The 288358-nt window shown below is 38.8% G+C and overlaps 5 protein-coding genes and 2 non-coding genes across 9 annotated transcripts; 2 read left to right on the forward strand and 5 right to left on the reverse strand.

Moving 5' to 3' along the window:
- Positions 1-870: 870 nt before the first annotated feature.
- LOC121944421 (coiled-coil domain-containing protein 60-like) lies at positions 871-82199 on the reverse strand. 3 transcript variants are annotated; one of them, XM_042488205.2, is made up of 16 exons: positions 82087-82199; positions 75665-75905; positions 70920-70997; positions 70481-70557; positions 62632-62802; positions 61394-61528; positions 56730-56834; positions 53890-53977; positions 49319-49511; positions 44601-44667; positions 42859-42951; positions 41047-41187; positions 40400-40546; positions 39984-40173; positions 38478-38583; positions 871-1533 (listed from the first exon to the last, which is right to left on the reverse strand). In XM_042488205.2, exons 1-16 carry the CDS (start codon positions 82128-82130, stop codon positions 1427-1429), a joined length of 1983 nt encoding a protein of 660 aa, XP_042344139.2. In that variant the 5' UTR covers positions 82131-82199; the 3' UTR covers positions 871-1426. The 3 variants fall into 3 exon arrangements, with proteins under 3 accessions (XP_042344139.2, XP_087932571.1, XP_087932570.1); XM_088076445.1 differs by lacking the exon at positions 871-1533 and adding an exon at positions 37578-38280; XM_088076444.1 differs by lacking the exon at positions 871-1533 and having other exon boundaries at positions 37578-38583.
- On the forward strand, positions 17823-20481 carry xbp1 (X-box binding protein 1). Its single transcript, XM_042488206.2, has 5 exons — positions 17823-18182; positions 18638-18734; positions 19647-19763; positions 19871-20037; positions 20167-20481. Exons 1-5 carry the CDS (start codon positions 17947-17949, stop codon positions 20342-20344), a joined length of 795 nt encoding a protein of 264 aa, XP_042344140.2. The 5' UTR covers positions 17823-17946; the 3' UTR covers positions 20345-20481.
- On the forward strand, positions 81659-86424 carry LOC148189693 (heat shock protein beta-1). The gene is made up of 4 exons (XM_088076446.1): positions 81659-82245; positions 83751-83814; positions 84280-84400; positions 85784-86424. The coding sequence occupies exons 1-4, from the start codon at positions 81888-81890 to the stop codon at positions 86261-86263; spliced, it is 1023 nt and encodes a 340-aa protein (XP_087932572.1). The 5' UTR covers positions 81659-81887; the 3' UTR covers positions 86264-86424.
- Positions 86425-88115: 1691 nt separating this feature from the next.
- On the reverse strand, positions 88116-106974 carry hspb8 (heat shock protein family B (small) member 8). Its single transcript, XM_042487482.2, has 3 exons — positions 106105-106974; positions 98251-98314; positions 88116-91494 (listed from the first exon to the last, which is right to left on the reverse strand). The coding sequence occupies exons 1-3, from the start codon at positions 106529-106531 to the stop codon at positions 91320-91322; spliced, it is 666 nt and encodes a 221-aa protein (XP_042343416.1). The 5' UTR covers positions 106532-106974; the 3' UTR covers positions 88116-91319.
- A 3837-nt stretch (positions 106975-110811) lies between these two features.
- On the reverse strand, positions 110812-190332 carry srrm4 (serine/arginine repetitive matrix 4). Its single transcript, XM_042488748.2, has 13 exons — positions 189398-190332; positions 135471-135605; positions 126942-127025; positions 126719-126799; positions 126604-126630; positions 126235-126285; positions 122723-122806; positions 120942-121107; positions 115544-115866; positions 115149-115343; positions 113228-113326; positions 112957-113112; positions 110812-112008 (listed from the first exon to the last, which is right to left on the reverse strand). The coding sequence occupies exons 1-13, from the start codon at positions 189598-189600 to the stop codon at positions 111750-111752; spliced, it is 1863 nt and encodes a 620-aa protein (XP_042344682.1). The 5' UTR covers positions 189601-190332; the 3' UTR covers positions 110812-111749.
- On the reverse strand, positions 126048-126130 carry trnal-cag (transfer RNA leucine (anticodon CAG)). Its single transcript has one exon. It is a non-coding gene; the product is annotated as a tRNA-Leu (tRNA).
- On the reverse strand, positions 128352-128434 carry trnal-cag (transfer RNA leucine (anticodon CAG)). The gene has a single exon. It is a non-coding gene; the product is annotated as a tRNA-Leu (tRNA).
- Positions 190333-288358: the final 98026 nt, after the last annotated feature.

Here is a 288358-nt window from a genome sequence, read left to right on the forward strand (position 1 = left end):
AAATCTGCCAACCCAACCCAACTGTGCAGACTCTGGCTCCAAATGACGTTAACAGTACAAGATGGCGGCGACCGTATCAGCTGGCCAGATATTTTGGCTTCATTTCTGTACAAATAAGTGCCATAAGTGGCTGCTGTTCAGCAAAATTTAAATAACCTCACTGAAAGCAAGATTGCATAACTTTTTAAGACAAAATAAGACATTCTTCATATTACAAATAAAAGTTGAATTGTATGCGAAAAAATGCATTCTTGCTGATTTAATACATTCACAAGTTTTGCCATTTTTAATCTTGTAATACCAGTAGCTTATGTGGCTAAAGTGAGCAAATTTGAGCTTAATATTGCTGTAAAGCAGATAGCAATGAGTCACTTTACTGATGATATAACTCCTCTTGTTACTGTTACATTGTGTAAAACATTCTCCCATGATTTTCATTTAATGCCACTGTGTTGGTTGTAAAGGTTAAATAAGCTTACTTTAAATGAGAATTCAAAGCCTTAAATCGTATTTTTACACATGGCTTTTATTATTTCTTTATGTCTTCTATGTCTTTTCATGTGAGACATTTGGTGCATGTAATTTCTTGTTGAAGAGCACATTGGGCTGCATTTCTTGTATGAAAGTTGTTATACAAATAAAGTTTATTGTTATTATTAATTTATTTATTTATTGTTATGATACTGTCAAAAGTAGTTGAAAATAGCTAGTGGACTTTGGCTGACTTGCTATCGGTCAAGGTTTTATTATTTGTTATTGATGATATTTCTCATGCACCAAAACCATAAAATCACACCTTTATGTAGCAGGAACCACGACACAATTTTGTATAACTATCATAAAAAAAACAACCCCAAAACATACTAGACGACAATCAGGCCAACCAATCTGAATATCACACAGAAAACGCAAAAAAAGTGTCTTTTCTTCTGTGTATCCTCAGAGTTAATTAAACAAAAGTAATTTTATCTGACCAAAGATCATAATTACAGTATCAACTTTACAGTGGACAAACGATAGCATCAAAAAAAAAAGAAAAAAAAAAAAAGAAAAAAGTGTTCTCCAATTTTCAAACAGCTCATAACTAAATGTTACAGGCTTTGAAGTCCTAACTATTCAGGGGCTGGGCCCTTTCCTGGTCGGACCGCCCCGTCAGATCTGGCTCGAGGGTGAAAGTCGACTTTGAAGTGCAGACTAAACCAGGGGGAGGTATTTCAATAGGCCTCTAGTTCAGTCGAGGGCTAAAGTTGCAGCCGTGAGGGGGGAGGGAGAAAATGAGAGAGGAAAAGGAGCAAGGAGGGAGGGGGAGAGAAAGAGGAGTCTTTTGAAATGAGGCACCTGTACGTTTGAGGCTTGCAAGAACAGGTATGTTCCCAGGGGTTAGGGGCTTTGGAGAATTCAAAGTCATTTCAGTCAGCTCCAACGCTCATAATCTGTTCTGAGGAGTGAGGAGGATCGGGGGGATATGATGTTGATACACTCGCACAGGCGTGAACATGTTCTCAAAGGACTGGATGGATGGACGGGTGGAATCTGTGCTCACATGAACACGAACACACAAAGAAACAAGATTAAAAACGGAGAGTAATTTAGACAGATATCTTGGCTCAGTTTGCCTCCTTTAGGGGAAAAAAAATGAAATCTCTTACGCCTAACGAGAACTGAAAACTTTTATTCTACTCATCGCGCAACATAGAAACAATATTTAGATCTTTATTCTGAAAAAAAATATGGAAACACAACATATCAAAGAGAGAAACAGAGAGGGAAGAAAAAAGGTTAGTGGCTGATGTCCTCATCAATGATCAAAGAGTAGCTGAGTGAGTGGGGTTTGCCTCGCGGCGACACGACGGGAAAGTGGATGAGGAAACAAGACTGGAAACAGGAGATAGATGATGACCCCTCAGGACAGTGTGTGTGTGTGCATGTGTTTGTGTGTGTGTGTGTGACTGTGTTAATGGACAACAGCGAGTCTGTTTTCATGTTTGGTAACTTCTTCCACTTTACTGTCTTGAATGTTAAAGCTGCACTGGAAAAGATTTTTATCTAAAAATCCATTTGTACCATAACCAGAGATTAGTGAATCTATGGTCACAGGCAGGAAACATTGATGCACCAGAAGAAAAATGAATAATTTGACATTTTGGGAAATAAGCTTTCTTGCCAAGAGTGTCTGTCTTAAACACTCTATCGAGCTACATATTAGGTGTTAATCAGTGACCTTTAAAAGTGCTGGAAGGTTTTTTTTATTTAAACCCAGACTAGCTGTTTTTTCAGTTTCTAGTCTTCATGCAAAGCTAAATTAATTGGCTACAGGCTGGAGCCTCACAGATATAAGAGTGGTCTCTTTCTTCTCATGTAGAGCTCTACAAGAAAGTAAAGAAGTGTATTTTACAAAATCTCAAGTTTCTGCTTTAGTTGTGTTACTCTATACCAACAACAAAGACGATTTATTAGGATATCTAATTCCACAGTTCACTACATATCAGTGCTATTGGGATTTTTATCATCTTTAAGCTCATTGTTTTGGTTTTTAGACAAAACACTTGTTAGCATCCGCAGCAGCAAGCAGCAGTGAAAAAAAGCTGTTAAACCAACTGTGTGCGATACCCAACAACAAACAGCAGACAGGCAAAGTTAGCAACTAGCTGAAGCAGATTTTTTTTTTTTTCAGGAGTTTTCGGAGAGCAAAATTAATGCTAATGTTACTCTGTGACAACAATTGTTTGCCAACACATTAGCCCCTGTTCAAAGGGGCTCTCTGCGAAATTCAGAGTGTAAGAATTGTCTGGACACGGATTTCAACATAGAGGTGGCTAACTGTGCTAACCTCATAAACTGCTCTAAACAGTGCTGACAGCACTAACAGTGTTAATCTGAGGGGAACCAGATGGTGAGTGCCACACTTATATGACAACACTGTCCTGATATCAGCGATAAACCATGCGCGATCACACTCGTTTGCCACAACAAACCACAGAGAAGCTCGAATTACAACACATACGGGTAGCGTGAATTTGCTCAGGATATCATTATTCCACTATATATTTACATAGAAAATAGTGGTTTACCACAATAATAATGCTCTAAATGTCATACACAAAACCTTTAAGGTGATGATATGTCATTTTTTGTTTACATATCGTTGTGCTGCCCCCAAGTGGCTAAAATTATTAATGCAGCTTTTCTTTTTTTGTACAGAAGTAAATAGTAACTGAGTGTATGCTAAAATACTGTATTTTCTTTTCAGTTCTTTTAAAATACTTCAATACAAGAACTGTATAAAGTTGTCAGACTCTTATAACTATCTGTCCAACTCTGACATATAATTGGTCTTTTGCTTTGTGCGTTTAAATGTCTTTCTTTATCACTTACACATATAATTTTTTCATTCACACTTTTTTATTCACTAATCTTTAATTTTAAAAACTGTTCTTACTTGTGTTTGGAAAATGCACTCTGACACTTTTAAATGCTGATTTTTATAATGTCTTATATATCTGAACATGTGTTGTGTTCCTATTTTGTAAATAAATAAAAATCAACTTGACAGCAAGAGAGCAGAACTGACAAACAAAAAGTTGTTTGTCAGCACACATAAAAACAAATGTATCGGCTTAGATTTATAGGCAATAAATCCCATTAGGTTTTATCTCTTGCTGACACTTGAGGCTGCCAAATTTTCCCGTCTTTCTTCTCACTCATTAATTGTTCTTTTTAGTCTTTCGAACACTTTCACTCTCTCATTCATCTCCTCCACAGCCTTGTCTCCCCATCGCTTTCTCTGATGGTTCAACATATTCCCTGGCGTCCCATTCGATCGCTCCCTCATTGCCTCTGACTGCAGGCACAGATCATCACTCCGAGGGGGAAAACAATGCGTCAGAGCACCAAATCCCAAACATCCAAATCCCCAAATGAAAAGCCGGTCTGCACATCACTCATGCCGGTCTCAAAAGAGGGGATCTTTGGTTTGCGTGAGAGGACATGCTGACACAGTACAACACTTTGCCACATGTGCCACCCAGTGGTTGGGTGGCAGTAGAGATGTAAGGCCGGGGGTTGGAGTGAGGGATGACTGGAGAACTAGTCGGGGAGAGAAATGTGGTTCGCCACGACTGAAAACAGATCATCTTCCCTCCTGGGTCTCTTTGATGTCTGTGAGACTTATTTTGTTTTCTGCTGATTTTGTGGTAATGGGCACACACACACACATGCTCAGACACTCACACATACACACATAACAGCGTAGGATCCAGTTATGGGAGACATCAAAGGGACTTCAGTTCAAACTTAGCCGGTAGACACAAAAATTCAATTTCCCTTGAGAATCAGATCTTTGTATGAAGCACCAGCTCATTGAATTACTGCCCCACTGTAGCCAAATAATTAGCTCACAAGATTTCCAACTCAGATGTGGGCCAAAAGTATTCTCAAGTACTGCAAGACTTGTTTTTATTCTTATGTCCTTAAACAGCAACTTAGTTATAACTAAAAGTTTATCGGCCTCTGAATCAGCTGTTGATATAATCATCCTACCACTAATGTGTCTACTCAGCGGCTGCTCTGGACCTTTTGATCAAATCACATGATGTTCCTCAGCAGATGAAGCTGCAATGATACACGAGCACTGAGAACAATATTGTGCAGCACAAAAGTATATTTCTTCTATAGAACAATTACCAAAAAAAACTGCACAAATTAAGACGGGTTGGGCCAGAACCTCAGACAGCCCTGATTTATTTATTCATTTATTTTTAAATTTATTTACTTATGCCACTTTTTCCACCCAAAATTGCCATGTGGACACAGGGTTTTTAAACACTAAATGTAAATGCATTGAAAATAGGCTTTAGACTGCTGTCCCATTGCCAGCAGAGCAGAGCTGTGTACACGGCTCCACAGCAGACGAGTAAGTCTTTCTCTGTGTGTTTTTCTTTCTTTCTTTTTTAAAAATTTTTAATTTTGTTGTGTCATGTTCAAAGTCACAGACGGGCCAGATAACAATTAAACAGTAGAACAGAGGTCTGTCAAAACTTTGTGGGGTTATTTCTCTATGTTTTAGCGTTGCTTAGGTGGAGATGGACATGTTTAGTTGCGTTGTCAGAAAATTACACTCTGTGTTTTAAAGCTTTGCCCTTTCAGGCCCCCAAAATGCTGTTGTCGTGTGAAGGAAAGGCCAGACCACAACAAAAGTTAAACGTAATCTTGTTGCCAGGTCACCATCGATCCCATCAGCTGAGTTTTGTTACGCGTTAAGCACTTAATGAACAAAGGGTGTTTTCTTCTAGGCTATAACTTTGATCTCTTATTTAATCCTGTTTTTTAATGTCACAGAGAGATACTAAAGATTTCAATCTAAGATTTTAAAAGCTAAAAGCACTTCTCAGGTCCTCCCTCTAACTTCAGTTCTTTGATGTGGGGATACTTGCCAAAAACAAGACTATTGAAAGAGATACCAGTGTCTGAATTAAACTAAACTAAGATTTTTGTCAACATTTATGTAAAATCATCACAGCTCTTTGTGTCTCAGAGTCTCAGCAGAACTTTAATCAGAACTATAAACTGTGTTTCTTTAGTTCTGCTGATGCTGGTAGTTTCAGGCCATAAATGTCAGTTGTATTATGTCGACTCTGGTTGAGATTTAATGTATTGTCTTAGATACTGAGGGTGTGTTTTAAGGCAGCCTGGTCTGCTTCGCCCTAAGCTTTGAGCCACGGAGGACTTTGTTTAAACTACGGCATGAGATGTGTTGGGTCAACAAAAAAGTGAAGGTGTTGTGTTGGTGTTGAGCACGTACCTTTTACTATTTTAGTCTTGATCGCAAATATAGATTTTAAACATTATAGAATCAGTTTAGTGAAATATTTGCTATATCTCACCTTCCCACCTATAATAATAATGATGATAATAATTACTTGAATTTAGATAGTGCCTTTTAAGGTTTACCAACTAAGAAAACACAAATGAATGAATGAAAATAAATAAATAAATTAAAAAAATTAAAATTAAAAACAAGCAAGAACAGAAATAATAATAACAATGATTGCTAAAGGTTAGTGTGGTAAAGGACATAGGCCTTGGTGTACAAGTAGATTTTCAGCAGTTTTTTTTAATTTTTTAAAATTTTTTTATTAAGAATCTCACTGAAATGTAAAAGCATGAGGAAACATGTCAACTATTAGCCAGTTTGCATTATCACCGAAACACTGTTTTGTTGGAATTGTTTTATTTATGTAGTTTTCAAATCTTGACATTTTTTTGTTCCTTACTTTTGTCTGTATTGTTTCATTTTTGCTCTGGGAAGACGTTTGGGCTGCATGTTTTTATGAAAGGTGCTATAAAAATAAAGTTGAGTTGAATTATGATTTTATGTACAACTGTGACAATACTTGAACATCCAGGATAACAGATTTTATGCACATGACTTGTAACTTGTTGGATGCTAAGAAGGTGTTACTTAATTCACCACAAGGAGGCAGAGATGGGATGTTGGTCATGCAGTTTGATTATGACATCAGTTACTAACTGCATGAAAAGTTTTAAAAATGCATGCAATTTTCCACTTTTATAGCAGGATTTGCTCATTTGTGAATACAAACTAAAAATTTTAATCTTGGATGTTAAAGTATAGAAGACTTAAACATTTAACAAGACTCAACTTGAAAGGGTTATTTGTTTTTTTAATGTAATTTGCAAATTTGAACACCAGAGGGCAGCACGACACATGGTTTATGTGAGGGCAGCTTCACCTCAAAGCTTCAGTGAGAGAAGTCAAGTAGCAAATATCAAGTCATGAAAACACTGTTGTAGAAAGTTTGCCTCACACATATCTGAGTTTGACACTTGTGAAAGGAAGAGGAAGTGGCAGTTATGAAGACAGATGCAGGTTGTGATAAATGAAAGATTAACGTGCGTTTCATCATTTTGAGGGCCAGTGGGCTTCCCTCTTGCCTCTGTGTTACATCAGATTGTTTCATTATAAAACAGTCGATTAGATTTGTCCATGTGAAGAGACCAGATCATGCATGTAACTGTTAAGTGCACACATATGATGATTGCTGGTCTTTTTGTTGCAGATTTGTAATCTTTCTTTTTCTTTTTTTAGAGCAGCATATATTTCACTGCCATTTCACGTTGGAGAAAATCAAATATTTCAATATTTTAGACCAAATACCTCAATATCAATATAGTAGCGCTACTGGTACTTTCACAAAATATTTACAATGAGATTTTTTGATAAAATAGTCATCAGTAAGGCAAATAATAGAATATCTAGATCTAGATATTAGAATGGTAAAGACAAATAAATCACTTTTCTGATTTTAAAGGCTGTATTATAGTAAAGATAACACTTACAATATTTTTAGGTAATCTTCATGTAACTAATTTCTTGCTTTTTGGGGGGTGTCGTGTATTGTTAAGTTGCTCATAGCCTTCTCCCCGTGTTTTCGTAAGAAATTAAAACAATTTGCTCTGGTTGTAAAGGGTTAAACTGCTTTGCTCAGTGTTTTTATCAGGTTTAATCACCTGGCAGATAATCAAGGTCATGGTAAAAATCTCCTGAACATCTGGATATAAAGCAATCAGAGGAAAAAAAGTGCGCACTGAAGGAATTTTAACTGCGAAAAGTTTCAAATAGTTGCAATTTACAATCCTCACCACTAGATGCCACTAAATCCCCCTAAATTTTACACACTGTTCCTTTAACTATGTTCAAAAATGACCAAGTGAGGACAGCAGCATTAACAGGTTGTCAGGACGCTCCTGCACAATCTTGCCTTCCTGAATGTGAACATTACAGTGTCGTCGCTGGCAAACAGTGTTGTTGATGTTGTTGTTAGTCTGCCAGTACAGTGAGAGCAGAGTAAATGTGGCCTATGGAACAAAGAGAGCGCTGTGTCAGCTCGTTGTACTAACAAAGCACGGCTTATCTGGGCGAACAAAGTGCTTGCAGAGACCCTAAGACAATTACAGAGAGGACGGACAACAGGCACTGTACTGCTGTCTGCATTTAGGTCAATTTATACTGAAAGACATATTTGGCTTGATTGTTTGATTTCCCAGAAATGTCATTCGGTGCAGAAACTATATAATGGAAGGATTAATTAAAAAAATGTGATGCATTAAAGCAGATTTCTTTGATCCAAGAGCATTTATGTGCAACTGCTGGTGTCTCTCTCATCTGTTTTACTGCCCGCTTACACAATAAAATGCACATGCAAAGTGTTGGATACCTTATCTGTAGATTAGGCTGGCACACATGCACACACATTCACACACTCAGATAATGAGACAGGTGATTGTAGGGAAACTTGTGCAGAGATATCAAAGAGCTCAGTGAGTGCAGCTTCATGTTTCCGTGTTAAGAATGACTTTGCAGCATGTTGACCGAGCTGCGAACGCTTTCACAGCACTGAGATGCATAGAGGAAATGATACAATACAAATGACAAGTTGCCGGGGAAACGACCAGAGAGAAAAGCACACGTTTCAACTTTTGTAACAATAAATAGAAAAAGTAATGAGAGGTCATGATATTCAGAAATATGAGAGAAAATTGAAGAAAAAAAAGACAAAAAAACAAAACAAAAAGTGACAGAGCAAGAGGTAATGCAGAGGTGGATGGTGTGGGAAGGCTCAAGGCCAAGCAAACACCCCACTGGATCATGGGTAGGGAGCGAGATGTGTGTGAGGAGGAGGTTTAGGCAAACACGCCGACCCGCCACCCCCTGCAGCTGGACACTGTCCCAGGGTGTGACCCTGCTTACCCCTATTGTCCAGCCAGGCTTTGCGCTATAACACCACAGTTTAACGCCAGTCACCGCCCCACTGAGCACACACAGGCGTTACTGTTTACCCTACATGCCATGGCCTCGCTGTAGAAACCAGGCCTTTCCAAGAAAAATAAAAAAACAAGTCTCTAATAAAACATGCATGGGTATTTTGTTGTTAATTACAATGTGAGTGCTGAAGCCAAGACAAGCTGCAGTCTGATGATATTGTTTTAATCAAGGTTATAATTAAGAGAGAGCGTCGAAGTGTCGAATATACAGTTGATGTTACTGTCGCCAGCTGGAGCTGCCAATATGCAAATATTTTTAATTTGAGTCTTTTCAAGCCAAAAATTGCAGATTTTCAGGACTCAATCCAAACAGAATTTTCATAAAACTAGACTATCAACAGACTTCCCAAACATGAAAAAAATTTCGAAACTTTTCCATGACTTTTCAAGGACCTCAATTTTTTTTTCTTGCCCCACTTCCACAGCATCTTCTAAACATATTAGACTCAAACTCCATCCAAACATAATTTCAGCATCCAACATCATGTGTCCAAGGAGCGTCAGAAATTTGAAAATCCAAAAATATTTTCTGTTTCTGCTGCAATCAATGGTGTCATTTTGGGGATTTTTAAAGGAAACATGCTTTTTTAAAAAAAAATAGAAAAAAATCACCCTAAATTTTATGGTTTTCTATATAAATCACTGAACACAAATCCATTTTTTTGAAAGGAGAAAAAATAGTCAAAGATTTTTATGGAAATAGAAAAAAAGGAAAAAATATCGACCATGACAAAGAGTTTTTATTTATTTAAAAAATGCCAAAACATGTACACAAATAGTAAAAAAATGATTAATTAAAAAAGTATTTTAAGTTTTCTATTAAAAAATTACCCAAAATAAAACAAGAAAAAATAAAGTCACCAACATTTTTTAAAGAAAACATTCCAGCTTGGAAAGCATGTTTCCTTAAAAGATATGCAGTAAAATAATTATAAAGTAATTTAAAGTCATATGCCCCTCTCCTCAGCCAAAAGGGCTTTAAAAATGATTTGATATGCTTAGTGGGCATACATATAGGGAGAGACAGAGTGTGAGGAGAAAATGAAGATTGTACGTGACGAACAAATAAACAAAAACATAACATAACCAAAATGATGTCACACGTTGACAAATTCACTGTTACATTACAATAATGTAGTTTAATTTACTACACACACAACATGTCCATGATTTTTCCAAAACTTTCAATGATTTTTACTACATCCTTGACTTTTCCAGGCCTGGAAAATGTAATTGCAAAATTCCAAGACTTTTCTAGGTTTTCCATTTCTGTGTGAACCCCGTAAATAATAAAAACTATTTTTGCGTAAGTCATCGATCCCATAGATTAATTCTATGATTTTACAGAAAAACAATACGAGCTGCAAAAAACATGCATATTAAATAATAAATGTAGGTTTTATAAGCTGCTTTTATATAACAAAAAAAATATAAGTCAGGTGGAGACGTGATTCATTAAACACATTAACTGTCATTACTAGAAGGATGTTTGGGCAGGTAAACATTATAGTCGCAGTAGGCTGCTCATTAAGCTTTTACCAAGTTGTGAGCCGTACCCAAAACATGAACTGGCGTAGCTTGAAACTTAAAGTATTAATCCTTCAATAATAAATCAAACCAGGCTTGGCCCATTATTGAGATTTCTCCTCTGAAGGATATTTGGCCGACAAAAGAGCATCGTGACAAACATAATAGTTGAGGACAATTGAAATATCGCAGTGTACTGAGACAGTACGCCCTCAGTTTGAATACCACAGGGTGCAGTTTTAATCTGGAAGGTCTGGTTATATCTTACATCACAGCTTTGTCTCCATCTGGAAGATATAAGAGCGATTTAGACGCCCTGAGATGTTTTTTTTAATGCTTTTGGGATTGGTTCACTTTGAATTGTGGTTTTCGAGGATCCGCCCACCTTAATCACAGGCTCCAACTTTGAGCTCCAGGGAGGATCCCCACTTGTGTGTGTGTGTGTGTGTGTGTGTGTGAGAGAGAGAGACACTGTGTGTGTGTGTGTGTGTGTGTGTTTAAGTACTGGTTGAGCCGAGTCTAGCAGCCAGGGCGGACTATACTTAGGTTAAGCTGTGCACACAGTCTCTCTCTCTCTGAGCCTCCAAGGAAGATTATCTGAATCCAGGATGTGTAACCAATGATTTAATATCGACAGGGCAAATAGTGTTAGTCAGCTTGTCTCATGCTACAGAATATCAAATATCATATCCCTTTAAAAAAAGTTGGTAAACTGACTCAACTTAACTATTTCTATTTTTTTCCCAGTACAAATGTTGAGGAATTTTTCAGAGAACTGCTTCAGTATTATAAAAGGATCGGGTATAATGTAGATGAGTAATGCTGATAATAAGAAAATGTAACACAGTTTAAGAAAAGTCATTTGAGATTATATCAATCTATAATGCTCTTCAAAAAGAGTTTGATCTTTTACACAAATGAATGAACTGAAAACAAACAGTAGTCAGGAAACTTATCTGTTATGATAATACTTTTTTCTTTTCCTGGAAGAAACTCCAGTACTTAACTATGGTGTGGTTAGTTAAAGCTCAAGTTTACCTTTACAAAGAGAAAAAAAAAACAAAGCAACTTTTGCAATATTTGTTGAAAGTGTCACTGTAGCCATACGCCCAGGGCCATGCTCAGACATTTCAGGGGGCAGGTGCTCATGCAAAGAAAAGGGCACCCCTAATTAGTTTCAATAAATATAGTTTCTGCTATTTTGAAATGTGAAAATTGGTATTTTTTCCCCCATCCTGCGTTGTTTCCGAATTTGAATCTTCTGTAAACTAAAGCCCTGTAATAACTTAACAGAGAAAAACAGGCCTCTCATGGATGACGTAACAATCATATAAAGTGCATGTAATGACCACCAGTTTTAATACTGTCCACTTAAATTCTGAATAATAATGATTTGTCCGTCTTTTTAGCGTGACGGATCGCTCTAAATACTGCAACAGCTTGAGCTTCGGCTGCTGTTTCACACAGAAGAAGGCACAAAAAAGTTCTCAAAGTTGTAGATTGTAATATTCAGTCTAAAAGTTGGATAAAAACTGACCATTGCCATTTCTGTTGGTTAAATAAGAATGCCTCTGATGTTTAATCAGTACAATAAACAAATGTAAAAACAATCATTTTCCATTTCCTGTGTCTTATTATTTCTGCGCAGGGTTAAAAAAGCACGATATAATTAGTGACAATTCGAAGTTGTAGTCGGGCGAGCAGTTTCCTCTGTTTTCAGACTTTGTGATGAGTTACGTTAGCTGTCTGCCAGCTGTAGTTTCTTTAGGGCCAAAACAAATAACAAAATCGAGTGATTGTGGTGTGTTTCTGTGTGTTTTTTATGTCTTTGATTTAGAACAGTAATAAGAGGTTTCAAGAAGCTCCAGGGCTTTTCTCAAGGCAAAACCTTTTCACATGAGTAGTTCAAGGTCTAGCTCAAGTCTTCTCCACATGCACTCTACATTCTCTGAACCAGTCAGGCCGCAAAGACTTTACAGCGGCCTGAATCTCTGTGTCTCACTCTGTATTCAAATGAAGAGGAACTATTTGTGCTTACAATGTATTGTTACACCCATGTAAGCACATCATGTATTAAGAGGATTTTCATTAAGTACTTACAGAGGTTTTGTTTGCAGTTACGATGCTCTCCTCTATCAGGTATTAATGTGGGTTGAGTCTATTGGTGGAATGTAACTAAGTATATTAAGTACTTTACTTAAGTACACTTTTGAGATACTTGTTCTTTTGCTGAGTATTTTTTATTTTATGCTTCTTTATACTTCCTCTACATTTTAGAGGAAAATATTGTACTTTATACTCAACTACATTTATTTGACAACTATAGTTACTTTTAAGATCAAGATTTTATCAGTATATAAAATATGATACTGTGCTATACATTTAACCATCAAAGTATATAAAGCATATAAATGAGCTCTACCTCAACCAACGAAAACAGTGATACTCAATTTACAGCGTGTCAGCCAAATCTGGCCCGTGATAGGGTGCCGGGTGGCCCCCTAAACCATTTTCTATTTCACAATAATGAAGTGAAAAAAAGTGCCAGTGGAGGGTCCCCCACACCCCCCGAAAGAGGTCCTCACTAAGTCCCTAATGTCCTAAAATCCAAGAAACATCCTAATATCATACAAAATCCTATAGATGCCCTAAAATCATTTAAGCTTCCTAAAATCCTGTAAATGTCCTAAATTTCTAGAAACACCCTAAAATCTCAGAAACATCCAAAAATCCCAGAAACATCCAAAAATCCTAGAAATGTCCTAAAATCTGAGAAACAACCTATAATACTAAAAAACCCTAAAATCTCAGAAATATCCAAATACCATAAAAATGTCCTAAAAACCTAAACAAAAGTCCTGAAATTCTAATTTAGGATTTTAGGTCTATTCTACGACCTAAAATCCTAAAAACATGCATGGGGCTGCTATACTGGACTCCTTTCATTTCGCAAAAGTGGCCTGAAGTACTGCTTCCATGTAAGTGCATCGAAAGAAATACTCCAGTTATATAATGATATAACAAGACAGGGTAGATGAATACTTTTAAATTGATAGTTTAACTGCTTTTTGCTGATGAAGAATACTCCTGTACCTTTACTTGAGTGAAATTCTGCAGGCAGCACATACCTGCACTCTTACATGATTTGCATACTTCCTCCATTACAATCCATTAAGACATTTCACTATGATGAAATGTTGCTAAACAATGTGTACTGAATGCATCATTTGCATTTTAACTGTGCTGAATTTGCACACAAAAGCATTTATGTGATGGCTGACTGACACCCTGCACGTTTTCTTAAAGTTTGATGGCAGATATTCACTGGCTGTGTACAGAAAGGCTGACGCACACAAAAGCAAACATCCCTCTGGCTATCTTGCAGAGAGATTTGAATTCCAGCTCTCAGCATTAGGGATTGCCCGATTGCTTGGAGCAAGTGACAATCTACGTCAGGCAGGTAAAACTAAAAAAAGAATTACACTTGTAGTTTTTTTTTTCCCGTAGCTGATAATAGAAGTAGTTCAGGATTAAGCTGCCCTGCTTCCTTCTCATTTCTGTTAAGGGTTGTATATGTGCAAAACATAGAGGTGCCCCCAGAAATTTTAAATGCACATTCGCTGCAGAGCCGTGTACACAGCTCTGGTCCACTAGCAACAGGAAATGAGTCTATCGCCTATTTATAGCAGGTTTACCTGTATTTAAAAACCCATGTACACAACTAATATAGTAGGAAAAGTATCAAAGACTTCCAATTATTTTCACCAAGGTAGGCCACTGATTGGGGGTGGGCATGTCTTCCCCTGGGCCTTCCTTGGTAGCATCATTGGGAGGACAGAGCAAGCACTTGCAAGAAATGATGCAGTTATTTGATAATTGCTAATAAATAAAACAATTTGTGAATGGGCAAGGTAAAATTAACTTTGGACAAGTAGATTTCTGACCCAGTTATCCGACCAGAAAGAGAAAGAAAAAAAATATGTACATAATATAATACATGTAAACTTGTAAGTCCGACTGAAATCATACCAAGTCGAATTTCTCAAAATTGAACACACACTGGGGGTCAATTTAGTCTTTTGTGTATTCGCCTAAACTGGACCTAAACTGGCATAGGCGTTCTGCGCATGCTCCGTAGTCCCCTTGCCAGACTCGAAAAATGTATGACATTTACGGCCCCGTAAAGTTATATATGTTTTCACAGTTAGACATGCAGTTTGTTTGCAACTTGCTAACTTGTTTGGTATGTGACACAGTAGGTCAACCGGAAGAAGGTCCAACAGCAACTAGCTGAAGGGGGGAATATCGCCACCCACTATGTCGGTGTCGGACAAACTTCAGCCAGTATATCCATTCTCCCCCAGTGCATGTATACTGGGACAAGAACAGTAGTCCAGTTAAACTGCCTAATCGAGCTATAAGCGTTGCTTGACTTAACTATGCATGTAAAAGTACTGCGTGGGTTGAAACACCTCTGTCCCTCTCTGGTTTGAGAGCTGCACACATTCAGGTCACTTCACTGATGGCGAATGTGACACTTGCCTCATGCACGATGGGGGATCCCCAACTGACTTTCCAAGTCAAAAATAACCAGCTGTGTCTCACCTCATGGTAAGAGGGTGGTGTGTAATATTAACTTTCATCGCCTGCTCGCTCTCTTGAGTGACATAAAGAAACTTGAAAATAGGAAATGTTCATTTGGAAGTATAAAGGCACACCTATTTGCTTTAAGGTTGTGGCAAGTCAGTGTAAACTCATGTTCCCACAGGAGTTTCACCTATTTGATATTCTGCTGTCATTAAAGGACATCCTGTATTCTAATCCTGCTCCCGTCTTTAATTCTACAATATGACACACAGCGTCATAAACTGCGGCTCTCACTTTCTCAGATGTTGACTCTGGAGTGACAGTAAAGCTCTGCAAACAGGAGAGTGTTTGCTCTAGCTGCTGTCGTTGCTCCTGCTGAGGTGAGAGACGACTCGGGCAAAGGCCAAAGAGCTGTAAACAATAACAGTGTTCAGAAACAGCAAAAATGTGAATTCCTGTTTGACGACAAATAAGAGATCCAGGAAGAGAGTGTACTTGTGAACTTGCTTGATATGTTTCTTAACAACCCCTGACTGTGGCCTGTTTACTTTTGGGGGAACTCCTTTGTTGACAAAGTGCTTGAAGCCTCTTGAGGGGGTTAATTGTGATGGCATGGCTTGCTACGCACAGTCTTGACATCAAAGTTGTAAACTACGCTCTGGCATATCGATTCATATGTTTCATCACAAAACTCTTCATTCAATGCACGTTCTGAGCTGAACAGTCCACCTCTTTTTGTTTTCAGTTGAGCAACATTGTGGTTGCTGAGCTATCTGCTGATCTGCAGTTGCTGTCACCATGTCCGCTTGTTTTTATGTTGTAAGTAACGACTATTGCTTTGCGTTTTGTTTTACTTTTTGGGTGAAGCAGGCCAGAGTTGCAACACAAATCTGAACTGAAATATGACAAAAAAATGTAGGATATTAAAATTTTATGCGTGCAGAAACGAATCATCCACAATGAAAAGGTCTCGGGATTCAAACTGATACTGAACTGATCTTTAAATTACACAACAGATTAAATACTGATAAAACAATAATGCTATTAAACTAACACTGCGGCAGTCCCTACAGGAAAAAAAAGATCACTTCAGGGAAAGCTATCAGAGCGGTAAAGCTTGTTTTATGTGTTTATTAGACTCATTCAAAGAAAAGAATGAGGAAACTGTCCTGTACAAGAGAAAAAGTAGGGCACATGACATATCGCAAAGAGACCAACAGTATCTTGGAACCATGAAGGTGAGATTTTAAACAGGAAGATGTTTTTTTCAGTCTACAATGGCATTTATGTTCTTAACTTCAGCTGATATGACATCAAAACTTCAATGTGACCTTTGGCCTTTAAACCAACATAAATTACTCAGTGCTGTTTGTCTTAACTGGACGGAGAGGTTGTAAATACCATACATGGATGGAAAAGGAACAACATGGTGGGTCTGGGAAACTACAAATCAATGTCACACAACTCCACAATCAATACAGTGAACGTACCGTACAATACTGTAGTAATGTGAACCTCGGACTGAGCAACCCTGTGTAGGTAACAGTGGGGGTGTAGGCCTACTGTCACAAGGTAATAATACTGGGAAGTATCTGTACTTTACTTTTATTTTTGTCAACTTTCATACTTACTCCACGACATTTCCCATAAGCATTTTAGTTACTTTGGCTACTACAAAATAGGACAAGAGGAAGGATGAAAGGGACAAGTGGATGAGTGAAGGAACAGGAGGGAACGAAAAACTGGATTTTGTTTTTTAACTCCTTTAAATGTTATGTACACTCCATTTTTAACGTGGCATACACGCTGAGAAGAAATAAACTTCAAATTTAATAAACTATAATTCTGAGCGCTTGCTTTTTTATCAACAGCATTACTTGTACTTGTGCTTTCAATCTTTAAAAACATCGCATAACACAGAATTAATATTACGGATTATTAATTACTTTGGAAATTTGCAATAGATATTTTAAGACTTTTACTCAAGTAATATTCTAATGGGTGACTAATTTCTACCAAAGCCATTTTCTGGTGAGATATCTGCACTTTTTACTCAAGTGTGGCTTTATTCAATCATCTCTGGTGGGCAAAATCTGATGCAACTCATGGAAACAGGGATCTGAGTAAATACTGAAATCTGAGTTGGCTAAAGTGACATATTGTTGATGTGATGCAGAAACTGACATCAAGTATTGAGGGGAAATTACACTTACAAGGAATTTGGGGGTAATTTTACTCGGCCAGCAGAGCAGCAGAGTAAATCAACATCACTTGTAGTTTTCACTTTCAATCCCTAAATACACTTTTATATCATAAAATTACTTTGACCGCTTAAGTATCCAACAACAATACTTTCAGCCTTTTACTTTCACCTAATATTCTGTTAGGTGACTGTAACTTCTACCAAAGCATTGTCTGGTGAGATATCTGTACTTTTACTCAAGTATGGCAGGTAGCCAACTCTCATCCACCTCTTGTGGGTAAAATCTGATGCAACTCATGGAAACAATGATCTGAGTAAATACTGAAATCCCAGTTTACTCTATAAAATTATCAACTCAGACTCCGAGGCCCTAATATGCTGATAGAATAAACCTGAATAAGAATAAAAAAAAGAACGGAATAAAATGTCTAAAATGACATATTGTTGTCTTGAAAGAGAAATTAACGAGTCTTGATGGGAAATTACACTTACAAGGAACTTCGGGGTAATTTTACTCTGCCAGCACAGCAGCAGAGTGAAACTTTAAATGCAAATTACATCAGCCTGACAACCAATCACAGCACGTAAACAAACTGCGTCAGAGCCGCTGGGAGCCAATCAGCTGCCACCACGATAGTAGAAAAAGATCGCAGGCACGGCCCCTCTTGTTCAACAGTTGAGGATTGCCGGCGGTCAGGCAACCGAGAAACCTGAAGGTTTCTACTAAATTCAACAAGGATACTCGATTATTTTGATTTCCGTCACCGCCAGCAGGACTTATCAACATGGTGGTGGTAGCAGCAGGGACCGGAGGGTCTCACAAAGTGCTCCTGATTTCCGGGAAACAGGCCGGCTCCTCCAGCGGCTCACAGTCAGGCTTCAGCCGGCCCATCTCCGTCGTTTTACCGTCATCGGCTTCTCCGGCGTCGTCGGATTCAGACTCCAACTCATCTGCGGGGCCGCCGATACGAAAACGACAAAGACTCACACACTTGAGTCCGGAGGAGAAAGCACTTCGCAGGTTAGTCTCAGAAAACTATATTTAAATGTATCAGTATATGTGGGTTAAAACGTTACTCTAAAAAGCCGGCCATTGTTAAAGGGATCACGGTGGCACGCCCAAAGATATAGATCCCTGTGATTTGACGTTTCAACCGCAGCACAGAGAAATTAGGTCGATGCTGTAGCTTGGAAAATTACAAAAACAGGTTATTCGAGATGTTTGAAATTGCTTTGTGGTGAAGTTAATGACTTAAAAGTCGTTATTGTGCCACCTTTGGACTTTGAGCCAGCTCGTCAGAGTGCTATCTGAGTGTCCGCGGACGGGACACCGATATCCTGGTATGTCTGCGTGGCAGGAACATGGCCGGTGATTGCGCAGTACCGTGAACCCAAGTCATGTCAAAGGGCTGAGTCAGCATCATGGAAAAAACGTGTGTTAAATTCCTGTTTCTTCGCCCCCTTTTTTTTCTCCAGGAAACTCAAGAACAGAGTCGCAGCTCAGACAGCCAGAGACAGGAAAAAGGCCAAAATGGGGGAGCTGGAACAGCAAGTCCTGGAGCTGGAGCTGGAGGTAAATATTTCATCATCGCTCCTCCGCCTTCACACACTCCTCATGTCTCTGCAGCAGCAGCCTGCCATCTGAAGCCAGCGGTGGAAGGAGTATTTAGTTCCTGTACTCAAGTAAAAGTGCTTATGCCACAATGTTAAAATACTTTGTCACAAGTAAAAGTCCTGCAATGAAAATGTTCCTCAGGAAAAAGTACTTGACGTATTTAAAGTTAAACCTACCTAAGGCAGATTTTAAAAAACAACAAAAAAACCCACAAACTACTACTACTACAACTAATAATTAAAAAAAATAAACAGAAACAGAAAATTATGTGAAAAGAAAATTGAAAAGGGATTACATTTTACACTGTGAGAATACTTCAGGTAAAAGTCCTGCAAGTATTAAAAGTTAAAGTATCTGAGACAGAAAAATAAATAAAACACTACTACCACTACTACTACAAATAATAATAGGGAAAAAATATGTAAATGATAAGTACAGAAGTTCTTTTTTTTATTTCAAAACCATCATTTTTAAGGTAACTAAAGCTGTCAAAAAATGTAGTGAAGTCAAAAGTACAATATTTCCCTCTGAAATGTAGTGGAGTAGTGGCAAAATACTCAAATACAAGTACCTCAAAATTGTACTTAAGTACAGCACTTGAGTAAATGTTCATAGTTATATTCCACCACTGCTTGAAGCAGCTTTTCCACTATAGAGATATCAGTGGATACATCTTTAATTTAGCCATTTCACACCACAATAATGGCATTAATCTATTATGTATCAAACACACGACACTTTTTAATGTTGCGTAGGGAAATTAAAGCCCCCCTCTGCTCCCCGTGGTTTCATTTCAAGCTTCAGGCATCACTTCCCTTTTAACGGTAGCCAGTTTCAACTACAAACATCTGTTCATTTCTCGTCCTGCAGAACCAGAAACTTCACATTGAAAACAGACTGCTTCGGGAAAAATCGAACGGCCTGCTGACAGAAAACGAGGAACTGAGACAGAGACTTGGGTTGGACACCCTCGACTCAAAGGAGAAGGTAAGATAGTAAACACAAGCTGTAGATCGGCGGGTTAGCTTGTCGCGTTTCAGTCGTTTGAAGAAAGTAACTCGAATTCACCCTATTTTTGCTCCTTTTCTTCACAGGTTCAGGGTTTGTTATCCATCGGGAATGACGCAGGTTTGGGGATCGGGTCTTCTGAGTCCGCAGCACTCAGGCTACGTGTGCCTCCGCAGCAGGTGCAGGCCCAGCAGTCCCTAAATCTGAAGACTTCACAATGGATACAGATGGTCCTGACACTACAGACAATGAGGTGAGTCTCCGCTTTATGAAAAGTGGTGTGGATTTAAATCCTGTTTCCAAGACGGCTCAGTACCCGAGTCGGGTCACGGGTTAGTAGGCTAATCTCCTGTTTTCCCGATTCTCTCCCCCCACTCATTAGTCTGATTTGCTGCTGGGCATTCTGGACATCCTTGACCCAGAGCTGTTCCTCAAGTCTTGTGAACAGGAGTGCCAGGAGCCGCAGGTGCTGCTGGTCGGAGGGGGGGACCCAATACCTGCCGCCGCACCTGCGACTCTGGGGGCCGCATCAGTTAAGCTGGAGGCCCTTAATGAACTGATCCACTTTGACCACATCTACACCAAGCCCGTGGAGGAGGTGAGCGGCGGGCAGTGCAACGACTCAGAGAGCGACACAGATGAGAAGATAGACGGCGCGGCCTTCCCCATCGCCGACATTGTCGTGGTCGAGGAGGAGACCGTCTGCATCAAGGACGAGCCGGAGGAAGTGGTCATCCCCAGCTGTGACGCTCACAGTCAGGTGGACGACTTTTTCTCCGGAGCGTCCTCCCCCGCCCTCAGCGGCCTGGACAAGGAAGCCTGCCTTGCGGACACCTACAGCGACTCCGGATACGAACGGTCCCCTTCCCCTTTCAGCGACATGTCGTCTCCCCTGTGCTCAGAAAGCACCTGGGAGGACATGTTCGCCAATGAACTCTTTCCCCAGCTTATCAGTGTCTGAACCAACCATCCTCCCCAATAACTTATAATGTATATACATATAAGAGCTGATGTGTAGTGTTCAAAAACTACAGGTGAGCACACAACGCGTCATAGTAACACAGAACACCACTCAGTCTGCTCCTACAGAGGCTGAAGTTAAGCATATAATCTCCGATTATTACAGCAGGTCTGTACCACTGGCGATGCTGCATTGACTTTTGGGAGATGGAGTTCATGGCCGCTTATTTTGGCATCATTTAATTACCACAGAGAATTTAAGATTGATTACAAATCTTTCACTCACTGTTTTAGGATGACGTGGGTGGATTCCAGTGTTCCTGTAAATTAATAAAGGGGAAAGGGGGACAGATCATTTAAATATAACCTTTTTATTTATTTGTGTATTCTGCTTCGGAGTCCTGTATGTCCACATGTAAAAACGCTTTCTTCTAATTTGTTGTCGCTCTCTATGTAGTCTAATTACTGCATTAAAAAAACTTTTTGCATCGCATCTTGTCTCTTTGTTTCACTCATTGACGCGGGAGAAATGGACTGTTTTGACATCTTTAGAAATTAAAAGTGCGATAATTATATTTTTCAAAAAAAATTACAGTTAAGATATGCAATGTCAGTAGGGATCATCTGCCTGGAAATACGCACATTTTAAAAATAATTTTAAGGACTAGATAATGCAGGTAATGCACATGCTAACAGTGATCGTACAGCAGCAGAAATACGCAGCTCATCAATTAATTCCACAGAAAATTTAATGAATATTTGGGTATTTTCTCCAAAAAAAAATACCAAATGCTGGTACCGACTTCTCAAATATGTGACTTTTTGCTGCTATATTTAATTGAAAACCAAATATCTTTGGATTTTTGATTGATGGTTACACAAAACTAACAAATCTGAATGTCATGCTGCGCTCTGGAAAACCATTAGCTCCGAGCCTGAGTGTCTCGACTGTCCAACAAGTCCTAAGAAAAATCAGAGGTGTCCTAATACAATTAAAGGATTAAGATACAAAAAAGACAATAATTTGTCTGAAATCTGAGAAAAAAATCACTTGAAGTCAGACATTGCGTTAGTTTGTCAATATAATGAGTTTAAATGGTTGAAACCAAAATATCTTTGGGTTTTTGAATGATGGTTGTGCAGAATTAGCAATCAGAAGATGTTATGTTGCTTTCTTGAAAATTGAGATGATTTGAAGATTTCCAAAACTAAACTAATGGTTCGCAGCCTGACTGCTCTGAGACTGTACAAATCAAAGGAGTCAGGCAGAGAAAAATAATTTTGTCTGAAATTTGAGCAAAAAAAATCACTTAGACACAGGTTGTTTGTCAAATTCTGTCACTTTGTTATTACCTGTCATTTTAATTTTAATTTTTTAATGATAAGATATTTAATATCATTAAATCATAGAGAAGTTTGCAATGAGACGCAGCTGCTGTAACATTTTGCAATGTTATGTACCAATATGGCCTTCTGATGCAATGACTGAGTTATGCACGTGAATCAACAGCTAATCAATGTGCCCATGCCACCAGCTGCTCAGAATAGATAACAAAAAAACATTAGAAACAATAAGACTAAGCAATTTATTACAAAATGTAAGTGACAGCTGAAATAATACTGAAAAAAACTGTTCAAGCATGTTTTTTTGCCTACACAGAAGTTTCTTGAAAATAAATGTTTGAAATTACTTAAATAATAGTGAAAAACCTAAGAATCGTGTACTTACAGCTTGTATTGTCTTTGCAATATACAATTTAAATCACATTACCAGGGGAATCAGTTTTACCTCCAGGCATGGCATCATTTAAATATGCAAATGATGCTTAATTACATTGTTAACTGTTAACTTTGCACATAGTGCAGTATGAGGGGTTAAAGGTTACGGTATTAGGAGTACAGAAATGATTAAAGACGTATTTAACAGATATTAAATGTTATCTTAACCCTTTAAATCCTGAGCAAATCGACTTGATTTCCTTCAAAAACACAGGAAAAAGGCAATGAGCAATGAAATAAGAAATGACCCAAAATAGATCTAGAAATTGGTAAAATAGTACAAGACAGTTGCCTTTACAATAGTAAAAACAAGGAAATTACTTGAAAACAATTGCTTAAAAAATTATAATAATTCTGTAACATAAGAATCAACGAAAAAAAGACCCCAAAATTACCAAGAAATTAGTAAAAAGTACGAGAAATTTAACTGAAAAATTATTTGTTTAAAAGAAAGTTAAAAAACCAACAACAAGATAATAACCTGGAAAAAAATGATTAAAAATGTATAATAATTCTGCAACATAAGAAGTGATGAAAGAAGAAATGACCCAAAAATTAGCAAAATATTAGTAATGTGTACAAGGTAACTTCCTCCCAACAAAAACAAACAAAAGAAAGAAAGTTTTTTTTTTTTAAAAAAGGAAATTATCTGTATAATTTTTAAAATAAATTATTTTGTAATATAAATAACTAATTAATAATTCATTTAATGAGTTAGTAATTAAACCTAATTTTATATATGTAATGATGATAATTATAAATACAATTTTTTACTAGCTTTTTTCTGTTTTTCCCAGGCATTTTTCTCCAGATTTTTCAAAAATAATTTTCTCAGCTTGTTGCAATTTGTGGAACATTTCTTCCGTAGTTGCTCACTGCCTTTTTCCTCCCATGTTTTTGAAAGACATTGCACCAGTTTGCTCAGGGCTCAAAGATTTCAATCCTTAACAAGCATCTAAAAAAAAAGCACAAAGAAAGTGACGTAACTCCAGGTTTTAAAAGGGTTAAACTCCCCAATATCAATCAATGTCTATGACTCAATCATACACAGTGCACTTTTCACAGTTATCTGTGAAATAACCTCACGCGTGTGCAGACGCAGTGTTTAGATTCGCTATCTCTCTTTGGGCAGAACAACCCTGCTTTTCTGAGAAGCGACCTGCTGCCGCATTACATAACACCTGAAATGTAGCCGGGAGTTTCCTGGGAGTCGAACCTGAGACAGTTTGAGTCTTTGCTTCCCATCAGATGTAGGTCAGCTGAAGTATTGTTGGTGTTTTGGCCTCTGTGAAGACAATAAGCAGAGTGGGGAACACACCTTTCCCCTCGGCCCTTTATGCTGATAACAATGAGATTTCTTTCTGAATCTTAGAGGACACAGTTGTCCCTTTGGCTGCGATTGTTACGACCCACCCATTGAACCGCGTCCCCGGAGGAGTCCCTGTTGTTGTACGAGCTGATTAGATCAGCTTTTCACATGCATGTAAGTGATCTGAGCTCTGCAGGGCCCGGCTGCCCGTCTCTGTTCGCTTTAGCTCCCTGATTACAAAGCTTTGTGTTGGTGATTTCATCCATCATGATCACAGCAGCCACTCTGACTGCAAACAATCTGGATGAGCCCAAAGAGGGAAAACAAAATTGGCAACTCAGCTATTTCATCGTAATTTTGACCTCCATTTTGTTCTTGTGGTGGGTTGAAGGAAACCGCAACAGCCTTTGACGTAGATCCGCCTCAGCTACTCCGAAAGAGTGCGGTGGTGAGAAGTTTACCATTTCCTGTCTCGTAGGTGCAAACCGCAGCAAAGACTAAACCAGCCGTACAGCTGTGGAGCTGAAACTGAAAAATATCTGCCGAGGAAGCTTTTTCGATTTCAGGCTGCAGATTTGGGTTTATTTAGGAACAGCAAACTCATTTCTGCTTCTGCTCTGTTTGTAAAAGACTGTTTTCACTTACAGGTGAGATAAAATGACCAGCAGCAGCGGCGCTTTCTTTGTGCTGCTTTCAGACGCCTGTATTTAAACCTCGGAACGCTCAGCAAATTTGTGCGATTTCTTTCAAAAATGTGGAGAGAAAATGCAATGAGCAACTTGGTAAAAAAATGTTTAAAAAATTGCAAGAAATTAGTAGATATATACAAATGATTTTAAAAAGGACAGGGAAAAATGTTGAGAAAAACAAGAAAAAAATAATGTGAAAAACAATATTTATAATTATCATAATTGAAATTATTTTACAAATTATTGTAATTTTTAAGCACTTTTTCAAGGTCATTTTCTTTTTATTTTATTTAAACTCATTTTAAGGTATTTTCCTGCACTTTTTAATACTTTTCTTGCTAATTTTTGGGTCATTTCTTCTGTAGTTGATTATTACCTTATTCCCATGTTTCAAAGGGTTTATTTGCCCCTTTAGGGATTTTCTGCATTAAATGTTAAAACACTGCTTAAATCCTTTAGGTCACTTAGCCCGTTGCTCACTTACTTTGCTCTCTTCCAGTGAAAGTGATTCCTGTAAATCTGAGTTGATTGCTGCCTAAATTCTCATCCAATGTTGAGATTAAAGCAATTTTTTATCTAAAGAGATTCTGAAGATGAATTTCCCTTAAAGTACCAAAACGATTTCCTTTCAGCTGTTTGAAACTCAGAACAGTTCAGTACTGATATTCAAATCAATTACAGTAAACTTGATTTGAAGGTGCTGCTGTTAGAAAATCAGATTTCTGGAAACAGACATTGCTGTTGAGTTTTTCAGATGTTTTTTAGGCACTTTAAGCACCACAAGCAGAGTGCCATCTGGTTCCAATATATTAGAGAGAAGACAAACATCTCTACAGCCGATATCTCCAACTCTCTGCAACTCACACCAGGACAGTCTAGACTGATAAATAACACTACAGGTAAGAGAAACAATATGTATTTTTATATTGGGTGAACTGTCCCTTTAAATCAATAATGAATTACAGAAAACTGACCCTGGATCTTCAATAAATGATCTAATCTCATCTGTTGACAGAGAGCCACTGCTGCCACTGACAACCTCATACGAACTCTACGCAACTGTCTTTCACAACTTCCGTTTCCTTTTTTTCAAGCTGTTTCGTTTGGTGCCATCTTTGCTGACATGCTTTTGTGTCCTGTAGCCTGTAGAACAAAAACAGCCTGCAGTCAAAATTCATTGCAGTCAACAGGATGTCCGCTGCGAACTTGTTATGGGTGCATCACCAGTCTGGAGATAAATATCAACATACAATAATTCAACCTGATGATTCAACCTGGAAATGCTGCGTGTTGTCTTCAGCATGCCATGTTTTATCAGTGAGAAATGGGCCTAAATAAGGGAAACGCAGCTTACTGCATGGGAACCACTCTTGCAAGATGATCTGAGGCCAGTCACAGCAGCTCAATACACATTTCTTAGATTTTTGGACATTTCTTTCATTTTAGAAAATCACAAAGCATTGGGGACATTTAAGGATTTTAGGGCATTTCTAGGATTTTATTACATTCCCCAGATTTTAGGACATTTTTAGGATTTTAGGAAGTTTCTAGGATTGTAGGAGATTTGTTGGATTTTAGGGCATTTCTAGGATTTTAGAATGTTTCTAGGATTTTAGGACGTTTTAAGGATTTTAGGACATTTCTTGGATTTTAGGATATTAGGGGCTTAGCTAGGACCTCTGGGGTGTGGGGGATCCTCCACTGTCACTTTTTTTGATAAACAACCTCTATTTTGATGCTGTTTTATGCACTCTGGCACCTAATGAACACTTAAAGTACAAAAACAATTCCCTGTGTAAATGGTTTGGGGGCCCACGGGCCGTAAATTGAGAATCAGTGGCCCATCCATGTGTCCTTCTCCTGCTATTGTGAAACCTGACATGTGAGATGTTTTGTGACCTAAAGATTGAATTCTAGGTTTTTTATTGTTGCCTAAGACTTGATAAAGACTGGCCCCAGGTTCATCCCTCTAAACCAGTATGAAACCAACCTGGTCCCGCATGTCAAAGTTCATGCTTAAATTAGAACCAGATTTGTCGCGCTAATATGACACTGTCGTCACCTATGCACGGATTTGGATAAACCCGACTGCAGACCTCGAGTTACTTCACTCAGCAGTATTATAAAGAGGATTGCTAAACCTACACTGGCAGCTGCCACCTCCATGTAAATGCAGGTTTTCAGTTGGAGCTATTCAAGCTCTTCAGTCTAAAATGTGCATTTAATCTGAGAGCGACGGTAAATCTGCTCTGACACAATAACAGAAGCACTTTACAACACGGGTTCTGAGGAATAAGCCAAAAAAAAAAAAAAAAAAGTCCCACCTGATCAAACAGGATTTTAAGACAAAGCGATTGAGGTGTAAAGCAAACAAGAGGTCAACGCAGCCATGTGACGGTTTTCTCATGTGAGAGGTAATGTTAACGCTGGGTGGGGGTGAGCTGGGGTCACTCACTCTCTGCAGTCGATGAAGGCTCGAGGGCCGAGCGGCTGCAGTCACCTGACCCATGTGAGGAATGTAAATCGACGACCCCCTTTGGCCATCTTTATGAGAGAGCTAAAGAGAGGCTGATCACAAGCTGCAGAGAGGAGGGGGAGCAAAGCTCTGGTATGTAGGGCACTTTATCTGTAGCCCTTTATATACAGACGGTACATTTACACAATGTTAGAAAAAGTCGAATTATTGTGTTAGTCCGACTAAAACTTGAAAATACATCTTAACATGTCAGTCCAGCTGAAATTAGACTCAATCGAATTTCTCAAAGTCGGACTAACACACCCAGATGATATGATTAGAAGTCGATTTCCTCCGTCATGTGCACACTTCAGTTGGACTATAACTGGCCTAGGCGTTTGTGCATGTTCCTAGTCTCCATGCTGGCCTCCCTCAGTGGTTATGGATAGGGACTGTTCATTATTTATGAGGGGGGAAGGGGTGCTGTAAAAATATTTCAGGCATTTTAAAAAATAAAGCACTGAAAAGGGACTTGTGTTTTTTTGGCTTTGGTAAAGGACATACAACTTTAAAAGGTGGTATTTTATATTTATTTGAAATAAAAAAGTCACACCCCGGCCATCCCCGTCCTCTGATAAATAAAGTACAGAGCCATGACACCGGCACAGAAGCTAAGTGATGTACTGCTGCGGACGAGGTCGCAGCAAAACATACTTCAGCCACCTAAAAAAATAAAATTCTGTTTAAGTTTACACTAAATTTGAATATGTTTCTCTTTTAAATGTGACACAACAGCTGATGGAGGCAGCGGTAGAGCAGTAGCTCTGTCGTTCAGGGGAGTAAAGTGACTGTTTTTTTAAGTCTGGTGTTTTGGATGTAACGGCTTTAAATCCCATCAGCAAGAGCTGTCTCACAGCACGGTAAAGCAGTGAAAATATTATAAATATAGCATATACTTAAACTGATATGGATTTTTTTCTTTTGGGTGGCTTAAAACTCACCAGAGTTTGCTCAGCACCGTTTGATTATATGTGTGTGATGCTACCCCGAATTTATTGTAACCGCAGAACAACAACGTCATCTCATTACGTGTTCTTCTGTTTTATGCAGAACAACGAGGTGGAATAATGGTGCAACAGCAAACAGGATGTATAAAAAGGGCTGGTGATTCAGTTTGGGGGGAAATGAGTCATCGACCCCGTCACAGCCACCAAACATCTGTCCATCTCTGTTTGTGGACACGGAGGAACACGATGCACCAGCATGTTTTAAAAAGCACGCTGCTACACCAAATCACCTGTTAATGTTCCAAGAAACAAGGCTTGTTGATTATGTCTTCCCACTTCACAAGGTGTGTTTCTATTCTTATTATTTGTTCGTCTGGCTTGTTCCTCCGGATTTCAGTCATTCCAAATGATCACCTCTCACACAGTCAATCATTGTGCAGAAAAAAAGCCATCAATCATCAGTCTTTCTTTTTGCATCATCCTGTCAGAGTGGTTCTTTTCACATGCAAGAAAAAACCGACAACCTTGTGCCTCCCGCCGTGTCAGGATCAAGTCAACCGCGTCTCATTTGCATCACGACTTGTGTGCAAACAAGAAGCTGCAGACGTATGAGATCAGTGACGCAAACACAACCAGAAGCATGCACTCACATGCAGGCTTCACTCTTGTGCTCAGTCAAGGTGGTTCACTCTCCGGCTGTGAGGGAGGTCGCTGTCCACGGTTACCACTGGCAACAAGGGACAGTCAGTGGAGTGTGTTAATGCATGTCTGATCCACGGCACAGAGCCAAAGGCCCACTGAGAGAACAGTGAGGCTACTTATGGGAGTGAGATGTGTCCCTGAAAGTCAAGAACATGCAGTTCTACAAGCTGCTGAACAGTTGTAGGACTGTGTTTAAAGTCCCCCTTCAGATTTGTTTATAGACCGAAAAATACCAAGAAAAAAAGTGGATTTGCCACATGGTCTTAAAGTACTTTCCTCCTCACTGAAAAAATCTAAAAAACTTTTTATTTCAAAAATATAACAAGTAGAAACAAGATGTCTCCTACTTCATTGTAAAGTCTGTTGTCAGTGTGCGATAGAGGCTTCAAGTGTCATTTTTATAAATCTGCCTTTTAAACCAAAATTAAGAATATCAACGGTTCATGTGTTGATCAAGGTTCATGTTGCTACTCTTCAGCTTACTGCACTGCGCACCACTCAGGTCTGGTGGGAGCTAGCTTCTTACAGCTGCTCATTTGGCAATTACCACCAATAACGTCATTCCAACCTAACAGTAGGCGGGTTTCAATTACAGATTTTCCCCAAACTTAAGCGATATTTTTGAAATGTCGATAAAACACAACTACAAGATGACTACGTTTCCACTGAGTGATGTTATGCAAATTCTCCTCTTGCGATAACATTCAGAGAAGCATGGCGATGGATGTTTAAAACATTAGCAGGGTTGTTTTTATAGCAGCACTCTGAAAATGTTACTATGTCATATTTCTTAAAGGGAGCTTGGTGTAATATTTTGGACCGGGAGCAGGATGGGAAACAAACTCAAATAAGTCTAGTTGTAGTCTGGTAAATAATGACCCTGCAAGATTTCAAATATATGCAAAATCTCGTGGTGTGTCACTATATCATTGCCTTTAGACGTGAGAGGATGTCAGACTTTGGGCTTTTAAAAGTCTTTTCAAAGTCTTTTAGTTAATGACGGACATTAGTTACAAACTACTCCTCAGCTGAGTTTTCAGTTGGGCACAGAGAAACTTTCCCCCTCCAGCAGATGAATATGAAAACAACCCTGCACGTACATCACTGCATAATGAAGGTCAAACATCCAAGTCACAATCAGCAAAACACACAAAACGATGAGACATTTTGCACAATGAATGACAGCAGGATATCCTAAATTCAATATGGAGTGATATTTAATAGACACGAGCTAATGCAAGCTGCGGGAGAACTGGCGTCACGTATTACACAAGGCTATCGCCATGGTTTCACTTCCTGTACATGTGGCAGGTCTGCAAGAGGCAGCCCGTCTGCTGGAAGAAAACATTAATCACTTGGATTCCTCCTACACAGCGTGGCAGATTCTCCCTTTGAAGCTCCCTCAAAGGCAGCAAACCCACGTAACAAAGATTCAGAGCGGATCAAGGGGATTTTAACAGCACATCGTGAATATCTTTTGATATTATCTGAATGACTTCAGCTCCAATAACCTTGACGCAGCTTGACATTTCTCAATCTGCAACCCGATTAAAATTCAGAGGCTCTAACTTTCTAGGAGTTTCTCTTACACAACTTTTGGACGGCCTCTCGCCGCTTGCTCAAACCAGACCCCCGAGGTTAAAGGCTCATACCTCCGCCTGTCACAGCCAGCAATTACAGAGTCTGTGCTCAGACATGATCACAGAGCACAGACAGGCATGCACACTCATACACAAGCTAAGTCCAATGATTCCTGTTTGGAATTTGATTTTTCGTGTGTTTTCAGCAGGGCCACCTACGCTATCTGGGACAATAAACATCCTGGAGCTGTCACAGCTTGTCCTGCGTCTGTTGCAATATTAAACACTCCTGCAGTGACTGGGTGGAAGAGTCACAGATCAATAATGTTGCGGTCAGGTGAAAACTTATATTGTGTCAGCTTTTTGGAAACTCCAAATAAAAATAACAACTTTTGTATTACACAGTGACTTTTGTTTTTAAAAAGGTTTATGGTCCCATTCAACAAAAAAGTAGGTAATTTTTACAAGTGAGAAGCTTTAACCAGTTTGTTTTTAGCATTTTTGTTTGAAAAAATGATCAAACGATTAGCAGACACATCAGTGGATTCACTAATCAATCACTTATTTCAGCCAAGTGGCAACCTCATGCGCTAAAAAATGAAGCCAATGTTGAAGCGCCAAAAACTGCAGTTCCTCTAATGGCCACTTGAGACTGGCTCCAGAAGTGAGTCGATCCCCGCAGACCTACATGTTAAAATGCCCAACTTTACCCCAGAAAAAAACAGGTCTACGACCTGGTGCAAAAAACAGATTTTATCTCTATAGTTGATTTTAACATTCATGACAACTGTACGGATTATTTTTAAAAACAAATTTCCTGTTTACATTTCAGTCACACCAAAAGTTACACATATTTAAGGGCGGGTCTGCTTGAGTGTCAGACTGTCTGTGAGGCATCGCTACTACAGTCTGAGTCAGATCCTCTGGCCCAAAAAATGACTCAAAAGAAACTAGGATGGTGACCGTCGAAATGCCAAACTCGAGGCTTCAAAATAGGAGTCCACACACCAATGGGTGACATCACAGTAGCTACGTCCATTATTTTTTTTACTGTGGGTGGCAGTGAACAAAAACTGAGGGGATCACTGATGTCATTAGGAGTCACTGTCAGGGAACCATGAATGTCCGTACACTTTTACGTATTTTAACCAACAGATGTTACACTGTTTCCCTCTGGACCAAAGCGGCGGACTGACACACTGGTAACATGTCTAAATATAAAAATAAGGTTAGATATTTGGTCGGAGAATGTACTCAGCGTGTAAATGTAGTTGACCGATAAACTTGCCAAAATGAAAGTCACAAGGTTTTCACAAAGCAACATCGAAACATATCTTCAGAAAAACATTTGCTTCAGTCAGAAAATGTAAACAGATAAGAAGGTCGTCTTATTCTGCCCATGAAACGACAGTGATGCAAAAAACAGGAAACTACTGAATTTACATTTCCAAGAAAGATAATGTCATCAATACAAAATCACAAAATCCCTGCTGTCATCCTGTGCAGTCATGGTCAGACGCAAAATAATTACCAGCGACTGAGGAACAGCACACGCTCACCACTGTACCCACAACAGGTGGTTTCCCTCAGTGGCCTCAGCTGCAGAAGTGTCACATGTGTGTATCGCTAAAGCTACACGGCTATTTTGGTCGGCTGTGAAGACAGCCTTTAGCCTAGCGTGTGTGACAAGTTACTTTGAACTTGGGCTTAAAGACATTTGTCACAGTGACATAAAAATCCAATGAATCACTGTTTTTTACCCCGACGGACCTCTGGACACTGTGTTTAGGTAGAAAATTTGATAGTGCGTGTGACTTTGAGAACAGCGAGGGCAACCCTGACTGTTTGAGCAGTGATAAGAGAGTGTCTACATGTGCAGAATGCCAGCTGTGGGGGATTTATCAGCGGGACAAAGGGCTAACCAAAGGAACATGCAGGAAGACACAATAAAGGAGCTGATAAAAGCATATCATTTAACCGTTGAAACAGCTTTTACATTTGACTAAACCAGGGTTTGCTTGGGGCCAATTTTGCAAAATGACAGGCAGCCAAGGACCCGTCCGAGCAGCCCCATACATGTTGCTAGGATTTTCAGACATTTCTAGGATTTTAGGACGTTTTTAGAATTTTAGAGCACTTTTAGGATTTTAGGCTGTTTGTAGGATTTTAGGGCGCTTCTAGGATTTTACAAGGTTTCTAGGATTTTACTACATTTCTAGGATTTTAGGACAGTCCTAGGACTTAAGTAAATTTCTAGGAATTTAGGATGTTTGTCGTTTTTTTTTTAGGACATTTCTAGGATTTCAGAACATTTCTATCATTTTAACACATTTCCATTATTTTAGGACATATCTATACATTTAGGACATTTTCTGCATTGTAGAATGTTTCTATTTGAGGACAAATCTCGAGGATTTGAGGACATTTCCAGGATTTTGGGACATTTCTAAGATTTAAGACTAAGATTTTAGGATGTTTCTAGGTTTTGATGCTGTTTTATGCACTTGGGCAACATATGTATGCTAAAAGTAGAAAAGCAATATGAATCACTTTATTTTTACAGTGAATTAGAAAATGGTTGGGAGCCACCCGGCACCCTATCAGGGGCCACATTTGTCCCACAGGTCTTAGTAGTATGAGTACCTCTGGACTAAACTAAAGTAAAATACAAGATTTATGTCCTGTTTTCCAGCACTTTTAGCAAAAAACAATTACAAATAACAAATGATCATATATAGTTTGAATGTTAAATTGCAGAACAATGTAAAACTAACATAAGACCTGAATATACATCCTCTAATGTCTTACTTAAAAGCTGATTTCACTTCATTTTTTTTTAAAGTAATCATTTTGAGATTCAGCTTCTCATTGCGCAACTTTTCACCTCTGCACAAACCCTTCTACTCTGCTTCCTTCCTTGTAGCCAAATTCACTTTCATAACTACACAAGCATGAAGAGAGGCCGCTGCTGCCGGTAAACTGGAGAGCAAATATTGAATTTTCCTGTAGGCGGCTCGGTCGTTGTGCTTTTGATACGGTGTGGTGGAAAGGACACAAGGTTTTAGGATCAGGACGCCCACACCTTCACCCTCCTGTGTGCTCTGTCACTGTTAATTAAACATATTTTCTGGTACATTTTAACTGAAAGGATTTCAGCAGCTGTTCTAACTCCTGATTGCTTGTAATGTTAAGGATCAGCTTGTTCTGCTATTGTACTTTTAACAAAAATGATGCACAAATGCCTCTTTAAAAGCAGTTTTCAATTTATGTTTCTTATTCTACCAAATTAAGGTTTTAGCTGCAGTTTATTCTGTTGTTGGTGCTTCTTAAAATTAACTCTTCATTAGTGTAGCACTGTTGTACTATGCTTTACTTTTTACAAGAAGAGAGATTATTCAAGAACAGCAAGAATTTGACTTTTTTTTTTTCTCCTGGACTCTTCTCTTTCTAATTTTTGAATTATGTGCACTTTTAAGACACTAAATCCACACTTTCAAACACATTCAGTGAATAGGTTTCAGATTCTTGACTCTACAGCAACTTTGGGCACACAGTACATTTGGGATGAACCACACCAGTGCCACCAGCAGACCTGTCATGCAATAGCAGCTGTTTTTGAGAACAATTCTCCCACGCAGTCGACTCAGAGTCCACCCAGCTTTTGCAGACCTCTTTCATCATTCACAACTGTCTGGCTGGAAAAGAAGAATCACTTCTGCAGACTTTAATGGATACTCTCGCAATTTAGTATTGTACTTCCGTAAAGTTTGGGGCTTGTCAGGGACTGATTGAAATAAAAATGGTCAAAATCAAAGCAAAAGAGGCCAAGATATCCTGGCTTTTAGCACCGAGTCACACCGAAGAGGCACTGGGTCTTACAAAATGCAACATAACATCTTTTATTACACTCTTTGTGCCTGATAAATGCCAACCTTGACATCACACAGACTTTCTTGAAGCCAAAACTGAGATAATCCTGGTCACATCATTTCAACACCATCTGGGTAATTTGCTTTACACTTCAGAAAGCTCCCCCCAGATCAAAAGAAGACAATATAGTTATTTCACTGCTGAGAATTCGGTCTTTTCATTTGGCTGTCTATGCTGTACAAAGATGCAAATTCTTTGAAATTGGTGCTACATGACCAGAGAAAAACTAAGAAAAAGGGCTGTGGCGTTCGCATTTGCTCAAGAGATAGAAAACCTACAACTACCAGAATGCACTGCACTGTACCAGACCAATAAACACTCGTCTGTTTGACACAATGGTGGCCGGCTGGTAACAAAAGATCTTGTATTTACAGTTAAACGATAAGTTAAATCAAGTTTCTGAGAACATTTAAGGTGAGAATCTTGGCTTATATTTGGTCAGCGCTGATTAGATTTACCGTTTGATCTCAGTTTTCTTAGCCTACTTTTTCGTTATGTAGAAAACAGTATGGCAGCCAACATTTCTAGAGTTATATGTTTTTGCAGACATGTAAGGAATTGCTCATATGTCTTATATGTCTGTTTGTACTAATCTCAAAGGAAATTGTCATTTTGCAAATGGTGACCGTGCAAGATCCTCAGTCTTTGCAAAATCTTGTAGTGTGCGATTAAAATCTCACATAGTCTTTAGATGTAACAGGGTGTTAGTCTTTTAGAAGTCTTTCCAAAGTCTTCTAGTCTATGGTAAGCATAAGACTCCTCTACAACTTTAAACCCTATGCTGTATTTTACTTATGTGCATGATCATACCAGTTTAAATACACTCACTTGCAGCTGTATTTATTATTAGCAGCATTTTATTTCTCCCACTTCATTTGGTCTAGACTTTGTACCCTGAGGAGAGCTCTGGAAGCTGAGTGAGAAGTTCAAATGAAAGAATGTTTGTCCCCCGTCATGTTTTCCTTCACCGCCCAGCACCCCACCATCCCCCTGCCCGCAGCTAAGCGAGGGGGTGTGGGGGTGGGCTGAACTAAGCTCACAGACTGTGTGGCATTCCTGAAATAAGTGCTAGCTCGCTGCTGCCCCCGTTCCTGATCCCACCCCTCCTCTTATGGGAAAGACACTTTCCCCCCCTTTCTCTCCATACTGCTCTGCTATGACTACACGCACTCCGCCCCCTCACACAAGGAAAAAAAACACAGTACACATTATCGCTAATGGATAAGAAGACTAGAAGCTGTTAGTTTTCAAAAGCTGCAGATGAAAAACACATATTTATCTGCTTCTTTTGATCATGAATGTATTGTATCACTTTGTTTTCTTATTGAAAAAAAGCCATCTTAACCACATTTAGTTGCAACAATCAAAGACATAATTTCAGTCACTTTCAATTTCTCCAGAATGCTGATCGAGCCGGTGAATAGAGAGTTCATTATTCTTATCTAACAGGCAGAGTTTAAGGTCAGCCGCTTTTATTCATGACCCCATCAGGAGGCGAGGCGGGGTTAAAGGCCACTGTGCATGTTTGGTCGGGTTCAACAGCACAACTGAGAGTTTGTATATCAGATTGTTCAGCCATTATCCCATTGAATTGTTTATACCATGTGCGGCTTGCACTTTAGCAGAAAAAAAACAGAGATAGTTCAAATAGTGGCCTGTTATATTTTCATGTTAATGCCTGTTTTACTGCACTGCAAAGATAAATAATACTGTGATAGTGCTTTGACCTTACCAGTCAAATCGGTTTTCCAGGAAAAAATGCTCTTGCAAACAGGAAGGGTGGGTCTTGCAACAAATGTCATATTTGGCAACATCTGCAGTGGTTTGTAAAGAACGAATAAAAGAAGAACTTGGTGGTAAAAGTGAGTTGAAAGGCTGCCATAACAGAACAGACAAAGAGAATAGAGACATGTAGAACTACAACTACCTACGCAAGGTTGTATACCTCTGCAGACCAGTTAAGCTGCACTTAAAGTTTACATCCATGTCTGTGAAAACATGGATGCTTCAAACACATCTTCCCACAAACAGCTCATGAGATCTATGCAATCAGTACAGTTTTAAGGTGAACACCCAAGATTAGTGTTACCAACATGACCAGATGTCTCCCCTTCTGTTCCTCAGATATAAGGATTCTTGCAGAACATTATAATGTCCACGACCTTGTCACTTCATCATTTAATCCTACAAAATATTTATGGAGAATTTCATCATAAATAGCCTATAAATTCTTGAGTAATGGCCAAAAACATGTCTTGTGAGGTCACAGTGATTTGACTTTTGACCTTTGTCCACCAAAATATAATCAGTTCATTATTGAGTCCAAGTGGATGTTTTTACAAGTTTTGCAGAAATTCCCTCAAGATGCTCTTGAGATATCGTGTTCGTAAGAACAAGACATATGAGGTCACAGTGATCTGTGACCACCCAAATACGCGTCCAAATGGACGTTTGTGCCAGATTCTTGAGACACTGCATTCACGAGAAGGAGATAGATGCAATTTCACAGTTTGACCTATGACAATCAAAATCTTATCAGTTCATTGTTGAGTCCAAGTGGACATTTGTGCCAAATTTGAGGAGATTCCCTCAAGGCGTTCTTGAGATATCCCGTTCACAAGAACAGGACGCATATATGGACAGACGGACAACCCGAAAACATAATGCCTCTGGCTACGGCTATCACCAGCACAATGTCGTAACAACTTCATCACCACAAGATACAAGTTAAAAGATTTGAAAACATGCAATAATTTGCCACATGGCACAAAAGAACTAATGATTCTGCCAAATTATGACATGCAATTCTGCAGGTTATCATCACTGGAGACTTAACAGAGAAATGCAAAAGAAAGACAGAAAGCAGGCATCCAGGAAGGGACTTAGCTGCTCTTTGTAACTGTAGACTGTAGACTGAAAGGTATGCAACGGTCCAATTTCCTGCCTCCAGCCTGATTGTGTGTGTCTGTATCTCTGTGTTTAGCTCTACCTGTGCACATGTGCAACCACGTGCTAATTTGGGTAAAAAGTCTTGTACATTTAAAGGGAGACTAAAGGTAATCAAGGCTTAAATTTAATGCTTTTTCAACCAAAAAGACTTAAGATTGATCTTTGGACAAATAATCTTTGTTTATTCAAACACTGCAGGAGTAAAAAGGTAAGAAGTGGTCTCATGCAGACGTAGGCTTTATGCAGAAATATGGTTATTAGAGTGAGTTATGTTAATCTGCATCTGGCCAACAGGTAAGTGCAAGTAAAAAGTAAAAAGACTATGAGGTTCAGTGGTTGGTTCAAAAATCTGCAACATTAGAGACGTGGACTTTCACGCAGAAGAGCCTGACTCATTTTTGCCAAAATTAATAAAAAGATAAACAAAATCAGATTAAATAGTCAGTATAATCAGTATTTAATGACTTACAGGGCCTAATATTTAAAATTCTGAGGACATTTTAAGACACACAGTGATCTGCAGAAAACCTGGTTAAATCGAAGTCTTCCTTTCTTCTTTTCCTTTTGTTTATTGTACCATAAAACTGAATAAAATATACGTGCTGTTTGTTGACAAGTTTTCTAGAGTGTTTGTGTTGCTCACTCTGCATCTGCAATTCTACTGCCTTGATACTGATGGTAAGTTTGAAAATCTTTTGCATTAAATACACCCAGGCTTCATAAAGTACACCAGGTTTCATAAAGTACACCAGGCTTCATAAAGTACACCAGGCTTCATAAAGTACACCAGGCTTCATAAAGTACATCCAGGTTTCATAAAGTACACCAGGCTTCATAAAGTACACAGAGGCCAGTAGTGGTTTCAGCCATAGGTATTACCCACTATTTTGAGATTTTAAAATGCAACATCAAAAACATTTACTCAGAAAATCCAACTGTGAGACTTCGAAAATTTATTTAAAACATCTGAAACAATTAAGGCCTTATTTTTAGATTAATTAATTCAATGCTGTTAATGACTTTTCAGGATCCGCAGGAACCCTGTACACCTTCAGTTTGAGTTGATGGGTTTATTTTTGAGTTATTTTGAAACTGTTGACTCTGTGATGGGACTCAAGTTTTTTCTCTGCTGCCGACTGTGAACAGACGGAAAAGCAAAGTAAACACGCCTGCTTATCACTTTTACTTATCATTTTCCCTCTATTACTTTTATAGCTGAGGCTATTTCAGCTTTGGGCTCACATTTAATTTACAGCCCTGGTGTGTCTGTGTTCCCTTTATCTATTTGTTTATGCCTGAAGCGTTCCTCCAGGTGTTGTTGAGTGTGGTTCACCTGGTGTTTGGGGGGCACGGTGGTACAGTGGAGGCAGAGTGACCCTTGAACGCAACCAGGTATCGTACTCCGTCCGGGACATCTGGACCACATGCTCTCTGGCAATCTGACAGAGAAGAAGAGAGATGGAGGAGTTTAAACAGAGACAGAAAAAACCTGACAGTCCAAAGTACGAAATAAAACAAATATACAACTGAAATGTGACAACCGATGATCACAGAGTCATTGACGTGAGAGATACTGAACAGCTGCCTCTTAAAATTAGGAGCAATGTGAGGACTGCATTTTCAGAACTGCAGTTTTAGGAGTCTTGTTTTTCACCTACTGACTTGAATGATTGCAAAAGTGCAAACAAGACAGTACTGCATCCAAATACTTCAGGTTTATTTCAACCAAATACTACTTTCTTACTCATTATATATAGTTCTGAAAGTTGACTCCACCAAAATAATACTTTCAGACTCATTATTTATAGTTTTAAAGGTTGATTCCACCCAATTACTACTAAGTACTATAACTAAGTACTTATTCCATTCAAATACTATTTTGCCCTGCAATTCACCTTGGTTGCCAAAAGCATTTCTTTGTTGGCTGTGTAAAAAAAAAAAAAAACCCTCCTGGCAATCAAACCAAATTATACTCTGGTGCCCAAAACCCCGACACAACTTTCCAGCCCACCCTGGTGTTCTTCTGCTGAGCCACAAATGACACCAAACCAGTCATCTGTGGCCTCTTTGATTCGGCTCTGAGCTTCAGACAGGGACACTTTCAAAAACTGTTCTCAAGGGGACACAGTGAGACAACGGCTACTGTTCAATGCCCTAAATCAACTCCACAGTCCTCCGGTGTCATTTATCAGTCTGCTTCCTGTCATTACACCCTCAGCTATCTGCTCTGCAGTCTGGGAACCATCTATTGCCCCTCATTTCTGACCGGCAGGGGCGTGTTCGGAGGGTCTGGAGTCTGTTAGTCTTGGGAGTGGGGCTCGTTCCTAATTGAAGGTTTGTTGGGAGTGACCGATCGTTTACTGTTGCGCTTAAATTTGGGGGAAGATCAGACGAGTTGCATAAAATCCCACAATCAAATCTCTTTTTTTTTTTTTTTTTTTACACAGACCCTGTGGAAAAACGATTCCACTTGTAAAGATCCATAATGCCACATGAAACTGTCACAATTTCAGCTAGTCAAAACTCTGAGTGGGGACGCGTCGTCCATCGTTATAAGCAGTCTATGGTTCCATCAATCACTGTGCGTTTATGTCAGTCAGCACCTCTTGTACTGGGAGAGTACCTACCCTAAAGCGGGAGCTAAAAAAAGTCCCTCACTATGGCGTTTTGAGAGCTATAATTGTTCCTATAAATCTTGAAGTAGAGGTTGCAACAAAAAAGCAGGTCTCATAATAATACAAAAAAAAATAAAAAAACGGCTGTAACATCAATAAATGTTCAATTTTCCAGTAACTTTATTTCCTTTGTGTAACAGGGTTTGAGGAGGCGTTTTGTGTACCTGGATGGCCACACACAGCTCAGGCAGACAGAGCTCCCACGGCTCCAGACCCCCCAGCACCTTCAGGAAGACCTGAGGTTGAACCCTGAGGGTCTGCTGCTCTGCAAAACCACTCAGCTTCTGCAGCACCCGGCTCACCGCTCCCTCCCTGCACACCTCCACTGGAAACCTGCTCAGCAGAGCGGACAGCCTGGAAGAAGACAACATAACAAGCCATAACATCATGCTACAACACATTGAAATATGGTGTTTATCGGCTCTAATGCGCAGGGAAACACATATGCACACCACATGTGCATGCTGCTCCACAGATGTGTGCAAACATAAATTTTGACCTCTTCCCCGCCACAATAAACCCCCTCATTCCCTCCGACTCCACATTCCACATTAGATAATGTCTTCAACAGGTTGCATACCACATATTGTTGCTGCGCTTGTTGTTATTGTTGCTGTCTGGAGCCTCTGTCTCCTGGGACACGCGGGTCACGTGATGAGGAAGGCCATGGGATTCGGTCATGTGACACTGGGCCCAATACCTCTGGAGGCCGTTGTTTAACCTCTCTCTGGGTGGGAGGAGAAAACCGATCTTTTTAAAAAGGTACCTGCAAGACCTCACCTTATCTTACACTCAGCGCATGGTTTATACTGTGTTGGCACACTGACTGTTTTGATTAATATTTGAACGTGTATTACGCACACAGACTGATGTAGCAGAGCAAATATGGCTGTTAGATGAGTGGTGGTACCAGTTTGAGGGATGTTAGGAACGTTGAGTCAATGATATGATAAAACAAGATAAGTTTACACAAAGATTCAGTTCAAACAACTTCATCCTAGTTGATTTAGAGGTGCAGCAATTTTTCAAAATGTGAAACTTTTACTTTAAATGTTTCCACTGATTGTGTATTCATCCTTTAAAATGTGAGTTTTCAGGTAAAAAAAAGAATGATTTAGTAAAGATGATGCTTCTAAGACTGGTGGATAAACTGATACTTAAGTGATAATTTATGGAAAATCATTAACGTGGAATACTTTTTTTTTTGAGACTGAATGTTTGACGGACCTGGCTTTGAGCTCCAGGACACCGATGTAACTCTGAGACATCTCCTCAGCTCTTTTGTTAAAGGCAGCTTTCAGCTCCTGCAGCATGCTGGTCTTGTTGCTGATGAGATGGTTGATGTCTGACGGAGGTTTGGCAGGACAGCTGGATGTAAGAAACAAAAAAATAAACAATACTTATTGTTGTGGTCACGGATTTACGGTTGTGATTACGCTGTAAAGCGTGTCTTTGTGCCAGCTTGAAAAAAATAGAAATATCCCAAGCACATAGCCAGATACAGTTCATGCATACAAAATGCAAACAATGAATTTAATCATTGCCATCAGTGTACGTATATTCTGTAAGTAAGAGCTAAAAGTGCTTACTCCCAAGCAAAAAAATTCCATTCAGAGAGCGGGAGGGATGCACAGCAACAACAACAGCAACAGCAACAATTGAAACAATAATTATAGAAATACAAATAATAGTATTTTATGACAGTGTACATATGTTATATGTATGTATTAATACAGGAAACATAGCCCTCAAATTTTGGCGGACTAAATTTTATGGGGACGAATCAAAGTAAACTAAAAATAAGTCATCATACCAACTATTTTGGTGACAAATTCATTGCAGTTTTTAACTTTTCTTAGACCCCCAGATCTCACTCAGTGGTCTAGGAGGCCTGTCATGCATTTACCTTCACTTGTTGCTTATTTAGGGGGATTTTTGCTCTCAGTGTGGTCTGCAATATGTTCAGCTGAACTGGGGTCTGATGACGGAGTTAGCCAGTCAAGAACAATCATGTGTTTGTACCTAAAACTCACTGGTTGCTTTGTGTGTGTGTAGGATTACTTACTGCATCGCTGTACAACTGGGGGATTACATATAAAAAAGGAGCAGTGATTCTTACACTGTTCAACCAGTACGAACACTTTTTTAGCTGTAAATCGGCACTTTGACCTACCCGATAGTTATTGTTTCATATCAACTTTATGTATACAGAACATTTAAAGAACGAGCACATGCTGTCCTCTTTATCGAATCTTCAGGGCTCAACGCAAACATTTAAAAGTGGTTACTTTTGTTCACCGAAAATAAAAAATATGGTTGCCATTTTTTAGTCACGCTATATTTTAAGTAATTAAGTGACTACGCAGTTATGCGTCAGTTTTATAATGAAAATGTGACATGAAAGTATGTCTGTAATGACGGGTCAGTCAAGCTTTTTACTGCACACTCAAACTACTTCAGCTGCTTCGCTGCTGTCTGTGAAACAGATGCCTGTGTGCACTAATGCACAAGCAGCATTGTGTGGTTCTGACTATAAAAGCAAAATTTTAATTTCTACAGTTAATCATGATTGATTGCATTTTTATATGCATGTTTTCAGTTCCATTATTTTGCATTTCTAAAACAGTTTTAAAGTTCATATTGACAAGGTCAAGCTAACCAGATGTCTCGATGACCGTAAAAAACTACATGGGACGAGCATAAAGTGGGCGCGTCAGTAAAGGGGAGACTCATGGGTACCCACAGAACCTGTTTTCATTCAGATATCTTGAGGTCAGAGGTCAAGACACACCTGTGAAACAGCTATACTGTTTTTCCATTGTCAAAATTTAGCAAAACTGCAAAACTTTGCAACAACCATTACTGTCGAGCTCTGTCTTTATATCTTGAACAAAACATTCAAACGTTTCTATCAACAGAATATGATTTAAGCATAATATTCTGACAGAGACAGGAAACCGGGTGACATACTGCAGGCTGGTTCAGTAAGTAAGGTTATTGAATCACACATATGAATCGCAGGTGTGGTTGCAGTCGCACCTTTTGGGCTGTGAACTCTTTGCCGTCTTGGAGCCAGTTTGGTTGTCCGTCCTCTGAGGTGACGGCTGTTGTTTGGACTCAGACGCTGTCAAACTGAAACAGAGGACGGTTACAACAAGTAAGACTTGTTTAAAGAAGAGACTGTTAAAACAGGGATTGGTCACATGTGCTGCCAAACAACAGTTTGTTACCAGAGATAATTCTCAAATACAGAATAAATTCCCAAAAGCACCTAAAAGGGACATTTGGATTAAGTAAGATAATTAGAAATAAAGTTTTTTTTTGAACATTTTCCTAGCTTTAAAAAAATAATCTTCTAAATAAGTTCTTGAAATTTGCGTAACATTTACTGACAAGTTGCTCATTGTCTTTTTTTCTGTTTTCAGAAGAAAGCCAGTTTGCTCAGAATTTGAGAGTTTAAATATTTGTGAATGCTCCTGAAAGCAGCAAAAGAAAAGTGATGTCTATCCAGGTTTCAGAGGGTTAACTCCTGTCAGCACATTGGTTTAGTGATCACAGCCTTCCCAATAATGTGGGTTTTATGCGATTTACTAACTCATAATTATGTGGGTTTTATGAAATGTGGTGCATCAAGGTGTACAAGGTGTACATACAAAAGGTGCATGAAAACAGCCGAACTTTACACAGCCGACTTCAGAATAATCAAACTATCCCTTTAAGCCTTAGACCATTTTAGGAACACTGTATTTATTAAGACTGGTTTTAATAGCACCATTTATTGTTAGTTTTCAATATAAAGATGAAGCAACTAAAAGGCAAAACACTTTGCCACGTGTTCTCATGATCTTAGCTTCCTTTTAACATGTTTTATGTGACTTTGTGCCCCAAAAATCCATCTATGGATATATTAAAGAAGGCTAAACATTTTTTATGGTGCATATTGTGACTGTTGTGTGCTGTTATATTTAACGTACATTTATTTTCTGTTTAGATTTTTTATTTGGCTGCATGAATAAAGTCAAATGTAATACAACTGAAATGCATATACACATGCATGACAATTAAGGTTTGTCATTCAAAGCAGAAATGTTGATGCAGACGTCGTTGGCACAAACCCATAATTAAAGAAAGCCGGCGGAGAGAAAACAGCCATCTGGAACATGTAATCAGTCACTGCACGCTGGTAATCGTGTGATCACCTTTACCGGGCGAGGTAAATATCATTTAGAAAGCAGCGATGAAATGTCGCTGATAAACATTTTACAGCTCGCCCTTTTGTCCCCTCATCAACAACACAACTCCACTGACGCGTTACAGCAAAGTCCTGACATCGCTGCCTTTAAAACTCTGAATAGGCCAGAGGAGGAATGAAGATGAAGGGGACTAAAAATAGAAACTCAAAATGAAGGGCTGTCACCGCAGAGCGTGTGGGAACAGTGCAGGTTGAGCTGCTGCTGGTCCTCCTCTTTAAAACAACCACTCCGGGTCACGGGAATTATCGCCCTGGTCTTGGACTTTTGTCCTCTCTGCGATTACCTGCTGCTGATGCAGGAAATAAAGCCTCGGCTACTGTCACACATTATGGCAAGTGCCTAAATCATAACGAGAGCCCGGCCCCGAGGGGACAGCAGCAGTCAGCGGGAGAATTTAAGGATTTATGGCAGTAAGCTGGTAATGGTACGGGGTTGTAAATCTTTTATATGATGTTTATCTTTCATGCTGGAATAAAAGTCATGAGATGGAGCGCCGCTAAAGTGTGGATCAGTGCACGGCGAACTCACCTGCTGGTTTGTGAGCGCTGGATCTCCGTCTTCACTTTCTGGTGGACATTGGACAATGTGTGAAGACCTAGAAATGAATAAAAAAACAATTCAGAACTCAATTATTTTTCAAACACACAATAAAACATTGTGATGATGGACTTCTCTAAATGCACTCATAAATCATAAACATTTTTTTTATTAGGATACCTTCCTTGTGTTTTTTTTTTCATGTCCACTCCAGTTGACAGAGAATATTACTGCAGTAATCGCCTAATAGTAAAAGTAACACGAGAGAATCTCCCATCCCACATTATTAAACAATGGCCTGCATGATCTCACTATTTTCACCACACTGCTGTTATGATACACTCTGTATTTATGGTAAACACCATCCTGTCTCGCATCATTTTATTTTTCCTTTTATTGCATTGTTGTACTTTATTTCATTAGTTACATTTTTATGTGAATCGTTTTGTGCAAATTAATTTTATTATCTGTTAATTTATTTTTGAGTTATTCATAATGTAAATTGAGGTCTTTGTACAGTCAATTTGTGACTTTGTTGTTTTTATATTTTTGAAATAATAACAATAACAAATGGTCTTAAAATACATTTTTTTGACCAAAAAAAATGCGATTTTTTTTAAGCATAATCAACTCATATTAATGAACAAAGTGCAGTTTTACACCACATTATATATACATTTTTCATCATTTTTGTCAATGCTTTTCAATATATCCTTAATTTTTGACGTATCTCCTCAAAATGGTGTGTGGAAAACCTCCAGTGAATAATAATCTGTGAATATAATCAGTAAGATGCATCTCAGGGTGGAAATCAAAAAGCTTTTCTATTTTTTTCTATAACTTTTACATAATTTCTCCTGAAATATTGAAGACTTTTATCACGTCAAGCCTCTAAAAAAAAAAAAAGGAAAAAGTTTTGCACCAGTTTGTTTGCAGGTTTCCGTCTGTTACGTGTTTCTCTGCACCTTCATCAGACCACTTTAATGCGTTTAAGTGATTCTGAGTCTGATAAAAATATAAAAGATTGTAGGTATATCGAGGATTTATCGACGTGTTGCTTTGGAAAAGCTAACATATATCACAAAAGGAAAGCTGGCAGTTTGTGAAACTTCATGGACTTCTTAAAAACAAAATGTTGATCAATAAACCAAAGACGGGAGTGGGTAGGGGCAATTAGAAATAAGAATATTAAGTGTCATTGCCCATGTAATCTTCAATATTTCTGGACATTGCAACTACTGTTACATCTGGTTTACACCTCTGTTTTTGTTTGTTTGTTTGTGTGTTTTTTAATTACCTTGCCATTTTAAGGTATACCATATTTGGTGCCAAGACTTTTTTTTTTATTTATATGTAATATCTGTTATAAATGGAAAAACTCCAATAAAGATATTGTTAAAAAAAAAAAGAATAAGTTAGTAGTGAAAATATATCTAATTATATATGAAAAAAGGAAAAAAAGATCAGATCTTGTGCAAATATTTGTAAAAAGTAAAACAAAGTTACAATATTTGGATAAGAGACCTCTGTGCTGCTTCATATATAATCCCATAGCTCCCCCTTGTGTTCACACTGTGTTACTACACCATGAAATTGATAAAGTTCATCCTGTGCAATCCCTCTGAAGCATCAGCTAGTTTATACACAGATGTCACACACAGCGATGACACAGTAAGTCTTCACGAAGCTTCCCCAGAGTATAAAGCATCCATTAAACTGTTAAATACCAGCCTAAATGATTCAACTTCTCTATGAGCTGTGACAAAATTAATCACAGTGTGGCAAATCAGAGGAGATGAGGCGCTTATTAAAATGTATAGCATGATTTCTCACGAGGAGCAGCTATAAAAACCTGCAGCCAAAACTGTAATAGCCAATAACTTTTGCAAATTGGCTGGCTTTAGATTGAATAAATAGACTTCTTATTTTAATTATCCCAAATGAATGCGGCGGATTAACTATCTGTGCTGCTAAAAAACTACTGGGGGAGCTATTGAAATGCAAAGATAAACCTCCTAATTATTCAAACTTTTTATAATTCCTTTTTTCATCAAAGAGTTTGAGAAACTGCTTTATTTTTTTTTCCTTCTTCCCAAAGTATAGAACTCCTCTTTCAAATTCATTTAGCAGGCAAAACAATGTAGTGTGGGCAGAGCGGCACATCTCCAGTGGCCAATTTCTGGATTTGAGACATAACTCTGGGGATTAGCCTGAACAGCAGTTAATTGCTTTAAACCAATGGCGCTGAATTAATCCTTTGATTTTTGGACTCCTTTTATGATTAGAGCGAGAGTGCAGGAGGGAGGGAGAGGAGGAGGGAGGGAGGAAAAAAAGTGAGAGTAATGGACACGAAAAAGAAGAAACAACAACCTGACAACGACTCAGGCAGCGACGGATAGCTCAGCAGTCTTTCATCAGGAGGTAATGATATGAAACCTGTAATCTACGGGAGGCGGAGGCGGTGGGGGAGATCAGATGACTAATTATACTCTGCTCTGAAGCCTGAAGCAGTGCACTCTGGGAAGCAGCGCAGGGCACAGGAGGGCTGAGTCGTGGCAGAAAGGCTCTGATCACCCAGCTGAGTAGTGTACCGAACAGACCCGGCTCTTATTTTGGTTTCCATTTCAGACTCAGCAGGTGGTGGGTGAGAGTGTGTGTGTGCGCTGATGAGATTGAACAGGGAATTTGGGCTCCATCGTGTTTTTTTTTCTCGACTAAAGCTGTCTCCATCTCTATCCGCAGGAATAAAGTGACTTTTTAAGGCTTTGTGATCAAAAGTTCACGTCAGACAGCTGAGTTTCCTGAGTGTGCATGTTCGCCAAACTTCTCTCTTTCTGTGAACAAATTTGAGCTTCCTATCCTCACAGTGAAGGTGTTTTTGTGGAAAAAGATCGTTTCCGCTGGTTTGAAACACAGCTGGATTTAAAAAGAAAACCATGAGAAGAATGCAATAAGCAACTTAATAAGAAATGGCCCAACTTGAAAAAAAACATTAGAAAATGACCTTAAGAGGTACAGCAAAAAAATATCCTATAACATACTTTTAAATGTATAATTAAAGAATGATTGTTTTCTGGACTTTTTTCTCTTGTTGTTTCTTTTTTTTTTTTGGTAATATCTAATAATCCTCCCCAGCTATTTTCAGGTCATTCTATTGTGGCCTTTTACTATTTTTTTGCCAAGATTTTAATTGCCTTTTCCCCCATGTTTTTAAAAGAAATAAAAAAAATTACTTAAAATTTACAAGTTTTAGAGGTTTCAATGTTTGTTAACAGTGTCTGAATGCAGCACAACAAAACTGATGCTGATCCAGGTGTTAAAGGGTTAAAATGATACTTTGCAGATTTTCAACCAATCAAAATAATTTGTGGATGAACTGTGATGAGCTTCCCTCTATCTAACCAGTGCACAGATATATCCATTTCGCTTGCTCGCGGGTATGTTGTTCGAATTACACGCTGTACTTCTGCATTTTTTAAAATTCACGCCATCTATGCCGCCACCACACGGTAGCTTCTCTCTGTGTCTTAGACTTGGAACAAAATATGATGAAACTAGGCATTGCTGATCGAATAAAAACCTATTTCTCATCTAAAATGTTTTAAGAGACACATTTTAGTGTCCTGTTTAGCTGTAATACTGAAATAAAAATCATCAAATATTTTCAGCTTTGGGGAGGGTAAAATAAATAAATAAAGAACAGTCCCTTAGGCCTATTCCTATTTTTGAAACTACATATTTATTTAAATACAGATAGATATTTAGATCTGGGGCTGTTGATAAAACATTCGGGGCTGAAGCCTCGAACGAGCTAATGACGCCACTGCCTGTCAGACGCTTTCAGTGCATTTGGGCCGTAAATGTAACACCTCATAAGAATGGATGTAATCCTCATGAGCATAAACAAACAAACAAACAAAATTCAGTATGATTGTGCATTTTTGTGTCAGAAACTGACGGATGTTGGTGCAAAATGTACGAGTTAACTTCGTGCTCTGCTTTCCTACAACAAGCAGACGAGTGATTGCTGCACACAGAGCCCTCCGCTGCACACCATACAGCAGCGACTCGCAGACCTCGCCTGATATTTAAAAAGTGTCTCACACTCAGCATGTGGACATCAACATTTGTTGCTAAAGGCTCATTTTCACAGTAATGTTTCTCTTTGAGATGTTTGACCTCATGAGCTTGCCTTTAACCCTTTAACACCTGCACCGACCAACTCTTAAACCTCTGAAACCACTGCAAATTAGTTTGATTTCTTTCAAAAACACAGGAAAAAATGCAACAAGCAACCTGACAAGAAATGTCCTGCAGACTGCAAAGAACTGACAAAAGGTGACAAGAAAATAATCTGAAAATTAGCTCGTGGGAATTCTAGTATTAAATTAGCAAAAAATGAGGGAAAAAAGAGAAAGACGAAAGCCAAAGAAAACCATATTTATTATTCTATTAAGTAAGTACTTTAAATTATTTCTCAGAAAAAAATAAGAAGAAATGTATCTATTTTTTTGTATTTTCTTTAGGTCAATCTGTTTGTTTTTTCAGTTTTTTTCAAAACCTTTCAGGTAACATTCTTGTAAATTTGTGCTAACTTCTTGTTGATTTGCCTGTCACCCTCTTTGCATGTTTCTGAAGGAAATCTAGCCAATTTGCTCAGGTTTCAAAGGGTTAATGTAAAGCTAGAACTTCCAAATTTAACAACTTACACTGTGAAGGAGGTCGATCCGTCTCCTCTGCTGCTCCGGGGGACGCTGTGTCCTCCTCAGCAGCTGAGAGGACCAGAGAGGACAATCTGCTGCCCACAGTGGTGGAGGTGAGGGCCGAGAGGGACGACGTCCTGTGGGTGAGGAGGAGGCGAGCAGAGGAGCTGCGAGGGCGCCTGGGAAGAGCTCTCCGAGGCTTTCGGAGGAGACAAGAGGAGATGAGAGTTAGAGCACATTCATAAAAACATACAGCTCAGTTGATCACAGATGCAGAAATACAGAGAAAACAAACCAGTGTTTGGTCACATCAGACTTCAGCCCGTAGAGGTCAGTGCAACAAAGCTTTTCTGCCACACAAGAAAACAGTGGAGTCGCTCTTACTTCTCTAATCCTAAACCAATAATCGAACTCTAATCCAACCTCAATTAATAATATGACGTCTGATAATTTTATGTTACATTAGAAATAATTTGTTTTGTATTTTTGTTTTTGTATGCTTATATGTAATATAACAGCTGTACTGATAAAGGTTGTTTTATTTTGTATGTTATTTAAACTGCATATTTTACTTTCCAAATGTCAAATTAAATAAAGATATGAAATATAACTTTTTTTGCATTATAATGTCTAAAAATGACAAAACTAATGTTTTATGTTTTTCTTGAGTTACATTATCCAAACATTGTCCAAACCGGAGAAATCTGTCTCTTTAATCAAGGACACCGTCGATGTCATTTGGCCGTCGTCGCCTGACAGCGGCGTCATATCTCCTTTGTTATTTCTGACAGGGGCAGTCATTAATTTACTTTTTATCCATTCTTAGAGGACCAGTGTATAAAATTTCGGGGGATTTAGTACTATCTAGCTGTAAGGACTGCAGATTGCAACCAGCTGAAACTTCTCCAGGTTAGATCCCTTCAGTTTTCTTGTTCAGGTAGTTTTTACTGTGAGCCGAATTATCTGCAGAGGTCTCCTCCTTCCCAAAAGAAACAGACCAGATGATTAAAACCAGTAAAAACACTGAAGAAAGCAGATTCACTTTACAAATCAGTGTTTATCTGATGCTGTTTGGCACGTCAGAGACGGGCGGCTCACACACCACATGCTAACGAGTCTTTTTTCTCTCATAACTTAAAATCTAGAAGTTCAGGAGGTTTTTACCAGGAGCTGAATTATCTGCTAAGGGGCCCTCCTCTCCAAAACAGCTATGGTTGTGGTGGTGGCCGGTGCGAATGGCCATATCTAGAGCCACTGTCTGGTTTGTCTGCTCTGGGCTTCTGTAGAAACATGGCGGTGCAACTTGGCAACCTCTGTGAAAAAGGACTCGCTCCACATGTAGATATAAAATGTAGATATAAAATACATAAAATCTCATTTTAAAGTAACGAAAATACAATTATTCTTATTTTTAGTTCATTAAAAACAAAAAACCCATAATAATGACATTTATATTCCATTTCTGCCAATATATCTCCCTAAATCCTACACAAACGACCTTTAAGCCACATTTTTACGATACACTTTTTTACATCTTGATCGTTTAAAACTATATGTTTAAACCAGACGAAGGATTTTAGTCACTGGACGTCTGTATCTGAAGTTATCAGTAAAAAAAGATGAGCAAACGTTAGCAGCAGCTCGGCTTCAGCCCCCACCATGCCATAAAACACTGAAACACTGAATTTTAATGTGAAAGTATTCAAATTTAGTATTTTTACAGGTTTCAATCACCTGGTCTGTGTGTTTTCGGAGCGAGAGACCTGTAGGATGATTCAGCTCCCCGTAAAAACCTCCCGAGCAACAAACCCTGAAGGAATCCTAACCGGGAGAAACAGGCTGCAATGACGCCATTTCTCCATCTTTTGTTATTGTTTTTATTTAGGGAGACACCTAGTGGCAGAAAAAAACCTGAAGCAGTGTTTTTTGACACATTTATTAAGTGGTGAGGTGCTTTGATGAAAGTTTTCATCGCACTAAGTTTATCTTGACCTGTGTCATTTTACAAGGTTAGATATTTGCAACATTTCTCACGTTTCCATTGAAACCACCTTTGAGAAGCATCATGAACTTGCGTCTTTCAATTAAAGGTAGATTATTTGTATTCAAAACAGCGTATAGCTGGCTGCACAGACGTGTCGTTAACGGCTCCCACACCGTCTCTAATTGACGTCTCCTCTCATTGTGAATGTTTTGAAGGTTACTGTCAACAGAGGATCTATAATTGCCTCTTTTCTCTCTGTGTAACTGTTGAATGTCAACACAGAACGGAGGCTCTTGGTATTAGTTCTGAGGGGCTGACCAAAACCTGGCGGTAACTACTGATGGTTCAGATCTTTCAATGTTTTTGTTTTCGCATCAAGCTCCCATTTTTTTGCCACGCTAGAAATATCTCAGTGTGATGTCTCGCCATCTGTGTTTGGCCAGTTATTCATGAGGAAAAAGTAAAGCAGAGCAACAAACAACAAACAGCCCCCCCGAAAGGGTGAAACACGTCCATAATGACAAAATCCCTTTTCTTTAAAGCCTGGAGCAAATTTCTCAATTTATATCGGCTGTGTGTGGAGACATCTGATCCTCATAGGTGCAGAAATATGCAAACACACACACACGCATGCATGCATGCACACATGGATGAGCTGACAGGCGACAGCTTGGCACACACACATAGGTAGACCCATCTCTCAACAGCGGACGACATATGAACAACAGAAAGGAGCCAGACACGTCTCTCGCTCTCCCTCTTTCTCTCCTCCCCCCTTTGCCCTTCCCTCTCTCCCGCCTGTCTGTCAGAGAGGACCGGCGCCTTAAGTGTGTGTGACGCTCCCATCAGCCTAATTATCAGGGTGGAAGGAAGCACAACACTTCAGCAACAGCGGCAACAGCTCTCCAAATGTCCTCTACTGCCACACACTGCCATCCCCTTAGGAGTGTGTGTGTGTGTGTGTGTGTGTGTGTGTGTGTGTGTGTGTGTGTGTGTGTGTGAAGATGCTTTTCTCTTACTGAGTCAGTCTGAGTGTAAGCATGCGTGTTTGTCTGCTTAAGTAAGTGTGCCTGTGCATCAAGATTTTAGGTTTAGGGTCTATTAAGTGTAGTGCTCGAGCGTGAGTAAATACATCTCATTTTTTGAGAGAGAGAGAGAGTGTGTGTGTGTGTGTGTGTGTGTGTGTGTGTGTGTGTGTGTGTGTGTGTGTGTACCTGTGAGTGTAGGTGTCACAGTGCAGGATTTCCTGTCTTTCTGCAGAGTGTGGCAGGTAGAGGACTTTGAAAGATAAGTTGTGGGTAAAGTCCTTCTGCTGAGATCAGAGTTTGTCCAGAACTCAGGAGGAGAAAACTGATACCCTTCATGGCCAAAAGTATGTGGACAAAGTAACATTACATCCAGGTGATTGATGAGCATCTTATTCCATAAAAGTGAGTACTAATGTGCTTGCAGGCCATGACTCTGAGCCAGCCAGTAAAGTTTTTTTCCAAACTGGGAACTATTTTTTGTGATCCTCACTTATGCACAATGGACATAACTCCTTCAACAAAGTTGGAGACACTTAATTGTTTAAAAATGATCATTTTGTGCCAGAGTATGAGGACATTTCTTTAAGGATGATGCTGGCAATACTTTTTTTTCCCATTATCAACAAATGCAATGAAAGGATCATAACTGACGGTACGTTACACATGCTCAATACTTTCCAACATCCGACATCCTACTTGTGGCCGCAAACCTATTCAATGAAGATGTAAGTCTTTAAAAACAGGTCACAATTATATTTTTAGTTTTACATTTTAAAAAAAGACTAAATATTTTTCAAAAAAGAACTAGCGGCAACTACGAGGGCTAAAAAATGAAGCCAATGTAGAAAAAAAACTGTAGCTCCACTAATGGCCACTAGAGGCTAGCTCAGAAAGCAGGTCAACCGCCAAAGACCCCCATGTTAAAATGCCTAACTTTACAGTGGAAATAAACATGTTTACAGCCTGATACAACACAAAAAAAGCTAATTTCAACAGCCATGACAACAGAACGGGGGATACATTTTTATATAACTCACCCTTTTATATTTTCTAAATGTTTAAAGTTACCCGTTCTGAAGGCCGGGCCGCTTTGAGTGACAGGCTGACTGCAAGTCAGATCCAACCCTCACTCCTCCCTCTCACCCAAATATTGTCACCTCTGGCTCCAAAATCCAAGATGGCAATGGCCGAAATGCAAACATATCGAGGTATCAAAATGGGACTACAATGGGAATACACTACAGTTTGAGTGTTCATAGTAATGGCAGAAACAACAGTTTTAATCCTTTTTAGATAATGATGGATCTCTATGGCACAGAGAAATAAAATGCATATCAGGAAAAAGGTGCTAGTATTATAAAGTATGCAGTAAGGAAAACAGAAAATCACTCAGACAATTATTATTGTTTTGAAAAAAGAAAAAAAACGCTCCAAACAAAAGTACATTAGAAGTAAGTTGACAATCATACTTTGTGCTATATAATGTAAACTACAAATAATAGTTATTAACATAATAAAAACACATAAAAATGTTTGAATAAAAAGAGTAAATAAGGAAATGATACCTTGGCTGAAACAAACTGCTCCCATTTGTTCTCAATGGCGCTCTCTCTCTTCAGCGTCTTTATCGTGGTCCTGCCTCGGCCAGGGTCTCTGCGAATGGAAAATAATTGCCGCTGTTGTGACACATTCATCACTGCGGTGACCTTCTGCGACTCGCCACTCGTCGAAAACCGGCCTTCGAGGCAGAGACAGCCCGAGAGTCGCTTTGGCCATTATCAAAATCATAATTCATCTTATCCTAAAAACTGTGCAGTGTTTTAGATTGATGCCCGGCATCAGATCTGCTCGCCTGGTGGAAAGCCCGGCAGTGTCGTAACCTTGTGATAATGTTTCATTTCTTCCTCTCCTTGTCTTCCTGTACAGTAATACCTCGGCTGTATCATTTGGCCCATAAAGCTTAAGACTTTCTGGGAAATTGGATTTGAAGCTGAGTGAAGGCCCTGGAGGCTGCAACATGATGACGTTTGGGTACCAAAAAAAAATTTTCTTTGTAGCTCTTTTCCTCACTTTCGCTCCGCGCTTTCTTTTTCTTTTTCATTTTTCTATCAATTATTCAGGGCTTACAGTGCTGTGCAATAACACTCCTGTGCTACACTCTACAAGGAGCCATTGTGACTGAGCAGTCGCCTTTAAACTTTATGAATCAATCTATCCTCGCAGTCCGGGTGTCCTCTGACACTTTGAGAGAGAGATCATAAAGATCATCACAGATCAATATCAGAAAAAAAATAAAGAGGGAAGCTTAAAGAAATGCTTGTGAAGAATTAAAGCAGACCACAGATGCAATGCAACAGCAATCCTGTGTGTTAAACATATGATTTTAAGCACCACACAGCTACTGCTTCTGCACTCTCTCTCCATTTCCTCACTGTGGACGCCCCGTGGTGGGTCAATATCACGGAGGCTGAAACCTGGAGGGGGGGCACAAAGATGGAAGAATGCAATCTCCTCGCTAAGCCTGGACCCCCTCCGGAGCTTTGGACTTTATATTTCATCCAGCAGTGTCAGCTCGCGCCTGCAGCTCCTGATCGCCGCCGACGCTTCATCACCGGCTCTCTACAGTACAGGCGCAGCGTCTCTTCAGGTGGCTCGCTTAAAAACAGTACGGATCTGACAGAAGTTACTCAGCGGTCAGCGTGCAGGGGTCAGCGCCATAATGAGCCGTCGCTGATGGATATGTCGCTCATGCTGCTGTGTTTTAGCCTCTCGACTGGAGATCCTGGCAGCAGAATCGCTCTTTAATAGTAAATGATAGTTAACGTATTCTGTACGGAGCTTTTTCATCGTATGAAGACAGTCGCTGACATAATCCTAATAATCGTAACGCTCCACGTGCTTTCGTGTCACACTGCTCACAGTGAACATCATTCTGTCAAACGTCAACACTCTTTAAATCAATTGAAGGATCATCAGTTCATAAGCATATAACGTAAACAAGTGAGTTTTTTACAAATACAAAGAGCATATTAACCCTCTAAAGCCTGCACTGACATCAGTTTTTGTGCTGCATTCCTCTGAACCCTGAGCAAATTGATTTCTTTAAAAAAAAATATTTTAAAAAAGGCAATCGACAACTTGGCATGAAATGTCAAAAAAAAAGGCAAATGGAAACAAAAAAAAACTACCTGAAAATTAGCTTAAAAAAAGAAAAAAAAAGAAGGAGACTCATTAGACAATTATCAAATAACTGGAGAAAAATAATATATTTATAATTAATAAATATATACTTATATTTATTATTGTTATTTAATTTTTGCACTTTTCCAGCTCATGTCCTATTTTGTTCTTTTACCCCACTCACACCTTTTTTCCTTTGCTATTTTTTTATTTGTATTTTAAGGAGTCACAGAAACCTGCTGTCTACAGTACAGCCTACGTTCAAAGGTGCATTATTGTGACCTTTTGACTCCGTCCTTTAGTGCCATCTATTGGCTGCATCTGTGCCAACATAAAAGACAGAAGTATGAGGTCAGTGACATTTACAACGTTTGAAACTGACACATTTATATAGAGAGAATGAATGAGACTTAAGACAGAGAAAATATTCTAAAGTCAGTGTACAATTACACTAATACTGAGTTATTAGGTGGCTAAAATATGTTTTGCTGCTGCCCCAGTCTGCAGCAGTACATCGCTCCGCTTCCTCTGCAGCATACCTGCCTTTCTAAACTGTGGGCATCCTCACCCCTATTTCTTTTATTTCTCTGCTTTTTTCATTTATGTTTTATCTGTTTTATTATCTTTTATTTGCGGTTTTATTGCTTTTATTGTTTTTGTTGTTATTGTTTTTGGTCTATTCCTTTTTATTATTTTATACTGGCATTATGTGTCTTGCATTATTTGTCCTCTGGTTTTAATTTTATCCTAACTTTACCCTGGTTTCTTCTCCGACTGTTTGGCTCTCCGTTGTTGTATTGCGGTCTATGTAACCCATTTCTGCTTTGCTTTGCTTGTCAAAGCACTTTGCAAACTCTGTTTTTAAAGGTGCTATATAAATTAAATTATTAGTATTGTTATTATTGTAGCTAACACACTGACTGTAAATAACCACCTCATACAACCGCACAACAAAAAGTCCAAACTATTCCTTTAAGATTGTTACCAAGAAATCATAAAGCAGCAGTTGCATTGAGAACATTTTCCAGACTAAATGCAAAAAAAAGGTTACATTTTATTTGGTCAGTTAGAGCAAATTAGCCTATGAGTTTTAAATAGGAGCTTGAGTTGATTGGCTGTATTTTTACATAGAAATCTCGACTTCACCTATTCATGTATTTGCTTTAACTGACCACTGATAAGTTGTGTGTGGGTGGTAAAAACCTTTCACTCCAGAATAACTTACTTGGGGTCCCAGCAGGCAGCGAGCGGGCCGACTCTGCTGGAGCGATCCAGAGTCAAGGCCTCCAGCAGCCAATTTAGACAGCAGAGTTGGCGGTAGATGACCTCCCTGCAACAGCACACAAAGACGTGAACTTCAACATCTGAGGTCTGTTTTGTTTGTCCAAAAGAGTGTATTTCATTAATTCCATGAGATATGTTCACAACAACAATGATACATTTTTATCATCCGATTTATATTTGTTTTAATATATCTATTCAATTTATATCGACTTCCTTACTAATAATCTGAGAGCAATTATTGGCTTTTTATACAGAAATAAGAAGTGTTTCCCTTTTTTACACAGAAAAACAATAGCTTAAATGTATTTTTGTAAAATCTGTTTTAGATTTTGGGGATGTTACATATGGAAAAACTGCTGCCTCTACATTAAAATCACTGGATGCTGTATACCATTCAGCCCTAAAGTTCATAACTGGTGATTTTTACAGCACCAACCCTTGCCATCTTTAACAAAAGGTCAGCTGGCCAAATTTGACAGTGAGGCGGGACGAGCATAGGTTTTAATTCATTTATAAAGCTTTAAAAAGCACACTTCCTCCATTTATTTCATCCCATAATACATAATCTTGGTACTCGATTGCAGAGCAGCTCAGTGATTCAAATTTCCCAAATCAGAACTGAGCTAGGAGAAATGGCATTTTCTTACTGTGCACCTTAAACATGGAATAATCTGCTGAGGAACTTAAATTTGGACACTTTTCCACCATAACGGCTGTTCAAAGGCCTTATTTTAGATCTTTTTTTTAATTGAATGCAAATTTTTTAAATAATACTTCTGCGCCATAACATGTTTGCTATCTTGCATTTTTATTTAGCTATTTATATTGCTACCATTGTTTATTTGTTTTGTATGATTTTATTTCTAATTTAACTGTTATTTGTCTGCTTGTTGATAGTTTTTAATTTCTTTGTTCATGCTGGATTACATGTGAGTTAAATCTTAAACTGCTGTACTATTTTGTATACGTATATACATATACTAGTATGTGTGTCTATATGTCTCTGTTTTTGTTGTTAAAATCAATAGACATTGTTGCAAAAAATATTACACTGACCCATTAGTGATTAGCTTTGAAGCACTATATAGATATGCATATGCATTATTTTATTTTATCTTATTTCTATTAAATGTTTGCAACTGTCACCATATTATATATTATACACTTTATATATTTATATATTGTATATTGGCTATCTGCTGTCATAGTTTTTTGTATAATGTGATTGTGTGTTAGTTCTGACAGTAAAAGGTTTCTTGTTTTCTCTTTTTCTCTTAAAAAAATAGATAGATTAAAACTACCTGACTAACTAAAGTTACACAGACCTTTTGCATGGTATGAGAAGTACTTTTAGGAACTTTGCAACAGTGCCGCCAAGACAAAGTTAGTGTGTTTTGAATCAGGTGAGGTTTCCCACATGAAAAGGTAGAAAGCACATTAAGGACTAGTGCCCCCTCTAATGGCAAAAAAACAGCTGCTGCAAAACCAATCACACTCTACACTCTACTTCGTTTCCAGTCAAGTCTTCTACTGCAGGTGAAATAAGTGGATGAAAACATTTACACAAGAGGCCCAACGCTTCCATACAAGAGCTGCTGTAGTGGGAACAAATGCAAAACATGCCATCTCTCTAAAAGCGTGGTTACAGTGTCACCTGCAGTCAAGCCGTGCCGTCCGTCATCCCGACACTTTCACGCTCCGAGGCTTTATGACCACATCCATTCCCATGATCTCTCCAAACACATCAAACACAATATGAATTCTGCCTCCTGTTCTGCCTCGCTCCCCTCGTCCCTGCGCACAAATGCTGCTGTCCCGGGTCGCTCCGAGCTCTTTTCATTATCGACCAGGCCATCCGTCTGCCAGGCAGATAGTCTGCTAGATTAGGATCTGTCAGATGTCAGGTAACAGCCTTCGAACGGGGTTGTTATTTTCCAAAGGTCTTGCCAGAAAACAAGACTGTATTCTGGCAGTGGCAGTAATGCAGTGTCAGAGGAAATGCAGGTTGAGTTGGAGGTGAAGTATCATAAACACAGGCTGTAGATTTGTCCCCGTGGAATAAAATGTAAAACACAGAGGGCTTCTGTGTCTGTGACAGAGGGTGAAATAAGTGTTTGGCTGACAGAAGTGCAAAAATATCATGGCCCTTTAAAGGGTTACACCTCTGATTTTTAACCAGCTTTGTATCAAAACGATGTGGGTAGTATCATAAACATTAACATCTAACCAGTGCCTAGATTACGGTGGCCCTGAGGGTCAAAACGCTACTTTTCAGAAAACACCTCCACATTTCAGAAAACACTACATTTCCTTAAACAAAACAATATTTCTGTTGTTATTTTGTGTTCTGAAATGTAGCGATTAATAATTATAGCATATATAAATAGCAATTTTGTTTTGTTTTTAGAAATGTTATATTGTTTTCTGAAATATTGTAGTGTTTTGGGATATGTTCTTTTATTTCAGAATCAGAATCAGAAAAGTTTTATTGTGTGTAATGATGAAAATTGTCTTTGACGTCGCTCATACAACAAACAACACCATAAAAGACGAAGACTAGAAAGACACAATTCCTAAACCAAGTGAGATAAAATACTGTGCAAATAATGTAAACAGGATTAAACCTCTAGTGCAAAATGATAAAGTGCATAGGATGGAGTTCATTTTGAATCACTGTTTGTTTAAAATGTTTATGGCAGTGGGGATAAGAGAGTTGCGGTAAATGTTTTTTCTGAAATATTGTTTTGTTTTGTGAAATGTCGTAGTGTTTTCTGAAATGCTGACCCAAACTGATGCAAAACACGTCATCCAGCAGAGTTTCCCGAGCTCTCCCGCGCTTTTGCCATATATTTTAATAAAAAGTAGATACTGAAACAAAGATGTCGCCTATTCATTCCTACGGCCTGCTGATGCATATGCTAAAAAAGGTCTTCTAGCTTCCGGGTTATTCTGCGGTATGCAACCCGACTGAATATATGCATGGATGTTTCTCCCACCCGTGAGTTTCCGTTCGGCTAAAAGTTTTTACATTCTGATGACATCACAGATTTAAAAAAAAAAATTTCTCTGCTCAAGGAGCGTTTTACAAATATAACAAAAATCAAAAATTCAGAATAGAAAAGGTCATAGTTTGCCTTATTTGAAGCCTGAAGTGTCCTGACGTCCGTTTTACAGATGTGTCTTACTTGCTTGAATATTTCTCACTTCAAATATTTTCAGAAACATGTTTGAGCTAATCGTTTAACTGTAATACAAGATGGTTTCTTTCCAACCAGCCGCCATTGTTTCAAATGTTTGCATTACGTCACCCAGTAGCTGGAGCATTTATTGGTCTAGGAAAGTGCAGTGCATTCTGGTAGTTGTAGGTTTTCTACCTTTTGAGCAAAAGTGTCCGCTTTCTCTTTTTTTCTTTGGTCATGTGGCAACAATTTCAAATTATGCTCTTCAAGAAAGTTCTGGTACAACAGGTATCTTCTAGTTTTGAAGCTAAAATGTTCCTGCTTTGCCAGTTAATCCTTTTCAAACACACTGCACTCTCGACATAATGTGTGATACATTCTGTATTTCACTTTTGTTCAAAAGCTAGTGCAGGTGGATTGCAGCAGCGTTGACATCCATACAAGATCAAAGCGGTGCATAACACTCGCAGAGCAGAAACCACTAAATGTTGCTTTTGTGAACCAGAGCTCTGTGTGTGTTTATTGTCAGCCAACACCTGAGTTTCTAACAAGGCAGATTTGTCAGAGAAAACTTTTTCTGACACATTTTTCAGCAAAGGTTAGCTCCGGTTCACGCAGCATCAAAGGAGTCTGCCGTATGAAAGAAATACAAAATGAAAGCATCGCGAATATCTGTCAATGTCAGATGTTTTTGCATTAAATATTCAGCAATCTGCCTGTTTGTTTTTCTTTGTTTGATGTTTGCTGAGGTGTTGTAACACATCTGCTTGACACGAATCAAACGGAGGAACACTGGCAGACAGAAGAGGCACAGGGTTGCCCTGTAATCAAATTCTTTTCAAACATCTCACCTTTTTCTTTACTGCTTCACAGGGTGTGGTGATTCTTCAAAAATACATCAGAAACTACAACCAGTTTGATCATGAGTATAGACGCATATATTCAGAACTACAAATGACTGAAATATGAGGTACAAACTGATCTTTTTGGGTGTTTAAGTTTGTCTTTATATTTACTGTCTGATTCTTTTTGAAGGTCAGAGTCGTGACATTTCTTATCTGGCTACCTTGAGGACCTTACAGATGTTATCTGTAGAGCACAAACAGCTCCAGTTTCCAGTTATGTGTATACTACAGCAACTCTGCCTACAAGCTGCATACAGCAAAGCACAGCACATGATTGTTTAGCGCCATATCCGAAGGTTATTTACTGAAAATGACAAGCTGAAGGTCTTTTTCAGTGGAGGTAAAGAATGTGCTGCTGCTGTTTCGCTGCGTGAGTGGGTTTTGCAAAACACAGAACCCAGCTCTTAGACAGCCTCTAACCTTGAGTACCATAAAGCAAGTGAACATATAAACAGCTCGTTCAGGGCAACCGTTTTGAATATTATCGAGGCAACAGGCGGTAGAGTATACAGTAACTTTACCTTGATGCTTCACTCAGCAGAGGGGACATCAGAGAGTGACGGGCAGGGGTGAAAGGTTGTGCTGACTGGCTCTTCTTCCTGCGTCGCCGCACCTCGTCCGCACCTGACCAGCAGGTTCCTGCAGGCAGAGGCCACCTGAACGCAGCAGAGACAGCAGAGCAGTGCTGTCAGCTTTGATTTGATTTGATTTGAATGTTATTTATTTTGTGTATCTTAAAAAAATAGAATTAAATACAATAAGGATATTATATAGTTATACACAAACATACAAACATACCCGAAAAGGAGTGGGAGGAAGCAAAAACTTCCACCGTTCTCCATCAGTTATTGAAAAAAAATGCTTCGCTTCCATTTTATACAAGAATTTATATGCAATATTCTACTTGCAACATATTTACACTGTTATTCAGAAAACATAACAAAACATAAGAGCACATGCATGATGCAGTTTATATGATTAGCAGGTATTTTTCGGTAAAGACATTGCATTAGAATGACCTCAATTAGCTATGGTTCAACATTTGACTAAAGTGCAATATATGGATGTTCTGAAAGCTGATAGTTGATGTTAAAGGCATACTTTTTGCAAAAATTATTGGCTACTGTTTGTAAATGCTATCGCCAGCCAAAGTGAAAGTGAAAGCTGCGACAAGCCGTTGCTAAGCTACCGGAGCAGCGGCGCTAACGCTAAGCTGTCAGCAGCAGACTGTCAACTATCAGCTGTCACGAGGGGCTCGTTGCAACCGGACCAGTGGTGCGAACGCCTGTCAGTGCCATTGTTTTGACTTTTCATAAGAAGTTTGTCACAGCTGTTTCCACAGGGGTCACAATTATCCAGTGCGGCAGTTAAAGATATAAATGATAATATAATTTTTTTCTTTTTGTGCCACAACCCTTAAAATTCAGTAGATGATTAATAACTAAATTCTAGGACGAGTCAGGAAATGAGAAATATCTGCGTTTTACTTTAACAAAGTTACATGCATTTGAAAACGTGAGTGGGTAAAAATGACCCACCATGGCGGTTCTAGTGTTAGAGCTGAGGGGAACAGTGAAGTAGGGTGATAATCAGCTGTGTTTGTCATTATGAGTAACTCTATTTAGTCATTTGATACATGATGAAAAATATTGATTAGTGCAGCTTTAAATAGTCTAAACAGTGATAAACAGATAAACTTGGCCAAAGAAACCCGCTGCCAGTAGAAATGAAACTGAGCTGATGTGGGTTGTTGCCTCACCCCTCTGAATCGCTGTCGGAGTCAGAGGAGAAACTGGGAGGTCGTGGCTCTGTTCGGAGCTGCTCCTCCCTCCTCATCCGCTGCCTCTCCTCCTCCGCCCTCTCCTCCTGTTCCTCTTTCTGCAGGAGGTGGAAGTAGCTCTGGCCCCGCTTAATTGCTGATGCCAAACGCCTGCAAAGTCGAGAGACACAAATAGTGAGTCATAAATACAGAGCATCACCAGCGTGCTTTAATTATGATATATGTTCACCTTCCAATGGCCCAAATGACAGAAAAGAATTTTAAAAGATGAACAGAAACCACAAATGCCGAGTCTGCGCATTAATCTCCTGTCTTTGTCAGACATACAAAAACCATCAAAGCCGATGAATTACGGTCCAAAGTGCGCGCATGTCATCACGATAATCCCTCACATTCATGCACACAGATACACATATACGCACACACACACGAGCACACTGTAAATCATCCAAATCAGAGCACAGCAAAGCAGCAGGCAGGCACAAATGACACCTAACTAGAGTATTACGGGAGAAACGTGTTACGTCTGGCCAGATTAATGACTTAATTATGGCGGTTTAGCTTCCAACCATAACCTTTCCTCAAATACTGTTTGCTTGTTTTTCTCATACTGCACGCGTAATTACCTTTGCATTAATGCTGCGGTGGAAAATTAAAAGACGCTGCTTAGAAGGAACTGTCGAGGTGACTTTGCCGGCAGACCAGCAGAGGTAACACACCTCGTCATTTCTTAATCATTTTTCCACGAGCAGTTTGATTTCTTGTGAGTGAAGGAGGCAGAGAAAGACGGGTCAAGGTGCACGCTGCTACCAAGCGTGAATGGAGAGTCGAGGTCACGTGTGAGCCCTTGTTGCTGGATTATTACAGGGCTGCATGTGCTTTACAATGAAATAACAGCCGTGGTTCAGCTCTTACTGATGTTATTGATGTCGGAGGAAGCTGAGCAGTCATCAGGGATTTCAATATGAGATAAGCAGTCAAATGTGTCAAAGGCAATATCTAGAGAATAATGTAATAATTCAACAGTTTTGTTTATATACTCGCAGTGGAATTGTATCGAGATGATATGAACGTAGTGCTTTCTTTCACAATATTCTGCTGTCTAAATGAATGATTTCATGCTTTCTGTTATTAGAAAACAAACTAAGTAATTTAAAAGCCACCATGTGGAGTTTATATGCTTATTCTGTGACAAATTAGTCAACTCTTTTGTTGTATTAATGCCCTTTTACGCACACACAAGGACCCAAATATTCAGGCACACAAGTAATGCGATACAAATTTCTGCAGACGGTTTCATGCCATAACATTCTGGTTGTTGGACACCATTTAGGAAACCCAATTGTCCAGTCAACTCATGGTGAACAAAACAAAACGCAGCTTCAATTTCCTGTTTATGAACGTGACAAAAAAACAAAAAGGAGAGGAGTGAGGGTCAGAGCCACAGCGACCTGACAACAGGAATACTCAACTTTGCTTCGCTTAGGGAACACTTGACAGGGGGCTAATACATGTCTCTAGGATTTCAGTACATATTTTAGATTTTAGGATATTTTTAGGATATTAGGAGGTTTCTAGGATGTTATGACGTTTTAGGATATGTCGAGAATTTTAAGATGTTTCTCAGATTTTAAGATGCTTCTAAGATTTTGGGACATTTCTAGTATTTTAGGACGTTTCAAGAATTTTAGGACATTTCTAGTATTGTAGGACGTGTCTAGGATTTTAGGACATTTCTAGTATTTTAGGAAGTTTCTGGGATTTTAGGACGTTTCTAGTATTTTAGGACGTTTCTAGTATTTTAAGATGTTTCAAAGATTTTAGGACATTTCTAGTATTGTAGGACGTGTCTAGGATTTTAGGACATTTCTAGTATTTTAGGAAGTTTCTGGGATTTTAGGACGTTTCTAGTATTTTAGGATGTTTCTAGTATTTTAAGACGTTTCAAGGATTTTAGGACATTTCAAGTATTTCAGGAAGTTTTGGGGATTTTAGGAAGTTTTGAGGATTTTAGGATGTTTCTGGGATTCTAGGACATTTCTAGTATTTTAGGACGTTTCAGGGATTTTAGGACATTTCTAGTATTTCAGGAAGTTTTGAGGATTTAAGGATGTATCTGAGATTTTAGGGACGTTTCTAGTATTTAAGGAAGTTTCTCAGATTTTAAGACCTTCTGTATTTGAGGAAGTTTCTAGGATTCTAGGACATTAGGGGCTTAGGTAGGACCTCAGTTGGGGGATGCAGGGATCCTCCACTGGCACTTTTTTTTGATAAACAAGCTCTATTTTGATGCTGTTTTATTCACTCGCCTTATGTATACTTAAAGTACAAAAGCAGTTCCCAGTATGAATCACTTTATTTTTATTGTGAATTAGAAAACGGTTGAGGGGCCGCCCGGCACCAGATTTGGCCCTCGGCCATGAGTTGAGTATCACTGCCTTACAACATTTTGGTGACCTTTCCTTCACAGGCGAACTAGTTTGTTTTCACAGGGGTGAAACCACACAAGCAAAAGCACAAACTCCTGCATATGTTCAAACCCTCTGCTGCTCCAGTTCTTATTTGTTATCTAGCGAGCAGCTGGCTGGTAATATTTCGCCCACAAGTAGAGCCAAGCACTTCAGCCTAGGAGGGGGGCACGGAGCACTTGTGCACCAGCATGCTAATTTGGCTCTGTTCAGTGATACACCGAGTGCACCAGTTTAGCTCGGAGGCATGTCTGTTCTATTTGCATACCACCACACCCCTGATATTACTTATTAATCTTCAGATGTGACATCTAAGACCAAAATGCAGCAGTCTTAATTAAAGTGTGTTTCTATCAGCATCGCTAATGACTCGTAACTTCAAATGTGCAAAAAGTTTTTCCCTGGAGTGGCTGCCGGCTGCCAAGAGTGTGGGAGGTGGCTCAGTGACCTTGCCTCAGACGTGACTAATTTCGTTAGCTCTTTGTGCTAAAGTGAATCTTTCACTTTAGTTCAGCAAGTTTATGGGTTTTTTTTTATTTTAATTGATTAATATCTTCTAACTCGAACACAAGTGGTTGTCTTTCTGCTTGTGTTTGATGCACCACACGCACAAATGTTTGGGACAGCAGCACCAGTCGTGTCTGAATGGGACATGAAAGCTGAACAATAATGTGCTGAAGGAAGAGAAAGAGAGAGAGAGAGAGAGGAGAGCTGCCGAGTCAATGACAGGCTGCAGTATTTGGTGTGACAAGAAAATAAAAGGCATTGAGAAGAAGCAATGCATCGTCAATACGTAAACACACAATGAAACTTTTGTGTTTGAAAGCCAAGACGCTCTGAAGTGAAACCCCATTATGCCTTTTTTCATCACCGCCGTCTGTCCTTCCAGTCAATAACAACTTATTCTTCTTTGTGAGAGTGAATCATGTCCACAAATCAGAGCCGGGCTTGAAAAGCTCATTAAACATGACAATGCTTGGAAGGGAGGCTTGATCGGTGGTTAAAAATTGATTGCGATGTAAAAAATGTAGACGTTTGTGCGTTGGGGGAGGGCAGTGATGGTCGGGGACAGATTTTTTTTTTTTTACAGATCAGCTCATGGGAGCCCCTGGGTGGCAGCTTGTTGCCAGGCAACAAAAGAGATAGGGTTTGTGGTAGGTGAAATCTTCAGTGATTAGACCAACTAAGATGTTGTGGCTCTACTTTGATTCTACTCACCGGCTCTACTCTCACATCATCATAAATTCCCAAACCTTAATTTTTCAAGTTATGATTAAAAACTTTTGTGAATTTTGCAGGTTATGATACACAAATGACTGCAACATGTCATAAACAAGATCAAAGATCATAGACAGTATATAAAAGATGAATCACATGACAGCTCCATGGAGGTATTAAAAGGATAGTTCACCCAAAAATGAAAATTCAGTTATTATCTAATCACCCTCATGCCGATGGAAAGTCGGCTGAAGTTTAATATTCTGCAAAACACTGCCGGAGTTTCACGGGGAAAAGGCATTGCACTCATCTCCCAAATAATTAAAGCAAATGGTGACCAAAATTTAAATGTGATACATAATAAAACCAGAAAAAATGTCTCCATACTGCTCGTCCGAAGTAATCCAAGTGTCCTGAAGCCCCAATGTGCCAAGTTGTTTTGAAAAACATCACTGGCGTCACGTTTTTAGCGTTATTATAGCCTGTAGCTACAAGTGTGGGAGCCGCGTTCATGTTTGAATATACGTCTTTACAGACCTTTTCAAGAAAGAATAAAACTGTACCTGGAGCCAAGATTGTGGCTTTTACCTTTTAAGTTTTGTATCTCAAATAATGCATTAGAAACACATATAATACAAACATATTTATGTAATTCTAAGTAAAAAAAATACCCTATTAATTTAATTTTGTGTTTTTTTAATACATTTTTGTCTTTTTTGCAATTTCAGCCCCAAATCAACTAACTGAATATGCTTTTTGAATATGTTCGTGTGTACCTCTTTATCTTTTTTATCTTTTTTCTCTTTATCGTTTATCTTTGTTTTTTATTATGTAATCAGCTTTATATACTGTCATTTATACTTATATATATACTTATGTAACTCATATTTGTTTTTCACATGTGCTGTTATTAATTAGCTGATGTATTGTTCATGTTCATTTTGTCAAAAATAAAAAATTAAACACATTTCATAATTAAATTCTATTTATGAATCGAGCAGAAGAATGCTGCTCGGTAAGTATTATCTGTCTGCAACAACGTGACGAGAAACAGGACTCGCAGTTGTGTTGACACGACAGCGTTGGATGTTTCATGTCAACATCGCCAGAGACAAATGGCAGACCACGACAACACAAGCTGGCGCAGTCATAAATGACAGAGTGCCACGGGCAAGGGTAAGAGCCAAAACGCTGATTAGGCTTTGTGGCGTCTGCTGAGACAAAACAGGAGAGAAACAGCAACAAATACGAAAGCAGACCGGACTCTCACAGTATCTGCACACCAGATAGTTTCATGGAGCATCACAATTTACGTCCATATTGCGTCAGGCATCAGTGACTGCGTGCTCAGAGTGAATGAGGATTGCTAAACCCATAAAAGCAGCACCAAGATGCAAAGACGCTATGTACACATGATGTAAATAACCTGACAGCTGTGTTGCAGGAATCAAATTCAAAAGAATATTTTCAAATTTGTGTCCTATTTCCACCACGTCTTTATATGGACACAATTATTACAGCTGTGTCTGTGTTTCGGGGATTACCTAAATAATGTGACAAATCCCCGTCCTACAGAGGAGGATTAGGGCCTTTTGAAATACATTATTTAACACTATGTAATATTGTCGGCCCATTTTCCTGATATTTTTTGTGCTTTTATCTGAGAATTGTGATCTTTTCTCTGAATTCAGACTTTAAACAAAGAGCTCCATTTTTTTATTTTTTCCACACACTCCTCCATACTCCTCTTGACATGAATTGAATTAATGAAGATCTTGACAACTAGAAAGAATTTCACTTGTCAAAATATCTTATTTTCTTTATCTGGATGTCCTAAAGTGTTATTGCACTTACCACCTCTCAGTAAAGAGAAAAAGAGAAAAGTTGCGTTTGTATAATTTAAGTTTGCGGTCAAAAAACTTCAAAGTTGTGCAAGCTCTTCTAAAGGTTTACCTTGTAAACTGATGGTAGATATATTTGCACTGTCCTGATATACTGTATAACTTTAATAAAAATGTACCAAGAATTAACAACACATATTTTCTGTCATAATATTTTCTGTCTAATTTTAGACCCAACAGCAGATCTTTCATTGTATTAATAAAGCAAAGTGATGCATTGCAGCAAATCGTTTGCATGTTTTTGTTTTTTTTTATGAACTAAATAGCTGTCAGTACTTTATGTAAACAGAAACAGAAAATTGAAAGTTTTGGGTTCACAGGTAATTACTGCAGTTAATTATTTCTTTGCTTGGCTTATTTCTTGCTTCAGTCTTTATGCGAAGCTAGGCTAATCCCCTCCTAGCTCTAGCTAATGGATATATAAAGAGAACTGGATACAGCGCTGCAGGCGGGACCATGTTCATTTCTATGAAAGTTACCCGGTTGCAAATGAAGCCAATAAACTCAATTTCCTCAGTGTGAAATGACCCAGATCTTCAACATCAGCTGCGTTCACATGCACACTTTAAATCATCTGACTGAAGATTTCGGGTCAACTGTTTACACGGGATGTCTTCTAATATGATCCGGTGTTTACATGCACCGGCACATGTAAACAGCTGCGTGACATGCACTAAAATTATGAATTAAGTAACTTGACAGGGCTGCTAACTCTCGCATTGACCACAAGACACACGCAACTGACACTTCTCACACACTCTCACGCCACAAGTGTTTTTTCTCACAGTGAAAACTTCTGACGGCAGCACAGCGCTCTCTACCTCTCCGCTTGTGCACCCGGGCAGGAGTGAGTGACTTACAATGGTTACGGGGCCACTTGAGCCTGGATATTTATCATCTGTTCAGTGCAGTATTTGCTGTTTTGATTGATTTAAGAGTTTGGATTCAAATCAAACTCTCTGCTGACGTCCACTTCTGCTTGAAAGTCACCATTTTCTGGAAGAGGAGAAAGATACGTTGTGGCATCCCTTTACATGAGGGAACCAAAATCTAATGAGTTGATCACTGGATCTAAGTGGATGTTGGTGCCAAATTTGAAGAAATTCCCTCAAGATGATCCTCAGATATAGCATTCATGAGAATAGGACGGATGGACTGCAACCCAGAAACATAATGCCTCCGGCCACAGCTATGGCCAGAGTGGAGGCTTAATTTTTTTTTAAATTAAATAATAAATAAATTAAATAAAATGAAATTGAATTAAAAAAATTAAATAAAATAAAATAAAATAAAATAAAATAAAAAAATAAATTGAAAAGAAAAGAAAAGAAAGGAAAAGAAAAGAAATTGAAAGTAAAATAAAATAAAATAAAATAAAATAAAATAAAATAAAATAAAATAAAATAAAATAAAATAAAAGCTTGGATTGAATAAACTATGCCCCAGTAGACCCCCCCCCCAGAACTCCCACTGGCTGAGACCCACTGCATTAAGTCCACCATTATGAAATATAATATGGCTGTACAGACCACGATGTATCTAATGTTTCCACCAAACTGCCTGAGCTGAAAAACAAAACCAGCCTGATTAAGTCTAAGAGGTTTGCTCCGACCAGAGAAGCAGTGAGATGTACGAGCTTTCAACATGCGAGCAGACAGACAATAGGCTGCCATTTGGCCTAAAAGGCATCACAGCCCAAAATCATTACTACTGTATTCACTTGCAGGGATAAACAGCCACAATTCATCTGGGGGTTAGTATCTCCTGTGAAAATGGCAACCCCATAACACCTGTATGAATAATTCAACACTCCGGGCTCTATCAGAGGCTGTCAGAAATGTCAGCCGGCTGGAAGTACCCTTGGCTGCCCCCAGAGGATGTTGTCTCTACACCCTGTGGTGGGGTTAGAGGGTTGCACACACACTCCTAACACACAAACACACACACACACACACAAACACACACAAACACCAAATGCCACAGCTTTTTCAGTGCCAGGACTGCACTGCCTGCAGGACACAGAGGCACTGAGAGCGGAGCATACCTGCAGTGAGCAAACTGTTGCACATTTTTTCATGAGCGATGTTATTGTTAAATGTGACTTTTACCATAAATAGCTGCCGCTGTTGCATTCCTCATCTGTTTGCCGGGAAGTAGCGGCGAGACACCACATATCTACATCAACAGAAGGAATTCATTTGTTCCATTTTTTTGCCAAACACCCACAGATGTAACTCTCACCTGGCGTGGCCCAGATGCTTCCTCAGGGAAACGATATCTGCTCCTCTTCCAGCTTGGCTGCGGCAAACTGGCAGACTCTGAGAAGAAAGTGCACAAAAACAAAGACATAAAAAGAAAAGGACAAGCAGCTATTATCTTTTTGTCTTCTGAGTATAGCTCCGGAGCTCAGAGCACTTTTTCACCCATGAAAGACTCTGCCGCATCCCCATGTGACCTCTGCAGAGGCAAGTCGGGCAGCAGGCCAAGGGTAAAGATTGTGTCTCTAATATGACATTGCTTATGGAAATGACAGATAATCGGGCAATTAATCTCTTCATAATTAACTGCAATGAGTAAAAAAGCCTCCTTCTGCAAGATAAACTGATGTTTTCTATAATATAAATGAGATAACGGGGTGTGAGAGGAGTGTAAATGTGGGCTCAATGATTAACAGTCACACCTTACTTCCTCCTGTGGAATCTGGAGGGCTGCTGTTAATGGATTGGCCGACTATCTTTGGTGGGTCATCTGTAGTCGCCTATGAATAGATCATCAGAGACGAGGCAAAGAGGCATTAGCTTGGACTGGATATTTACGAGGATTTTCTGCCTTCAGGTTTTTCATTTTACTTGTTTAACACAATTTATGCACTTTTCATTCTTCATTTTTTGATAATTTTGGCTGTGTTAATGCATAAGACATAAATTTTGGCAAGATTGTGGATTTTTGATCGATCTTGAAATTTCCGGTTCAGCTTTCTACAATAAGTCTTAAATACACACTGTAAACAAGTGCCAAAATGCGCCATTGACAACCATTCAAACTGCAATTTTTGATCCCACAACCATCGAAGCAAACATGCATTGTATTATTTCTGGGTGTTATTCTGGGCTTTTGCCTTGAAACTTGTCATTTTTTACTGTTTTCTGCCTTCCATATTTGGTATATGGAGACAATGCATGCTATGTCCACTAGGTGCACTCTCACAATCAGTGATGCTGCAACTCATTGACATTGTCTGTGATAATCCAAACAAAAAAAAATCTACTTTGCATGCAGTACATGTATAAGGGGCTTGCCTTTCCATTATTGCTCGCATGACACGCCTATGTCGCCTACGTCGCCTATGTCGGCTAGTGTGGTGGCTGCAACAGAATTAAACCTGCTAATGTTTTAAACATCCATCGCCATGTTTCATGAAATGTTATCACCAGAATTCAGTTTTATTGCCAAGTACATTTACATATACAAGGAATTTGACTTGGTGTTTTGGTGCAAAACAATTAACATAAAAGAAGAGTAAAAATATTAAATTTAAATAGTATAAGAGATAAAAAATATAGAAGCAATTTAAAAATATAAAATGATAAAAACCCAGAAAAAAACAGAATATAAACAACACAAAATGTATGTACAAAAGGTGCAACGAAGGACGTCTAGATGTGCAGAAGTTGGTTTTAAAGTGCAAATATATACAGTCTAAATAAACAAGTTAACTGACAGTGTGAATGTAAAGAAATCCAGTCCAGTGTGCGTTAATGTAATGCATAAAAACTTATTTAGCCTAACATTAATGTAATGTTTTCAGACTCGGGAGCTGGGTGAGAGCCTGTATCATGTGGGCGGTGGGGGAAGGGTTGGGACAGAGTATTGTTTATGAGGCCAATCACAATTTATGCACTTCTCATCACGAGAGGAGAGGAGCATAAAATCACTCAATGGAAACACAGTCATCTCACAACTGAGTTTTATCGACATGTCGAAAATATCGCTTACGCTTTGCACAAATCTGTAATGGGAACCTGCCAACTGTCAATAAGAGTTTACCCAAACTTACAGAGAGTAGGACACAGTAAACAAGTTTGATTTTTCCAACCTTAAAGCTGAGAAGATGTGAAAACTGCATGTAAAGGGGTTAAAAAATTGAGCTCCAGGGAGTAAATGCTGAATCACTGGAGGTTAATACAGTTAAAAGTGCTACTCCCCTAAATGTCATGACTTTTTTTAGATTTATAGCCGAGCTACAGATGAACTGGACAAGGACCGAGCTGAGCTCAGGTCTTCAAGCCACGACATCCAAAGGACAAAAGAAGGTGCCAGAGAGCACAGAAATGCCACGGCCGTCATATTTCACAGTGAGGCTGCACTGTGAGCGATCCCTGCCTCTGCGCGGCCCCTGCTCCGCCCCACCGTCTCTCTTCATCCTCCTCCACCCCCTCCTACTCCTCATCATCCCCTTGTCCCCACACGCTTCTGCTGATGGATGAGCTCATTTGCTGCAAATCTCTTTCGAGTTAAACCGGGACACTGTTGTTGCCTCTGCTACTTCGGTGAACACAGAACAGAGACCTCAGCATGTGGAGACCGTATGTGTGAACGCACAGAAAATGCATGTTCAAATACATACATGTAAGGGGAAAACTCATTTTTTTAACCCTTTGAAACCTGGGAATATTCTTTCAAAAACATGGGAAGAGGGCAACAACTAAAGAAGGAATGACACAGAAATTAGGTAGTACAAGAAAAATACCTAAAAAATTAGCAACCAAAAATACAACAACTAGAACAACAACAAAACAAATGAATAAAAAAACAACAGTTAAATAAAAAAAAAACAATTAAAAAATAGAAAAAAACACTTTAAAATTCTGAATTATTCTGTAAAATAATTTTAAATATATATTCATAATAATTATAATTTTCTGAATCCTTTTCCTAAGCTATAGCTTTTAATAAATAATTTCATGAATCTACTAATTTCTTCCCTTTTCCCATGTTTTCAAAAGAAATCAAACAAATTTTCTCAGTGTTCAACAATTTGAGTACTTTTAGAAGGCATCTAGATAAAGGAAAAAGTCATGTCAAGCCAGGTTTCAAAGGGTTAAAGGAATACTTTGCTCATTTTTTAACAGCTTCGTATAAAATATAAAGTGGGAAGCATGTGTGGATGAATTGTGGTAAACTTCCCTCCATCTAACCAGTGCCAAACATCCCTCCTTGATGACTCAAACTGATGCAGAACAGGTTATCCAGCAGAGTTTGCTGAGTCTCAAGGCTATTGCTCAAACTATTTATTTTATTTATTTAACCTTTATTTAACCAGGTTGGACCAATTGAGATTAAGAATCTCTTTTTCAAGGGTGACCTGGCAGTCAGCAGTGAAAAACACAACATTGCAGACAGAGACACAAAAGGAAACAAAATACAATTCACAAGCACTAAAATAAGCATAAAAGACGACTATCTGTCAGTCAAAGGGGGATTCTCTGGGGGTCATTCAGGCTAAAGACAACGACATACTAAAAATCTGCTTTTAACTCCTTCATTTTAGATTTAAAGACATTTACTGACACCAGCTCCTTGCGTTTCAAGTCATTTTGCAACAAATTCCAGGCTGAGGGTGCAGAATACCCAAAAGCTCTACAAACTACAGGCTGTAATTACGCATTTTCGTATTGCACAACAATCATCCCGCCACCGCAGACGCAAAGAGTGAAGAAGCAAATCAAGAGACACACCTGCCCCGCTCTCTCGCTCTGTAAGTCGGACAGAAACCCAACCAAACGGTAAAACTAGCCAATGCCAAAACATTTTCATTCTAAAGCCATCAATTACAGACGCTTTCTCAGTGATTTCGGCACAAGACGCCGACGCCAAAAGCCAACTTTGTATGCAAAGTTTGCGTCTTTCTAATGCAAAGACGTCCCAGTTTTATTAAAAGGCAATCTTTGTAGCAGTGAAATACTTCTTTAAAGAGACGCTCTGTGAAGTGGCCTGTGTATTTCCATCAACATTTCGGAGTAACACACATACACCAAACAATGTTGTTAGTATTGCATTTGTCCTAACGGCACCATAGAGAGCTGAATCAGAAGCATTGTAAATGCAATAACACAGAGCAGGAAACTGCAGAAGATGAGATTGTCTTGTTTTGCCTCCTTGGTGATTTACAGCGTATACGCTGCCATTCTTGCTCACTGTAGTCATAGAGACAATGGATTGGCAACAGGCATGGCTAAACCAATTCAGCGAATAAATTTCTCCAGCCAATACCATCATTTTATGTTAGATCGAGGTTCAAGCACCGCTCTGTATTATTTCTGACTCATTCCTGGCTGCAATAACTTGTAAAACGGCCTTCCAAAAACATATTTCCATAGATAAGCCACTCCATTCTGATGTGTCAGTTTTGATATTGACCACGTCTCTCTATTCGCCGGCCAGCCTCGGAGACTCAGCCAGCCTCACAATAACTATGATGAATGCAGTGTCCACAGGACCAAACCAGCCATTTGACACTTCATCCCCCTTGATGCATTAGCTGCTAATATCCCGTGGATCTGTGGCGGGTTGTTTGAAGCCTCATGAGTCGATGTGACTGGCCTCCGCTGACTGAGCCCTCCCCTGAGCATAGGTGACTGTAATCATCATACAATTGGCAATGTCTTACTTCAAATGCATTTGTTAGCGGGAGCAGGTTTTAGGGGGGGATCAGACACAGCATCTGTGCTACTGATTATGAAAACTGACTCTGAAGAGCCCACCGGGCCTTCAAAACTATCTCTGAGATCCTCTCGAACTCAAATCACACGCTGAAGACGCTTAAGTAAACTGGGTCACGAGTGTGTTTTGCATCCTTTGACGGCTAAATCCAAAATGGTTTCATATGGGCAAGACATTTTTCATTTGCAACACACTTAAATGTGCTTGAAGACGGTCAGCGTACATTAGAAAGTTCTTGCTCTGTTTAGGGGTCGGCAGATGAATAAGAGATAGAAGCGCTGCCCTGAAATGAAAGGCATCGCATATACACAGAAAGATATGAAAATATCACTTGAGAGGGGCATTAGCAGTTCAAGGGAGGAAAGGCAGGAGGGACGATGAAGACTTTCTAATCTTTAGCAGCTGCCAGATGGGATGGGATGAATCAGAAATGTAAAAAAGAAAAAGAGATAGCAAAGAGAGAGAGAGGGAGAGAGTTTGCTTCAAATGAGCATTTTTTTTATTTTGGGTGAGATAAATAAACTGCCAGCCATCTTTGAAGTTAATCCTGATTCAAGGCATCAAAATGATTTGGTGATGATGTGTTTACAGGGGGCGGTGGTGGGGGAAGTCATCTGAGAGAAGATATTATACAGTCTGGCTCTTTTATACACACAAAGACAAACAAAACAAACTGTATTGAATTATAACTAACTGAAATACCTCTCTGGCGCGTTGTTGTCTCGCGTTGTGCAGGAGCGCTGGTTTAGTCTGCAGATGTGAGGGAGGTCTGGGGGCTTCGCTCCGGCTCCGGGGGGCCTCCCCGCAGCCCTGCCGGCTCACCTGCAGCTGTCGGCGGTCACGGTTCTCCCCGGAGGCCGCTGGCTCCTTCCGCCCCGGACGCCCAGTAACGTTGCTGCTCCGCGCACAAACTTTCTGGTTTCGACGCGGATACAGCGTGGAGCTTCGATTAATCATGATGAATATTTAAGTCAACAAGTAAACTGAATTTGCACAGAAACTGCAACATATTACTGTCAAGCGTAAACGGAGTTAAACCGTGTACAAACATTTCTACAAACTTCCGCAACACGTGTTTTAACCCTGGGACCTCCGTTTCCATAGTGACGTCGAGCTCAGCCCACAGAAAGCAAACTTTTTTTATTTTATTATTTCATTTATAGATCATCTCTCACATTATACAGCACATTGGACAGGCATATGAATTTTAAAACTTTGAAAAAATATATTAAAATTATAATTCTAGTAATATATCTGAACAATTTAAAAAATGTAAAAAATAAAAAACAAAAACAAAAATGCAGATAATATTAAGTGGTAGGAGGGACATTTAAACCAACCCCGCCAAAAAAAAAAAAACCCAGCTTGACCCACTTAAGATGGATAAACTGGTTAACCAGTTTAAGGTAAGTTTTTGCATAATTTGTGATGGTTTAGCTGGTCATACCAGCTTGGGATGATCAGTCTAGCAGTCTAGTCTATTGTCGTGGGATATGCATAAAAATAAATGTGCACAGCTTGAAAGGCTGGACACACCAGCATGTCCGGCCCACCCAGCTAAACCTTCAAAGACCAGCAAGAACTGGGTCAGGGCCATCTAAGACCAGTTAAAACCAACTAAAACCGACTAAAACCAGCTACCAGTATAAGCTGTGTTTTGGCAGTTCTTGTTTTTTTCAGCATACACCTCATTGTTTCATCAAATTTACATTTTCTGATTGTTTCAGAGGTCTTAATAGCTTTTTTTGTTTGATGTTATCTTAGAAACAGAATCAAAGATATATTGTTATTCAAAACAAATGGATATAGGGAGAAATCTGAAGCAGTTTAGCTTTGTGGATGTAAGAAACAACACCATGTTTTCCGAAATTAGAAAATATAAAAAAAACAACAGTAAAAGTAACACTTTGTGGCCAAAAGTATGCGGACACACCTATGTGCAAAGTATAAACGAAACCAGAAAATAGCCTAGATCTTGCAGCCCCATTAAGCTATTATCATTTGAGACCCTTTTTTGTTGAGTTAATCATAAATTAAAGTCTGTAGTTTGCTACTTGACAGCTAATTATATGCAGATTGTGATTTCAACCACTTTAATGTGAAAGACTTAACAGGTGGATGAAAGTTTGACTTGTCAGCGTGATACAGACACATAATAGCATCATGGCAGACCACCACTGTCTATTTATGTCTACAGCTGAATATTTAAAAAGTTGTAATGCTTTATTTTAGTTTGGTCATTTCATGGTTAAAAAATTTGCCATGTGACCTAAACGAAAACTAAAAATTGCAGTTTTCGAAAACTATGAGGGGAACTCAAAATCTACCATGAAAATGTGTTCTTTCTGCATTAAATTAAGTTATAATTTAATAAATGTAACTAGATTTAAAGACACATAAAATCACACGAGCAAATGTAACGTTAATGGCAGTTAGAGAGATATCCTAAGCATGAGTTTAGTTATGCTGATGCTTTCTGCATCACAGTTGGATTTAGCTGCTGCTTGTAATTATGTGGAATACAAAAACTGAATGATTTATTAGTTCATAGAAAATTAGATTTTTTAATTAATAGCTAGGGGAAAATAAATTTAGATAGCTAGCAGGAAGGCATGTCAAATAATTTTGTCAATAATTTTTTCCAATGAGTTTGGAAGGCATGCTTTTCTTAAAATTGCCAAAATTACACCTTTATCATAGCCAGAAACTGTAAAAATAGAAGTAATCGTAAGATTTTCAAACTTCCCAAAGTCCTTGAACACATATGGGACTAACGCCACCATCAGAAAAAAAAAAAAAGTAACCAAATCAGAGCACGGTCAGGCACTCAGAGACGAACACACACACAGACACACACCCAGAGACACACAAGCAAGCAGGAGCAGAGAGGCAGGCACAGAGCTCTCTGTGTGAGAGGAGAGGAGCAGAGAAGGAGAATCGCTGCTGACCAGCGCAGAGAAATGCGCTCCGAGTGTTAACTGCCAGGCGACTGCTGACGGGCGGCTGCTTGGCAATTAATATATCGAGACACTTCTGCATCCAGTGCAAACCCAGCATAAGGCAACTATCCCCAGCTACCTGACGACATCATGTTGAAGTTTGTAACTTTTGTGTCAGATGAAGAATAAATTGAGAATTGCATTAGATGTTTGTTGTTGCTGCTTTTTTTTGGGTCTATATAGTGGCTTTTTTCACTTGATTTTTTGACTTGTCATTGCAGGAAGAAGGCTTACAATTAATAACATTTATGATTTGGACTCTGCACCGATCTGTCGAGGTGAAGAGGGAGCTGAGCCGAAAGGCAAAGCTCTCGATTTACCGGTCGATCATCGTTCCTACCCTCACCTATGGTCAGGAGCTTTGGGTAGTGACCGAAAGAACAAGATCGCGGGTACAAGTGGCCAAAATGAGCTTCCTCCGTAGGGTGGCTGGGCTCTCCCTTAGAGATAGGGTGAGAAGCTCGGTCATCCTGGAGGAGCTCGGAGTCGAGCCGCTGCTCCTTCGCGTTGAGAAGAGCCAGATGAGGTGGCTTGGGCATCTAATTAGGATGCCTCCAGGACGCCTCCCTGGTGAGGTGTTTAGGGCACGTCCCATCGGTAGGAGGCACCGGGGAAGACCGAGGACACGCTGGAGAGACTACGTCTCTCAGCTGGCCTGGGGACGCCTCGGGATCCCCAGGGAAGAGCTGGACGAAGTGGCCGGGGAGAGGGAAGTCTGGGCTTCCCTGCTTAGGCTGCTGCCCCCGCGACCCGACTCTGGATAAGCGGAAGAAAACGGATGGATGGATGAACATTTATAATGACTGTTCCATTAAGTGTCCCTGAAAACCTCACCAGTGACAGCAGGCAACTACCTGAATGTGACTCACTGCACCTGTGTAATTTTCTGCCATCACAAGTCAAAATCATTATTATTATGGTCGAAATAAGGCCACAGTCAGAAAAGCACAGATGTTAGCCTTTTAATGAAGTTCACGATTACTCTGTTCTACTCCGGTGTCCCAGTTAGTCACGGCAGTGTGACAATGAATCACGCATGCATAATACCAGGTCCCCGAAATGAATCTTTTTTACATCTGTGCTTTTCATATTCAGAATGTCTGCCATAAAAAAAATCGATTGTCCTCTGTTGTCTCACTCTCATGAGTTACAACCTGTAAACATGACTACTGAGTAAACAGTGAATGCCTCTGCGCGGTACATTAACTTGTTTTCTTCATTTAGATTTATGTCACTCACCAGTGAGATTATAGACGTTAGGGAACAGTCAGTCACACTGGAAATATTGTTCTCTTGGCTGAAGTGAGCCAAAGCTTTTGTGATAGTCGGCTTTGTCAAAATAAGAGCCGTGAGAGTGTGAGGCAATCAATCCAAATTAATAAATCAAGATAATGTCGCAGGATCAATAATAATTTTCCCACAGTCTATTAATCTACCTTTTCAGGCGCCATCTCTATAACAGCTTTTCACTCCATGCAGCTCCGAGATCAACCTGGAAAAACTCTCAACCTGCTAATTGTAAAAACGAAACGCTAATCACCTTGTGACTAATGATCTATTTTACTATGCAGACAAAGAAAAGGTGTTAAAACATGACAGACAGGCATGATGAGCTGGATTGAGTTGACCCTCTGTCACTAATTAACAACCAGAGAAGAGGACCTAATCAGGGAAATCAGATAGTATTTGGATGTGAAAGGGTTTTAAATGTTGTTTTCTGTTACAAACACATTAACTTACTGAGACAGAAATTACTTCACGAAGCACAAATAAAAAGAAAGATGAAATAAGAGGAAGATAAAGGTAAAAACATGATTTAAAGGATTAAAGGTTCAGTGGAATATAATAAGTAAGTTTTCTTTGGTGTACAATAACCTGAAAATAAGAATTATTGTGTTTTTTTTGTTACCTTAGAATGAGCTGCTCATTTCTGCATAGATATAAACATATCTACATAGTAGGGTTGTCTGCATTTACTTGTTAAATACGATTCAATAAAGGTCCGAACATGATGCGTTATTTTCTAAAATCATGTAAATCGCCAGCTGACATTTCTGTGTGTAAGAGGGAGTGTAAGACTGGCTTTTAAAGCTAGTGTGATGATACTGGTACCAGCTGAAACTAGAAGACCTGAGGATTTCAGTGGTACCAACCATGTCATCCTAGAAAGGAAGGGGGCAAGCAAACACCCCAAAGTTAGGTAAAATTTTGGCGATGGAAAAACGGCATTGTCATTTCACAGGTGTCCCTTGACCCCTGACCTCAAGATATCTGAATGAAAATGGGTTTTGTGAGTAACCGTGACTCTTCCCTTTACGGAAATGTCCATTTTATGCTAGTCCCATCCAGTTTTTCGGTGTCACTTGATTCCTAATCAATCTGGTAAGAATCGCTCCACCTCATCAATATGACAGAGAACCTACAACTACCAGAATGCACTGCGCCACACCAGATCAAGAAGCACTCCCACTGATAGGTGACGTAATATAAACTCATCAGTTTGACACAATGGCGTCCCGCTGGAAACAAACGATCTTGTATTACAGTTAAATGGGAAGCTACAATTTGTTTCCGAAAACATCTGAGGAGAGAAAAATGCAACTCAGACACATTCTGGTTTAGTTTTGCCGTTTGATTTTAGTTTATCACAGTTCATTTATGCATACTGCTCACATTATTCTGATAAAAACCTAGTTAAAAATCAGCAAACTATCATTATTAAATTATTGAAAATAATCAGTTATTGCAGTTTTAATCATTTCTTTAACGAAATCAGTAAAATCTATAAATAAACAGCCTTATTTAATTGTGGAAAAGGGTAAAACTCATATTTATGAAAAAATGAGATATTTTAGAATAATTTGTCACTGTGGCATCTCGTCAAAAAGTTTCACCTTTCATTATCAGTGTTTCCAACTAGTTCTGATGAGTAGCGTGACGATCTCGGTGCACCGTGGGCATGTGTGCCTTTAATGTGAGCAGCATGGAAGTCTCTATTGATGGTTGAAACAGAGGAACCAATTTTTCAGGCGACTCCGGCAGCAGCAGCGAAACCCAATTTAACCTCTCACAGCATATCCTACAGACAGAATCTGTGGGTGAGGCATCACACAAAGTGTCAGAAACATCTGTTCAATCTGTTTTGTGCTCCAGTGGACAGTATGCCAAGATCTCAGGGCACACGGCTCTAAAAATGAAACACTGACAAGTCTGTCACACTTGATAAAAGAGGGAACAATAATAATCCTGTTGAAACTGCTGGGCGAAAGAAAAATGGAGCAGAAGCGAGCTTTGTGCACTCAATACACACACATGCTGCCCAAACGTTTCAGACAGCACAAAGAAAAAGGTCATTTTGTGTCCTCCTCGGCCTCGAGCGGAGGTATTTCGTGCTCCAGACAAACCGCTGTGTGTCCTTCGAGGGGTGAGACACGCCATCACTGGCTCATGACAACGCTGTAGTCACCAGTGACAGAATAGAGTTCACTGGGATGTGAGAAGAACATCTTTCGGGCAACAGATGCACCAGTTCAAACACAAAGCAGCCAACTGCCCGCTATTTGCCATCACGCCCTTAAAAGTTATAAATACAACTAATTAGTCTGCCGCCTTCTTCAGGCCAGCGAGAGGTAATGGCCTCCCCTCCCCTCCGCACCCATCACCCCATGCCCACACACCCTTCTCATGGGATCGGCATGAGTGCTTAATAAGTGCTAAAACTGACAGGAGCAGGATATAAAGGCCCTCTGAGACTCCTCTGTCTCACCACCCTTTGCATTCCCTCACTCATTAAGGAGATTTTAATTGCTTAAATTTCACAGACTCAACCCCGAGAGTCCAAAAGTTACTTACCGTCATAAAAAAAAGGCTGCCAGTTTTTTATTGTCTCTATAGGATTTTTTTTGTGTGTTTTTATTTCTCCAATCATGAGCGAACAGGCCAAAACAGAGCCGTCATGTGCGGGGGGTGTCCCCTGGTACCCCCTGAGGAAATGGTGGCAGTCCAGCAGGCTTTTCAATCACGATGTTGGACTGCCGCCTTTCCTGGAGCCAGGGGACCCTCGGTGGATGGAAGTGGAGCGGCTCCAGAGGAGTCTGGCAGCCTGCTCCTGGCCGGGGTACATACCCGCTCCACTGTTTGTGCCCTACATCTCTGAGTCGATGCATCATCCCGGCCAGAAGATTAGCAAGGAGCAGTACAAGTGGAGGGTCAGCCTGGATGTGTCTCACTTCTTCCCCTCGGAGATTTCTCTCAGCGTCAGAGACGGATTCCTGGAGATTGGAGGTACAGAGCATTTGGTTCTGTTAATTAAACAGCTCTAAAAGTTCACTTTATTAACCCTGTGATTGCCAAGCAAATTGGCTTGATTTCCTCCAAAGCATGGGGAGACAGCAACGAGCCGTTTAACAAGAAATGGCACAAAAAATAGCAAGAAGTTAGTAAAAAGTTACAAGAAAATGAACTGAAAATAATTTTTAAAAAGTGAAAATGACTTGAAGAATGTGTTAATTTAAAAAAAAAAGGTCTTTTTTTGAGACATAATTTTATATATATAATGTATCCTTTGAAACCTTAGCAAATTGGCTTTCTTTAAAAAACATGGGAAGATGCTGACCAACCTTTAAAAAAAAACCCAATGCCCCCCAAAAATAGCGTGAAATAAGTAAAAAGTTACAAGAAAATTACCTGAAAATATTTTTTTTAAAGTAAAAAACAAACAAACAAAAGAAAAACAACCTAGAAAATTACCTTAAAAAAGTGCTATTTTTTCTGGTGATTTTTTGGTGTGTTTTTTTTTGCTTGTAACATAATATATAATTAACCCTTTAAAATCTGAACAAATTGGCTTGATATCTTTCAAATAAGAAGTAACTCAGAAGTTAGCAAAAGAAAAAAGCAAAAAGTACAAGAATATTCCCCAAAAATTAGCGGAAAAAAATGGCAAAGAAACAGGGAGATTACCTGAAAAATGTTTCAAAATAAATTAATTATGGAAAATAATTTTAACTACAATACAGTAAAATAAAAAAAATACAATAAATTTTTTTTTTAGATGCTTTTCCCCAGTTTTTTTTTTCTTAACTTGTTTTTCAAATTTACTAATTTCCTGTGGTTTTCAGAACAGTTCTTGTCAAGTTGCTTATTGCTTTTTCCAATGTTTTCAAAAGAAAACAACTTAGGGATCGAAGGTGTGAATACCTGTTAATCTGTCTCAACCCAGTTGACATCAAGTGACATTCATATGGTTTCAAAGATTTATGAAAATTATGAATATAGTTTTATGGACATTTTTCCCTCATGTTTCGATTACAGCTAATAATCCTCATTACACATTTCTTGCCAAGTTGATCCTTGTGTTTTTTTCCATGTTTTTGAAATAAATCAAACTCATTTTCTCGGGTTTCAGAGGTTTAAACGCTTGTGAAAGGTGTCTGAATGCAGCATAAGAAACCTGAAGCTGATCTAGGTGTTAAAGGGTTAACTCAGAACTTTTACACGCAGGATAGTTTCTGCTCTTAATTCATTATCTGATATCATTATCTCAAAGAGCAATAGAGTTATCTAAATAGACTTCTCTCACAGTTCACAGAATAAAGCCCTTAAAACGAAACGCTGATGAAAAGGGGAGCTGAATGTAACAAAATTAGAAAGCTGCTTAAATAATGTGCTCGGGGAAATCACAGCTCAGTGGCAGAAATTAATTTCCGTGTTGAGCGGTTTTCTCTGTGTTGCTTGATTCAGCTGTGTGTCCTCACATTCTTCCTCCATAAACTGTCATCCATCCCCAGGGAAACACGAGGAGAGGCCAGACGAGCATGGATTTATTTCCAGATATTTTACGAGGAAATACAGGTGTGCAGACTAAACACTGACGTTGACCCGCAGATGATGACACACAGTGCCTTGCAAAAGTATTCACCCCTCTTTGGCTTTTTTTCCCAATTTGTTGCATAATAATCTGTAATTTAAATTGATTTTTTTATTTTTAATTTAAGATTTTTGTAGGGGTGGACAGATTATTAGACTGGCTTAATATTTGGGCCAATATTTGGCATTTTGTCAATTATCTGTATTGGTATTTTATCTAAATGATCGCCAATAAAAATAATTAAATAAAAATTGCAAAGAAGGTGTAACCATTGGAGGAATTTTGCTTATTTTAATTAGTTTTATTTAACTTTTTACTTTGTTTGTATTTATTTCTACTTAGTATAATTCTCTATTAAAGCGACTTTAATGAACCACTATTTCTCCCTGAGGATCAATAAAGTATTTCTGATTCTGATAACATTGTAAACAGGATCCCGTCTTTTTTAGGCTCCCAGCTGAAATCGATGCGACTAAAATCGTATCCACGCTGTCTGTTGACGGTATCCTGACTGTGGAAGCTCCAGTTTCCGAAACCTCAGTTCCTGCAGCCATCATCATTCCCATAAAGGTGATCACACCTGGGATGTTTATTTACATTTAAAAGAATAATTTCATTAAGTTTGCACTTACTTTGGCTGATAAGATTAATATGAGTTGGATTTCTGGATCAATAATGTGAAAATGTGGAACGATAGAATTGTTTGCTCAGTCCATTCAGACACTTAAATGCCCCGTCCACACCAATGGTCTGATTGTTTTAAAAATGTCAAGAGTAAAAGCTAGAAATCTTTCATATTTTGACATATATAAGTAACCTAACTTCTCACGTTGACTGTAAAAACAGTTAAAACACAAACTGTGTAATTCAACAGTATAATTAACAGATTAAAACGTGGCTTACCTTCCCTCCACACCTCACAGTCAGCCATGCTTGTTGAAAAAAGGGGCCGTCGCTGTACTGAAGTCCAGTTTAAATGATGTGGAACACTGTGATTGGCTTACAGACATCCAATCAAATAAGTCTTTGCACGTGGGTGGAGTCAAATGAGAGTAACCATAGATCTAGACATCCTAGAAAAGTTATGACCATTGGACTAAATCATACAATTTGTCACAGGCTACAGAAGAACAAAGTGACTTTACACACTCAAAGAAAAATGGTTAAACCAAAATTATGAAGATAATAAAATTAAGTACAAATACCAAACTGAAACTTTTTTTATAACAAACTTAAATGTATCAAATGTATCAAAGTCTTTAATGGCACAGCTGAAAACAGGAATCCTTCCTCTGGTGCCTGAAGTAAGCTGATTTAGAAAAAACATCCAGGAGGACAGTAATGTGAATTAATAGAAGCTGAGAATGAGTCACATTTTTTTAATGTACTGGCCTTGTTTTGATAAGTTATGAATATCTATGTTTAGTGAAGTGTCTTTTCAAAATTGAGAAATGTTTTGGTGTGCAGGACGATTTTAATGCTTAGAAGTTGGTGTCTTTTGTAAAGCTTGGGGGAAAAAAAGCACAAAAATGAAAAAAAACTAGGTCAAAAAACAACCCTTCAACTTTGGATTTTCCAGTTTACTTCATGTGCAGAAAACCAAACAGCAACTCTTCAGCATGGTAGCGAATGTTATGTTTTCCCCCTCAGTGTCAAAGGATGTGAGGTTTTGTGGATGTTTCCATAAATACCAACAGTAGCCAGTGGTATCGATGGCTCTTAAAACTCTTAAAAAGAAAAAATCTCTGCTAAATGTAAAACCATTCCTTAAAATCAGCTGATTTTCTTCACAAGTTCTGAACAATATCTGCTGATTGCATCCAATTCAACATCTTTCTCGAGAGGACTCGCACGCTGATTCGGAGCCCGAAAACTGAGCGAGCTAACCTTCATCATAACCGCTCATTTCACATCACTGCTGACATTATTTTAAATATTTATGCATGAATGCAGGTGGAGGTGGAGGTGAGTGGAGAAAAACAGGAGGAAGGAGAAGCCCCTGATGCAGAACCAGAAAGCTGCAGAGCACCAGAGGATGAAGCTGTAGAGTCTCAACAAGAGGTCTGTGGCGATCAGGCCGACCCTGGCAGCACCACAGCTGGGCCTCAGAAAGAAGAGAGGAGCGAACAAGAGGAGGAGACCCACGAAAAGCCAGCTGGAGAGACCCACCCTTCAGCGGCTGCAGATGGCGAAAACCCAGACAACCTTCCAGATTTGCCAAAGCAGCACGAAGACCAGGACGCAGAGAAGTCCAAAGAGCCGGAACACAAAGAACCAGCTGCGGATGGAGAGATCCAGGTAATGGCCGGCTCAGGGGAGGCTGCTGAGGAGATCACCCACCCTGAGGAGCCAGAGCCGGGCAAGAGTCCACAGAGCGAGGTCCCGAGCCAGGAGCTGGAGGCTCCCGACATAAAACAAGAAGAAACCGAGTAGAAACACAAATGTGGCCAAAGTCTTGCACACATCACATCATGACAAAACACTGAAACAGCCTGCATAGCTTGCACTTCTACACATGCATTAGATGTAATAGCAACATGTAACCATGCTGTCTTTGGAGCTCCAATAAAGCAATAGCATGTAAAAATGATAAATGGTGTTAGTGTTACTCATTATTTCTACATGCTCTAACTGTTTTAAGTCTTTCAAAAACACGGAAAGCAGGTAAGGAGCATGTTTAGAAGAAATGACCCCAAATTAGCAAGAAATTACGTAAAAGTACAAGAAAAGTATATGAACATTAGCCTGGTCTTGTGCAGTCTGTCTCGTCCATTTGGTCCTGTTTTGTCTTGTTTGCCTTGTTTGTCAAATGTATTTAACAGTCGTGTGAAAATAGGTGTGTATTGTGTATCGACACTGTGTAAATCTGTAAAAACACAAATTAAAATCAATAAGTGGAAAAAAGCGAAAGTTAAAAAAAGATGGAAACTGACCTGAAAAAAATAACCTATCAGAAATTTAAATAATTCTGTAAAATAATTCTAAATTTATTATTAGAATAATTCTAAGTGTAGTTCTTTAGGAATTATTTCCCTGGCTATTTAATTTTTTCATGCAATTTGCTCGACATTTCTTGCCAAGCTGCTCATTGCCTTTTTTCCGATGTCTTTGAAAGAAATCAAACCAATATGCTCAGGGTTCAAGGGTTTAACCCCTTAAAACCTGAGCAAATAGGTTTGCCTTTTTTTAAAGCTTGGGTAGAAAGCAATGAGCATCTTGAAAAGAAATGGCCCCAAAATTAGCAGGAAATTACCTAAAATAGAAAAAAAAGAAAACCAAGAAAATAGGAAGAAAAATCCCAATATGTTTACATTTTTGTAGCATAATCTTAAATGTATGTATATGATAATTATACTCATAACATTTAAGGATGAAAATTGTATAATTTGCCTCTTTTTTCAAACTTATCTCAGGTCATTTTCTTGTCACCTTTTATTCATTCCCTGTAATTTGAGGAATATTTCTTGGCAAGTTCCTCGTTGCAGTTTTCGAAAGAAGTCAAAACCAATTGGCTTATGTTTTAGTGGTTAAATAGGTTGTCAAAGGCATTTCAACACAATACAAGAAAACTGACGTAAATCCAAGTTTCAAAGTGTTAACTTCCTCTCAATCTATGAACGAATGTGTGAATTTGCAACAGCTCATGAAAGATAATAATCACATTTGCAAACACCTCTGAAAACACGTGAGGGCGACATTTAAAAAGTGATTAATTATCATGCTGTTTCTGCTAACAAGTTTCGACATTAACCAGGTGCTATAAGTTTACACAGCTGTGCATTAGTCAATTCAACATGAGTAACTCTGCCAATAATGCTGTTGCCATGGCAGCGCGAGTCCATCTAATACCAATAAATACAACAGTTTATGTGAGCTGGCACGTCTCACAAAGCGGCGCCTTTGCTTTCGGACGCCTTTTTGTTGTTTCCACAGCGTGACTCCAGTTTGGAAACTTTTTCAAAACTGATCATCCCTCTTGATTCCAGCACACAGAGAAGATTACATTATTTTGCATCACACAAGATGCAAAGGAACTGCCCCATTTTTTTTTTTTTGTTGTTGTTGCACTTGCATACAAAAGCTCTGGCAATGCTGCCTCCGTGCATTCTGCCCATTTTGCAACACACAGCGGTGCCAATCTTACCCAGCACTAAGCCCTCTGCTAATCTGCTGCCCAATTCCTTCTGTTATCCAACAATAACACCACAGGCTCCCTGGATCCCTGGTACCAGGCCAGTGAGTGGCACGGTTCTCAATAAAAGACACAGATGTTAAGACACACCGGGAGATTGGCTGGACATTTTTATTGCATCAGCCAATACAAAGACGTCGACGGCAAAGAGGGAAAGGAACAAACGTCTTTGGCAAACAAGTCAGTCCGCCCGCTCCAACAATCATGCAGCCATCTTCCTGAATGCTCAGATAGAAAAAGAAAAAAATGCAAACCATATTGCAAAACCTGCAACACTTTAGATTATTATTTATAATGAATTACTGATGTATATTTACACTTTGGTAGAATACAGTATTAATGCACACAATTCACCCTCTAATGAAGCCTAAAAAGGTAACTCGCTCTCGTTTCTTGTCAGTTTAAGTGACATTCATTAACTCAAAAAGAAAAACAACTGGAGGACTGAAGGCACTCAAGTAAATAAAGGCACATTTGTCTTTTTTTAACCAAAGATATCACATATATTTGATGACACGTCTGCTCCGCTAAATTAACTGCATGTTAATATAAATACAAATATAAATGTGTTTCACATACAGATTTATATTAACTTACTGGTTATTGAGAATGCTATAAATTATAATGTGTGGCCCAACAGCTCTTGCGTAACCTTAGGATGCACCCACATGTAGCATTAAAGCTGCACAAGACAAGTTAACTCACGGAGGGCTCCACAAACTCCACAAAAAAGTTTGGACATTTGTGATCTTTAAATTTAAAGTTCATTTCTGCAGTTCTGAACTCACATATGTAATAAAATGTCTATTTGTTTATGTACTGCAGTGCACCTGTGCACTTAAGAGGTATAATGGCAGGTTTACATATTTTAGTCAACTATAACTATCAAATTAAACGATGTTTTGCTGCCTTTTCATATTTTCTAGTTATCCGTTAGCTAGAAAAATGCTGAGAAATTAATTCACTGTGCTGTTCTAAGACTACCCCCAAAATCATGGATTAAAAAGGTAATGACGAACCTGGAAAGAAATGTTTTACAAACTGCAAGAAAGTAGTAGGTTTAGATCTTTTTTTTTTTAAAGCAAGGGAGAACTGTGGAGGGGAAATAGAAAAAAAACCTAGGGGAGAATTATGTTTAAAATTATTACAGAATTATATTTTTTAGCACTTTTTTGAGATTATTTATGTTTTTTTTAAATTATTTTATACATGTATAACATGTGTTTTTCATTAATTTTCAGGTAATGTTCTTATCCCTTTGACTTATTTCTTGAACATCTTTCGATCATTTATTTTTTTGTTTTTTTGCATTGCCCTCTTTCCGTTATTTGAAAAAAAGTCAAGCTTTGCTTGGGCTTGAAAGGGTTAAGGTAGAATATTTTCTTGCATGTTATCCAATGCATGAGTTGATATGAACACTTTTTATATGTCATTGTGATAACAACACTCTGTTTTGTTTTTATTGCTCCTAAAGTTGCAGACATACGCTTTAGTGATGATCAGATCTCCAAGCGCTTAAAACACGTATATGAATTTAAACCGGATTATGTAAACTGCAAATATTCTACTTGGAGAAAAAAGGTGGCGAAGTGTTGTTTCTGTGCTCTCCGGCCGCACTTCACCCCTTCATGTAATTTTAATACAAGAGAAGCAAAAACTAAGGCTCCCAGCAATGCTGAAACTGAGCATCACTTCATGTTTATCAAACCAGCTGCTCTGTAATCAATTTTTTAGTAAAATACACCAAAGGGAGTGAAAATAAACATCTTCATTTTCGAGTTCTTCTGGACCTTTGTGTTTTGTGTTTACTTTTAATGAAAGCGAAATAATAACCGGGCAAATCTATGGCAGCTCTGTGGGTAGTGACAGGAGCCTCTTCACTATTCTGCTTGCATACATAACTTTTCCTTGTGCAGTTTTAATAGAGTGCTGCAGGAATGAGTCCTAAAACCCAGAAATGAGTTATCATTTTAGCACCCACTGTTCCCTCGTCTCAAAGTCATTGGGTTTTTTTTTGAATGGGTTTTTGGGTAGATGCCTGGAATTGGGTCTGTTGTTAACACAAGCTTTAGAGACTCTCGCTTTTTTTTCCTACAACATGAAATACATCAGCAGGGCGTCGTAGTGAGAGGAAAAGTTGGACTGATTACCCAGGGCCCCAGTGGCACAAAACCAATGAAAAGTTTGGTTTTGTTTGCAAGTTTTTATTTCTGAAGAAATAGTGCCATAAATAAATGAAAACTGGCTCAATAAAACTTTTGAAAGACTGAACTTTGTATAAGAAAATAGCAGAAGCTCTCTGGGGCTCCTGGCACCCCTAAACCCATTCGAAACCTGAGAAAATTGGTTTGACTTCTTTTAAAAATATGGGTAGAAAGCAAACTTGACATGAAATGGCCCAAAATTGGCAGGAAATTAGTAAAAAAAAACCAACAAAAAAACAAAAAGGGCAACAAGAAAATGACCTGAAAATATAACAAGTAAAAAAAAAAATCAACGAAGAAAATGAACAAATTATCTGAAAAAGGTACCCCCCCCCACACACACACACATTATTTTAAATATATGTAAATAGAAAATATACACATAATTTTCTGAATATTTTAGGCCAAGAATCTCAAAACTTTCCTCATAATTTTCTTGTTTTTACTAATTTCCTGCAATATGAGGGACATTTCTTGCCAGGTTTTGTTTAGGTTTCAGGGGTTTAATAGCTTGTGAAAGGCATTTTAACACTAGAAAACTGATGTTGATCCAGGTTTTAAAGAGTTAAAGGTACAACATGGTTTAGTCCATGCCTCACCAGGATTTTTCCCTAAACTAAGCTACAACTGTGTGAGTTACTTCTTATGCTGGTCGTATCTTCCCCTGAAAAAGGGATATAGGGGCTCCAAAAAAATAAATCAAGCTGACGTTGCGGAAATAAATAAATAAATAAAAAATTAAAAAGTGTGTGAGAGAGAATCATAAAAGTATTGTTCATTTGTGAAGATGATCTTGCTGAACAAAAGTATCATAAACTTTTGTTTGTCATGGAGATAATTTTCTGCAATAATAGAGAATCCAATGGAAAAATCCCATTATCTATTTGTCGAGGGAACCAGGATGATGCTAACTTCCAGGTCGGCCTACAATAAAAAACAACATCCCTGCTGCACCCAAACATCAAACTCTATTTCCGCGGCATATTTTACACATTTTCACTCCAGGTGTCTCATAACATGAAGCTGAAGGCCACACATGTCATATCAAACATGATTGTGCAGGATGGTTTATGTTAGTGAGGCTGTGGGGGGGTTAGACCATCGGGGGCTCTTGGGGTTTAGGGGGCTCCAGCTCCTCTGCGTCTCCACCCTGGCAGCCCTCGTTGCTGAAGAGGTAATATGGAGGCGTCTGCCGAGCTTCGATGATGAGGACGCCCTCGGGGGACAAGGAGGCGAAAACGGTCAGAGGGTCCACATCTATCGGGATCCTGAAGAAACAGAGGAGAGAAGGGCTGAGAGAGAGTATATGCAGGGTTCATGCATATTTTTACTATTAAATTTCCATGACTTTTCCGAGACTTTTAATGACCGTATTATCAAGCCATTTTCATTATAAATTTTAAAGGAACATAAAGGCTATTTTTCATTTCTTGAACATTTTTTTCTTTTACGAATGTGTCCATTTTTTCCCCACAATTTTTGGGTGATTTTTAACAAAAAAATAGGCAGTTTGTTTGCTTTCTTTTTTGTTGTTGACAATTTTTTTTTTTGAAAAAGGCATTTTTTTTTCAAAATTTTTAACATTTTTTTTCTTTAAATTGTATTGGTAATGTTAAAGAAAAAATAAATAAATTAAAATAAATGTTTAAAATAAATTGATGATTTTTACAGCAAAAAAATACAATTTTGTTCCTTTAAACATTTTTGGCAATTTTTATAGAGAAACATGTTGGTGATTTTTTTGCTTTAATTTTTTTTGTGATTTTGCTCTTATTTTAAAATTTTGGGAAATTAAAAAAGGTGATTTTATTTATTTATTTATTTTTTAATTTTTTTTTTTTTTAAAAAACATGCCATAGATTTGGAAGGCATGTTTTCTTTAAAAATCACCAACAATTCACAGCCAGAAACTGTAAAAACAGAATGATCATTGTTTTGTTTTTTTATTTTCAGATGGTCCTTGAACACATCATGTTATACTATACAGGTTTATGAAACTAAATTCCATGACTTTTCCAAAACTTTCAGAATACATTTAATTTTTCCAGGCCTGGAAATTACTATCTACAAATGCAATGACTCATCTAGGTTCTTCATAACCCTATGAACCCTGTATATGTTTTTTTCTGCGAGGACAGAAGTTTAGATGTTAAGAGTAGCAAAAGTTTACTTGGTGAAAAGTTTGTCAGTTGCTGTGTGCGTGCAGCATATTTAAAAGCAAAAAGAGTGGGAGGAACAAAATAAGGAGAGCGGTGAGGAGAAACAGCCGAGAGAAACGGTTCACTTCCTTCTTGGAGGTCATGCAAAACTGTGACATCTTCTTCCATAAGTGCTGCTGTGCAAACATTGTTAAATGCTGGGATTTTTTTTATTAACACAATCCCCATAAACAGCCTGCAGTCGGATGATCTTAGCACCGCGTGTATAGGAGAGAAAAAAAAGAGAGACTTGGCTCATGATTTTGACTGTTAATAAAAAATGTTCACCCCGTCCTCCTTGGCTGTAGCACTCATTTTAGACTCACAAAACTATCTCGCACATGGGAGATGAAGTGAAAGCCATCAGGAGTTTTCATTAAAAATCCTCCAGCTCTGCGGCAGGGATAGAAAACACACAGCTGATCCAGGTGTGAGGTAAAAAACGAAACCGGATTCTAATTAATGAAAGTGTCTGTCTGCAGGAGTTTAACACCTGTAAATTTCCGTCGCTGTATACTTTCCTAATCTGCTGTTCTCATCTGTCATATAGGCAACGACTAATTTAGTGTCTAGCTTCTTCTTCTTTTTGCCTCCTCACTTCACGTTTTGACACTTCTCGTGCTGAAAATGTTATATTTTCCACAGCAGAGCGAGATAATTGGCTTCCAAAACTTGCAGGAAGATAAAGTGTTGATGGAAAATCAGCCAGAGCTGCTGAGTTTTACTTCCATTAAACTATAAATCCCCTTTAGGAACAATTGTAATTAATGATGTTACAGTGTTAAGCTTTGGGTTAATTTCAAGTTTCAAAATAAAACACGTCACTTTGGAATGAACGTCCTCCAAAACCTGGTGCAGAGGAAAAACACGCAGAGCGATCCAAGCAAACTCTGCTCTCGTCCGGACAGCGAGGCCAAATATGGGTATGGTAGGTGTTCTGAGCGAGCAGCCAAGTGTCTCTGAGAGTTAATATAAACATCAGGCTGCCCCGCTCAGACGAGGAGGCTGCAAGTTTACCCTCCATTTAATTAGAGAGGACCCTCCACTGGCTTCCCACTCCACTGAGAAAAACGAGTCAGCAGGGACTGAAAACTTCAGCACGCAGAAGCCGACGGACACGGAGATCAACTCAGGTCTGTTTGTGTGACCAACCTGCAGACCCAAGTTCACAACGAAGACTCAAATGTAGGGATGCAATGGATGTAATTTTATTTAGACAGATGCAATAAAACATTAACCTTATATTAAAAAAGGAGAGAAGCATTTTACTAGGTTTTAGCAAAGTTGCAATTTTATTTGCTTTTTTTTGTTGTCCCTGGGCTGGTAGGTGAAACAATAAATTAATGACAGAATTTGATGTAAATAGAGTGAAAAACACCAGGTCATGAAATTTTACAAACATTATCATCCCCATATCCCACCCCACACAGAGTTTTCTGCAAAAAAAACAAGTTTTCATATTAAATCTTTTCTTATCGGCAGACACGGACATGTTTCTGTCTTCCTCAGAAGAGTCACGTGATGTTGTGACGCGTCCTGTCAGCTGCTTCATACCTGTCTGGTTTCATGTAAATGGGGGAGTTATAAAAATATAGTTTTCATGAATGTTGAAATTAGCTTTAGGAACCAAAAGTGTTTTTTTTGTACCAGTTTGTTTATTTCTGCTGTGCAGATGGGCATTTTAACATGCGGGTCTTTGGGGATTTACTCGCACTTGAGGAACTGCAGTTTTTGGCACTTTGTGTTGGCTTCATTTTTCAGCCCCAGAGGTTGCTGCTTGGAAAAACTTAAATAATGATGATGATGATAGAGGAAAAGTTAACAAATCATAAAAGTTATTAAAATTCATCCCATGGGGATCATTAATGTGTGTACGCTACCAGATTTCATTTCAATTTATTTAAGAGTTTACCCAGCAGGCGGGGAACGTTCCCACAACATCGGCTAACGGCACCTACAAATTACAAAAATGTTTTAAAGAAAACATTTTAAGGATGTTTATCATTTATTTTGTATTTTTATTTATATTATTATAATGTCCCTATAAGGTTAAATGCTGACTAAGATGTAACGTTATAACTGCGATATTCTGGGGATGTTTTGGTGATGTTGAGAGGTGATAGATGATTATAAAACGTTCCCACAATGTTAAATCAGAACAAATGGAGAATGTTTTTAAAGCAACATGCAGGACATGTTACTGAGGCCTGAGATTACAGAACATTTTTGTAAAAATGTATGGAAATGTAATGTAATGTGATATGTTAACAAAAAAACCCAACATTTTTTGATGTTTCCTTAACTTAAGAAGTTCTGGAGACTAAAATAAAACATGCTGCTGAAAACATTACTAAAACTTTGCATTGGTGGTAATGAGTCATTCTCAGAATGTTTTTAGAACCAAAATTTGTTAGCTGGGACGCCATTTCACTCAAAACCACTAATGCCATCCTCATGCTGGTGCTGGAGGAAAAGTCAGGGGAACACAAAGGTCTGCAGGATTCACCCTCAGCTGATCACGAGTGTCTGTGTAAAATTTTATGGTGATTCATTCATTTGTTGTCAAGTTATTTCAGTCTGGACCAAAGTGGTGGCCTGACTGTCTAACCGTGGAGCCACATCACGGCTGACGATAACTTTCAATGTTCAGTGTCATATATACTGGGTCAAACTAAAAACAAATCTAAAACAAGTGTGTGTACGCCAGCATCAATGCTGAACATTAACTACTCTAACCACACTCACACACACACACTTACACACACGTTTTGGTGTCAGTCCCACAACTACTTCCTTCACAAGTCAATTGCTGCGAAGCAAAGTTGTCCCGTCTGACAAAGTCAAATCACTCAGCCAGCCCATTACGTAGGACGCAGGCAGAAGCCTTATCAGTCCAGCTCGGGGAGTTTATTTACCTCTGGCAGGAGCACATTTTATCTCACACATTGATTTTGTACAGCTGCCAAAACACTTCCAATATGCTTATTCCCTGCAGAGACGCTGAGGCAGAGAGACACAAGACAGTAAGACCTGAGAGGCTGAGAGCTACCTTTGCCCTTAAAATGATTTAACAGCAACAAATCTGGTTAATAACTGACATATTTCTCACTTGTTTAACAGCAAAATCCACCTTTGCACCGTGTTGTCCTGTTTACATCATCGATAAAGTCTGCAATCAGCTGGTACCGACTGGGACCGACAGCCATTCCTCTACCAAGCCTTCTTCTGGCTAATGTCCGGTCACTGGAGAATAAAGTGGATGAGATGCTAAATTGAGGCTAAATCAGCAACGGGAAATCAGAGACTGCTCTGTGCACATCTTCACAGAGACATAGTTAACCCCTAACAGCCCGGGTCAAGCCGTTGCTCTGGAGGGGTGGACTTTGTCGGGAGCCATGAGGACACAAGACTCTGATGCAAATTCAAAAAATGCACTGCAGGAACTGAATGACGCCATCAGCAGCAACGTGCCCGAGCAACCGGATGGAGTCTTCATAGCAGCTGCTGTTTTTAATCAACTCATCCTTCAACTCCAAAGATATAGCTGCATTAAGGACAAATTAAATTTCGTTTTTTAAACTGCCTTCTACCTTCCTTCTTCCCTCTACTGAAAATACAGAGAGGCATGTCCTTACTCTTCAACATGACAAAATCCCGCTTCTGTTTATCTAAACGGTCCGCTACTCTCACTTTAAACATTTTGAACAGCTGCTTCAAACTCGTATCAGTGTCGAGTGGACAAACAAACAGCCGTCACTGTCAAAAACAGCCCTCGCTAACGCTACAACCCTGAAGCAGGCACTACAGGGAAAAGGACCGCTCAAACGTCTCCGTCGACTCTTCATACTGTAACTCATCCAAGCCAAACAGGCCGCAGAACTTTCCACAACCTGCCCGGCTCTCCGCCTTTAATTGGGCAGCGGGAAGACATCAAACGGCAGCGCTAATCGCTGGTGCGAATCGCCGTCTCGCTGGCGCGTCACTCCAGTTCTGCTAATTTCCTGTTGGCTAATTAGTAAGCAGTTGTGCTAGCCCCGCTCTGCTCATATCACAATCCTTTTAATTGGAAAGCCCTCAGATGAGGCCTGTGCTCCTCGGCTGAGCAAAACCTAAAACCAACGACAGACTGAATATATAGTGGGGGGGTCATATATAAATAACTGACCTCGATCCCCAAATCCTCCGCTTATATGAAACAGACAGATAGCACAGATTAGTCACAGTGTGAGTTTGAATAGCTGAGAATGTAGTTTTAACTGCAGCTCTGCTACTTTTTCATTCTTCGTTTCTCACAGCAATAATAATAGCAATAAACCAAACTTGTATTCAGGGGAGCAAAAATCTAATATTTCCTCTTAATACAGTAGAGGAGTCGTATAAAGAAGCATAAAATGGAAATATTTCATAAACCTCTGCCCTGTGTACTGTGCCATTCTTAGCAGTAAACACACACACACACACACACACACACACACACCATCATGTGAATAAGAGGAGCACTGGTATTTATCGTTTTTCCATTTCGACTGTGTCACCGGACTGGACTGTTTAATTATAGCGCACTGTCAGTCGTGTACATGTTAATACACAGCAAAGTTAATAGAACTTCTCCAAACAATTGTTACATAAACCATTACTTTTTAAAAGATTTTTATTTACAAAAGGAAGCAAAAAAAGGAAGGAATTAAAGTGATTAAAGGGCAATATTGCAAAAATAAAGTTTTAAAATCAAGAAAACTCATAATTTATCTCGCTCTCTGTAGCTGTGGTTCCCTGATTGTGCTTTTATTATGAAAACATGTCTACTTGTTTCTCTTGAAATATGATACTATGCAGTATATCACAAGAAAAAAAAAACAATATTAAGAAAAATCCGTTTTTCTGCATAGCAGAGTTTATTTTTATTATTTTTTATTTTTTAAATCACCCCTTACTCCTACTGACGCCTTGTGGGTTTCCTTGACCCTGAGGTTGGAAATCAGTGCTGTATATCATGACTATATGGTTTTTTTTTGGCTTAAAGAAATAGTTTAATACTGGCGAAATGGCCTTTTAATGAAACTAGAATGACTATGCAACAGAAAGATGCAAATATTTTTGAAATTGGTGCTACAAGACAGAGAAAACAGAGAAAAAGTACATTTTTGCTTGAGAGGTAGAAAACCTACAACTACCAGAATGCACTTCACCGCATCAGACTTACAAATGCTCCTGCTAGGGTGACATAACGCTAACTCGAACATATGAAACAGTGGCGGCCAGCTAGTAACAAACAATCTAGTATTACAGTTAAACAGTATGCAAAAATGTTTCTAAAAACATTTAAGGCGCGAAATATGCAACGCAGTAACAGAATCTCGGTTTATATCAGATCAGCTTAGTTTTACAGTTTGATGTGTGTTTTTTCCGCCTCCGTTTCTAACTGTGCAGGAAACTGTGGTGCACGCTTCTTCTAAACAAACTCTCTCAATATCTGCTGAAATTGGCACTAAAATGTGATTTTTTAAATTCAGTCAGCACTTTGTGGTTTTACTGTTTTTATCAGATTTTGGTCCGAGTTTGAGTTTTGAGATTTTGGTCTCTTGATCTGCTTTTCTCCTCTTTGTGTGCATGCTGGAAGGAAATGTGGCGTGTAATATGAAAACGCCAAAGTACAGCCTGTACTTTCAGCAATAACCTCGAGAGCCAGCGAAACTCCACCAGGTGACGTGTTTTGCGTGAGTTTCTCTGGGGGCGGGGGGATATCTAACCCTTTGTGTCCATAATGTGCAGAAAACAAAAAAGTATGTGCAGCTATAATCTCTGCGATCCAGAGTTTATACTCACTGAATCTTCTTTGTGAAATTCTTTGTCACTATGCCTCCTTCTTCCTGCTTCTCTTCGTGTTTTCCTGTTGGAAAGAAACATCAGAAAATGAGTGAGAGAATGGAAAGAAACCTTAAATAACCTCATATATGAGGGTTCAAGGTTTTGCAATAGTTTAGTGACGCCATGCATCATAAATAAGTGTCCTTGTCCCCTCGGACAGTGATTATATATATGGGCCATTTCATGACTCTTTAAACCTCTAAATGCATCAATGCTTGATTTCTTTCACAAGTCAATAAGAAACTGAAGAAATGACCCATATTTCAATAAAAAGTACAAGAATGACTGGAAAATGGCAACAAATAAAAAAAAACAACAACAAAAACTATAAAATAAAAGTAAAAATAGCAACAACAACCCAGAAATGACCAGGAAAAATGCTTTAACAACTAAAAAAATGACCCAAAACTCAATAAAAAGTCCAAGAAAAATTGCCTGAAAAAAACCCAAAACAACAGAAAAGAAAGTAAAAACAACAACAACCACCAAGAAATGACCTGAGAAAAACCACCAAAGAAATTCTAGTAATTTTGAAAGTTTTAAATATGTAATTATGATAATTACACAGTTTTTCCCAGCTTTATTCTTTCTCCCCTCGCCTTTTTAATTTTTTTAATTCTCTAAATCTAGTACTCCGTGTTTTTGAAAGAAATTGCACCACTTTGCTCGGGTTCAAAGGTTTAAATACAGAGAAAAAAAGCATCTGAAAGCAGCATAAGTAAAGTGATGTGACTCCAGGTTTTAAACGGTTAACCACGATCATGAAAATAACAACCCCACCCCCGACCATGTGCAGGAGGTCTGTTTTCAGGGGGCTAAAAAGCTGGCGATGACACGGCGATGAAACGCGTGTTATTTGGCGCACACAGTTTGGCTTCACGGCCGCAGCAGTGCTGCGCTGCGGGGGCCTCTGCTGTGACGCTGAAATAATGAAACACCTTTTTTTTCGGTCTCTTTCTTCCAGGAATGATCCTCCTGCAGAAAACACTCAGCACATGTAGGTATGAAGTTGTGGAGAACAGCTGAGCCCCCCCGGCCTCCACCTTCTCCTCCTCGCTCTGTTTATGGCCGTCGTATCTCTCGGGCCTGCTCGCAGCTGCTGTGGGGCTGTTAAATATCACTGCAGCCGCCGCCAGCAGCAGCGCGGCCCGCTCCACCCCTCGACCCCCGTCTGCACTCCGGGCTCCGGGCCTATACCCCCACAGTGACGCCTCTGCCAGAGCGCGAGGGCGGGATAAAACTCCAGAGAGAAGTGAGCTAAGATCACCGGTGAAGTCAGAACATTATTATTTAAACCTCGCCAACGCTTTAAACCGGTCCCATTTCATAAATAATGGAGGTTTGGTCAGAGCGTGTCCTTGTTTTTAACTCTCTTACGACAGAGAAATTCCAGAAGCTCGATGTAACGCTCATGATACTGAATGTTCTGGGAGGAGAGATGACGGACGGGACATTTACGTCATGCATGAAAGGTTTTTCACAAGTATCAGAGACGCTGGAGCTTTCTGATACTCCTGCAGCTGTGTCACCGCAGGACAAACTCTGTTTTTCCTTCTTTTCTGTGTGAAGCCACGATTACTGTAAAATTTTAATTAATAACCGAGGCAGCAAACTAAAATCCTCTTCAGCAGGTAGCAAACACATCCAAAGAACTTCTATAAAACCTTTATTTGTCAAAATGTGTCGCCACACTCGGCCAGTAAAAAGGACTCAGATCAAAGAATAATCATCACTTATTATGCAGTTTGTTAGATTTTTTTAAGCTGCATTAATCAATATTTTTACATACAAACAATAGATGAAATGTGTAATATCAAACAATGTTGAATTTATAGAAAACTAGAAGGGGAGAGCTCGATCAAAGCCAAATGCCCTGTCAACAAAAGTAAAAAGTTCTCAGTGTATCAATGCGCTGTGACTGAAATACGTTTCTATATATAATGGCTTTATCCTTGGCCAATGCCACACCTCGGCCAAGTCGTTTTTCTGTGATCGTGCTGACAAACAGACCAGCAAACCAAACTGAAAACATAACCACCTTGGTGGAGGTAATAATCAATAAGAGGGCATTTACGCGGCAACGGTACTAAACTTTTCATGACCTTTCGTTCACACGACAACGGCGCTCTGGGGGCCTAAAAATGCAAACTTTTGAAACCTGGTTTCAGAGTGAAATCTTTTGAAAACCTTCTGTCGCCGTGTACACTGGATCATGTGAGACAGTGACGTCACGGCCGCACTCTGCACATTCATTGTCATATAAATAATGAGATGGACCTCGGAGGAGGCTATTTGGATGCTGCTTTATGCACTCTGGCAGCTTATTTTCATCCAAAGTAAAACTAAATCCCAAAGTGAATCAGTTTATTTTAAAGTGACTTGGAAAAAGGTCGGCGGGTCAGCCGTCTATCTGAACAACAGGCCGTAAGTGGAGTATCACTGCCTTATATACACCTCATCTGTTCGTGTCGTCTTCCTATGTAACAATTTTAACCTGTGCTGTCCACGCTATATAAACAAATTAATGAAATACGTCCAAAAAATATGAATTTATACTGCTTTTAGATAAGTGCTGTGTCACTACAGGGACTGGATGGATTGGATTTTTGATCCTATGTGAGTTTAGCGTCACTGTAGATTTAAGGAGGACACATCCCAAAAATATAAAGAACATTTGTATTTGGCCCCCAATATAAACATCAAAGTAGCTGAGCACTTATTTTGGAAAAACGGACATTTACACCATGAAATGGTGAAGAAAATAAATCATCAGAATGCAGGAAACTCAGTGTTTGATGCGCAGATTTTCCGTCTCCCCCAAAATTGAAAGAAAATCTTGACCCCTTCAGTCTGCTGCTGGAATAAAAGGTTTAACTCAGTTCAGTACAGAAACTAAAACTATAAAAGCGTTATTAATAACGGCAACACAGCTACACATTCATTTTAATTGTTTTAGTTCATTTTGCTTGTACTTTACAATTTTACTTTTAAGAATAATTTAAGGAAATGAGCACTTTTCAGTCAGATTCTGTAACATTTTAATCGTACTTTGAGTGAACTTTATCAGTCAGAAACAGAAAAATTGGTTTAATTTTATTTTCAAAAACATTGATAGAACTCAATGAGCAACTTAACAACACATACCCCAAACAATAGCACAAAATTAGTAAAAAGTTACAAGAAAGTTACCTGAAATAAGCAAAAACTAGTAAAACAAACAAAAAACAAAACAAGAAAATGACCCAAAAATATATGTGCAGCTCTTTTCTGTAACATAATTGTAAATTTATAATTATACTGAGAACAAATAGACAGTTTTCTAGACATTTTGCCTAGTTTTTTTGATAATTTTCTAATAATTCTCCCCACTTCAAAAAACAAACTGTCAGGTCATTTCCTTTGTTAAGTTGGTCATTACTTTTTTCCCACATGTTTTTGAAAGATTTGCTAAGATTTCAAAGGGTTAAAAAGCTTGTGAGAGGCGCCTGAATGCAAAAGAAACCGCTTTCGAGCCGGGTTTTAAAGGGTTAACTCACGGCTCAGATGATGGGTACACTCGGTTCATCAGGAGGATTCAGTCAAACATTTGTTGCTTCATGTACTGAACACCTCCGACATGCATGTATCAGCTCCCCGTCACGCTTTTAGCACGGAGGGTCGAGTCAGCGCGGCGGGCAGGCGGGCCCAACATGGCGCTGATTGAATGACCCAACTGGCATACCAACAATGTGTTTAAAAAAAACTCAGAGCCGGGGGCCCTGCTGTCCTCCGTGCCCTCGGCGGCCCCGGGTATCCCTGGAATTCATCCGAAGCTCGACATCAGGAAGCAATTTCTACCTCTGTGAACATTTCGGATGATAAAATATGAATATGGTGCTTTGTTTGTTTTATGTAATTTAATCCCTGTGTGCGCCGCTGAGATCTGCTGCTTCATCACTGATGGCTGAAACTGGACGTTTATGAATTTAGAAGAAGAAATGCAGATTTTGTTGTGTGTGATGTTTTCTGATATTTAAAACGATTTTGTTTTTCACCACGAGGAACTGCGCAGATTTTTGTTTAGTAAATATAGATGATGCACAAAGATGAAGTTAGTTATTTACATATTTGGTTGTATACAAAGAAAGTGTCAGTATGGGAGGAACTTTTACTTTGTAAAACCTCAGGGGGATATTTTTATTTAATTATTTTTGGTTCAAATTTTCACTGAACTTTATATAAAAAAAAAGTTGCAGGGAACTTTCTGTTTATGATGAAGAAAGTGTCAGTTTTGATTAAACGTTCGCTAAAGGTATTTAAACAAAGTTTTGTGTTGAAATTTGTTATATTTATAAATTCTAAATTTGACAGAAATATTTTCATTTTTATTTTAAATGCATATCAGTTCCAAATATCAGTTATCGGTCTCATTAAGTACTAATAATCGGTTTTGGCCCTGAAAAAACGAAATTAATCGACCCCTATTACATATGAAACATTTAGATTCGCTCGTTATCTGGAGAAATCATCGAAGAAGAGAAAACAAGCTCTTTATCAGGATAAACTGTGGATTTGTACATTTTATTTTTCAGTGTAAAAGTTATTTTTTGCAAGAATATTAGTCATATATTATTCTGGTAGTTAACTTATTTTATGTATCTTTTTTTTGGATGATGATGATATCTGTAAAACCGGAAGATGACACACGCGTTGTCTTGTGATGGTGTCCTCTAATACAGGACGGGACAGAGTCTCCCCTTCCCTGGTTTTTGCATCTGATTTTATTTATAAAATTTTTCAAACCTGTAAAGCACCTTTTGTTACTTTTATTAGAGCACTTACATTAAAAAAATATTTATACATGCTTTTGGGTTTTACCTGGTGTTCTCTTGTTTTTTTAATTTTATACAGCATTTATTTTTACCTACAAAGGTCTCGTGACGCCCTCCCCTGCCAACGTTAGTAAACTTGACAGAGAAAATTTAGATTTTTAATTTAAATTTTTTGGAATTTAAATTTAATTTCATGTTTTTAAAAATGTATATTTATTATTTATCTTTACACATATTTTTAAATTCTTCTTAATACTTTTAACAGTCACAAATCATGCCAACGCTTTACCTAAAAATATGAGGAGGAAAGTGTGAGACACGAGGAAACCCTTATTTATTTTTCTAATTTTTAAATAATTCTAAATTTTCTATTTATTCTTTTATTCCTTTTATCATTATTTTTAAAAATTTTAATTCCCTTGTTATCAACACAATCCGGCTGCTCTTACTTACGTCTCCAGCCCCTTAAGCCCCTCTTAGCAAACTTGTGTGATGTTTTCTGCCCACTTATACCCCCTAATTTATTAGTTTTTAAGGAGATTTCAACAAGTGCATAACATTTTAACGCGTGTGCCTGTGCCCTCAGAGCATCCTTTTAGACTGCTGCACTTTTAGCTTTAACTAACTAACTAACTAACTAACCAAACCTCTTAGCCCCATAATCAGTGACTGAGCCTGACCGTTACACCAGCAGGACTGCAGACCCAGCACGAGGACCGCTGGGTAAAATCCTGTTTCCAGAACGTTCTCTCTGGCGTTTAATGGCAGCGAGCGGCTTGTCTTATTGTAAACAGAGACTGTTGTCACGGGCCTTGCCTTAAATCTAAATCGAGCTCATGGGCGACTGAGGGAGTGATTCTAGAGGAATCTGAAACAGGTGTCCCGGGCTTGAGGATCTGCCTGCCAACATGCAACTCCCAGTACCCGAAATCTGTTCAGCTCTTCCACATCAAGACTCATTAATGCCGAGAGCATGTTACAGCAGCGAGGCTCTTTGTGCTGCTTCAGATCTGCTGCCACAGTGACAGAGCTCGTGTTTCTGAGCCAGGTCAGAGTCCTGAGAGACTCTCTGTAAGGTGTTCTGCTTTACTTTGCTTCATTCAGACTCTAGATTTGGCTCGACCGCTGATCGTTTTTGCACGTATGGATTACTGAACAGGCCGACCGTGTGCAGGGGTCAGAGGTCCCCCTCGCCTTCACCTTCAAACTGTCACTCAAATTAACATGTCCCCAGCAGCAAGCCTCAAAATGACTAAAAGGACACACAAAATGATGACGAAGAGACACAAGACCACACAGTGATACAAAGAAAATGCAGAGACACAAAATAACTACAAACAGAGGCAAAACAACCGCAGACACGAAATAATTAAAAAAAACCCTACAAACGTAGGTTTGTAAAGACACAAAGACACATATGAACCACAAAGAGACATAAAACAACCAAAAAAGACAGAGACAAAAGTAAAACAAAAAAAACAAAACCACAAAAGTCACAAAATAACCAAAAAAAATCCACAAAGACACCAAACTACCATCAAGAGACACAAAACAACAAAAGATTTCAGCAAAACGACACAAAACAAACATAAAGAGGCACAAAATGACAACAAAAGGACAAAAAAAGACACAAAACTAACAGACACAACACTACCGTAAAGAGTCATGAAACAACAAAAAAGCCAAAAATGCAAACCACCCCCTTAAAAAAAAACAAAAACATAAAAGTCAAAATGGCACAAGACACAAAACAAGCATAAAGAGACAAAAACAAAAAGACAAAAAAAGCGACAAAAACACAAAAGGACCAAAAAAGACACAAAAATTACTGCAGTGAGACATAAAATGACAAAGAAGAGACAAAAAATGCTCTAAAAAACAAAACAAAAACACATGAAACGACCACATAAAAGAAACATACCACAAAATAACCCAAAACAACAACAAAAAGAAACAAAATGCTTTCAAAAATACAAGGAATTACTACAAAAAGACACAAAATTATCATAAAAAACACAACAACCACAAACAGACGAATTATCAACCAGAAAACAACACGACATGGACTCAAAAACACACCTCGACTACAAAGAGACACAAAACAACAACAACAGTAAAGTCTGTGTTGTTTGTTCCTGTGGAGGAACCCGTCATCTCATAAGCAGCCGTGTGTTACTGAATGTGTGTTTAGAGGTATTTTACGAACGCACCTAGACACAACCTTTATATTCTCATACGATGGTTGTCGAGTTTGTCTAAATGTAATTACCTGATGAAGAGACAAAAACAGAAAAAATACATAGTTGAGGGGCTAAAAAGGTCAAATTCCCTCAGTGAAATCTCATCCTGCCAAAAAAAGGTCTGACCAGCCACCGAAAATCTCTGTGAAAATACACTGTGACCGTTTATTTTGATTTTCTTTGAACTTTTATATAAAAAATGTAGGCCTTAAATGCAGTTTAATTCATTTACCACACAGCCGGAGACACATTTCTGCTCGAAAAAACAATAAAATGATTTTCATCTCAGTGTTTTTTTTTCCAGAAAGTCATATTCAACTGCAGAAGACACCTTTAAAAATAATATACCATGTCATATTTCTCAGCATTTATACTGAGGGCTTGACCTCAGTGTCCTCAGTGGCAGCTAAGGCCCTGCAAAATAGTGTTTTTCTCAAACAGGTGACACCTTTTCCCACTTTATTTTGTTTATATTCCGTGTAATACGTTTTCTATTAAATATGCCTTAAAGTAAGCTAATGTTTCATCCTGACTGTGTATTTGAGCAATTAAATCCCCACTTTAAAGGCACTCTGGCAGCATTTGCTGTGTTTGCTCTATAAATAAACTGAACGGATGGTTGTCACAGCGGGGAATTACCGTGTGGGTTCACTTTAACCTCCAGACACAGAAACCAAGAGTTTTCATGCAGAGGCCCACATCTCACACTTTATAGAGTCCTAGAAAAGGAAATAAAAGTGGTTAAATTTGGCTTAACTCACCTGAAACTTCTACAAATCCGTCTCTCGTTTTCACGTTTAATTCCTCCGGTTTGAAGCTGTGGACGTTCACGCAAACTTTCCAGGGCTCCCCCCCGGTGGTGGTGGGGGAGCTCCGGGAGGAGGGCTCCCCGTACCTGCTGGTGTAGAGCGCGGGGCCTCCCGCAGACTGGCGCGAGGGGAAACCTGTGCGTAAACCGGTGCCGAAGGGCGAGGGGCTGAGGCGCGTGCTGAGCCGGCCCGGCCGCGCCCAGCCCGGCCAGTCCATCGACAGCTCGTCCGGGAAAGGAGGCATCCCAAAGTCATCGTCCATAAACCGAGAGGCGAGCTGCTCCCTGAACGGAGACTGATCTCTGAACGGCGACTCTCCAAACGGATCCCGGGGAAACCTCTGCCGGTTTCCCATCGTGTAGAAGTCTCCCTCTGCCATGTCCAAAAAAGTTCAAAACCAGTTCAAATTCTGCTTTTTGTCCAAAACAACCCGAAAACTTTTCCTTTGTATAAAAAAAACCGTCTTAAATCTACGTGTGGTCAAACTATCGCTTTTGGATTTTACGCATCACCGTTACGCAACACGCTGATCCAGCAACAAACCGTGAAGTAGTACTCTGCTTTTCCTAAAAAAGTGAATCCCTGCTGGCTGTGGGTTTTATACTGAGCGGTGATTCCCCAAACGATGAGTCTGCACAGGGCAAGTGTCGAGAAAGTGCTGGGAGGATCCGGAGAGCGCGCGCACTGCAAAAAGTATCATCTAAGAAGTCAAACAAGAGTCTTTAAAACTTAAAAATCAAAGACAGCAAGATTAAAAAACAACGTATTTGGGGAAAAAAAATCATCCGTTTCAGCTGTTTTAATTGTCAAAAGTCATGTTTACGCTTAAATCAAGATGAACTGATTTGCTAATGTGGATATTTTTTGCAGCGCAGGCGCAACAGCTGACCGGAGACCAGCCCCCCCTTTGACCAAATGAAGTTAGCGAGCACATGTCGCTCAGGCCGAGCTGGAGCTGCCTCCTCCCGGTGACTCACCGGCTCTTTAATAGAAAATCACGCAGAGCTTCAGGTCAAACTCGCTGAGGTCACAGCACAGATTAAACAAAACAGCTAAGAAGTCAACATCGTGAAGGCTGCGTGTGCTGAGGGGACACATCCTGTTAATTATTAAGATATGCTTAAAATACCCCTCCCAAATTTATTGATAAAAAGATATAGGTAAAAGAATCTGCTGTGCTACAACAGGCAACCATGCACCACTGCCAGAGGTTCAGTGTGTAAGATTTAGGGGGATTCAGTGGCATGTAGTGGTTTAAGATTGCAGATTGTAACCAGGTGAAACTTCTCCTGGTTAGAAATACTTTAGAGTTAATTGTTCAGGAAGTTTTTTTTCTGGGAGCCAAATTTGCAGCAGAGGTGTCTTCTTCTCTAAACCAGTAAAAATGCTACAAATTAGTTTTACGCTAAAAAAATCAGCGTTTCTCCAATGCTGTCTGACACGTTGCAGATGGGCCGCCAGCCCAGAACCTGCTAATGCGTGCTCACCTTTTTCTGATCACTTTAACTCACTTTATTTGTTATTTAGATGTTCAGAGTTTTGTTGTTTTTTTTTCACTGGGAACTGAATTATCCGCCCAGGTTTGTTCCTCTCCAAACAAATGGAATCAGTGAAATAAAAAATTAGAAGAAAAAACAAAAAACTAAGAAAAAGTTACAAAAACAATAAAATTTTCTTACATATGCATAAAAAAAATCTGTAATTTTTTAAAAATACATAATTGTAAATACAGAGTTTTGGACATTTTTCCTATTTAAAAAAAAATAAAAAATTCCAAAGCGACTAAGTCTTTGCAGTTTGTGGAACAGTTTTGCTCATTACCCTTTTTTTCCATGTTTTCAAAAGAAATCAAATCAATTTGTTCAGATTTTAAAGGTTTCAGTACTTGTGAAGGCGTCTGAACACAACAGCACAAGGGAAGTGATGTTAAGGTTTTCACTAGGCTACGTATTGATGGGAACTATTGTAACACCAATAATAAGACTTCACTTCAGTCAGGACCGTTCGTTTGAAGGTACCATGGGGGGGCATGTTCGGCCACGATGCCCCCACGTCTCCATGGCTACAGCCTTTTACTGCAGTAAATAAATAAATAGTGTTTACATCCGTTTTCAGAACATAAAACAAGACGATTTTTATTCACAACATGATTTTATAGAGCTTATTCTTAACACGCAGTGAGAGGGGATTCCATGGGGACGATTCAATTTCCGGGTGACACGTTATTACAATGTGGCGTTCCCACTGGCACGAGATAAAATGTGACAGTATGAAAAACATACGCTTCTGCAATATGCTCCTTCATATGGAAAACAGGGCGAGTATGCATCATTCAACACTGAAACACTGGATCACTATTGCTGTATGAGCTCATTATTGGGATTTTTAAAGTAACAGAAGACATGATCGGAGGGATCTTCAGCACAAAGACATCGAGAGTCCACTGAGTGACGCCTGACGGGCTTTTCCACGTGTCAGCGCATCATATCCAACATTTTAACATCCAACACGGCCCAAATCACATTCTGTAAATCAAAGAATCACTTTTTTTTTGTATCTATACAATGCAGATGCATATTTACACCACAGTAGTTACATTTTCAAAATTATCTTGCACAAGAACTGATGTAAACTTTACATTGTGAGGCGGGGAGAGCCCGTCTACAAAGTTTGTCAACACGTCCGCACAAATCTTCCCCTCGCCACGAGTCGTCATCACCTCATAGTTTATGGATGACTTCTGTGCCAAGTCCCTTCCTCTTCCAGCGTCATATTTCCCTCATTCGTCCAATTTAGTTGACATTCAGGGAAATAAGCTGAGAGTATTGAGTGCATAGAGAGCAGTCTGTCAGGCCTGGAGCAGTTACACAGACAGGATGACGGATTCCAAATGACTGAGAAATATAACTCCCATAATTATGCGGAAAGGCAGATTCAAACTTATTTTGCAGATTTAAACTCTGGAGTTAAAGCAGCTTTCAACTGAAATTTAAAGAAACAGTTTGACACTTTGGAAAATACGCTGATTTGCTTTTAGGGCTGCACAGCTACGTCCAAAATGATCATCACGATTGTTTTGATTTCTATTAAGATCATGATAACGCCTCGTGATTATTCATTGTCTTCAGGGACAAAATAGTTTATATTTATTTATATTTATTTCGCTGTTACATTTAACCCCTCGAAACCTGAGCATACTGACTTGATTTTTCTTTCCAAAAACATGTGAAGAAGGCAATGAATGAAGAAAGAAGAAATTATCCTAAAAATTAGCAAGAAATTATTGAAAAGTACAACAAAATTACTTGAAAATTCGTAAAAAAAAGAAAGACGAAAATACCCAGAAAATTTGCTTAAAAACACAATAATTTTGTAACATAATTTTACATATGTAATTTTGATCGTTTTTAGCTTTTAGCTTTTTAAAATTAATTTTCTAAATCTACTAATTTTTTGCACTTTGTGAAACATTTAATACCCAGTTGCTTATTGCCTTTTTTCCATGTTTTTTCAAAAATATCACTTCAGGTTTCAAAGAGTTAAATAAACAGAGCAGTGCTTTCACTTTTACCTCGTGCTTTATTCCTGCTTATAACTAATCTTTGCATCAAATCAGACTTCAAATTCCTTGAATTCGGTGCATCTCATATGCACACGTAGCTATGAGGCTAATATCAATCTTTTCATTTTACTCTCTGCAAGAAAGCAAATAAGAAATTTCTCAAAATGTCAAACCTTTTCTTAAAAAAAGCACCTAAAACAAAAGGTCAGACCTTTTTTCTGCCACTCCTCCTTCTGCTCCTGTGTCTTTTGAACAATCTGCTTCTACTTTGAGGTTTATTTGTGAGCGAGGCGGCAAAAAAATCCAAGAATAATTTACAACAAACCGAAAAAAATCTACAGCAGTGTCATAATAATTATAAATCGACAGAGTTGCATAGAAAGACTGACCACCACTGAGAGGGACAACGAAGCAATAAATATTAAATACGAAATAAATACAAACTGTGCTGCGTAATTAAAAACGTGACTGTGACTGATATGACATATTTATGCCTACAGACAGCCCCAAAACAAACACTTTAAGCATTAAAGCAGATAAAAAGTCCATTACATTTACCTTTAGAGTACCGTTTTTCCTTTAATTGACTATGTTTTATTTGACACAAGTGGTCGGGGACAATTCCTCCTCTGACACGTGGAGCTTTTGTCAAAAGAAATCCCCCTCTGTGTCCCTGCGCAACGATTTCGATCGCTCTCTGTTGTATTACACGGACTGACATTTCAATTGTTTTCCACTTGATCAGAGGATAAATTAATTTGACATTTGAGCTGACAGGCAGTTTGCTCGCCGTCAGGCCACCCTCGCCGCTTCATTTTTCAGAGGAAACGCGCCGGTTCTCCACCTTGTGAAGTGCCGAGATCAGAGCAATAAACCTTTCCTTATCCCCGACAACGATCCCTCTGGAGCCATTTGTAAACGCTCGGATCAAACGGCTCAAATGTTACAGCGATGCTTCAAAATCCACAACATACAGAGCTGACGTGTGACAGTAAACATCTCATCAAACCTTAAAAGAGTTCACCTGGTGCATCACACATACTATGTAATGCCAACCCCCAAAATAATATTAGAATCAAATCATGTTTGACAACTGAGCAGATTGGCTTAATTTTATTTAAAAAGCATCAGAGGAGGGCGATTAGCAAACTAAGAAGTAATGTCCCCAAAATGATCAAGATATTAATAACGGTTACAAAAAATGACCTGAAAATAGACCAAAAAAGTAAACAAAAAAGAAAGAAAATGATCTCAAAAAGTGCTGAAAAATAATATTTTTCTTTTTTTATGTAATATAATTTAAAATATATAATTAAGGGAATTATAAACATAATTTTCTGGACATTTTTCCCAAGTCTAAAAAAAAATCTATCTGAAAATCCCTTGCAGCTAATTTTTTCAGATCATTTTTTGTCACATCTTACTAATTTCTGCAGTTTGTGGGACTTTTCTTGCCAGGTTGCTCTTTATTTTCCAGTGCTTGTTTTTTTTAAAAAAGGAATCAAACCAATTTTCTCAGGTTTCAGAGGTTTAAATGCGAATGAAAAGCGTCTGAATGCAGCACAAGAAAACTGATTTTATGCAGGTGTTAAAGGGTTAACAATTCATGGTACCCTCAGGCCTTTTCATGCACCATTGCAAATAAATATGAAGATAATTTTAAAGCATTAATGAAAATAATAATTTAAGGGGAAGTACACGGACATCAAATAAGGAGGTGACCAGACAGAGGAACACAGTTTCTGTTGTAAATATCGAAGAGATGAACAGTCTCAGGCCATCGTTAGTGCTGATGCAAGACCGAAACAAACAAAAAACAAAAAGACATTCAGTCTCCAGAGGTCTCTGTGGGCACAGAGAACAAGACCGCCTCAATGAAAGACGTGGTCGGACCCCCGCAGGGACATTTCCACTCAAGCGTCAAAGCAGGAACACAGAGACGCACGCACGCGATCGCTCCTCTAACATCCACCGTCCCCTCCTCTCAAACGGACACACGACCGGAGCTTCGGCCCCTCAGTGTGCTCTCAGAAACTTAATGCCTGGCTTTGTTGCGTTTGTTCAGCGAACCTCGACTCCGGCTGCGACTGCGGGTCCCGAAGATTGAGTTCCAGGATGAGCTGCGGCTGTAGCTCCTGTAGGAGGAGTAACTCCGGCTGCGGCTGCGGGTGATGCTGTGGATGGGGCTGCGACTGCGGCTGCGGGTGAAGAGGCTGCTCCAGGACGACACGCTGGTGGAGCGACTGCTGGAGGACGGGCTCGGTCTGAAGTAAGGGATGGGTCGCTTCCTGGCACTGTGGAGAGTGCAAAAAGTTAGTGGTGTGAAATTAAATTAAAGCTACAATAATCAAAAGTTTCATACGAACAGTGTGTAATCTGAACGCGTTCGCTTGTTGTTACAAACCCCAAAACCACAGATTATCACTCGACTCTTTAGTTCCCCTCAGCTTTAAAGAGCTGTTTAACGTCTTAATTGTTTTGATTTTACAGCCACAATTTTACTGTTTTGGTTCACTTTCATTATCTAATAAATCCACCGGACACTACCTGCTCTGTTACAGACGAAGTTAGCGACCAGCTTGTGAACATTGTGGTGCATTTAGGAGCTAAAGAGGAAGAAACTTCCATCAAAACAAAAAACTTAAATGACCTGTATTCAATATTTAGAGCATTAATACAGCAGCAAACCACTATTTTCTATGTGAAGATATACACTACCTCTGTGTGTGTTGTAATCATGGCTGTACATATATAAATATATATATATTTATATTCAGACCCAGGCACAGAATTAATTGAACAGTGCAACGTTGACACGAGTATAGATCAGTGGAGTAATAAGTATATAAAATCAGTTATTTATAATCTCTCTGTGGCTGTCGTGTTCTTTAGTGCATATTTCTGGATGCTGCTGTCAGAGAGAAAAGTAAAGCTAACCGCGTGGCTGACAAGATCTGCTTGAAGAAAGTGAATATCACACTTTGCCTGTTCTTTTTTTAACATCTGAGATGCCCGTGTTCCACCATCTGCTTCTTTCGCACCTGTGGAGGCTTTAGAGCGGACGGTTATCTCATCCAGCTAAAAGCCATATCAAGGAACGCAGCTCATCGACACGATGACAAAGACTTCACGCTGTCCAACTGAGGGGGTGGACTGTTGGACCAGCAGTACATATTTACACAGAACGCATATTATAATAATGCACACTGTGGCTGTAAATCAGCAGGCTGGGACAGCGGTACCTTGTGATTCGGCGTGCTTCCAGATGGCTCGGTGAGTCTCTTCTTCTTTTCTTCATAGGAGAGTAGGATTTCCGTCTTTGTCTCTTCCCACTAACCTTATGTGCATGCTTCACATCTGTGTCTCTGGAGCTGTGTGTTCTCTTTCTGTCTCGTAGTCTGGGAAGCAGACGTGACGATGTGAAAATTCAATCGCCAACAATGTAAATGTATATTTGTTCTCGCACTCCACTAATGAGGAGTCGTTAGCAGCTGAGAGTTTATAAAAGTTCACCTGTCACTGTATCTGGAGTAGCTTCCTCTGGAGCTCAGGCTGGCCACGCTGCCTCGCCGCCTCGGATCAGCCGAGTAACTCGGTGAGCGCGAGTACGAGCTGCCAACGAGAAAAAAAAACCACAATTATCACTGGGAGTCGAGCAGAGCAGAAGTTGGCATGATTTCATAAAATGCTGTTTATATTTTTATGCAAATTCCTGAAAAATGCAAAATAAAATATGAATGTTCACGTATCATCACACTTGACCACCAATAACTCTGATTCATTTGTGCATTTGTTAATAAATTCAATTCACCCCATCACGATTAGAAATAAGGATATTATGACGACATGAGCTCAGACACGTCTGGTCTCTTTATTCTTTACTTTTTGGGCTTTTTAGTGCACTGAAGTTAATGACGAGTGGCAGCGTGGAAATGTTCGTCTGCGATACAGAAATTCCAGCAGCAGCATCTGTCTGCATCCGTGATGCTTTACGGTAAATGCTAACATGTTCAGAGTGACAATGCTAACAAGCTGAAGTTTAGCAGGTGTAATTGGACAGTGCTCATCATCCTAATTAAGTGTGTTAGCATGCTAACATTGCTAATCAAAACCAAACACAAAGCACTGATGAGGCTTATGGGAACGTCGTTAGGATACATCATCAGGGAACAGTGATCAGGGCCTGAAATGAACTTTTTTCAATACATGACACTGTGGCAGGCAAGCACTGTTTTTGTCTACCGCTCAGACAGTTTTTAAGCCACTCAAATCTATGAGCTAAATGAAGGAAAAACATTTAGATAACTTAAAGAAAACTGAATGTAAAGAATAACATATTGTATAGCTCCACCTGCAGCTGCAACATTAAAGTGGTGACCACATTCATTTTAATCCAATAAATAATATATACTATTCTAAAATGAGCCATTCTGTATAAAGAGTACTACTACTTTTGGTACTTTAAGTTTATGTTGATGCTAATACTTATGTACCTTTATTAGGATTTTTAAAGTACGTCAAATGTTGAATGCAGGACTTGTAACAGAGTGTTTTTACACTGTGGGATTACATTTCATGCCACTGGTCAATTCTATTGTCTGAGTTACACCACTGCCTTCAGGGAGCTCTAATTTACAGTACTGTGCTCATACACGTGCATATAAACGCTACTGTGCTCATACACGTGCATATAAACGCATCTGCATTTGCTGGGAAGCAAGAAATGGGAACATTACTTGGGTCTTGAGCAGCTGCAGCGTTTATATCATGAACAAACTGAAATCTACACGGCAGATTTTAATCAAAAGCACTTTCCTTAGTAGATTACTGGTAAAATAAACGATCCAATAATTGTGATTTGAAAAAAAGAAGCAGAAAAACTTTGCTTGATTCAAACAATACCAAATGCGTTTTGTCCTCAGTCAGACATCATATTGCATATACTTTGACAGCATTGCAAAACATGATCAACCAAACGATCAAATTTCACATGTTCAAATAAACTGTTGTAATTGTATGTGTGCATCTTTTATTGATGGTTATCGGTTAGAATTCAGTGAGCTTTGACTATCAATCAAAACTAATATGATTCAATGGCCAATAACGTTGGTTTAAAATGTGCCTTCTCGCTGCGTGCCAAAGTGGTGGAAAAGCCTGACTTTTCCACACGTCACTGCCAACATCTTACCCACGTTTGGCAGCTGTTAATTTCAGACCCTGACTGTGAATGTCTGTACTAAATGAAGTAAGGGATGGGTCGCTTCCTGGCACTGTGGAGAGTGAGGAAAAGTCACCAAACTCAGAGGGATTCATCCTCTGGACACCCTGAATATTTGTCCCACATTTCCACTATTTCTATGTGCACATTGTAATACATGTAAGTATAACCTGGGCATCAGTGGATGTTAATACAGCGTAAAAGTATTTGACCCACCTGCAAGACGACAGCGACGGGCTTCGAGAGTAGCGGCTGGAGTATCTGGAAGTCCCCGAGGATCTGCTCCTGCTCCTGCTGCTGGACGACCGTGTTTTCAGTCGCCTTTGAGACGACTCCCTCATCCTCTGTGAGCAGCTGGACGTCTTTGGGGATCTCACAACCTCCACGCGACACCCCAAGGTTATCTGCTCTCTGCAAATAAAACACGTTTCACTGCTTTGAGTGGTAAAGCACCGACTGTATCCTGGGTTGTTTTTAAGAAATGCTCTCCTTTATTTTCACCCGTAAGTGGAATATTTCAAAAGAGGAAACAGAGCGTGGAAACAGAAGATAAAGTTTGCTGTTGTCCTTGGGAGCATTCATTCAGATGGATTATTTATTATGAACATTACCTCTTGCCGTTTCCACTGAAAAGGGTGGCAGACAGGCCGTCCTCTCCGTAAGGTTTGCACAGGGAAGCGTAGCTGGTCACAGAGTTTCCTGAATCAGAGGCATTGTCTCTGTCAGTCAACTTCAGCTTCTCTGGCGAGGTCAGGCGTTTACAGCGGCTCCTCTTGATGTCAGTGACACTCGCCTGAGAAACTCCAGTTTTGCTTGACGGCGGCGAAGATGTGTCATTCCCAGAATCGTAATCGCGCGGACCTTCGGTCTGGCTCGATAAATGCTGAGACCCATTTCCGCGCAAAAGCTCTCTTCCAGGTTTTGGCGACAAAATCTGCAAACAGACAAAACAGGCTGCAGCTTAAAACCAAGCGAGTGTTGATAAATGAAACCTGCTATCAGCTCTGATGCACTTTGAATACTCTAGTACAAAGGCACATATTCCCTTGAAAACACAAAGAAGTGATTTCTTTTCTTTTTTTTTTTCTCGGGACAGAAAACTTTGAAAGATAAAGACATCATGCAAATTTGAAGCATGCGATTAACCCCAAAAGAAAGTCTGAACTCAACTAAAGTCGAAGAAATCAACAAGGAACAAATTGAGATAAAGTAAGTCTAAACTAAAACAATTATATGAAAGGAACAACAAAAGAGCAGAGAAGAAAGAAAAACTATGCGTGGAGAGAACTACCGGCTCTAACTCGAGTGAGGAGAAAAAGAGTAAACAATAGCCCCCATTGAAAAAGCCTCATTTAAAGAACATTGAACAAACATCACAAAATGGGTATTATGTAGAAATGAAAAGGATTGCAGACAAAGAGAGATCCCATCAGTCTAACTAAGAAAGCCCTCAGAATGGGACAGATGACTGTGCTCTTTCTCCTGTAAGAAGTAAATAATTAGCCTGCACCGACCTACAAGTAAATCCCTAAATCTGCGGATAGCATCGACTTACCAATCAAGATTTCCTCCTTAAGTAGGTAAGGTGTAAGAAAAAGGGAAGAGCGGGCAACATAAGTGCATCATTAGAGTCGTAAATTGCAAGAAAAAGACAATAACCCTCTCTTCAAACCCAGGGCCAGTTAGACTTACATTGGCATGTTCCTTTTTCTTTCCTTAATGGTGCATTGTTTGGGAGTTTTTGGGGAGTGAAAAGTCCCAGAAAACGTGTGCTCGTATGCGAGTAAAACTAGAATTTTTTTTTCATCCACAGATGGAAAAAAATACCGATTTTCAGAGGATCGTAGTAACCAATAATGTAATAATTTCCTAAAAAATGTAATAAAATTTGCACTTAACTTGATTGGAAATGTAATAAATCTAAGAAGCTGACCAATAATGTAATATAATGTTCTGACTGATATTGTAGTAACATTTTTACCAAGAATGTACTACCTCATTACATTGTTGGGAGTTTTTTACACAGCGCAAAGTTATGCTAAATTTGCCTTATTAGGAAAAAAGGGTGTATAATGTACTTCAAATAAAGTATTAAAGGGTTAAAACCTCTTTTAAAACTAGTAAATCCATGATTGGGATGATCATCATAATCCGTGGAGAACTCAGGAACTGAGTAAAAGTGAGATTATTTTTCATTTTTAAGGTATTAAAGAGCTTTTTTCTTTATTTCAAATTTGATTCAACACCCCTTTTGAATGCAGAGACGTCCTAAGATAAGACGTGGCAAAATAAACACTTATTTAATAAGAATCAGAGTTGAGTCGGATGAAAAAGAGCTTTTCATTGAGACTGAATCGACTGTTTCGGCATTCGCCTGTAAAACGCCGGCCTCTGCAGCTTTTGTCCTCTTCTGATGGTTTCTAATCTACGAATTTATCAGCATGAGTATGGCAGGAGTCATTTAATTCTAAATAAAGCCCTGAGTCAACATCTCTAAAACATAAAATCATTGTCAAATGTTAGTGTTTTCAGGAAGCTTGGATGACACTAACAGTATTGTAAATATTTTATACCTGCATTCTCATTACAAAGGCATACTTTTACATTTTTTTATTGCATTTGTTGAAAAATTAAATAGATAAATAAAACTAAAAAGGAAAAAATGTTATTAGAGTGTCAGTCAGGACTTTTTTTAATGACATTATTGGTCAGGTAATTACATTATTGGATTTTATCACATTTTTTGCAAGTTTAGCGCAAGTTTTATCACATTTTTAGGCGTTGTTACATTTTTAGGAAATTATTACATTATTGAGTTCTACAAGGATTATAGTTGACTTATCTCATAAAATGATGATCTCTCTTTATTTATTGATTAGGAGACACTCAGAGGGTTTATCCAGTCTGTCCTCCTGAAGGTTTCCATTATCTAAAGTCGACACAAAAGACCAGCCCTGAGGGAAATTTAAACAAATCTTTGAACCATCCTCTTTACCACTGTCATCGTACTCAAAGAGTAAAAGATTGCAAAAAGACACATTTTAATCAGACACATTCTTCACTGTCACCTGGAGATATTTTGACAAGGCTGCCTTCACATAAACATTTCAAATGCTTCTTGTTAGCATTCATCCCCTTTTGTTGCGACGTTTCTTATGCTTCCACCACAAAAGAAAACTTGTTACTTTAAATTACAGGAAATGTTGACATTTATTAAAATTGACCACATTCATGTCATTTTTCTGTCTGGGGTTACCTACCTTTCCCTTTATGGTTTGCTTTTTTTTGGGAAGGAAATATTAAGCAAAGATAATTCTGCATTTCTTCTAAAATTATGTGCTTTTATGCACCCCATAAATAAATGCAAGCATTGTGATACAGTAATGCTCCAACTGTTAAGTCCCTCTGAAAGACTTCAGGATATTGAATGCTAGGCATGATTCAATATATGGATTAATTTATTGAATTTCAATTAAAACCCTGTGGTGTGTAATTAAAAACATTCGTCTGCGCAATTAACATAATTTAATGATTGCTGGAGAGAAATTAAATATATTTCATGCTCCAATAAGCATGAGACAATGAGTTAAAGGACATAGCGCCATTTACGAGGCTCTTTGGGAGAACATCACTCTAAAAACAGGAAAGGAAAATCAACCTGCAATAAACAACAACGTTTTAAAATTCAAAGTCTGTCGTCTAAAAGCTGTCAATCACACTTTTAAGATGTTAACAGAAAGATGATGGTTTCATTTCAGCTGCAGTTCAGATCTGCAATGAGCACAATTAAAACTGTCTGCAGGAGGTATACCAAGTAACAGATGCAATAACCAGAGGGGACTGAGAGGGGCCAAAGGGAAAATGCAATTTAAAAATATTTATATATTTTTCCTGCTCTTGTGTCGTGTAATGTATGGCTCCTGAGAGAAAGCTTGTGCAAAAATTAAGACGTCACACACAAAATATCATATAAAAAACACATTCTTCAGAGTCGAGTCCTTTTCACTGTTTTCACTCCAAAGGTTTCATTAAATCAGTACATATATTTTTGTTTCCTTGCATTAACCCTTTGAAACCTGAATGGACATCACTTTTCTTTTCTTGTGCTGCATTCAGATGTATTTCACATGTATTTAAACATATAAAACCTGAGCAAAAGGGTTTGATTTCTTTCAAAAATTTGGAAAAAAAGGTAATTAGCAACTTAGTCCTACAAATTGCAAGAAATTGGTAGATTAATTGTTAATTATTTTTTTAAAAGCTGGGGAAAATTTTTCAGGGAAATATATTTAAAATTTTCATAATTATGTATTTAAAAATATTTTTATAAAACTATTATAACTTTGAAGATTTTTTTTTTTCCTTTATGTCATTTCTTTGTTTTTTTCCCATTTTTTTAGTTTGTATGTTTTTTGTGTATTTGTTACCAGTTTGCCTAGATTTCAAAGGGTTAACTGAGACTTTCTGACCTACTTTTCTGATTTTTGGGGCTTCCAAAGTGGCAAGAAAATGCTATTAATTTCAAAATCTATAATCATTCAAGTGTTCATTCTCTGTCTTCTGCTTCAGCTCAGTCTCCCTAACGATTATACTGACATTAAATGAGTTCACGATTTGCTTCAAATTGCGGCGCTGGGTGCCAGTAAAGGAAGCAGTGTGGCACGTCCCTGGGTTAAGCACAATGTTTTGCACTACAGTGATCTTAGATGAAAAACAAGCGCTTTCTTCCTTCTACAGTTTCATATCTGCGTACTATGCAGGAAGCCACAGACCTAACCACAGACAGGTCCTAAACTACAGACTTTGTTACATCCTTTAGAGTTAAATACAAATCTACACTGAAAACAAAAACTAGACACTTTTGTTTTTGCTAGTTTTTTCAGGAATTGAAAGAAAAGACATAGTACTTGTTCTATGCATACAGTTCTCTCAAATTTTGTCCACATTTTTTCTTTGTTGACTGTCCACCAGAGTTGTTGCCTGTGACTTGAATGTTTATTATATTACCATAAATTGTCCCTAATGTCCTTTCTGAGAATTTTGCATTACATTCAACCATCCTTAAAACTGCAGACCATGTGTAACCACACCAGCTTAGGACCTTTTTTAACCTGTCAGATAGATGTATTACAGATTATGTTTGCAAAAAGGGTTAATTAAATATATTTCAATAAAATTGTAAACAAAAATTGAGAAAATAAGACCTTTTGTGTGCATAAGTGATAAGGGCAAAAGTACTAGATCTTTCACTTTAACTAGTGAAAAATTGGGGGAAATCAAAGGATTATATATTTCTGTTCAGTGTACGCCGAATTTAAACATCAAAATACTGCTAAGGTCGGCACACAAACATTTACCTGTTACATTTTTCTAATATCAACCATGGGTACAGAGTTTGTCAAAATAATTCATTAAAATATATATTTACATCATTACTTAACTGACATTTCAATAATACCGTTAATAAAGGAATACAAACATGTTGTAAGATATAACTCTTGAAAATAAATTTGTCCTTGGTATTCTTTTTCATTCAAATTTGACACTTTTTTTTCTCGACTGAAGGAGAAATAAGCTTATAAAAAACTGTATTCACATCACTCTAATGTACAGAGGGTGTAAATTTTCCAGTAGTATCTTCTATGCCACGGTTTTTGTGGTGTTAATTTTAAGAACAGAAAAACAGGAACTGACAGAATTACTGCAAAATGATAAATTAATGAAATGAACTCAGTCAGGCCATGTAGAGTATTGAAATTTTGTGAATACTAATTGAGTTTTGAGTTCAGCTAAATAAAAAAACAATAAATAAATAAAATACTACGATATGGATTTCAAATCTTAAAAGTAAGCTAAATAAAAATTTCTTGATTGAGAATCATTTTCCAAACACAACTGCCTCACTGCAGGCATTTTTTTGGACCAACAATAAGCTGTTTTACATGGCTGTAACTGAGAAATCAAACTGAACCAGCAGCAGCATCATTAACAGTCCTAAAGTGTACTTACGGTGGCGGTTGAGAGGATGGAGCGATATTTTGGAGCCGTTTTACACACTGATTTGGTTGCTGGTCTCCACTTCATGTCCGTGTGGTCAAGCACTCCATTGGTTTCCTCTACTACAGCTGCCAGGTCTCCTAATGCCTGATGTACCACAGATTTCTGCAGATGGTGTCTGTGGGAAAAATGCTGGATTTAGTTTTCATGACACGGCATCGTGAAACAAGTGTTTTTTTCAGCTGGAGCCAATTCTGCACTTCAGAAAATGGGCACTTATGCACATTTGATGTTAGTGAGACAGAATGTTAATTTACCTCAGAAACATTTTTTCAGTTGTTTAGTTTTGGGCATCTTGACGAATAAATTGTAATCTTTTGTCTGATCAGAGAAAAACTGTAAAGAAGTGGTTTCTACCTGGAATAATGATACGGTTTCACCTGCATTGAAATATTGGTAAAAAATGTATTTTAAAGCTCACTATATTTTTATTTAAATTGTAATTTCATCTGCTTAATATGCAAAGCAAACTCATAGCACTTTCTGTTTACATCCATGTCTGTGAAAACATGACTGCTTCATACGGATCTTTGACCAGAACCTTATGATGTCACAGCAAAGTTGACCTTTGACCTTTTGGACATAAAACTTCATCACTTCATCATTACATCCTGTGAGACATTTGTGTGAAATTCTGGCATAATTAGTGTAATCTTGAGTAACGGCCAAAAATATGTTTTGTGGTTAACAGTGACCTTGACCTTTGATCACCAAACTCTAAATTGTTCATTCTTGAGTCTGACTGGATGTTTGTGCCAAATTTGATGAAATTTCCTCATGGCCAACTTGAGATATTAACATTTAAGAAAATGACACAAAGGCGAGACAACAGTCCAAGTTTAGTGTCAAATTTGAAGAAATTCCCTGAATGCAATCATGAAACTGATACAGATGCAGGGTCACTGTGACCTTGACCATTTACCACCAACATTTAATCAGTTAATCCTCAAATCCAGGTGAACATTTGTACCAAATTTGAAAAAAAAAAACCACCCCATGTTCTTCAGACGCGGTAGCAGTGATCTTGACCTTTGACCTATGACCACCAAACTCTAATCACTTCATCATTGAGACCAAGTGGATGTTTATGCTAAATCTAAAGAAATCATCTAGGGGCTTCCTTGAGATATTACATTCACAAGAATAGGACATACAGATGCACGAGCAACCTGAAAACATAATGCCTCCGGCCACAGCTATCACAGGGGCTGAGGCATAAAAAACGAAATTATAGGATATATTTCAGATTATTTAAGTAAGAAAATTGGACCTTGAAGAAACTTTTAGCATTCACACTGACCTCACTAACTGAGCTGTGTCTGAGGGTGCCGATCTGACTCTGAATGCACCATTCTGCATTCAGTAGCGATCAATGATTATATACAGACTAATTCTGACCAGTAGAGGTGTCCAGTTATCCCACCAGCTGCAAGAAATCATCATGATATCAACCCTGCTCAGTATAATCCATAAAACCTGTGATAAACAACATCCTTCATCTTTCAGGATTTTGCAATATGTCATTATAATTGAGTGCATCGATCTGTGGAGTGAATATGGGGCCACTTCCTGTGAAGCTGTGATAAGAGCTGGTCGTGCCTGAGATCAGGAAGTCACCTCTACCTTATCAGTCATCGCTGTGGTGTGACCAGGAACTCGGCAGACACCTCGAGCTGATAAGATAAACTGAGGGAGTGAGGGGAGGTGGGCACGAAGGAGGGATGGACTCTTACCTGTCCTCTGTGGAAGATTGGTAAGATGAAGTGTCCGACTCTGACCTCCGATAGCGCCGCCTCCGCCGTGAGTGAGTCCGTGAACTAGAGACACAAGTGGATAAAGAGCTAAGAGAACTGCGACTAATCACTTGGCAGGAATTACTTGACAACTGATATAATCAGTTTGTCTATGTAATTTAGTAAGTACAAATTCAGGCTTCCCAAAGAAGAGGATTGGCTTCTATCTGTTCTTCACCTCTGTAAATCGATTACATTTGTAGTTTGCAAATGTTGTTTATATACACATAAGGGCCGGTGAATTAAAGCTGTAGTTGGTAACTTTTATGGATTTTTTTTGGTGTTAAATTTGCTGAAAGTAGGCTGGCTTCTATTAACCTTAAAACTGTGCAAATTGAAATTGCAAATATAAAATATGTCTAATGGACACATGTAATACAAAAAAGCCATATTTCGCAAAACTATAATGGAAACACTTTTTGCTTTTATAGGTCACATGAGGCTATGGCTATACGCTTGTTGGTAGGAACTGGCTCCCTTGAGTGTAATGCTACAAGAGGTGTTGTTGCATTGGGTAACTCCTCAAAAGTTGAGCGGATCATCCAGAGTATTGAACCCACAATTCCTCTGTGAAATCGTGAACCACCACCTCTCAGAAATCCCTCATACATGGCCGCTTCTATGTATAAGACGCTTGCCTTTCCATTATCGCTCGCAAAACACGCCTACATCGCTTTTGAATGGAAGAAACGACAGCTAGCGCAGTGGTTGCAATAGAAATAAACCTGCCAATGTTTTGAACATCCATCGCCATGCTTCGTGAGAATGTTATCGCCAGAGGAGAAACTGCGTAACATCACTCAATGGAAACGCAGTCATCTCGCAATTTTGTTTTATTGACATTTCAAAAATATTGCTTAAGTTTCGCACAAATCTGTAATGGAAATTTGCCTAATTTGACTAATAAGACCCTGATGGGATTAAGGCATGACCCATGACCCACTATCTCCCAGGCAGGGGACATTTTTGGGTGTCACTCCCCATCTTGGTTTCCCTGCCTTCCTGCAAACTGTCAAATTAGGTTTTAAACCTTGCTTGCATCTATTTCCCTATTGGACGTCTTGCTCAGCAATGGTGCTGCTTTCCCAGACGTCAGTGATTAGCTTAAATTAATTCAAAGAGATCTGGGGTCATGTGATGTTTAACCAGTTTGGGGAAATATTACCCAATCAGAGTTCAGTAGGGTGGATTAAGAGTGGGGATGGCATCTTTCTAAATAGATAGCTACCTAGTTAGCTCGATATGTGTGTGAAAAATTGCTACAGAAAAATGGCGACAATTGTGGATGAGACTGGCAGACTTACAGATTGCTGTAAGTCTAAAACTAGGAAAATAAGATTCACATATGATGTAATCAATTACAATTATGCTTTGACAAATTAATCTTGACTCCATATTGTGGGTCTATTACTATTGATACTATGGCTAGATTCATTTAAAAGGAAATTATTTTCCAGTACTATACAGCACATGTGTTAATTTGTTGGCACAAACAAATTTTTGGATCTTGTTTTCTCTGATGAAATCCGAAGACGTCGGAGAAGAGAGAGTATAAAGTATCAGTGGAAGCATGAAGAGCACAAAGGAGAAGAGCGGAGAGAGTTGAACTGAGCAAGAAAACAGAGCTTTCTGTTGAAGTAAGCAGCAACTGAACTTGGCTCTGTGCTTACAAACAACGGTCCGCTCATCCAAAGTCGAATTATAAAATGTTGCGAGATCACAGCATGAAATTGGTTTCTCTTACCCTCTTTCACCCCCCTTTTTTCCCTCTCTTTGTGGCTCAAGCTTTCAATCGGTTTTCCTCTTTTATGAGGGTTTTTTCACGCTTTGCTCAGAAAAATAAAAGCCTGCATGTTTCTGTATTCACCCGTCGTGTCCTCTACATGAGAGCACTTTGGAGGATGCTCTCTCTTTCTTCTACAGCAGTGAGTGTTGTGAAAAGGGTGGATGAGCTTACCATGGTGGAGGAAGAGGAGGCAAAAGAGGGGTCAAAAAAGTTGTATAGGATTTGGAGAGTAGATGATTCTGAAGCAGAAATCACGGATTTTTAAAAAAAATTTCTATTTTAAAAATGTTTGTATTTGATGTAAAAAAAAAAAAAGCGGTTGTAACCCTTTTACGTACTATTCAAGTTGCACTTACAGTTTACAACGACGTCTGTAAACGTCAATATTAGTGTCACCGATTCAGTATCTGAGAAAAAAGGTAACAGCTGCTCACTTACTCCAATGCCACAAAAGTTTACTGAAGACAGTGTTAGATCCTACTTAAATCTTTTTCCTCATGTGTGTTGTTTTGTGGTAGCCGTGCAGCTATGTATGCGCCTATGCATGTATAACTCCCTTGTTTCAACCCATTCAGTATCTGACCAAATGTCTGCTGTCCTCTGCTGAGTAATGGGCAGGAAAGTGTTTTTGCACAACATTATGATGTCACAGTGAAGTGAATCTTTGACCTTTTGTATAAATAATGTTATAATTTCATCATTATATCCCATTAGACATTTGTGTGAATTTTTGTCACAATTAGCATATGAATTCTTGAGCTATGGCCCAAAACATGTTTTGTGAGGTGACAGGGGTCTTGACCTTGACCTTTGTTCTTGGATCGCCAAATTCTAATAAATTCATCTTTGAGTCCAAGTAACCGTTTGTGGCAAATTTGACACAATTCCATCAAGGTGGTCATGAGATATCACATTCAGAGGAGTGCGACTGATGAGGTCACTTTGACCTTGACCTTTTACCTATGACCACTAAAATCTAATCAATTTATTGTTGAGTTCAAGTGGACGTTTGTGCCACATTTAAGGAAATTTCATCAAGGCGTTTTTGTGATATCACATCTACAAGTATGAAACAGATAAGGTCACGGTGACCTTGATCTTTGACCTATGACTACTAAAATGTAATTGGTACATCCTGTAGTCCAAGTGGATGTTTATGGTACATTTGAAGAAATTCCCTCAAGGTGTTCTTGAAATATCCACTTCACAAGACTGGGATAGATGTACGGACATACAGACATGAAAACAAAACAAATAAATAATTAAGTAAAATAAAGACCCCCCCCCCATTGCTCAACATCGCCAGTTACTACCTCCCATACACTGTTATTGTTCATTCTGTGGTATAGATTGAATATACACAGTCTATAACCGGTATGGAATAACCACAGTAAGTAGCATGAACACTGATGGTGGGGGATGGTGTGAATACATTCTGATATTTCACAATATGTACGGCATCTGCTGAGAAAATTCTTCTGTCAGAAGTGGGATTCGAACCCACGCCTCCAGGGGAGACTGCGACCTGAACGCAGCGCCTTAGACCGCTCGGCCATCCTGACACTGTGCATACTCCAAATGACAGTTTCAATTACATAACTGAGTGAGTGTCAGCTGGAGGCAGTGCACACACATGGATACATGACTGCTGTGTGAGAAGACTGACCTTTTCTTGTGTTTGCGCTCATCCTTCCTCTTACGTTTTAAACTTGAAGAGCTGGTGGGATGAAAGAGAATAGAAACATGAGTGAGGCGCATTAAGACAGCCTGATTTCTTACTGAAACATAAATATAAAAAACAGTTTTTTCTTATTTTCCTATAAATTTCTTGTACATTCTTGAACTGATTTCTAGCAAATTTTTGGGCCATTTCTTGTTAAGTGGCTTGTTGCCCTCCCATGTTTTTGGAAGATATTAAGCCAATTTTCTCAGATTTTAAAGGGTTAATCCAATATTTTGCCCTTTAGAAATAAAACACAAGGCCATGAGACATGCTAAAATGATGCACACAATCTTGCAATAGTAATACACATACCTGTGTTTTGACTTTTTGGAGGTATACCTATAACAGAGAGAAAAAAAACGACGATTTCAGTCACTCAAAATAAATGTGCCATTTTGCCAATACTGTCATAGTAAGCGAGAACTACCTATGCCGCTTGCTTTTCTTGGAGCTCTTCTTCTTCTTCTTTTTCTTCTTCCTCAGAGGTGACAGGCTGTAGGAAGGGGACCTAAAACCAGAGAACAAGTAAACATGAACTCTAGAGAGTACCAAGCACCCCCCCCCGACACCTCTCTCAGTTTATTTATTTTGGGAAACACGACAAAGGTGTCCAAAAGTACACCCAAAGACATCTCATATTGGGAACTGACCTTTTCCTTTTCCTCTTGCGTTCAGACTTTCTCTTCTTCTTCTTCCCCTTGGGCCGAGGGGAGAGTTCCTGGTCGAAGGAGGGGCTGCAAGCGGAGACAGAGCAGAGGGGACACTCCTGGATTAATGTCACTGACGGGATATGAAATGTGAATGAGTTACAGCTTCTGAATCCCAATATCTGGACTTTTGGAATTTGATTTGCTCTATTTACATAGTCTGCTGGGTGTTAAAGGTGTTAATCCACCAAAATTACAAAAGGTTATTTCCTTGTTTATCTCTAGTATCCTCTAGCCATGCAGCAGCCAATGCCGTGTCCAGGTCTCTTTATATGTCCATGGTAACAGACAGTAAGGGTTTACCAGTCAGGGTGGGGGATCAGTGTGCAGTCAACAATGTGCAATATGATATTATCTCTTTATTCACTTTATTAACTCCTTTCCTGGCCTCATTGTAATTACCATGCGCAAATTTTGTAGAAAGGGTAAAGTTTAAAAACTTTGGTGTTTTACGTTAAACTCGAATGAATGATTCTGTGTTGTGAGCCTCTGTGAACTTGTCATGATACATTTTAATCTCTATATACTCTTTATGTTAGCCATGACAGTAGAAAAAGCTTCATATATGATACCTTTGACTTTTTGGATAAAAAGAAACATCACTTCATTATTTTATCCTATTGACGTGTAAAATTTTGTCATAATTAGCATATGATTTCTTAAGTTATGGCCAGAATGGCTACAGTTTTTGAGGTCACAATAGTTTTTGACAACCAAAATCTAATCTTTGAGTACAAGTGGATGTTTGTGCAAAATCTAAGGAAATTCCCTCGAGGTGCTGCTTTTAACTATTTATATTAATGACATAGTTCCAGCCTTACAAAACTGTAATGCTCATCTTTATGCAGATGACAGCATTTTATACTGTTGGGTGGACGCTGTAGATTTGGCTACTGTAAACCTGCAGCTTTCCTTCACTGTTTTGCAAGCTGTATTTATAAATCTTAACCATGTATTAAATGTCAATAAAACAAAATATATGCTGTTCTCTAGAGCCAAAACATAAACCACAGCACTCTCCAAATCTGCACTTTAAATGGTACAATCATTTTTCAGCAAGATTCCCCCATTATAAATATGTAGGCACCTGGATTGATGGAGAACTCACCTTCAAACCTCATATTAATGCACAAACGAATATTTTTAAATACAGACACAAGTGTTATCTAAATATGTATATATAAATCAGTCAGCAGGCTTTAACTAATTCTCTAACCAGACTTCAGACATGCCAGAACTACAGTTTACTTTCACTGCACAAACAGCAAGTACTAAACGTAATGCAGTTTAACAGTTAATGAGAAAGCGCACAAGTACGAACAGTGTGATATGAATATAATCGGAAAAATCATCTGTCAGAAGTGGGATTCGAACCCACGCCTCCAGGGGAGACTGCGACCTGAACGCAGCGCCTTAGACCGCTCGGCCATCCTGACATTGCATACTGCTGTCACCAGCAGTTTCACATTACATACTAGTGAGTGTGTGCCTGAGGCAACGCAGACAACCTGCAGGCTGCACTGACAGCAACATAAAACCGTGGCTCTGCTGCGAGAAGTTCTTCACTCACTCTTTATGTGATATCACAGAGCAAGTGCTGCTTACAGTTTTCTCTGTGTGTTTCCTGCCAAGTGTGACACTCTCACCATAAAAGTCTGTTTCCCCTAAATTCTTTGCAGAAAAATAACCCTGACAGAATGGGTGGAGTAAAATAATCCACATGACTCATTGCTGGCATCACATAACTGCACATAAATGCATCCTGATTCCCGTTCACAACACACATAAGCAAGATTATCGGCGAACCAAATGTCCCATACGAGATGATCCCATCACAACAGGATGATGAAATCCTATTGAGACCAGTTTTAAGTACAAAACAGATCGCATGCCAGTGAGCTTCACTGAAGTCAAGGCCGATGACAACACGGCCTCACTCGGGGGGGAGAATTATCTGTGATACATAGAGCTCATACGTCATTAGAAAATAATGGCAAACACAGCCCATTTTTCAAAAAGCTTTCATTGAATAACTTGCAGTTGTATTCTCTTCTCTATTATAACTAAGTACTTTTTTAGGGAATGCAGATTTGTCACTTTTTGACTTTTATATTTTTTATGAAGCATCCCCTGAACCCTGGTTATGGTTAGACACATGCATTACATGACATACTCATCAGGCATTCTTCTTTTTTTCTGACTTTTTTTTTTAAAATTAAGCATTAATTCAATATATAAAGTACTGATTGAGAAGAATTGTATCAGACCATTTAAACCAGAGAGAAATGATTAGCTTAAATGTTTGCATGACTATGAAGCACAAATATTTTCCCACTGAATGGATTATCAAACGTTTAAACAACCACCCTCAACTCGATTAAAAATTCCTTCCAATCCAGCCAGCCTCTCTCAACTGAGGTGTTTACATTTGAAACTCTTATTAGACTTGTATTATTCTGATTATTAGTAAAATATTAGGGTCCATATAAACAAAACTATTGACAAAAGAAGGATTTCTTTAGTTCTCAAATGGCTCTAACATGATGCCACTAGTGTCCACAGGAAACTGCAATGCATTTCATGGAAACAACACATTTTCACGAGCATGCACACACATGCGCATGCTATCCTAAGAAATTCTCTTTCTTCCGTCCATTCTTCTCTTGAAGTGTAAATTCAACATTACAAAGAAAGGAAACTTGTCCGATTCCATCTGTTGAACAGCTTGATTGCTGTCCAGAGGTCCACTTCATTTGCTCTCTGAGAATGACTGATGTGGAAAAGGAGGTGAGAGCCTTTGAAGCACCACGGGCTCATTGAATGAGCCTTTTAAGTGCAGACTGACTGAATTTCATAGGAAGCAGGGACAGGTGGGAGTGAGTGAGCATGTAGGGTGATACACAGTAAAGAAGAGAGGTGCAAGAAGATGCTTTTGACTGCAACTCATCCCGCCTTTGATAATGAAAAACCAGAATGGATGTGAATTTCATGTAGGAGTGATGGAGTGTTTACCCTGTTAATGGTGGCGTGGTAAATAAGGCAGAAGAAGGAGCCGCCACAGTGCCAGGACTGTAGTTACTGCACTGACATTTACTCTCATACAGAAAGAGGAATATATGGGGACGTGTACATGGACCTGTTTTACGAATTAACAACTGAAGCTGACGGTTTGAACAGTGTTTCCACTCAGTCATTTCCAGTCGTCGCAGAAGCTACTGTTATGGCATCTAAAGGCAGCTATCTGAGCGTTTATCACAACAATCACAGCAACCTGTTATCTGCAAAATGTCAACTTCCTTTAACTATTTACCATTTTATTGTTATTGTGCACTCCAACCTGCTATCAAACCAAGGCTATCACTTTCTTTTATTTGATCCTCCATCAAGGCGATCAAGGGAGAAACTACTAAGCTTTGAATCTTCCCAACCCATTCCCCCAAGTACCAGACATATCAAATCTTTCCTGAACGCCACCGAGAAAAACGGCACAAAACAGCCTTTATTTCCTGGCAGATTTCTTTTGAATAAGTGGCTTCAGTGCTAAATGTTTTTGTGATATCTGGGCTGTTTTTTCAATCAGTCTAGAGCTGAAATAATGAGTCTATTAATCAACAAAAGCAAAATAATCTGCAACTGATTTGGTCATTTCTTCGAGCAGAAACACAAACATTCACAGGCTCCAGGTTCTCCGCCGTAATCATGTGCGCTTTTCTCTCTTTCTCTCTCTCTTAAAGACGTGATTCGAAAGAAAAGCTGTGGTGATTTCATACACAGTTTTCTCTATATTCTTTCTATATATTATATATCATATTTTTTCTATATTCCTCTGGTACAGTTAGATGATCTTCCCAATGTACGAAGGTTCTCATTGGCTTTTGTCCTTTTATCAAAAGGGGAAAATAGCCATTTACAAAAGGAGAGAGGAAAGGAAAAGGAAAAGATACAACAGCATATTTGGGCTGTTGTAGATACAAAAAAAAGAGAAAAAAGGAAAAAAGAGAAAATAAATATGTGAACAGGGAAGGGGGGTAATATTCTGATAAACAAGATAAAAACTCTGCCATTATCTTTATTTAAGTGGTAAATTTATAAGAAAACACTGAAACACTGAATATTCCATGAGATTATAAAGCCATACCTTCACAAGAAGAAACTCTTTTTCCGAGATTAAAGTCACAAATTTAAGAGGAATGATCTACACAAACAAGCTATGAATACTTTTGTTAAAATATCACATTTTGAAACTCGTGTACTAATAAAATTAGCCATTTTTGTCGGGTAATACTACTCACTTTTGGTTTAGTAACAGCAACCCCTCTTTACAACAACACAGCTTTAACACATGCTATGGGCTGTATAAGTGATTTTATTACAGTTTTTCACTTTTTTTTACTAAAACAGTTTTGTTTTACTGAGAATAAATAAAAATATTATAGCTCAATTTCTGAATAACATTATTAATATCTAGATTTTTATTTTTATAGCACAGAGTGAGGCTTAGCTTTGCTCTGAGCAGAGTACATCCAAATGTCTACAAAAAGCAGCTGTAACAGACACATTTTTAGCACTGTCATGCTTCCTGGATGGTAATCGTTAATTGCCGTTAATCGCCATTTATGTCAAATATCAAGGAAATGTACCTTTGTGTTGCACAAACAGCAGGTCAAGCTAACAGGTGAGTGTGATCAGAACCGATCCGGACAGTGACAAACTGCACTGCTGCTTGATGTATGCGACCTCAGAGCTCTGGAGACTCTGTGCCTGTTTCATTGGATGCAGAAGACTGTCTCGCTATAATAAATGGCCCTGCATGGTGTAGTCGGCAGTTTGGGAGCATTAGGAACTGAAATGCATTAGGGCTGATTAGACCGACCAAGCCCAAGTACCCTCTCCTGGTAATGAGAACGCTTTGTCACTCATTAACACCTCTACCATTCTGGCCTTGTAGAAAGAGAGCACAAGGCAAGCGTTTGCATTTTTTCTTGCCAGCAGAAACAGTTTCTTTTGATGAGGTGGAGAGAATGAAAGGGAGAATGAGAGATCAGTCAATTGCCTGCTACACTGGGAATGGTGATTGTGTGAAACAATGGTGTATGAAAAAAGGATTTGGGGACATCTGATGAGAACATGCTCAATGCTGAATGCAGCCTATTTCCTTGAAGCGCATGTTACTTTCCAACCGACCGCAATCAACCATGAATGCCATAAATATATACATGTAACTACATCCTAAATATGTTGACTGGAGTCAAGTGCTGGAAAGAGTTCATGACAGTCATTATCAGGTGGATTTTGTATTTTTCCAGTGGGGTTTAAAGGACTAGCTGCACAAAACCTTTAGCTTTTTCTCCTTAAGTATAACACTTAAGGGCTAATTTCTCCTAATCTGAAGAACGTACATAAGGATGTTTCACAGAATCCCTTTAAAGGAGACTGTTTGTTTGTTTGCACTCACACCTGGGACACATGTTCCACCTCACCTGTTCTCATCTCACAGAGATGGCCTATAAATAGTAAGAAAATAGCAGAAGAAAAGAAGAGGATTAAAGAAAGGTTAAACTTATGGAGGAATACATTAAAGGAAAGCACAAACTAAAAATATATTTGATCTGCAAATAACAGCAAATAAAAAAATGTGGGAGGAAATTGCAATGAAAATGGATTTAAGTCATATCTACAGCATTAAATCGCTGAACAAACTTCTCAGGATGCATTCATTTTCTTCACTTATCTCTCTAAACTCTGTCATTTAGCAGTCAGAGGTACCTCAAGATTTTTTCTCTTACTTTGGTTGTTAAGGTCTCTTTTGCAGCTGTTTAGATTCCTTAAGTATAAGACTGAGACAGGGAGAAATCCTTAGGGCCCAGACACACCAAATCAACCTCAGAGCGCAAGCGGCAATGAAGGCCACCTGCTGCATGACCTTACCTTGCCTGTGTCTGAGCCAAAAAGTTTTATATGAACACACCGCAAAGACTACAACTGACTGTCAACCAGCACGTACGCCTGCTTGAGAGGAAACTCCCTCCATACCAGCAGACAGTGATAGTTTGTAGTCTTGATTCAAGAAAAGGGAAACCAGAAGACCATCTTGATGCTAATTAGCCGTTTAGAAAATCAACAACACAATCGAATGTTGAAACAACAAAGCATATTTACCGTGTGCCAGTGAACAACAACATCGGCGACGTTTCTGCTAAAAAGCTCAATGGCTCCGTCTTTACTTTAGCCCTTTGTTTACATTCCCCACTTCCATTCCTGCTCTCGTGCACTGAGCTAATCCACCAATCTGAGTGATTTCATTAATGAATTGGGTCCACTATGATTCAACATACTGAATTGCCAACTAACACTAAATAGCGCTGACTAGCTCTGATGAGGGCCTATGGTGTGGGATATACTGCAGCTACTTGGGCGACAGAGGCACAACAACAGTCCGACATTGACCGATAACCAATCATCGGCTTGGTGTGTCAGGGCCTTTAAGTATGTAACTGAACATTTTCAGGAAACCTTTAAGAGGGTAGATATTTTAGGGGGAACCTTAACTCAGATTTAAAGGAAAATATTAACTTCAGGTGTCCTGTGCAACCTAAGTAATTGAATGCTTTCACTGATTCAACAGAATGGAAATGGTTCACTTCAGTGGTTCTTCTTCCAATGAACCACGTAACAGCCACTTACTAAATTCTGTCGCTTACATACTGTTTCTAGTGGCTTGTGGTTTCAATGGAATAATTAACAATTGGTTGCTCTGCTAAACTGGGCTGCTGCCGGCCAATTAGCAAGATAAAAATCCAACGAACAAATGTCTTCAACAGAGGAGAGTTTTCAGAGGCAGCAACTCACACTGCTTTGTAAAGTGAGACAAAGACTTTCGAAATGAATCCACCTCATTAGGCACTTTTTACTGAGTGGAAATAAATAAACACAAACAAAGTATTCCTCATGCATTTCCTCTCTTCTATTTGTCACTATTGACCTACAATTATTTGCTTAAAGCCTGTGATGTATCTGTGTAGCTGCAGAGGCTCAATCACGAGTGGATGAAACACATCTGTTACGTCTTCTCAGTCTCTGTTTATTAGTCCCGACTATCGGTTCTTCACAGACGCAGGCAATATTTTAGAAACATTTCTACTGTGATGAGTGATGATCCAAAAATATAAGTAATATTTCAGAAAGTTGGAGGATCAGTTGTTGGTGAATTGAATGTATCTGTTTGCAACTTTTTAATGTGAGCGCTGAGCACTCTCACACGCTGTGTTTTCAGCATTCGAGGATTTATGGCACACCTGTGTTTGGTTGAAAATTGTTTCTCCTTCAAAATATGGTTCTCCCACCCTCAATCTGAACCAAAACTTTTCCTTAACCTAACCACGGAGGGGAGTGATACACATATTAACAGGAGGAAGCAGAATCTGACGCCGCACCCTCATGGCTCGTGCAACCGACGATTTCCCAAATTAGTAACTAAGCTGATACGATTATGGTCTTGATATCCACCCTTAGAAATAAAAACTGGTAAACATACTGTCGACTTTACTGAAGACATCTCTTGTGAATCCTCAGTACTTGTGTTTCAAAAAACGTTGTATATCTCTCTGCTTTTTGGAGTTACTGAAGTCCTTTAGTGTAAATTCAACTCAGAGAAAAAAAAAGCTCACAGTTTCAAGGAGAACAAACACCATAAATCTTTCTCACTGCGCTTTTTCTATCAGATGTCTTTTCTCACACGCACAAAACCAGAGAAACGGTTATCAGAAGCCTGCACGGCTGCGCGTTCTCTGCGCTCGCTGTTAAATTCAAAAACAAAGAGAAGCAGCCGCCGGGTAAAGTTCATCCAGAGAGAAGTGATTCATGTTTATGATCCTCTCTAACACCTCAGATGCGGCTTCAGTCGTGTTTTACATATCACTGGCTGCTTCTCCTGCTGTGTAACTGCAAAAGGCTTTGAAGGTGTCAGATTAATTGAGAGGTTTCTTGAAAAAAAATAAAATCTGCCTGAATCGATTTTTGCCACCTCAGAATCAGAAGCCTGCAAACTATTCTCAGCGTGTGGAGGAGACTTTTTGGTTTAAGGTGCTGTTGAATGAGAGGATCTGAATGACATAGTGTGGAATTCCTCACAACATGTTTGTAGTTCTCCACTGGGCCCGACCTGATAAGACTGTTTACGTTCCCCCGCACCACAGTACAGAGATTAGCTCTGTTTTTCCTCACTGAGAGTCGAGCCCTGGAGGAGTTTTTTGTGCACTGTTAAAATGCTTTATCACCAACTCTGATTTCAAAAGCACCTCCCAAAAACAAACAACAATGTAAAACATTTATTATCTGAAAGTGCTTCACTATGATCAACAATGCTACAATTTTAAAGGATGTTGATTTCTCAACTTTCTCTCTCAAGCACTCTTTGACATCTGAAAACCCTCTGTGATAATTTCCAAGTACTCTGCATTTGTGAAAACTCACCTCCTGGCCCTGCGATGACTGTGTCGTTTGCGTCCTTTTCCCTTGATGCAGCCATTCCTGTCCGCAGTGTCCAACCTGGTGTCTGCAGATTTCCTCTCATCAGGTTTGAGTGGTTGGCAGGCTGTCGTCTCTAAGCTGTGAGGGAAAATGAAAAAAGAAAAAGAAAAGAAGAATTTAGTTTTCTCGAGAACTTTTCAAAGTGATTTCTCTCGTTGTCCACACAGTTAACGTTTCCATCATACAATAGTGAGGAGGATTTAGCATGCTTGGTTAGCCTTACTCCCTCTGGTCTACTGGATATGTGTTTTATTCCCCTCCATTTCTCCCTGCCAGCCATTCTCCGGGAAAATTGGAGGTCAGCCATTTACCATTCAAATCGAGGTGTCAATTGAAATGTAGTTATTTACATGCTTCAGTTGCCCTGACATTTTGGGAAATGGTGTTTTCTATCTCGTGCTGGGCAGATGCAGCCACGGGAGATGCATGGTCATAAGACTGGTTCTCCTTGAATTTTTTTTCTGATAAACAACAGCTTATATTATCATATATTAAAGAGATTGTTCAGAAATGGGGCTGTATGAGGTAATTATTTTCAGTTCGATCTGAGAAGCAGACAGGAGTACCACCACCTTAGTTAAATAATGTACTGCTATGTTTGTGGAGCAGCAACATGATGCATTTTTGCCATTTTAAAAAGTCAGATATAAAAACATCATCATCAGTTTAAGTGGACGCTATACTGAGAATATTTTCATCACTTTATTTTAACACAGACAGCATGTTCTGACGAAAGACTGTATAAATACTGGATATCGCTACTGTCATGTCATCCATTGATTTGTGGACTCCCACTTTGAAGCCTCCGTTATGGCCATGGCCATCTTAATTTTTTGGAGCCAAAAGTGACCATATTTCAACCGTTGTCATGGATATTAAAATTAGCTACAAAGACCAAAACTGATTTTTGTACCAGGTTATTAGCATGTTTATTTATTCTGGAAAGTTGAACATTTTAACATTGGTGTCTGTGTGGACTGACTCTTTCCTTTGGAGCCATTTGATGAAGCACAGTTTTTGGCACTTCCACGTTGGCTTCATTTTTCAGCCTCAGAGGTTGCTGCTTGGTTCTGATTAGGAAACTGGCTTTAGTTCCCCATCTTTGCTCTCGGCAAAGCCATCAGATTTCGTTGACAAAAACAGTAAATTTATATCGCAAAACATGGGAGTTACCTTCTTGATCAGTTGGTTAGTTTGTTTTTGAGTGACTTCGGTGGATATGAAGTAACCCTTTTAAACACCAAAGTCACATAATAACACAAACTAACTGGTTGGGGCAGTGTTAGATGCAGCGAATGCTTAAACTCATTCTTAAATTCATTTTTTGGTGGCTAATAGAGGTTTTACTGATGCCCCCATCTACAGCAGTACACTACTTAGATTCCATGTTGATACTGTTTTTCTGAACTCTGTATATGCTGACCATCATCTCCTATATGTCATACACTGATTATAAGTCATACAACCCCACTTCAAAAGATCCGAATTATCCCTTTAACACAGGGATAAAAGAAGTCACATACTCAGCATCATGTTTAAGCACATTTTCTGCAGTTTTGAAATTAGACCAAATTATTTCTGGCTCCAAAACAATGCTGCTGTAAGTCAAGTGTTTTCTGATTCAACCGCTTCCACCTGAACCTCCAAAAAATCGTCATCCGGAGTCAAATGTGGCAGCAGAACGAATGACTAAATAAACTGAATGATTAGATGTGAGCACACAGTCCTAGCCCTGGTTATTATCCTCTGTTTTAGTCATGGGAGATTTGAGCGTAATTACACATTCTCCTCTTCTTCGAGTGGCTCCCGTCTGATTGTAATGAGAAGATAATCAGAGCCGGAGATTAGGCCGTCAACGCTGTCGCCACCTCCTCCTCCTCTTCCCCCAGCGATGAGCAGGCAGGAGCCGTCGCTTTCTATCTTCCTCACCTTCACTTTCCTCTGCTTCTTCACATAAGAGGGAGTGCCCCCGGCAGGGTACTAATAATGTAAAACGGCAGACCGGGTGCTCCAACATGACCGAGTGTTTGAAAGGTGATAGGGGAGATAAAGACAGACACCGGAAGGATGATTAGTCTGATCAAGGAGGCTAATGGGAAAGGAACCTTTAAATATCCTAGTGATTCGACTAATGTTATCCTACTGTTGTTGGAGAAAACAACAGCAGCTTTGTATTATTTTCTGTGCTGTAATTTATGTTGTCTGAGGTGACAAACTGAGAAATGATTCACATTCATTTTTACAGTGCAGATGGAGATGTCAGTGACCAACCAGCAGGAGTGAGAGATGAGAATAAAATCCTCCATCACAGTATATGAAATCCCAATAGTGTTAGATAATGTGTTTCCTGAAAAATCAGAGAAATTCTTGAGAGGTAAAAAAATCCTGCAAATAAAATACCAACACGTTCTCATCCCAACTTGTCTCATGGTGCTGCTCTGTCAGTGACCATTAGCGTCTACTTGTGACATTTTCGGTATTCTTCTGCGTCAGTTGTTTACGCTCTGGGATTTCGCTACAGAGATGTCAACAAAGGCACATGATGGGATGAAGCAGCATGGTGCCTATGTTTACACAACAGCGTGGACCATCACAATGGTTATGATGAGGCAACAAAGTCACGGACAGTTAGGTTTAGGCAAAAAAGGCAAATGGTAAGGTGTAGAAAAAAAAAACATCCACATGGGAAGCAACCTATAAACCCAATCGTGCTCCTTTATCATGTGGTTGCCGGTAGCGTTATTACCTAATGCTGTCCTACCGCGTTTCATGTGCATGCGCCCGGTTCCGTCTGGCAGTTCTCATGTAAAGCCGCCTGTGTGAGTTGCATGTGGATGCATCTGGTGCCATCCGGCTATCCGCCAGCGTACAATAAAAATGCCACCAGTTCTGTCCGAGCGCATTCTCATCTGACGCTGTGGCTTTTGGCATCATGCTCGCACGCCTAAAGCACTGACAAAGCTGTGCTATTAGACGAGTTCAGAGTGAGAATGGGCTGGAGATACCTGACAAATAAAGTTACTCAATCACACTGACGCAAAATTTATAAAAATCAAACATTGGCATTTTATTTTATCATTTCCCCTTCACTTAAGGTTTTCCCCTAAATAAACACACATGCAATTCCTTGATTGTTAACAAACTTATACTGATTTGCGATATACACTCAGTGGTCAAGTAGAGTTGTTCCAATACAAATTTCTGACACGTATATGATGCATATAATGCAGGATCAGGTATCGGCAAGTATGCGTGTCTATGCAGTGATATGATACCACGTCATTTACTGATAATCTTTAAAGTAGTTTCACACCTGGATAAATTGCCAGGTTCCCTGAAAATCAATTGCTCTTTGCCGCTCTAAAACAGTAACCTAAACAGCAAGTTGCACTGTGTAGCCAATATCCAGAGAGACAAACTGATTTCCGGCAAATAATGTATTGTTAGCCATTAACAAAATGTCAAATAAGATAGTTTAAGAACGTTCTATGCCAATTCATTCACTGCATGTCGGCATTTGTTCATGTTTACAAAGGGCTGCAGTAATGCCATACATCAATGATAGCAATCATTCTGCATCCATACATGGTTAGTGATATACAGCTGCTTAATGTTTTCTAACATAATGGTATTGGATTGGTACTTGGTTTGGGGCTGAAAAAATGGTATCAAAACATCTCTATTTATTAGATACTGTATGAGATCCAAGCATATGTGGCAACAACTTTTCTCTAATGCTAAGATCACGTTGCATGATTGAGGCATCAGGAACGATGTTGGTCGTGACATTTGGTTGTTGCCATGTGTCAGAAAAAGACAGCAGGGAAGGCGGTTCATGGGGAATCTCTTCTGATCACTTGTGTACATCACAAAAGTCCTGGTTGACTGGTCTGCATCCAACATGTCTGACATGTCTTTCTGCAAGAACTGGTCTCTGATTACCTAATTTGAAACACTGACTATTCCAATCATCATCCACATAGTGATTTTGTCATGCCCTCTATATGCATACATGAACAATAAGCAGATACTAGCACAGCAATTTTATATCCTCCACCTTCCTCCTGCTCTTGCATTTGCATTTAGATGTATGTGAATTTGAAGGTTTCTTTCCATATGTAGTTTTATTGTGATTTTGGTGCAATCTGACAACACTGGCAACCACAGCAGAACATGGAAACCATCTGAAAACAGGTAAATCCATCATCTAGCAGATAACATAAGAGGTGCAACGGGGGGTCGAGGTTGACAACGCAGCCTGTTCTCATTCTGAAGGCATCAAATACTGCAGCTTTTGCAGTGTTTTCAATGTAAGATCCCAATGCCAAAAGCTACCTTTTGCATCTGCATGATACACCACTGAATGGCATCAGCTGAGAATGCGACTGGACAGAATTGTTCGTGATGTTATTATGTGCCAGCGTGCGGCCGCATGGCACCTGCCACAGCAGCATAAAACTCTGCTGTAAGTATTATACGTATCACGGAGGTCCCTATAGGGCGGGCATGAGGGGCAGTGGATGATTTGAACAAACCCGGACTTTAATGCAGGAGTCAAATGTTCGCTTCCCAGTGAATGTGATGTTTTTTCTACACCTTACCATGTGCTTCCTTCCCCTAATCCTCACCATTTGTGCCAGCATGTTCTTTTGTTGACATCTTTGCATTGGTTGCCATGTGCTTGTGGTGTCTTAACAACACCACATGTAGCATAACCACCATGTGCATTTGTTGACATCACTTTAGCACCACAGACAGATACTTGGAGCATAATATGTAGATGCGGATGTCCACTGGAAAGCTGCAAGACTTGGGATGACAAAGTGTTGGATTGCCACAGGGCCAACACTAAGTGGTGGTTCCCTCATGAGTAACCTCGACTGGGTTTAAAAAAATGTAACAGTCACCTCAGAGATGGTTGAAACTATAAACCACAATGTTCTGTAAAGACACATGACAAACAAAGTAGCACACATTTTGGAACATAAAACAGCAATCTTAACTAAATGTCAGGCATGATGGGAAATGTGGACCATCACTACAATATTTATTACAGAGCCTAAAGTTGATTCGCTTTGCTCTGCGCATGGTGTGCTGTCTTTGTTTGTATTTTTAAATCTACCTTTTTTTCTTTATGGAAGGGTTAGACATTTATTTCTGACATCAAATTTGTACCTTGTCAGAGGGAACAACCTATTATTCAGCAGCAGGTGCCCAGGCCAATCAGAACGATGAAGCAACTCTTGTTTTTTACTGATGTGATGAATCAAAAAATCCAATTTAACACATGAATTTAGCAAAATCACAGTAGTTCACAGCTTTAAAGCAGACCTTGTATGTATACATAGCTGTCTTTGGCTGCTGAACACATTTATTTTGTCAAAAGATCTTGATGTTCCAGCCAGTGGTAAAAGTTCCTGCAAAGATCTGAACAATATAAGCAATTTACTTGACACAGGAGAACAAAGAGGCTGAAACATTTGCGCTGCTGAACGCTCAACTCTTTGTCCCTGAGTGGAAAGTGGCCCAAAGCTCCTTTATCCAGCCCCCTCCCTCTGCTTCTTTGTTATTTGCTGTCACTCTAAGAGCAGCGTTTGATGAGTTCTAAATGAAATCGATTTCACCATCATGGATGCACATTCCCTCCATCCGGCCCTGCAATTTATGGCCAAAACTTTCCAAGCTATAAGCACCTGGATTTATCGCGGGCTGTTTGTATCTGTCAAACAACACCCCACACTCCTTCTCTCTCTCTCACACTTGCACAAGCGTGGACAATCCTTTTTTTGTAGTTGTAATTCACAACCCGGGCAGTGGTTGAAGGTATTTAAAGGGACAATTCAAAGCAACAAACTGGCAAAAAGCTTTAAATGAATGTAAATGCTGAGCGGATTAAGTGAAAGTACTTGATGACAAAGAATTATGTGGACACTAATCCTCTAAAATCCTGACTGGATTTGTTTACCATAAAACAGGTAAAATGAAGTCATAGTCTGGGATCAGCTCCATTAAAGTCTGCAGAAATATGGCAATGTGAAAGCCATTCAATGACACCATTATTTGGATACGGCAGATACTGATAATGTTGCACTTCTTGACCTTTTGACCTTGTCCTCTCATCATATGTGTCATATTGCACATGTATGCTTGGGCACAGCTCCCTGGGTGATGAGTTATTCTGTTACCGAAGGCTGAGCAGAGTGACCACGCTGTGACTAGCTCTTGTTTCTGTCTTTGTCACAGAGGGAGCGTCTCGCTCCTCTCAACGTGGGGCTCCTCAGCTCCGTCATACACGGCTGCTGTTCGCCGTCACGTGGATGGGTAACAAATACTGACAGATGGTGCACAGAAACACTCTACAAACAAGAAAACAACACTTTTTAAAAATGGGTTGAGGATGTGACTTTCACCTCTGTTTCCAAATTTGGATGAATAGATAGGCACAGTGCAGGGTGTGTGTGTATGTGCCAATGTCGTCTCCTACAAAATATGTTTCCAATGACGTATCGCTGATTGCTGCCATGAAAATACCCAAACTAACAGCGACCTGATCATATGAAGAAGTATGTGTATTTTCTGTGATTTAGCTTTTCTTCTGTGCCACAGAGCTCCGTTACTGTCCAAAAGCACATCGGTGTGCCAGACCATTACACTGGGTGAAATGTCCCCTTAAACCAGTGGCCAGTGGAGTTTATTTTGAATCCAAGATCTGCAGCTCAAAAGAGACCCCAACAAACACACTATTTCCTTCTGTTTTAACAATGATACATAAAAAAGCTGCAGTGCCCAGCTGTTTTAGAAAATTATTAAGCATTTTTAAAAGGAATAAAAGAATCCCAGTTTTTAACATATTTAGGACTTCAGGACTTCAGGACTTCAGGATCTTATCAGGTTCAAAAATGATTATGGTTTAGGCTTAATGTTTGTACACAGATGCGGCCACCTAGCATTTCCAACCCTACATGATCAAGCACTTGCAGATCCGTGGCACATCCCCGCTGGGATCTTGCCGAGTCCTCCACTGGACTTAGATCCCTGCGAGGACATATACCGCATTCCCATCAAATTAGCGTGTGCACGCAGGATTTCTAAACACGTGTAAACCCGCTAAATATGGATGTTGGTCCCATAAAACAAGCAGTTTGAGGACTTCACCTTAAACATTTAGGACGTTTTCCACATTTTGTTACACAAACAATTAGTTTAGTTAGCCTTAAATGAGTGCAGGATAACACTATGAGCAGATCTGTTTGGTTTAATAATAAAGATGAAAAAGAAGGGGAAAGCAAAACATGTCTAACTTTTTCATTTTTTGCCATCTAACCATCTGCTTGTCTGCTGTACTTTCAGCTCTGCACTGTTATATTCATAAAACATCATCGACTGCTGGAGCCACAGGAGGATCATCATAGTTTGTGTACAGTTTCATTGTCCACACCCCATTTACGATGTAAAATTGAGATAAACTGCTACAATATCTGCCAGGAGCTGCTACACAACACTGGCTCGCTGTTGGAGGGCTCAATCTCACAACACGGGCTGACATCGTACAGGTGTGCAAGAAGCATGCAGGCAGCCATTAAACTAACCAACAAAGCAGCGCTACACAGCTACCAGTGTTTGCATTAAAAACGTGTCAAAATCACACCAGCGATTAACACAGATTGCATTCTCAGCTGCCTTAAGTACATTCTGCAAGACATGTTTTCATCTGTGCTCTGCTTTTTCGAATCAAGTGTTTACTCCGAGCGTGTGAAGAAAACTGCCTGACAGTTTGCTTCTGGAGGCCTTCTGGGGGCGTTCAAGTGTGTGCAGAGCAGGAGGAGTCGAGAGGATCTATGAGGACACGACAAAAAACACACAACTCAAATGCAACATGTTCCCTCCAACCCTTGTGTCTATAGATACCCCGCTGTGACAGAACGAGATCTTAAGAGATGGAGTTAAGGAACACTTGAGGGGCATTTGCACATCTCCTGTGATCTCATCTGTTGCTGAAAGCAGAAAAATGTGTTGCTGTCTCAGTGTCGATCTCTGCATCGTCACAACCTCTGCATCATTTGGCTCAATTCATTTAGTTTAATTTGATAAGTGTACACAGGATTATCCACATACTATTGATTAAAAATCTTCGCTGAGAGCTGCTGTTGTATCCTCTTATACTTTTTAAATCCTGCAGGGTTTCCCACACATTCATTATTTGTTGCAGCCTGCCACAATAAAAACATCTGCTGTCACGTATTGATTTTATATTTTTGGAGCAGGATTGTTCATTAAGAGTGCTACTGGAGCATCTGGTTATTAACTGCATGACACTCTCGGAGTGCAGAGCATACGCTGGGTACAGACGCAGCAGCTGAACTTCAGGTGCAGTGACAGTGAAACCTAACCATTAATTCAGCTTGGTCTAAAAGCTTGCTTTCACTCACTTCTGCCACTTCTTACCAGCCAGAGACAACTTTCTTTTAGTATACGCAGTTTAAAAGCTTGACTCAAGCTTTTGACCCACAATCAAAGCAGATCCATAGCAGCTTTAAGAGGGAAAAAGAAAAAACTGTACCAAGTACTGATTCATTATTATTATAGACAATTCCCAACTGTGATACAAACAAAATCTTTTTTTTTTCTGAAAGCTAAAGATATGTGATTTTTTTTATTTTTAGTGACTTTATTTTAAAAATATAAATATAGGTTCCAGCCTCCAAAAATCCATATTGGTCAATCCAGCATCATTTTGGTTGCCATGCCATCCTCACAGGTGCTCCCTCCCACTGACTGCTGAGAAGACTCGTGCCTAATAGAGCAAGTGAATAACAAACTGTGGCAATGGGGGATATATACATGGACAGATCAATACTGCTAACCCTAAAGCAACAACAGGAAAACAACATCAGGCGATCGATGGATGATTCGTCACTTTAAGGAGTCCTAAAAAGAAAAACAGAATTTTAAGACAAAGAAAATTGTTTTCTTCTAGATTTGTAGAGAACATATTTCAAACTCAATTATGGAGTTCAAAATATAAATAAAATGTTGGCTTGTTAATAATGGCTAATGTTAAGTGCAGAACTCTTGAAAGTAACTTTACCTCCTCATAAACAGATTTCCTCAGTGTCATTCCTCTAACTCCATCCTGATTATTCAAAGTGGAGGGTTGCCAAATTGTGCAAATTAGCACTTAAGGAGCTCTGTTCTAAGTTACAAGCTTGTAAACATGTCAAGGCTATCAGAGCTGATAATGGAGTCTGAGGAAGGACTTGCATGACCTTCATCCTCTCAGCAGAAATTTGTGCAAGTGACAGTAAAGGGTGCAGAACTGGGATGCTTTTATTTTTTTTCTACCCGTTTCCACAGATGATTTAAGAGTTTCCCCCGCCACTCGTGAGGTTAAGAGAGGCTAATAAACTTTTCATTATCACCGTCAGAGCCACCAGGAACAATTGATTATCGTTATTATAGGAGTGATGATAGTTGAGATAATTACCAGGGAAAGAGATGATCTACTACCACAATTAAAACCCAAACAGGGTGGTCCCGAGGCGCTTTCCTTTTATTTAGAGTGTTTATGCAAGTTTCAGACTCGAGTTGAGAGTAACTTCATCACGACCCAAAGGATACAAGCGAGCAATTAAACTCACACAAAGTAAATCAAACACATCCTTCACAAGGCTGACTCTTAATGCACTCAAAAGCCCGTTCAAAGTTTTCAGTGCAAGGTGGATACTTTGGAGGGAAGTGTTATTGATTAAATGTTAAGAAGTTTTGATGCAATCATTCAGCTGAAGATCCACAAAAACACAAGCATGCCATCACGCAGTCCCAATCGATGAGGCTCAAAAGCAGAAGATCCAGCCACTTGATCACTGAAACTGCCATCAGAACTGTGGTAGATAAGCTTCTGAACGAGCTTGACATGTTAAGAAAAGTATAATCTAAGAAAGTGATGCTTAATTTACGACCCACTGGCCAAATCTGGCCTATGATAGGATGCCGGGTGCCAGAGTGCATAAAACAGAAGAAAATTAGAGCCCCCTACAAAGGTCCCAGCTAAGCCCCTAATGTCCTAAAATCCTAGATACATCCCAAAATCCAAGACATGCCCTGAAATCCTAGAAGTAGCCTTCCTAAAAATATCCTAAAATCCTAGAAATGTCACAAAATCTTAGAGTCATCCTTAAATTCCAACAAACGTCCTAACATCCGAGAAATGCCCTAAAATCCAAGTAACTGCCTAAAATCTGAGAAACTGCCTAATATCTGAGAAATATCCTAAAATACAAGGAATGTCCTAAAATCTTAGAAATTTCTTAAATCCTGGAAAAATCTTTTAGCCCTATTAATTCCCTTAAATCCTAGAAACACGTGTGGGGCTGCTGCGACTGGCTCCTGGCCTCCTGTCACTTCGCAAAGGTGGCCGTCCAAGCCAATCAGGTGAGTATCCCTTAACTAATATATCTTACTCCTGATCACTTATATTGCCATGAAATTAATCCGATTTACATTGCTGCTCTTGAGAAAAAAAAGTCTGTTCATGTAAAAGTGTTGTTTCTGTTCTTACGGGTAAAGAAAATGACATGAATTCCCTCCCCAGCGGAGGTGATTTTTCTCCCAAATGTACGCAGATAGATAATAGAGTTTTTGCGACGTTCCCCCTGCTAGAATAAATTGCAAGGATGGATGCAGATCCTTTTGGGCGGTTGAGATGAGCCCCAAATTGGCTGCCTCTTTTTCCTTACAATGCATGATGGGAAGTCAGAATGATAGAAGTGAACATCAAAGATTTAATGGTTGTTCAGCCCCAGTTAGGTGGTATCAGTGGCTCCAGGCAATTTCCCGTCTTTGCTGGTTTGCTCCAAATGTAACATCCAACTTCAGCATTAAGCTTTGACAGAACATTAGGCTGTAATCATGTGACGATGGGATTGTGTTTTATGTTCTCTATTTGAATTTCAAGGTTCATGATTTATCTATAAATGAATTCTCTGTGAATGAATTCCCTTAACAATTTGTACTGAAGAGCTTAACACATTGCAACACAGAGCAATAGTGGAAAGTAATTGAGTACATTTACCTGCATACATTTTTCAAGTACTGGTATTTTCATACTAATTTTACCTCTAATCTGCTTCATTCCAAAAGAAAATATTTTACATTGTACTCAATCCAGTTATTTTACGGCTGTTACGTTACAATTTTACATAAAAACACTCATGATAAGCTTTAAAAAATACATTGTTCAAGATATAAGCAGTAAGTTCCAACTAAGGATGTCAACAGTCAGCCGATAATTGACTTGTTGAATTGAATTCTTAACCGAAGATAATATTTTTTTTACATTTTTTCTCATATAGTATTAAGTTTTTCCAATATTTCACATGAAAGCAAAGGTTAGAGAAAAGTCTAGGTCATCTTTCTTGCCCATTAATCATCATCCTGCAGATGTATGGTGTGACCCCTTGGAAGGGACCCGATCCCTAGGTTGGGAACCACCAGACTAAACTCACTGACTGTATGTGACTCCACCTCAAGCAGCTCAACAGTAAAAAGCTGCTCACACATTGATGCATCAGTATAATAATCCTAAACGTCTCAATCTGTCAATCAAGAATACTTCTACATTTGATACTTTGAATAGATTTTGATTTAGTTAAGCAGGATTTTAAAATGCAGTAGTTTTACTTTGAATAGAGTGATTTTTACACTGTGGTATTGGTACTTTCACTAAGGATTTGATTACTGAGTAGATTACCTGATTGTTCATTGTATGTAGAGTTGACAGTGTGGCTTTGTGATTTCATTTGGAGAACAACTGGCTCTGATTAATTCAATCACAATGACTATGTGGTCTTTGAATATGAAATGAACAAACTCAGCTCACTATCAGCCAATCAGCAATAGCAAGCCCTTTACCCTTCCAGAGGGCGAGTTCGCTGTGAGCCAGAGTGACTTTGACGACAACTGAGGTTGGTTTATTCAATTATTGTGTCCTGATGATAAAATGGGAGCAACATAATGGCTTGATTAATTTCCTTATCACGGTGAGCACAAAGAGTAATTACAACCAAATCCACCGCTTGGTGAACCACACATCAATCAAATTAAAGCAGTCTCCACTCGGCAGCAATCACTTCCACACAGAACAAATGAGTCGATTGGCTCAGACCTCCGCCTCCGGCCAGGGAAGTGTTTGCCTAAGAACTGTAACTCCAAGCAAAGGTCACTCAGGGTGATTAGAGCGCTCTGCACATGTCAGAAATCTTAATAGAAATTGTGTATGAACAATTGTAATGGAGGTTTGAGCAAGGCTGTGCAGGAGCTCAGGGAATATTGACAACTGGCTGCTTCTCACCCGCAGGAAAACTGGGTAAATCTGAGCTTTCAATCAAATGTCAGTGTCTAACAATGCAACTCCATGACCTCCAGTCACATCCATGCTCACTCACCACACAAAAGGCACATTCACAATTCAAATTTCCTTAAAAGCAACTATTATATGAAACTGAATGTGGCGTCCACTTGAATATTTTGCTTTAATTAAGTGTAAAGGGGCTTAATGCCTCTGCCTGCTTCACTATAATGAGGTAGAAGTGGTTAATGGAGACAAACTGAAGCTTTTTAGGCAGCTGGGTCAGTGTGGGATTGATACAGGTGAAAAACTATGACCTCTGACCTCACTGTTCAGTCTTAACATAGTTGCTCATTAGAAGTCCTGCAGGACTTTGAAGTGTCGAGATTTAAAATAAATGTTCTGTGCCAAAGTCTCAAGGTCTACACACACCTAACCGTCATCAAAAAAGTAGTTGTGACGAAAGCCGACTGATGCGTTGCCTGTGTATCAGCCAAAAGTTGCACGTGAACACACTGCAAAGGCTATAACTAACATCCAGCCAACATGTCCGTTCTGCACCTGCATGAGAGGAAATAACTATCCATAACAGCAGACAGCGGTCATCTGTAATCGCCATTTAAAAAGGGAAATTTGAACACCATCTTGAACCTAGTTAACACATTAACAACACAACCAAACGTTAAAAGAAAGTAATGTTTTTACCATGCACCAGTGAATAATAGCAGAAACCATCAGGAAACGTTTCTGCTGAAGAGCCCAAAGAATAAAGAAAAACAATCTCACTTTATATAACAATGTCACTCCCGGTTAAATTTTGCCCTTTGTTTACATTCCTCACATTTCTTTTCTTGTGCGCTGAGCTTAACTGCAAATCAGATGGATTTCATTCACCTATAGCCCTGCTATCTTCAATGCCGACTTAACACGCGAAATTAGCAGGAAAAAAAAGAAGAAAAAAGACAAGGACTGACAACGGGTGACAAGGGCCAACAAGGGTCAACAGTCAAGCACACACGTAAACAACTGGGGCGGCAGACGCCCACGGCCCAACTTTGACCGACAGCTAACCTTTGGCCCGGTGTGTCAGGGCCTTCACAGGTACAGATAAGAAAACTCTGCTTGATTATTTTACAGATGTTATGAAGCTACAGTATGTTCACGACTCTCATCTGTACATTTTAAACCAGATTGGCCAGTCTTTGTGCTGGTTATATATTACCTTTATATTTGAATCGCAGAGTTTATTATCCATTTCTCTGTAAAACAAACTCTTTGAAGGTCATTTAATATCTAACACTGTTCTGAAGGTATTTCCAGAGTTACCATCTGGATGAAAAAGTTTTCTCTCTGCTGCACAATGAAAGAGATTTTTACCTGTTTTCAAAGTTACAACTCCTTTTCCTAATTTAAACAAAGATGGTCATTGAAAATAATAATAACTTCAGTTACATAGCACTCTTCAGTGCTTCACAAAAGACATAAAACTAACAGATATAAGTGCAATAAAATGCAGATAATTAAGATTAAAATAAAACGCTATTAAACAGATGGAATCAAAGAGAAAAAAACGCAAAAAAGGCACAGAATACAACCAATTAAGAAAACACAACTCTGAATGATCAGAAAACAAAGTTCCAGTCTGCTCTCATTTTGAGCCCCGACTTATAGAGACCAACCACAGAATCTATCGGATGCACTTATATGAAGGTTAGAAAGTCAAAAAAAAAAAAAAAAAGCTAGAGGCCAATCTTATACATGTTTTATAGTTGAAAATGAAAATCTTCAAATCTGATTGTACATTCTGTTTGTATGGACCAAACTAAAACTGCTTATTTTGTGATTAAAAACTGGTATGGAGAATCATGTTGTGTACAGCTTTTCTAAAAAGCAAAGATCTCCAAATGCTCAACTGAGATCTGGTAATTTACCTTTGACTGTTGAAACAGGATGGTATATTTAATCTACAGGAAGAAAAGCCTTACTATCCAAAGTGCTTTGTTTTTTTATGTAGTCCTTTTTATTTTGAACTGTGCAATGCGTTGTTTGGTAAAATAAATATGTGTAGATATATAGGAGTAAATCTGGAAGATGCATTAAGACTGAGACAGCTGTTCACATATGAAACTTGCAAATTGGCCAGTAATCTGAAGAAAGCCTGGAAAAAGACCAAACAAAGCTCTTTATTGATATAATCTGTAAATATTTGGACTTTCCTCCTCCTGAATTGTTCATTTGGGATATTGTTTTTGTTTTGTTTTCAGTGTGTTTGTTCATGCTTTGTATATGCAGTGGCTGTGTATAGTGCCATGTTATATGGGCCGAGTATAAATATTGGCTCAGCACAAAAATAGAAAAAAAGACTGAATGCACAGGCAACTAATGTAGAGATACTGTATATGCAATCTTCTATCTTATCTGAGTGTTGCAGTAATCTAATCAGGATGTAATAAAAGCATTGGTTACAGTTTGTAAGTGCTTTGCAGATAAGAAAATATTGAATTTTGGACACGTTCCAAAGATGCAGGAAGCAGGTTTGTACAACCGAGCTCATTTGGAGATCAGAATTAAGCCTGTTATCAAATGTGACACTGAGATCCTGCTATGAAGGTTTATGCTTGAAGACAGGAAATCTGACTGACTGATAAGTCTGAACCAATGACAATAACTTCTGATTTATTTTAAGTTTACTATAACTTAATAAACTATTGGGATAACCAGTTTAACCCAACTCAATTGTGTAACAGATCCGAAGCAGTTGCATGTTAAAATCTAAAATGTTTGACCAATAACAAACAGTAAAGGATATTACTCATCTTGCTCAATTTGTAAACCATGAACCACAATAAAAGCAATCATTATCAGTCATGTTGGTATATAGATTGATGGTAAGTGTCACTTAACAGATTGTCAGGTATTTATTTTTTGGCAAATCTGATGCTTAGCTCTGTGGTTCAAATGTAATACATGACATTAGAAGCACAATCTGGATGTTAAAGCCAGATATAACCTAAACAAATACTCAGCACAGTTTTAGACAGAGGTGACAAAGTTACTCTTTATCAACAGTAACTCCTGACTGACCTTTTAAGATTCCCAAAAGACAGAAAACAGATGTTTAAACATAAAAATATGGCTTAAAGTTAGTCATTTAAGTTCGGTAGGATGCTTCCAAAGATGGCACTGACAGAGCCCCCTCACTGCCAGCTCTACTTGCGAGAATTATTTTGTGCTTCTTAAAATGGATAGCCTGGAGGTCTCTGATAACATAAAATATGTTGGAAAAAGTAAACGTATGTTTCCATGAATATATCAGAGCGCCAGTTAAATCAAACCACTCTATCAACAACTCCGTCTCCAAGCTTTGGCACTAAAGTGAGAACATCTCATTAAAATTAAAATAGAGGAAATAGATGTTCCTCTCCAGAGTTATGTAAATGAGAACTGTAACATCAACTGGAGGATGAGCACTTTTGGAAAATAAATTCATTTTTTTAGCCAGTGAATCATAGCCTAAAGGCTTCATTTGACTTGGGTAAACCTGCCGGATTTCATTGGCAGCTCTTTCTATTTGCCGACTCTCTGTAGAGCTAAAAATCAAATCACAGTGCTAGTGCTCGGATTCACAAGAGCTGTTAGCGCCGTGGTTCATTATGAGAGCTGCTACAGGCTGAGAGGAGGGGGGACCGTGTAGGAGGGAACGTTGAGGAATGTCAACATTTGAATAACGTCTTCATACAACATGCTGCTGCTGCGACTCGAGTAGAAATGTCTTATCGGTTGGTGACGGGTCAGATATGGTCACGTATGTGTCAGTGCTGTCTGTGTGGTAATATTCTTTTGCCAGAATGAGCTCATGTCAAAGTAAGGGCAGCAGCACTTCCCTGTGAATTGGAGGCTGAAGCCGGAGGCTCTGAAACAGAAAAAAAGAAAAAGATGGCACCATTCCCCATATCTGCCGCTTTACATTTCATTCCTGTTACAAGCCGCTTTGGCTCGAGAAGCAAAATGTTAGGCGAAGTTTATTCCAGTGTGGAGCGTGGAGCCAAGGCTGACGGAGTAATCAGCAGTTCAATTCCAATAAAAAAAAAAGGGGGGTGGCGTTTCACATGGGCATACAGACTGCACCCCCCGGCAAACAGCAACATGCACAACAGAGCTCGCCTGACTCTTGATTAGCCCGGAACCTCATATAAATGCCAACACTGTTGTGCTGCCATCATCATCATGCTGTCATCATCATCACTGTCATCATCATCGCTGTTATGCCCTTTGTGGTCAAAATCAATGATGCCATTTCGGAGGCATTTAGAAGAGGAACAACTCCGGCGTCACATGGTCCTCTTAGCTCAGACTGTTAACATCTAATCTGGTGCTGTTTCTCAGCTTTCACGCATCATAAACCTTACGTGTGCATCAATTGCTTGCTTCCAAATCGAGTTAGAAGTGATTAGAGGGCTCTTTGTGTGGAGGCGGAGGGAGGGAAGCGGGCATAGTTGGGTTTAATTAGCAGCTTGTGAGGCACACTTCCTCACTGCACTTCTTCCTGTGTGAAGGAGATTACTGAAGAGCCTTCTGCAGATGCTAATGTGGCTAATGTATGTGGAGTGCAGCGAGCAATAATAATCCTGCTCCCCGTGTTTAATTACTATGACACCAGAATGAGGAAGCAGCTGAGGATGATTGGCAAAAGGTGTTCCTGCAGAGACTGACCAAAGAAGAAGAAAAGAGGGGAAAAAAAGTTGGATCAGGGAAATGGGCCTGCAAGTCTATGCTGTGAAAGGGATCTTATCGTCCCCAAATCAAATTTATTCCCTCATACCGCAGCTGACAGATGGGTTCGGGGGACACTTCAGTTGCTTCCTGAAGGACTATACCCGACTCAGAATTATGTCAGTCAAATCAGATACGGCCGTTAAATTTGAATATTCGCTGATTCGTTTTGTTTTTCCATATAAATTTCACACTTTGAATGGGGCTCAGCAGGATGTTAAGTGTGACAGAAGCATTAATGTCACATAACAAACATGCTAATAGCATCAGATCACACATGTACAAAAATGTTTTTACCGACACTAGATATAAAAAAAAAGCCAGAGACTGTAGGCGGGTTTCCATTACAGATTTGCACAAAACTTCAGCAATATTTTTGAAATGTCGATAAAACACAATTGCAGAATGACTGCGTTTCCACTGAGTGATGTTATGCGACGTCTCCTCTTTGGAAAACATTCCAAGAAGCGTGGCAATGGATGTTCAAAACATTAGCAGGTTTATTTCGGTTGCCGCCACCACATTAGCCGTCATTATTTCCAATTGAAGGCGACGTAGGCGTGTTGTGTGAGCAATAATGGAAAGACAAGCCCCTTAAACCTGGGAGCGGCCACATACCCGGGAGTCCTCCACAGGGACCGTCCAGCTCCTTAAATTATTTTGTTACCGGCAGTGTTTCAACCTGACACCATCGAGCAGTGTATCATACTGCAGTGCCAGGTGCAGTCCAACGGACCAGCGGTGTATCATACAGCCACAACTGCCTGTTAAAAACGGACGCCCAGCAGCGTTTCCTACTGCCGAGAAAGGTGGATTTTAGAATTAGCATTTTAGGCCGAAATCACTGATAAACTAATGGTATTAGGCGACATCTGAATTAAAACAGGCTGGAAATGCAGTGCTAAAGCTCACTGAGTCAATGGAGCGGCAGACGAAAAGGAAAGGCTTTATATTTAAGGTTTTATAGGTTTTATATTTCACTCCCCCCCCCCCCAAAAAAAATTACCCAGTTAGTCAGCGCTGGCCTTTTAAAAGAAAAATTAGCTGAAACTGACATCCCCAGAAGAGACACTGTTTGAGAGAAAAACTCAACTTTTGCAGCACACCTCTCCCAATTAATTGAGAAAACAGACAGAAAATAAAACTGCCATCTGGCTGAAACTTAATCAGCCAATTAAACAAGTAATATTTACCAGCAACTGCAAAGAAGACCGCAAATAACTTTTTCCATGACACTGAAGCTAATTTAGAATTTGCCTTGACAGACCAGTAGCCATAGCTGTGCGCATTAAGGACCTTCTGAGACGCCTTTCCCCACTTCTGCCTCCAATTATCCACCATCACGTTACCTTGTGGTTGCTCTATGGGAATAATTCAGAGCATTAACTTTAAGGGTTCCTCCGAGCACCTGTCTGGATGTATAGACCTCGACAGGGAGGAAATACTGGGTCCCTACACTTTGCTATTTCAATCTGCCCCTCCTGCCTTAATGAGCTGCTGGAGTTTCACACTAATTTGTGTCAGTAAACATATCAGGTTTGCAGCCAGCCATGACAGGGGGAATGAAACTCAATGGGCCAATCGACACCTCAGTGCGGGAGAGAAAGTGAGGAAACTCCCGACAAGATCTAGATATATGCTGGTAATTAGAGAACCGGTTCAGGATGGACCAACAACGGTCCCTTACTCTCGACTTTCCATCTCGTTTTCCTTTTCTTCAACCTAATCCTCAGTTGTGACGCCCTCTCTTATGCAATGCAGCCGTGTGAATTATTCACGAGCATGTTTCACAGTTTCTGTTCCCTCATTAGATAATCAATGTCAGGAGAAGACAAGTGGAGCAAAGAATTTTTTCCCTCCTTTTTGTTGATAGATGTGACCTCATAGGAGCAGTGTGCGATCTGGCGGGGAGAGGCAGAGGCCTGACATGATGTCACAAGTAACATCTCTAAATAACAACGTGTTTCTACACTTCGCTTTCATGTCATGATGACACTATCTGTTATAAGTTATAAATTACGAATAGGCATGTTGATAATAAATTACGTTTGGCCAGAAAATGGCTAACAGTGAGGTTGATGATTGGATTCATGGATTCAATTTATTCTAAATTATACCTTAAATTGAGCTGCCTGCCTATGATAGAGAAACAGGTGTCTATTTTTTAGCCAGCCCCAGTCATGGGGAGAAATGTTGGCAATGTACGTTTCTGCAAACCACAAATACAAAATAAATATTTGCACATTTCATTACACATCGTATTTTCTAAAGTGATGTAGTATATAAGCTGAGTTTGTCATGGGGAGGTGGAGGGGATGTTGGATGGCTTGACATGAAGACGAGATGCCTGCAAAGTGAAAGAGTTCGAGACCCACAAACAACACAGTTTGTTTTTTAGTTTGTTGTCAGCACTGTGTTCATGCCATAAAACCACGAGAAGCACTTTCTTTTTATGGAGGCATCCCTGTGTTTCCAACCAGGATCGTGCTATGAAAGTGCTTGTTTTTACTGGGACATCGCTGTGTTTCCAGGCAGGACTGTGCCATTAAAAGTGGTTGTGTTTTTCACTGAGACACCGCTGCGCCTCCATCTGGGATAGTGTCACGAAAAACTTTTAAAAATTATTTTTACAAAAATATCGCTTTATTTCCAGGAAGGATAGTGCCATCAAAACCATTTGTTTTATATGGAGACACTGCCATGTTTCCAGCCACATTAGTGCTTTAGATGTTTTTTATCAAGACATCAAAGTCTTTTCAGGTAGGATTGTGCCTTTTTCTGTGTGTTTTTTTTTACTAATACATTGTTGTGTTTCAGGCTGGAACAGTGCCACATAAAATTTTTGATTTTTTGTATAAAATAGAGATAGAGCCATGTAAAGATTTTTTTACAGAGACAATCCAGCCAGGATTGTGCCATTAAAAGCATGTGGTTTTCACCACAACAGCATTGTGTTTCTTGTCAGGATAGTGACACAAAAAGCTTTTATTTTTTACAGAGAAATTGCTGCAACTCCAGTGGTGATAGGGCCACCACAGGCAGGAATTTTAAGCCACAACATGATCTTTTCCTAACCACAACCTATAGTTACTTTCTGAAACATTAAGAAATAATAAGTTTCACTGTCTCCGCTACATGATAAGATACAAATAACATATTTATGGTTTGCAGAAATGTACAATACCAGCATTTATTTTGGCAATGTTTAGGCTCAGGGCACTTATTTGAAAAAAGGAAAAAGAAAAAAGAAACAAATACGCAGCACAATCGCTAAGATTAAAGGTTTACCATGAAATCATTTTCGGTTAGTGTGAGCCAGAGAAAGTAGAGGCCAAAACCAGATTCACTCTTGTTTGCTATGTTTGCATTTTTTTTAGCACTGTGTCTGCATTTTCTGTATAGTTTCCTCTTGAATGCGAGCTGCTTACGGTCTGGCACCTGGTCCTTTAAATAAAGCCCTGAACTCACATGAGCACCCTGCCAGGGAACATCCTGAACACAGCAAGACACCACGAGAATATAATTACAGAGGGATTACTTTTGGAAATGTCCATCTTATGTTTTTAGGTTTGAATTAGCTTGAATTATTTGACACCTGTCCTTTTCTTCCTCACCTGAGCTCATTACAGTTCTCCCACTGTGCACTCTGTCCCATCGTGCTGCTTTTGGCGTGGATACATGTACAGGTAAACTTTCCCTGTGTTCCTTCCTCGTGCTTTCATCAACCCTCTGTCTCTGCCACCTACCAGGTGTGCCGCACGGGCAGATGGAGGCGCAGCATCCGACAGATCCAGCAGATCTACCGGCATTTTGATGCTATAAATGTACCTTAGTGGATGGCATCACATGCACTCCTCAGCCAACTAACTCCCTGCTGTCTTCATATGTTTGTATCAGACCTCCAGGCTTGTTTCGTCTTTGTTTCTGTGCTGCTTTAACCTTCTGTCTCTGTCTATTTGAGTCTCGTCCAAGAAGCTGAGTCTTGGTTTTGTGAGTACAGCTCTACATTCGTAACACCCGCTGTCTGTGGTGTATCAAAGTCAGGACCTCCTCCCACGTCTGTTGCTACACCCTGTGGGCTGTTACACAGGCCACGGGTGGCATATCTTCAGTGTAATCTCTGTTTCTCCATCTTTTGTTTTTCTTCTCTGTTCACTTGACTGCGGACTCCATTGTCTCTGTCTCTGTCGTCTATCTCTGCACATATCTCGCTCCAGTGTCATTAGACAAACAAGGGCTACACGATTCTTGCTTGAATGCAAATCATGATTTTTCTTTCTAAGAACTGAGATCAAGTATTCTCAAGTGAAAAAACAAGCCTGAGATGCTTGCTGTCTCGAGGGCTTTCTACAGACAACATTAACATGAGACATATCAAAGTGCCTGACTTACATGTAACATATGTCAAAATCTTTTTTCTTCTCTTTGTTTAGAACAGCATAGTTTGGTTGTTTGTTTGTTTGTTTGTTTGTTCTGTTTTTAACAGTAGCTACTCTTCCTGTGGTCTCCATTATTTTCATGAATAATTTTTCACTTACTTGATTACATAAATAGACATAACATTCATACTCACAGTTCGACTAAACACATTACAACACCAATAAAACACACAACAATCAATAAAAACTCAAAGACTGAGTAATATATACAACAGCTAAGCATAGCACCCAGTGAAGCCAGGAGCAACAGCAACATTTAACAAAGGTAATGTTACGAAATTAAACTCAAATACAACCCACGAGGTTCAGCGACAAATTAATTGTCTCATACTAAACAGTTTTTTCTCATCAAATACAACATGCTAATGTTTTTAGCACAAGCCTTTGGCATTTTACATTGTATAAATTAGCCTAGCAAGTAGTGGAGATTTAAGCAGCTGTAAAAATTTAATTTCCTGTACATTCCTAGACAATGCAAAGGGAAAGAGGAGCGTGTGAATCACTGTCATATAGAAATGAGTTCTCATAAACTTAGGAATCAAAACTGTGATTTTTTTTCGATTAATCGTGCAGCCCTAAGACAAACCATTTTAAATGTTGCTGTGATCTTACACCATTTGAAGAGTGATCCACAGAGTGATAGACATTTATATAACAAGCATACCACGCTGCCCACTCTACATGACAGCACATGCATGTATATGTGCATACTGTAGGAGTGTGTGCAGGCCTCCATTATAAGCGTGACATATCACTGTGAGCTCTTGAGGAGACGTTACATTAGCTATGCAACCTGACATTCACATCTAAAATAATCATCTTAAAAATGGAGCATGGCTCGCCGAATGTGACGACTACAGAGAGCAATCAAGACACCCGCTGACTTCCCCATCCTCCACCCACCTCTCCTCTCCCCCTCCATGCTAATCAGTGTGGGTGCTGCTGGCTGTCTGCTCGACTTGATCTGATTTTGAGACAGAAATGCTAAAGATGAGCAGGGCAGTCTCCGCAATATACTAAAATCAGAGGTGGCTTGATGGTCCAGTGATCATTTTATGCTACATATAGACCTTATGTTGGACAAAATTTGCAAGATAAACATCATTCAGCTGCAATTATGTTCACCTCTTAATCCTCTTTAAAAGAGGCACTTCTTGTAATTTTCTATTCTCCAGATAGTTTGAAGTTGTCATAATCTGCGATGCTTTGTCTATTTTTTAACCACCTGCCTGCTTGCCTGTTACAGACAGAAATGTCAACTCATTAAACTTTATTTCCATCTTCAGTCTGACATTGCATAGACTCTGACAGTAACTGATATCCATGGGGAAGGGGGATCGATTTTCCCTATTCAATCTCTAGAGACCACCGTATCGACCTGAATCTCAGTCCACACTGATACGTAGGCATTCCAACATGAAACCAAGCAAAGCAAAGAAAAACTAAGAAGTTGGGTGATGCTGAGAAGACAAATCGACTGGAGCAGCCTTGATAGCAGCATCTTCCTTGTCTACAGCACTCGTCATTGTTATCACTCATAAGTTCCAGGGCACTACTTGGCAGCGTTTAACAACGGTGTTGGTGCGCACCTGATGCCGAGTTCCCCTGCGTCACTCATTGCTTTTAATTTCAACCAAGAAACCGCTGTGTTGTGTCACTATGCTGAACAAATCAGTTGACTCAAACTAGGTGGCAGGATGGGCTATGAGAAATTCCCCTGGATTTTCACCCTTGCTGGAGATCAGGCAAGCCCTTATTTTCCAAGATAATATTTTATTGCTTTTAATCCTGACTTTTTTGCATCTGAGTACAGTTATGGAAACAGATTGTTTAGTTGGTTAAAGAGATTCAGATAACGGTGGACTCACTCATCCCTGCTTTTTTGTTTTTAACTTTTTACTCTCGTTTATGGAAGCAAACAAAAAAACGTGCTTGAAATGTTTAAACTGGAGCTGAAATAATTAGCATACAAACTAATTTCAATAAACAAATAGTCTACAAATCTTCGTATAATCGATTAAGTCAGTTTTCAGCAAAAATGCTCCAAAAATGCTGCTTTCAGTTTCTCAGTTGCGTAATTTTGCTGTTTTTCGTCATCTAAAACGGGGTTTGGACTGTTGATCGGACAAATCAAGATATTTGTTGACTTCAGCTGAGCTTGAGGAGTATGTGATTCTATTCACTTTTGACAATTTATAGGCTTAAAAAATGAATTCCTTCATTGAGAAATAAATAGATAATTCACTGACACATAAAATGATCATTATTTGTAGCTGGGCTCACTCACCAGTATTCCGCATTTTTTAATCACAGGTTCAGGTTTTGTTTTTCCTTGTTAAAGTTGTACCAGCAGAGGCATGCAGATGCCAGATGGAAATTTTTACTGCCTATCTGGCCTCTCAATTAATTGAGATTTATGTCGCAGACCAACATCATGATTAAGTTGAGACTTGATTTGCATAACAAGCAGGTTTACTGCAGGTTGTCCAAAAAACATTGTACTTTTGCAATCCCTCCTCTAGTCAATATGCATTTCATTTCATCTGTAGGCCACAGAGCGCAAACTGAAATGTGCTTACTGCATTGTAAACTGACCAAATGTCGCAACATTTTCTATTAAAATTAAGGTTATTTCTTTTATGTTTCGCCTCTAGTTTAAACTCTTCAATGTCCGGTGTTTCTTGCACAACATAGAGAAGATCATATGGAACAAACTATGTTTAGAGGAGCATAATGTGTTATATTTCATTTTCTTTAAATAAGTCACATGTTTACACCTGAAATTTTCTGTCAGTGTCAAACAATGCATGTATTTGAGCAGAACATTTAGGGATAATGCACTGCAACTCAACACTACAACACACAGTCAATTCAATAATTCCTAAACGTTTCACTGTTGTTCATAAAAGCCACGACTTCCACATTTCCATAACATCAAACAGGGACGCGCAGCAGTTTTAATCTGTGCTATAACAATAACGTTCCACAACACAGCCGAAATCCTCCCTGGGGGATTTCTAACCCTTCCTGGTGATGGCTGGAGGTGACCTCGGCCCATGTTGGTACACATAATTATCGTTTCCCTACAGGGGAACAGGTGATCAATGAGAGGGTGACCTTCCCCTCCGTACGCACCTTCTTCAAAGTCGGATAATAAATTGGTTCATCTCACCTCCCCTACCGTCCGTGTTATTTAGAGGGCTATCCGAGGGAGTCCATTACGTTTTTATGGAAAGGAGGTTCATTCAATTTGCTGGCGACCCAATAAGAAGTTCTGTATGGATGCACGGCGAAGGGCTCAAGGGCAAGTGAATTATTCCATTATCTTTAATGTGTGGGAAGGCAAACGCTGTCAAGGTCCTGAGGGGATTTATTTAGCTGTGTAACCTCTGTTCCTCCAGAGGAAACAATGAAAGTAAATAAAAAGTCACAAATAGGCTCCTGCATGCTCATTCCTGCCTGATTTGCCTGCTTTTAGCGCTGCATTCCTCTTTAAAGAGGTTTATTGTAATTTTTAAAGCAGTTCTGTGGATTACATTTTTACATTATTAAAACTAAATTATTTTACATGTTGTAAATCCAATTAACAACTTATTCGCATAGCTATTATAGATGTATTTTTTTTATTTACTTAGGTTGTTGTGAAATATTTTCTGGCTTTCCGCTGGTTATTGTTAAAAGAATTAAATGATAGTTGTAAACATGTTAAGATAATTTTACAATGATTCAATTCGTCCTCTGAAATTAAAGTCAACTTAAACATTTAAGGCAGCCCAGAAAGTAACTTTTTTTAAAAGTTAAAGCTGTTCATTTTTATAGTGAGTCTGTAAAAGTCCATATATTCCAGGTCAGAGGCCAAAGTGACGAACATGAAACTCAAATGACATTTAATTGAAAAGCATCTCAGCCACATGGGTTCAAATGATTTGCTTAATTAAAGAGTCTTCTTATATTTGGCTTAAACCTTATTAAAGGATAATCCCCCTCAAAGTCAAAGGTGCTGTTTAAAGGATTCACCATGCAGCGTAGTCGAGCTGCTCGTACTGTTTTTTATTAATGTGGATATAATGAGTGGTATAAACTGTACAGTGACATGCACATATGGTCCTTTATTGTTGCTTATTGCTTGTTGTTTGCATATAACCAAAATTAATCTAGTTTGTAGGGTTCACAGCTGTCTCCCCATTACAACCAATGATTATAGAACTAACGTCACCCACTGTGGGAAGGTAAGTATTTTCATAAATTACACATCTGTCCTTGAATACTATGTTAAAATACAATTCCTCAACACACTCTTCAGTTAGCTTGGAAGATTTTGGCCTAAACAACAGTCATATCAATTTAATATTTGACATTTGCTGCATTAAGTGGTGCCTCTGCCCTTTTTCCTTGAACTTTAATAGTTGATTTCATAAAGCTTTTATTAAATATGACAGGGGAAACCCTGGTTTTGTTCAAGTTGTGAGATCAAAAATCCCTTTATTAATCATGTGATTGTGTAATGTGAATTTGTTAATAGTGTTTTGTATTTATCCATTTTTATATATTTAGTATACTTTAAACTTTCAGGAGTTAATATGTAGTTCAATTTAAAATTCAAATTTGCTTTTGTAAGAAAAAACAAGCAGTTTTTTTTTAGTGTCGTTGACCGTCTTTTTGTGCTTTATCTGGAAAGGAAAATCTGCTCAGGCACCGTTTAGACACTGGTACCATTTTAGAAATATAGTTTTAGCACTGGTACCGAAAAGATACCCAACCCTACAGCTGAGGAGGACGCCATTAATGCCTTGTCCATGAGTAGATGCACACTTCCCGCTGCACAGCGGTACAGTTAGTGGGTGTAGCTCAGTAGAAAGAAAATATTTCTGCATAAAACAACAAGGTCTGTGAGTTTCCTTGAGTATCGGGTTATAATTTCTGGACAGAGACATTGCTATTGAGCTTCTCAAATGCATTTTTTAAAAAAAATAATGCTTTGTGCACAAAGTGTAGTTGTGACATCTCTAAAACCGATATCTCCAACACTCAGCAACTCACACCAACACAGTCAAGACTGATATACAGCACCACATGTGAGAGAAAAATATGTATTTTGGATTTTTGGGGTGAACTTTCTATTTAAATTGTTGAAGGTCATACTGGGAAATGTGGGGACACTATAAAATGACTCTTTGTTATTTTCCTTTATTATGGCCAAATGGTCCAAATTCCGGCCAGCTAAAGTGTAATATTTCTCCATTTCTGATGCAGTCTTTCTCAAGGTGAAAACGATCCCATCAACGCAACAGGACCAGTGGTGTGTGGGCATACTGAGCATATTGTATCCTGTTCTATTTTGAGAGCTCTCTGAAAAGCATCACAGCTTCATAACATAGGTAAACAGGCGTAATATTGTAAATTGCATATTTCATATCGCTTTCCACTGTGCAGGACATATTGGGAAATAAGATATGTTTGAAAATAATCCCTAAAGGCATGTATGAGGCATCTGGCGCAAAGCCTGTCAGCTGCTTTGAATGTCGTCAGCGTCTTGACAGCATGTTTTTTTGTCGTTTTGCTGGCAAATGCAGCCATTCTCTGAGTGAACATGAAGAGCAGCGGTGCCTGAGAAGTGTGCAGATGTAAACTTGAATCTCTCTCCTTTTGTCACAGAAAGGCTGTAAGCACATTTTCCAGAGAGGGAAATAATAGAGAGGGAAGGGCGAAGTAAAAGTGAGTCAGGGAGTGGGGAGTCCACTCTCCGGTCTCAGGGGAACTGGAGGAGACATGGTTTAAAAGAAGGTAAGCCTGATCCTGCAGTGTTTTGACTGCAAGCAGATTATGAAAAACAGAAGAGGCCTGATGAAAAGTGACTCAAGCCTTATTCACATGGGACTACTACTGTTCGGTGTGTTGGGAACTTTATGCAATTAATGAACAATCCTGTCAACCTCTGTATCCTTGACTACAAACATCTAGATATACAAGCTGTGACTTTGTGAATCACTGTAGTAAAACTACTACAAAGGGCTGCACATATAGGGAAAATATTCAATAATGTTGTTGAATATAATACACCAAATTGCTTGTTGAATTTAAGTGATTCAAGTATTTACTTAAATGTAAATATTTTCTGGTTTCTCTTCTACGATGACAGCAAAATAAGTATCTTTGGGTTGTGGACGAAACAAGAAATTTGAGGACGTTATCCTTGGCTTTGGAAAACACTGAGCGACATATTTGCACCATTTTCTGACATGTTATAGACCAATCAACTAAATGATTAACTGATAAATTATCAACAGATTAATAAATAATTGACAATATAGCGCCACATCCTGTTCTATTTAAAAGGGACAGCCGGCAGAGACGAGTAGGATGTTTTGATGGCGTGTTATTCGTGTAACCCACTGTGACAGATTTAAAAAGTAGCTTATAGCAGGTAACTACAAACTCAAAGAAGAAGAACATTTCTGCAAATTGGGAACACAATAAGACTGGGGAGCTCCTTACCCTCCGAGCAGCAGATGAGATCAGCCACCATCTAACACAGAAGGTAAATAATTATTATTGTCATATTATACAATTGTTATTCTTTAGGGGTATGTTATATGTCACACTAGAGGCAGACAATGCTGTTTTAACGTCACACCCTTCACGCCCCTTTTGTTTCCACAATGCCAGCATGCTATCTAAAATAACACACTGGAGCAGCATTATGCTGTTGTTGTTTGTTTCTTTGTGAAAATGTGACAGCAGTATAAAAAAGGGACTTCATAACAGCCCTATAGCATGATTTCAGTGTGAAAAGTTTAAAGGTTTAAAGTCTCTCGTGTTTATTGTGCAAGTTAGCATCACAATGGTGATTAAAAAATATCCGTCATGTGCTCCTGTAAAAGTCCTGTTAAGAACCAAGTTGCATGTTTTACATTGCTATGAAATCAGATTTATCCAGCGGATATCGTGTTGTATTCCCAAGCCTCTCTGATCCATTATTGCAACTGCAGAAACTGGGTTTCTCATTTACATTTAAGAAATAAGGTTATTGTAGAACATGGACAGAAACCCTGTTATATAAGTGCATGCCCAGTTAATAATGGTGGCATCATTTTCTCCAGTTTGGTTAGCACTTTGATTCAGGTTGGGACAGATTGTGATTTCAGTTAAATCTCATTACTGTTAATAAGTTAAGTGACCTTTTAGATGTTTGACCAAGACAATGATGTTTCCTTAACCAAGTGCATTGTGTCCTTAAACATAACTATCAAAAATTTTCAAAAATGTTGAATTCATGCATTAGCTGATTCTGCGAGGTATTTTGAGTCAGGAAGGTACTGTGGGAATATGAAGCATGTTTTCCAGAAATGATCATAACTAACTTTTTGCAACTTGGCAGCTTTTGTACATCAAATTCATTTAAAAGCATTTCCTCATTATTAGCCTATAAATGCAATTTCTAGGAGGCAGGGTTGAAATGGAGCAATCGTCCATTTCAAAAGGAGAAAAATACTGAATTTGATTTGCAGTGGATTGGTATTATCAGGAGACCTCCATCTTTCTTATAAATACAGTCAGGAATTTGCCCTCAAACTTTAACTTTACAAACTGTAGACGTGGTAGATTTGCACAGGATTAAAATCACCATAAATCTTTGAAATGATTGCAAAAGCATCTCACGTCCCAGAGCAATATTGGTGCTGTGGGGACGGGGAACGAGGCTTTAGGCCGGGATTAAAGCTGATAGCACAGGCGGTCATCCACGGTGATGACCTGAGGGCTAAGACGGTGCGTCGCTAACTGGCTTTTAAACTCGACTCCTCCAATCTGACGTACCCTAACCTTGGCGGCTGTCAGTCAACGAGTGCGGCCGTCTGTCAGTCAGGCTAGAGGACTGTCCTTTCACCTCACGGTTTATGAGAAAAGATAGGGCGACTGTGAGATTATTCCTCTTTTCCAATACCATATTAGCCCCTAATCTCCTGCCTCTCTCAGCCCATTCTCAACAGGATGAGGTGTCGTTAAGGGCAGCGACAGCTAGAGAGAGGGATGCTGGAGGACCAGGAGTAAATATGTCAATCACTTGAAGCGCTGAGAGGTTTTCTTGAAGAGAAGGAGAAGAGAGTCAACAAGGCAACTCTCTTCCTCTCCAACGTCTCCACATTCAATACATTCAGCCTTGTTACAGCACCACAGCACATATCTGCTGCTGGATACTTATTATGCAGAACGAGTTTGAAAAAAAATGTTATCAACACATGCATGCACACAGTTCTGATTCATGTGCAACACCTGTATTTCAAAAGCGCTGCTTTTCAAAAGTATTTTTCATCAGGTTGAATAATGAGGCAAATGTGCAGAAAATCAAGGACTCAGATAAGTGGATTAAAAATAGTCTCTATTCTGCTCTTTGACTTTGACGTTGATATCTCAGTGCATTAAGTTCGCCCTTTGGCCATCATGAGACAGATTATGCCACCAGTCAGGATCTATTTGTTTACGCAAATCATCGCTTGATAGGCCAACCCTGCCCCCACCTCGGCTGAATATATCAGACAAGATGAGGGCGTCCTGCAGTCAAATTGTAGCCGGCAGCTCCATGTCCGTCACATTATATAATGCACCTTCCTGCATTCTGCTGCAGTAAATTCTGAAATAATATCCAAATATAGACTATGTAGGTTAATGTGGAGGTTGATGAGATTAGGCAGATGATCTGCAACTCCGGTCTATGAGGCATCATGATTATTGCAAACATGAGATTATTTCTATTTTAAATCTTTGAATTCTTTGCCAAAGGTTCCCTCGCTGCAGTGCAGGAAAGGGAACATCAAAAAGTCAAACTTCTGGCACAGCCTAAATAATTTAGCAGTCTTCCACAGAACTAGGAACTCATTTAGATGAGGACAAAAGGCACTCGTGCATCGCCCTGGTCGGATCAAAGGCAAATCATTAATTCGCAGCCTCCTGTTGTAGTCAGATCTGGTGTTTTATGGCGCCTAGATTTCCTTAAACAGTCTTCCGAGTCAAAGAGAGTGCTGAGACAAAGCAATTCTATTTCTCCTACAAGGGCACTGCTGAGCCCAAGTTTAAATTGAATGCCCCAAAATAACCGTTTAATTATGTGGCTATCGGAGAGCCTTTCATGTTTTCCAAATGAATCAGGGCGAGTGCGATAACCAATTCTTTCATCGATGCAAAACTGGAAAAAAAAAGAAGTTTCCCTCGCTTCTATCAAAAGTGATAGGAAGCCACTGAAATGAGCTCATATGCCACAGACATTAATTATATTTCTTATAATTAGGTAGAATATCCCCAGATCACCCCGATCCCTGCCAGATAAATTTAATTAGTGGACAAATTAAACAGCACATGCAGTGTCCATGTCTTTATTAAGCAGTCCTTATGAGACTGGAGGATGTCTCAGTTTGTAATGTTTTGAAGTCAAGGTATGGCCAGTGACAGCAGGTGGTAAAACACTGCATTTTAGATTTCCACTAAATGGGGGGGGGGGCTTTTTAAAAAAAAAGGTTTTCACCTGAATCGCACATGTATACTGTTTATGACTCCATATGATTCTAAGGTTGCCTATAGCTGCTGAATTACTTTCACTGACTATAAAACAGCTCACCTCTCCATGATGGGGAGCAAGGCTTTAAACTTTATATGCTGAGAAGTTAATTAAACTTGGATTGTGGAGGACTTGCCTCACTCATGGCACTAAACTCATTGATTATTTATGGATTTACGATACCAACAGGACATGTTACAGTTAAGTAATGGCACTTTTTTCCCATGTGGTCTCAAGACTTTGGAATCCCAGAACAGTGACACATGGAAAACAGAATAACATTAAGAAAACAGATCATTTATATTATTTATTTTATTTAACCTGATCACAACATTTAAAGCTGGTATTAACATGTGTTTCCAGTGTGCACACTTGAGCTAGATCATCAACAAACTCTCAAACTACTCCAACAAACTCAGACAAAACAAACTGATCACTGAGGGAATGAATCAGCAACACCATTGCTTAACTGCATCTGCAAAGTCATTTATGCATCCACGGCTACCGAATCTCTTACACTGACCACATTTAACATATGTCTAATGACTGAGCAGCTCAGTCAAGGCTGTTGCTGAACTTAATTAAGGAAAGAAATGAGCCATTTCCAGAAAGCAAAGCAATAGAAACACCAATCTTGAGATGTTTGGGCAGTGTGCTGATGTCATGTGAAAATGATAACTTTGTTAAATGATTTTTCTGTAGTCTGCAAATATTAAATTGCATGGCGGACCTACACTTTGCTGAAGCCATTAGAATTTGAGAGATCTCTTATCAGTGGCAAAGAGAAGCAAGCATGTTTTAATGTTTGTCATTTGGGGCTGTTATTAGGTGGTGATGACTAACAAATGCTCAGTTTTTATGATAACTAGTTTTTCAAAAAAGCTGTAAAATTATATAGACAAAAAGAAGTGAGTCCGAGTTTATAAAAGGATCATATCTCCCGTCTCATCTCAGTGTGATTTGACCTGACAGAACAGGAGATTTCTACTCCACTTCCTTGCACGTCTCTCTCACTCCGGGAACAGCGACAAACCTGTCAGCTCCATTTGTCCTAATCAGTCCTCAGTGGGATGTGCTGGCTACTGGAATGTCATCGGGAATAACACTCACACTTGGAAGTAGCACACTGGGAAAATGAGCCTTTGAACAACAGTCTGCACAGCTCTCGACTTGCTACGCCATCATTCTTTGACCTTGATGTTGACCTTGACACGACAGCGTCTTCAACTGCTTAGATTTAGCTTGTTGCTTGGCGCACCTCATCTATGTTCATCTGATGAGGCATTAGTGGGGGTGTACCTCTGAAATTTGACTGGAAGCTCTCTAAAGCAGCTGTGCTCAGAGGTGAAAATAGCAACGAGACCTAAAAAGCTGAAAATTTCAACTTTAAAGTGGAAACAGAAAACTTTCCCCGCAGGCGTTTCCAGGAAGCAGTTGGGGCAACTGTCACAAATACAACTGGCTCACTCTCCATTTTCCACAGAGTAGCAACTACCAACAACACAGGAGAAAAGTGTATGTTTATTATTTCATTTAGAAATAATGGAGACATGAAAGCAAATAGAAATGTCAGAGGGTTTTTCCCAGAAGACATCGTATTCTTCAGACAGAATTGCGTGGTGAAAGTGAGGTCTATAAGGAACCAATCTGAACACTGATGGTGTAATTATTCTGAAGCTGTACACTGTGCAATCAACATTTACTTCATCATGGTACACTGAAGCAAAAAAATTGTCTATTGCCAGTTTAAATATCAAAAAAATTATGTTATGGTTCTTTAACAAACTACATCTCTGACCTATTCTTATACGAAATGATGGATTTAATGAGTCCAAGTTATTATTTCACTGTGCAACTTCACCTCAGACCTTATCGTGGATGCAAAAGTTTCCATATGCAACACAAAAATGTCATTTATGCGAACTTCATACATTTATTTTGTCACATTTAGGCCTGCCACGACAATTAGGCTATGTTACCTATACAATACTGTACAACATTTGGACGTGACCTCATTAATTTTGCTGACCTCCAAATTGTGCACTGTGTTTACATGCGTGTTTGTTTACTTAAGAATGTAGCTAACATTTCAGCAAAAATAATACCACAATATGCAGCAGGGTTTTCTAAACCATTAGACTTGGACGCAGCAAATCTTCCTTTGTTTCAACTCCTGCTCGCCCACTTACGCAAATCCAAAAAAAAAAAAAAAAAACATTTGAAAGATGACACAGCGTACTGGCAGCCTGCAGCTGTACTTTTGGAGTGGAAAAGGCACAATATTTATAGTTGCTAAATTGCCAACCCTTGATAGCGAGCCAAACAGTCCTTTGTTTGTAGTTTCACCTTCCACCATCTTCATCCTCTGCTCTTTGAATCCAACAGCAAATCACCAGGCTCCCAGGCCATCTATCCCCAGGAGCCAGCTGAAGCACACCAGACAAATCATGGAAGTAACTGCTGTGTTCCCTGACCTTTGCTGAGCTTGTCTATTGATGACAAGAGGCATCACTTGGTTTTCTTTTTGTTGGCCAAAGTCTCAAACTGAATATTTTTTGTGCTACTTATATAAAGGTACTAACATTTTATGTATTCGCTTTTGTATATATAAACAGTTGTTCATTTTTTTTTTGAAAAAATATGTTAATCTTTTTTAATATTCCAATTCCAATGTCTGAATATCCTTAAGAATTAAAATTTTCTTTTTGAAGGGGCGTACTTGCATTATTATGCTATTATATTAACATTACATAAATGGCATAAAAAATCTCAAAATGACAATAATATTGTTAGTCGCACTTAGTTCTGAGACAATATCATCCAACAAAAGCAGTAATGGTGACATGCATGATCATATTCTCTGTTAAATTCCAACTCTATGATTCAGACCTGCTGTAAAAGAAGAGAAAAGACTTAAGGTTCAGCCACACCAGTAAAAGATCGGGGCAAGATTGAGAACTACTGCAGCTGGCGAGCTAATGGCTAACATGTAAGCCTAGTGCTAGTTACTACCAACAGCTCTGTACGGTGGCATTTAGTCCCCGCTGACATATTGTTATCAGGATTATAAAAGATTTTATTTCAGAGACAGTTATCGAAGAACACTCTCCAAGCTAGCTCGCTTAGCTAATTTTTAGCTAGATGTGCTGTTAGTATGCAAGATTATTAGGTTGACTCTTGTTCTATAGCTGTCTGAAAACCATTCCTCTTTTGAGGAGCAGTTTGTACTCCGAAAGACAAGGTTAAATTTAAGTGGACGGTGCAACAAAAGATAGCTTTCTTTCTCTTGGTCAACCCTTTTAAGACTTGCTCTTGAGTGTTTTACTGTGCAAATTCACTGATCATGGGGATTACGTTGAAATAAAGTGATTTTGCCACAACATTTTGCCATTTTAAAATGTGTGACCAAGCTTTTTAGATCCACAGCACTTCACAGACAAAGAGAAACAGACATATTCATTTATTTATTACTCCTCACACTTTCGAACTTGCTCGCTTAGTTAGTCAATCTGAGGGTGAAACAGGAGTGAAATTATCCCGCCATCCTGTTGGGTCATGATTCATTTCTCCTCAGCTCATCACAGCCCTGTTATTTATTCTCTTTGCCAATCCTGTCCCATCCCGATGCTGTTCACATTTCATCCCTATTTCCATTTCAACACTAAGTCATTATTTTTCGTGCTGAGTATAACAGAGTTTCTCTCCAAGAATAATAGGCAGCGTTGTAAATGTTTGACTTCAAGGTTCCCACATTTAGCTGAACTAATCCAGCTCCAAACAAGCTGATGTGTAAGTGATTTTCTGAACTGACAGACAACAGACTGAACCAGGATCATTCACGAACGCTGTCTCTGTGATGATGCTAAACTGTGAAGGGTGCCTCACTGTAGTGACACTGTGCGTCCTTGTTACATTAAAATATTCCCCAGAGCGGCTATAACTGCATTAATGACACGTTGTTATGTGCTGAGAGTGTCTTAAAATTGGGATACACTGGTATTGATCAACAACCCCGTCAACCCCTCAGATATAATATAGTTATTTTACTGCTGAAAGGCAGTAAAAGTTATATTATCGCTTTAAAAAGGCATGAATTGTGGCCGGTGGGTATATTTTTATGCACATATAACAACGGGAAAGCACAAGGCAAAATGGATTCATTATTTATGACTGAATATTGAAAACAAGAATAATAACATAATGAGGCTAAAGTGTTAGGACTACTTAACTGGAATCATATGAGGTTTAGAGGCATAAATTCATAATGCAGAAATATTGGGGCTCTTTATAATGTTCCCTTTCGTTGATTGAAAAAAGGCCAAAGCAGCTAAAAACACACATTTCAAACTCTCAACAAAGCAGCTGATGTCTGACGCAACTTCACCACAAAGTTTCCAAATACAAAGCAAGCTTGTCTTTCACCTGACGTGAACCTGAAAGATGTTACAGTTTTGGAATCGCTTGTCATTGCATGACATTTCGTGTCAAAAAGCGACGGCAGAGGTGAAGGCAGCGGCAGCAGAGGGGAGGGAGTAAAGCTGCGGGGCCAATTAATTCCACCGCTCACATCTCCACTTGCATTTGTGACATCAACACCACCACAGTTTGCACCCTCACCCCTGCATCAGTTATGCAAATGGTGGCAATTTCACATGAATGGCAGATCGTCTTCCTGAAATGAGGATGGGCAAGAAGCGAGAATGAAAAATGGAGGAGGAGGCCGAGACGTGGGAGCCAGTCAGCCTTGAAATGATTTAATTTAAGCGATGAGGAGTTGACTTTGATAAGTTTGCATTTTAATAATGAATACTATGACCGCTCCGGGGGTCCAGTTACAAAGAAGAAGCATACTTGGCAAAAAAGGAAAAAAAAAAAAGACACCAACAAGCTGACAGTCAGTCACTGTAGCACAAAACTGAGCTTTATTGTCTGAATGTCCTCTGTGTTTCTTTATGTGTGTGTGTGTGTGTGTGTGTGTATGTGTGTGTGTGTGTGTATCCATCGTAAATAAGATGCTCCTGGGAGTTTTTTGACTCTGGAGTTAAATTTGCTGCCAGGGGAAAAAGGCTTCACCCTATTATGTAGGATTTTTTTCAGATTTTCCAATATGCCAACTCTGGGGTGTGCATGCATATTTAATGAGGCCTTTGCCTCGGTGCGATTTTAGACTGAGAAGATTTCAGCCTACTGTCATTATGAGTGATTGTGCTTCCTCATGGCACACTGCATTCCAGTTGGATGCGGCAATAACTATCTGTCTATCCCCCAAAGCACGGCTGATCTTATTATTATTATGACTTTTTCAGCCGCTGTATATTCTGAACCATTATATTATTTAGGTTGAGGCTCTAACAAACTTGGGAGTTCATCAGACAAGGGTGTGGTGTTGTCAAAATATTGATTTATTGATACATTCTGAATATTTGAAAGAGATTTAATACTCATTTTGTGAAGTATTGATAAACCAGTCCTCGCTGTGTTTTCTATTTTCAGTGTTTTCTGCTGTTTTCTTCTACTAACCAAATAAAAAAGGTAAGTTGTTGCTGTTATGTCACAGCCTTGTTATGTTTATCTTCTAATAACATTTTTAAATCGTATGCCCTCAATGTAAGTCTTCCCCCCTTTCATCAAAAATGGTACTGAATATCGATATTTTCAAGGTATTGTATCAAAGTTAAAAACTATAGGGGTGTATGTTTATTGTATTTTGTCAGAAAGAGGGTGGAAATAACTAAATAGACACAGTGCATACTAGTATATGTTAAAAGCACAGACAAAATGAAGGATGGCGTAAATTTCTCAATGCGTTAAAAAAACAGCTCTGATATGGGCTTGTACTTTTGCAGCAAGTCAATTAAATGTGATCAAAAGATCAACAGTGGTAGGCTTGGGCAATATCATGTTATGACAATATAGCGTGGTATTTAGACATCCCAACGGCATAATTTTCAAAACTGTCAATTGGTAATCTGCTGAATTGATAATTTATTGTAGGTAGTGCACAGCACTTAATTTGGGTACCAAACTCTTTTTATCAGTGCTACCTTCTACAGATTCACATTAAATCTATCAGTGCCAAATTTTGGTACGTGTAAGCATATCTGGGTGAAAATGCCAGGTTAAGCAAATAGGCGAGAATACTATGAAGTGCCAGCAGCGGACCTCCATGGAGCCGCCAGATTTAACTTCAGGGGGGGCAGATGCGCACCAAAGCCAGGATGCCGGCCATGAAGCCCCATGGCCACTCCGTGTGCTTCCAAACCAACCAAAACTTGCTGCAGCGCCAATCTGCTGCGGCAATTTCAGCGGCTGGTCTATTTTTATTATATATTATTTTAATTTAGCCTCGTATCGCTGCTAGACAAGCAGACACACACAGACACACAGACACACACACACGAACAGAAGGAAAGAAAGAGCTGTGTGTTTATAAAAAAAAGCAGAGGAGTCGACTACGTCAACTGTACAACTTGTATAAAAATGACATTTCTGTTAGAACAGAGAAAGTAAAGTAGGGGTGTATCATAGGATACTATTTCATAGGATACTGGATACTGTTAATCAAATGTGAACGGTACCAATACACAGCATGCACCACCAGAGGTCAGTCTGCACTGGTAAAACAGGCAGCTCAGTTGAGAAATACTGTGACTGCGAGTGGTGGGGATTACATTACAGGACTAGGAAACAGGACGGCACAAAACCACCATATATCGTGTAACCTGGTGAAATTTGGTACAAAGGTATGACAAAACCGATACTCTTTATAGATAGCCTGTTCAGAAGATTTGCCTGTGGGGGAGAGGTTACATGCTGATCTGTCAAATTATACTTTGGTGAAATTTTTATCTATTAAATCATATTCTTGGCTGATTTATGCAAATAGTCTAAATGAATAACATTGGGGTTATAAAAACATACAGTATCATTATATTTTACATTAAGAAGCAAAATCTGGCTTGCTGGCCATAAGCATGTTTTTGTTTCTCCTCCTCTGTGGTGCCTCTTTGCTGCAGGCCAGATGACTGGCAGTTAAAGTTGGAAGTTAGCTCATATCTTTTTCATGTCCAGGGACATCCCTGGTTTGTGAAGATCTAATAGGTCGTAATGAGCGAGCCGTCCCTCTCTCAGCAACCGTGCGCGCTGGTAATGAATCGCTCAAAGGAATAGGTCATCTCTTTTACTGTCTGTAAGATTTACGACTGTCCATTTCTTGTAGAAGCAGCGAGAGGACAAAGGGGTGTTTCACCTTCTCTCTCATCGTCCATTATGAGTTTATTCAATGCTGTACATTATGTGCCTACATATAATTCAATTCCCTTTGGCCGAGGCTCAAGAAAGGATTTCTATTCATAGGCTGGAATGTGATATTCAGTAAAATGTAATAACCTTGGCTGCTCCAGTGTCCTGAAATGGACAATCTTAAAATGTCACTCACAAAGTCTCCCCTCTTATTTCTTTTTTAACCCTTTCTATTTTTTTCCCTCGTTCTTTCTTTTATTTCAGACAGTTATTATAGTTATGCTTTGCACTGTTGTATATTGATTTCCACCCCCCCTCTTTATTGAAAATAATAACTTCTTCTTTTAATCTCTTTCTCCATCTCTCTTTCTTGCTTCTGTTTTTTTCACAAAATACTGAAACCAATTACATACAGCTGTAGGGATACGCAATATTGGATTTTTTTTTGACAATATCCGATATGACAATATATTTGGCCGATAATTGATACCAATATCAAAATTCATATTCTTCCCCACCTAATTTTAGCGATCATTAATCTGTCGTGTAATCTGATCTGTAGTGAAATGAACAAAATAGTATGCATCTCCTACTGTGATGGCCCACCAGCAGATGGACCCATAAAACACAATGCTTTTTACTGTTTGTACTGTTCATTTATTGTGCAAAATAAGAAAAATACCTCAACTTAGGGTTGATGTTTTGTACATGTTCACTGTAAAAATAATTTAAAAAATTGATTTGTGATATCATCAGAAATCATCATGTTGGCTGATTCCTGATATTTTGTTTTAAAGCCAATATCTGACGATACCAATGATGTGGCGATATTATCATGCATCCCTATAAAGCTGCTTGTTCCTGTACCACATCCTAACAATCCACACTATATGTTTTTGTATATTTCTGTATGAGACAAAATGTGAGATATGAAAGAAAGTCTGTGATCTCTGTGTTTTCTTTCAGCCTATCCAGTTGAGTCAGCTTTTACCTTGTTGTGCACTGGTTCCTCAATGTCAAAAAAGTACAAAATACCTCCTTTTGAAGCATTTGAGCAAGGTTAAGATATGCAGCAGTCACAGGAAACAAGGCTGAAAGCCCAGTGAAGTATCTGAGGCAACATCTGTCCGTATGCGTTACTCACATCCCCGAATAAAGTCGAGCAGTCAGAACATTAAAGGGCCAAAGCTCGGAGAGATAAGAAGACCCTAATAAGGTTTGAAAGACTAAAGCTAGCAATCCTTAACAGTTTCTGTAAAAAAAATAAAAAACACAAGTGTGTGTCACCCAAACTACTGAGAGAATATTTCACTTTTTAAAGAAGAAATTGGTGTCGTTACATTTTGGGGATGTTTTACGCCTTTGTGTCTCCATCCGTTATGTTTGTTCTTGCAGAGTCTGCACTTGGCAATCTGACAAAATGAGGAGCGCACATACACACACAGACACACACGCACACAGAGACACACACACACACACACACACACACACACTTCTCATGAGCAAGCAAACAATTTACGATGCTAATGGACTTAAATGTCATGAGATTTTTTAAATGTCAGTGCACTCGATTTTAACATAAAGTAAGTGCAACCAGGTGCAGAGCAGATCCATACTGCTGTACTTCAGTCTAGATTTGTATACATGAACAGTTCAAATTTCAATGAACAAGACAGTAACTTTCAAACAGGGCTAATGTTTTTCCTCTCTCTCCCTGTTATGATTATGGAATTAAACTAATTCAGGCGTAAAAACGCAAGCTCAGACTAAATCGTTTCACCCTTCTCTGCCACTGGAGCAGAAAATTTCTCTTTACAGCATGACAGATTACATTCTTGCCTTATGTTTTACTGACGCTGATTGAACATCTACATCTTACAGCTTCAATAAAATATATTCAGTTGTCTCAGTGTCATTGCCAATGCTCACAGCTGGAAAGCAGACTTAAGGGAGTACTGTAGTACAGTGTAGAGGCAGTAATATTTTGTATAATGTGGGTTGTGTAGCGTCTTAGATGGAATTTACACCTCACATTTGGTGTCAATGTGTTACATTCAAAATGCACAAGCAGCTTCAATGATAAGATGCATATTTAATTGTTTAAATTGGTAAAAAGGAAAAAAGAAGTGTGTTGGCCTAATAATGTATTCAATTTCCTGTCTCTTAGCCAAATTAAGTAAATATGAAGTCATAAGTATGAAATAGAATAAGATAAGCAGTCACCAACATGTTTATACAGTCTATTTCTGTGCTTGATCTCAAGTGCTTGTTTTTATCACCTTATTTTTATGCCTTTCATAACATCACACTGCATGGAAATATTCTGCACAGCTAATAAATCAACTGTTAATACATCAGCGCAATTCCACTGCTGAATGTACTTTAATTTTGGTAAAATTGTTCATGTAGAACTTTGAAGTTTGATGTAGAGATTGTAGAGATAATTTAGTGATTTTCCTCAGAGGATGATTTAGTTAGGTGTGAAAATATGCTTTTCTCTGCTGCTTCTGTGATGTCTGACCTTCCTCTATTCTGATATTTTTTACATCTAACTGGGTGAATTAAAGAATTATTTCAACCAAACCAGACTTGGTGATTGTTGTAACAGTGGAAAGATGAAAATTGCTTATTAAATGAAGTCTAGTGTTATTGGTGATATCTATTTCGGGGCTGTATCTGCTTAAATAAAAAGGATCATACTCTTTAACAACAACAACAAAAAACATAAATCTCTAAGGATCCTTTCCATAATGTTGTCAGACACTTAGAATAACAAACTTGAGCCTGTCAGTGGCAAAAACAAGCATTTTTAGTGGATGTACAGTGACTGTGCCAAATGCCCTGAGTGCGACAGCAGCAGTCTTCACACTCGGTGGAGTATTGCAAGAATAAGTCCTAAAACCCAGATATGAGTCAGCGGTTTATGAAATATGTCTGTAAATAACCCACTCATAAATTTTGAAGCCTTTACATATCTTTAAAGAAACAGTTTCCAAGAAGTCGTGTTGTCACAATACCAAAATTATGACTTCAATACGATACCACATCTTGATGCTGATACTGAAACGATACCAGGACAAAAAAACTAAAAGAGCTGTTTTATTATTCATCTATTAACGTTATTATTGTAGAAATAAACTTTAGATGGAAATCTGGCATTTAGCCATCAGTTTTTTTGGCTTGCAAAGTCAACAAAGTGCCATGTTTAAATTGCACACAAGGGGGTGCTATTACTGAGGGGATTTCCTGAATGAGTTATGGAAACCTGATCAAGACAGATTAACTCAGCTACCACTCTGCTCACTATTTTTGCATTTCTTGAGTCTTTGTCACACTTTGTGTTGTTCTCAAACACAGCTGGAAGGGAAGGCTGCCTCAGCTGGGTGGTTGCAGATTTTTTTTTGTGGTAGCGACGTTAGGTCATGTGACCATGGTGTCGTCTACATATAGCCAAAGGTTACCTTTTTACTTTGATGATTGCTTTTAGGTATCGAAAATCCTGTGGCGTTCCTTTTTGAAGATTATCTTTCCTAACAAAGCATGTACAAACGTAAGTATCATAAACATCTGTCTACCACAGAGCTGATATTCTGTAATGATCCAAAATTCAATGGCCGTTTATTATTTGGTTGAAAAGCGACATAACTGACATCACTTAGTTAAACTCTGCCAACAGTAACACCTGAACATTAGTGCAAAAATAAAGAGTCAGAATGTGAATATATGAACCAGTATAACCAGTATGGATATGTCAAGTGGATATGAACCAGTATAAGACATGGATGAGGGATACTAGAGTGAGTAAAGTGGAATTGAATTCAACTACTATACCATTAAGTTATTTTGCTATAAAGATTCAAGATTCAAGATTCAAAGTGTTTATTGTCATATGCACAGTATGGAAACATGTTTCCCTGTACAATGAAATTCTTACTTTGCTGTCCACAGAATGCCTAACGTGTAGCAAATATAAAAGAAATATGAAATAGAAATTTAGAAATTTACAATAGAACAAATAACACAAGTGTAAAGGCACTAAACAAGGTCAGAGTGCCAACTGATGTCCAAAAAGGACAGAAAGTGGCCTGGTCAGCACACTTGACCTTTAGCTTTGTAAGCAAGGTTTTTTATTTCCAAACTAGAAAATTATTTATGTACTGCTTGAAAATGTTTCACAAGAAAATGTGCAGCATAGGAGGAGGCTTCACAATAGCTAGCAGCTGCAGGAGAAAGGCAGCGTGTGGTATTTTCCTCACTGAGGTGGACCACAGGCTGGGAGCTGTGATCCCTGAGGGGGAATTTCACAGCAGCTTTGAGTCGATGTTTGGAGGAAAGGGTTAACTCCCAGCTCTTTGCTTTCATCTTGGAAAATGCTGCTGCTGCTGTTAAGCTCTGGAGGAATTATAACGTTGAACCCCCGTGGGGTAATGTGTGTCAGTCTCTATATGCACTGTGCAGTATGTGCATATAGTATGTTTGTATATGTAAGTGCCTGCACATACAAGCAGTTTGTGCACATGCGTTGTGTTGTATCTTCATGAGAAAAAATCCTCCAAAGAGAGGCGCTTGCTTCCTCAAGCTTTGTTGTTATTATGGTTACTATATAAGATTGTACTGTGACGAGGATTAAGGTTCAGGTGAAGTTCAGAGCAATTTTTTATTTATTTTATTTTTTGGGAAGGGGTGAAGGTGAAGGGAGCATTTTTTAGGAAAAAAAACTGTGCGGCGATGACTCCAAATTTTTGCAGGATCAGTATCAGATATTCTTTTTTGTGACAAAGTGTTTACTTTTAGTCAACTGCTTTTTTCTTGTCGGCGACGTTTTATTCTGAGTTCTTCAAAACATCTTGCTGAACAAAGAAAAGATTGTCTTTGTCTTCATGATGAATTCAATTACCTTTGGAAGTCAGGCTGTCACTGCAGGCATTGTTGTTATTCTGAGTCTGTGTCATTACAACCAGCATTTTACAGCGACCTCTTTGTATCATCTTCATGTTGTCTGCCCAGCATGGAGAGTGAAACAATCAACATCATGAACTGATTGTATGAGTTCATGTGTTGATTTTATTAAGGCATGCTTCTCTTCACTGCAAGATTGTTGCATTTAAAAGTATTCAGTCCAGTTCAGATCAAAGATTCACAATAAGACAAAACTAGGGGTCGACAGATTATCAGCCTGGACGATTACTGTAGCCAACATTTGGAATTTTGCTGAATATCTGTCGGCTTTTGTTTTTTTAATGATTGTCGGTAAAATTGATTAAAAGTGCAAAGAAAGTGTCAGCACAGGGGGAACTTTTACTTTGTAAAACCTCAGGAAGCTTTTTAAAATGTATTTATTTTTTATTTAAATGTGTCCCTTCGTATCATTCTGTATACCCTCTCTCTAAATTTGGAGATTTTCGGTGGGTCTGTAAAAGCAGCACAGGCAGAGCTCTCCATGAGTTCTTTTTTTCCTCGGCAACAGTTTGTGATTACTGGGGGAGGACAACTGATCTGTTCACAGCTGATCCGATCACACTGACGGATGAGAAAAGCAGCTGTTTGTGAGTTGATGCAAAATTTTCGATTCAGAAGAATAAACGATCCAGTTTCACTTTTAAAGCGCCTGATGTTCTAATGCTTGTCTCTGACAGTGTTGTGCTATAAAAAACCAAATAGTATACAGCGCTTAACTAACAGTAAATCTTCAAAAACAGAAAATCTATTTGTGGAAGCACATGTTTTAATTGTGGTGACCCGTTACAAATGTGTGAGAAACTCTGCAATAATGTGTAAATATCTATCTTTATCCTCTGATGCATAACCCCACAAAAAGCACACAACCTGACATCTTTTCAGGAGGTCTGTGTATTTCTAGAAAAAAAGAGATTGGCAGGATTAAAATATGAAAGACTTGTTTGAGCTCCACATTCACAGAGATGTGCTGCTCTTTGTTACCCATCATGCTTCAGCTCTATCAAACATCTATCACAAGTTGGCACTTAAGTGCAGCATATTGTAGCATATTAATGGTAGTGTCATTAGCAATTTCTCACAGCACCAGGTTGAGCCTTTGTGATGCAGAGTGAAATTTGGAAATGTCAATGTGTGCTTTAAAAGCTGAAATTATCATCTGTTACATTACGAAAAAATATCACAAGAAAGAGAACTTTACAGTTTTTGCTGCAGCAGAATTCAGAAGGGATTAGACTTGGTACAATAGTACCCTGCAGGTAGGGAGAAATATGGATGGTCACAGTGTTGCTAATTGGAAAGGTAGAAGCAATCATGCTGGCTGGCCTCTGCAGGTTGCCTTTGCGGTAACATAACAGCAACACTTAAATTTGACTAAAGCCAGCTCAAAGTATTTATGATAGCCTGACTGGTGAGTTAAAGTGATGGATAGAAAACTGATTTTCTTTTTTTTTTTATTCATGACTGAGTGAGAAAACACATTACTGCTCCATTAAGGGAAGATTATGTAAGTTTTGAAAATAATTAACATATTTTCACATCCTTGCTCAACAGAGTACACTCAGTAGTGTTTCTGCTAAATCTTTTCTTGGTTTTGTATAAAAAGTAGCTCAAGGTGGTTTATGTTGTTTAATGATGATTATTAGGTAAATATTGCTGTAAATGGACATTACTGAATCAGTTCAATGACTGTGTGACTCTTCTCTGTATGCAGAAATATATCCAGTTGAAGGAAAATTTTGGTTTTCTGCAACTACATTTTGGTGGCCTTGCCTAAAAGCGTATCATTTCCTGCTTTTAAAATGATTCTTTAGCTTTTTCCATGTAAAAGGTTTTGAAATATTTTTTTTATTTTGCAGAGAAATTCTGTGTTTCTTTCTTCTTATGAGACTCTTTAAAATGCCATTGGACAAACTCAAAAATGCTTGATCTTTAAACTATAAACTGTCTTTGTTACTGAAAAGCCCTTTATTTTTAAGAGGTCTTCACTCACGTAACACAGTAACACTCTTACTATTCTCATAGCTTCTGCTCCACATTGTACTTTTTTACAACAACACTAAGCCCTCTGTCAAAAACCTGGATGTGTTGTTTGATGCCACCCAGAATTTTGGATTTTATATTAGCAAGGTTGTCCAATCTATTTATATATTAATAATATTGCCAAAAATCAGTTACTTTCAGAACTTCACAGAACCTGAATCCATCACACAATATTTGATTTTTTTTACAGTTTGGTTTAATGTTGGCCCATATGACAGTAGTATACCATGAGATGGTAGAAACTTGTCCATTTGTACAAATTTGAGTATTGGCAATAATGTGTCTTAATCTCTTTTACAGGGATGAATTCTCATGTGATCTTGCGATTGTAGCAGGGAAGTTTAAGGCATAAATGCAGAAACCTGTTACACTTTATAAAGCTTCAATTTTAAAACAAGATTAGTTTTACTGTTTTCTGTGTCTTTCCAGGTACCTGACACTTAAATTTAATGTTTTTTAACACATTTTTTTAAAATTATTTTTAACCAAATTTTCATCTTCTTTCTTATTCAAGCATTGCAGGTATGTGGTTCCCTTGCAGAGGTAGTTTTATGCAGGAATATGGTTATCAGAGTGAGTTGGGATAATCTAGATTTTGCAAACTGTTAAGTATATTAAGTAACTGTTAAGCAAGTATAAAGTACATAGACCATGAGAGGTTCAATAGGAGTCTTATATACCTGTAACATTAGAAATGTGGACGTTTTACAGAAGAGCTTAACTGATTTTGACAAGAAGAAACTGAAAGATGAATAAATGAAATTAGATAAAGTGACTGCTACAATTAAGACCTCAACATTTTTTCATTTAATACTGTTTGAAGACTTTTAAGCCCTAATATATATAAAACCACATTAAGACTTAAGGACCTGCAGACACCCTGTTTTTGTTCTTTAACTCAAGTGTTGTCTCCTGAGGCATTTGTGTTTTGTTCTGAATAAAAGAAGAAAAAAATCAAATGTGATGAAGTACGGTTTTGCTATTTTGAACCATTTCTTGCCCACTCCTTTGTTAGATATTGTACTGTTCTTATCAGTCAGAAATCAAAAATCAATTCACAAATTGTGCAAATTGCGACAGCCAAGTTACAACAAAAAATAATTTTTTATTTTATTTCCCTTTTAAAGTCTCTACACTGGTGACCAGTTTGTACTATGTAATCATGGTTCACTTTTCTTATGCATTCATGTATGACTTTGAATGCTTTTTTTCCCCTTTTAAACTCTGGATTTGAGATTTGCTTTATAAATAAACTTGTCTTGATTTTTTAAAATGCCTCCTAATGCACACCTACATGCTGTGACAGTGTATCATGTGTTAATAATGAGACACTGGTTTGATTCAGACAGATTAGCCGCGCAGAAATCAATGCCAAATATAAATCAACTCCACCAATTAGCGTCTCTGTTAAAGCTCCCATTCCTGTAACATACAAAACGCATCCCCCTGTAAAACACACTGGAACGAGGTATAAAGTGTTAAGCCACAGACACTAGTTTGATTCAAATGCACTGGCTATGCGGGAATCAATATCAAATGTGAATCCATTGTGGTGATAAGTCTGAATCCTGCCTGGGAGAGCGGGCATCATCTCCTACTCTCCTGTCAGCGTGCCTCAGCAGCCGCATCCTGTTCGCTCTGAGTAATATGACACAGACACAGAGAGGCCGAGTTAACGCACACTGAAAAGATACTAAGGGAAGGAAGGAGAGAGATACTGATGTGAGGAGAGGGAGCAAAGTCAGGGAAAAGATACTCAGCGATGAAGAGAGCAGAAGCGCAGACAGAGAGATATACAACGGCAGACAAACCCCTCGCCACTAAATCATGTTTGTCATTCTCGCAGAGAGAAAGAGAGAGAGAGAGACGCGGCGTCTCAGGGGAAGCTCTGACTGCGACTCCTTGATGTCTTTGAGACTCTTTATCCTCTATTCATTTATTCCCACTCTCAGAACATTTTATGTCTGTATTTGTGGGTATGAGTGGACAATTTCCAGCGTGCTTTAACACAGAGGAGGCCACTAAAGAAATTCAAACCCAAGACAAATCGTTTCCATAACAACCACAAAAGGGGAGAACACAAAAAATTCTAGTTTATAACGAATTGGAAACATTTGGCAACATCTCAGGACCATAGCGGTCAGACAATCAAGTTGTAAACAAGCCCAAATATTGGTCAAACTTACTTAGAAGAGAAAAGGTTAAACTATGATCAACCACACTTGCTGAAGTTGTGTACCCACAGGTTTCTGTGCAACGTTTATATACAACTAATTTGACATTGCAAATACGTTCTTGAGGGAAATATAATGACAAGCGACTTTTGTTTTCTTTTAACATAGTGAGAAAATACTGCTAATGAAAGTACTTCTCAATTCCCAAAACGTCTATACCAGACGAATCAGAAAAATGCTCAGACAGCAAATTTTATGATTTTTGCACCACACTATCCATCCATAGTGAAAACAGCAGTTTGTTGTGGTATATTTTTTTAAACCAATGTTATGATCTTTTCCTAAACTTCAAGATATATGATTAAAAAATGCAAAGAATAGAGAGAGAAAAAAAAAAATCAATTAATCTAAACTGCATATTTTATTGCCATTTTTCACAACAATGTAATATATGGCTTTAATCCATTATCAGCAGTGCACGTATGGTAACAGATTTTCGGGTTTGGTGATTGGATGTTTGTTCCAGAAATGGAAATTGCAGTTTCTTTCTTAGATCAATTTCTCACCTCTCATTTCAACCAGGAGCGTTTCATGCAGATCCAAGCTGTAAAAGAGCTCCGACGGTCAGTCACGTGACATCAACTTTTACTTACAAAACCTGGATGCCCAAAATAGCTTGTCCTGTTCTATAACTGTCATTTCAGATACACTCACTTTCAGTTTTACATCACAATTAAGTGGTTAAGATAATCTGGCATGTTTGGCAACCTGTCTGATCTTCTAATGGGTTTTGTGCCCTGTCAGACTTTTTGTAGCTGTTTTCAAATATATCATCTATTTAGGTGGTGAGTGCAGTGTTATTATAACTTATATAATGGCCAAAGATATGAATGCCCCAGCTGTAATACGCCTGAATTGTCCTCTGATACAATGTAATGGTTTTGATACCGTACTTTGCAGTATTTTAGATAAAATTGCACCTTTTACAAGGAGACATTACAACGTAATTCTTTTCCTAGCTAAATGATCACATTAGGGACATTAAAAAGAAAGTGCAGGAGAAGAAACAACTTGGAAAAAGATAAACTTAATGATGCTTTTTGTTCCTTCAGAAGCAAACTGCAAACTTGTAAAACAAGAAAAAAAAAACATTATTTCCACCTGATTGCCTCTCAAAGCCACAATCCCTGGATGGATTTTATGTCAGACCATTGACAGTCCTCCTTTTACACAGTTTCTTGAAGTCACCAAAGAAGAGGTAGAAGAGGTACTCTATCACTCTATCAATAAATCAGGCTACAATTTCTCCCCCATCATGTGAATGGGAAATCTACACCAATCAGTCTGACTATTCTGGAAAAAAACTCACTGCTGCCTCTATAACCTCTATGTGGTTTTCATACTGAACCACTGAACCTAATTATACATTATTAACTGTTATCTTTCCACAAGCACTTTCTCATCTTTATTTCCAGCATGCAATTGTCCATTCTTTGACCCACTGGTATTAAATAACTTTAGGCCTATTTTAAAGCTGCAGTTTTTATAAAAGATTATTATAATCATTGAATTCTGCTCCCTGCTAAATGCTTGATTTGGGTTCTGTTTTGTAGTGCTTGACCCGAATTTTTGACTATTTGGGCCATTGGGTAGGCATTCTGTTTTAAAGTTTAGGATTTTGTTTTTTTTAAATGACAATAAGGAAATTATAAACTTAAATCTTATGAATATGAACATTAAACTTAGACTTGTTGGAGCTAGTATGCTGTTTCTGCACTCTTTTACAACACTTTGTCAGGTTTTGTTTTGGATTCAGAGCCTATTATTATGAGAAATTATGTAGGTTCACTTATATAATTTATCCCTGATATGAAAAACTGTCATGAGCTGTGATTATGTCACATAAAGTGCATAGACAAGATATCCTTTAACCTAACCTGAGAGAATTTCAAACATGTACTGTATATAACAAACCAAACCTTTTGGAAACTGTAGAATAACAGAGTCTTTAATGAATGCCTCTAATTAAACCGTAGGACACGGACAGAGCCCAAAATATACTACTTAGGATAGCCCTACTGCCTCGATCCCAATTTTAATCATTTGGAAAATGAGTCGATATTAGCAAAACAGCTCTTGAATAAGCTCACTGCTAACCCACTGTACAATTTTTCGTTTTTTAATTTCCAGTTCTATGTTGCCAATGTTGCACGTATTTTTAAAGACACTGCATTAATTTTCAAGAGTATGCTGATGACACAGAGCTGTATGTTCCTCTTAAACCTGGTGAGACTGCAAATATAACCCAAATCCTCAGCTGTCTTTCTAATCACAACAGCTGGATGGCACAAAGCTTTCTGCAACTACATGAATCAAAATCTTTTCACTGGCCCACCTTCATCTTTGTAAGCACTACAATCCAAACTTAGTTGTTTATCATCTTCTATAAAGGAAGTCTTCTTGCAATTTAGGGCTCATATTTGACTCACACCAGGACAGTACAATCATGCTTCCTTCAGCTGAAGATAATATCTACAATCAAATTGTTTCTAACAGCTGCAGATTTTGAGAAAGTAATCCATGCCTTTATATTCTCTCTTTCTTTGAGTAGTGTGTAATTCTTTTTAAAAAAACTATATGAAATCAGATCACATCATCCCATTTTTGCATCTTTGCTTTGGCTCCCTGTTGGTTTTACAATTGATTTGAAGATTTTGCTTATAAATGTTAGGGCTTTGCATGGTCAGGCCCCCAGTTATTGTTGACGTTAATCCGTTATGAGCCACAGCGCAGCCTGAAATCCTCAGGCAAGGGTCTCCTACTTGTTCAACCAATCGTTTAGTAAGCTGAGGTGACCAAGCCTTTTTTCAGTCCGTGCCCCTCAGCTTTGGAAGTCCATTTCTGAGTATATCAGGCTAGTAAGCTCTGTAGCATCTTTGCATAACTTCTTAAAACTCACTTTTATCAGATAGCCTTTTTTATTGTAACTATGTCCACATTCTCTTTTGGACTTATTTTTTCTTAACTGCTTATTGTTTTATTGTTATGTCCTGTGTTGTACTATTGAATTCCTATTGTAATCTGGTTAATTCGGCATTTTTACTGCTCAGTCTGCTGGTTTTTACTGCTTAAGAACACTGGGAATCAATTTAGAAAAGTGCTACATATTACATATATTAGTATCATTATCATTAATTCAGTACAACAGCTCTGCAGTAATTATTGTTAAAATGATCTATTTTTGATTCAACAACTTCAAAAATGTGTTGATTAGACCTTCTGGTCAATTTTCAGGCTGTAGTTGGATTGCACTGCGTTCTACTCAAAGGTGTTCCTGTTATTTTGTCCACCCCGCTGTATATTCCCACCGGTGCTGTCGGTGTACAAGCCCCTCCAAACCCTTTTCCTCTCCTCCTCGTTAAATCAGCATCTGCTGAGGTAAGAGGGCCTGAAACCCCTGAACACACACACACACACACACACACTCTCTCTCTCTCTCTCTCTTCCCCCCCCTCCCTTGCATTGCATTCTCTCGAGCCTGCCATCTGCCACAGAGTTGGACGAGACCCCACTAACACGGCCGCCACACACACTCACACAAGCTTACACCCTCATTTCAAACCCTTGCAATTGCTGGAAAACATGTCCAGTACAGATGCACATGAATGCACACGCACACACACGCGCACACACACACTACACAACTCAAAGTTGGCCAGGCCGCATATTTAATGAGGAGCCCCCCATGAACAAAACAGCTTGCGGGGTCATAATGGTTTCGAGCAAAGCCCCACCCCGCTGCACAGAGCCAGTGAACTCCTCCCCTCTACTGTGTGACTGGCCTGAAGAGGAGCAAACAGGAAGGACAGAGAGGGGAGGACAGAGGGAGAACAACAAACTCTAATTACTCCTCTGTGGCTCATGGGCCCCTACAGCATTTTTATTCCAGGAGTAAAGAGAGAGAGAAGGAGGAGAAGACAGAGGAAGGGCGAGGACGGCGCAAACAGAAAAAAAAAAAAAGAACCGTGCTGATTGAACATGAAACATCTCCCTTTGGTCTCTTCTTTTCTATCCCTCTCTGCTTGTTGTACATAATGCCCCCTCACTTTCACTGCAATTGTTCATCACCCCTCAGTTATCCACAGTGAATAATGATGTTTCCTCTTGGAGAGAAAGAGGCAGAGGAGCGAGCCTAAGGCCACGAATTCTGATGGTCTAAGCATTCCCAAGTCTCACACTGCTCGGGCAATATCAACAGTGCGGCGGGCAGGGAGGGAGGACGCCCGAGCCTTCTCCTGCATTCATATTCTCTGGGTGTTGCGTTTGTTTGTTGTGTGTTACTCATTATTTACAATCTGTATCACACAAAACTCCCTCTGTATTTTACCCTTCCTGCAAAAACACACACAGGCGGGACCAGAGAAGGGACAGTGGACGACGGCTGCTGTCGTCTTTGACTAACAGACATGGGGCGAATTAACATTATGTCTGCTCTCTGGGGACGTTCGGTCTCGCCTGCCGCTGCCGTGCTGCCATCATCGTCACTGTCACCCATGCAGAGCCCGTGGAGGGGCAGAGCCACTTGAGGAGAGCTTCCTTCCTCAAGAAGCTAAAGCCGAAGAGACAGCTGGGCCCCACTCCAGAGTCTCCGGCTATTTAAAAAAAAAAGAAAGAAAAAGGGCTGCTCAGTTCATGGCAGCCAGCCACATTTAAGTTAATTTTTTTGTGGGATCATTTGCTCTATTTCTTCTAATAGATGTGGATCTATCATTTGTCCCACGTTACGGTTGCTTCACAAAAAAAATTCAAGCTTGGTTAGATCGCTGAGCTGTGGCACAATGAAGAAAATAGCATATTTGGTCAGATTCTTCCAATAAAGTGTTTTTTTTTGTAATATCTTACAAGCTAATAAAATCTTTTATAACCAGGCCATGTGCGGCATTACGGTCCTGCTGTAATAGAACCCATTAAAGACACATTATCTGGTTCAGTGTGTTGCGCTGCCTGTGCCGATGTAGGATGAAATGGGCCATTCTAATCCTCATTAACATAGCTAATTTCACATGAGAGAAAGTTGATAGTGGGTGTCAAAACCATTCAAAGGTCACCCGAGCAAGCTACATCATTTGGTATGCGGGTACGTATGCGCAAATGCATATGTAAGAGCGGGTGTGTAAATGGTCTACCTGTTTGAGTATTCATTACGTGTTCTGTTACATATAGTGTAAGCAAAACCGTGTCACTGTCACTGTTGTGTGATGTTTGACAAACAGCCTCAGCAGGCAGAGCAGTGCATGATAAAACAGATAAAGTTGTCAAATTCAGCGCGTGATGTTTGATCGTGCACACGGGAGCAAAGATGGAATAAAGAGCAGGGATAAGGAGGAGAAAGGGCAACATCGCTCCCGCTCCTTCGCACTCAGGCTGCGAGCGCTCCGACTAACCTTTGGTCGCAGGGATGAATGTGGGGGAACAAACACGTGACACGTTGCTCCTTCAGCAGACACTGGCACAAAGCCATGTCACAAAGGGGAAAGAGGGGACAAGTGTGACATTAGATGCATGAAGATGCTGCCATGTGACCTTTAAAGGGGACAATTAAGTGAACGTCACACACTTCATGCCAGCTGTGTTTGGCTGTATGTCACATGTGTCCCGCTGCATACAGAAATGGAGAGACCTCATACAAATGTGTGTGTGGTGGCAAGGCAACACCATGGACATATTTTTTGTTTTTAACATCTTTAAGTCCTAATTCGCAGGTCAAAACAGGGCTAAATTAGGACGAAAAGTTAACGTTTTTAGGTCTTTAGATAAAGCAGTAGAGTAGGACGCTCTAACATGTTAAAATCGTCACTGAAATAATGTTGAGATAATAATTATATGACACCAAGAAATCTAAAATGTAAGCTTCTTTTTCAAACAAATTTACTCCAGTTTTCCAACAGACAACTTGACATCTTTTAACCAGTAAATTACCAAAAGTGCGTTTTTTTTGGGCTACTCTGACTTGATATGATTGACTTGTTCCTTGTCTAACATGTAAACACCAAATCTTACGATAAATGCTAGAGCCTTTGGGAATGTTTTGGCATGTGCCTACCTATAGTATGTGACAGAGAAGATGAGTTCAGCTGTTCTTGCATCAGTACATTTAAAAAAATTGCTGACAAAGATCTTCTTGGCAATCACTGCACAACCACTTGCTGGTGTTTTGTATGAACAAGCATGCGTTTTGATGGAGAGAACAATCTTTGGCATCTCTCACTGAAACAGCTGGACGGCAAACATGTTTCAAACGGGAAAAAATAAACACTGCGACTGCGATTACAAAGTAGAGAACTCACTTATTCACCCTCCTGCGGGCGGTGATGCTGGCCACGATGACGCTCTCTGGTCTCGGGGTGGCCACAGCCTTGAAAGTCCCCTTCCAAAACTTCTCAAAGAGCTGCTTCTCTCCCAGGTGCTGGAAGCCAGTGGTGCTGCTCTGCGATCCCAGGGACGGAGAAGGGCCACAGGGGCCGAGCTGGAGCGAGCACGGGGGCTGCATATGTGCTTCTTCGCTCTCCCAACCAAAAAACGACAGAGCTTACACACTCATGGAAACGCACGCACGCACTTGCGCTGGTTGTCGCTCAGGAGCTGTCCAAGTACTGAATCAAACACGCTGCAACTGTTTGTGCGCCGTCTTCTCCTCTCGCAGCAGCAGGTCAATGTGTCAGCGCGTCTGTCTGCTCTTCGCTCATGAGCGGGAGCGTGGGGAAAGGGACAAAAGCTGACCCTCTCCAACTGAAGCCTGGGTATTGTTCTTCCAGATGAAGGAAGGAGGGGTGGGGGGAGATTGTGTTTCTTTCTCTCCGCCTCTCCTCTTCTGTCACATCTGCTGCTTTTTGGGACGGGGTCAGAGTTGGGAGTCGGAGTGCTCCTTGTTCTCCCGTGTGCTCCCGTCGGCAGCCTCACACAGAATTAGGCATCGCTCACAAGAGACGGAGCATGTTTCAGTCCCGAGGGGTGAGAGAGAGCAAGTGGTTTTCTTGTTGCTGAAGTGCAATGTTTTGGTGTAGAGATGATTAGACGCCTACGCGCACCGGCTCAGGGCTGAGCGGGTGCCGAGGCAAGTGTCGCGGCAAGTCTGAGGGCAGGCGTGAATGTGCGCTGGAGAGTGTGAGTGGAAATGTGCGAGGAGCTCAGCTGAGAGCCGCTTGTTTTGTGTCTCTCAGCCTGTGACGTCAAAGTCGGGGGCTGGACGCTGGGGAGAGGGACACCTTCTGTCATCCCCTCCCTCCCTCTCTCCCTCCCTCCCTCTGTCCCTCTGTCCCTCTCTCTGTAACACTTGTATCGCTCCACTATAACCTTGATGAGGTTCACTTCTCATCCTGACGTATGTCAGCATCACTTTCTCTCTTTCTTCCTTGTTTCTTCTGTTCTTTGTTTCTCTCTTCACTTCAGTCCTTTTTTATTCTTCTCTCCTTGTGTCGTCCCCTTTATTTCTTCTTCCTTTTGACCCTTCCCATTTTTTTCAATAAATACTTAAGCTCTAATAATTTGTAAATTAGTCGATTAGTTGCTCAACAGAAACTTAATCTGCACGATTTAGCTAAGTGATTAATCTGTTGAGTCTATTTTTAAGCAAAAGAACCAATCATCCTCTGTGTCCGGCTTGCCGTCCTCTGTGTGTTTTCTATTAAATCTATTTAAACTGAACACCTTTTTTGGTCAGACAAAACAGGACATTTGCAGATGTTACCTTCAGCTCTGTGAAAGTGTATTTTTCTGACATTTAAAGGCCAAATGATCAATAATAAAATTATTGTTGTTAGTTGCAGCCTTGTAAATTCACTTTTAAAAAGAAATAACAATTACCTGAATAAATGTTTTCTCTTTTTGTGATTGAGCTTTTGTCTGGATTGAAACCTGTTGCTCTATTTTTTTTTTTTATTTTTTTTTGCTTTTTTAAGTTTTGTTTCCATGTGCACTACAAACTGAGGTTACTTTATTACTGCAAAAATCGTGATCACAATTATTTTAACAATATTGAAATCAGTTATTTGACACAATTTCTCTCTTTATGCATTTTCTGAACTTAAAAATGGATATTCTTGAAGTTTAAATATGATTAAACTAAAATACTATTATGAAAATGTAAAAAAAAATAGATAAATTAATCAAATCAATAATACATATTTAAAAAATCAGCACAGGGGAAGAAGGAGAGAACCCACGAAGAAGAGCTGTGGACTGTGTTTACTCTGAGCAGCATGCATTGGAATTAACTGCAATGTAATGTAATATGAATATATTTTTCTCGCACTTTAGAAATAAAATCACTTAGAGGGTGGAAACATCCCTAAATCTGGCATGAAAGTCGCCTAGTAGTCAACACTAAGTGGATGGGGGTGCCTGTGGATTTCAAGACAGGGCAGAACAGGCGTATCAGTGCTGAATGCGGCGCAACAATTGTTTCACCTCAATTATTTGGTTTCATAATCTCTGGACGCCAAAATTGTAATTGAATATAAAATTCCATTAATTGGGGTACTATTCAGAGGACAACATATGCACAAAATAAACACTCTAATGTTTTGATGTAGCACTATGCTTTTAGCCTCATCATCTCTTTTGGTAGTGACAGAAGTCAAACCTATCAGCTACCTTCAGCTCCTTCCAAACATTACATACTCCAGCAAATATCTTGTAATGTGTCGTGTTGCTGCTCATTACTGTTTTGCTACGCATTGTTTTCTTGTGTCTGTTATACAGAACTTGCTATCACCACCGCCTCCCTCAATAATGTTGATGGTGAACAAGTCAAACTTCCTGCCGGGCCAATAATGCCATCATCATCATGCAGTGTATGTGACAAACACTTTTTTACACCTGCAGCTGCAAAGTCACAAATTCTGCATAACAGCAGAAAGAGTCGATGAAATTACAGAAACCACTTAAAAAACTACAAAGCATCATTATGGAAAATCACCACAGTTTGATCAACAACTTTATCACCCAGTCTCATCAATAACTGAACATTTTCAGTTACATGAATGCGTATTTATTGCGTAAGATGGTATGATATTGTGATGTGCACTGCCATTCCCTGAATATATGATTATTAATATGCCTTCTGTACAAATAATCTGCAATACGTTGCAAACTATGTCAGCCTTTCTCTCTTTCTTCTCTTCCCTCACACACACACCCTCCATCAGTGTCTTGGACAAAAGACTGAGTAAATCAGCATAACAAAAGCCCTGGCTCAGGGAGGACCAGCCGGAGCATGTGGCTGACACAAACCTCCCCCTGGGGGTTTCAGCTTTTCCCTGCCGTCGGATACCTCCTCCTCTCCTCTCCAGTCTGCCTCTACACGACACATAACACGGAGCAACAGCTCGACAATCTCCACCCCAACCCTCCCTCCGTCCCTCCCTCTCTCTACTTTTCTCTTCTTCGCTCTGCCTCTAATGCTGCAAGTCATCTGCCGCTTGCCAGTGCTGTAACACATTGGACTCTGCCTTGGAATCTTGAGAGGGATTATTGACGACTACAGGGATACCACCCTGTTTAGGCTACAACAGGATAAACTCTATTTATAGACTTTTGGAATTGCTTTCTTGCTTTCACAAATCTAGCTGTTTATTTGACAGCCTTAATGTACAACAAGCTCACGTTTGTTACCATAACAGGCTTTCTGCAGAGTCAGGGGTGTGAGTGTAAATGCTCAAAAAAATGAGATTGCTTTTAAAAATACTATTCTATAATATTTTCATCTGCACGTTCTGCCTCGAAACAAAACTAGAATTACTGCCTCATGTTTGTGTGCCTTCGCACACCAGTCAAGTTACAACTTCATGTAAATCTTCCCCTCAGCAGCACAGCAGATCTATGCAATCAGCGCATGATGGACACCTGAGATTAGTGTCACCAAGCAGTATCTAACCAAATGTTTCCCCTTCTGTTTACGAGTTATGGTTCAGTAATGGACAGAAAATTTTTGTCATCACAGTGAAGTTGTCTTTCGACCCCTTGGATTTAAAAGTTCAGCACTACATCATTATAGGGAGTTATGGCTAAAAACATATTTTATGAGGTCACAGTAGCCTTGAACTTTGACCTTTGATCACCTAATTTTAACCAGTTCATTCTTAAGTTCAAGTGGACATTTGTGCTAAATTAGAGGAAGCTGCCTGAAGGCCATCTTCAGATTTTGCATTTAAGAGAATGAGGCGGCTGCAAGGTCACAGTGACCTTGACCATGGACCACTAAATTCTTATCAGTTCTTCACTGAGGGATGCACGGTAACATCGGCACATCATCGATATCGGCTGATATTGGGTTTAAAATTAACGATCAGAATTTGCCAATGTGCTGATATGTCATCAGTATCAGACAAAAGTGGCTTTAAAATGAACTATTGTAACTGGACAACATGTTTTTTTTCCTATTTTTAACAATAAATGAATATGACATAAATTGAAAAGCAATGTGTTTCATGTCTCCATCTGCTGGTGGGCCATTAGGATAAGAGTATACATGCATTACAGTGGGTGCCCCATATATAATGACAAATACCTTGCTGCAGAGGTCACAGGTTCGATTCCAGACTATGGTCTAGGGCTGAAACGATTCCTCGAATAATTCGAGTAACTCGATTACAAAAAATGATCGAGGAATTTTCTCTGCCTCGAGGAATCGTTTAATTTTGCCAGCTCAAAGCATGGTATTTCACCCGGACTACTTTTAATGCGGCACAACGCGCTGACGTCACGCACGTAAAGGAATAAAAAAGAGGCGGCGGATATGTTTGGTTTTAACCATGGATGAAGAGGTAACGACGAAGAAGGCGGTGAAAGCGAAAAGAAAGGCACAAAGAAAAGGCAGAAAATGTCAAAAGTGTGGGAGCATTTCAAGCTGAACATCAAGGCGAACACTGCTGCGTGTATTCACTGTAAGACAGCGCTTGCATACCACAACAGTACGTCTTCAATGCTGCAGCATCTCCACCGAAGGCCCCCTGTTTACTCCGAGAGCGGAGGACCGTCACCCGAGACAAGGCAAAATGAAGTTACCGTAGCGCTAATTAATGAGATTAACGTTACTGTACCTTGCTAACATAACGTTAGCCCTGCGGAGGGCTAGGTTTCTATTAATTATGACTACTGTCGATGCGTGGCTAACGTGCCTTTCATACAGGCTTTATTTAATCTGTAAAAACACAGCGCTGCAGAGTGATGAGGGTGGAAAATAAAAACATAATAAAGCTAACTGGGTAGTTAAAAAAGGAAACCAATGGTTCATTGTTAGGTGAAATGTCTTATTGTCTCATGTATATTTATAATTGCTCTTTAACTAAACAAAAATATGTTTTATCCGATTACTCGATTAATCGATGGAATTTTCAGTAGAATACTCGATTACTAAAATATTCGATAGCTGCAGCCCTACTATGGTCCTTTGCTGCATGTCCTCTCTTTTTCCCCCTTTCACACTAAAGCTGTTCTGTCAAATAAAGAATAAAAAATAACGTTTAGAAAAACGGGGGGAAAAGCGCATGCAGGCATAATATGATGTTAATTCCACGACAGAAGAGACCTGATCCTTAAAATTGGGGGGGTGAGAAAATTTGGATAGTTGAGTCTACATATACATTTGTGCCAAATCTGAGACAATTAAAAAAAAATAAAAGTGCAAATTAACATTTTGACCGTATGAACATTAGTTCATAAGGGAATCATTCTTGATCCAATTAAAATGTTTTTGACAACAGAGCTTTTCAAAGTCTCCAGTAAATGAACATTTTCAGTCCATTAAATAACTCCCCGATATTTGTATTATAACAAGAATATGAAGACTGTCCAGGTCTATAGTTATGAAATTGAGACCCGTCAGGTGTTCTTGAGATATCGCATTTACGTGAATTGGATGGACAGACAAACAACCCGAAAACATAATGCCTCCAGCTACGACTATCACTGGCACAGACGGTTAAAAAACGACCTATGTGGTTCATGTCATCTTTCACACAACATTTGCTGTTCTGAAGCTTTTACAAGGTATCCCTGTTTGAACCCATCAGCTCTGTATTTAACTACAAATAACACTCTTCACGTTTGTCAACCCTGTTCCAGAGTATACTACAAATTTTCCAGACAGCAATTTTCTTCCATAAATCTCACAATACAAATAAGACTTCAAAGATTCCACCACATCTTTTGCACTTTACTTAAGTTACTTTTTGAATGCAGGACAGAATATTTTTACACTGTGGTATTGCTTTTTGCTGAAGGTAGATAAATCTGCTCCGGATGACTTTGATCAGACATTTCTATATATAAGGATCAGTGCACTACAAAATACAAGGTGAGCAAGGATCATACCCCAATATTCTCTGGCTCTGTGTGTTAACAAGGTGTTGTAAACAACAATTTCCACTCACTGTACTGACAACATCGTCACGTGAACTTCTCTTTCCCCTGATGAGGAGTTGTAAGCGTGGGTAGGAATTAATATCTCTCCCTGCTAATAGGTATGCATAAAGACATAGCGCCGTACCTCGTCTGGATTAATAATGCATATATTAGCTGATAACATGAAACCTTGATGTATAACAACGGCAGCCACTTAATGATAAGTGGCTGCTTCATCAGTGTGCTTTGCATAAAGATAGAGCAGAGGCACTCTCGAATCAAACCAGAGGGCAGAGACGAGCCGGCCCTGCAAAACACCGAATATGTTTCATTTATGGTGGGGAATATCAAACAGCCGTTTCTGCCATGAGATGAAGTCCAGGTTATATTGGAGGGCTGTGCCGAGGGCAATGGGGTGGACTTCCTCCTGCTGAGTGTTTTTATGAAGTGCTTTCGCTAGCAGTGGTTTTATATGGAAAGTTGAGCTGAAGGACACAAAGCTGTTATGGAAAAAGTCATTAAACTGTGGAGAGACAATCATTTCATGTTTTAGCCTTGGTGTTTTCACAGAGAGAATTGCACCTGGTGACAGTAGGTGTAACATGGCACCACATACAGGATCAGAAACTCAATACTCCTCATTATAATTGGCACTTTGTGGTCAAGACATTGCATCAACATAACATCAATATTGTACTGCAAAAAGTCAGCTCTCAAAAGTAATGAAAAAAAGCAATAAAATGGGGGAAATGTTTCGTAAAATCAGGGTTTGGTGTTATTTAAATCTTTTCCAATACCGGTGCTAAAACTATACTGGTGCCTGAACTGATATTAGAAAATAAATACAATTTAAAAAAAAAAACTTTCTTATTTATTTCTTTATTTTTATTTTTTAATGCAAAGGCAAATTTAAACTTAAAAAATATTACAGTATAATTAACAGTTTAATGTATACCTAAATGTATTATAATATAAATGTATAATACTGTTATGAAATAAACAAATAATAATATTATAATGAATAAATACAAATCATTATTCACAAATGCCCCTTATAAATCAAACAGAACCCCACTGCAATAATCCAACCATAAATACATTTTCAGGACTACTACCAGCAGAATAATTTTGGATTTGGCATCTGTAATTGCCTCAGTAACTCAGAAGAGACTCAGCAGTCAGACATTTCTCTATTTTATGTTTAGGATTTGCTGAGAACTGCAGGTCCACCTTAAGGGAGCCTGGGAGGCTAACTTAGCTCGCTGACTTCTGCAGTAACGCCTTTGACTTTAATCAGCAGGTGACAAGAAAGACACGGGAGCATGGCTCGGGTCTTGCAGTGTTGTAGCATTTATTTACTGACAAACACCCTGAACTGTTCACACACTGCACCGCTGAAGTTAACTTTATTCTCTCTGCTCTGAATGCTGCAGCCTCACCGTCACCAGCACACATGCTCGCTTGCTTGCTCTATCTCTCGCTCGCCTCTGCTTCCTGTCTCACTACTCGCAAAATCTGGCACTGAAATGAGACACAGAGGTCTGTGTGACAAGTTGGTTTGGTAGTTACCGGTCGTACAGGTTTCAGTACCCAACCCTTCTTAATATCACCAAAATTATCTGCAAACACAACAGAACATTTTGCTTTCCAAGATTTTTTAAAACAAGTAAAAATATCTCAGTGAGTTACATGCAGTAGCTGGTGGTTGGCGCGCGCCCAGTTTGCAGAAAGTGACGAGATGCACACCCCACAGCTAGGAGTGTTGATATCAAAATGTATTTTAGCCACTTTAAAAAATGACCAACCTAAAAAATAAAATATCAGTCTAAGTGGATTCTGTATTGAGAGGTTTTTCAATTTGAAGTTTTGTTTCAGTTAGATCACATAACAGCCGCTAACAGCACTTTCTGAACCCAACAGCTGGCTGGCGGCAGATGAGAATCGAGTGCCAAAAAAAAAGGCAGGGTGACAGTGATGTAAAGCAGTGAAAGTACTCTGAATATCCACTTGGAGTGTTGTTGTTTTTTTTAAGTAGACCTTTTTTAAACAGGCTAAAATAACTTTTGACATACCCCTGTGGGGCGTTTCTGCAAACCTGGAGTACGCCGACCGCCAGCTTCAGTATGTAATGCACTGACAATACATAATCATCTCATACAGCCCTGCTTCAAAAATCCCAAACTCCCCCTTTAAGATGTGTCTTGATGTATCCTGCAGTGTTAATGCAGCTCTACACATCACCAAGAGCCTAAAGCTTATTAACAAGGCAACTGTACAGTGTAATTTTCTGGGTAAGCTGACTAACAGCCACAGCTAACCATGAAATGCATCCATTTAAAGTACATCAGAATTAGTTGAATTTTTTTTCGTAAGAAGCAGAGGGAATATATGAAATATTATTGGCAGGGCTCAATGGCTTTGCACTGTAAGATCTCACGCTGACAGTAATTGCACTTGTTAGCGTAGATGGATTCGTCTCTATGGAATTTTTTTTCTATCGCAAATATATTCAACATGAAAGGAAAAAAGCAAATTGCTCTGAAATGTAATGTTCCTTTCTCTATGCCAATCAGAGTTCGAATCAATACGTTTCTTTTTGTGCAACTTCTGCCACTGATGCATAATTTTAAAGTTATTTTCATTCTACTAAAACTCACACAAAAAAAACAGTAAAGCTTAGCCTCGCCCTTCCTTCAAAAACCTGAGCAGTATTTTCTTTTCATAGCATTGTTCATTTCTTTTTCATTTTCACTTTCAGCATGCACACCTCCCCATAACTTCAAGAGAAATCAACCGCAGGTATTATCTGGGGATAAGCTGTCACCACAGCATTCAGGACAGCCAGGCTTACTTTTTAAAAAAAAGTTTTGAAGAGATATGACACTAATAACGTTTCTTGGCTCCACTTTTCATTCTGTGGTGTTACTGTGTGTTTGGTTTTCAGTTAAGGATGTGGTTGTAAACTTTATAGCTCAGCTAATGAGCCCTGAAAACTTAAAGAAATAGGGACAAAGAGAAATGTGCAGACTCTGTTTCTGACAATTTCTGGTTTCTGAACATTTGTGATTCATGTTGTTGTCAAAAAGATTAATTGAATGCTTCTGAGCCGTCTCACTTATTTTCACTGGTCTCATCACAGCAGCGGTACATCTGTCCAAGTTAGGGTGCTGCCTGAGGAAGTCCAACACAAACACAGCTCAGCTAAGGCTGTACTTTGCATTACTATTTTTCTCATCCTTCTCTGCGGAGAAAAGGTATAACAGATGTCAAAATGGGATATTAGCTGAAGTTGAAATAAGTTGCAGTAATTTGAAAAGGCTCGCTCAAAATAGATAAATGAATAAAATTGCTACCAGGGAAACATGCCCATGCATGGAGGGGTGCCACAGCGTCTAGATCAAAACGGGAGGAAGAAATTTTAAAAAATGATGGATTTGAGCATACATTTTTGTGATGATCAATATTGAACAGCATGTACTTCTAGAGAATGAATGCCTTCAATTTAGCAGTGTACATTTAGGTATTATAACTGTTTAAACCAATAAGGGCATTTAGAATATGGCTTAGTAACTAGGGTTAGGCACTGAATTAATTACAATTAGGAGTGCAAACACAATTGAAATTCCACTGACCAATTCACTGTAAATCAATTGCTGCCAAATTTAGGTAGCTAAGAGCACACCTGGATGAAAAGGCCACGTCCAGACAGGAGGCAGACACCACAAAGCGCCCTGAATCCGGCCTTGGAGCTCAGCAAGCGACTTCCCAGCTTCGGGGTGCTTTGTGGCAAGGACAAAGGAGCTCCGCCAGGTTTAGAAAGGAGGTGGAGTGCCCTGAAACCAAAACCATCAGTGCGCTACCAATAATTTCGCTTTGTCTGGTGTATGTTCTTTTCTATTTCTTTTTAAAAAATAACCTATTATCACTGCTGTTTGTGATTGTGTTATAAAATTACATACTTATTTCCACATATTGGTCAGTTGTGTCTTAATAGAGAGCAAAAAGAGAGCAGACAAACGCACTGTGCAGTTGAAAAAGACCAGAGGAACAGAAATATTTGTTGACTGCAGCTTGTTCACAAATTACATTTTTGTTTTTAGCCTTCAGAAAGTGTAAACTACTGAAAAAAAGAAGTATTGTTAGGTACCAGTACCAAATTCCAAGTATCGCCACTGGTATTGGTTCAAATGTAAACGTCAACCAACCCTATAAGTAACTAATATGCATTTCATATGCATTGATATGGTAAACCTCACATGATCTCTGACAAGTGAAATTTTGTGATACGCTCACGGGTGTTTATAGAGTCTACAATGCCAAAGACTTCGGACAAAGAAAGATGGAGTTCAATAACGTGTATTTATTTTCAGAGTGACTGTGCATTGGTTTGTGGGATCAAAAGAAAAATACTCCACATTTCACAATTGATCCTAACAATGGAACATCTACTCTCTTTGTTATTCCTCCAGTCTCTCAAAAATCTTTTGGACAGCTGAAAAGTTCTGAATAGCTTTAATCAATTTCTTGTCCTCTGCTTACGTGCCAGGCAGAACTATTGTTCATAAAATGCTACAAATCAATGAAAAGGTTTATCTGTGACCCATTTTTCTCTGCATCAGCCAACTTTCTGCAGTTTCTCAACTTCATACAAAATAAGAGAACTTGTGCTAACTGTTTGAAGAAGTGCAAGATTTTTTTATGTAATTAAAATCAGCAATACTATAGCGTAAAGTCAAAGTAATGCCAAATTTACCTAAAAGCACAAAAACATTAGCATCAAATTCAGTCAAGGTACCAAAAGTAAAAGAACGTATTATGCAGAATGGGGTTGCAGTGATATACCGGTTTCAAAGTATGCCATGGTATGAAAACTTATACAGTTATCATACTGTGTACATTTGCTACTACAGTAATGAAAAAAAATGTAACTGGACAGGGAATCTCACCACATACTTTAATTTTAAAAATTGGTATCAAGTTTCAAATATAGTAATAAAACATTTGTTTAACTATAAGAGCCCCTCAGTTTTTATTCCTTTAAGGCTCATCATAACTGACAGTAAGATTAATTCTGTAATATCGTGACACCACAATATTTACTGAAACAATTTTCATGCTGTGAAAATCTCATACTGTTACAACCCTAAAGCAGAATGCAAATTCACTTGAAAGAGAATTTTTTGAGTAAATGTAATGGAGCAAATGTACAATATTCACCTTTAAATTGTGGTGAATAGAGGTATAAGGTAAAAGAAAATTTAACTATGCAAGTAAAGTACAAGTACCTAAGAAAGAACAGTACTTGAGTAAATGTACTTAGTTACTTTCCACTTACACTTGTGCCTAATTGTTAACAGCATTTTTAGAAATATAACTCAAGACAAGTGCTAGCTATTCAGGGCTTTATCACATGCGCACATATCATCTAAGATGGCTTGTGGTCAGTCCCCAAACACCTGATGACAAAATACGACAAAATAGTCACAATCTGGAGCTCTGCAAAAGCCCTACTTTTGTGTGTGTGTCTGTGAGAGGCAGAGGACTGCAGGAGAGAGGGAAAACGAAAAGCCGAAGCAAGTCTCATGCGAGTGTCCAAAAAATAAAAGTAATTTATACACGATAAAGTCATTTTATATAATGCACATGGAAGAAACTATGATACATCCAGTATATTTCAATTTATCATCCATCCCTAGGTTATAGATTCATGCACATTTCTAACGGTGGCCCATCACCTTCAGGTGACAACAACAGAGTTTTGAAATATTTGACTGGACTAAAATAATCTCCTCCAAGTAAAACTTTGAGGCTCCTCTTTTAATTATAAACTACAAATGACTTTTTAAAGTAGGACAAACACATTACAGAATAAATCCAGCCTTGCACTGTTACTGTGTTGTAGGACGGCTGCCAACAAAGACACAGGCTCTTCGATTGGTTCAACTGTTTACTCAGAATCCCCTCATTAACATGTAAACCCCAAATTCTAGGTGCTTTGGCTCAGGCTGCTCAAACCTGATAAGATATTTCATTTTCGGGCGCCTGCAATTTTGGAAAGTAAATAGACCTGGTCTGACTCTATTGTGTGACATGGCACAGGGGGGCCAAGGTGTGAGGAGGATGTCCGATAAAAGAAGAATTAACAAAAGGAAGAGAGTTACAAATGCTGACACTGCTGCACAATGAATGCGGCAGCTCAGGGAGCTTATACTGTTGGTATGTTTGTTAAACTGAACAGTGTACTGCAGCATCCAAACGGACAAATAACTGCACTGCTATCACAATGACTGATTAAGCTTTACAATGAAATCAGTGCAGACTGGCTGGAAATGTAATGGGATATGTTGCTTTATACTGAATCTTTCCATTAGCATATCATAGTGAATATAAATGGATTCTCATCCCAGCTTTATCTCCCCATCAGCACCGTCACAGACAGAGGGGTGGATACATGTTGAAAGAGACATTGGATAAAACCAGCAAAGCAGTCAATCTAGCAGTGTAATTACCCATCATGCAGTAGCTCATAGCTCTTCTTCTACCCTCTAGGAGCATGACGAGATAAAATAAAGATAATCCCTCACACCCAACCTAACTCTACATTGCAGTGCTGGATGTGTCACCATAGAAACTCAAAGCTTAATACATGTTAAGGTTAAAAAGACTGTGAAAATTGCCCATTATAATCTGTACTTAAACCAAATCAGAGTGAAAAGTTAAAAGGTCGCTCTTTGTTTAGTGTGACAGATATAAAAATTACTCCAATTTACTTGTGCTAAGCAAAATAATTATCGTTTTTGAGGGTTCTGAATAAAAAAAAAAACTACTTTATATTAAATAAGCACAGTCTACCAGAGCTGCTTTTTGCTAAATAACAGTTCAATAAATCACCTCAGGTAGACCCCTCCTGTCACATATAGTGACCTACATCCTTGTCCTGTGACTGACATCAGCACACACTATCAGTGATCAATACATCTTATTGCTCTGATAAGCAAAGATTGTTGTCTTGGTAAACAAATTGAACGACTAGTTGCCGCCAATAAAGTTACATGGCCATTTATGATCGTTTAAAAAATATTAACTCATTGCATGACTTTAGAATGACCTTCACATGTTGTCATCACCAGCTGTACGACGGGACAACTTTTTGCTCTCCAAACCAAGCGAGTTTGGAGAAGCAATCGTTTCTAAAGTCGGGGAGGAGAATGGAGTGGACTGAGGTTGGCATCGCAGACAACCTTTCAGATATCATGTCCTACCAACAGTCGGCAACATATCTTTTTTCCACCATGACCACAATCTGTCCTAACCGTAATCAAGTCATTCAAGTTGCCTAAAGTTATTCAGACTGAAACCACCACAGTCAAACATCAGCTGAATGCTGAAAGGTCATATGGGTATTTTTAGAAGTCACCAACAAAATTGTATTGGCTTCAGAATATTTCAACAGGCTTAATAAATACATACATACATAAACAACAAACATCGCATCAAGTGTATTACAAGTTTTTTGGAAAAGCATAAAGTCTGCACAGCCAAGTAACACAAAGATGCTTATACAGAAAGTATAGAGCAGTCACTTACAAAAATAGATGTTTCCATGAAACTATCCAGATGTTTATTTTTTCACAGCATGCTGCAAAACAAACTATGTTTTGTCCTGTGCTCGCCAAATTAATGACTTTATTCTTTAGATAAACACAGGTGCGCTGTTTCGCGCTGAAATATTTGTGCTGCCTGCCAAAATTAAAAAACATGAGTGTGTGTTTTTCACTTTAATGATTTCATATCACAAGATTTCTGGGCTGTAATTCAAATGTTTTAACCAGTGTCCTTTTCCTGGCATTCATAGTTACCTTTAATTTGACACAATTAAAGCATTATAAGTTACAAAGTTTTATTCTTGTTTACATTAAGCTTCTATATAGGTGATAGTGCTGATGGGAAAATGCATATCCCAGCATTACATACACTAAGAAATGCATTCAAAATGTTGTATCAGTCAGATTTAAGTCTTGGTCAAATGCAAAGTAAAAAAGTAAAGAACAGAGAACCAAACAGGGATAACAAACAACTGCAAGTCCCTCTCTGGCTCCTACCATTACATAACAGACACGCAGACTATGAAATATTTTATACTGTGACTCAGCACAGCCTAAGCAAGCCAGGCAGGTGAAGAAGCGGTCAGGGAGGGCCGTGCGAAGGAGAGACCCAGCTGCACAGGGGAAGGGTAAGAGGACACTCCCATCTCGCCAAATTAAATCACGATTCTCCATCAGGGTAAATAAATTGCAGGGTTGGGGGAAAGGCTCTGTGCAGCTTTTCCCGCAGGCCGAGGACACAGAATAAAGCTCATCCGTGGTGATTGCGTGCCGGACCGTGGAACGTTACGCAGAGCCCCTAAAGATAAGCTGCGGGTCACCTCGTGAGCTGTCATCTGAGAGGACAGTGATCATGTTGTGAGCCTCACCCACAATTTAAAGACCTCTGGCACACAGGGAGAAAATTATTTGTGTTGTTGTACGGTGAAAATATTTTTGGAAGTTTCAACAGCTGCTTTTTTAATGAGCCTGTAATGATTTTCAGTGGTTAAATCCCTAATTTATCATGTTTGCTGGCTAATGCCAAACCACTGCAGTCGTGTTTTATTGTCCCTGATGATGCATGCATACTCAAGACATAAATATTATAGAATATGTCCAAATTATGAAATCTATAACAGCCAAATTATGAGGTATGGTTGGATAATTTCATTGATTTCTTTACCTTTATATACACAAGATACTCAACATGGCCAACAACGTGCCCTGAAAAAAACAGCCTCCTTGACAGATGGCAACGATCCGGCTGTGTCTCCACTTGACGTGCAGCTCTGCCCCCCAGCACCTCACGGCTGAATCCTTTATCTATAAATACAGTTGGCAATTAAGAAAAGGTGGTAGGTGATGCCACATGTCTGATGTTCATTTGTACAGCGAGACTTTCTGCTGCCCTGGGAGGACCTGCTGTGACAAAGGCCAAGACACTGTCACTTGCAGTGTCACTGTTTCCTTTATGTGTTGGAAAGTGGAAAGCTTTGAATATAAAATTTGTTGTCTTTTTTTGCAGCCAAAAAACAAAATCAGACACTTGATGAAAAGTTTAATTACTTAATATTCTATGAAATGTTCTGGAGCTTTAACACTTTTTTAGAAATACTAAAAGGGATAGTTCAGATCGTTTTGAAATGAGGTTGATCTATAGTCAGTGTATTACAGTTGATGGTAAATATTTTTAATGCTTACCTTGTCATCAACACAATCCTTTCCGATACTGAAGTCGTTATCAATGCTCTTTACAAAGCCACCAGACTCATTTGACAAAAACGGTAATTTTACCTCGCCGATCACAGGAGTTGCATGTCTACTGCTGTCTTGTTTGGTTAATTTGTCTCATTGTGTAACTTTGATGAATCTGAACTAACCAGTTAACACAAATGAACTAATTGACTGAAGCAGCAATAGATCAGCAACTTCTTGTGTTCTGCAGGGTAAAATTATGGTTTTTGTTATTTGAGACTGATGGCTTTGAAGAAAGAGTAGATGGATAACATAGCACTGAGCATTTTGTACATATAGCCTACACTTAGACTAATATAGGCCTTTCTTTTAACTCTGTATCTACCAACTTCTTAAGGAAATATCTGACTCTTTAGGTGCTAAATTCTCACCAGCTAGTTGCTAACTGTGTCTGTCTGCAGTTTGGTGCTAGGTGCAAAGTGCACAGTGACTTTAGTGCTTTTTCACTGAAAACAGCAGCCTGTTGCAGTCTGAAATCAGGCTGCAGATTCGAATGATAACTTAAATCACAAATTGTGTATCTGTATTGTTTTATATCACTGTAGACTGTGTATCTAGATATGTATCAAATCTTCTGAAAGGAGTAGATACACAGCGCCATACCATTGTTCCGATGGCCCATAATTCCAAAGCCTTTTTTAGTCCAAAATATGTCTCATTTTGACCAAAAACCTGAAAAACAATGCACATTGTTCCAAAGAGCTGTTTCTCAAACAGAACATGGCTAGTTATTCAGACCTTCCTACTATGAAGGTAGGACCCACCCTAGTCTGCCTCTGATTGGCTTTCCCTGATATTCCTTCCCTAACCCTAACTAATCTCTCTCTTTGTACCTAAACCTAACCAAACCAATAAACAAGGGCAATGAGTACTTGCCAATAAGAGGCAGCGTGAAGGCCTTTGAGCACTGAGTCAAAAGCTTTTCAAGAGCTGTTTGACCAAGAAACACCGTTGAAAATGTGGCAGCAGAACACATCGATAACAAGAGAGAGGAGTGCAACATACAATATCTTTTCATAACTCAGTTGGCTCATTTTTAACAGACCAGATAGTGATATTTCAGACTGAAGATGATGAGGAGGTGGATGAGGACCGCACACAGACAAAGAAAGCAAGTGTGGAGACAAGAGAGGGAGGACAGCTCAGTCTCTTCATGAAGCTGCAGTGCCAAATGCAAGACGCAGGGAGAGAGCGGCATTAGCCAGGGAGCTAACTCCAGCGGAGAGAAGCAAGGGTGCAAATGTGTCTCGTATTGAGAATGTAAAAAATGAACAGAATAATAAAATGCATTGGACTCAGTGTGCAAAGGCCTTAAGGCTTGTCATGCCTTCGGCCCCTCGGAAGCAATGCATTTTTTGGGGATACAGAGCTGTGGGACAGATAGGCTTTCAGTCCAAATTCCATTTTTCATACTATTGGGGCTTCAGACTTATAAGCTGTCAAAACAATGAGCAGTCCTCAGACAAATAGGCCGAGTAACTATGTAGCCAAAATGTCTTTGGTTTGTTTCTCTTTGGCAGCAAGAGCGTTGAATCTGTGCAAACGTCAAATCAGAGTCTGAAACGTACACCATTGATGCCATACAATAATTCACACACTGCCTATAATCCTCAGAAATTCACATAAATGAGATAAAACGAAACACACATGCCATAAAAAGACTCAGAGGAAGCTTTTGTAACAAAAATTTAATGAGCTTTAGCCGTGAATAAATAATCCCTGTTCTGCAGCATGCAGTCCATTTAATTGCATTACTTATCAACTTGTCAGAGAAATCCATAGCTTAGATGGCGGAGAATTTCTCCACAACAAACACGGCCTCTTATGGACCTCAGTTTCATAACAGCTGTGTTTGTCAGATCGTCATAATTCTTGTTTATCTTTTTCAAAAATTACTCATCCATGTAGAATAGAATATGTGGATGGGAGATAAAAAGAGAGAGAGAGAAACACAGACAGACAAGAGTGACAGCGATGGTGAGAACACAGAGAGTAAAACACATTCAAGGTAAACAGAGAGGGAGGCAGAGACAGGGAAAACAGAAATACCTCCAGGCTATGCCTTTTTCAAGTCACTCCTGTTGGCATTTAGAGTCTGCCCTGTTTGCTACTGTCTTTATAAACAGCAAAATCAATATGGCCGCTGCTTTGACCCTGGGGCTGGAAGAGCCCATCACTGTATTCACTTACAAAACAAGTCGTTCAGGAAGGGCATCGCTCGACAGAGAAAGTTTTCAGTGGAGTTTTAATTCAGAGCTCTGCGTGAAACTATTGTATGTTCCACCAAGATGCTCAGATCATGTTTTTTTTTTTTTTTTTTTGGCGCTGATCTCATCTGCTGATTTGTTAGTTGCAATTAATCTCATATTTCCATTAAAATCGTCCCCCAAAACCACAAATTGTCGTGTTTACATTTCTGCTTGTGTACAAATTTAACAAGTGGGACACAATGATTTAATTATGCTAAACTCCTCCTTTAATGGCTCCACACATCAGCAAGTGGTTATGTTTGCAGTAAAAAGAAATTATTTGTTTTGACTTAGAAAAATTATTGTCTGGGCTGCCTTAAAAATTGAAGTTGATTGAATTTGTTTCCAGAACAAAGCTGAAGCTCCTGCACGCACTGGTCTGATCTATTTTCTTGTATGCATGGCAGCCCTGGAGTCTCACAGCAGAGCTTCAGACAACGATCCAAGCAGTGGAGATGAGATGCTTCGGAGGACATTTGGCATCTCCGATAAGGACCACATAACAAATGAAGAAGTCAGGAAAAACATCAGACAGCACTTTAGTTGGCATGAAGACCTTCTGTCCACAATGAAAAAAAAGGAAATTGAGATGGTATGGCCACGTGACAAGATCTGACTGGCTCTCCAAGACCAACCTTCAGGGAACAGTGCAGGGGAAAAGGAGATGAGGCCAACAGCAAAAGAAGCTGGTGGACAATATCACTGAGTGACAGAGATGAGCTTTGCTAAAACTCAGGCCTTCGCCTATGACCGCAAGAAATGGAGACCGTTAGAAGGCCTGTCCTGAATACCATTTTCTGCGCTCCAGAGCTTTGCCATTAATCAACGGTGAATAATCCGGCCTTCAGTCGGATGACAGAAACTGTGCTGACACCTTGCAACCTTGAGCTTCCCAGCTTCCCCGTCAGGGGAGGAGAAATCGTGTGCTTCATGGATGAGAAAAGGATGAGGGAGGTGAGGGAGAGAGGGGATCCTAACCCCCAACAGCTTCAGCGCATAAGGTGAGAGAGAGACACCGTGCGTCGTGGAGCTTCATTGTTAAGTGAGAGGACTTTGGTTAAAAAAAACTGTAATGTTTGGTTCTGTCTCCCATTCCTAGCCTTAATGAAGTGCTTTTGAGGAGATATAAAAATATTGAGATAAATATCGTGTATCGCAACATAGCCAAAAATATTGCAATATAATTTTCAGCCCAAATCGCCCAGCCCGATGTTAGGCTATTCATTTCATTTCACCAAACTCTCAGAGCGCAGTGTACTCGGGCACAGATAGAGCAGCAGAACGACAGGTGCAGTGAAAGTGAAACTGGATCTTTCATTCTGCTGGGTCTAAAAGTTTGCATTCACTCGCTGCAGCTGCGTCTCTAATCCATCAATCAGATCTGATCAGCTTGGACTGTATAGACGGATCAATTATTGATCCAGAGTGTCATGAACTACTACTGACGAAAAAAAAGAATTCATGGAGAACTCCACCTGCACAGCATGTCGGACCAACAGAAACCTCTAAATTTAGAGGGGGGGACACAGAATGATGCAAAGGTACACACATGCCTTAAAGCCAGTCTCACATTGTAGTCCAATGCAATGAATTAAAAAAATCATCACCCAGTCATAACCTGTGGATGCACATCACAGTGGTACATGCTTGTAAACAGTGAACAGGACTTGAAATCAAAGAGCGCTGTGGGAGGGTGGAGTGTGTGTGTGTGTGTGTGTGTGTGTGTGTGTGTGTCTGTGTGCTTTGTCCCCAACATCTTCTGAGATGACATCTGACAGCACAAGGTAAATGTAGCTCCCTGACGAGCACGACAGCCTTCGTCTCCAGGACAGCTAACAGCAGAGGTACAAAGCAAAACAGAAACCAGCAGACAAACACGATCTGATGGCCTCAGCTTCATTCTGCCAATCTCTGCTCCCCGAAATACCCTTCTGACTTTCACACCTTCCCTCCCTGACATAAAACAAGATCCACTCCCAATACCCCAACGGAATCTGGGATTTATTTTTCGCTTACGTGCCTATAAAATAGACTCTTATGCAAGTGCTCCAGATTTAAAGCGCTCAGAGGGGCTGAGAGTCCATATTGTGCCACTTCTGTACACTGAGGGAGAAAAAAAAAGAAAAGAGGAAGATGATGATGACTTGACTGAACCCACTCTAATTGATGGGTCCCTTGGCCTGAGGCCCGAGTGCATGTGTGCTTGTGTATGTGTGTGCACTCTCATTCAAGTGCACACTCGTTCTGTGCAGACTAAATCATTGTAATGGAGCTCTTATGCCAGAAGAACTCAATGGGAGAGGACACTCACAGAAGATGGCCCCGAAAGAAAAATCATTTGAAGGCAAATCGCTTTTATGTGTGGTTTCTCATTGAAATGCATGGGCAATGAGGTGTTTTTGTTCCTCTGCTCAAATGGCCTTAACCCGCCAGACATCGCTAATCGCTGGACTGCCTGACAAAAGTTTCATCACTATATCTCGGGGAAAATCAGATTTGGGAGCCCGCTGGTGTTCTCCAGCAGAGTTAAGTTGGTTTCCTGCTAAATAATATTTGGTTATAGAAATTATAATGATGGAGAATGTCTTTTATCTTGCTTGAAGCACCACTTACAAGACAAGATTTATCACTATGTGGATCAGTGTGCATTAACAAAAGTGGCACAGAGGGATGCAAGCATTAAAGGCCATGGTTTGGCAAATTCTCCACCAGCTTGGGCTCTAAAAATGGAACAATAGATCATGGAAGTTTCTTTAAACTGGATCAGATGGTTGTAACCAGATGTACTGACTGCTGTCAATGAAATTCTAAAATAATCTGATATATAGAAATGTTTCAAGAGCATTTTTTGTCTAAAGTAAACACTCAGTACAAACAACTTCAAGTTTTTACAGGACAGAGAGACCATCACCTTAATATTATTGTTGTAAAATTAAAAGTTTTTGTCTTAGTGTAGATAGAGACAGATTTTGGACCAAAGACAGACACCAAAAGACTGATCGAAGTTATGCATGGTCCTAAAACTCAGTTTGTATGCACAAATGCGTTTACATAGTGTGGACAGCAGACTCTTATATTTATTTATAAAAGAAGAATATGATTGGGATACTTCAGAGCAGGTGTACACACCGTTTTCTAAGGATAACTATGGGTGATACGATAAGGTGGGCATTAAATAGAAAACAAAAGTGTGTCTACAGGTATCAGAGAATTAAAGTTATTTTTTGTCATGACCTTTTCAAGATAGTTTTTCACTTCATTCATTCATAAACCATAACCGCCTGCTCACCTAAGGTCAAAACCCTGCCCCTGGGTTTGTAACATCACAAATGTGGAGTTTTACACTTGAGTTTTCACTGACAGGTCTAATGGTGGTGGAACAAGAGGAAGTATCAATATGCAAATAATTGTTTCAGAGTATATTTGTGTCCACTGCTGCCGAACTGTGAGAGAAGAAATAAAGCTTGTGCGTGAGCGCCCAATTCCACAATAATTTAAATTTGCAGAACCTGGCATACCTGCAGCTTTATCTGATGAAAAGGATGCAGGTGCTTATATCCTTCTGTGTCCCGGCTAGATTGAGTCGGACTGGTACTGCCAGAAGTGGGAGTCAAACATAAACGAAAATCTTGAAGATATATTTTTGCTGTACTTAATTTATTACCAACACAAGGCATTGCTGCCCCCTGTCACTTTCCTATTTCTATTCATTAATAAATTTAATTGTAAAATAACTGATCTAAAACTAAAATTGGAAATCACTTGAAATTCACTCTAGGTTTATTAGATCTTAAGGATAAGCACAATGCATTTCAGTGAACAGAAACTTTGTTTCCAGGAAATATTCACAAGGCAACTTTAATACAATTGAGCTAAATAAATGAGTTACTGTGCTTCGTGCTTTCACAACAGGCTATGTTGAGTGATAGTTTGGTACCAACAAAACCCTGGCTCTTTTTCTGATTGATAAGGTCACAAAAATATGAATATTTCATGAATTTATGTGCATTTTTATGACTGGTGGCAATCTATTGACCGTAACATGGAGGTGTAGTAACAAGAAGCAACAAGGAAGTGTGAGTAATGATAATCCTGCTTAAGATGCAAATCGTTTTCTGAATACATACATGACAGAATATATGAATACTGTAGCTTGACAATTCTACTGACTATTACAGATGATTGTGTGATATCTGTATGCTTTTTGTGCATACTGCATTGCACAGTGAGAGCTGAGGGGTTAGAAAAGTCAATACAAACAGTGGAAATTTATGACATGGTGAGATGAGGAAAACAAACGTTATGCTACAAGTAATTCTCCTTTGATTAAATGGCCAAGACGGGAATTTGTATTTTCTTCGGCACATTGCATTTTCAGATAATTAATTTTGAGGTCATTCATAAAATAGAGTTCTATTAATTCCACATTTATGACGGTTTGCTCACAGAGTAAACAAACACTCGAGGGAGACTGTTAAACTTTGCTTTCACTCACACACTTTATGCAGCTTTGTTATACACTGACACATCATATTAGCTATCTATTTGTCATGCACGTCTATTACTGCCAGTGTAATGATATGAAGAGTTTCAGCCCTAATGACAAAACAGAGAACGCATGAAAACAAAGCATCTACTTAAAATCTCCTTAAAATCTGAGGCTTAATATCAGTCTGTTTTGGCAGAGATAATCCGTCAATCCTGTTTTTAAATATGTTGAAAAAATTATAAAAGACAAATTTTTCCTTTATGCTTATACAACACAAAGTTTAGTTGTATTCATTTGACAATAAGCAATTCTGGGAGCAGCACTTAAAGCTCTCACCAGTGCTCATTTTCTTTTATAGGCCTTAGATTTCTTTATCACTTCCCACATGAAAATCACACTATTATAACATTTAAAAGGATACATCATTTCTCTGCACACAATTGTACCTTGTGTGCCATTTTGAATTAACAATATGTACTTGTATCATGTCCAACGCATTATGTTAACAGCCACCCACATTCTCACACAAAATAATTGTATTTTTAGGTCCTCCTTGGAAGAGGTGATAAGTTCCTTAAGTAGTTAAAATCTCTTTATTCTCTCTATTATTAAAATAATAATTACAAGTGGTTTCTGGTTTATGTTATGCTAAACTAAAACAAGTTTTTAGTTTGAAAAAAATTATAGATCAGCGGGGAGACCAACATACTACAAGACAGCCCCAAAACACTGAACAATATAATAGCATTCAATACACCACCACCACAAATTACACCTTCAAAAAGTACCATGTAGTGGAATCAGCACTCAGCAGTAATCATCCACTTTCTCACTTAAAGGAATTTGCAAACCACTGGAGGCATAAACATATAAAATGATGATAAAGACTATTTTCCTCTTCATACGTACATGACACTATTGAACCTGAAAAGTACTGTGAGGTTTAATAAGTGACTGAAGACCGGAATCAGGACTTCAGACTAACTTTATTCACCACTGTTGCAACAAACCATTTGCTCTGCAAAGATGCTCTGTTAAGAATGTAATGCATTACAAGCCTTGCAATTGTATGAAATGGTAAAGACTTCTCTCACTTCTCATGCCTATATCCCCGCCACCCTTAACAGGTGTTCAACTAATTAATTTTCTCCTGTTTTGTCCATTTGAAAAATGCCATTTCAGACTCAGAAGGTTTGGGAGACATGTAAATTGTGAAAAATGGGTCCAATATTTATTTCAGTGACTTTGGGCTAAAAGAATTGGTCATAATCTGTGCTCAGGTTCTCTTCTCCTATTGGTATGATTAGACTCAACCACTAATCTCCAAAAGGGGCGGGGAAGTGGAATAACTCACATGATACAGATACAGGGAATGAGTCTAAATTGAGCTGTTTCATTTATCAGTGCTCTCTGTTATCATCTATGGTTGTTGGTGGTATGAGAACAACATACTTTGTATTTATCTCTGGCTAAAGCCTGGTAAAATGTAAACACTGATGGACTCTGGTGTCCACCGGCTAACAGCTTTTCTATCGTTCACGGGACACTGATAGTCTCGAGCCCTGGCTGGGATGGAGGAGGACTGCAAGACGCTGAAGAATGAAAGAGTGCAGGCTGCTCTTGTCGAGCGTAGCATTTATGCACCATATGAATCCCTCTATATCCCATGCCGCTCTTTCCAGATTATGATAAATGAAAGTAATATTAAGTCATAAAGTACGCAGTAATTTTCTTTCTTTCTTTAAACTGGTCTTTCTTAAAAAAACAATAGCTTACAGAGGCAAAAGGATTTAAAAAAAAACATTTTCCTATTTGTGTTATCAGCCTTTACAAATGACCTAATTTCACAACTATTCAGTTAAATATCCAATACAAGTAAGAATAATAGACATTTATAATTAACTTGATTAAGCTGGTATATTTGAAAGAGTTTATAAATGGTACATGGACAGAATCATGACAGCAAAGTTAATGACAGAATTTGCTCTGTCTCTCTCTTTTACTGAACAATGCCCTCATGAACAGTAGATCTCATGCAAGAGGGTTTTTTTATTTGTGTCCTAAACCTCTATTTTCTAACCTCTAACCTATTTTTTTTCCATGAGATTTGCTCGCACATGTGTTCGAAGTTTCAAGAATTGATTATTGGCTAAATTCATGCTCCTATAGGCTATTGTGTAAGGCTCTGTTTTGTGGGCGAATTTCATTCACAGTCATCTGAGAGTAAAATGAAATAACATACATTCCCATACATTCATTTATTTTTTGGAGCTGCTTGGTATCATTGCACCACACTCTCGGAGAGCAGAACAGAAAATGTCGTAAAAGTGAAACAAAACCATTGATTGTGGTTTGTTTGCATTCCCTCGCCTCTGTAGCAGCCGCTCCTTTTATCTATCAACTTGATCTGCTGTAATCCGATCCCCTGATCAATTATCCTACGACTCCAAGTCCACAAAGTGCTGCTGAGGAAAAAAGGTCTCATGAAGAGTTTCTCCTATGCTGTGTTCACGGACCCGCAAAAATGTCCAAATATAGAGAGGGGACAAAGAATGATAAAATGGACACATAGGGGATAAAACAAACTGGAAAGTTTGCTGCCCCTCATTTACTGCAACACATAGATACAAATTCTGCGGGAAGCAGTAAAAGTGTTACAGGACTTGAATTTGAGATCGTCAAAAAGAGATAACAGAATACATTATACTACAGGTGATGTTACACTGTCAGGTGAACAAATAAAATTCCCCTGAAATGCCATTTGGATGAGGACCCTGACCTAGCAGTTGAACTTTAATAAACAGCCTCTGAATTGTATAAAATAATGCCTAAATACGCATTCCAATACAAACTAAAAAAATAAATAAAAAAAGACAACAGATCGCTCAGTAAATTGGCAAGCCACAGTGCACATTACAGTGATCTGGTGAAAAGAAGATACTGTTTTACTGTATTAAATAATTTTCAGTGTATGTGTTTCCAATTACATAATTAGCTGCAAATGCACTTAGACTAAAGCAATTAAAAGGGCAGACTATCTGACTGCACTCTTCAATCAATTCGCACCTAGGACATATTTGGTGAGTGCAACCATTTGCTGTTTATTATTGCTTTTATGAACCCATTCTTGCATGAGGCCAGATATTACATGAGCTTTATGTGCAAGGATGAAAAACTTCACTTGCTGGATATGTCAGGATGAGACCTCATCGGTTTAGAGACGTGAGTGGGGGCCTGCTGAGCATCACACTGATGCTGCATCAGTTGCCATGGGATTAATGATATGCTGTAGCTTGCAGAAAAAAAAAAACACTGCCATTGTTGCACGCTGTTCATTATAATTAGCTTTAGATTGCCTCTCTGTTCTCTGGGGGCATGAAGGAATTGGAGTGTTTCTGGACTGCTTTTGAGTTTTTCCCCGCTGATGGATGGTAGGTTTGGCATTAACTGCTTTTCATGAGGCTTGAATTCAAAGCAATATAATCATAATGTATACTACGGTGCTGCAACAAATGCACAATAAACAGGAGGTTCCATGTCACAAATACATCTCAACAGTGACTAAGGGTGACTCAGAAGCCACTTTCTTTCAAGTAAAGTAATAATACAAATTATTAATAAGCACGGCCAGTTTTTCACAGACGTCAGACTATGGTGCATGATATGCTAGACTGTCACGGCAGCTGAGCTTGCAGTGCTGTAAAAACACATTACAGTCAAGAATGTACAGCATGTAAGGAAGGCTATTGCTTGTCAAAGCATATATTCATAAAGACTCCTCTCTTCACAACTTTTACACTTGTAACCTGTAACCAGTGACACTACTATTTTAAAGAGCATGCATGGGTTTGGCAGCACAAAAAAGGAAATGTGGTTAATGTATTAGATATGTCTAATATATGTGAATATCATTTGCTGCACAGCAGATGACAATATCATAGCATTGAGATAATCCTTATGCATTTTTGTGTATGCATTAAAAGCAGGCTGTGCTTACAATCAGGAAACTGGCTCACACACACAAACAAAACACAAACACACACACCCCAGTCTATCATCTAGTGGTGGTTTCAGATGAGCAGATGTGACTACTATCCTCTACAAAGTATTCCACAAAGAGTGCTTTAGGTAGTACCATGAATCTATTTCATCTCTTAAAACACCATCCAGTGCAGAACACCACAGTCAAACTACAGCCTGAACTTCAAAAAGGTGGTCATATTAGCTCCCACGCTGTATTGCAGTTCTTGTATTCTTTTTATGGAAAGCATTTTTTATTTTTGGACAGAGAATGCATAGCGCACCCTAGATTCGCTGACCCTGATATTCTTACTCTATATTTAGCATATATATATATATATATATATATATATATATAAATTCTATATATAAACTGGCTTTTTGTATCACACATGTATTTTTTACAGAGCGGGTCATGCCTTTGCCTTTTCACATTTAATAGTGAAATTTCAAAATTAAAGCCCTCTAAAATGTCACACACGAGCTGTGTTCCCTCTAAATTCAGATTAGTTTACGAGAATGATCATACCGTGTGATCATACAAAGGGTCAAAGAAAGGGTTTAAATCAAGCTTATTGAAGAAAAAATGCTAAAAATATTAAGATGTATGTCTTTTATCATAGCTTAGCCTAAAAGTGTTGATATTATTCATATGCTATAATGTCCAGCCATACTACACTTAGTAAAGTGACACGTTAATATACTTGTCATTGTATTTAATGATGAACTTTGAAGCTAGCGTGTCAGTAAAAACTTCAGTGGGCACTGCATTTGACATTTCTGAGACATTTCATCAAAAACTGATTCTGAAACTGTTACACTTGAGAGTACTGACACTTCAATGTGGACTCTGGAGGCAGAGCAAGTTTGGTTTTAAAAAAAAGGTCTTCACTTCATCTAAAAAGTCTTACAGTTGGGAACATAAAGGTAGTCAAAAAAAAGGGATAGGCCGAGAGGCAGGGAGAACTGGAATGGTTCAAACACTTACACAATGCGCAATTTTCACAGTATTGTTTATAGCTCCCCTGAGTGGAGCAGTGACCCTCAGGAAAGTACTACTGGGCCAATATGACCCCCTTCTTCACATATATGTAGGTTAATAGGTTTTATTAACCTATGTGCACTTCAATGGTCACAGAAATACCTCGACCAGAAACGTGATTTCACAGTGCTGCCCCATCCCTCATACAGCATTTATAGGCTATGCCTCCTTGAAGCACTTGCATTGAATATGCAGGTCATCCCAATTATGTCTGAAGGGGTAGTTATTGGCAATCATGAAACTGGTTGGCCAATACTGGCAAACAAAGGGGAGACATTTTACTACCAACCACCCATAACATTTCAAATAATTCTAATGTGCAGATATAATTTCTACCTCCCTTAGTGCCATAAACACTTAACAAAAAACCCCCCAAAACAACAACAACAGATCTCCTGCCTGCTCGGCTCTTTCTAATCTACAAGGATAATTGCACAACTTGAGGTCTAAATACAGATACGGAAGGCTAGCGGGGAACCTATTCTCCTCATAGATAATAACAGCCTGCATATGAATTTTTTCTTGTCGCAGGCACTCAGCATGGCACACAGAGAACAGGGCTGAGCGAAGCAAAAGCTCATACAACAAAAGCTATAGTGTTTGTTGTTGTAAATTGTTGTCACCACTCTGCTGAAGTAAGGGGGAAATCTATGGTCTAATTTACTGTGGGATTTTAGGTGCATTAAGTCATCTATAACTCCCATCCTATTTATGGGCGTAGACACTACAACAATAGCTTAACGTCTCCAGCATCTTTTTAACCCTTATATCGTCTTAGGGGTCAAAAATGACTCACCACTATGTTTAACAGCATAGAAAACCCCCTAAATGATATTTTTTCAACTTGAAATTTGGTGATACCTTTGTTCATATTTCTATAAAAAGCTGTAAATATTACCACAGTAAATATTCTGCTTTGGGCTCATTTTTGACCCAGCTGTCAGAAAATCATTTTCATACCATGAAAACCACACACACAGAAATAAATCTGCAAAGTCCATGCACACAAACTTGCATACTGTCCTCACTGTACAGTGTAATATACTATTTTGTTAAAGACTGTTAGTGTTTCCCTATAATAAACTGCATTCCAATTTACATTTTGCAAATTGCTTCTACTTTCTTAGGCTACACAAGTGATATGTCTTGCTATAAAAAATATTTTCATAGCAGCAATGTACAAGTAACACTAAGGTTAGGTATCAAACTCTGTACTTTCAAGGATACTGATCGAATTACAATGAGCTCAAAATTACCAAATTACTACCAAGAACAGATTCATGTCAAATCCATCAATGTCAAATGTCTTTACCTGAGAACGCATCTGCGTAAAAAAGCTGAGTTTAGACATGACGAGGGAGTGACACAAGATGCCCCAAAGCCTACAATGCCACAAAACTCAAAGGAAACGGAGCTTCGCAGAGCTGCCGAAATTAACCTCAGATTGGAGGCGGAAGCACCAGGAAGCCAGTCATGGACCTCCGTCAGCTTTCCAGCAAAACTATCACAGCAGCGCAGCAGCGCTCCGCAATAGTTTAAGCTTCTGGTCTATTTACTGTTCTTTATTATTTTAGAAATAGCTTCGTCTTACTGCTACACATACAAGCATGCATAAGGACAGAGACACAAGATTAGCTCTATGTGGGATAAGAAAATAGTAGAGGAACAAAACGTTTTTTTTTTGTATACTATGTCTGCCTGAAGCTTGTTTATAGATTAAATTTTTGTTATTACGGAGAAAACAAAGTTTGAGGAAAAGGCACTGTTGGGTACTAGTACCCAAAACTGGTACCAGTATCAGTTAAAATGTGAATGGTAACCAGTGTTATGTAATATTGCCTAGTTTTTGTCTCTACAATGCCTGCCCTACTGCCTCTTTTAAAAGATGATTGAATAAATAATTTAATGCATGTTGAAGGCCTACATTCTCAGACAGATCTATCAGCTTTATTTGTAAATATTAACAACTCTATCTTCAAGCTATTCCCCGTCTCCGCTGGCTGAGCTGTGGTTTGTCTGGCTAACTACCAGAAACTCCACACTGCCATCAGACCCCTGCCTAACCTGGCATGACCCAGCCATGACTCAAGGCCTTACAACACTGGCCACAGAATCACAGTGGCACAAGGATTATCTGTAAGTGACTGGAAATAATGCAAAAAAAAAAAACTGTGCAATAATCAACTGTTTTATTTATGACTCCAATAAATCAGAACAAGGAAGAAAAGACACATTTGACAGGTGTTCATGCTGTATTCAGGTGTTCGTGTGTGTGTGTGTGTGTGTGTGTGTGTGTGTGTGTGTGTGTGTGTGTGTAAAGTGGGCTAAGACTATGCTGTATGAAAAGCCCTCAAGTGCTGTCTAATGCACAACTGGAAGTCAGGTGCACATGAAAAAGAAATAATGAAAAGAAAGTTTAATTCCTGCATTAAGAGCTGAGAAGATTGAACACTATAGCCTGAAAAAAGTAAATCTTGTCAGGTTTTGAATACTATAGTGCTGCAATTACCACACATTGACTACACATTGTGTCTTTGGGTTGGGGCAGCTAGAAGCAGGTGTAGTTGAGGAAGAAAAGGTTGTTACCTGCCTACAGCACTTTAAATTACAGATTACATGCTGTTGAGATGTGTGAGATCTGAACTGGGCTTCCTTAGGGAAAATGCTGCAATGTTGCATTTCTCCAGCAAACACAGAAACAACTGCACCTGTAAGCAGCTGGCTGGTGATGTGCTCGTTGTTTTTTTCTTTTTCCCATTTCGCCACAGACCTGAACCAATGATGTGGAAGAATGTGCAGCTTCTTTATTGGAAATCTTAACGGTGTCTGTATTTCATGTAGTACAGGTAGAGGAACATAGTGCCTCCCTGAAGCGAACCCCCAACTGCGGTGCACAAAATGGCTTTGAAGTGTTTCCAGTAATTGTTCCAGCCTCACGCAGAGAAGAAGAGCAAACATTTGTGAGAGAAAAGCTTTGTCACTTGAAAGCCATCTTTATGTTGTCTTCTTTTCACATCCTGAGTTTCTTAAGATCCTTAATATGAAAATTAGCCTGGATCCTGTGGTCTTGTCTTTGAGGCCAGCAGTACTCAAATCAACATACAAAGAGGAACTTGTGCTCAAACAGATCATCAAACACCGTGTTTATGATATTGTTTTTTGGCTCCATTTGTCCTAACACAGCAAGGAAGAAATTAATGAGTCAATCCTTACTAACTTTCTTGGCACTAATCATCCCGCAGACATGCTGACATGAAAGACAACTCTACAAGAGGAAAACCAAGCTCACAAGAAAGATATTTTGAATCAAAATTTCTATAAACCAGTGATACGCAACTCACAGCCCATGGGTCAAATCCGGTGTCCCCCCAACCATTTTCTAATTCACAATAAATAAAGTGATTCACAGTGAGAATTTTTTTGTACTTTTAGTATACATAAGGTGCCAGAGTGCATAAAACAGCATCAAAATGGAGCTTGTGCCAGTGGAGGATTCCCCATATCCAACAGAAATAAATAAATAAATGAATAAACTGAGCTGAATATTCAGTATTTTATGTCCAGTTTCTCAGGGTTGTGATATCTCGTGCTGTATAAACTTTTGAATTTAAACTTTCAAGTTTCCATTTGCCACTTCCTGTCCACAGAGAAGAATTTCTAGCTTCACACATAACCAACACTAGCACCATAATTCATCTTGGACAAATCGGATAAATCTACAAATATCTACCATCCCAGTCACTGTGATTTATTTGTTGTTCCTTTGGTTTTCTCTGAGTGTTTAACACGGTTTCCTTAGTATGTTTTTCCATCTTGTTTTTCCTTTTTTATCAGTAACGCAGTCACTGTTTTTATTTTATCTCTTTGGACCAAAATCAAATAAAACTATATTCTTATAAAATATCTGCAACGAATAAAAAAAGTTTTATAAAAGAGATAAAACTATGCCACAAGAAATTACAAGAGGACAGACAGAAAACACCTGAAATCAGGTTCAACTAATATCTCAACTCCACCAGGTTCAACCAATCACAGAGCCAGAGCTCCTGTAGGTTCAAGACTGCAGTTCTGGACCTGCCAGTACAACCAGTGCCACCAACAGGCAGGACAAGCAGAGATGCACAGTAATATCGGCACGTCATACGTATCTGTAGTAGATAACAGCTTTAAAATGAAATATTGGCATCAGCTCAAAATGAACCTTTTCTGCTGATATAACTACGCTTTACTTATGCGACTTTAATTTGTTAAAATAGGACAATTTGTCCTGGTTTTGACTTTTGTTAGAAATGTCACATCAGAGCATCAGCCAGGACTGTTAAAGTGGGAAGAACGTTACAGTTAAGTTTAAAATTTGATACATAAGGATAGATACGGCATGTTTTACATTTAACTTTGGCTAAAGTAGTTTTATCGTTTTGCCCAATGAATGTGTATATTTTGAAAAGCATACATTACAGCAGAGAGTTGATGTTTTTCCAGTTAGGCTGAAAAACATGTGCATGTATCTGTATCAGCATTGGCCAAAATGAGTCAGAAAATAACAGCATATCAGATATCTGCAAAAATCCAATATTGTACATCCCTAAAAAAATTAGTAACCGCAGCAGCTGAGACCAGCAGATGTAAACAGGATAAGTGTGCAAAATCTACAGGTGAGGAACTTAATAACTGCTACAATCGAGCCTTAAAGTCCACTCCCATCAGATGGATTTTTTTGCTGCTGTTGGTGAAAATGTTTTTGTATAAATCCATGCAATACACACATACAGAAGAAAACAAATCTAATCAATTGATGCTTTACATCAAACTACGAATCAGACAGAAAAGCAAATCTGGCTACTGTCAAATAGTTCACCATCAAGGCTGCAACATCGTCGTCATCATCAAGCGCATGAGGTATACTTTTTTAGTTGCCAAACATACATTTTGATCATCTATTCTAAATATTGTTGTCTATAAATTCTTTATTTCATTTAATAATAGTTACACAAATTCAGATAGTAGACTTATGCTGCAGGTGTTGCAGCTGCAGTTCTGATATTTACAGAGAAATTAGCTCAGCATAAACTCAAGCTGACCACAGGTGCCACCCTCAACAAAAGAACAACAAAAAGAGCTTCAAACTTTTAAAAGGTACCTAAAGTGGCAGTTAAGTACTATTTAAACCACATGGGCCAGAATGGGACCAACAGTTCTTCTACAGGGTCCAGTTAAAATAATGGTGTGATTTTGGGAAACACTGTCAGAAAAGCCAACCTACTAATAAAGTCAATGCTCATATTTTTAGTGCCTTTGCATTATGGTGGAAAAATGTGATAAACCACAGGATTATATTGTGACAACAAAATGACAAGAAACAAACTACATATCATAGATTCATGACTTGTACACTCACTGTAAGAAATTTTAAATAAGCATTACATTAAGCTTATAGTAAAGATTAAATACAATTAATCCATATATCAAATACATGACTTACCACCTCTACTTGGTAAATGAAAAACAGCCTGCTAAAAACACCAACAAGCAACTATCCTGCTTTTTGCACAGACTACCAAAAATCCCACACAGTGAACTTATTAACAGATTAAGGGACTGTTTTCTATCTAATAGAGGAATGACAGGCTCGGTTGTGACTTTTTGTTTAGTTTTTATACAAACATTTTGTCTTGAATGCCCTTAGTGGCTGGGGGAAAATGCATGACCCTTCATGGTTTATTTTTGGCAAATTTTTAAATGAGACATTTAGAATGAAGTGATTTTGATTAAACATCATTATTTTAAACTTTGGGTTATGAATTTTTTTCTGACATAAGCAAATCATTTTGTTTTTCACAGTTTCTAGCTATAAAAAATATGTAATTTGGATGATCTTTAAAGAAAACATGGCTGTTAAACCTGCCAGCAGTTTTCTGTGTGTATTTAAATATGATATTCAAAATAAATACAAAATGCAGCCATTTAAATCCCAAATAAAACCTCCCCAGTGCTAAAAAAATATATTTGACACGCCTCCCCCTCTGTGCACCACCACCTCCCCCGCATCAATAACGAACAGTCCCTAAATAAACGCAATCCGACTTCAATACAGCCAGGCAAACACCCAAAAATAAAACAGGCGCCTTTAACCCACCTAATGTTACAGTCCACAGTATCAACAGCTGCAAAGAAAGCTCACCGTTAAACCGACATTAACGATAAATACTGCAAAGGACATTAAGCATCGAGCAACATCAGCAAAGACAGCAAACACACAGAAAATTTGTTTTTTACTCACGCAGTTTAAAGAGTCCAATCTTGTCTTTGCGGAGGCGAAACGGTCAATCACGTCTCACAGTTTCAGTTGTTGATGCCACTGTTGTTGTTGTTGTTGTTGTTGTTGTTGTTGTTGTCGCTGTCCACTCTCCGACGCTGCTAAGCTAACGTTAGCTTACTTGTCAAAAACTAGCTTGTTAGCTAAACTTTCACGGTTGTTTAGTGGCGTTTCTAACTTGCTAACGTTTGTTTGTTTTGAGCTTATAGCAGCAGCTACCTCACGGTAAAAGTATCCACCGAGTACGGCCTCGTAGTAGCACGATAGAGACCAGATCTTGATATTATTTTGGATTCAGAGATGTCCAGTCGTTAGCCGTGACCTTCCTGCTCCAGCGGTAAACACAGACTGACGTTTTGCGCGTTAGAATCCAGAGGGCGCTGTTTCACCAGCGTGAAGACGCTGGAAAAACAGGGAATAGTTACCAATGCCAATAAATAGACTTTTTTCATTATAAATAACTATATTTAATATCACCAAAACAACTATGATAGCTCATTTGATTGAAATGAAACTTATTTTCATGTAGGTCTAAGTTAAATTGACCTGTCACAGTTACAATTTAAGAGGATTCAGAAAATAAATTGGTTAAAGATAGATAGTAAGAGGAAACTTCCCCAGCTGGTTACTTATAGTAAGACATTTTTTTTATATATATATTACAAGTTTAAATATGCAGGTGAGGCATTATGTAGTTAAAAATGAACTAGCCTAAGCTGCACACATTTTAAGAACAAAAATATGAACATTGAAGGTTCAAAATTCTTGTTTCATTTGTTGACACATTAGAGACCATTTTTTTCAAGGAATTTTAAATATCTTTTTATCACTCCATAAATACAGAAAATGCTGTCAACAGTTATCATAAAAACCTTTTTTCTTGTGTTTTTAGGAAGAAAATGGCATATAAATCTGTTTATGAGCGATGAATAAGCTTGCAGAGTTTGATGTAAGTAAGTGCGACGGAAGTTGAGATTTTTTTGCTCAGAGTAGGCCTATAAGAAAAAATAATTTTAAGAAAACCACCTTTACAGAAAGCCTTTGTTTTGTAAAATTCTGTACATTTTTAGACCAAAAATAAAAACTGTTACCTTTATTTTAGATAATTTAAAGATAATTTTTGTTTTTGTAAAATTCCAGATGTTCTAAATACCAAATACTTGATTCTGACATACACTAAGGATCATTTCATTTGTTCATGGCCTAATTTTCCACCACCTGATTAAATTTAAGTATTATTATGTGTTATTATTATGCACAGATCTGAAAACAAGTTTAGGCTCACTATCTGCTATATCAGCTAGATAGCCTTTTTTGTCCACTCTTTCATTTGCATTCTTTCTTTTTTCTTTAATTAAACAGCCACTACTCAACATGATTCAAGCATCCATCTTTTTCAAAATTCGTGTGTGATGACACTAACAAGGAATCGGATCTTTAAATAGGTCATTTAGAGCAAACACAAGTCAGCTGGTGCCTCCAGCCACTCTGACATTTGTACATTAGATACAGACACAGAGTACATTCATGTGTGCATTAATATTTGATTTGCATCAAGGACTTTTACATACTTGTCACTGTTGAGTTGTTATTTTGTTGTCAATAAGATCATATTATAAACATAAAAAATCTGTATACAATGGGTTTAAAATAGAGTCTATTATCTGGGATTTATACTTTGTTAATTATTGTTAATTTTGGAGTTTGGCATACATCCGAGTCACAGGGATCAAAATAACAGTCCACTAATGAACACAGTTTTAATGTCAAACTGTCAAGAATAAGACTCATATCTCTGCGTATTAAACTGCCCGTTCTATTAAGAGTAAGACCTGAGCAGAGTTTAGTTTTATATTTTGAGTATCAAAGTATTTTTTTTCCCACTAAGTGTATCAGTTAGAATAAAAAAGCCAGTTGGCCTTTTTTACATTGTCATAACAGTCACGCTTTCCTGTCACATAATATAATTTTTAAACCTGAAATCCATCGACTCATAATGTGAAAAAAAACAGGTGTGAAATTATAGTGCTTTAATGGTTGGCCCCAAAGTTCAATTATCAATGCACCAATTTACAACAAACTGTTGTGTTTTTTCCCCATCATTTTCAAAGTAAAACACATAAACTTGTGACGTGACTCAGCTCAGTCATGATTTACTCAATGACGCATCTGGAATCCAACATTAACAAAAAATAAAGTTTACTAAAGACTAAAGGTGTAACACAGAATTGATTGACAATTTATACAATATGCTTTAAATAACAGTCAAACCAGGCGGGGTCAGAATGACCCCACAGGACAAAAGGTGTATGGAAATCGGTAGGACATGACTCACTTTGGCGAGAGGCATCCATGTCTGTTTAATGTCCAGGCAGATGTATCGAAGCTTTCAGAAATCTGTTTTACTTGCTTTTAAACTGATGATGCACTTTTCAGAGCATTACTTTGCTTGAACATCGCATTAATACACTGTACATCATTGTTTATTATTTTACACCCTGCCAAGCCTCTCTCATTCCTCAAAATTTCTAGAAAACAAGGTCTGGATATCCCCTTGTTTGGTTGTACCTTAACCGTCACCGTGACATTTCTGTGGCCCGGCGCCTATTGAATTGGCAGAGGCAGTTTATTGTTGCTCCAGTGTAAATCCCAGATAATGGAAAATGAGCATTTCCCAGTTTGCTTAGCAAGGCTCCTCTCTGTAATGTGTTTGAGGAAGCAGGGACGGCAGGTGGCAAGTGAATCTGAAGCCTGATAATTGAACATCTTTTGAACCGCACTGTTGCTGGTTCGACTTCTCTTTAATTTTAACATCCCACCAGCACCACATTCTCTGTAGTTCATTATCCCCTCTTGGTGACCTGCCATTACTGACAGCTTTAAATTCAACACCACTTGTTTTCTTTCATATCTGCGCTCCATGGCTTTAACACTTTTTTCCTTACATTTCCATATAAACAAATATCTGTTTTGTAGCTGTTGCTGACTGATAAAACGCAGTGATGACTCAGCCCTGAAATGGTTTGTGAAAGGTTTTACTTTCGATCTTATAAACAGAAGAATCCTCTGGTGTGTTGTTTGCATAACCAGATGAAGTTAGTACGGGCAGTAATAGCCACGGCAGAAAAGAGCATCATTTACACAAACATGATCCAGTAAGAATTAAGTAGGTGACGTGCGATCAAGTATTTTCAAAATCCCCCCTCAAAGGAAGCCAGCGAACTGAAATAAAAACACAAACATCACCCTTTTTAAAGTCAGACAGAGATTAGGCAAATGTTTGCATCCACGATATTACGGTCCACCTCCCCCACTGCTACCTTTGCCAGCGGTATGCATCACATTTGTGTCCCACATTATACAAACCCACCTTTTAATATTCACAAGGAATCCTCACAGTAGCTGCTTGGAAACAACTTTATTCAGACTCCAACTGCTGTATTATTCTGAATCTCAAAATGCAATTAACACAGGGGCCAGCGCTATTATTTCTTGGCAGTGGTAGAGTATTTCTCTGAAATGAGAAGATCAGCTGATATGAGGAGCTGTAAGATATCCGGTGTATATTAGGTGCAGTATTTACAGCATGCACCTGTAATTGTGACTGTGAAGGGAGGGGACTGCTGCGTTCCTGTTGCAATCTGGCGGATGATTCATCTACTTTCCTAAAAGGTCATTTGGATGTCACTGAAGAGAAAATTATTATTGAGTTGCTGAAAGGATTATTAAGTCTTAATTTAATGGTATTTTATGGGTGATAAGAGCCAGAGAAGCATATGTTGGTTCTGGGCAGATTATGCATTTAATTTTTTTACAAGTTATGGTAAAGCCAATTTGATTATTTTTCATGTTAAAAGTGTTATTCTTATTCTTAATATGTTATGTTTGCATGTTTCATATCCACATTTCAAAAGTGACATAAGCTGACTTTTGTCATCAGGAGGTGGCGTGTCACCTGGGTGAGACATCTGCCAAGGTGCAGACCACTGTTCAAGACAAAAAACTTTTTTGTTTCAAACCATAAATGGCATTTCCACTGATGTTTGTGGCATCAAACCTGGGTGTTTTCCAAAGACACACATGGTTGGTTACTGAACAGGTCTAGAGGACACAGGCCTCAGGGCCAAAAGTGTATGGGGGCCCCTGTCCAAATGTCAAATGAACATGGACCGACCAGAAAGAGACCACAAAGAGACACAGAATGTACATATGGTGTAACAAAATGACCAGAGGGAGATGCAAAACAACCACAAGGACCCACAAAATGACTGCAAATAGAAAAAAAAATGAACACAAAGACACAAAAGGATCACATAATGGCTGCAAAGAGATACAAAACAACCATAATGAGACACAAAATGACCACAAGGGGAGCCAAAAAGATCACAATGAGAACCAAAATGACCCCAACGAGACACAAAATGACCACAAAGGGACACAAAACAACCACAAGGCTACAAAAAATGACCACAAGGCGACACAAAACCACTACAAAGAGACATAGATCAATGACAAGGAGACACAAAATGGCCTAAAATAGACACAAAACAACCATGAGGAGGTACAAAATGTACAAAAAACATATAAATGAAACGGATCTGTTGTTTGTAAAAATGTACAATACGAACATTGTCCCTAGTGATTGGTTTGTCTTGCCCACCTAATAGATTAAAACTTCTGCTGCAACTGAGAAAAAACGTTCCATCATCACTAAATGAAATCTGGTTAATTCTGCTTTTGTACTTAAATGAAATTGTCGTGTTTTGTGTTCACAGCTCTCCAGAGGGACTCTCACAAAAAAAATACTGTCTCCAACATCCACGATGAAGGGACGCTCAGAGAAAGCTGGACTCACCTCGCTCACAACGCCTTTATGTCAAAAATGTAATCTGTTTAGTGGACCACTTTTATGGTCCCAGAATTTTGTTCCATTTTTTTGTAAACTGTTTGTTTTGTTTTTGGGTAAAGAAAAGCCTCTTTCTGAATATACACCTGTGGCTCCTCATGCCTGCCAGCTCGGTCCCTCACAGAGATAATTATCTTATCGCAACAACAAAATCATTTTCTCATGATGGCAGATTAATTGTCTTGTAAACACAGCAAAGTTCCTGTCAAGATGACAAATTAACAGAATAATTATCTAATTACCTCAAGAAAAGGTATTTTGTTATCTGAAGTGGAATCATTCATTAAAACAAACGTTAAATGAAAAATAAACATAGCCACATCCTTCCTGTCTGGTGTTTTGCCTGATTTGAGCTGAAAATATCAGATCTATTGTTGAGAGCTCAGAGCATTAAAATGTACCCACAAACAGAAATAATGTCTTTTTCTGCTAAGAAACCTCTGTTTTTCTGACGTGCCTCCGGTGATGCAAGATTTTAAAAAGCTGATACAATTTAGAGAGTGTATGTAAAAGTATATATATATATATAAAAAAAAGAATTCTTAAAGTGGTTTTGTAACATTTCGGGAAAGAAACTCTAATATATTCCCCATCGGTATCTGATGCAGGGAAAACGTTCAGCACAAACAGCCACAGGGTTCGAGGGGAAAGTAGAAGATAAGTGGACTGGAGGGAAGAGTAGTCTATTTTCTTATTTCAACACACAAGCACATACCACATTCACATACACACACATATGCACATGATTTTCATTCAGCGGTGCAGAAACTGTGTTCTTTCCTATTAATTACTGCAGAGATAAGATGTCTCTCTGCCCTTAATTAAAATAGCAGGATGGTGAATTTCAAATACTTGAGTGAGTTTTAACCCTCATGAATACGCTCAGCTCTCTGCTAACTTTTAAAGCAAATAACCTTAAACTGACAATGGAAGTGCTGGTCGTTCGGTTATGAATTCAATCTTAGAAAGCTGTTGGAATCAGATGAAAAGTCGTGAAACAGGTTATGACTTCTTAAAACAGACCAGATCTGCTGCATGACATTAACATTCGGAATTCAAGCCTGAAAATACTTATGTTGAGCTTGCCAGCTAGGAATTTCAAAGTCATACATTTTTATTACTGAAGATACCCAAGCCAACGAAATTGAAACATGATTCAGCAATTCTCCTTTCAAATGAAAAAGAGAGCTTGTGCTTCCACGTCTAAGAGTTTTTCCTCTGGTGCAAAACATGAGTAGATATGCTCAAAACAGAGAGCACTCGTCAGTGTTTATGCTTTGTTCGGTGGCACTGGGGTGAAAAGTAAGCACCAGTAAATAATCATGCTATTTCTTAAGGGTCTGAACTTTCAGATGGACTTAAGTCTCTGGGGGTTGTTCGCAATTCAGCCTCCTTTGAGACAAATAGAGGTTGAAACGACAAAGAAGAGAGCAATTGTGTAAAGTGAAAAGTTTGGCTGTTTTTCAGAAATATTCTTTTGTGTTGGGTGTATATCACTTTTCAAACCACATGTTCAGGCAATGTAAAAACAAACTCATGTAGGCCTAAAGTGTTAAAAACAGCTCAATAATGTTTGTCATTTCTGTCTTTGTATTTTTGTATTATTTAGTTATGGCAAATAAAACAACCTAGGATATATATCAATATGCAATTTGTTACAGAGGGGAAGAAAAAACATTTAGGCTTTGGCCTGAAAACCAACAGGTTCTTTTTATAACAGCGTCAGACAAAATACACTTTTTAAGGTGAAGAACTCGATCTTGCTATTGTTACGTTGTCACTTACATTGTTTTCTTCACCATCACTTAAAATAAAATTCACAGGTGAATAAGTAAGATTCATGATGCAGCAATAAATAAATAGCAATAAAAGTGTGGGCCTTACCTTTAAAAGGAACATTAGTCCTCAATAAGACAGACTACAGCAAGCAGGTCTGTAAGGTGATTTCAGCTAAATGTTAACACCAGCGTGCTCACAATGGCAGTGCTAATGTGTAGCAGGTATCTTTACACTGTTTACCATTGTAGTTCAGTGTGTTAGCACGCTAACATTTGGAACCCAGCTGCCAAAATAAAATGTTGGCATTGTACATTTACAATGCCGACAAAATATTTCATATGTAGCCTGTACGCAGTTCAGATTACATAATTGAGCTGAGTCATTTCATAGGGCGGATGGTGGATAGCATGACACCTCAGTGAAAATGCAGCAGTGTTCAAGACCAAAAGATGTGCGTATATTTTATAACAGGTCACAAAATTTCCAGCCTTGGTTGTTGTGACAAAAGTGAATAGAAATTAACGAGAGTTCAGGACATTTCCAGCTGTCTGAGCAACTAAGTCAGGTATTTTAAGCACAAAACATTATGTTTTTCTAGTGCTAATCCTAAAAAAAAGACCGCCAAGCAGCAGACAGCAACAAATGACTGCTCAAAGACAACAACTGTAGGTATTTTTGTTGGGAGTGATGAAGATGTATAGCATGTAAATATGTTATCAAACAATAAAACATACAATAATAAAGGCAAATCAATAAAAATTTGCTTTAAAAATCTATTTTTTCTTTTTTTTTTTTAGTCTAATGGTTTCAATCAGCTAGAGCATATTGTGTTTAATTCACTGGTGTCATGTAGAATAATTCCTATGATAAAGGAAGGTTTCAACAATAGTTTTCTCTTGTGTTTTGCTATTAAACAATTTAAATTATGTCATGACATTTTCTTTTCTAAATTGTTCCCAGGATGTTAGACTCTGTGTGTTTACACCACTGATGGCAGATGCTTTTATAATTAATCATGAGGAGTAAACAAGAGCTGGCTTCCTTCACACTCAGTTAGTTGTAGTGAAGGGCAAAGTTGACAGCGGGGGGTCAACATTAAAACCAATCACAGGGCAGAAACTCATCGATCCGGCCCCCTCCCACCTCCAAGAACACAATAACTCACACAACAGTATGGATCAGCTGTCATCGGTGGGATTTGTGGCCTTCTCTTTCTGTCTGTCTCGCAGCTATAATCAGTGAAAGCATGAAGGCAGTATATTTTTCATGAGAAGAGCCAGATGGCGACCGGCTTTCATCCATATCCATCCTAATAAGTATTGACTTTGCTGCGTGTCTCAGTTCATTTTTTCTTGTTTTGCAGTTTAACCAATAAAGCTCATAAATTTGCAGGATATGAAGAGATAAAAGCCTACTGCCTGAAAGTGCACAACAGATAGGAATATTAACATGTATCTATATTAATTCACAAGCAGCAGACAGTCTTCTTGTAGCAAATGGTGTTTGGGAATTTCCTTTTTTCCTACTGTGTATCTATAATGCACTTTCTAGCAGCAAGCAAAATAAAGTCAGTCAGCCTGCTCAGATATGGATCAGTTGGTACTGATTAGCTTAACAAAAATGATAGTTTTCTGATCTTCCACCAATTGAGCATAGCATTAGTTCATGCAGGCCATGGAGTCAAGTGCTGCAATTATTATTATTAGCTGATATCATGCAAGCCTTCATCAGATGATGGCCAGCTGATTCGCCTCTAAGCATTTGATTCGCAAAAATGCACTTGCGCCGCCTTATTTAAGCTGCTCTAGCCTGCCTACTCTTCGCTGCTCCCTCTACAAGCTGCTTTTGCAGGCCTCCTCCACCCCGATCCTCCTTTATGCTGTTCTGACTTTGTCAAAGTGGTTGTTGTCATTGATGCCTGCTCTGTTCGGTTTTGCTGCTTCTCTCCCTGCATGAGATTTTCCTCATATGCAGAGGAAGGAAAGTGTGCTGTTCCTGCTTAACGCTTTCCACGTAAGCATGTGGAAAGGCAGGGGGACCCCAGAAAAGAGCCATACCGCCAAATATCAATAACTGCATGAAGTATAAATATTCTTAACTGCAAATAAAGCTGATTATAAAAGCTGCCAAGAAGTGTTTTTTCTTGACAAAGTGGTCCTGACTGAACTGTGATTAAGGTTTGGTTTGGTTCAGGCTCGGCAGGAAACAAACAGAGGTCTCAGTTTCATGCTTTGTTGACACAGCCATCCATCCCATCCTCCTTAAAAGGACCTTTTGCAGTCACACTGTACAGTTTATCTTCCATTACCCTACAGACACAAGGGGTCCTTGTCAAGAAAACGTAAGTCATTTTGGCATTTGAACAAATGACTGATTAAGTCTACTTTTCTGTGTGGACAGTTTCAAGTGATTGTCAGTCAGAGTAAGTGTAACTGTGTGTTTTCTTTTTTATTTGGAATTTGAAAGTTGTTTTTGAGTCATAACATTCAAACATGTGCAGACTTAATATCATTAAATGTATGTAAATCCACCTTATTTATGGATGAATTGATGATGTGCACAATTTTAACATTAAATAAATTGGGTTCAGGTGAAGTTAGGACAGAAAGTTTTGACCAGGTTAGGTCACACTAATTATGGCACAATCAAAGTGTTAAAAAATTAGATCAATATGCTTTTGTAGTACGTTGTATATAATGTAATGTATAATGTAACAATATTAAAGAGAATATGAATCAGATATTATCTGAAATAAATACTGGTTCCTGGTACTTCTGTTCAGATAAAACCAGCCTGGTTATAAGGAGGAAATGTTGGTATTGTACATATCTACAAGTCACAGTTATGTTACATTTGTATGTTTCATATCAACATTTGTTAAGTTAAGTAATATATATGCTGACTTTATGACCTGAAGGTATTGTGGTAGGTATTTGTGCACCGAAACATGGGTATAATTTAACGACCTATGGCTGCATTTACAGCGGCTATTGTGCCACCAAATGTGGGCGTTTTTTTACAACCCTACATTTACAGCGGCTTTTTTGGTACTAAACCTAAATGCTTTAAGTCAAAATATGATCTTTTTTCTACCACATGGTTTTTGTGCCTGAACATAACCATACATTAACCACAGTGTTTTTGAAATGTAAAGAACAGTAACAAACAAATGTAATATACCTGTGATTTGCAGGATGCACAATGCAAACGTCCATTTTGTTTAAAAAAAAAAAAAAACCCACACTATTTGTTACAAGTATTCTTGTAAGACATTAGCACTTTCTTCTCAAAACTAAATATTGAAGAAATAAATGAACAAATAAATATCTCCTTTACATATCAAAGCACTAGTGGCAGGGTAATAAATATTTGCTGCTGAAACTCCAAATGCCTCAAGATGTCGATATCCTGTGTCTTTAAGTATTTTAACAAACATTTGATGTTAATTCTGAAGTTGTAACATACATCATTTCCTGTTTACCTGACAGTTTTCCTCGGAAATATCTCACAAATTAAATTTAACTTGCATACTTTACACCAGATGCCAGAGTCAGTATAAAAGCTGCTCATTAAAAAAATATCAGTCATAAAGCTCGAGCTTTGATTCAGACACATTGTCATGAAATAAGTGAAATGATTTGTTCACAAGCTCTGCTTCAAAACATTTACTCCATTCTCCACCCTCAGATTAGTTTCTGTGATCTTCTACCAACCACTGTGAGCTCAATGGGGCTTTACAATGTCTGTCATGCTTAAGAAGATATTGCAAACAGTGAAGAAAAAAAAAGATTTTTGTTACAACGGAATTGATATTTTTTTTTCCTGGCACTTCAGGAGTGAAAAAGCCAAAGAATACTCTCAAAGTGACTCGGTGCCCTTGTGTGGGAGCGAGTTAGTCGTATCTTCACCGTGAGTTCTTCGGGAGGAGATAAGGCGTCCTGCTCTTCCTACCACCTCGTCTCCGACCGGACCTCCGTATAACTGGAGTCAAATCTCAATCAGCCCTGCTGGCTGCCTGGAAATACCTGGGGAGAGAAAGAAAATCAATGCCTGGCCCGGTTCCCTGAACACCTTGGAGGTTTTTCATTTGATCTCTATCGCTTCTTATTAACTTCAAAATATGTTTCAGAGACTTAATGTCACAGAGGCACCATCCCCTGGTGTCTCCTTTTTGAAAGTGTCTGAAGGTGTCGGGCTGAATTCAAAGAAGGTTTAAAATGTCCTCAGTCGTGCTGCGTCTATAGCTCTGCCTTGTCTCCCTCTTTGCTTCATCAGAGTTAATCAAAATTCTCTACATGGCATCGTTGATCCATAATCTAAAAATACTGCTGTTAAAAAGTCAGGCGTGACTCCACCATCAGTCAGTTTTGCTCCACAAGCATATCATCAATATTACAGAGATACACAAGTGTGACATGAATCCTGCTGAGAAAAGGAAGTGACGCCGCTGAACAGGAACACAGATGTTCCACGAGTGCAATCCAGCTGTGACAAGAAGATAAACAGCTGGTAGTCAGAGTCTGTTTTTTGTGATTTCCGACTTATTAGAATGTAGAGATTTTTAGTGACAGGAATTTGAGTTAGCAGGATGATTTTTCTTAAAGTAAATAATTTAGTAATTAATTTTATCTTTTTCATTACTTTTTTTTATTGTAAGTCTCTATTCTTTTATATGCTTTATATTTTATTGCTCTGTAAAGCACTTTGAATTGCCCTCTGTTGTATTAAAGGTGCTGTACAAATAAAGTTGCCTTGCCTATGCAGGAGGTTATGTGTGCTCAGTGAGGAACACAGAGAGACATATTCATTAAAACATTAAAAATGACAATTTAATACATATCAGTACAAACAGTCTCCTGCACAGTCTGGGCATGAGTGGGCCTTTGAAATCTGCTGAAGTGTTTTATTTGTTGCATTTTAAAGAGAAAATGTGTTTGGGAAGTACTGAGCACACGACTGGACAGATGAGACTTGGATTACACTGCACAGGTTGTGTGAGTGCTTGTAAATTGATGTTTTGATACAGATTTCAGGTTGTTAATCTTAATCTTTCATGCTTTTTGTGTATTGTCCGTTCACCGAGGCATGTGAGAAAAAAAAGTTTTCTTCACAAATGCAAGATAAAAAACGGTTAGTGATATACAAATGGTCATTTGGGGATTGAAGTTTTCTTTTAAGTTTGGTGCTAGAGTCGGGGGGCAGTTAGCCAAGCTTAGCATAAAGACTGGAAGCAGAGGGAAACACCCTAAGAAATTGTAAAATCTTCCTTCCAACATCTCTAAAATGGTCTGATTAACTTGATGTATTTAGTTTGTTTAATCTGAACACAAAGACAAAAATAAAACTGACAGGTTGTGGTTTTAGAGGGTTACATGGTTTAACTACTTCTTTTAGAAGAGCAGCTGAGAGCCGAGAAAGGCTGCAGGCTGGTGGTTTCCCACGGCTGTCTTCTGTCAGGCTTACAGGGAATAAAACCCTCTTGTATGACTTGGAGGCTGATCAGGTAAGTGATCATCAAGGTCTTTTGCCATCAAGGAGACTTGCAAATTCAAAAAGGGAAAGACAAATGGCAGAGTCAAAAGACAAGTCAAATAATAACAGGCAAACGACAGGTAATAAGAGGAAATACTGCTGCAACGCTTTCTACAAGAGACAAAGATGGACTGGCACAGAAGAAGGGAACGCAAAGCTTATATACACAAAGCGAGGGTAAGATAACAAGAAACAGGTGTGGCAGTCAGATGCAGGTGAAACAGAGCAGGTAATCACAAGGAGGGACACATGACAGGCTGTGTCTCACACATGATATGAGGAAAAATTAACAAAATAAACAAACAGGAAATGGACAAAATAAGGAAATTAACAAAACATGATTTGACAAATAAAAATTACAGCTTCAAACAACACTTTGTCATAATGAAAAAACAGAGGTTGGTGTCCATTAAATTCCACAACGTGATGACACTACCATGATGTCAACAAATGCACATGGTGGGATTATGCTTTAAAAGCATGTGATTATGTTTAGACAACAACAGCACATGACAACCAACACTGGGATGTCAACGAAAGCACACGCTGACACAGGCGGTTAGAGTTTAGATCAACACTGCGCATGTGGTGGAGTGAAGATGCACAGATCCTATGTTTACACAGATGCACAGACGATGGTTGGGATTAGGCACCAAAGTCATGGCTGGTTGGGTTAAGGCAAAAGAGACGCACGGTAAGGTGTAGAAAACAAATACACCAATTCAAACAGGATGCAAACTCCAAACTCCTGCACGAAAGTTGTTTGTTTGTTTGGACCCATCCACCTCGCCACCCGCCCGCCCTATAAGCTCGCTCATGTTTTTTATATTTCATGGTTACCAGCAGCGTAAATACCAGATGCTGTCCTTCTGTGTTTCAGATGCACGTGACCGGTTTCGTCCGGCCGTGTTGTCGAGTGACGCCACCCATGCACATTGCATGTGGACGTAGCCGCTGCCATCAGGCTGTCCACCAGGGTATGGTTAAAAACGCCACCAGTTCTGTCTGACCGCGTCATCATCTGATGTGTCGGTGCGTGTTGCATGTGGACGCCAAAGGTGGCTTTTGGCCGTCACACTCTTGCGCTGACAGCACTTACAGAGCAGCACTATTTGATGAGTTTAGAACAAGAACGGTTTGCACCAACTTAGTAAGAAAGAAAATAAGCTTATTTCCAAAAATGTTAAACTGTTCTTCTGTTCCACAAAAATAACCAAGGAGAGCCAATACTGGAAATAGATTGCATTATAAAACAAAGGTAGACAGGTAAAGATGCTTTCTAAAGTTTTATTACGGTGGCATCAAGTCTTACCCTGACTCTTTATCCAAACCAAAAGCGATGCTTTCTCGAATTAAAAACCTGTCTTAATAATTCTTTCACTGTGTATGAGCAACCACACACACATTAACCACAGTGCCAGTGTGAAACTGGTGACTTTCTTAAGAATTGGAAATTGCCTAAATGTCATTTATGAGTCTAGTTTTCTTCCAGGTATGTTATGATTAATTCTGAGAATTTTCTAATCTGCTCTGACGCTGTAGATGTATTTAGCTCTTTGCCACCGGTCAGGATCGTTCCCAGCAGAGCCAGAGGAGGAAACAGTCAAATCCACACGTTGCAGGGAATGATAATGTGGCATTTACTCAAATAACATTTTTTTCTTTTTTCTCTCTCTCTCTCCCTAAAAATTCCACCAGCACACTTTATGAAAATGGCTTGTAAAAGCACACTTTAAAGTCAAATAAAAAATGACTGAAGTAAATCCTTAAATAAGCGAATAAAGTCTTTTGTGAAGTGAGGGGAACAAAGCTGCATCGAGTGTGTGTGTTTGTGTAAGTATGTGTGTTAGGGGCGCTTGCGTCCTCACACACTCACAGCAACACACTCTGCAACACACACAGTGCTGCATTAGACTCTGTGGTGAAACTAATCCTGTTACAGTGTCTGGAAATGTGTCTGCTTTCGCACACTGTAACCTTGATTTTGCTGAGCAGGGTCGCCCTGGTTACAAAATCAGTGGTTTTTATTTTTAGCCTTTTTGCTCTCTTTCTTTGTCCTTTTATTTTATCTACAAGTGGCATGTGGTTCCCGAAACTGGGCATCCTTATCAATAGCTGTCCAGAGCCCCACCCCTCCCCAAAACACCCATGGCCCTGGGAGCAAGAGCACCGGATGACTGCACACACACATCATACAGTATAAACACACAAAAGCAAACTCAGCTTCCATGGTTTTATGCATATGAGAGGGTTGAAATAAGGTGCTGGGAAGACTTTGTCCCAATTCTCACCTCAACCCTTTGCCTCATTTCATTAGCTGCACAAAAGTACAAAAAAAAAAAAAAACCCCAACAGAGTCACAAAAGGTCAAGATGAAAAATCTCCACCCACCCACAGACTGTGCACATCATCCAAGTCCACCTCTGGAAAAGCAAAACTTTTCGGTGGCTGAGAGAGTTTAACAATCTGCAACTAAAGAAAACACATGCAAATAGACAAACCACCTGTGAATTAAGAACTTTCTTTACCTTACTGTTAACACAAATGTTGTATTTTGCACAAATAAATCCCAGAAAACACAAAGTTACTTGAAAAGTGCACTCTGTAAAGTGCAGATCCACACCAGGTGGCAAAGCAGCCACACAAACTCATTGCTGCTACTCTTGACATTTCTTGTAATTATATCATGTATAATATATGTAATTCTATACTATATAAAAACCTTTTCACATGCTTTTTCAAATTGGTTTATGGGCTTTTTCATCTGAGAAATGGCCAGAAATACTAAGTTGCAGCAGTGTGTTTATGGTGTCTGTGCATGAATAGATTTGTGATACGAGGAAAATGGAGCATAGTTTGATGCAAAGTGTAGGCTTTTTGTGTTTGTCCAATTCCTTTAACTGTACAAGAAGAAGAGGCATAAAAGATGTTTTAAATTGGGAAACCCACTTCAGTATTAAACACAGCGTTTTTTTTATTTGTGCAGCCTGTTCTTTATATAAATAGTTACATGTAGAGTCAAAGTGCGTACAGCTGTGTCAGCATGTCTATTCATATTTCAGCAGGGAAAAACTTTGACATGTGTCAGTCTGCTCTGTCACCTCTGGCAAAGGCCTCTTGATCCTGTTCACCCTACTGACAGCTTCAATCTGTGCTCAGAGACAGAGGGTAATGTATGCAGAACACAATACAGTACACATATATATATATATATATACACACAATATATATTTATATAGATACTCATGATATTATTGTAATAATATGTTGGATTGCTTATGCCTCATTTTCATGATAGTTTGTCAACCACAGATCTTTTTAAATCCAGCATCTCTTTTTGTAATGATAAAAATTGGCAGCTTTCCTGCTGAGCTCTGTCATTTTACCTTGTAATATTTGTCTCTATATGTTCTTGTCTGGTCTTTTTTTTTTTTTTACATTCTGTTTTTATTATAGTTTTTATATTCCTCTTTGTTTGCCTCTATGTTTTTTTAAATTTTTTTTTACTTTTCTAGGTATCTATATTATTGCTGTAACAACTGAACTTCCCCTCGAGAGAAAAATAAATATTATTGTCTCAAATCATATTGTACTGTTCCTTATCATATTGTATCACATCGTATCGCATTGCATCACATCGTATCACATCAATTGTATCATACGTATTGCATCATTATTATTATTATCATAATCTATCATATCATATCATATCGTATTTTACAGTATTGTACCGTATCCTATTGTCTCATATCATACTCTCATCATTTTTAAGCTTATCTTATGTAGACTGTGAGGAATAATTACAGAATTTAAGAAATTAATTAACTGAGTCCAGCAACAAGTGTCTGACCATCTGACAATTACTTTGAGCTTAATCAAAAAATAAAAAACTGAAAAAAAGAAGAGAAAAGAGAGAGCCCTGTCGGAATCAGTTAGTAGTAAAAGTTCTGCTTCAGTCGAATCTATTATAAGTTTTAAAATATGATCCTAAAGCAATTTGATACTTCAGCAACCAAAGCTTCGGTTTTCAGCTCCTTTGCAAAATAATATTTAGGTCTCAATTTCACAGAACTTGCAGCCGCCATCTGAGGATATTATCCATCCTATTATCCATTTTAATTTTGAAGCAATACTTCAGTGATTGATTCGTACAGATCATCAAATCAGCATCTGTTTGTTGTGGAAATGACCTTCTCAATGACAAAAACGCATAAAAACTCATGCAAAAAAATTATGCTTTTCAAGTAACCGTAAATTAACATGCAGGTATTTATCATGGTTAAAGAGCTTGTGTTGTTGTGGGTTAATTGCATTCATCCCCCTTTACATTATTACGGAAGTTAACTCAATCTAAAGCAACTTAATCAATCATAAAATAAATCAGTCGTAAAATCCAATAAATATTATAGTAGTTTTGAGTGGAGAATAACGAATAGATGAGACTTAATCAAATCATCAGACCGGCTGATAAAGTTTGAGAATCCCCATTTTAGAGATGACTGAGTAAAAATCTGATTTTTTTTTCACTGTATGATTTTAATCAGATTTGACAGCTGCATGAATGAGGAAAAATGACTTTGTTCTGCGAGAAACTTTTATCAAATGTGGACCATTTAAAGGTCCAGTATGTAGGATTTAGGGGCAGGTATGGCCAGAGATGGAGTGTAAAATTTGTAACTATGTTTTCTTTAGTTTATAATCACCTGAAAATGACAATCATTTTGTTTTCTTTATCTTAGAATGAGATATATATCTACACAGGGGATGGCACCTTGTCCTCGGAGTCCACTATGTTTCTACAGTAGCCCAGAATTGACAAACCAAACACTGACTCTCGATAGGGCCATTCAATTTTTGACATGGCATACCATAGTTCTCCTACATGCATCACTGCTGATGCCGCACTAAACCAAGGCCTCAGATTTGGAGGCACTGACTTTAATCTCGCCCGCTTCGCACTTGGCTGAAAAGCACCCCAGTGCGTGCTTGAGATCACAGTGTGACGCAGCCAACAGAACCACATCGTCTGCAAAGAGCAGAGATGCAGATCTGAAGTCCTCAAACAGGACACTTTCCTAACCCTGGCTGTGCCCTGGGTTTGGGTTGGAATATCACAAACAGAATCAGTGACAAGGGACAACCCTAACAGAGGCCAACACCCACTGGAAACGTGTTTGAAGGGACCGGGGTGCTCTGATGGCTGTATCAAATATAACCGCTTTGACAGTACGTTTGGTGTAAAATCTTGAAACCACATGTGATGCTACTGGATGCTGTAGGTTAAGAATGAGGCAGACAGAATCGGTTGCCGTGTTATTATATGCTGCTGGATGGCACCTGCCACATCACATAATTGGCAGAAAGCTGCCCACAACACTGCCAGATGGAACCTGTCGCAACTGCATGATATGTCGCTGAACAGCATCAGGTTGAAATGCTTTCAAGCGGGAGTCCAGAGTTCGTTTCCCATCTGAATGTGATGTTTTTTTGTACACCTCACCATATACATCATCCTTTCCCTAATCCTAACCATACGTACCAGCATGTGCCTTAGTTGACAACACAGCATTGGTTGCCATGTGCAGCATAATACCACGTGTTTGTGTTGACATCATGGTAGCAGCATCCTGGAACATCAATAGCAGATGCAGAGGAATACTTAAAGCATAGTATGTAGACACGCAAGTCTACCGCAAAGGGGCAATATGTGATGACTCGGGATGAGACTGTGTTGCATACTCCAACAGTATCCCACACAGGAGTCCGAGTCCTTAGATGCCACTAAATCATACACAATGGACCTTTAAGTTTCTATGTTCTATGCAACATTTCACAATAACAATCTTCGAAGAGTCATGAAAACAGTTCAGCATCTCTGTTTGCGTAACCACTGCTGAGCAGTGAAGTGAAGGTGTGAGCAGAGTTCGTGCTGCATATCCTTGGTGGATGTTACATAACAGGAAGTCAGCCTTCTGCTCCTGCTTGTATTCTGGCTGCAGGAAATGACCTTTATGTGACACCCTTGTAAGAAACACCAGTTACCGAAAGATCAACTGGAAGTTGACCGGCACGTATTTCTAAGCACCCTGTCACCCTGATGTCAAGGAGACTTTAATGAGAGTTTAACTCCTTGTACCTGCCAGCAGCACTCATGTCTAGCTGAACTACTCACAAAAGTAAGGTCAAGAGATAGTTGATCCTCAACACAAAGGATTAGAAATTAATGGATTTAAAACTGAAAACGAATAGCAGTAATCTGAATTTTCAATTGTCCCGGGTGTCATATATCAACTGAAGATGTGTGAAAGCCCACGTGAGTGGAAAGTTTCTCCAGGGCATCTCAGGAAATCAGAAAACAACAGTCTGTGGCCTTTATCCAAAGAAAAGATTGGTACCACACAACCAGCACTTAAAGAAAATGTCAAACCCTCTGAGAGGCAGCAGCGGAAGAATCCTCAGTGTATTTCCTGCAGTGGAGGAACAGCATGGGATATGTAGGCTAATACATCCAATCTCTAACTGATAGAGGACATTTAAAGATTCAGTGAAGGATTTAGTGGGATATATTGGCAGAACTTGGATATAATCGCCTATAATAAGTATGTTTTTATTATTTCTACAGAAGCTCGGTATGGAAAAACAAAAATGTCTCTTCGTGTCTTCTCATCAACCAATGTAGTTCTCCTTCACGCTTGGCAAATGGTAGTTTCTGTTGGTTGCAATCTGCAACTTCACCACCAGATGCTGATGCTAAATCATACACAATAGACATTTTAAAGAGTTGGGGGGGGGGGCTCTTTTTGTCGCTTTTCCAAAAATAAAACCGCAAAAGCAAAAGTGAAAGGCATTGAAAACAATACTACCTACAGTCAGAACTGAGCGAAACAGTCATGGCAAAGGAGCACATCACTAAGGGAGCTGTATGTCACATTCCCCCCTTACCTTTTCAAAATGCAGCACAATGACATGCAATCAGAGTACACTTTAACATATTTTTTACTTTTACAGAAGTACATTTTAAACATTGCTTCTACTTTTACTTGAGGAAAAATTCTACATCAGCGGTACTTTACTTGAGTGCAACATTCAAGTACTCTTTCAACCTCTGCCTGCAGTGTAATACAGTGCCGAGCACAGATATGCTTCAACGCAGGAATGTCAAAGTTCTAAGTCTGAAAAATGTAGCGCCAAACAAAAGGGCTGTCTGACGGTAAGGTAAGTGTTGAATGCTTTCTCAATATAGCGCACACTTAGCCCTATTTGCATGGGATTAATATTATCTGGTGACCTCACATCTTTGCTTTGTGCAGCGCATTTGCACAAAAGAGTCTCCATGCTGTGTTAGGTAATGCGGCCTCTGTAAATCTCAACTAGGATGAGACAGAAATAGGCACAGAGAGAAAAAAAAACAACTACAGATTCTCATGGGACTAATATCATTGCTGCGTTCTTGTGATGTCAGAAGGTCAGAGTTTCCGAGTTGGGAGGTTGTTCTTCTGATTTCATTGTGTTCATGTGCTTTGAGGTGGTACAGTGGGAACAACATGGAGGCTACAAAGACGATGGGTTCATGTAATGTTAAGAACATTTAAACAAGAGGTTGATAGCTGGTTCCAGTTTATTTATATACATATATATATATATATATATATATATATATATACATATGTATTTTTATATATTTTACATATCATAAACTATATTTTATACTTAATCTAGGTCACTTTATATGGACATTAATACCATATTACACTTAACATGTGATAAAAAAAAATTGTATTTAATATGTGAATTAACAAAAAAGGTTTCTTACCATTGACAACATTGAGAGTCAGCAACAGAAATTATCTCAGTGTTGCTGAATTGTTTTTCAAACATGAGAGGCCTTTCGTGTGAATTATCCCAATGGGAAAGTCGTCAGATGTTCTGACATAACATAAACGTAGCATATCACATGACCTATGTTTTTGGCGAAAGATCACGGATGACCCATTTATTACAAATTACGAGATGTCCCCAGGTTATAATACTAGCGAATGAGGCTTCAGACTGATTTTTTATATAGGCGTGCCTTTTATTGAAGTGGCTTAAATATGTTTTGCTGCTGCAATCCGTCCACAACAGCACATAGCTAAACTTCTGGTGTGGTACTCTGGCGTGTTTCTCCAAACAGGCAACATGCCAACGGATGTCTTCTTAAAGTACTTAACACAGCCCAACTTTAAAAAAAAAAAAAAAATCAAGCTATCGATTTGAAGAAAAGTTAACATCCTCCTGCCTCACTTTAATGCTGTGAATAACATTTTTCACTTCAGCAGTACAGTAGGCAGCGAAGGCCACTGAGGGGGCGGGTTTGTCTCCACTTTAAAAACACTGCAGATTCACTTAAGGTTAAAATCCAGTTAAGAGAGATTTTTAGTCATATCTTTAGCAAGTGTCTTGCGAAAAACCTTGACATCCTCCTCCTGTTTAATAAAATCACATGCTTTTTGCCACTGAGTGCTGATGAAGAGCACGGCGCCTTCGTCTGTTCGAGATATCAGCAAAGTGCACACGCCATTATCACAACCCCGGTGCCTGTTTCCAATGGATACCAAATTGAAATCAAGTGAAGCAGACAGGGGGGGGATGTTTGATTCGTCTTATGCCCTCAACCTTCCCACACCTTATCTTCCTATCCCAGCGTGACATTGTCAGAGAAAAGCCGAGCAGGTGGAAACAAAAACTCAGCCCGCTTAAACATGTGACGGCCGAAAGGGGTCAAGAATCGGTGTGAAAACAATTTCGTTCCTGCTGAGATTAGAGGGAGACATTTGCATTTGCATTTGCTCCGACAACGCAGAGACACCTTTTTCTTTTCAGTGTTATCATGTGGAGGTCCTTGAAAGTGATGGGGGAAAAGTTTGCCATCCAACCAAAGAGATTTTCATATGGACAGAAGTGCCACTGGAGGACTACATATATGATGAATGCACAGATATTTAGAAACAATTTAGAAGAGATAATGCTGCATGTGTATTTATATAATCATCAATAGCATTTTATTAAATTTATCAAATCAAAGTTATCTTCAAACTTCCTTGAATCTAATGAAATGTTTCTATCTGTATGTTTTAAACAACAAACAACAACTAATTTTAAGTATAAATTGAGGTCTATAACTGGTAGAAAGAAGCACTACGCGTTTTCAGAATTAGACTAATTTTTAGTCACAGATATTAAAAACAAATGCAAGTTACATATTTGCAATATGAATAACAGATTAAGCCTTCTAACGTTTTTGCACTGTAACATGACAACATTAAATGTATGCATTTAAGCGTAAGTGGGAGACCACAGCTACTGAAACTGATGTAAAGTAAACAAGTTTAACCCTCTGATCCAAAAATTCCATGACATCACTTCTCCTGTGCTGCAATCAGACATCTTTCTCCAGTGTTGAAACCTTTTAATCCTGATTTCTACTTTTTACTAATTTCTTGTTAATTTTTGTGTCATTTCTTCTGAAGTTGCTTGTTGCCTTTTCTTCCTTTTTTTATTTTTTTAATTTAATTTAATTTTACATAAATCAAGCCAATTTGCCAAGCTTTCAGAGGATTAAAGGGTTAATCACTGCATTTTTCTCTGAGGTTGAGGACATGGTTTAAGAGCGATAATGCACTTTGAGATGTCCTGATACAGAAAATAACAAATTCTGTTGAGAAAACATCACCTTGTCACTGTTGTCAGTGTTGAAAAGTTTATTCTTCTTGAGTAAATGACCATCAGAAAATGAAAACCTAAAACTCCCCCTCATGAGTGACAGCTCTTTTATTAAAAGTCTGTTTTATCCCTTCCACTGTAATCCAGCTCACTCAGAAAGCTTCAGTCAGCCTCTTTGTTTATCACTTAAATATCTGAATACATCACATCAGCTTCTTCTCCATGGACAAGTGATTGATGCTTTGCACATTCCAGTCCGCTATCATTTCTTTTGCGTGCGTTTGCTTCAGATGAATCTCACTCTGGGCAGTGGTGAATTTTGATGAATGGTGGAGGTAATGGCGGATGACAGCCGGAGTGGCCCTCGCACAAGATGAGTCAGGGAACCCGCCAGTCTCTTCCCAAATGATGACATTTGATTTTGTCTGGTGCTTTTTCTTTCGCTATGGCAGGTGCAGAGACGACAATCAATAGCTCCCTCTTGTTCTCACTTTCTCCATTCGCTGTCCCTTCATACCTTTTCTTCTCCCTGTGTGTGCATTTTCCTTTCAGTCTTAGTGACTCTATTGAGCTCCCTTTCCCGTCTCCTACTCTCTCTCCCTCTGTCTCCTTCCTCCTTGCTATCTCCTCGCTCTGTCATCCTTGACTCTCAGCGGCACATATCTGTGGATAACTAATGATAATGGACTTTGCTCCCTGATGTGGGAATTCTGCAATCAGCCACTCTGCATGACATATGCGTTGATGGCCTTAATTTTCTCAGACTTGAATGCCCCTAAAGATCATCAACAGTGAGGAGACAGAGCACACAAACACTGCTCGCAAAGAAGGAGTGATTAATTCTGCCTGTGATAGTGTGCTTAGATGACGTCCTGGTGATTCAGTCAGCTACTGCACAAAAATTGTAAAATGACAACATAGAGCGCAAAAAGACAGCAAAGAAACAGAAACAACCAGAAATAGATGCAAAACAACTACAGTACAATGAATACAAACACATGCAAGCTGACCATAGAGAGACACAAAATGACATCAAGAAACAAAAAATCAACCAGAAAAACATACAAAAAGTCTCCAAAAACAAAAACAAATAGATCCAAAACAACTGCAAAAAGACACAAAAGGAATACAAACCAGTACAGAAACTGACCATAAAGAGACATAAAATAACATTAAGAAACACAAAATTACAGTAAGAGCAAAAAATACACACAAAACATCATGAAAATACAACAAATAATGCATGTGATGCAAATCACAAAAACACACAAAATGAATACAGACTAACACAAAATGACATAAAAAATCCTGCAACAAATCCACACAAAATGTCAAAAAATGCATACATACAACACATAGATGAAAACAGCAGTAAAGAGACACAAACAAACAAAGGAACAAATGGTGACCACAAATACATACAGCATGTAAACTAACAATCACAAATAGCTGTAAAATAACCACAAAGAGACAAAGATGCTATAGAGATTCAAATGAATATAAAAAGACAACAACAACAACAAAAAAACAGCATCCAACCATAAAATCCAGCTCATGTCCATCACACTATGTCTTTATTTCGCTCTCCTGTCTGCTGATATCACTGAGGTACAGATATCTGGGGAAAATACTTGACTTTGTCACTAATGCATGACTATATCATGACACATTTCAGTGTGATTTTCTCCTGAAAGCACCATTCATTAATGTGTCTAGTCAAGATAACTTGTGGTGACTCATGCAGTCCCACAGGGACAGCGTAGAAATTTATCAGGCACTGATATTTTAGATCTTTGGCACTTGTGTGGAGGCATTCAGTCATCGAGAGAAGCTCATCATGTGCTCAATAAATAACAGAGTAAACAAAGTGATGTAGTGACCAAACATGGAGAAATATCCCTCACCCACTCCTGTGATAGATTTTTTAAATTTTTGAACTGACAGAAAATCTTCTGACTGTCACACTCTGGTGTATTGTGAAACATTTTCCTTAAGGGGTAGTAAAGAGAGACATCTCAGAAATCTGTCAGCACCGTGCAACTGTAATCACATGCAAATGAGATGTCATGCCTCTCTAATTTGTCTCAAGCACTTCTTAGTCAATACAGACTTACAGTATTTTCTCATGCATACTCTTATGGCTCTGAAGGGGCAACAAAGAGTTAATTTATCAGTGACCTTAAAGGTGCCCTGGGGGGCTTTCTTATATACAAAGTGTCTGTGTTTACATCCATCGTGTGCTAGCAGTCTTCTCCTTCCTTGTCTTTGCTGGCATATGGTCAGCTTTTTTGGCACATACCGTCAAATGAGGATCAGTTTGTTTGATTTATTTAATGTTTATTTGAAAGGGACACAGAATATTAATGAACAGCAGTATAAAATACAAATTACATTAAGTAAATATGCTTGAATTAGAAGGACTGCTAATTTACATCTGTAGTCCCTTGGCAGGCAACAGATAATAGAAACAAAGAAAGAAAAATAAACAGACAAACAAACAAAACAACGATACAAGAGTTTATACAGCGAACAAAGGCACAGTAGGAATGTAAACTGTCTTGCATTTCATGGTGCAAAGTGCCTTATTTATGTGCAAGGTGCAAAATCCAACACACATGCACGCCTGAATAATGGATCACTGGATAAAAGGACAAGGAGCTGTATTGCAGATCCGGTGTATAAGAAGAATCCGAATAAATTGATCCTCTCCTGCCTCCTGGAGTTTATCTAGATATTGGAGACTTCGCCAAAACAGCAGGTGATTCATGTACGCCCAACACATGCACACAACAATCATAGCATCGCCCATCCGTTCAACAATCAATCAACAACATGTAGATGCACAGCAGACCGGTAAAATGCATTAATACATACATATATGTGAGAGTGCGCTGCACTGCAGCAGTGAGATAATACATAAAAAAACAACAAAACCAAAGGTTGCATGGGCACAGCACACAGGTACATACGTATGTCAGCACTGCGAAATGAAACCTTCTGATACTCAAGTCCTTCACAATGTTTAAAAGCAGGTTTTTTCTTCTTTCCATCAGTATTCATTCCTGTCCGCCAATCATCTCTGCAATGCATGCACCAAAATTTTTCGACTTTAGTCAAGAGTAAATATACCCCTGACACCTTTTCAGAGTTTTTTTTTCTTTTTTTACTTTTTATGTTCGAAAAATATGATAAACAAGATATTAGTCATAGCAGAATACATTTACATACTTTGAAATTATTCTAAATGGGGACATTTTTAAGCACCAGGTGTTTCATGGGGGGAAGCAAGCCTGCAAAACATCCAGACAGGAGTTAAATTTAATGTCACAAAGTTTTGCAATTGGAAAATCTTACTAAAAGTAATTTTCGGGCAGACACTGGAAAGGCGCAGCAATCACTGAACACACTACAATCCATGTAGTGCGTTCAGTGTTTTATCCTATATATCGGTTTCTCATACAGTTTGGGGTTTTTTTATTTTAATTCTATAGATTACAGTCTTTTGGAAGACACTTTGTCTGAAGTAGCACTTTTCATGACATCTGGGAATATCAAAGAGAAATTTGAGCTTTGTAGTTTTGCTCAAGGACACATGATTAAACCACCAACCCAGGAATGACTGCGTTTGAAAGCATTTTTATGCCCTGAGTAAAGAATCTTGCTTTATTGTGTAAAAGGTGATACACACACAAAAAAAAAGCATAATCATATCAATATCAGCATTTTATGTTTTCGTTTTGAGATTTTGGGCTTCATGTGACAGTTGCTTTTGTTTGGCCTGTCTCTAGACTCTTATTAGGAACACAAGTGTAAGATGAGTGTTGGTTCTGTGTCCAAGTCATGGAAGAGCTGCTGTTTCTGCAGCCAGGGAAAGAGAAGCTCGAGCACTGGGCAAAACAACAATCCAGCCTCTTCATCCCGCTCCACTCCAGCCACCGCAGAGCAGCGCCAGCATCAAAGCCAGCTGTCCTGCTTTAATCTTCTGAACCGGTCTTGCGAGGATTGTCCGCGCGACCGGCCTAACGGTGTCATCCAACCTGAATTTGTGTCCCAGCGGACAGAGAGGAAGAGTCAGAGCTGTGATACCTCTCCACCCCTCTCCTCACACACACTTCTTTCTCTCTCTCTCTCTCTCTCTCTCTGTCATGCATCCTCAATCTCATTGTCCCATTTTGTCTTTAATCTCCTTGTTTATCAACACACACACACACACACACACACACACACACACACACACACACACATGCACATAGCTGGCATAAGATAACATTGGATGTCCAATCGCCCATGGGAGGAAGCAGGAATATGTTTGTGTGACGCCACAGAGAACTAATGGCAGCTAATCAGAGGCATCTGCTCCTTCATGGTGCCAACACCATCGCAACACAACACGAGCCAAACTGGTGAAAGTGTGAAAATAAATCTTTATTTTTTAACTCCAAGAAAATAGAACCGGAACACGGTCATTTCTAGCTTTTCCATTGCTGTATTTTCTGTCTATTTTTTCCATCAACAAGGGCTTGAATCCCCAATGCCAGCCATCAAATCTTAAAACACCACCAGAAGCCTCGGGCAGGATGTTATTTCTCTCCATGACACTGAAAACACATGTCCAGCCGCTAACAACTTATGTTTTGTGAATGCTGTTGTCACTGTGGTGTTTGTGATTTAGCTTTCTTTTGTGACAGGTACAATCCTCCCCCTCGGTCCTCTACGGCAGAAGAAAAACACCCTGCCTGTGATCAAGGTTGAGGAGTGGAAATGTGGGATGAAGGAAAGGGGCATTGGGAAAACAAGAAGTAATTTGCTCGCCTCCCCGTGTCAGATAAGCAAAAGTGAGATAAACCTTCCAGGACTCTTAGGTGTTGCTGTTAATAATTTAGTCAAAGACACTTAAGTCAAGGAGTTGAGCAGTTTCTGCAAATGGTTGTGCAGTTAGATTTAGTTGAAGCTCCGCAGTTTAGGAGATTCTGCTGGAGGACTAATCTCTCTGACACGAGATCGGAACATAAATCACGTAAGGAGGCTTGTATACCTGGTACATGTGATTGGATGTTTCTGGATAGTTGGTGGCCAAACAGATGATGCATCAATGAGCCGATGATGCCAAACATGAATGAGATGCCGATCAGCTGATGTGAGTGTGGCTTTGTTTCTCTGCCTGATCTAAGCTGTATTTGATAATCTGTGTTGCAAAATGGAGTTTCAAACAAACTTTATTCTTGACTCCAAAAATAATCCTCTTGGTTAAGTTTGTTCTCATTTGGCAAAAGCAAAGGTTTTGTTATAATTAGGCAGATTAGTTTCTCCAAACTGAACGTAACCAAAATGGAAAGAAAAGGAAAAAAAAGAAAGAAAATGGAACAGTGCTTCAATTATTAGTTAGGTTATCATTTAGTGAGTCTATAGACAGAAAATTAACATTTTGATAATTTAAGTTTTGAGTATTGAGCAGAAATATCAAACACTGGTTGGTTAAAGCGTCTTTGATTTGAGGATTTGTGTTTTTCACAGTTTTAAGTCATTAAAACAATCAACCCTCATGGATTCTGAACTATCTCTATGGTTAGTTAAAAACTAGATAGTGTGAAGAGCTGAAACATTCAGAGGAAGTTAGAAATCGAGTCGCTGCTCCTTCATACCCAAAGGGGCTAGTTGAGGTGGTTCGGGCATCTGATCACGATGCCTCCTGATTGCCTCCTGGTGGGAGGCCCCAGGACACGACGGAGGAATTATATTTCCTGGTCTTGTCTGGGAACGCCTCAGGATCCCCCAGGAGGAGCATGAAAGAAGGTATTATTGATCATTTAAAAAAGTGCACTCATTATAGTGCAGATCTTCACCAGGCTGCCACACTGCACCAGGTGAAATTATCCTCCTCACTCCCTTACATTCAAGATGGTGCCAAATATAACAAAAAAAATGTTTTAAAATCTCCCAACGTGCCTAACTGTAGTGATCATTACAAATCAGGTTATCTGCAGATGCTTCAGACCAAAATTCTGCAACTGATGGTTATGACTAATTTGATTTCCATCCCTGTCTTCTATGGTTACATACATTCATTTGCAATAGTCATATTAATTTTGTAGGGAACATAATGTTGCTCAAAAATTTCCTCATTACAATGAGGTTTTTGGGAAACGGTTCACTGCAATGCTAAATGTTCATACTGGACAAATCAGGAAACATTCACCAAAGTATTTCTTTTGTTTTCCACAACATCCACTCCCTGTAATTTCAGCATGATCAAGTGTTGATTATGTTTAAGTGACTCGGGTTAAGAGAAGATCATGCTGTTGGATGAATAGTGCAAAAGTCAAGGTTGACTTGAAGCACAAGATGTTTCATGCCTTTATCAAGTGTTCTAGCTGCAAAAAACAAGATGTGGGATGCATGAAGCAAACCGTGGTCTAAAAGGTCCAAATCCTGCACTTTATACACCCCATCAAATACCCTGACCTATAGCTAATAACATCTAATAATGACAAACTTGTCAGATTGAAAAAAGGACTAGTGAGCATAATCCATCATGTATTTGCAGCATTAAAACCACATTTTGCAGGTGACAGGGTTGGAATTTAAAATTTTTATAGCTAATAGTTTGCATGTGTTATGATGATTCAGATCACTACTAAAATGTCAGCCGATCCTTGGCCAAAGTCCACTTTATTGCAAATAACTATGTACAACTTTTCTTTAAAACATGTTGCAAACCGTCAAATATAACTAAATACAATACCTCCTTCCAATCTCTCTGGCAGAGGTGAAACATGGCTTCAAGCTCAGATCATCAGCACATATGCAGGGGAGCTGTGTCTCTACAACCCGAACAGTGTTTGAAGTGTGCTTTGTGACTTCTGCCAGGCTTTGGTTGTAACTAGAAAACACAGCTGTCCTGTGGCTGATAGCTCCTGAGGAACACTTTGCAGCAACTGGACGACCGTGTGTTTCTTTAATCTCTAGCAAGAAGGTGCAGGCAGGGTGCCAGTGGGTGTCACAGGTGAATTAGGGTGCAGAATAAGAGCCAAAAGAGGGAGGACACTGAAGACACCACAAGTTAAAGGCGTTAGATAGAGCTTGGACTGTAAACACATTTGATTTAATGACCTAATAATTCATTAAGTCTTGCTGCAGTGTCAAATCGCAGAGCACAGATGGTGGTGAGCTGGGGACAGTGTCTTCCCTGCAGTTTTATGTTTTTTATCTGGTAGGAAACCAATTATGCCTGACAGATTTAATATTACGAGTTTGAGTCGGGGTGAGGTACAATATAGCTGCTCTCTGTGCATTTTGACATGCAATATTTGTCACTGCATCCAAACTGTTCCCTGCACAACAGTCAACATTTTCCGAGTTCAGGATATTGGATGGAACATGTTTGTTAGAATTATCTTTCTGCTGAGAAATGCAATAAAGTGTTTGCATAGGAGAATAAAGGAAGAGTGAGATATCTCCCGTCCATGATATATTGGTTGTTGTTGAACTGAAAGGTTGAATTTCTATATTTACTCAGAGAGGAACTGCTATGTATCTGCTGTATGCATTAAATTCAGCTTAATAAAAGTTTGTACTGTGTTCTGCAGGGACATATTTAATACACTTTGGCATAGTGGATTTAAATTATGAAAACAATGGTTACTAGGGTTTTTGGTTTATGTTTATTTGTATATATTTAAAATTTTTAAAAAAAACAAATAGGATGGTTACATATATATTTGGGGAACACAACCCAATTGCTGGAATAAATGTTGCATTGTACATTTCTGCATTTGTACGTTATTATGTTTCAATGTGTAGAAACTTTGCATTTCAACAATACTGTGGTTAACTTGTGGTTATGGCAGAAAAAGAACTTGGTTATGGTTAAGATTACGATTTGGCTTAAAATACCTGCACAATTGCAGCTGGAAATGCCGCTGTGTTGCAAAAAAACTCCTATTTTTTGGCAGTGCAAACACTGCTGGAAATGCAGTGATGTGTCACTAAAAACCAACCAGTTTTGGTGGTACAAATGCAGGAGGAAATGCTGCAATGTATCGCAAAAAAACACTCAGGTTTGCTAGATCAAACATCGGAGACTCTATGACTTGTCACAAAAAAACCCAACCCACATTAGTCACAAAAGGCCACTGGAAATGCTGCAATGTGTTGCTAAAAACCAGACAGTTTCAGTGATTCAAATGTTGCTGGGAATTATGCGGTGTGTCACTAATGAACACCCAGGTTGGTGGCAAAAATCCACTGGAAATGCCACGTGTTGCTAAAAGACATCAAGGTTTGGTGGCACAGATGTTGCCAGGAACGCCACAATATGTCACTGAAAAACACTCAAGTTTGGTGGCAACAATGCAGCTGTAAAAGCTATTATGTGTCACTGTCTGACAGGGCTGGCGTTTTTTTTTTATAAATGAGACTTGGATTGTACTGCACGAGTTATGTGAGAGTTTGCAGTCTTGTTGCTGTTAAACAAGGACCCCTTTGACTTTAATTCATCTCAAATTTTCTCATTTGTTGGATTCTTCATGTACCAGAGGCATGCAAGAAAAATATTTTTTTTCCTCACAAAGTCGATCTAACATAAAGTGAGTAACTGAAATATAAGTCATTTGAGGGGTGAAGTATCCCTTTAACCATAGTATATTTGCAGGAACTCAAATCTTTTGAGGTAGTTGTCCAGTGAAAATACTGTAGACAAAATTTTTATCCGTATTGGCACTGGATGTATTTTGGGTTGTAAAAGAATCGTCCTCGATAGCTGTCCTTGGCTGACAATGCTGGTAATCGAGGTGTCAGTCTTGCATTCAGAAAATATAAAAACCCACCATCAGTTAGACTGAGGTGTGGTAACCTTTGAGACATTTTGCTATTTGTCCTTTAAAAGTCTTTGTTTCATCTTTGTATTAAAATGGCTTTCAGTCCTGCTCACTGTTCAGCCAAAAAAGGTGTGACCACCCTCAAACACACTGACTACAAAGCGGTAAAGTCAGCACTTTAACCTGCAGTTATTATTTCATTTCAAATCCAATGTGCGGGTGTAAGGAGCCAAAGCAAAATGTACAAACTCCACTGCTGAGTGTCTGCAAAGGAACAAAGAGAGACTATAATAAACCCTCATAATAAGAATCCTGGACAGGAACTAAAGCTGAGTGCTTCGTCTCAGCCAGTGGTCCTGAATGGCTGATGGCTACTATACTTTAATTTAGAAACCATCAGCTGCTTGCACAGTGAATTGTTTCAGGGGCTTTCAGATATCTTATAATGGTAAAAGCTCATATACTTCAGTGTTTGACTACTCAAGTAATGTGTGTAATATTGCATTGTGTTAAGACATCTTGGCATTGGAAAAATGCAAAGCAAAGAGCTTGGCGGTCACCGTTCAGCAGCGTGTGAAGATGTGATAGATAAAAACATTTATAAAGAGTAGTTTCTCAAACAGCTAATGGCTAGGTGCTGCTAAAAGAAGATGTCACAGGAAAAGCATCAGACAGGCAACACTGATAGCACAAGAGCAAACATTCAGCTCTTTTTCACTTAACCATGTAATTTTAGGTGCAATGTAGATTGGTTAAATGGTGCATTTCATTCACACAGTTAAACGTTTTGGTTTTCAGCTAAATTTCTCTGCTGCTTAGATCTTCTGTCCTGCTGGAAACTGACTCAGCTGGGAAATAACTTTATTTTCTATTGTGTTTTATCTGTAGAAATCATAGTGAGGCTGAAGGATGGGACATTTTCCTTTTCCCGCTAATTCAGACCCTCACCATTTGCCTATTACTTGCATATATATTAAAGAGTTGGGTATAATGGTGAAATACGCCATGCCCAAACTTAAACAGCTGTAAGTTTGACCTGTGTTTGGTTAAAACATGTTGGCTTTTTAAACATTTAGCCACTATAATAAAGGCTTTTAATGAAATTCCTCCTTGTTTTTCACGTTCTCATACTCTTGGAGTGCCTGGATTTCCCTCTCGTTTTATCCAGCTGTAAGTTTGTGTTCAGCTCCGAGAAATCCACCAACTTTGAACCTTTTGTTCATTCTGCTCTGACTGTCAAAATATGGACTGATAAGCTTCTCTGAGATGGTTTCTGACAGTTTGGGCAGAAATTTTTCAGTCGTATAAATCAAGTGCTGCATCAGTTGTTCAGGCTGCTCTCAGACGATGTTGCAGGCGAAGACGCTGGATGTAAAGGTCCTGGGCTGGTGTGGTCACATGTGGTCTGTTGTTATCTAAATTTGATTAAATTATATTCATGCACTTTTTAATTGTTCCCCAAATGTAAAACTTACTTTTCCTTGCACTGTGCAACAATATGTGGCTTGTGAAAACTAGATGTTTTTTCGTATGTTGGTAAGAGTTCTCTCCACCACTCATAAAATTTTCTCTTCCTTAAGAGAAGAATAAAAATAAGAAAACATTGGTAAATTCCTAAATCAATGCGTAATAACATATTGAGAAGAAATTGTGGATATGGGCAAAAATAAGCCTTGGATTAGAGTGCTGAGAAGTCTTGAAGTGATGTGTTTATAGGGAGTTTCAAATTGAATTGGAACCAGGGAGCAGCAATGGCTGAATTTCCTTAATTTCCATCTGAAAACTGTTTTGATGTATATTTTTGAGACAGGGGTTGGAAGAAATAAGTGTGTACTTCCTGTTACTTCTTTTTGAACATGTGGTATTTAACTTGAACTTTGGCTTGAATATTTGTTTATTCAGATTGATTGATTGTTTTTTTTTTTTTTCTTAGGCCTTCTTTTATTATTTTTCTGTTTATGTTGACTGCACTTGGCCGTAAGGCTTGTTTGCTTTTATTTGTGTTTCTTTTTACATGTTTGAAATAAAGATTCATTCACTCAGTCTAGCATTTTTCTTTTTTTGTATTAAGTGTTTTTTATGTTATTTAGTGATGTTTGAAGGTTTTTGCGTAGAGATGCGACACAACTATATAAATTATTGCTTTAAGTTGACATAAATGCTTATAAGCATCACTCTCCTTTAACCTGAAGGTCCGACACATCTGTCACACATTGATTTATAATTTAAATGAAGTCAAATGGCTCCATCCGAGCCATCAAACTCATCAGTGTGGTCACCATCAAGGACGAGAGGGTGGTTATGATCTCCCTGCCCCTTCACCTCCTCCTCCTCCTCCTCCTCCTCCTCCTCCGTCTCTTTTATCATTTATTTGAGCATGTGCGCTTTTGACTGAGCTGCAAATAGGCCCTAACTGCCTCCCTGCAGTTCCTGCCACAGATGATTATCATTGCGACGATTAAAGCACTGAGTAATGCGTCCCTCAGGGGCCGCCGCTGCCCAGCTCCTCCATCATTGCCACTGACCCTCTTGTTAGCCCAGTCCTGCCCAGTGGACGGAGCAAACAGAAGCGCCGCCAGTGCTCTCCTTGCCAAGAGGTGATTGACTCGTATGCGATGTGAGTATAGTAACAAGCTTTTGGAAGTTGTTTGTCAGAGTCCAGTTTCACTTGATGTTTTACTCCAAAAGTTTGATTCAGTAGTCTAAAATGTTAAGTTACACCTTGATATGCGTATTTTTTTATGCATAGTTTAAGTCTCAGTATCCCTTTTCCCCCTTCTCAGAGCCTCACACAAAATGGTTTGACGAGCGTCGCCCGCTGACTAACTTTTCAAACCGCCCAATTAACGGGATACTCGAGAAGTTATCATTACTCAGCAGCACGCTTAATCATTTTTCCCTCCAAATCTGAGTGTGTTTTTTGGAGTGTGAAATCGCTCAAATGAATTGACTCTCATTTTTTATTTCTGCAACGTAATCGCTGGATAATGGGCTCAGAGCTGAAGGCGTGGATGCTAATTTCACATCAGTTAATGCTATTCAGGGAGAACCCAATAATTGATTGCTGCTACACTAACACAACCCGACCATATTGCTTTCATTTTCAGTGTAATTAAGGGCTTGTGATTGTAGATCTCATCATAAATCTTAATCAGGAATCCTTGCATTTATAAATGGAAAATGAACTCCTGTATGTAGTATTTATACACCACTTTAATTTTGCTTCGTGGAAATGGGGAATGACAACAGAGTCGTGCTCGACAGTGAAAATGGATGGAGCTACGCTTGAGTCCAGACTGAGGGGAACTTCAGCTTAACCCTTTGAAACCTTAACTTAAGAAGACGTAGCCCAAAAATCAGTTGATACAAGAAAATTACCTGAAAATAAGTAAATAAACATGAAAAGAAAACAAAATAAGACTATGATGCAAAAAAGTGCTAAATTCAAAAAGTATCTATGTATACATTTTTTTTCCTTTAACATAATTTTACATGTAAAATTAAAATATATGAAAATAAAGTTTCCTGGAATTTTTTTCTGTCTATTTGTTTTGATACCTTTCTAATTTTTAGGTCATTTTCTTGTCATGGCTTTCCTGCAATTTGTGTGACATTTTTGGCTAAATTGGTCATTGCCTTTTTTTCTTATGTTGTTTGACCAAAATAAATCAAACAAATCAAAGAAATGTGTCCAGGTTTCAAAGCTTAAAAAAGCTTAAATAGCTCGTGAAAGAATACAGCACAAAAAACTGATGTCAATCCAGGTTTCAATGGGTTAAAATCTTTAATGTTGCAGAACAAGTGGAGTAAAAGTGACATTCACACATTTTGAACAATACTATTGAGCAGACCTTCATGAATATATTTTTGTGATGAGTTTTTATTACTGTGACTTTAACCCTATTTACACAGGTCTAGTATTAACAGGGAACCTCATGGGATATAAAAAATATGTTTCTTGTGGCATATTCACACAGGATAAGCAAAGTTTGTCTTTATCAAACATTAACTGGAGATGGACTCCCAAAACAAACTCACAGACTCAGACAAAGGTAAGGCTCTTAAATAAGGCTCAGGTTGGTACATGAGGCAAAATGGCAGTCAAAAGGCAAAAACTGAACAAACAAGGAGTTAAATACTTTAAGGCCAAAACGAGACACAGGTGAAGCACATTGGGGCGGGGCGAGTAAATCCCAAAGGAGGGAAACTTGACAGGATGTGGGATCTGAAAGGAGACAATGGTTGCCAAAATAAAAGAGGAAAGACAGGGGTGAGAAATGAACATAAACACAGAGAGCTCGACATTATCGCCTGGACATGATGCACACAGTCATTTGTAATTCAACTCCATACCACTATCAGTGATGTACAGTGTTTGTTTGTACAGTGAGATTTTGCTTTTCTAATGAATTTGATTCTGTGAATGTGTTTCCATTCTTTAATTTATTATGAACATGTAAAAAGAAAATAAAGAAATTATTTCCAACAGAGAGACAAATAAAGTAATATTTACAGACAATGAAAAACATACAGCAAAAAAAAGAAAAAAAATCATCAAACATGCATAAAATGTAGTTTTAGTTTTAGTTTTAGTACACTGAGATACTAAATAATTTGAGTACATAATTAATAATAATAATACAATTATTAGTACTTAAGTACTTCTACCACCACAAACCTCCAAACACTTAACACAATGTTCACACTGCCGGTCCAAGTGGCCCGAATCAGAACCGCTCCCCCTCCTATGTGACGCAGATGTGATTGTCTAATGCGACAACACAAATTACAAGAAATCTGATCTTTTCGAATCAGATTTGCGACAATTTCACATGTGGTTCTAAATCAGATGCAGATCAGATTTTCAGCCATGCAACCCGTATCGTTATTCATTGCGACTTTTTTTTTTGTCACCCAGGTTGAAATCCTTCTATAAAATGACTCTGACTGTCTGTCTGTCTGCATCCATTTTTCTCCTATATGGGTCGCCCAATTAATCTGAAATTGCACATGGATTTTGAGAACTGCCAGACTGACTAAGCCCTTTTTCTCATTCACCTCCTGCCCGTGCCCGTTTTGTGACGTCTTGTTGTTCTTCTAGGAATGCGGGCCCCCTCGGGGCCGTGACCAGTTCACATTGAAGTCTGGTATTTGCCACATTTTAAACTATAATATGAACAAAAAATCGAATCTAGAAAAAAAAATCACACTAAAGCTTGCAGTGTGAATGTAGAAAAAGAGTCCAGGTTGGTGTGATTGGACATTAGTTGTTCAGACGAGGTGGTGAACGTTTTCTTTTTTTGTTTTTGTTTTTTTACACCATTTGCTCGAGTTCTTCACAGTTTCAACGTGAGCATGTCCAGATCGCCACCTCCATGAATAAATGACACAATCTCAAACACTGCTCCCCAGCGGACTGCAGTCATCCACCCTGACTGTCATCACTGCGCCGCTTTCATCACTGTGGTCATTTGTGAGCGCCGCACCAATAAAACAGCGACAGCGAAAATGACAGAAGTCCTTTTTCATTGTCGTTTGTGAAGTGAAAATTGGCCTTGAATGTGAAAGTGCGCAGAATGTGAAATCAATACAGTCTGAAATGAATCGGTTAAATTTTCCACACCAAATGTCTCGGACACGCCGATGAAAGAGAGCGAGCTGGTGTTGAGCTGAAATAGCTCTGGGAAGAGTTAAATTGGACACGTGGTCGAGCTGACGGTTACATTCATCATCGGATGTTTAATATGTTTCAGAGAACTTTGGCTTTTTCTCTACGTTTTTGAGTCAGTTTGTTAAAAGGCAAAACTCTTGAGTGTCTGTTCAATATTCCCCAAGAAGAGAGAAAAAATTTAACAATATCATTTCCTTGATGTCTAAAAGGTGACGGATTCAACGGATGGAGATATAGGATTTATGACGGATGGTCGAACTGTAATGATTCCTGCTCGGATAGTTTCCACCTGCTTTCATTTGTGGCTCGCCTCGCTCACCGCTCGCACTTTTCCTCACAGCGATCTGATGTGTTTTTCATAGCTGACTCACTTTTGTTTGTAATTTAAAGCCGCTCTCACCCGTGTTTCCTGTATGACAGGGATTAACTAAGTGAAGGGTCAATGTAAGAAGCTTTTTTTCCCTCAATTCCATTGTTGATTTACGACAGCAATAAGCTCACTCCCTCCGCCCCGTCTCAGATCGATACCCAGCATTGACCCTGAATGCAGTGTTTGGTCTTTACAAATTGGCATCATAATACATGCACACGCTGCGGAGAGCGCCGGCTGCAAATCCTGCAAACTAAAAACATCTGAGTAATAAAAGAAAATTATCGGTGTCTTTTCTTCCTGCTTATTGCAAGCTTTCATCAGATCAAATGTGGCGGCAGAGCTGTGTGGGATACAACGCCTGCACACGGCGGCGGCTTGATTTGTTGAGGAAACCTTGTTCAGCAGACTGTTTCAAAGTCATGAGCAGAGACCCTGAAGGACAGATTTAACACCTAGGAAGAAGAATGGGCATCTCTGGTGCATTCACTAACTGGGTGATGAATGAATTACAGCTCCTAAATTTAGCCGGGCAGTCTACCTTGAAATCGGGCTAGACTTCCATCTTCGGAGCACAGACAGGCTGCATCTTACGTCACAAGCCACGACCTCTATTTCTGCATTAAGGAAAAAGAAAGATTGATGTCTGAGCAAACATTTCATGGTTGCCAGAATAATATGTTGGGGGATGGCGTGTTGCTCGCACATCCGTCTGACTGGTCAGGGTGTCCTGGCAGCATCATTTTGTCTGAGGGGAGATCAAGCATCAGATGCCAATAATGTGTGCAAATAGAGTTTTAGGCACGCAAGCATTTCTTACAGGCGGTGCTGCTCTGGGAATAATTGTGTAACTGACCTCATTTACTTATTTTCATTCATTTATGGCAGCCGCATTCACAATTTGATGAGGTCATCAGGTTCACTAACTAGCTAATGATGGATAGTTTGGAGACAGTAAGTGAGCATTTCCTGCCAGCACTATGTTTTAGTTAGCTAAGATTAGGGAAAGGTTGTTGGTTAAATATTTAAGACAGTAAGCACTGACATGACGCATGAGAGGGGATACAAACCCCAGGCTCCAGTGTCTAAGGCTCTGTCTGCATGTACACGGATATTTTTTACACTGGATGTTTTTAACTTGTTCTCATTTCCAGTTCAAAACATACAGATGCTTCGTCACACCCCTCAGTGTCCCATAGCGACGCACAGGGCGCCCTTTACCATCTCAGCGTAGCGCACAATTAAAACACAATGTAACACATGGTTAATGTTGTAAAATGGTTAGTTAGTTGTAACAAAATTACTTGGTAAGGTTATTTAAAAAGATCATGTTTTGATTTCTAATAAGTACATTTGTCACGTACCGTAATGTGACATGAACATGATTTCGTTATGACATGAACATGTCACGTCAGTGTGTGTGACACGACTTGTGATCTCCAGGATAAAAGTCCTGTATCTTTGACTTATCTGCCTCTGCTCACTCTTCATACTGTATTTCATCAGTTGCTCTCGGAGTCAAATATTGCCGTGGAGGGGGTCTATATTGGAGTTAGTTGAAAGCCCGGTGCGTCTCATAATGACGCCAAAGGTTTTGGTGACAGTATTAAAAGTCGAGGGGCGTCTGTATTTAAAGCCTTGGAAATGAGAACGTGATGATATTTTCCCTCTCCATTTTATAAAAAAGGTCTTTTCGACATGTACAAAATATCTTGCAAAAAAGACTTCAAATGCTCGCTGCTGTCTTCAACAGTCTCCCCTTACTGCAAACTGTACAGCCTAACTTTACCTTTTTTAAAAACACCTTCTGGAGTTCTCACTGCTGCCGATTCTCCTGTAAGGACGAAGGCAATCGCTAAAAGGTGTTTAGTGAGCTCTTCTGACCTGATCCAAAACTGTTCTTTCTGGAAGAACTTAAACCAAAGACGCTGAGGTTGATGGGGTGCAGCAGACGCCTCCTTTCTTTCATGAAGTTGTGCAGCAATACTAAATTTAAGTGTAAAGTACTCATTAGACCAATCTACAGGTCCACCCGGATACAAAGTAAAGTAGAGTAATGAAAACTCTGCGCCTGCAGCAGAGTTTTCTACATTGAACTGACGTTGTACCTACGGTTTTGGCTCTGCCTAGACGTGTAGCCAACACTGCAGCCTACATGCCACAGTTAGTTGAATCAATCAAACTTTACTGCATTTCACAGAAAATCTATATTTTAGAGAGAGCCCAAAATGCTGCTGGAAATCCCAGTTTTCAAAAATATCTGTATAAGTGCAGACAGGGTCTTAGTCATAAGCTTGTGCTCCCATCCAGCAACCACCTCTGTATTCTTTTTCAATGATTTATGATTTTATCAGTATCTCTTTTAGCTGATGCAGAACAGCAGCTCCTCTTTCTGGAATCAACACAAAACATAAAAACATGACAACAGATCAGACACTTACAGACAAAACAACACAACAACCAATGAGCTGCAATGTCACTTTGGATCAAAATGTTCCCGGTCAGCGTAACCCAGCAGTCTGCAAAATGTATTAGCAAGAGCAAATTAGTTGCATATGAACATAGTTTGAAGAAAACTGTGTTGTACTGAGTTTTCACATAAGAGTACAATTTAGGGAATTTGTACTTTTTAGAAGCCGACACTGAAACTGGGAGATCTAAGAAGGAAACAGTCCAGAGGGAGTCAAAGGAAGAGGCGTCCACATGAATGTCTCATATTGTAGATTAAAGTAGTAGTGATGTGGTACACCAGGTCAGTGGAGGGTTTTGGTTTCAATCTCTAGTTCTTAAACTTTTTAAAGCTCTTTTTTTTCAAAGCTGTTGCCCAAAGAAAATTTCAATGTTCTCACAGAAAATATATCTGTTGCAAGTGTCTTGAGGAAAAAAAATCACAGCAATGAAAGCTGAGCCCACTGACAAAGACAACAGATGCCTTATATTTTTTATTTAAAATATTTATAAAGAAGGACAACACACACTCAACATAACTTTAAATGTGCCGTGTTAGCCAGCTGGCGAATTTTCAACAACAGTCCTCTGGCAAGATGTTTTGAAAACAAAAATCTTTCTTAACCAACTGTCAAGATGACAGAAAACTGTAAAGATTAAGACTTAGACTATTAAGACTATTAGACTGCAACATATTATATCTATAACTTAATATCACACTATAAAAACAGTTGCATGCTCCAATAATAAAACTCAGAGGATACAGAATACAAAGCTGAAGAATTTGCATTTTGTTTTACATGCTTTGTTCTGCACGGTGATACAGATGGTGGGTATTGTTTGGTGGAAACAAAATAGTTCCTACATGAAACTGCTAACAACAAGGTTTGCGTATTATCTCCAGTAACTGGCTCATGATTTCTCAAAAATATGTATTTTTGACCTTAAGGTGAACTTTCACTTCAACCCTTTGAAACAAATGTTCTGCATAAATTCATAGATTTGGAAAAACAGATATTTTCAAAAAATGCTAAGGGAAAAAAAACTCTTTAATTATCATATTTTTTATATTTAAACTTAATTATTGTTATTTTTTAACACTTTTTTTGCCAGGTAATTTCCTCTTTTGTTTGTTGTTGTTTTAACTTTCTCACTACCTTTTACCCGTGTTTTTGAAATAAATCAAGCAAATTTGCTCAGGTTTCAAAGGGTTAATTTATCAGTTTGGATGATTGACAACAGAGAAGCAGCGACGATGGGTCATCTCTAAGGGAGGATTCAATTATTGTGATAAAACTGCAGTGGCGAGAGAAGCTGGTTCAGATGATCCACTGCTTGTATTCGAAGGAGAGGCGACATGGAATAAATGTAATTTTCACTGCTGATTGGCAATAAAAGACACCAACACACAAAAAATCAATCTCACATAGATGGACTGCAATAACTAACATGCCAGAGAGGAGACATCAGCCATAAATGTTTCCTTCTAATTAAATCAAAACTTGAAATGTAATTGTTGTGTGTGTAACACGGTTTCTTGTTATGTTCATGTGGAGTTTTGCTTTAGGATTGTCTTTCCTCATACACACTTAACATGCTGTGTTTACCCATAATAATTAGAAATTATTATTATTGAATAATACATACATGACACACCAGTTGTTACCATGTTTTTACAAATCCCCCTCAGACTATCTGGCATCTGATGGTTTATATGTAGCTCTACATTCAAATGCCGACCCATTCATCAGGAAAAAAAATGTTGGAATTGTATATTTCTGCAAACAACTTTACATTTATATTGTTATTTATTCAGTTATGTTAAAACTTTAAAACTTTGTTCCAACAATCCTGTTATCAAGGGTTCCCACTTGGTTATGGTTTGGAAAAGATCATGTTTGGGCTTGAAAAACAGGTTTTGGTGGCAAACTCAGCTGGAAATGCAGCAATGTCTCAGTAAAAGAACAACCACTTTTCTTGAACTATCCCTGGAGAAAAAACAGCGTCAAGGTGCTACAAAACATCCACATTGGTGGCGTAAAAAGCCACTCGAAAAACAGCAATCACTCCCATAATTAACTACCAATTTTTTTTGTTTGTTGGTCTCAAACAGTGGTCTGCATCTTGGCCCCCAAGGTGCAACACTGTCCACCATCCCCTCCAGCTCCTGATGTCAACGTCAGCTCCTATACTACTTTACTTTAGAAATGCTGATATGATGCTTATAAAACATACACATGTAACATTTTCTTCTGGTGACTGGGCTGCAAATGCAAATACATGTAATGCTGGATTTGAGGCACAACTACACTTGATTTTAAGGGAATTTTAGTTTTATGATTGTTGATAAAAGGCTACAGAAGCAATGGAACGACCACAGAGTGTCTAAATTAGAAAACTTAATGCTCTGAACTTCTGCTTATCTTTCCATTTCTTAAAGCTAAAACACAAAGAGCTCCAGCCAATAAATTACTTCTGTAAGTGGCCACTTCAATCAGGCTGGTGAGGATTAAGCAAAAACATTTAGAGCAGATTACTGACAGAGGTCTTCATCTGGATCCTTTTTTTTCACAAGTCAATAATTGTTTGTCTTTGAAGCCAGAGCCGCGGTGACAGCATGTGACACTGAAACGCTTCTGAATTGGTCAAATCAGAAAATTTGAGAGGAAATGTCTTCTGTTAATTTTTGGTTTCTTTGCAAAGGCAGAAAACTGATTTCTTATGTTGACATCAGCTGGGACAGACTCATGTTCAGAATGTCTTTACATGTCATTCAGTTTAATCTTCAGTCGAAAGCCAACAGTCAGTTCAGTTTTGTCAGTTTTGTGACATGTTGAGCATTGCTGTGGTAATCCTTTAAAAGCGTAAATTGTAAATAAGATCGTTTGGACCCCTGAAAAACAAACAGAGGGTGACGAATGTGCACTTAATCGTTTCACAAGATAAAGTGACAGAAAGAGTCTGCAGCCGGTGGCTCCAAGAAGCTGTACTTTCTTTAGACACAGTGGTGATTTAAGATAATGCTAACATGCTGATGTTTAGCAGGTAGAATAGAAACCATGTTCACCATTCTCATTTAGCATTTTAGCATGCAGACATTTGCTAATTAGCACTGAACACCAACTACAACACAGACTGATGTGAATGTCATTGGTTTTGCATAAACCAAATGTAATTTAACACACTAGGTAAAGAGTTCAAGAGACACTTTATAACAGTCCCTCTGGTAGATGTTAAAATATTCCACTCAAAACAACACAAATATAAGTATAATGATACATAAAAATGGTGGCATGAGGGGGAAAGTCAGGGGATCACTACTATGATTACGATTTATCCTCTGGAGAACATGATTGACTATGTTGAAATGCACATTAATATTCCAATACTATTTGTCTATAATTTGTCTATAATTTGTATTAATACATTATCAAATATGTTTTGAATTTGATTCAGGTCATGTATCATGTAACAGTGTATTCCCTTTGGATAATGTGAATTAATACTTATTCTGAATGTAGCATTATCTGCACGAAATATAAATAATCAAACATTGCTTCCTAACTTACTCAGTGTATGTGTGTATATATATATATATATATATATATATATATATATATATATATATATATATGTATGTATGTATGTAAATGTAACTCCCCTCAATGACTCTACCGCTCATGACATCACATATCGCTAACACCGACAAACATAGCTGAGCATTATATATCATTTTGCATGGCTCAATGTCAACAGGACTGTGAGTGTAATAATCCAGCCCACTCTACCTCTGACCTCATAAATTACCCTGACAGCACTTTTGACGTAAGGTCACGATGCCAAAAGCCACCTTTTGCATTTGCATGAAACACAGCTGGACTGCATCAGGTGAGCACATGGAAGGACAGAACCGATCGCAGCATTATTATAAGCAGGCAGACAATATATGATTGTGGAGGCACCTAGAGGCAGGCAGGAGGGATGGTGGATGGATCACACACAAATTAAACAGACTTTAATGTGTTTTTTTTTTAACACCTTACCATGTGCCTCCTTCCCCTAATCCTTACCATCTGTGCCAGCATGTATGTTTGTTGACAACCCGGTTTGTTGCCATGTGCTTATGTACATAACCACATATGACTTCATCCCGCCATGTGCTTGTGTTGACATCATGGCGGTGCCATCCTGGAACGAGAATAGCAGACGCAGAAGGATACATAGAAAGGAGTATATAGACGCGGAGGTCCACTGACAAAGCAGCAATATATGATGACTTGAGATTGGAATATTTAGTGCAGGTAAAAACTACCTGCACAAAATTTCATGCCAAGGTTGTTGAGATAAACCAATCAGCTACATTAACACCATAGACAGTTGAAATGACTAACATTGACCATATTGTTTTAATACTCAGCACACAGCACCGACTAAATCATCTTTGCAAACCAAGTAAGTTCTTAAGCGTTTAAGAAAAACTGTTTATTTCAGTCAGAATGACTCTGGCAGCATGCTTAAGAAGTCAGAAAAATATCGTCATATTTTCCAGTTGAGCCATAAATTTGTTGTGCGCAGTTTAAGCAGCTCTTTTGGGGAGTTTTGGTTGTTTACCAGTACTTGTTTAACCACATTTTGCATAGTTTCACTATCAGAAACAGACAGACAGAAAGACTCAACTTCACCTCCCCCAGAATCCAATTTACTGTTTCTCTCGGTATGAATGTGTTTTCCTAAAAAAAAAAAAAAAGAGAGAGAGAAAAGTCAAACCATAAAAGAGAATCTCAGTCTTTGGATCACTCCGGGAAGCAGAAATGGACCGGACCAGCACCTGCAGAAGAACAACTCTACTTTCACAATCTGTTTTATCTCTTTTCTTTCTTCTCGTCCTTGTCATGAAAAAAAAGGCCTTTTCTATCTTTCCACTGCTCGTTGGTGTGTCAAGCATCAAACCTGGAGATAAAAAGAAAAAAAACACGACTGTTTATGAATCAGCAATGTGTCAGTATGTGAGTGGACAAGACAGCCTCTTCATGCTTGGTTAGCTTTTCACTCTCATACTCAGTAGGGCAGAAGGTTATGCCCACAGGCTTCAAATCACATTGGAAGGGTCCTTCATCCCCAGCAAGGTATTGTCTTTGGATAGGAAAGTTTTTTTTTATCCTTGAAAAAGAAAATATTAAACAATATGTCACAGTCAAATTAAACAAAAATGACAAAAGGAAGTGCAACTGAGGGCTGTTAATCCTGGTTGTGGGCACATCAGCGGCGACAAACAAATGTATAATGATGAAGAGATGAGCTGGTAGTCCTTGTTCCTTTTGGTGCTTTGGGAAGTGCCATACTCGATTAGGCCCTACATGTCTGCCCGGGTATTACGGCTGACATTAAGAAAGCTGTTCACCGTCTCTATCACCGCTTCCACACAGCCGTGACTCACCAGCACCCCCACAATGCATTGTGGCCGAGCCCCGAACACTCCCCCAAGAAAATCCCTCCACTGGCCCGGAGCGACAGCGAGTACAGAGACAGGATTTATCCAGTTTGTGCCCTCAAAGCTCCACTCACAGCGTTTAGAGGATGTGCACTGTCAGTCTCAACTGAGGCCAAGAGGACGGTTCCTCTTGTGTCTGGCAGCCGTTCTGAGGGGGGAATGTGCTTTGCTATGACACATTTACGCTTGATTAGGTTACTGTGTTCTCCACAGATGTGTGTCCTTACTCCTGATTTAGTGTTGAAGCCTCCACAGGGTGCCTCTCTTAAGCTCTTTATATGTTGCCAAGAAGATGTTAAGACACTGAAGTGTAAAACATACTTTGGCAGAGGAAACCCTTCCTATTGCTGAACAGGAGCTCAAAGTGAATACATGCACACGGTAGAAGTGTTTAGTACTTTTGATGAAGTGATGGGATTATCTTCTCAGAGGACTTGTTTGAAATGAACAAACCAGAGGCAGAGAAACTGTCTTCATGTGAAAAACACTGAATCTGAAATTGTAAATCGAAGTGATGCAGAAATTCACGAGGAAATGATGTTCATGAGAAGTGAAACCATCGCTTAGCGCTCACAGAAGAGGCTAAGAGGAGTATCCCTGCTTCTCATATTGATCCCACGCAGTGCCGTTCTCTGTGCTAATTTCAGCATTATACAGACAGTTCACCCTGAAATCAAAAATGCATATTTTTCCTCTTACCTGTAGTGCTTTTTATCAATCTAGATTGTTTTGGTGCGAGTTACAGAGTGTTGGAGATATCTACCTTCTCTCTGATATAATGGAACTAGATGACACTCGGCTTGTGGTACTTCAAGTGCCAAAAAATATATTTGAAGAACTCAACAGCAATGTCTCTTTCCTCTCCATGACATGGTTGCTCAAGATAATCCACACATCTTATTCTAAGCAGTTTCATGTAGAAATTATTTTCTTTCTACAAAACTACCAACTCTGTCTGGCTTTGAAGTTGTCAACTATGGATCTTTCGGTGCCCTTGACCATCAGATACTGATGCCCCGAGGCAACCTTTAGTTGCCAAGCAATGGACATCGTAAAGAGCGAGTAAGTTCACACACGGCGGGTTGGTTGAGAGGTAAGTAGGTCCAACAAACCCTGAACTTTAAACACGGGAGATTGCTGTTTGTTTTGCATGTGCAAAAGTCAAGTTATTATGATAAAAATACAGTGCAAAATCCAAAAAGCATTGCACCACCTCTTGGCTCCACAAAACATGCACAAAGGGTGGAATGCACGCAAACTGCATATAAACTTCACTACCAAGCAGACAGTATCCTGGGTGTGTCTGTCTCATTTGCATGCATGCACATTAGATAATATGCAAAAATGTGGCGCAAAATTGCCCCCTTCCTATGCAAAAAAGCCTTGTTGCAAACACCATCTAATTCACTGATGTGTAGTGTTACTGCCCCAGTGTCACTATTTGATGAGCTGGGAGTGACAATGTGTTGGAACTACACCCACCAACCGCATCACCGAGCAGAAGAAAACGTGAATCTACGAATGGTCAAGAGGCTCATGCTTCTGATAGAGTGAGAGATGTAAAAAATATTGGTGTTCTTCTCAGTTTGGCTGTTCTTATAGCTGGCTCGGTGGTGTCTGTAAATGCATGCTTCCTTCTGGGCAGTGATATGGTTGATTATTCTCCCATCGAGGTCTTTGGATTATCTCAAGTAAACGGTTTATGATTTCTTCAGCACCATAAACTGAGTGCCATTGAGTTCGTTTAAATTCGAGAGAAGGCAGATATCTCAGCGGCTGATATCTTCAACACTCAACTGTGAAGCAAGTAGAAAACAAAATAAATATATAGAGAAATATCACAAACTGAAATGCTTCCTTCAGGTCATGAGGGGTGTCATGATCGTTAACTCAACACAAACTGAAACTTGCAGTTATCTCTAAATCAGTTCCAGACCCAACTTGACCCGTTTATGAGACTTGACCTGAAACATGATTAAATCAGCTCAGAGCTGTTTCTGAGGAGTGGAGGAGCAGGATACTGTCAGTGTGCACAATGGAAAGAAATTCTAAATACATTTTTAAAAAAACGTTTTGTGCAGATTACGGAGGCAGAAACACGATTTATGTGTTTTCAGTGGATCATGTTCACTTGAGTTCCCTTCAGCTCAGAACCAACTCATTGGCAGAGACTCGCATACAAACCTAAAGCATACTTTATGCACCGCACCGATACCTTCATTAATTATTTCAATTGTCAAACACAACAGGGGAATTAACGTAACTAGCCTCTCTAAGCCTCCACACTCTAAGTAGCAAATCTCCAAACTCCTATTTTGCATTTGTTTGTTTAAAGATGTGAGGACTGTTTCATTTTCTTTTCTTTGTTAAATTAAGACTGACATTTTGCAAATACACTTGTTTATTTTTTTGGACTTTGAAGACATGAATGAGGCTTTTCAAATATGCAGGAGAGGACCAGGACTTTAAATACTTTAAATGTAAACTTTTAATCAGCCAATTAATTTTTTGAACTATAACCAGCCACACTGATTTCCCAGCAGCTGCAGCACCAACACACATAAGCAGCTTATTGATCCTAATAATGACAATGTATTTAGAGTCATGTACATTAATATTTGGGATCTTGGGACTTTGAATACTTCTCGCTTACAAAGCTCAGTTTGGCTCAGTTGTTTCTATTGCGTCATGTCATCGGGGTGCAAAACATACACAGCAAAATCTTTGTATTTCATACAAAAGACAAAGATATGAGGAGAGCACATAGTGTCATTAAATTATTCTGCAAGTTCTTGGGGTGTCAATGGCCTAATTTATGGGTGAGAATTACAATTTCGCACTGATTGAGAACATATTTAACAAAGGACCTCAAACAAATACTTTCTAGATGAAAACATTCGATTGTATATGGGTCGCCATACATCCGAACATACCCAAAAAGTTCTGTCAAACAGAGCGTATCCAAGTAGCACCATCCTCTTAGTTCTAGCGCTGTTTGCTGACCCTCAAACTTTGCAGCTCCAGTCACATTGTACATGACACACACATGGCATCAGAGACCATGTCCCAGCCCTCATATACTATCCTTGATATAAACTGGGAAAAATATCGTCTCTTAAAATTTAGAGATGTGAGCAGTGATTCAGAGATGTGGAACCAAGTACCATCAAATGTATTTAAACAGCTGAATTACTGATAAGACAGATAGAAAAGGAGGTAGAGACGAGTAAAAACTCTCTGGGTGTATAATCCAAACTAAAAGGACAAACACGGGTGTGGTGTGTTGTCTGCATTCATGGATTAAAGTTGTATGAACCTTCCCAGTAAATGAAAGGAAAGCCATTGATTTTTTTTCTACCCAATTACCCAGACAAACAAAACCAACTGGCACACAATTAACTTTTTCCTCTCCCACGATCAATTTTGGATTGGACACCCATGCATGCTGTCTTTTCACTTTTCACAGATGTGTGTGTGTGTGTGTGTGTGTGTGTATAAATTACTGCAAAGATTTTGAAAACAACATCTCCCTGTTTACCTGAGCTCCTTGATATTTTGATACCTTTTGTTGTCTTTTTAAAAAAAAATCGTGTCTGTATTGTTTTCCAAGAGGTTTGCAGGCGTTAGAAGCACCTGCTCGAAATGCACACTGTGTCTGATTCATTGGAAAAACAGATGCTCTGTGTAATTCAACAAGTGATCAACAAATCAGCTGAGCGGTGCGACTTGGCTGTGAATTAGGTGTGTAACAGTACACAGAAGTCACGGTTCGTCTTATTCCCTGGTTTGGGAGTGAGGGTTCAGTATAAATTAGGTACAGTGGGGGAAAATACAATTGCACAGGGATACATTTCTTTTCAATTATTTTGAACAGAAAGTAGAACAAGTGTCAAAGAAAAGTTCTCATTATAAAACCAAAGACAATTTGTACAAACGCTGAACATTTTCCCAAAAAGCAACATGCTATAAAACTGGGAGGCATCTCTTATGCTATGAAATTGAGAATTCTCATTCCCGTGGTGTCAATTAACAATACTTTGTCACATCCATCAGCATCTGATAGCACAGAGAAATCTCACAGAGAAATCGGACTTTGGAGCAATAGGCATTTGTTTTGGGGATAATGGGCTTTCAGAAAAATGGGTTTTCAGTTCAATGGAACATATTGCAGACTATCAGGACTCTGACATTTTGGGCTGTTGGAACAATGGCATGGCACTTAGAAATGTACACAGGCCTACCATGTATTCGATGTGCTGCTGCGTGCCCCGCTCCCTGACCACAGTACTATGAAGGCTCAGTACGAATACACCAACAATAACAGCCCTACCGTGAATTCCTGAAATTGTTGAAGGAGAAAAAAACACAAATTATCTTTGAAAAAATCTGAGGAAGCTCTGTTATGACAGCCTTAAAGGGTATTTATTTATTCTAAAATATGTAAGATTTGGATGGCAGTAAGTAATGGGAAATAAATTTTGACAATTTCTTTTAAATTTCTGACGCTGTAATGGTTGACATCAGAAGAAACAACACTTGTTGTTTGTTCGTGTGAATTGTTTTTGATGAATGGCTGCAGGAGGAATCTTAAAAGCCTCCATGTTGCGCTATTAGTCATAAAACCACTGAATGTGTGGCATTTAGCCCATCAAGGCTGCACGTGCTCCACAGCCCCTTTATTGGTTTGACATCCTTTCAAATCGCCATTTTCAACTTTTCAAACTTGCAGTCATTATTTCCAGCAGCCCTTTTTGCCGCAGATGCCCAGAAAGACATGACAAGAAAAATACACAGAGTGCATGACCCCCCCCCCCCTTTAAAAGATCGACTGTCTGTCACTTTCTAATGTTTATTCATCCAGCCGAATGAAAACAGGGGAAGAAAGTGAACGCAAAACATGCTGAGAGCATGTCACTTTGTGAAACAACTTCAGTAATAACAGGCTTTACAAAATGTATGTCTCCTGCTAGATTTGACGTATATTGTTTCATTGTGATGATTACTTTAGATCCAAGCAGGTCCCATCTTGCATCTGTTTCAGCAGCAGTTAAGTTTTTCTCTTTGCTGCAAGAGTTCAATTAATCCCAGCGCAGCTTCTGAAGACACTGTACTATAAAGAAACTGTATCACCTGTTTGGGAGAGGATGGGAGAGTTAATAAGAGGCGATATCAGAGGAGTGAGAATGAGTCTCTTCAGGCTCCATGATTTAGATTTATTAGGGAGAGGCACGTGTTCATTTAAAAGCCAGACTGGAGCTGAATAGAGAGCTGCAATCTTCTCAAATGAGAGCAGACATAAAGCATTTCTTGGCTGGCTTTCTCCCTGGTTTTCTGCATTAGAGATGAAAAACCTAACAAGAATACAGCTTTACAGCCATGCTACTGAGGCCTTGGTAAGACTCAGAGGTGCTTTGAGGAAAGTGACAATGTCAGCATGCTAACATGCTGTACCGGACTCCCAGAGCGTGTGCTGGGCTTCTAAGTCAATTATTTTAGTGGCTGACACATGGAATTACAACTTACAACAAGTCTGTCACTTGATGCGTGTGACCCAAAATGACTTTTTCCCATAGAATTACAATGTGAAAGAAATGTCAGTAAATCAGTTCTTTTTTTTAGTGCCACAACTCCCACAAAATGACTCATTTCTTTATCAGAATTCAATCAGTTCAGTCCGATAACATTTAGAAAGTCTAGAAGCGCCACTCGATTGAATCATTTTATCCCTGTTCAAGTTAGCAGAGTGCTAAACTGCACATGGAGCACCATTTCTGACACAGCACATGTCAACCAACGCCAACTGTCACAATTATTAGGATTAAGCAACAAAGTTACGAATGGTTAAATTCAGGCAAAAAAAGTACTGATAGAACGGACGGATTTGACAAGGTTGGCTGGACTGACTCACCCTTGGAGTCAGACTCAAGTGGTCAATTCAGGAACTGCACTGTACTTTTTGGTACATCCACATTGGCGTCATTTTTCAGCCTTTGAGGTTGCCGCTTGGATGCACCAGCTTTTCTCTAAGCAGCTGCATAAACTCTCTTCTCTTTGGGAACAACCAAAAAAAGACAAAAAATGCTATGTGGACACTTAGCCTTAGTCATTAGGTATTCCAGTATTTGATCATGCACAGAAGTGTTGGACAAAACTTTTACCTGATGATGGTGCTGGAGGTGTGGTCACTTCATATCATGTTGCACAAATGCACCAGAAGGTCCAACAGCAACATGAAAAGAATAAGTATTTATTCAGGAAACAGTCGCTTTAAGATTTTTTATACCACAGACCAGTTTTCATAAGTTAAAGAAAAGCCAATGAATTGTTCACAGTGGAACGAGCAGAGGCAAATGGCATTCTTAATAATTTAGTGTATCGTCCATCTGCTTTGAAACGGTCTCCCTCTGGTGCTGCTGAACATTTGGCACCAGAACACTGAATTCATTGTTTTCTCTGGTTTCCCTTCAGATTTATGGATCAAACCGTTATTTTTGTTTGCATGTTTAATCAAATTGGCAACATTTAGTTAAAAACTCTCGAAACTTAACTTCACACAATCCTTATCAGGATGTCGTTAGTGTAGCTTAGACTTATATTTCATCTATTCAAGCTTCACAACAACAACACACACACATTTAGTTTTTTTCTGACCATATATTTTTTGTATAAGATAATCATGAGTAATGGTGCTTCATCTCAAGTATGACGTTCCTGGTTCAGACCTGACATTATGTATTGTACTGGAACTTTACACACAGATCTGAAACTTTTCCCCTAAATTATCAATCTCAAACGGTCACCTGTTATTCTGCTGCAAAAGGTTTTGTTTTTCGAGTTCTTGGCAATTATTTCTGGTTTTTGCGTTCTCACCTTTTGTCTTGTTTCAGAAAACTTCACTTCCTGTCCTTCTGTGTTTCTGTGTGATTGCATACCCTGCCTTGATTATTTTCACCTGTCCCTCATTACCCGTCCCTCTCGTGTGTTTGAGCTCCCCTCGTCTTAGTACCTCTGTGTCTAGCTTTTCCAGCGCTTAGTCTATTTCTGATGGTAATGAGACGTTTCTGACTTTGACTCAGCCTTGTGTTTTTCAGATACCTCAGCTTGTTTCTCAAACTGATTACTTGCTTACTGAACCCTGTATTTAAAGTAAAACTCTTTTTGACTTTACCACTTTGAGTTTTACATTTGAGCCCTCTGATTGTTGGAGCCAGTGTCTCACAAACATTTTTCTCCATTGTGTCAAAATAAGTATTTATAGGACAAAAATATACTGATTATGATATTTATATGAGTTTAAAATGACATTATGTATGCAAACTGTTCAGTGTAATGTGATAAATTGATAGAAACTCAATGGTGATGTCATCTTAGTGACTTTAAGCATCATATTTTGGAGTGTCTGCGCTAAAAAGCACCAGCTGCACATTTGCTAGAAAAGTAAACATCCAAGCAACTTATGCACCAATGTGTAGGATTTACAGGTATATATTGGCAGAAAATAATATAATATTCAAAGCTATGTTTTCATTACTGTATAATCACCAGAAACTAACAATTTATGTGTTTCCGTATATATATATATATATTTACATATAGACAGATTCATAGATGATATAACTGATCATGTTTATCAAACCAAAACCATCAGACATATTTTTCTGATTACCCAAATGATTCTGCAAACTCAGAATCACAAATTTAAAACAAAAATAATCACACTGCAGCTGTGATTTTGGATGCAAAACTTAAAATCTTTGCATTTGGCTTTGCATTTGCAACTAAATATCATATTTTCTAATAATAATCTCTGGATGCAGTCACTGTTGGTTGGTTGCAGTGCCACATTTCACTTTAATTAACAGACAAATTGCTGTGTTGGTGTTGATAAAAGATTATTCAAAGAGAAACTGTAACAGAAACGGCTTATTACCCACAGCCAGGAGTGACTGGAGAACACCACCCATTACAAAGTCAGCAACAACATCGATCATTAAATTACAGAGCTTGTGGCTGCTGCTGATAGCTCATAATTATTGTGAAATAAAACTCTAAAAGAGTCCAAGTATGTTGTCGACATATGCTTTAATAAAACTCTGAAGTTTGTGGTCTTTGTTTCAACCATTTACTTAAATACTTTACTCTTCAAATACAAAATAAAAAATGGTTACAAAATACTAAAAACATACCAAAAAGCAGTCAAGAACTAATGTGCTCTCAAGCCTCCATAGCTTTGACTACATTATCTAACAAGTACAGGCAGCATGTTTTACCTTTCAGCCAATCAGAATCCAGGGCTGACTGCAGCCATAATTGCTCCTAATTAAGCATAATGCAATGAAACTATAAAGCTGCTTATAGCAAATGAAATACAGAAAAATGTAGATTATTTACAGCGGTTTTCTATTGTATAAGTGGCTCTAACAACTAATTTGCAAGTACTTAAAGTGTGTAAAACATGCAATAAGGAGCATGTGCTGTGTTCTTGTGTACAGCTGAACACATTGCATGAGACATTTTAAAGAAGAGAAAAAAGAGTCAGAGAGCAGACTCAGCTCCTTTTTTCGGGTTTTCATTAATCCGTCATCAGACGGGTACACGGTCATTTAGCATGAGAGGAAACTGCCAGTCAAAAGGAGGGTCATGGCCAAGTATGTCCTCCGCTCTCCTCCTCTATCCATCCTGCATTTAGCAGAGAGTCTAACCTTCACTCAGCCGCTGTGCGTCGGCTGCCAGGATTCACTGTGAAAAAAAACAACAAAAAAACATTTCAAGGACTGATGTCAACAAGCTTTTCTTCAGAATGTGTTTGAATGCTACAACCAAGGTCATGTGGCAGCTTTCTATACGAAACACACAGGAGAAGACATGCCACACGCCGCCTCTTGTATGAGTCACTGGACATGAACATGTGTGGTAAGATTTTCACCTCAGAGGAGCATTTTGATCTTTATCAGTCACAGGGAGAGTCGACACTTAATTGTTTATGGCAGAAAAGCATTTGTCACACTGATGTGATGGAGTTAGAGAGAGCAGCTATAAAAACTAAACCAGGAAAAAAATCCCTGTGGACGGAGGCGATCATAAAGCCACAGGATTTGGTGTCAAAATACAATTTCTGCTGCTTCCTCTTTTTAACTGGCTAGCTGACTGATAAAAAGTAGTCGCTTTAATTGCTAATGCTCTTGTTAGCTTGTGTGTGTTTATATTGTACTGGGTTGTACATAAAAGAGAGGCGACAGAGCCGCCCCCACCCTCTGAAACTCTCTCCAAACACATCCGAGGCTGCACCCACCTCTCCCAGTTAAAATCACTCATCAAAACCCGCCTGTTTAAAACGGCATTTAACGCTGATTAACGTCATGTGAATTGTAATGTTGTGTATATTTTATTATGTATTTTAATGTATTCTATTTATTGATCTTTTTTTTTGACTTCTGTAAAGTGTCTTCTTGAAAGGTGCTCTACAAATAAAATGTATTGTGTATGTATGTATGTATGTATGTATGTATTATTATTATTATTATTATCATTATTATTATTATTATTATTATTATTATTGTATATAAAATTTGGGAAGTAATTTATGTAGGATGTTTCTTCCTATTTCTTTTTCAACATGTGATATTTAAGTTTAAGTCGCTTTAGTGTTGGTTTATTGAGATTGATGTTTTTCATTGTTTGTAATTATTACTTTGCTTTTTGTTGGTCTGTTTTTGTGCAATATTTCTTTAATTCCCTTGTAACATGTTTGAAATAAATTTAAATAAATCAAATTAAATAAAATGTAAAGGTTTTGTAAAGACCTTCTTTTTATCTTTTTCTTTTTGTTCATTGCACTTGGCATGTTTGAAATAAAGATTGGTTCATCCAGTCATTCAAAACTTAACTTCTGACTTAATGTATATCATCGTGGTTGCTAAGTTGATAAAAACAATACTGACAGACATCTCATCAACATTCAGTCAGTGGCCTCAAAACCTCACACAGATTTCATGTCCTGCTGAAGGCTGAAAGGTGGTGATAATGGATTGGTTACTTCTCGTACTGATGACCTACTTTACTTTAAAATTTGTATTTTCTTGTTGCATGAGAGGGAATAATCCGTAAACATGCAATAAGGTTTATTTCTTGTTCTGTTCTTCTGACGAAGTTCCCCAAGACTAATTATTTTGTTGAGTACAAGGTCATCATAACGTTTAATTGAGGGTATGCGGGTGCTTTCTATTTTCCAAACTCTTGTGACATCATTCAAAATCCAAAAGGTTGAACAATAACAGATTTTGAAGCAATCTCTGCAAGTTTACACAGGGCACGGCCTCGTCTGAACAGTTTGTACTGCCTGTCCTGCTGTAAACAAAATGCTCTGCAGAGGAAAAGGCAGGATTTTTTAAAAAATCCTATTACTTCAGTGACGACTACGAACACCCAGAGCAGCTAAAACCAGCCATCCACAGGTCGCGACCTCGAGCAGAAGTAAGTTTTAAACTCCTCCAAAGTGCAATATTCTCCTCAGTGTTTTGTGGAGTCCTTGTTTTTCTTTCTGTCTCTGTTGGTCACACAGTTTGAGCTGAAATGAGGAATTAGCTGAGTGTCTATCACAGGTTCACAGCCGCGCCGGTAATGTGTTCATTCTAACAGGTTCACAGCTGGGTGCAGGTCTGCAGGTCTGGAGGGGAAAGGTTTGTTTGTCAAAGGATGTTCGGGAATCCTTTTCGCGCTCCACTTTCGAACCTCTGCTCTGCCTCCGAGACTCAGAGTGTGACCAAAGAAGTGCGCTTACGCGGAGAGGTGGGGAGGGAAGTGCTGCCTCAGCGACTGTGCTGCAGCTCGAAGGATAAAAGATTCATCATTTACACTCCAAACTTTTAACTTGTGGAATTTGTTAACATTAAGAAAAGCCCAAAAAAAGAGAGTACAGCTTAGTGCACATATTGCTGAGTGAAATCATATGAGAAAATATAAAGCAGGTATTCAACCACACACTAGGTGAATTGTATGAATAGGCTTCATGCAAACACATTTCTTTAACCCTTTAGAGCCTGGATTGACATCAGTTTTGTTGTGCTGCATTCAGATGCCTTTTGCAAGCATTCAGATGTCTTTGGTTTGATATATTTTGAATACATGGAGAAAAGACAATGAGCAAGTGTCCAGCACACAAAAAAATGCAAAAAAAGTAGTGAAAATGACTTGTAAATTAGCAGGTTTTTTTTTTTTGTTTTTTTTTAATAAGGTAAATGTTCAGAAAACATTATTTTTTGGTTGTTTTTTTTTGTTTTTTTACTGTTTTCCTTCTTATTTTCAGACCATTTCTTGCTAGGTTGCTCATTCCTTTCTCTTCATGGTTCTTTTTTTTTTTTTAGAGAGAAATCAAGCTTATATGCTCAGGTTTCAAAGGGTTAGCTTGTAATGAGGCACCTTTTTGGAATAAAAATAAAAGGATGCACTGATGTTATTCATCTTTTTTTGTTGTCTGACATCCAAATCATTCAATAATGAATATTTTCCATTTGATAAACAGCTTCATCATACATGCTCTCTCTGATCAGTTTAAAGGTACGCTGTGAAATTTTCTCGTAAACAAACACAAATTATGTTTACATTCAGTGTATGTCACCAGAATGCATTATGTGTTTCTTTGAGGCCTAACAAGCATGCTGAAAGCATTTCCTGTCTCTTAAAAAATTACCAAAGAATGTTTTTTTTCCCTAAAAAAATCCTTTTAAACCAGCAGTGTTTACATCAGCTGGCAGTCTTCTTCCTTTGCCTTTTGCTAGATGTTTCTAGGCCAATGCTGCCATCCACCCACAACAGTATTGTTTGTCGTTGCTTTGTAAAACCGTGACATATGACCGTGTCAAAATAGCTGTACAGTATGGTTGTTTTCTTCAGGTTTGCTTCTTTTTAGGCACTAAAAGCACTTGTTTAAGGTTTGGTTCATGGTGAAAAAACTTTTCTATCTTTCTTGTTTTTTGCAGCATTATAATAATGTCTTCTGCCTTTGCTTCTGAAAAGCAAGAATCATTGTTCATTTGGTCACTATATGACCTTGTGAAGTCAATATAATTGATTATTTGAACAAAGCCGCTCTGTTGACGCAGGGGATGCCAGCACAGAGGGCTTATAAAATGTAAAGGAGAGCTATAAAGCTCATTTTCAGGCTCATACTTGTATTTTGGGTTTCTACTAGAACATGTTTACAGGATTTAAAGTTCAAAAATGGCGGCACTTTCTACCATGAAAAAAACTTCTAAACACAACTGGACATGTTCCAGCAGGAACATGATCTGAATTGCGGAGAAAATCGGCAACCAAGATTACATGGTCCCCTGAAGTTAGCATGTAGCTGCAGGTAGCAGTGTAGGCCATATAATGTAAACAGTTGCAGTAACTTGCCTGGAGCAGACGACCACATGAAGAATCTGTCATGATCTGATGTAATCTTGTTGCCAAAGTAGAAAAAACGTACGAAACAGAACATATTCAAAGGTTTTTGCTGACAGGGATTACTTTTTGCCTTATTATTTGAAACTTTTGCTGTTTTTAATATGAAAATCCAACATTGGAACACTTTATATATGACAAACCAAAAAAAAGGCAAAAGCTTTTTCTGCATTGTAACTCAATGTCATTTGGCAAGGTGCTGCATTGTCCAATTAAATATGTGCAAGCATACATTCCTGATATATTATTTAGTAACAAATGCTGTATTTCTACTGATTTCCTTTCAATCATTGCAATAAACAATGAACTTATTGACACTGTGATAATTTTACAGGGGTCATGGCAGCTGATAAGCCTTTGAATACATGGATCTGTCACTAAAATTGGACTTTCTGCATCACCTCAGTGGTACCTGAGGTAACATGGCCCAATCAGTGCAGTCTATTGCAATTATTTATATTCGATGGTTTCATTTCCCTTGTGAGTAATATTTTTATGTGTGCATTTTTGCATACATAGACATACACATTACACATAACAAAGTCTCACAGAAATACGTAAAATGGACACAACCTCTTAATAGATTATTTGGTGGTGAGCATGAAAACGTATTCATGTAAAATACTTTGAGATATAAAAACTCTGTCAAGAAACTACTTTGACTTACTTTTGGTTTCACATGGGACACAAACACTGGTTTCCTGTTTGAAAGTCCGTGTTGGTTTGATCCAGCCACCACCCTTCTCGCTCTGAGAAAACTTTCTCGCTCTTTAAAGCCGACTTAAATTGTGTCCACCAGAACAAAAAGATCCTCATTTACTTTGCATTTGGTATTGTTTTGTCAGCATGCTATTTTAACATATTTTGCACCTACCACTATGTAATGCATTATTAGAGTTTCTGTGCATTTCATGTATTTCTACAATGCCTGGATGGCAAAATCTCCAAAGACTACCTCTAATAATCACTTTATACCTTAAGAATATACAGCAATATTGCATTTCTTTGATTCTGTAATTGTCTCAACAGCTATGAGCTTTTTTTTTTAACTGAAATCCTATCATTGATATCAGCTGTAGATATTCTTTCACTGAATGTGTAGCCAACTTGATGACTCATGTGGAGGACGGGGGGACTGAAATTTTCTCCTCTTTTCTTTCCTCCACATAAATCAGAGATGGAATTCATTCTTTTCCATTTGTGTCGCGGCACCCTGTCATTTTCTTGTTACAGCTAATTTGATTGGCTTGTTGCACCTATTCCTGTGCGATGACTCAAGTAGCTATAAGCATAATGTGACCTTATTGTATTCGACACACATCTGACATCATCTCCTTCCTTCACTTGTTTTTTCATTAGAATTTCATGCTGTTTTTTTCCCCCCTTTTGTCCTTTGCAATTGTCTTACCATCATACAGAACATGCCGCGCACCGCTGCCCGCTGGTTATGATGACAACCCAACCTGTGCTGACATTTCCTCTTTCCTCAGAAACAGAGAGTGTTGAGTGCTAACTTTATTTCCTCTAACAAACAGGATTTTATTGACAGGATGCGAGATGGAAAAGTATGTCCAACAACCACAGAGAATTGTTTTTCTGCAGGACGGAGATGGATATTTTCTTTTCAGCTCAATCAAGGATCTGTTTTTATAGTCTCGCTTGTGATCAGTGCTGAAATTCCCATCTGTCTGGTGCAATATATTAAGAGATCCCATCTTCAAACACCTCCACAGGACTCATGGTGACACAGAAATACACAGAAAACTCCCTCAGCTGAAGCCATTTCCTCTGAAGCGTCTTTCTTTTCATCTGTGGAAATTAGGAGTGTTTTGTGTGAAAATGAGTAGTCAAAGTGTGTATAAAAAGAGAACATTTTTCTGTTTCTTTAGGGTGAATTTAAGGGCAAGAGCTCAGTGGGCTCAATCAACATGAGCGCCTACGCAAAGGTACCAGGGGGTGTTTAAACTGTGCGGTGAGGGAAATGAACTGCTTAGCTGTGTTTAATGGTTTTTGTCCTTAAGATATGTATTAATAGTAAGGAAAAAAATCATAAAAGAGAATATGATTGCTCATGGCTTTCATAAGAACTCACTTTGGGGAGAAAACTCAAAAGGACTCTGTCTGTCTTGTCTGTGAGCGACAAAGTGAGCTGCTTTTTAGAGAGAAAATGATAAAAATGAAAGTCGTCGCAGGCGCTGTTTTTAATGAGCATGTTCTATCAAAAGAAAACCATTACAAGGTCTTCCACTGACACAAATATCACACAATAAAAGGCCAAAAGTCATGACTAAAAAAGAAAAAAAAAGTTGACGGCTGTTTCATTTCCTGCAGACGTTTTCCGAGTCTTCGGGGGACAAAGTGCCTCAAACCGCCCTGAGTGATGGGCCGGAAACTGAGCTCCATTAAAAATAAAACACATAAATAATGTTTTCTTGTTCTCGCAGAGTTAAATAAATAAAATGATGAAGGGAGAAGAAGTTGAACCTGCCTTTTTTCTCTGGCAGTTTTATTATTTTTTAGCAACAAACAGCTCAATTTTTTGGACAGCGTGAGTTTCATTTTGAGGTGAAGTTGACATTTGGAATCCTACGGTTTGATTGAATACTGAGCGCCCGTGGGACGGCTGCCGTACTCTTTAATGACAAACAAAACAAAGGACGGAGGTTTCGGTGATCAATTTTGCAGGCGACAGATTTTATTAAACCACGTCAGTTGCTCATGAGTGTTTTGGTGTGTGTGCTGAATAACAAAGCCAGTCTGAGAGACTGAGCTGCAGCTTAGATTTATTGTCTCCAGTGTTATCTTTTCCATCATGCATCTGTGCCTGTTTAAAGCAAGAAAATGAACTCGTTCATTTCATCTCTCTTTATTATGTTTAGTGTTTAGGTGTTGTTGAGGTTGAAGACAACTAAATATATATATATATATATATATATATATATATATATATATATATATATATATATATATATATATATTTACATTATATAAAAAAAACACCCATAACACATAAAATCATTTAATCTGAAACACAATTTCCTTTTAAGCACAAAAAATAGTGCCATAAACTTTATAAAATTGAGTCTATGTGGGTATTTTGGTCTCTGCCAAATAACAAAGTCAGTTCAATACATGTCACTTTAGAAACATTGATATAATATGTATGAAACTTATCTGTGGTTTGCAGGGACCTAGCAACTGGACTGGAGTCAAATCTACCTGTAAATGCTGAATGTCGAATATTTCAAGTTCACATTTGAAAAAATAAATAATTTTTTGTAGATTTTATTACATTTGGCAATACGAACAAAAGAAAAAGCAAAGAAAATGTGTAATGCTGTGTCGAAGACAGTCAAAATAGTTTTGATCAACTTTTTAATTGCCCCTCCGGGGATAATCTAAGTTATTTATTTTAATTTAATTGCAATAAGCATCCATGTATTTTTCCAAGCGAGTAATTTGTTGTCCTTTTAATTATGATTCTTTTAAACTGTCTTTTGTGCTTCTGAATGTTGTACTCTGAAAACCTTTGGGTGTTTTGCTTTTCAGAAAACAGGTAAACAGTAATGAATAGCGCCATTAATGTTTTGAAGTTGATACACAGTTGCTGTAATGAGAAGTTCTTAAAGGATAAAGCTGCTGTTAATCTTAATTTTAATTTTCAAAATAGGCAAGTAATTTATAAAAATAAAAATAAAAAATAGCAAGACAATGTATAGTTTTTAATAAATGTTACTCAAACGGTGAATTGAGGATTTTTGTGGACTATTTTCCACTTATGCACATTTGTGCTCTAGTGATTAGAGCAGCAGGACAGTGTGCGTGGGATTGAATAAAGATAAATTACAGTATGTGTGTAATGAAGGGACAAGTCACCCGATGCAATTATGTGGTTCACTGACGTGTGTTTAATCGTTTTTGGACAGCAGTGGATCTCTATGGCACAGAGGAATAATAAATCAGGCTTCAGTTACACAGGAACTACTTATTGTAGGATCACTTGTTAATGTTGATGTTTTCATTTGATTTGTTACAATTAGAAAAATATAAACTAGTACCTGCTTTATCCTCGAAAAAGACTCAGTCATGCCACATTGTAAACTGTTAATTTACCAGTTCTCTTGACTTCTTTTTTGACACAGTTAATGTATTTGTCATACAGTGAGCTATTGTGCAGACTGATGCACTGCATTATGGAGGTTGGGCTGTAAATCGTACACACTGAATGTGGATGAATACATAACCAGACGGTAATCAAGTCAATTCGTGTTGGATCTTAAACAGCAGTGGTTTGAAAGGTCATTCAAATCACTATACAGTACACTTCAGTCTCACACTCAAATCAGCTTTAAGTGTTTCTTTCGACATCAGCTAAAGCGGCGAACAGCATGAGGTTAAAGACGTTTTGTGATTAATGAGTGCATCATGAGTATACTGTTATATTTACTTTGATGTATATGTTACTTCCTGCTAACAATAAGGGCAGAATATCAGTTCTTGCCAAACAGAAAAACACCTGCTGTAACATAAACACAACGTCACAGCTTTTACACAAATAACCTGTATTAGACAATTTGCAATATGTTGCATGGATATATTATATGTGTCAAATTTGTTTCAGTTTTTTCAATTAAATAATAAAATGTTTTAACAAGAACTTATGAAGTTATGAATATGTGTAAATAAAGTTATAATAATGAGTTTTTGGAAGCTGCAGAACACCAAAAGGCCCGGGCCAACAATTAAAATGTCCGTTTGATTGTGATAAGTGACATTGCTTGCAAGGACAAAATGTGCATGCCAACTTCAAATTCTAATTTTATTTATAAAGCCTATTATCACAAATTACAATTGGCCTCAGAGGGCTTTAAAAGCATACAGCATCCGTCTGTCCCGAGACGCTGACATCGACTAAGGAAAAACTTGGGGATTTATCAGCTCGTTATGAACTCCTGAAGCTGCTTGATGACAGGCTGATTATTTTATTCAGCTGTGTTGCAGCAGGGAGAGATCTAAAACTTGCAGGACAAGGGCTGCTCAAGGGGAGGTTTGGGAAATGCTGGACTACAGTATAATTCAAGTTGCATTAGTTAGTCTTTCTTTGTTGTCACTCCATCATTTTATAATTAAAAGAATCGTGTTTTCTGGGTTTGTGGGGTTTGTTTACTGTGCTCCTCCTCTCCTGTGTTCCTGTGCTGCTTCTCCCTCATTCATCCTCCTACACACCTGCCCTGCATCAGCCTCGTTAGTCCCTCCCTGCTCCTCAGTTTCTCCCAGTCAGTCAGCTCCCTGCTTCTTCTGCCTAATCACCTGATTCCCTTCACCTGACCTTCTCTGCCCCTTTTTTCTCCCCTTGCACCTCATCCCCTCAACAAACAAAAAAGGTTGAGCCAAGTGCTTTGATCAAACAAGTATCTGTAAGGATTTTTTTATTCCTTACAAGTGTCATCCGAGTAAAATGTGTCATTGTCTTTATCTGTGATGAATCCAGATTTTTGCAGCTGTGTTCAGTCTCTTTATGTTGACAGTTGATCTGAGGCTCAATCCTGTCATTGTTCTCTCAATAGTTTTCTGATAAGCAAACATACTTCTGACAATAAATATACCTCTGATCAGCATATGCCAATATCAGGCTTAAAATGACTTCTATTTACAGTAACTTGCATATATTCACTATGTGATGTTTATTTGCATGTGAAATGCAGTATAATTCCTTCAAAACACAGGGCTACCATAATATAACCACTTTAAAGCTCATGCTTAGAAACTGTACTATTATGAACTATACTTGCAGTTTTTTCCAAATCCAAGTCTTCAAAAACTGCCACTTTTGCAGTTTTTTTATCATAAGATCCTGACGCAAAAAGCCACCTTTCACACTGTGCCACTGGACGGCGTCAGCTGAGAATGTGGCCAGGCAGAACCGGTCACGGTGTTATTACATGCAGGCAGATGGTCAGACAGCACCTGTTTTTGGTTTGTTGACGTACTGGTGTTGGTTGCCATATGCTTTTGTTGCCTAAACATAACCACACGCAGCATTATCCCATCTTATGCAGTAACCCGCAACGTAACTAGGAGGCACAGAAAGATGCCTAGAAAGTAATATGTAGTCATAGAAGTCTACAGCAGAGCGACAATATGCGATGATTTGGGATGAGAATGTGTTGATATTAGCTGCCCCACAAAAGAGCAGACAAACAAAATGGTTTGCATACAGTTATGAGACTTGGATTAATGTTACAAATAAGTCTTTTGAATAAACTGTATGAACTTTTGTTCCTTTAGTGACTGAGCGAACATGTTTGTGCCACTTTCCAGGTTGTAAAAATTCAGATAATAAACAAGAAAAATACACACTGTATCAGCAAACAAACCAAAAAAAATAAAAATTTACAAGACAACACACATCAGACGGATTAAGCAAAATATTAACATACACAGTGACACAACTGCCCTGCTGCACAGTTTGCTGACAACAGCAGCGACGGCAACCATAAATGATTCGTAGGCTTTAAAATATTAATAACCACAAAGTGACAAAATGAAAAAACAGTTCACAGTTTCCAAAGGGAAACAGGTCTCCTCTTCCTAATCGCCGGCAATAGCTTTTCACACAAAGTAAGTGCTCTGTTTTGACTCATACGCAGCAACTCACTCACTTTACCACATTAGAGCTCCATTTACACCCGCTGCTGCTCCTCACCTGCTTCCAGCCTCCCCAAACCACCATGACGTGATGCAGCCATTAGAGATGTGAGAGAACAGGGTGATAAAAAAGTGTCTGACATTTCAGACGCTGCCGCATGTTCATTTTGTTGTATTTTACTCACCGGTTTACATAATGTTCCTGCCATCAAATGCAGAGAGACAGAGAGACACAGAGAGGGAGATGGAAATGTGGTGCGCTGTGTTTATTACAGCTGCATGTGGACCTGTGTCACGGAGAGAGTGCTCAAAGGCCAGCTATAAATACAAGAAATAATCGTCTTAGTGGCAGCAGAAGAGAAAATTGCCCCTTATGTATCTACCACTGTATTTCTTAATTTGATGTCAATTTAACAAAAAATTCTAATAATTTGTGGGTACTCAAATACAGTTTACTATAGGTCATTTACTACCATTGAGTGACACATGACACAAATTTAATTTCCATCAATTTTGTCACAACTGTAAATAGACTATATGAAAGAGTAGATTCTAAATAAATAAATACACTCAGATGCTGCAAAATTTAACTGAATATGAAAGAAGATAAAGTAATAATTCATTTCTTTGGCTACGTGGGGACAGCAGAAGAAGTATAAAGATGGTAATGATGTTTTGCAACATTATTCTTCATTTGAGGCTGTGTTTTTATGAATCTGGTGAACATAAGTCCTGCATTCACTTGTCTTTAAGTTCTGTTTTGGTCTCCACCAGTTGTGAAAAATATGTGGCTGGTCAGCTGCTAAATGTTTCAAGACATCCACCAGCTAGTTGCTAACATAAGGCGAGTTTTCATTAACCCTCAAATTGCACAAATTAAAATTACAAATATAAAATATGTCTATTTGAAACATGTCAAACCTCAAAAAACCCATTTACCCATTTACAACAGAAGAGTTTTTATGTTCTCATGAGGTGGTATTTCAGGCGCTTCGGATAAAGCCATACTTCGCAAAACTGCAATGGTAACACTTTTCTTGCTTTTATAGGTCACATGATGTTATGGCTTTGCGCTTGTCGGGATGCAACAGACGCTACAAGAGATGCTATTGCATCACATAACTATAACACTTTTCTACCATCAAAAAAGTGGTGTTGTTTTGCATTAACATAAAGGCTGAGAATAAACACAGTCTTAGAGAAAAAGGTGGGTGATAAACTATTTGTAGGCAGCCTGGACATAACATTAGCTGCACAGAAAAAGAACGTTTTCTTCTTTCATTCAACTGGAGTTTCACAGCTGCTGTGTATTTCTTTCTTTTAGTACATTTCTAGTAAGCAGCTATTCTTACATCATGACACAGCAGACTGTATTATGCAGAGTTGTCTCTAAATGTTTTTTAGGCCTTTGCTTTTTGATGATGCATTTGAGGCAGCAAGATTAAAAGCCACTTTCATTCACACACAAAACAAAAGAAACTTCTATGTCATGTTGCAATAAGAAAACAAATCAAATCACAGACAACTGATACTTCATCAAGCATTTCGTTTCTTTTATCAGCGGCTGATCAGAAGTCATGTCGAGAAGCGTGCAAACACGTTGCTGCTGCTGATAAAGTTTGTGGAAAGAACTAAGAAAACT

Source organism: Plectropomus leopardus, chromosome 4, assembly GCF_026936395.1.
Source record: "Plectropomus leopardus strain MGB_pleo_1.0 chromosome 4, ASM2693639v1, whole genome shotgun sequence".
NCBI lineage: Eukaryota > Metazoa > Chordata > Actinopteri > Perciformes > Serranidae > Plectropomus > Plectropomus leopardus.

Coding starts and splice junctions, on each gene's coding strand:
- xbp1 (XM_042488206.2), top strand. CDS start 17,947: ATGGTGGTGGTAGCAGCAGGGACCGGAGGGTCTCACAAAGTGCTCCTG. Junction 18,183..18,637: donor GAGGAGAAAGCACTTCGCAG/GTTAGTCTCAGA, acceptor TTTTTTCTCCAG/GAAACTCAAGAACAGAGTCG. Junction 18,735..19,646: donor TCCTGGAGCTGGAGCTGGAG/GTAAATATTTCA, acceptor CTCGTCCTGCAG/AACCAGAAACTTCACATTGA.
- LOC148189693 (XM_088076446.1), top strand. CDS start 81,888: ATGAGCGAACAGGCCAAAACAGAGCCGTCATGTGCGGGGGGTGTCCCC. Junction 82,246..83,750: donor CGGATTCCTGGAGATTGGAG/GTACAGAGCATT, acceptor ATCCATCCCCAG/GGAAACACGAGGAGAGGCCA. Junction 84,401..85,783: donor CCATCATCATTCCCATAAAG/GTGATCACACCT, acceptor GCATGAATGCAG/GTGGAGGTGGAGGTGAGTGG.
- LOC121944421 (XM_042488205.2), bottom strand. CDS start 82,130: ATGATGCATCGACTCAGAGATGTAGGGCACAAACAGTGGAGCGG. Junction 61,529..62,631: donor TCCGACAGCGATTCAGAGGG/GTGAGGCAACAA, acceptor TGCTGCGTTCAG/GTGGCCTCTGCCTGCAGGAA. Junction 49,512..53,889: donor AGCAGTTTGTTTCAGCCAAG/GTATCATTTCCT, acceptor CTCCTCCGAAAG/CCTCGGAGAGCTCTTCCCAG.
- hspb8 (XM_042487482.2), bottom strand. CDS start 106,531: ATGGCAGAGGGAGACTTCTACACGATGGGAAACCGGCAGAGGTTTCCC. Junction 98,315..106,104: donor CGGATTTGTAGAAGTTTCAG/GTGAGTTAAGCC, acceptor TCTTTCCAACAG/GAAAACACGAAGAGAAGCAG. Junction 91,495..98,250: donor AATTTCACAAAGAAGATTCA/GTGAGTATAAAC, acceptor CTGTTTCTTCAG/GATCCCGATAGATGTGGACC.
- srrm4 (XM_042488748.2), bottom strand. CDS start 189,600: ATGCAGCCCCCGTGCTCGCTCCAGCTCGGCCCCTGTGGCCCTTCTCCG. Junction 135,606..189,397: donor GCCCGCAGGAGGGTGAATAA/GTGAGTTCTCTA, acceptor TTTCCCTCACAG/CTTAGAGACGACAGCCTGCC. Junction 126,631..126,718: donor AAGAAAAGCAAGCGGCATAG/GTAGTTCTCGCT, acceptor TCTCTGTTATAG/GTATACCTCCAAAAAGTCAA.